The sequence below is a fragment of the Anopheles funestus genome, chromosome 2RL (assembly GCF_943734845.2).
Source record: "Anopheles funestus chromosome 2RL, idAnoFuneDA-416_04, whole genome shotgun sequence".
Classification (NCBI taxonomy): Eukaryota; Metazoa; Arthropoda; class Insecta; order Diptera; family Culicidae; genus Anopheles; species Anopheles funestus.
This window is the reverse complement of record NC_064598.1, coordinates 78,903,012-79,134,056: the sequence shown is the minus strand read 5'-3', so window position 1 is coordinate 79,134,056 and position 231,045 is coordinate 78,903,012. Positions and strand designations below refer to the sequence as shown.

The 231,045-nt window shown below is 40.9% G+C and overlaps 2 protein-coding genes and 1 long non-coding RNA gene across 7 annotated transcripts; 1 reads left to right on the top strand and 2 right to left on the bottom strand.

Annotated features, from left to right (window-relative positions):
• Positions 1-3,277: 3,277 nt before the first annotated feature.
• Positions 3,278-10,048, bottom strand: LOC125761951 (uncharacterized). The gene is made up of 3 exons (XR_007418148.1): positions 8,618-10,048; positions 4,853-5,042; positions 3,278-4,283 (listed from the first exon to the last, which is right to left on the bottom strand). It is a non-coding gene; the product is annotated as an uncharacterized LOC125761951 (long non-coding RNA).
• An 11,495-nt stretch (positions 10,049-21,543) lies between these two features.
• On the bottom strand, positions 21,544-230,694 carry LOC125761926 (protein O-mannosyl-transferase TMTC2). 5 transcript variants are annotated; one of them, XM_049423524.1, is made up of 12 exons: positions 229,399-230,694; positions 166,520-167,098; positions 155,264-155,350; positions 106,165-106,720; positions 88,920-90,711; positions 66,124-66,238; positions 51,400-51,485; positions 35,235-35,479; positions 25,294-25,434; positions 25,101-25,185; positions 23,787-23,944; positions 21,544-23,658 (listed from the first exon to the last, which is right to left on the bottom strand). In XM_049423524.1, the coding sequence occupies exons 2-12, from the start codon at positions 166,540-166,542 to the stop codon at positions 23,482-23,484; spliced, it is 3,465 nt and encodes a 1,154-aa protein (XP_049279481.1). In that variant the 5' UTR covers positions 166,543-167,098; positions 229,399-230,694; the 3' UTR covers positions 21,544-23,481. The 5 variants fall into 5 exon arrangements, with proteins under 5 accessions (XP_049279481.1, XP_049279482.1, XP_049279478.1 ...); XM_049423525.1 differs by lacking the exon at positions 229,399-230,694 and adding an exon at positions 175,801-176,469; XM_049423521.1 differs by lacking the exon at positions 229,399-230,694 and adding an exon at positions 175,165-175,299.
• On the top strand, positions 97,091-105,421 carry LOC125761928 (uncharacterized). The gene is made up of 2 exons (XM_049423528.1): positions 97,091-102,403; positions 102,710-105,421. Exons 1-2 carry the CDS (start codon positions 102,169-102,171, stop codon positions 104,851-104,853), a joined length of 2,379 nt encoding a protein of 792 aa, XP_049279485.1. The 5' UTR covers positions 97,091-102,168; the 3' UTR covers positions 104,854-105,421.
• Positions 230,695-231,045: the final 351 nt, after the last annotated feature.

Genomic DNA, 231,045 nt, shown 5'->3' with positions numbered 1-231,045 from the left:
GGCTGGATTTGCACTCAGGTTATATTGTCCTGTCTCCTCTGCCTATTCTGCCTCGATAGCACAATTTAGCCTAAAGAATGTTTGCACTTTTTTTCTTCTTCCTTTGTAGATCTATTGGTAGGCCTAGCAGCCATCGGGAACTAAACGACAGGTCACAAATCCTGCCAAGCTTTGCATTCCAATAGCATTGTTAGGAGAGTTTTTATATGTTACATTACACTGTCAACTTGGTCCATTGTGCTAGGTTTTCCTTTGTAAAACAATTCCTTTCTGGATTCGGGGGTAGATTGAACTGTTTTGCAACCCCATTTTCACACACGTCCCATGTATGACCATTATCTTTATTGAAGTTACAAATGGTTCGTACGTGAAATGATAATGCTTGTTTGTGTAGAACTGGTTGTCGACGAGATTAATTTTTGCACAGTGTTAGAGATCTCAATATGTAACGACCTTTGCCGCTCGGCAACGTATGGCCAATGTAGAAATAAAATCATTTTTTAAAAATAATAATCTATATGGATTTTAAATTTTAAATTTACTCAAAAGAGGTTTTAAAAAAAAGTAAGCCTCCTTTGAAAGTGTTGGTAGTTCTTTGATTTGACTTGTACTTTTAATGGTTTTTATTTCTTTTCTTGGTGATCTTGAACAGGTTACATACTAGATTTAACGCTTTTAAATGTTCAAAACCGTAACAACACCTACCAGTTGAAGAAATCTCTTTTCCTCTTCATTAAAATTACTACCGCCTAAGCTTAGCTGACGGCTGAGTGAATGCACGTGCGAAGATATTCGCTAACACTCTCAATATCCGACACCATCGGGAATTTGGCTGTATTGTTGCTGCCTTCTAATTAGACCGACGCTTCCCAGGGCTTGCCCCCCGACGGTGTGCTCGAAATGCCACACCTAATTTGCATAATAAACGAGTAAGTCCACGCATAGTCACGCTTCACCACCGGTGGCGGCGGTGGTGGTAACACCATTTTGTACCCGCGCACCCGCGGAAGAAGTTTTGACGCCACCGTTTTCGATGCGGTAAGGTTGCCGTGTTGGCATGTCAAAGGAACTAATCTCCTTTCCGCCTAATACGCGAAACGATTCTTCCATTCTTCCCCGCCACCTGTTTGTTTGGCATTATTCAATTTCCTTCCCACCCACCCCCATCCTAATAAAGCTAATTCTATCGAAATTTAACTTCCATACGGTCGACGGGCTATCCGGTCGACGCCTTTTGCAGATCGCACCGGGTCGCCTAATGATCTCATGGGAAAGGTGGGCTTCGTTAGGCTCATCCCGACATTAATCACATTTTCCGCACAGTAATGTAAACACAATAAATATTAAATCGCTAATTGCAAAGTCACCTTGCGCGCGAGTTCCTTCCCCTCGCATACTGTAGGACGTGTAAAAATGGTCGAAGGCAATCGTTCACCTTGAAGGTTTGCGACTTCTACATGCGTGGGTGCGTTCGGTTAGGAATTAGCCGAGAATTAGGGGAAGTGGGAACTTTTTCCTCATCAAGGGCGACCGATGAGACGCGTTACCATAAATCAGCCCCCATAGTGCAAGGGCGAACACAGTTTCGAGTCGCTTTGGCTGATATTCCATCAGCCCGTCAGCTCGACTGACGTGCTTTGTCAGGCATCATTACCCTTCGACCTGTGGTTCGTGCTCTTAAGCTTTACTCGCGCGTTAGTGTGTGCTACCGAGGTGGAAGAGAAAAGTTTTTCCCACATCCTAGAAATTAGTTTGATCACGCAAAGCAATTGTTAGGGACATCATCCATACCCAACCCAGCTGGACGAAAAGAACCCGGGAGAAATTGTACCACAAAGCCGGGAGTTGTTCCGTTCTTATCGAGCGGTTAACGGTACAGGTGCGCCATGCGTGGGCTATAATCTTACCAACCTTGGCTTAGATGGCAGTAAACATAAACTTACACGTGTACTTCTTGATCTTCCCGGGTGCGACATAAACACACGCAAGTCTTGCTTGCTGACGCCCATTTACTTTCGTCGTCCGGTTAGATTACGGTCAGGCAGTGTGAGACATGGCTTCTTGGAGGTCAGTTTGGAGTGGAGTCGCGATTACACGCTGAAATAAAAACCTGTTGGGCGTTATTTACGGTGTTGGCAATGAATTGAACAGGGAAGTACATGAAGCATTTCAGCTCATGGATTCATGGAGCCACTGGGAAAATTTAATGTACAGTGATAAGGCAATCACTTTAATAAAATCAATGTTATCAACAAATTTGATTTATTGAACAATTGAGTTGAATGTTGTCATTAATCTTTTTTTTTGTTTTATTTTTTTTATTCACTAAGAACGGTGTTTTTATAGCAATACGATCAGGGCGTTTCTTATGAATAAGAATAAAAATGAAAATCAAGAACGGTTGGGCCGTAATACTATTCATTTATTTGACCATATTTATTCAATTTCCGTGTATTATCGACCTAAACCTATTCAAGAGGATTTCCACACGACAGGACCGGTTCCACACGACAGGACCGGTTCCACACGACAGGACCGGGAATCAAATCCCATACGGACCGCCTCTCCGCAGAAAAGGCTTACTATAGTAGCAAAGACTGACTATATGGCCGTGCTATGGACGTACTAGAGAGAGAAAAAGAGAGAAAGAGTGAGAGAGAAAGAGTGAGAGTGAAAGAGAGAGACTTATTTTCCTCATCTATTTCAGTTTTCTATTTCAACATTTAAAAAAAAGATTCCTCTCAAATATTATAATTTTTTTAATGTTTAGTATTCTATACTGTAAAAATACCTTTTTATGCAGAGCTTTTATCAAATGTTTTAGTTGTTTCACAATTCGTGTTATCGCAAAACTAGTATTATTAGAGCTTGAGAGCTATTCAATAGCATAAATTTTATTTATAAATGGTGAGAAAGAGAAGGTAACAATTCCCTAATTTGTTCCAGAATATCAGATAATCTTCTGTAGAACTAGTGTTAGGTCAAGAGCGAAAAAAGTACCTCTATCGCTCCACTCATCTTATTGTGCGCGCTCCCGCACAGCCCACGCGAAAAAGAGGTAGCTCCGTACGGAGCGCTACACACAGGAGCGATTGTGCGATGCGCTCCCAGAAGCGAATTATCGTACCACAAGGAGCGCTACACACAGGAGCGATTGTGCGAAGCCATTTAAAATTTCCTAAGGCTATAGCCTTACGCTTTTTTGGGAAATTTTGCAAAAATTCTTAAATTGATTTATTTCAATGCGAATCGGTTGCAATAAGCATCTTTTCACTCAAATAATGCTTAAAATTTAAAAAAGCATACAAATAATTAAAAAAATCAAAAAAATCTATACATTTACCAATCTCCAAGGCTCATTTTTGCACCAAGTTTTGTCTATAACTCGGTCGGTATCCAACGGATCGCCAATCTTTGCCTGTGGTCGCTAGATGGCATCAATAACTACATTTTCTTCTTGGACGGCCATGCCCTCAGATGTCTGTGCCAGAAGTTATTCGAGGAACCAAGTTCCATACCCTGTTTGTGAAAATGTAAAATTTTCTTCATTTTTGCACCAAGTTTTGTCTATAACTCGGTCGGTATCCAACGGATCGTCAATTTTTGCCTGTGGTCGATAGATGGCATCAATGGCTACATTTTCTTCTTGGACGGCCATGCCCTCAGATGTCTGTGCCAGAAGTTATTCGAGGAACCAAGTTCCCTACCCTGTTTGTGAAAATGTAAAATTTTCCTCATTTTTGCACCAAGTTTTGCCTATAACTCGGTCCCTATCCAACGGATCGCCAATTTTTGCCTGTGGTCGATAGATGGCATCAATGGCTACATTTTCTTCTTGGACGGCCATGCCCTCAGATGTCTATGCCAGAAGTTATTCGAGGAACCAAATTCCATACCATTTTTTGAGTAATTTAGCAAAATTTTGATAAATATTAATGCGAATTAGTTGCAATAAGTTTCTTTTCACTCAAATAATGTTTTACAAGAAGAAAAGAATAAAAAATAACAAAAAAATAAAAAAAATATTTTCAACTCGAAAATTTCATAAGGGGTACCCCTTGCCATTTTTTTGAGCAAATTAGCAAAATTTAAAAAATTGTTTTATTTTCATGCGAAATTGTTACAATAAGTTTCTTTTCACTCAAACAATGCTTTAAAATAAAAAAGCATACAAAACATTAAAAAAATAAAAAAATCTATACATTTACCAATCTCCAAGGCTCATTTTTGCACCAAGATTTGTCTATAACTCGGTCGGTATCCAACGGATCGCCAATCTTTGCCTGTGGTCGCTAGATGGCATCAATAACTACATTTTCTTCTTGGACGGCCATGCCCTCAGATGTCTGTGCCAGAAGTTATTCGAGGAACCAAGATCCATACCCTGTTTGTGAAAATGTAAAATTTTCCTCATTTTTGCACCAATTTTTGTCTATAACTCGGTCCCTATCCACCGGATCGTCAATCTTTAAACTTTGGTCGATAGATGGCACCAATGGCTACATTTTCTTCTTGGACGGCCATGCCCTCAGTTGTCTGTGCCAGAAGTTATTTGAGGAACCAAGTTCCCTACCCTGTTTGTGAAAATATAAAATTTTCCTCATTTTTGCACCAAGTTTTGCCGATAACTCGGTTAGTATCCAACGGATCGCCAATCTTTGCCTGTGGCCGATAGATGGCATCAATGGCTACATTTTCTTCTTGGACGGCCATGCCCTCAGATGTCTGTGCCAGAAGTTATTCGAGACACCAAGTTCCATACCCTGTTTGTGAAAATGTAAAATTTTCCTCATTTTTGCACCAAGTTTTGTCTCTAACTCGGTCGGTATCCAACGGATCGCCAACCTTCAACCTGTGGTCGATAGATGGCATCAATGGCTACATTTTCTTCTTGGACGGCCATGCCCTCAGATGTCTGTGCCAGAAGTTATTCGAGAAACCAAGTTCCATACCCTGTTTGATAAAATGTAAAATTTTCCTCATTTTTGCACCAAGTTTTGTCTATAACTCGGTCCCTATCCAACGGATCGTCAATCTTTAAACTTTGGTCGATAGATGGCACCAATGGCTACATTTTCTTCTTGGACGGCCATGCCCTCAGTTGTCTGTGCCAGAAGTTATTTGAGGAACCAAGTTCCATACCCTGTTTGTGAAAATATAAAATTTTCCTCATTTTTGCACCAAGTTTTGCCGATAACTCGGTTAGTACCCATCGGATCGCCAATCTTTGCCTGTGGTCGATAGATGGCATCAATGGCTACATTTTCTTCTTGGACGGCCATGCCCTCAGATGTCTATGCCAGAAGTTATTCGAGAAACCAAGTTCCATACCCTGTTTGTGAAAATGTAAAATTTTCCTCATTTTTGCACCAAGTTTTGTCTCTAACTCTGTCGGTATTCAACGGATCGCCATTCTTTGCCTGTGGTCGATAGATGGCATCAATGGCTACATTTTCTTCTTGGACGGCCATGCTCTCAGATGTCTATGCCAGAAGTTATTCGAGAAACCAAGTTCCATACCCTGTTTGATAAAATGTAAAATTTTCCTCATTTTTGCACCAAGTTTTGTCTATAACTCGGTCCCTATCCAACGGATCGTCAATCTTTAAACTGTGGTCGATAGATGGCACTAATGGCTACATTTTCTTCTTGGACGGTCATGCCCTCAGATGACTGTGCCAGAAGTTATTCGAGGAACTAAATTCCATACCATTTTTTGAGTAATTTAGCAAAATGTAAAAAATTGATAAATTTTAATGCGAATTAGTTGCAATAAGTTTCTTTTCACTCAAATAATGTTTTAGAAGAAGAAAAGAATAAAAAATAACAAAAAAATAAAAAAAAATATTTTCAACTCGAAAATTTCATAAGAGGTACCCCTTGCCATTTTTTTGAGCAAATTAGCAAAATTTAAGAAATTGTTTTATTTTCATGCGAAATTGTTACAATAAGTTTCTTTTCACTCAAATAATGCTTTAAAATAAAAAAGCATACAAAACACTAAAAAAATCAAAAAAATCTATACATTTACCAATCTCCAAGGCTCATTTTTGCACCAAGATTTGTCTATTACTCGGTCGGTATCCAACGGATCGCCAATCTTTGCCTGTGGTCGCTAGATGGCATCAATGGCTACATTTTCTTCTTGGACGGCCATGCCCTCAGATGTATGTGCCAGAAGTTATTCGAGGAATCAAATTCCATACCTTGTTTGTGAAAATGTAAAATTTTCCTCATTTTTGCACCAAGTTTTGTCTATAAATCGGTTGGTATCCAACGGATCTCCAATCTTTAAACTGTGGTCGATAGATGGCATCAATGGGTACATTTTCTTCTTGGACGGCCATGCCCTCAGATGTCTGTGCCAGAAGTTATTCGAGAAACCAAGTTCCATACCCTGTTTGTGAAAATGTAAAATTTTCCTCATTTTTTGCACCAATTTTTGTCTATAACTCGGTCCCTATCCAACGGATCGTCAATCTTTAAACTTTGGTCGATAGATGGCACCAATGGGTACATTTTCTTCTTGGACGGCCATGCCCTCAGATGTCTGTGCCAGAAGTTATTCGAGAAACCAAGTTCCATACCCTGTTTGTGAAAATGTAAAATTTTCCTCATTTTTTGCACCAATTTTTGTCTATAACTCGGTCCCTATCCAACGGATCGTCAATCTTTAAACTTTGGTCGATAGATGGCATCAATGGCTACATTTTCTTCTTGGACGGCCATGCCCTCAGATGTCTGTGCCAGAAGTTATTCGAGAAACCAAGTTCCATACCCTGTTTGTGAAAATGTAAAATTTTCCTCATTTTTGCACCAAGTTTTGTCTATAACTCTGTCGGTATTCAACGGATCGCCATTCTTTGCCTGTGGTCGATAGATGGCATCAATGGCTACATTTTCTTCTTGGACGGCCATGCTCTCAGATGTCTATGCCAGAAGTTATTCGAGAAACCAAGTTCCATACCCTGTTTGATAAAATGTAAAATTTTCCTCATTTTTGCACCAAGTTTTGTCTATAACTCGGTCCCTATCCAACGGATCGTCAATCTTTGCCTGTGGTCGATAGATGGCACTAATGGCTACATTTTCTTCTTGGACGGTCATGCCCTCAGATGACTGTGCCAGAAGTTATTCGAGGAACTAAATTCCATACCATTTTTTGAGTAATTTAGCAAAATGTAAAAAATTGATAAATTTTAATGCGAATTAGTTGCAATAAGTTTCTTTTCACTCAAATAATGTTTTAGAAGAAGAAAAGAATAAAAAATAACAAAAAAATAAAAAAAATATTTTCAACTCGAAAATTTCATAAGGGGTACCCCTTGCCATTTTTTTGAGCAAATTAGCAAAATTTAAAAAATTGTTTTATTTTCATGCGAAATTGTTACAATAAGTTTCTTTTCACTCAAATAATGCTTTAAAATAAACAAGCATACAAAACATTAAAAAAATCAAAAAAATCGATACATTTACCAATCTCCAAGGCTCATTTTTGCACCAAGATTTGTCTATAACTCGGTCGGTATCCAACGGATCGCCAATCTTTGCCTGTGGTCGCTAGATGGCATCAATGGCTACATTTTCTTCTTGGACGGCCATGCCCTCAGATGTCTGTGCCAGAAGTTATTCGAGGAACCAAGTTCCATACCCTGTTTGTGAAAATGTAAAATTTTCCTCATTTTTTGCACCAATTTTTGTCTATAACTCGGTCCCTATCCAACGGATCGTCAATCTTTAAACTTTGGTCGATAGATGGCACCAATGGCTACATTTTCTTCTTGGACGGCCATGCCCTTAGATGTTTGTGCCAGAAGTTATTCGAGGAACCAAATTCCATACCATTTTTTGAGTAATTTAGCAAAATGTAAAAAATTGATAAATTTTAATGCGAATTAGTTGCAATAAGTTTCTTTTCACTCAAATAATGTTTTAGAAGAAGAAAAGAATAAAAAATAACAAAAAAATAAAAAAAATATTTTCAACTCGAAAATTTCATAAGGGGTACCCCTTGCCATTTTTTTGAGCAAGTTAGCAAAATTTAAAAAATTGTTTTATTTTCATGCGAAATTGTTACAATAAGTTTCTTTTCACTCAAATAATGCTTTAAATTTAAAAAAGCATACAAAACATTAAAAAATTAAAAAAAATCTATACATTTACCAATCTCCAGGGCTCATTTTTGCACCAAGATTTGTCTATAACTCGGTCGGTATCCAACGGATCGCCAATCTTTGCCTGTGGTCGCTAGATGGCATCAATGGCTACATTTTCTTCTTGGACGGCCATGCCCTCAGATGTCTGTGCCAGAAGTTATTCGAGGAACCAAGTTCCATACCCTGTTTGTGAAAATGTAAAATTTTCCTCATTTTTGCACCAAATTTTGCCTATAACTCGGTTAGTATCCAACGGATCGCCAATCTTTGCCTGTGGTCGATAGATGGCATCAATGGCTACATTTTCTTCTTGGACGGCCATGCCCTCAGATGTCTGTGCCAGAAGTTATTCGAGAAACCAAGTTCCATACCCTGTTTGTGAAAATGTAAAATTTTCCTCATTTTTGCACCAAGTTTTGTCTCTAACTCTGTCGGTATTCAACGGATCGCCAACCTTCAACCTGTGGTCGATAGATGGCATCAATGGCTACATTTTCTTCTTGGACGGCCATGCCCTCAGATGTCTGTGCCAGAAGTTATTGGAGGAACCAAATTCCATACCATTTTTTGAGTAATTTAGCAAAATGTAAAAATTTGATATGTTTTAATGCGAATTAGTTGCAATAAGTTTCTTTTCACTCAAATAATGTTTTAGAAGAAGAAAAGAATAAAAAATAACAAAAAAATAAAAAAAATATTTTCAACTCGAAAATTTCATAAGGGGTACCCCTTGCCATTTTTTTGAGCAAATTAGCAAAATTTAAAAAATTGTTTTATTTTCATGCGAAATTGTTACAATAAGTTTCTTTTCACTCAAATAATGCTTTAAAATAAAAAAGCATACAAAACATTAAAAAAATCAAAAAAATCTATACATTTACCAATCTCCAAGGCTCATTTTTGCACCAAGTTTTGTCTATAACTCGGTTGGTATCCAACGGATTTCCAATATTTGAACTGTGGTCGATAGATGGCACCAATGGCTACATTTTCTTCTTGGACGGCCATGCCCTCAGATGTCTGTGCCAGAAGTTATTCGAGGAACCAAGTTCCATACCCTGTTTGTGAAAATGTAAAATTTTCCTCATTTTTGCACCAAGTTTTGCCTATAACTCGATTAGTATCCAACGGATCGCCAATTTTTGCCTGTGGTCAATAGATGGCATCAATGGCTACATTTTCTTCTTGGACGGCCATGCCCTCAGATGTCTGTGCCAGAAGTTATTCGAGGAACCAAGTTCCATACCCTGTTTGTGAAAATGTAAAATTTTCCTCATTTTTGCACCAAGTTTTGCCTATAACTCGATTAGTATCCAACGGATCGCCAATCTTTGCCTGTGGTCAATAGATGGCATCAATGGCTACATTTTCTTCTTGGACGGCCATGCCCTCAGATGTCTGTGCCAGAAGTTATTCGAGAAACCAAGTTCCATACCCTGTTTGTGAAAATGTAAAATTTTCCTCATTTTTGCACCAAGTTTTGTCTCTAACTCTGTCGGCATTCAACGGATCGCCAATCTTTGCCTGTGGTCGATAGATGGCATCAATGGCTACATTTTCTTCTTGGACGGCCATGCCCTCAGATGTTTGTGCCAGAAGTTATTCGAGAAACCAAGTTCCATACCCTGTTTGATAAAATGTAAAATTTTCCTCATTTTTGCACCAAGTTTTGTCTATAACTCGGTCCCTTTCAAACGGATCGTCAATCTTTAAACTGTGGTCGATAGATGGCATCAATGGCTACATTTTCTTCTTGGACGGCCATGCCCTCAGATGTCTGTGCCAGAAGTTATTCGAGGAACCAAATTCCATACCATTTTTTGAGTAATTTAGCAAAATGTAAAAAATTGATATGTTTTAATGCGAATTAGTTGCAATATGTTTCTTTTCACTCAAATAATGTTTTAGAAGAAGAAAAGAATAAAAAATAACAAAAAAATAAAAAAAATATTTTCAACTTGAAAATTTCATAAGGGGTACCCCTTGCCATTTTTTTGAGCAAATTAGCAAAATTTAAAAAATTGTTTTATTTTCATGCGAATCGATTGAAATGAGTTTCTTTTCACTCAAATAGTGCTTTAAATATAAAAAAAAGAATAAAAAAACAAAATTTTAATAAAAAGAATAATAAAATAATAATATATAAAAGAATAATAAATAAAAAGAAAAAAAAAGAGCGAAAGAGGTATTTCAATCGCTCCGGTTATCTTATTGTTCGCGCTCCCGCACAACTCACGGGAAAAAGAGGAATCGCTCCTGCGTGCAGCGCTCCGTGTGGAGCTACCTCAAGTGAACCACACACTTTAGAGAGCGAGAGCGGTGCGCTCCGCTCTTGCAAAAAAGCTACTTGACCCAACACTATGTAGAACTTACTTAACGTTCTCAATCGTAAGTTTTTGCTGTAGCTTTCGAATTCGATCTAAACCAGTCACACTCCTTGTCAATCAAGGTGTCAGTACTGCAGTGATGCAATGGATTATTCAAAATGGTTTCCCAAACAGTCTCATGTCCACATTGTGCTCATGTCCTTTCCTGTTTTTTAATAGTAGAAAATAGTTATGTTCGCTCAAAACGCTTGTGTAGCAAAGAATATATGCTTAACATCTAAATACATAATACTCAACATTTTAATACAGGGGTGGCCAGACAATTGCGCGTAAGCTTATCAAATGATGGGAAAGTCTAATAAGAAGTCCGATAGAAAAATATCTTTGGTATAAAAAAAACATTCAAAAAATCCCTTTCTATTGTTTTTTTATATTTTTAATCACATATTGGTTTTGCTAATAAATTCGTCGAAATAGTAAAATAATAATAATTGCAATTAATAAGATTAATTTCAATAAAAAAAAATACTGCAATAACGTACATATGCAGTACCCATATGCACCCAGTTCAATTCACCACCATTAATCGCTTGAAACGTAAAAGCAAACAACCCCCATCTGCAGCTGTTTGATTTATTTCAATTTCCCCCCGAGGGAGTGGCGGTAAAAGAATAAAAGATGCAGCAGCTATCAAGCGAACATCAGCACAATTGCAATTGAGTTCTCATTAGGGGCAAAATAGGATTGAAGTTCTACCGACAAGTTTCATCCGGTGTGTTGATGAAAGGAGTAACGATCGGTGGAAAACAGTTTGAAAAGAATTAAGCTTAAATTCGCACAAAAGGAAAGAGAGCTAACGAAACAACAAATTATCCTTCTTCACCGTATGTGTATTGTGCTGGAGTGGAAATTGGAGCATAAGAAAAAACAAGGCAAAAGGCACAAAAAGCTTGTAGCTCGTAAATCAATCTCTACCCAATAAGTTCTTTTCCTGTGTGCTGCAATTTTCAAACCCAGTTCCGGTGTGGTACTACGCTGATGTTCGATCGCTCGTCGATACCAGGTTGTGCCTTTCCGGTTTCCCAGCTTCTCGTCCGTGTACTCGTGAGACTTTTCTCCTTCACTCCTAACTAATGCTGTTCCTTCGCGTGGAATAATCGTCTTGAGAATTGCCGAAAGGGGATGATATGGTCTGTGCCAAGTGCTTCAGTACAAAACCCACCATTCTGACTACGAAGCCCTCGTTCTCTCTCTTTCACTCACTCTGATTAGTTCTTAATTTCGACAGACTGCTGCTGTCAGGTTCGTCCGAGTCGCACATGTACAAACATACAAGCTCGTGCTTGTACGCTGCTGGATCGCAATTCGTGTGCATTCACACGTACCATGGCGGCAATCACAACCGAGAAGTGCAGCTGGCAAAAATCCGATGTTGGGTGGGGGAGGTCTGTGTGTGTATTTAGTTTTTCTGCTCACGTATTTTTTCCTCCAACACACACACACACCCGATGAAGCGAGGCGCGTCTGGCTGCAGCCCGGGAAAGGTGTGCTTGAATTGAAGAGATTTCTCTAATTGCTGTCGAAAAATGTTTTTCTTTTTGCCGCACTAAATGTCTTCACGTCGTTGGCGTGTTGGGGGGTTGGGTGTTTTGGCCGGGTTGTGTTTCTGTTCTGGTTTTTCTTTTCCCACTTGTGTTCGAATGATTTCCGGCGCGAGTCACGCTGAAGTACGGTGGAAATGGCTTCTTGATGGTGGGAAGAGACTTTGGAACCGGGGAGTTTTTTTTGAGAGCAAATAATTGTTCCCAGGCAGCAATACACAGTGAGTAGCGGGAAAAAATGGACAAAATTTGTGTGTATTATCATAATAATATTTAAACATTAAATATATTATTGAATGTTAAAAAACTGATTTTTTATTTTTAGCATCAATTTTAAGCATGATCATACAACACAAAAAATAACCAGATGAAATATGAATTTAACACTTAAATTCGAGACATTTTTTTATTAAAACGAAAATGGACTTCAATCTATTTTTCATTCAAATATTTTTAACATAAGGCGACATGTTGGCATTAACTAGTTTTGTTTCTTAACATTCCCAACGATTTAAAATTTGTAATGTTTTCTAAGCTTAGTTTATTTAAAAGTTTCCTTAATTTTAGCGTTTTGAAAAAAATCTTACTCATAGAATGGAATTAGTTTTGTCCAAAAAATCGAATCAAAATTCCAATCTTTTATTTAATTTTATTTTCCCACCAAAAGCACAACATTTTTCTTCACCATTTCCATTACCAGCACGGCGATGTGTTGGAAAGAAAATATTGATTCACCAAAAGACAACGAAGTCTGTTGCGATGTTGCGGGGCTGAAAACGAAAACTGAAAGGGATGGGTAATGTTTTGCCACATCGCCGGAAATAGCTGCCAATGAGAAGATGAACGACGTGCGCCATGACAGGAAACTGGTTCCCAATGATCCACTTGCTACGTGGATCGACGGTGCGCCCTGACTTGCGAACTGAGCAGTGGAAAATGATGCGAGTGATTGTGAATTTTCCCATTTTCTTTTATTCCTTGCCACGAGCCGACACCTGAAACGGACGCTTGATCAGCTTTTGGGAGCAGAATTCTATTTCGTTTAATTTTGAATTGTTTCTCTCTTGTGCTTTTTGGAACAAACGGAAGCTTTCGTATCGATAAATGAAGCTACAATTGTACGTATCGATTGTGCCGAGCTTTGTTTTTTTTACATCCGAATGAATCAGCACCATTAAGTCACTATTGATTACTAATCTTTCGATAGTTTTTCACTGTTACTTACGGGATGGAAAGGATCTTTTCAACGATGACCAAGTGAAAAAAGAAAATCGTCTTCAAGAAAACATGCCTTTCCCATTTGTGATGCGGTGTTTCAGTTTGAAGATCCAGATGACCAGCAAATGGTGGACGTGGCAACCAATCGACAACCGGTAGTTGTTGTGACAGTTGAATAATAATATTACTAAAGTTTTCAATTTATTAGCAGCACCATTTTACGACCCATTTGCTTGAAACGAGAGTCGATTGTCGTGGCATCGTGCTTACCTGTGGTGCTTACTGGCATGATAATGGAGTACAGTGTGGGCTGTGATTGTAAGGTAGGAATTTTGAAAATATATTCTCAAGAAATGGACATCTTATTTTTATTTGTAGAGCAGATGAATGTACTATATAATACAGAGGAGTTCTTAAATCTGCTTTTGTTTAATCGGTGGTTAACCTTTTATAGCAGTGTAGAAACAAGTTCTTCAATTTAATAAAAAAAAGTTATTAACTTGTTTGAGTAAACGTGGCTCATTCGCCTGGAGCCCTAGTGGGGAGCTCTGCTCGCACACACCATCAAAGATAGTCCTTAGCACCAACCGTTTAAAAATGGCGGATTCAATGGCGTCTTCCGTTAGCATAGTCAATGACTCGTACCCGTAGAGGACATTTTAGATTTATTTCAAAAAAATAATTCTTCATCACAAATGAGGAACATGGAAAGATATGAAATAATTTTGATTTTCGTTCTTATTTTATTTTATTTTTTTTACGTTGTTGAAAGCAAGCTTTGTTAGCTACAGTTCAAATAATTTACACAAAATTTTAAAAATTAATTAAAATAAATTATTTAAATAACTTTAGCTACACATCACACACTGTAGGTTGGAAATATGCTTCTTCCCGAGCAGCTCATTGTAGATGCTTAAATACTGCAAACAAGCGCCGCTCAGATTGTAAAATGGAGCGCACTAGCGAAGTTACTTGTCTTCCCTTTCTTTGACAAAAGGTATGCAGTGATACAGCCACTAAACGTAAGTCCAAGCATCTCCATGCTCCCTCCAATGATTCCTATCCCTGTCTTACTCCTTATCCCCCGTTGGTAAAGGTTGGATGGGAAGTAAATTTCATTTACCACCGATTTATGTTCCCTTTTTCTTCTTCCCTTTTTCGGACTGTGTGTATCCCAAGCATCCCTTCTCAGCTTTGAGTGAAAAATATTGTTTTGCACGTTGTTTACTCGAGCTTTCACAACTCTAGTGCCTAGTGCAGCTAAAAACACAGGACAATTGCTCTCTTTTTTGCCCGTTTGCAGGAAGTTTGTAGCGAGCAGATCGCTCATATAAAACTGGCCTCTGTTTACTAGCCGCGTAAGCTCGCGTTTGTTTTCGCCCTGCGTGGAGGCTGCGTGTGGAGGGTTTTGTGTTGATGCATTGTGACGTACCCGAAACCTTCGGCGCACCTCTCCACCACTAGTAGTGTCCCCTTGGAACCTGGTTGAAGATTAATTCCGAAAATGTTCCGCAAACTGTGTACCGTGGAACTGGCTGAATGTGGCAGCTTTGCGTTCCATTACGTGATGAATTTCCGCCCTGTTGTGTACGGCACTGGGGCTTTCTTTCTGTTTGTTTGGCATCAAAAAAAAGGCGAATAATACTTTCACGAGGAAAACGAAAAGAATCAGCAGAGGAAACAAAAGGGCACATTGTGCTGCCATGAGTGAGCTGATCATTTTCCTCTGGAAGAACCAAACAAGCAGCCGTAAGGAATGAAGTCTCTAGTGATTATTATTGGAAAGCATGGCATGGTGTTTGCAGTACAATTAGCAGGTAATGCAGTGGTTTTAATTTAGCAATTTTTCATTCTACCCCTCTTTTGGTATGGACGAAACAAGTTGCTAATAAGATTGTACTTAAACAATGCCCTTTTTTCACCGGCACATTGTTGCGCAGATATCAAATATTAAACTCATGTCACAGCACATCCCTTTACCTCGATCGTTACATTTTACAAGCGATGGAACTTTAAATTAAAATATATTGAAAACCGTTAGCTTCTAATGTTTACGAGCTTCCACACCTGAGTTTGGGGGTTGTGGGTGCCATTTTTCTCACCCCTATCTTTCTGCCACTATAATCTACCTTTATCCTTTGGCAGAACTTTACACTTCCTTTGCTACCTTTCTGCCGCCTGGGCTCAATAACAACACATTTTCTTCAACCAGCTGGTCAACAAGAGCCGAGGCATCGATGGGGCTGATGCGGTTTACAAATGCCACATTTCTTACCTTTAAACCACCATCCCCACGAACCCTCCTACACACACACAAAAAAAGGTTGATAGGCGAGAGGGGGAAAAATCTCACCGGGTTATGTTTTTTAATAAAAGCAGCTCGTCGGCACGATAAAATGAAAAGACATTTACCACATCCGGTGGCATTATGAAGCGCGTCGCGTCCGAACGCCAACGGATAGATTTGCCGTCGTTTTGTTGGCGGTGGTTTTTTTGGTGTACCGGCGGTGGTTTCAAACCCACCTACCGCCGACCATTTTAGCTCGGTACGTTCACGAAGGAACGTATATCCTGTGGTTTTTTCGCTGCAGTTTCCATCCTACGGTTTTCACCTTTTGTACCCGTGGCGTAGGATGGATAAAAGGAGCTGGAGTACGGGTTGGTTCTTTCGTTTTGTAAGACGACTCATGACGATTAATGTCCTGACCGCAATTTACAACCCCTCCCCACGGGTATGAGTTCCACTGGGTTCGGCTGTTAAATAAAGGAAGTAAAAGCGTACGGGATTTATCTTGATCCGTTACCACAATCCGTTCCCAGTTGCCCGAAGTGTCGAAGTTGTCGACAACATACCGAATCCCGTACAACCGGAAGGAAAGTTCCTGGGCCGCCGTGTATGGTAGTGGTTGTAAAGATTATGAAAAATATTGTCAATAAATTTCTTCCGCGTACCTTAGCGAGGGACACACAAGCTTACGGGTAACGGATACAGGTTGTTGTTAGTTGTGGATAGTTCGTTTCTTTGGCGTGGAAGTGTTCTTGGTTAAGGAAATTAATTTTCATCTGAAAACCTTCAGACCACATTGAACCTTAGGAATGTTGGGAATGGAAATAATATGTAGAAGGTTGCGAAACATCTTAACACTGTTTGTATTCTTATAAGGATAGGTTATAAGGTTATAAGGAAATTAAAATTAATTAAAAAAGTCTCGTAGTACCGTACTTATAAGTATGAATTGATTATCGAAGCATAAAAGTTTTATTAAAAAATTAGTAAAACACCTCAATGATTTGAATTTAGCTTAACTCAATATGTTAAACATAGGCCACTCAATGTAGATTTTTTTTCGGAAATTTATAACATAAGCAAAACGATTTTTTGTCTTGAGTTTTGCCTACATTTTGGGGTTTACTGGAATTTTTAACAAAGCATAGTTTACGTAGTCTGTTATGAAGATAAATGGACTATTTAATGTGTTATTCATTTTTATAATAATTATTTTTTATGAAGATTATTTTGTAAAATGTAAAATAGAAATGTAAATTGTAGAAAGAAGCCATGAGAATAAAAAAGAAACTGCTGAATGGAACATTGCTACATTTTTTACAAAAAATCTCATCACGTAGACATTCCCAAAAAAAAATGCCAATCTCCTAAGGCTTAGTCTTTTTAAGAATGATTTAGTTAAATTTATAAATTAATGTATTTAAATTCGAATTGGTTGAAATAAGTTTCTTTTCACTCAATGCTTTAAATAAAAAAAGAATAAATATAAATAAAAAAAATAAAAAAATTCTATAATTTTGAAAATCTCCTAAGGCCCTAGCTTTTTTTTGAGTAATTTTGCAAAATTTTATATATTATACGAGTTCATTTAAATAAGTTCATTTTACTCAAATAATTGCTGCATTATTAATGAATTTATTACTGGCATGTTGAACTTGCTTCAACAATGTCGGTATAAACAACTTGTTTGGACATCTTGCTGGATGCGTTTCGGAAGCTATGTCGGAATCGTAATTAAGATTACCAGTGTATTGATGGTACGGTGATGGTTATGAAAGGAAAAAAAAAGTCGGACAAGTTCGATTACCCGCATAAAAAGGTTTTTATCTTTACGCTACTCGAAGCTGAGTCTAATAAATGCTATCCTACTCCTAATATTCGATCCCGATTGTATTTTGCCTGGTGTATGACGCAGTGAGCAACTTCGTTCACCTATTTATCTTGTAACAATTTCTTCTGGCTACCGGAAAAAAATATGACAAGATTTTTCAGCGCCAAACACACAAGAAAACAAAACGGACAAATCTGCGGTACTGTTAGCAGCATCCGTTGTTTGTATCACAGGAGTCAGCAGCATCCGGCGACGTGCTTTTTGATGGTCCGTTGTTTAGTAACATCGTCACTGGGCTTAAAAAACTTGCCTTTCTCACGGACTTCATCAAAACAATAAATTTATAAAATAAATAAGTAAATAAAATTTATTGCTTCTTATTATTTTTTTTTTAATTAATTTTATTTAATTAAAGAATTGTTCATAATCGTGACAGTTGCTAAGCATGTAGTGCCGGGATTAAACAATGTCCATTTACGTGTTAGAAAAATAAGCAACCCAAACTCACCGAATTATTCTCGAGTGTTGTTTGTAAAAGCAAAAATAAATACCCTTTAAGCTCGATGTTTCACCATGGGCCAAAAACCTCGTTGTACGTCTGTTTGACCAAAGCCTGTCACTAAGTGTCAAAAGAAGCATGCGGATTACCACGCACATGCAACACAACGCAGGTATTTATCTTCATTCTTGAGCGAAAAAATTCTTCTACGCTAGATAATTGCTCGAAGGTCAACGGGCCCGTCAGTATGTTCGTTGACTGGCTTCACTTTTCTCCCTGCTTAACAACGCCCCGTTTTGCACTCTGCGCCCTTTGAAAAGTCGGGACAAGAAAAATAGAAAGTTTCTTACGAGTTTCAAATTATTTTGCCATAGCCTGGAGGCGTTTTCAAATTCTTTGCACCGTAACAAAAGGCAAATGGCCCGCTTTGGGAAGTGTACGAGCGTTGAGCTGGTTTGGCAGCACTGAGCACCGAATGTCAACAGCAATGGGGCGAGGTTGAAATCTCGCGTAAAAGTTCATAAATCCTTTACATAATGTTGCTCGCTATGGTATATTTTTATCCCAAGTTTGCACAAGTGCCACACACCTCTGGTTGGTCGCTTTGTTTTGGAGGAAACAAGCACCGGTTGTCGTCATCGTCGTCAGTACCGTCGCTTTACACGGTGGTCGATTATTTATGGAGTTTAAATAAATTTCCAAACTGCACACTGCTCTTCGACGCTGTTGCCATGGGTAATGCTCGAGTGTTCGAGCACGGTCTGGTGAGGTTAAGTTTGGTTTACACCGCAGCCTACCTGTTTGAAATACGGCCGGTGAGCTCGACCAAACAATTACCACAATTTCTTCAATGTTTCATCTGGCACGCACGTCTCCATGGAAATTGTGGTGGAGAATTTTTTGGGGAGCGAATTTGTTGTGATGGTGGTGGCAAACCATAAATTATAACCTATATTTATTCTTTCTCATCCCACCCGCGTGCAAGATGATACACCCTGTGCGTGGAGGGCAAAGACTGGAATTGTTGTTTGAAAAGTGTATAGGGGAAAAAAATGGCCGAAGTAACATTCCTTCCAAACCTTACCACGTCCGGCAAATGTCTGCCCACCAAAATCGAGCTTTAATAACAACCGATGGAACAGTAAATCTGGTCTTTTTGGCACGAGAGGAAAGAGAAAAATAAATGCTTCACAAACATATTCCCGCACCCGGACCGCACGGATCCGCGTGAGGCGCGATTTATATCCGGACGATAATTTCCACCTGTCAGTGGCAAGTGAAACAAATACAAATTTATTGCGGTTCGGCAAACGGGCGCTGTGTGCGTTTTGTTGCGGTATTGTGGCCACTGTACAATATTTTTTTGTTTTCAAAGAGAAGACTTTAGTGGTGCTTGTGTTTTGCATAATTTTAAAGCACTTGCTACACGGTAGCAATTGGAATTTCCACTGATGAATGCTGGGCACCCTTACCGATAACAGCAAAACCAGCGAAAGTGAAACATTGGCGTCAGCTTGGATGTGTTTTTGATTTATTCCCCTTCTGAAACGTGCTTTAAATCGTGCGATTTCTCGTCAGAACAGAAATCATTTTTCGCAGTGGAAAAACTTCAATCTCGGAAAAGTCTTTCCGGATTTCCATCGCATTAAATGTGCTGGTAGATAATTCAAATACCATTTCAACAAAAATGGTGAGCGTACAACACCATAAAACCAAATGATAGGATGATGATTTTATGACCATCGAAGGATTACAACGAACCGAATGGTACGCCAGAATGAGCATCCCTGGAATGGGATAGTTTTGCCACTGTTGTGAATCGAATTATTATTGGATCCGGTGGCAGTGCCCGGCCAGCAATAAAGAGAACAATTTATCTCAACCCGAAGTTGCAACCCTGGCTCAGATTGGTTGGTGTGTAATATTTTCGGATCATTTTTGTTTGTGTAAAAGTGTCAGAAGGTTTGCTTCGGTGTAAATTATTGATCGGACACGGTCCTTTGGAATAGTGGGAACGAAGAACATTTTATAATGGACCATATTTTGAGGTGTTTAAAATAGCAGTTTTATTAAAATAGTTTAAAAAGATAAATTGAAGCACGTAATTTGATCTCAAAATTTTGAATTCAATACTATACTATTTCTAAATGGAAGCAATTGAACTTTGGATTGCCTACATTTAGGCGTTTTATTTGTTTTGGCATTTCTCAATTTTTATAATTTAAAAAACCAAACAAAACAAATTTTATAGTTTTTGATATAAAAACCGAACCTTTGCTTCCTTGAACCTTTGCCTCCAATACAAATCATAGCTATTCGTAATTGAAAATCAAAATCAACCAGGCATTATGACCACTGCTTCATCAAAGCGACTTCAGTTCAAAACTCTGCAGCACAGTTTCCTTTGGGTCGGTTGTCCCTGTCGTCATATCCCAGCATTTTATTGACCTTTCGATCTTCCCCGCTTAACGTTGGGGTGCTTTCCCGTTCCCGTTGCCATTCGGGTTTTTGGTGGCGCAAAGGTTTCATCGCGTTTATGATGATTATACCACGAGGTGTCCCGGGATGTACGGTACCGTTACGGCTTCTTCCGGCCGTTGGACGGATGATTTCCCCAGATGGCAATAAAGGCATGAAAAATATTCTAATCTCAACGGTCTTGAGGAAGTCCCGCCCTGGCCCCCCCAGCAACTTCACATCTTCACCTCGCACACCGTCATCGTACACCACCACCGTTGTGTATCGTAAAATTGTGAAACTGATTGGGTTCTCGAACGGGTGAACCCTGTGAAACCTTAATTGGAAAGTGTGAGTTGTCTGCCAACTGGTACGAGAAACGGGGTAACACAGGGAGAGGGAGGTGTAAAAGGGGTTTTTTCCTGGGGGTGGAGTGTGAAAGCAATTCCTGGGCAACAACCGTTAAGAGTGACAGTTTATGATCGGGTGACGAACGGGCGTAGACTTTTGAAATTAAATTTCATCCACCCACGTGGTAGTACACAAACACACACACACACACATATACACAATCTTTCACAATTTAGAGTGTGAAGGTTTTATGGGGATCGGTTCGATAATGTAATTAGCAAGCGACGCGCAACCAGCGGTTGGGTAGTAACCGTATGAATAATTCAGTTTCACATCATCCCGCTTGCGCTGAGATTGGTTTCAGCCAGTGCCGAGACCTACCAGATGTTACATTTCATTGCCCGCAGGTTGGTTTTTTGCGCTTTCACCGTAAAAGAACGGTGCGAAATGGGAAGAATCATTAGCGTACACGTGTGCGGTGGAGACGCCTGGTGGTTTGTACTTCCGTACTAGCGTTACGCACCAACACCTGTGCGGTTTCGGATTGGGCGTTTAAGCGTGTGTTATATGCCTTGTGGGGCGGGTGAAAGGGGAGCCGGAGGAAGGAAAACTCATCGATTAGTTCAGACCGTAGGGAAAGCGAGAAAAATTCGCGCTGTTAGTCGAGAAGGTGAACGATCATCTAGCAAGGCCATAAAGCACGTGCGGTTTTAACAGTTTGTTGATCGAAAATACAAAAAGAATATAAAACATTTCACCTTACCTTATCTTCAGTATTTTCCATGAAACACAAAGAAAAACAAGAACCCGTTAAAGTTGCATGTTTTCATTAATAAATTTGCATTTTTATTCATAAATGTATGTCTCCAGGTGGTGGTCGTATGCCGCCGCCATACAGTAGCTTGGGCGCACACATTCGGTCATCTGCTTTCGAGTTTTTTTTTGCGACTATAAATTGTTCTTTTCTTAACTGTTTATCCTGCATTGATGAGAGTTGTATGCGTGTGAGTGTGTGTCTGTGATTTGGTTTACTTCCGTTTTCTGTCTACTCATGTATAATGTATTCATCTGTGATTTTCTGTTCCTGGGAGCTTCCTGTAGTGACATGGGGATAAAGAAAAAGAGAGAGAGAGATGTGTTTGAATGCTTTCCACGCAAATTGTAGCGTCCATCTTATCCTTTTCAATTTTATTGATTTTAATGTATTTTTTTCTTGTTGGTTTGGTTTGCTGCATTCCACCATCGGCAAATTAATTGCCACACGCTGACTTGTCTGGTTGCCCGGGGGTCTCATTAAATGGAAGTTCATTCCCTGGCAATGCCGACCGGCCCATGTCTGTTTGTACTTTGTACCGGTTGTGTGTATTTAAAGTTCGATTTCATTATCAGTAAATACATACAGCATCCCACTCCCTCGATCTCGCTACATTGCATTGATGCATTGTAATGAGCATCTCTTGTGGTCACCGGGCGTGTGTGTGTGCGTTTTGTGATGATTGAACGCATACAATGATCGATAGAAAGGGGCTTCACATTTGGCCTGCATCAATGGTATCGGTATTGCAAATGTTTATTTCGCCTACTGATATACCTTACCGCACACTTACGTGCAAATAATGATCATAATAAACAAATAAAAAAAAACCCTGTAATTACAGTTTTACATTGCATTTACCACTGCGCGATGCTGGTTTGCGTTCCAATTTGTTTAGCACGTATGTTTATTATAGCTTTTGCTGCCTGCAGGACGATACGATGGCTTAATGAAAGGATGTTTGCATGGTTCACTTTCTGGTACTAAATGTGATTTTATGTTAAATATTTGTATGGTTACCCCTTTTTTTGTTCTTCTCTTCATCTCCATGTGTTTTTGTTTTTCATAACTTGGTTCAATATTCATCTCTCCCTTTTTTGTTTTGCTTGGCTTAGTGTGTTTGTTTTTGTGATGGTTTCATTTGTCTGATTATCGTTATATACAGCTCGATGCTTTTTTATGATTTTTGGTTTGTCTTTGCCTGTTTGTTTGAGTTTTGTGTTGTTTTCTTTTTTGGTTTATAAACTTTTGTTTTTATATGTACAGTATATGATTACTAGGCTTGACCATGTTCGATACAAGATGCAGATACGGAAGGGAAAACTAACTTGCACATAATAACCATATCATTCACCATAACTTTCACCGTGCCTTTTTTTAATTAAAAATCGTTGTCTAACCGAACCGAGTTTCCTATCTTCATGCATAACACAATCGTTTCATTTCCTACTGCTTTGTTTGCGTTCCTTTTTTTCTCTAAATATATAAATATTTATACCTTCAACAAAGTTGGCCAACACAATTGTTCCTAATTTCCTCTCTTCACTAGACCGGACCGTGCCCGGTTTAAGGTTTTCCCTTACCCGATTTTGTTCACTAGCTAGCCTACTCGTTTTGCAAGGAATTTCCCCTTTCTTAACAAATCCTTTCAACACAATACCACATCCATCTATGCTCCCTGTCCACGTTTTATGTACATTAAGTTGTTTTTTTTTACTAGTTGAATTTTCCACATTTCCCTTTTTTGCCTCGCGTGTTGTCAATACACTACACGGCAGTCTCTGTACAACGGTTTCGATTCAATTCCCGGCGAGCATATTTCATTTCCATCCGGTCGTCGGTCGTTCGGTGTCGGCACCGCACACACCAATCCGCATTCCCGTGGGTTGCAATCAACTTCCGGGCTTCCGGACACGGTCCATCCGGATCGCCGTCCCGTCTCAGGATATGGCCGGTACGCCCAGCTTGGCCAGATTCGAAAGCGTGGTCAGATCGTCCGGTTGCAAACGAAGCGCTTCCCGATAGCTGTTGGCCGCTTCCTGTGTGCGTCCGAGCAGGTGTAGAATTGCTCCCAGATTGGTATGGGCCCGTGCTTCCTGTGGTCGTAATTTCACAGCCTACCACAGTCGATGGACCAGGGTACAGCGGAAAAGGGGAAAACAGCGGCAAAGTAAAACAAAAATGGTAATTATTCATCCATCCTTGCGTTGGAGTTGTTGAGTTAGGGTTGTTTCGTTCACCTTACCTGACGGTACCATCGTTCGGCTTCGAGTTTGCGATCATGCAATCGGAGACTTGATGCAGCCGCCATGACCAGTGCGTAATCTTCCGGTGCCAGTTCGGCCGCTTTCACCCGATACTGGAACGCTTCCTCCGTACGTCGTTGGGAGGATAGAAATTCAGCTAAAATTAGGAAACATTGGAAAAGGTGAATTAAAATTAATTCCCTCGAACCGAGTTTGAGTTTCAAGGTATTTTGTGTTTCTCAGTAAATGGTCGAAATTCCAACAGATTTCAGCAGCTGCATACTACAAAACCACTAACGTTGGCAGCTTGCTGACTTCACCACGGTACAGACCTTAATTGGATACTTGATATTTTATTTCAAATTCAGATGTTTCATCTCATGCGAAGCAATCTATTCAATTATTTTGTTCCCCAATCTCACCATACTGTGACCTCCGCATAATATGGAAAAAAGATCTTCCCGGCCGGCTTGTTACATATGGTTCGCAAGGAGCATCCTCGAACGAATTCCATCTGTCGAGCAGCTGCTTCTTTTACGCTGATTGTTATGATTTTCTTTTGAATTCTTACCCTGTCACTCTCTCTCTCTCTTTTCTTTCTTCCCCACCCAGGAAAAGATATTGGAGTCGAGTCGAGGGGTAACAAAAAAACGGAAGCAACATAACAAGAATGCAAACTCACATTCACCGGCAAAGTCAAGTTTTGCAGTTGCCGAACAAAGCTTTACCACCCAATCGTTGGGATACACTAGGTGGTACGATGATGGAGACGAGGGGAGATGTGTCTAACAATAAAGAAAAGCGTACCGTAGCGTTCCTTTCTACCCCTTTGCCCAGTGTGACAGTGACTAATGATGGCATTGACGTTTGTGCATCGCTTTTGAGAAAGCTTAAAAATAGGAAGACTGGGGTAAGAGATGCCTGACAACAACTTCCAAGAATATCCAGCTGGGAATATAAAACCAGCCACTGGGGTACGGTGGATGACTTTGCCTCCATCGTTCCTAAAAGATGCCGGGCCATGTTTGCCCTCCAGTTTGCGGGTCAAGATACGATCAAAGCTGTTCGTTTGTTGCGAAACGGGAACCATTCTTATGCTCGCTGCCTTGCATAACCCCTTCGCTTTCGCAAGACGAATCCGCACACCGACAGCAGCAGATCGTTATCCATTCTTGTACTTTTCAATAACTACTTTTTTGTTGTTGCTTTACGTCCATGACTGTCCCCCAATGCTGGCGTTCTGCTTATCGATACCGGCGGGGTGGTACAATTTGTATGTCTTATCGGGAGATGTTGGTGCTCTGGGCTCTTACCGTAATGATGGTGTACGCTGGCATCGTTCGGTGCTAACCGGAGTGCCCTCCGGAACCACTGTTCCGCCTCGGATGTTCGGCTGCTCTGTAAGGATGAGGAAAGCGAGACATAAGAGTATGTGTTTGTGTGTGGAGTTAAGGATAAGTGGGGTTTGTCATGTTCAAAGGAGATGAGATTGGGCAAAGAACTTACGTTTCGTGCCAGCATCGTCCCATACGATAAATGGGCAGCAATGTGGTCCGGTTGAGCTTCGAGTGCTGCCCGTTGAAACCGTTCCGCTTCGCTCCATTGGTTAAGACGGGCGAAGATGTCACCCAAACGATGGTAGATACCCTGCATGTGAAGAAGAGAATAATGATAACCATGAAAAAAAGTGTCCGTGCATGTAAATTTTTTAAACAATAAATCATTAGCAATATCTTTTTTAAATCAACAAGGTTTTGTGGAACTTCTAGAGAGGAGCTCCTGTAGACAGGAGAAGAAGGAACTCTTCTTTCGTTAGAGTTCAACCTAAAGATTCTTATTAATCTCAAATATCTCGAATATCTGATAGATAAAAAGGATTCGAAACTCTGGAACTCTGGATGTCTAAATAGCCCTAGGGCATTCTCAAGATTGTGTAAGACCCATTGATGCTGTCCAATATTTTATAGGAATTTAGGAGTAAAAATCTGCCTCCAATGTCGATAAAGAGTTGCTGACCAATTTCTCGCTGAGGACATTACAACGAGTAACTTAGTTGCATATTTTTTTCACTTACTTCTTGGTCTCGGACCTAAAAATGCATCATTTTCAAGTTACGATAAAAATCTAGTCAGATAGGCCAGTATCTGCGAGTCAGATTATAAGGATGTCCTTGCTGAAGACATGAGAAGTTGTGATTATCCTGGAACTCACTTAATGAATATCTCACTAATAAGTAGTCACCTTTTAAAGGAATTATAGGAAATAGAGCCTTTGGACTTATCGGGGAGTAAATTATTTCGTTTGTTGAGTGTATTCAATGTAGAAAAATTGAATGTAAAAATATTTATATTTGTGTTCTATATCCAAGATTGGTGTTGGCTGCTTCTGTATAACTTGTAAGTAATTTCAAGTTTAGTTTTTTTTTCAATAATGATTTATGTGTTTATATTATTTTAATAATGTGGAGTAATGCTATAATGCGAAATGAAACGAAATGTAATTTCCTGTCTGTCTCTTTGCAAGGAATGTTAATAACGCGTTAGTAATGTGTCGTAATGCTTATACAAAAATGATACGAAACTTCATTGTTCAAATAATGTGCTCGTTTCATTTCATCAACTGCATTCTGTCTGGTTTGCATTCAACAACGTTCCACGATCGAACCATTTGAGAGGGAGCTCACGGTGCGAAAAAATGGAGAAGCAATTTAGACTCACCGGACGGTACACGGTACACGTACCGAACATTTACCGACACAACCCACTCAACCGTACAATGGCGTTTGGCAATATAGCATTTATGTTCGTAATAATTCCGACTCATGGGACAAAACAACTGCAGCCGTTATAATATCGGGCGGATAGGGTGAGTTACGAAACATTGAAGCTGTTTCGAGAAGGAGTAGAAAATATGCCAACCATAATCGTAAAAGTGCACAATTGTGCTTCGTTTGCTTGTGGTCGCGTCTATTGACCGTGTGACGACCTGAAGATGAAAAACAGGGACTTGAATTGAAGATAGTATACATCTGCTCTTCGTGACCAAAGACGTAGATTGCTTGGGCAACATTGAAGGAATCCGGTTTTTCTAGTTTTCGTCTTTCAAAAATAAAAAGAGAACTCCGCGCACAAGGCTTTCATATCCAACAACGAAAGAATAAAGATGCAGGAAAGTAAATGTGTAAAACAGACCGAAGCAAATCGGTGGAAAAGACCTAAGGTGGTGATGAGAAGCGAACTGGCAGAGACGGTTTTTTTAATTAGAAATGATTATCCAATTATTTCCGGTGTCTGTTTCTTTCCCCACCAACGGTGCCACTGTTCGAAGGTTAAGCGCCTGGAGGTTATGCAAAGAGGTGAATTTGTGCCACATCGATGCACCATTTCTTGGAATCGGCCGTTCGGCACTGTAATTTGGTGGCGGTTTTGCTGTCCTTGCTTCGTTAGTGTGAGTTAACGAGTAAATTACCAACACCACCACCAATACCAGTGTGGTATGACCTGCATTTTGAAGATCGCACTACGAAAATGCATTGTGGTGCATCTCGAAGACATTAGCATGCTGCAATGTTCGGGAACAGGAAAAGACCGTTAAATTTAATTTCAATTACTTTTTTTAAAATAATTCGAACTGCAGGAGCAAATGGTACATTTCCTGCTTCGAAAATGTAGCGAAAAACTTTTTCCTTCACTACGTTATTCCATTAAAGGCAGACAAATTTAACGCGAGGGGAAACGTTTTTCGGTTGAATATTCTCTTAACTGTTTTGCAAATGCACTTTCCTATCACACATACACAATTTTTGGGATGAATCGTTTCAAGTGACTTTCAGGAAGTTTTCTGTTCGATCAATAATATTAAAAAAATAAGAAAATAGAACTACCCGGAAAGAAGATTTCTCTTCATTTTCCACCCATTCACTTTTCGCATTTTCCAACCGAATGATTCCACTTAAAATGGGACAATTTAATTGATTATTTTATTTTATTTGAAATCATATAAAATTTAATAGGGCTATTCCGTATCATCCGAGATGATGGTGCACATGGGGTGAAAATGACTTCAGTTTCACCTCACCATACCCATCTTGATCGTGAACTGGTCGTGCCGGACTGATACGAACGCAAACGGTAAGATGGAATGGAAGAACGACAGAAAGGAATATTCGAGCGAACTAAAAAACGTGAGTCAATTTCCTGCCATAAACATATCTTTATCGGGCTGGGCTACCTTCTGGTGTTGCTCCGAACGCCGGGGACATTTGGCCAATGACCGACCGACCGGACCGATCTTCCCGTATCAGGTAGAGCGGCTATTAACCCCACGATGAAGGGAAGGTATCGAAAATGGCCAAATAGATAAACGTTTATTACGGTGTGAATTGAATTGGTGGAAAAGATTTAAACCGCTGGCCATCCACAGCAATCACTCGCTTGATTTGGAACACTGTTTCCCTTTTTTTCTTCCTCCCCATGGTAAACTTATTCGAATACATAAAATAATAGGGCAGATTGGTGAAACCCGCTTTCCAAGGAGAACCAATAAGCTATTAACAAACACACGGAATGTAACATTCTTTCTCGTAACTGTCACTAAAGATAAAACGCGGGGAGTAGCATAAAATGATAAGGTGTGATTAAAACCGTAACATTTTATGACGCGTTAAATGATTATTGATTAAATAAAGACGTTTTGTTGAAAGGTTTATGGATGTGATTTTTGAAGAAAATACAACGAAAGAGAGAGGATTCTAAATAAGTTGCTAACGCTTGCAGCATAATAATATTTATGAAAATATAATTGTAAAAATAAAAAATCCCAAATAAATCACGACGATGAATCAAAAAGACTGCTTGGCTTAACGACCTAAGAGGTCATGCCGGCCATAGTCAGTCCTTGTTACGGGGAGGCTGCTCAGATGGAATTTGATAGAACTTCTTGTTTTGTCGCACTGGTGCCTTTTATCCCTTACACCAGCGGGAAGCCCCAGAACATAGCATAAAAAGATTTAAAGTGTTTTGCAATGAAGCAATGTAATCTGTGTGTATACTTAACAAATTAATTTATTCTGAAAAATAAAATCATGATGAACGGACTGGTTGTATTACTTAACAATTATTAATTTTGTAGATTGTATTTGTAAATATTTTTAAAGGGATTGGTCATACGAGACGAGGGGATCGCATTGGGTCGTTATCACTGGCTAATCGTTCAATCCAATAATTTAAATTTAATAGAGGTTTTTCTGTGATCCAGTTATTCTATAAAAAGTTCTAACTCAATTTTTCTTCATAGAAAAACTAGTCACGGGCAGGACACGGTCCACACGGCCGGACCGGGTTCAACTCCCATCCGGACCGTAGCATCCCCCCGTAGCATGGACTGACTATCCGGCTACGTGGTAAAAATAGGTCTAGTAAGCCAGAAATGGCCGCCGTGACCTGTAAGGTCGTTAGAGCCAAGAAGAGAGAGAGAGAGAGAGAGAGAGAGAGAGAGAGTCACGAACTTACAATATTTTATTTATTATCGTTGTTTATCATTGCAAACTATAGACAATTGTGTTAGATTGTAATTTTTAAAATGTTCAATTAACGAAAGGAATGCATATAAACTGGATTGTTTTTTATTACAGGAAAATGTCCCGTAAAAGAACTTTCCATAATACTGGAAGCTGCTTGTTTAATTTATTCACTTTAGAAAAGGGGGTTATACTTCTTACCGCTTTGTCAAACTTTGATCTCAACAAGTACATACAGTTTATGTATGAAAAATTAATTAATTTTGAAATATTTCACTACATCCAAAGATTATCTAAAAATGAAGAGCCTGCGTAAATATGATCGGTTCGAATTTCATTTAATAAAATCAATTTAATCGGCTCTTTATACTTCTTATACTGTAGGCATTCTTTTGGTGGACCTTGTAGTGATAAGGAAAAAAACATTATTTGCTCTATACATGTTCAAAACAACCATTGCCATTTATATTTTTCATGCAAAGATATTTTATTAGCAAATTTTAGAAGCAAAGGAAATTAGTTCTCTAGATTAGTATGTCAGTTATCTAAAATCATACACTTTATATATAAAAATTCGAAAACTATTTGTCTGCCTTTAATTTAAGCTAAGTCAAACATGATTGTTTTTGTGGGACTTTTCCTTTACCCAACTAAGAAGCAACAAGCGTCACGTGTACTTTCCTCATTGACCACTTTCCTCCATGGACTGCCCAGAAATTTCACCCAGAGATTCACAAAAGACATGCGCAGCAACGAAAAGCGTTTTGGATGCTTTAAGGCTTTCACAGGCAAAAATTGTGTTTGTAATGAAAATGTTTGTAGCAAACTCAATGCAATTTTCACCATTATTTCTTCTAAACAACTATAATAACGAATTTATTAAGAGATTGCTTTCTTCGTGTAGAATAAAATTACTAAATTAAGGAGAAAGAAAACTTCACACATAGCGCACACGAACTAAAACGCAAGGACACAACTATCCATTAACCGGCGTAGGTTAAGATGATGCATTATGCTTCACCGAGCGCAAGATCTCTTTCCAGCAAGTGGAAAATCTGAAGAAACTAATTAAGAATAAACTTGTTTTCATAAATCACATCCCTGTTCGGTGCGGGTGTTGTGTGCATTCTGTGTGCGTGTGTCACTGTGCGACAGTGCCATCGGACCGGAGGATGCATCTGTGTGTTAGCGAGTTGCTTTGAAGTTGTATGCTTGTTGTCGACCGAAACCAGGATAAAGTTGGATGATTAAGAACGGTCCGAAGATGGTACCGGCAAAGTGAACATTCTTTTTAATGAAAGTGCTTTCCTTCTCCTTCGATGGTCGAAGGTTTTGTTGTTTAGTGGGTGCATGCGATACGGATCGCTGGAAGGCTGTCGGAAAGGAGTTTTGTTTATTGCGAGCGAACTATCACTAGCTGACAGTGATGTGTTTCAAGTATTTTCTTCCCTGTTTCGCTAATAGACAATCCCACGAATATTGCACATGTGTAGCACAACCAGTTTAGCAAAGCCTCTTCACCGCTGTTAAGGGAAGAGGTGCGAAAGACCAAACAATATTTTCCACCAGACACGGAGCGAAGCATGAGCTTTTCCAGTTTATCACAAAGTGTAATCATTTGCAACTTCGTTGTCACAGATTGTGTACAACTTTTTGTGCATCCACCACGATCCCATCCTGGACGCGGTACCCTACCGGTGGGCAATAAGAGTTTTTCATCCTGCCATTACCTACTGCCATACATTGTTGAAGTGGAGAAAAAGTTACGCGTCTTGTCTCATTTTGTTTTTCACCCTTACCGACAACACGTTACGTGTGCCAGTTGGTGGCGTTTTTTTTTTTTTGAAAAACAGGAGAAGGTGTCGTATGTTGGCCGGGGATGGTGTAGTAGCTCAAATCAAAAACAAAACAACAAAAAAAAAACAGCAAAAAAGTTGGCCGGAAACATTTTGCATTTTGTTCCGCTTGCGCAACCGGAAAAGTCGTCCTTCAGCCGTACCAACACGAACACGAAAGTCGCAAACGGTTCTGGGAGACACATTTTCCATCACTTGTACGCACACACACACATGGTATATGGTGTTGGTATGGAAAACTTTCACTTGTTGGATTTGCGTAAACAAATCGGTATGGGTTTGTAAATATTTTAATACTTTTCGAATACCTCTTGTGGGTGCAGAGCTGATAGGGAGTGGCATGGAAGCTTAGGAAGCGGGGAAAAAAACGCACACGGATGAGATTAAATTCGTTCAGTTCACTTTATTTCCCACAAACCAGTTTTTCCGGTTTGAAGGTGTTTTCATTTTGTACCAGTCGAGATGGTGACACCTCATGTTTTTGGGTGAGTTTATTATTGTGAAGAGAAACAAATAGGGAAGGGAGTGAAAAAATGAAAATCCAATCGGAAAACAAAGTTAAAATTTCCCTACCATGTGTTGTGCCATCAGGAGGGACTATTTTGTAAAAGTTTGGCTCTGTCTGGATACTTTTAGTATGAATTAGTAGCATAGTTTCTATCCCACTGATAGTGGATGAATTACTTCCCAGAAGAAACGCTTCATTAACAATCGTTTTCATGTGGGTTTTTGGTTTACTGGTAGTATAATATGGTATATCTTTACAATTTGTTTGCTTTTTTTGGGTCATACAATTTTAAATATTTATCAGATTGACCATCGTGAAGATATTCACATCTAATTTAAAATGTAAAACTTTTTAATTGCTTTAACCGCAATCTATTTTCTCTAAACAAAGAGCTCTTAACTGTTCCAAATTTCAGCCATTGTGGCGATTTAATTTATTCAGACAGTACAGTTTACTTAAATTCATTTTTGCTATTTGTTCGTACAATACATGTAGTCTCGATATGTATTAATGGGTTCGAGAATTTACTTTTTCCTCATTGGTATTTTTGTAGCTATTTTGGTTGATGTAAGTTTAACGACTACATTAAGGTTTAAAATTCAATTAAAGGAATAGAATGGTTAAAAACAAAAATTACCAATTACTCCTAACTACTAACTATATTACCTAAACCTACACTAAGTATGAATCTTAGACGAAGCTGTTGATTGGTTATAAGAGTGCAATTCTTTCAATATTTTTAAGGTGCTGGTTAAAAATTTTCATTTTATGCCAAATAATGTTTATTTAATATGTTGTAAAACGTTGTACCTAACAGGGACCTAAAGAATGGCTTTATAATAGTTGCTTTGTGGTTTTTGAAGAATAATTTTGCAACACATGGGTTGTCATAGACCGTACTATCAATTCGTGTTATAGTATTTAGTTATTGCAGTTTAGTTGAATTTTTTTTGGTAAAATATCTGTGAATAATTAAATGTTCAAACTGGGTCCTAAAAGTACAACTTCTATCGAGAAAAGGTTAAAATATTTAAGAGAATTTGTCATAAAATTTGGTTTATATGTAGGTAAGAAGAAGAAAATGTTAGGCGGGCATGCGCTATAATTATTATAGCGATTTAACCCAAAAAAAAAGCGCTAAGGAAGTGTGCGCAGAGAGTCGCATCGGAGCAGCGCAACGAAGCGGTTGCAATCAATAAAGCACTGAATTTAATCCACCTAATATTCCTACATATATTGATATTTGTTCTCCTACCAGATTTGTAAAAGAAAGAAAATAAATTTGGTGTAGAAAAAATCTTCAGATTAAATTTTCCATACTTTACAATATACAAGAATACTTTTTAAGTGCTGCGTTTAATGAGTTTAATACCGTCTTAGAAGTAAAATTTGAAGACATTATTGCGCTTACTGTACAACATAATCAGAAGTAAGTTGAACTATTTATAAAGTATTCATTTTCAAATCCATTCTTTGTACTAAGAGGTGCATCGTTTCGCAAAAAAATCAAGCACAACCACACAATACAACATAATTAACATTTATTTATGCAGTCGTATACAGACACCAAACTACCATCTGCATCCTCTTCCCATACAATAATTTAACGCCAACTAGCTTACCGCCCCAAAAACAAAAAAAAAATCATCAAGAATGATGTGCCAATAGACCTAAATCCTTTTCATCTTACGCCCCAAAAACTAACCACTCTCTTTCTCCGTTATGTGGCCCCAAAAACCCAGGCACAGCACCGAAAGCCGATGCTCGTAAAACGTCAGAAAATACTGTCGATCTAATAAAACTAAACTGCACCGAGGCGGATCACCGTGAGTTGTGACCGATTCGGTAGGCTTTTCCTTTCTCGCTTGGCGTTGTTTTATGCGTTGTGTGGACTAGCAGCCACTGTTTAACGGGAACAGTCTTGCCCGGTGGTGTGCATGTGTGGGTTTAGACGTCGATGTTATAAGACTAATAAAATTTCCAATTTATACAACGCTGGTAATAAAATAAGAATGTGAAGCGTTTTTCGTCTTCACTCTCCAAAAGGCGTTGCAAAAGAAAGAGAAACAAAAACCGTATCCAAAGTCTAGTTGGACATTGAGGGACTTTTCTTTTCTTTCCTGTGGTAGATTTTTGTTCTCATTCCCCATTTAGAAAGCTTCACGTGGGGTTTTTTTTTTCAAGAGACACGTCGATAGCAATCTACGCCAGGAGGTTTTGGTGAGACAGAGGTGAAGTTTTCCATTTTGACCAGTTAGAATTTTGGACGATCTCTTGCGGGCTGGCTGTTTGTTCAGTGGAATAGGTAGAGATACACAAAACACATAGGCCCAATTGGCCACGTTTGCACCGTTACGGAACCGAGCGGAATCACCGCCTGTGACTTACACAGCACGAAACAGGAAACACGGCGAACGATCCATTTCAAGCACACCGGAAAACCAACCTTGCAAAGGATGGATTGATGGTGGACGGGTGGATGGCAAATCTTGTGCGGTGAGAATATGGCTCGCCGCTACGACGAGTTAACGAGCTAGTTGTGAGAAAAGAAAAATAAACTTGAAGGAAACGTTGATGATGAAAAGCAAAAAGTCCCACGGTTGGGTGTGTGGCAAGCGAGGCAAGTGTAAACACTTTTCCCAACCCAAAATCCATCCTTTTTGGCTAGCCGGAAGGTGCTAGAGGTGGGTAAGCTTTCGACCGAAACGGGTGTTTGGTGAAAATACAACCAAAGAAATAGCGGAAATACGTTCATCCGTTCGTGCCGTCTCGACTCGAAAGGAGAACCTGGTCCAACGCCTTCGTTGTGTTTCGATTCCGTAGGGTTTTCCCTTCGCTATCCTTCGGGCGGTCAGTACGGTGTTGGTAGCCAGATGGGAGCTACCCATAACTATAAATATGAAACGTCACCGGCACACGAACGAATGGGCGAATGGACGAACTCCAATCCGATCCAGCCAGTCGCAACACAGCAGGAACGGTTGGCCTTCCATACTTTCACCAACCTGGACGAAGAGAGGGTTTTCTGCCACGTAAAAGTGTTTATAAAAATCTCTGATATCCGGATTTGCTATTTCCGGTGATAATTTTTGCCCGTGCCCACCAGGGCTAGGGTTCAGTCGGTTCTAGTGGTCGGTTGCTCACGTTAGCGCCCGCTGAACCGGACAGAGTTGGTTGAATCGGTGTTTTTCGGTTTCCGGCAGTCGTTTCGCGCCCCGGGGGGAAAAAACGACCGGTAAAACAAAAAAGCAAGAAACATAACCAAAAAGGAAGGAAATCATTAAAAGCTTTTCAACACTTCCGTTGCCTATTGGGCGGCTGGGATGAGGGAAGCAGAACGGAGGCGAAAGCGAATGAAGATACATGATAACGATGTTTGGCACGTGACTTTATGAAGCCATAAAGTTTGTCCGAGTTTTGTGAAAGTGTCCGGGGTTTCGGTTACCGAGTGGCGGATACTGTGCTACTGAGTAGCAATCGCGTCCAAGCAGTTTGGAACTCATTGGAACGTAAAACGAAAATCCCGAAAATTAATGTAAATGACTGTGAAATCAGTGGGCCATACCTGGGGTGGATATCGTTCCGGCAGTGTGTGCAATGCCTCCCGGTAGACGGCCAGGGCACGCTGCAGTTTTCCCTGATCGGCGTACAGATTGCCGAGCTGCAGCAGTGCACTGATGCGGGCGTTCTCGTGTGCTGCCCGGTCCCGCAGCCCAGAACCGTCCAGCTTGGTGCCTTCCCGCAGTACGCTGGCCGCTTCCTGACAGCGACCTAGTGCTATCAGTGAGGTCCCAAGGTTCAGATAGGCCACTGTGAATGAGAAAGAGCATGAAGATACTCATACATTAGATGGGTTTGAGAAGTTTTGAAATGAAGAGCGAGCAATAGGATTGGATATGAAGGGACTGTCGGTACTTTTTATTCACAGCATGAAATGTACGATTTATGAGCTAAATTAGCTTTCCCATCACGGTTTGAAATGGTTGAAATGGGAAAGTTTTGGGGAAGAAATGGGAAGCTCCATTTCTCGTAGGAGTTGGAAAGTCGATGAATACTAAATGAATTGGAATTTCAGTTTGAACCAGAAACAAGCCATACTCGATGCGGTTCTACTTCAACTTCCCAGAGTAGCAAAAATTAGGACAAAAGAATACTCAGCATTACCTGAGGAATGTCCCAATAGGGAGACTCATGGTATAGTACGTACAGCAGGCAATAATACTCGAGATAATTGGACATCACTTCCTGATGCCACGTCAGCGTCGTAATGAATGAAAAACGGTCCCTCTTGAGAGAAAGATGATGAAGAAAAAAAAAAGGTTCAAGAATCATGAATCTTTCCTATTTCTGTTCTTCAATTTTTTTCCCTACCCTCGGTGGCATGGTATCCAGTACACTATCAACTAGCATTGGTGGTGAAGTCTTTGACGATGGTTTTGGTTTAATGCTGCATTTGGGTAATGAATGCTACTACACACATACACAGGTACCTCATGCTTCATTTTCATACCGAATCTCGGGGCCGTGTCCCGTAGGCATAAGGATGATGTTTACGTACGAAGCACGTCGACACCGTACGGAAGATGCACAACGAAAGCTTCATCCCGCAAGCCTTTTAGCGTGATTTTATGACGAGTGAAATCGTAAAAAAACGAACAGCGTGCTTCACCGTGACGAAAGGAACACTCAACCATAGCCTCATTGACAGCGACACAATCTTCACGGTTCGCCATGGGATGGGTTAGGATCAAGGATTCAAGGATCTCAAATCCGGACACCGACAAACACCATCGCCTTCGTCCCGTGTCGCATCCATTAGGCTGGTGCAGCAAGCGTGGGAACGGAACAGGTTCGCAAGGACAGAACCACCCCGCAAATGTTCACAGATAACGCAAGCCAAGTGACGTCGTTTCACGTTCCTTCCAAGGTTTGCCGAAAGAAACAGAGACGAGCGCACACTTTTGTGTTGGCGCCGGTTGTTTTCGTCCGCTTTTTTTTCTCCGTTTTAGAAACTAACCCAAGCGTTGATGGTACCGCCGAGGTATGGCTATAGTGTTGCAAGTGGTGTAATCATAATTACTATGAAATATTAAATGAGAAATGTGGTACAGAGGATGACGGGGAAAGATTTCCCTTTCATGTTTTTGCCGTTGTCAGCAGAGGTAAGCAGAGGTAAACCCATGGCTTGTGGCGTGTTGTACCACTTCGAGTGGTGCGTTTTTAAGGCTTACAACCGGTGGGCGGATGTAGACAGGAGCGGTGAGAACGTGTGGATAATCAAGAAGAAATGATGTCCTCCTTCCCTTCGGTAGCACTAGATATCGCTATCAACTTATGTTCCCACGTTCACACGGACAGCAGTGAAAGCTAGTAGCTTGCTGGCTCAGCAAAATGAGCAAGATGGAAAAAACGGCAAAGAACGAGCACGGAAAATGAAAAGGAAAAAAAAATGAGGTGAGCAAAGTAAGTAAAATCTTCTGAAATCAAGCCATATACACGGCTTCATGATAAAAGAGCACACAAAGTGTCAAGTATCTTATGAATATTAGAGCGCGTTTTTGATCAACGGTAAGCTGCTGGTAGGCAGAGATGGATCCCCCAAACGGCTCGAGAGACCTGAGAGCAGTCTGCTTGACATGAACGTAGCTTTTGTGTGATTGCTTTTAGCAGAAGAGTCTGAGTATTTTCTATTTGACGTACGTCTGTTGGGGGATTTTTAACTGACAAAAAACGGAAAGAATGCCTTAGAATAGTGAGCGCATGAAAGCATTTCAATGCAATGGGGGAGGTCATTAAATTTACAGATAGAATACAGGCTGAAATTTAGTCATTTTGCTACATACTGATGAGGCGATGCAATTTATTCAGATGAAGTTCATATTTTGGAAATAATTTGTTTCAACTCATCTATTCATATGAGGTTTTCATAAATGCTAGTGGGAAAAATATGTGAGGCTGAATATTTGGATAGAAAGATTTGTTTTTTGATGGACAGGCAGCCTGGTTGTCCTTACGCAAATAAACTATGATGTGTTATTAAAGCTATGAAAAAAAATCCGTATTGACTGACTTGTTTCAAAGATTCATATACAGATGCAACATTTTATGCTGAATGTTGACTGTTGAGGTTGTAGTAACGACTCCAGTAGTAATTCATTATCCGTAACAAGGTATATATGACCTTTTAGATCTAGTATTTATTATATTAAATTAGAAATATTAGCAATTTATGTCTTCTTCAATACAGATATTATTTGTTCGAAGCTGAATTTAGACAAATTAATTAAAACTTTATAAACTTAATCGTCTTTGATTTTCTTGCTCCTCTTGCTCTTCTTGCTGATGATCCAAGATCTCAAAGGTGGAAACTGCGGGGATCATTTTCTATAAATAAATCAAGATACATACACTGATAACATATTGGGATTGAAAGGTTCTTTTGTACGGAATGGATTTTGTTTAAAACTGACGAAACCTCTAAAGTCGCGTTCGAGAGGAAGATGTTTGGAAAGATTTTAGGCCCCATATGTGTGGAAGGACAATGGAGGGCCGCTACAACGACGTGCTCTATGAGTTGTACGATGGTCTCACTATCGTGCATCGAATTAGACTCACCAGAGTTCAAGTCATTCGAATGACACCGGATGACATTGACCGTAAAGTTCTTTTAGGTCGTCCACATGGAGTGATATAGTGAACTCCTGTACACCACGAAGCTGTTGTAGCACCTGATACGTAAATATGTAAGCTGCTTCAAGAACATTGGATATTCCGAAATGGGAATATTCCGAAAAATCAGACTCCCCACAAGACACCCCAAGAATGAATTTGTTAAGACGTTTTTTCACCTAATTGCCTAACCAAAAAAAAACACACATACTAGTACAATATTTATTGTACGAAAAGCTGAAATTTTAAGTGACTTTCCATGACCAAAAAAACACAGAACTGCTATTTATGTGACAGAAGTAAAAAATCGCATAACTTTATGCATCCATTGTAACACTCAACAATGGAATTGACAAACTACGTACAACATGATTTGTGTAGTATTTTCCTCTTCCGAAGGGCGCACCGGAATAAAGCATCACACCGAGAAGATTAGAGCATTCTATAGAAACGATGATGTTTGAAGACGCAAAAAGAATATAACCGTGCTCCGATAATGCGGCATACCTTACACGGATCCTTCTTTATGTTCACCAACCGCACAATGATTGCTAAATGATCTGTGCAAAATGAACAAAAAGAAAAGGGAATCGAGTTACAGGATATATTTCCGTCCGGAGTTTGGCGCTGCCACGGCCCGAAGACTGATGATACATTCTACTAGCTTTTCCAGCCAATTGCATCTGTTCGGGCGCCACCATTTCTCGACGGATGGACGGCAATATACAGCAAACAGCGAAACCGGTGCGATACACGACGAGGCCAGTTAGCTCGCATGGGTAACCTCAATAAAAAAATAGTCCCGAAGAACACAGCACCACCATAGCACGATGTATGTGTGTTTATATGGGGAATTTTTACTTACGTTTCTTTATTTTTTTCCCCCGAGTTTAACTCCCAATTCTCACTCCCGTCCATCCAAAAAGACCGGGAACGATGACAAAGTTCATCGTTTTCAATTTCTTTTCAACCTGCGAAAAGGAAGGCGATCCACCCACGGAGGAAAACAAATTCTTTCACTCACTGCGCAGCACGTTGAAGGAATTCCAAGCTGATGGTAGTAGTAGCAGTGTGCGTGTGCCACCTGTATGTCCACGGGTTTCACGGCCCCAAACTCCGGCAACGCGTATTTCCGCACCCAGCGCTTATCAGTAAATCTGATCACGTCTCACGGGGTCGTCGAAGGACGTCGGAAGGAAGCGAAGACGCCAATGTCTGAAGTTCCTTAACGATGTCTTGCAGACATTGTTGGCAACGCGGGGGTCGGGACTAGATGTATGGGTTCTGTAGGGGATTGACGCAGTTTTCTTACAGCGTTTATTCTCGGAATGGAACGGGAAGAAAGACAGCTTCTCGCACCCAGTTGCTCGCTGATCACTTGTTCATATTTGCCGTCTTCCTGTGCACACGCCCTGTCATTGGGATGCTGACTGCCCGGTCTGGTAGAGCTACACCGCCTAAAGGAGGAGGCTTCTGCCCACATCAAACCACCAAGTCACAGTCATCATTCAAACCCACTGCAGTGGAGAACACACATCAGCAGTCGTGCTATCATAAATATTAAAGTCTATCCTTCGGTTAGCCCCTGTGTCGGTTGGCCCGTTGGATGACATTGCCGGTGCTTTAACACGCACACACACACACAAAAATGCATCGTACGGGCTCGTTTATTCGCCATTTATGCAATGCATTTCTAGCCCTAGTGTTAGACTTGCTCCCGGCTGGAACAGTACTGTGTAGCGTTTCGTACGTTCTTTTGTCGGCATCAGGGCCGATTTGCAACGGTTCAGAATAGTGGCCCTTCGGACTCTTTGCACCGGAATGATTAAATTCCCAACGCGCAAACCGTGCCGTCATTCCGTCTGTATGAAGCGACCTTTTCAACTACCGGCCATGGCAGCCCTTGGGTATGGTAAGGTTTAGACGAGTTTGTGAAGGATGGAAGGCTTCAGAAGGAAAAACTCCCGTCCCGTGGGTGGCAAAAGAAAAAAAAAAACATCCCCGACATAAACTCCGACACACCGGCACGGAAAGTGGACACTGTCACATTCGAGTTTTGCTTCGTATCAGCTTTCGCAAGCGTTGTGACACTGCCATCGGGAAAACTTTCAGTGGAGATGAAGGGCAAAACAAAAAAATTCAACCCCTAAGCAGCTACGAAACAAACTCACTCGGCGTTTGGGGGAGAGGAATGGGGGTAGGTAGAAAAAAGGTGGTCAGCAATGTCCTGTCCGGTTGAGTTCGACGTGAAAACTCAAGCACAGCATATACCAAGGGAGAGCACAGCATCGGAAAAGCAAAGTTGAATTATCATCTATTTCACAAAATTGGAAGTAATGGTGCGGAAAAATCATTTATATTTTCCACCCCCGTATTTGTACGTGTGTGTGTGTGTATGTGTATGTTGCGGGGGAGTCGTTTGTGTCATGTGTTTTCTTTGTTTGTGAACATGCGACGGGAAGTATAGTTGCTGTGTTTCACCACACGTCCCGTATGGAGGATGAAGTTCTAAAAAATCATATCCACATATGGTGTGGTTTGTTGACTTGGGAAGAAAAAAAAAGCAGCAGCACACATACATAGTATCTTGGCCTTAGCTCGTTCCTGCTCGCAGCTTGTGATCAATCAGGAGGAAACGAAGGAGAAATTAAATTTTGTGGATCAGCTGAAATTGGAATTATTGCCAGCCAATCAGCAGGGTGAGCATAACGGCGGGAGTTCACAAATTGCCGGATGTATTGAATTTAGGCGACATTCTCCGGGAATGGGAAGGAAACAGTTGGTTGAAATGCAAGCAATACAACAACAAGAAGGAGAGAGAGAGAATGAGATATTAGAGGAGTAATAAAACAATTGCACAATTAGCCATCACAAGACGTGCTGGTAAGCACACTAATGCAACATCACACAGTAAATGTAGCACATCCGAAAACATTTACCAAACATGTTGCTGTACAATTTTCACCATTATAAATGTGGTACATTTTCCAGGCGGAAATCCTTCACAAACGCTAAACTTTCCAACTTTCCCGTTTGCAAATATATTTTGCGATGGGAAATTTCGTTCCTTTTTTTTGGTTTTTGAAACGATCTCCAAAATAAAACAAAAGAGCAAATTAGTGTCTGTGTTACAGTGTGGTGTATTATTTTCTCACCACAGAGTGCTTTTTGTTCCTCACTTGCCAACTTTAGCATGGTAATGCTCTTTTGTTCCGTACAGGAAAACACACAAGCGCACAATAGTTAGCACATTCTCTTACGTTCGAAGGGTGAATTTTGGCGTACGGTGCTAGTGTGTGGGATTTTTTTTTTCTTTAGGCAGGGTAAGGGTGCGGAAAATAATTCATGGCGCATACACAGTAAATTAAGCAGCTTTCAACTTTCCTATAACGGCTTCCGATAACAAGTAGTGTAAGGAGAAAAGTTTTTCTATTCATTCGGTTTGGATACCGAAGAACACAACACTTGAATCGATCTACACACATACACAGGGCGTTACACACTTCAGGACATCAGGGGTGAATCCTCTTAATGGGAGCTTATCATGTACAAAAAAGTTTGCTGCTTTTATTTCTCTCCGCATGTAAAAGTGCATTCCGTGTCGCTACATGCTACAAGGGTGTGTATGTGTGTGTGTGTTACGTGGAATGCAAGTGAATAAATTATGAATGAACAATATTATTACCCCGGGCTGAGCATAAGGAGTGATGGGACCATCAACCCGCAAACACACACCCACACATTTCCAACATCAGGCGCCGGTAGGGAAACTGTTTTGACGATAAATGGGACTTTTGCGTGATTTTGTCCTGTATGCCATCGTCGATCATTTTTCCTGTCCCACCCTTAACTCGCATATGTTGGCACAGTTTGCCGTAAGGAAACATCCTTCACTGAGAAGTTCGTGTGTGAGTCGTATCGTATCTGATCGATCGAACGATAAAACACTTGCCATCGACAGCGCGATGTTGGTGGTGCCACAGCTAAACTCGTTAGCACGTTGCATCCGAAATGGACGGATATTGCTGCGGGACACACCGAGCCGTGGCTTCACCATCGGTTAAGAATCGTCCGGCAAAAGGCATCCGACCAGAGTCACTGTCTCCGTTCGTTTGCGTTTGATGCGTTGCGATGCTGTCATTCTAGCCGCGCGCTGACTTTGGACTACGATCGTACCCGGCGTGGACATCGAATCACCGTGTAAGCTCAATCGCACACGTAATGGAAATTGATTTTACCTAGTTTCCTCATTTCGATGCTGCCCTGCCAGTGCTAGCCACCGTTAACGATGGAAAGCTGTTACCCAAACCCGGATGGATCAAACGGTTGGTTGTTTAAGCTTGGTTTCAATTAAAGCACTAATAGACTTTGATTTAAGGTTTTGCGAACGTACGGTGAACCATCTTTGGCGAAAGAAATCGTCACGGTAGAAGGAAACGTCTACTGGCTGAACCCACATTATCATCGATCGATTATAATACCATCAATTATGTTTTCAATCAACACTTTAGCAACTCCAAAACACCGGCACCGTTCTCGTAAAGGATTAATCAGTGGTAAAAGTGGGTCCGCGCATACACGCGTAAATCTAAATTATACAAAATGGCAAACGAATAAATAATTGAATAACCTGACGCTTGACTGTCTAATAGAATACCACCACTGACACCCCCGGCTCTGGTCACACCAGCTCGAGCGAGAGCTCAAAAGTAAACAAGCCTCGGTTCTGTTAGCCCGTTGTTTCCATTCGTCTACGCCTAAAAGTATGCAATTTGTAGAACCGATCTGGTTTATTTAATCTTTTTCCACTTCCACCTTTCCTCGGGAAACAGACGATGAACTTTGCTGAAAACTGTCAAATTATATCCAATTATTGGCCCCTCCAGACCCCAGCCCCTCCCATAAAGGCACAAGCTTTTCGTGCGCACAAGTGCGTGATAATAAATCAGAAACAGTTTTAGTCTTTATTGCGCGTTGCTGGGCCATGCCATTGTGTACGATTTGAAAATGCAACGGAACTAATTTGCACCGTATATGGTGGGTCTGAACAAACAAACACCCGCCAGCACAAGGGAAACGCAATTTTATGTCCATTCAGGCGTTGTACTGGAGCAGTCGGGATTGGAACCGCGCGCAGAATGGTGTAAAGGTGGGCTTAATAAAATATAAACTAATTTATAGCCGTGCATATCCGTCAAGGGCGTCGCGTTTCCGCTGTGCTGGGTGTTTTCGGTGGTGATGAACCAATGTCCAGTGGAACGGACGATGGTGGCCTACCATGCAATCAGCGCTCGTGCGTGCGAGCGAGCCACCCGAATCAACAAAGTGTCCGCCCAACGACGCTTACATTTGCCTTACCGACCATTCCCGACCGTTCGACTGTTTGATTAGGCTCACGTTTAGCTTTCGACGGGCCAGCAGAATCGACCGGCAGCGTTCGGCGACCGGCGACAGAAGGCAAACATTATCACTTTGGGTTCGGGATTTGAATTGATTGCGTTGCAAGTTGTCTCTGGTTTTGGTGAGTTGTGGCAGCATGATGGAAGACCACCGATGAATGATGCCGGTAAGGATGGAAGGACGCAAACTGTGCGGACTTCGGGAGCATGTAAAGCAAAACAGACATGGTAAGGGAGATCTGTCGGATTTGATTGATATGTTTAGCGCTTCCCCGAAGTGCACGGAAGATGTTTGTCTACGCACGCATAAATTATCGACGGTGGTCTTACAAGGTGACCTGAAGCAAACAGTTGTAAAGGATGAACGCATGCATACGATGTGTGGTGGTGTTGATAAGTGTTACACGCTTGTAGGGAAATACTTTAAGTTCCAAAACGATCTCAAACTGTGTTTAATCATCGTACTGATTAAAATAATTGGTTAAATACGATGCTTTAAGGTGTGTACTGACCTTCACCAATAAAAGCTCCAATTAAACTGTGCCATCTTTCACCAATGAAAGGTCGCATTCCACATCCACAACCGTCCACCGGACAGATCCGTGCCATCTGTCAATGGTTTGCCACTCAATCTTCCAAGACCTTCAAACATCAGTCACCTCTTCGTACATAATTTACTTCCAACAAATTCCCAACCCCGTAAACGATTAATCACTTTGGGATACCACCGGCAAAAAAGGGTGTATTTCTTTTCATTTCTTCTCTACAAACCGCTCAAACTTTTCTTATCCTTGCTTCAACAAAAAAATAGTATATCCCCTTTAGGCAACTTTACACAATTCGAAGCGAAATGGAAATGAATAGAAAAGGAAAAAAGCGATCAAAAGTAACCCTCCTCACGTCCCCTCCTTAGTGCGCCTTTTCCCCAAATTGCTTTGTGACCACTCGGGGCAGTTTTACCTCTTTTTTTCTTCTTCTCCTTGGAACCCCGGAAGTGTATCCCAGGGTGGTATAATTTCAATTCAATTTCCGTTTTCTCGCCCCATACCCTTCCAGTGGTTTCGGTTTTACCGGGTTCACACCACCAATGTCCAACTGTCAACCGTTTTACATTAATGAAATCATCAATTTCACGCATACCTTTTGCGGACCTCGAAAAAAAAAACACGCCACGTGTGCACCGGCGTGGCGGTAAAGGTTCGTTCTCATTTTCCGTTTCTTTATTTTTTTTGTGGTCGTTACTATCGTATCTTCTTCTGTTAAAGATGAATCTGTTTTTTTCTTTAAAGAACGGATTTCTTTTCCACGAAAACCCCTTTTTTCTTTTGTAAGGGTGGCATTTCTATTTCAGGCTTCAGGGATTGGAGAACAAGACATTTCAATTGGTCAACCCATTTCAGTGGACGATGGTGAGCAAATCTTTCTCCAGGGAAATGGACGAATTTTGGCAAAGATGGGAAATGGACAGGCAAAATCGCACCTTTTCTGTCTGTTTGGGTACGTGCGTACTATCGTCACCATGGGAATGTTCTGCCGATTTACTAAAGCGGCTGCTAACGATTGGTACAGTGGGCATAACGTTCTGTTCCACGTGTATTCTTCGAATAAAGTCAAGATACAAATTACGAACTCAGGGTTTAATTTTAAAGAGAAAGACATCATCATCATTAAAATATTCCAACATCATTCTTAAAACAATTCGTAGAATGGTTGAAATTCATTGTCCACAAATGTTCATTATTTGTTTCTCCATGCTTTGAATAATATGCATGCTGCCATTACCCAATTCTAGAAAATGTATAGAGATGAATTAAGGTAGCGGCTTAAATTGGAATTTTCGAATGACTTGTAGACATCCAGCGTTTCGTAGTCTACAGATTGAATAAATAATCAGAGAAAATGAAAAGCGATCATTCCCTGGAAATCTAAACCTGCTTAAACAGGAAGACAGGACGAGACATATTTCTCTTATGTTTGTGGAAACTATTTCCGGTAACGAAGTGTCACGGTAGAACAGGACAGTTTGAATTAGTTAAATTTCTTTGAAACTGTATTCTATTTTGGTCAAACAATGGATATGCTAACATTCATAAAACCAGCTTAATTAAAGGCAGTTATTAAGGGTTGTGGTTTAATACCTCTTAAATTAAGAACCCATATATAAAACCTCTTACGTGATACAACAATATATTTTTTTTTATAGAAAAGGAACGATCAATTGAACGATAAAAAACCTGAAGCTGCACGTTTTGTAGTTAAATCATTCCAAGAAAAATAATCGTCATTTAAAAATATATACTCCAACGAAATTGGACAGACATGTAGATAATCGAGCAATTGTAAACCATTTGCTCTGTTTTCAGCCGAACTCGAGTTTAATTCTAATCGGTCCGATCATCCTTTGCGCTCTGATTGATTCGACCAGGGTCGCATCTGGCCGCGAGGCTGTGCCCAATCAATGAGGTGTTTAAAATTAACGATACCACCCGGTGCAGTTTTCCAATCCCACCCGCAGGTGCCTGAGTGAAATAAATTGTGATTAATGGAAGGTGAAATTTGCAAATTACGGCAACTCGCTCTTGCGTGCGTGGTGGAGTGGCGATGGTAGTCCGGGTGGCAACCAAGTCCACCACCGGGATAATTAAAGCCATCGGGTTGGAAAATTGAAAAGCATGTTTTTCACGTTCCGTCCAGCATTCGATGGATTTTTGTTCGTGTTTCCCATCCCCCTTTCCTCGCTTCGTTCTTCGTGTGTGCCGTGGTGGAGGTTTATTGGTACGATTTTAATGTTCATCTACCGATTGCTGCAGGCGATAAATTCAATCCGATCATCAGCCGATGGGGGATGAAAGTGTCCCTAGCCGTGTACCGCTACTTTCAAGTTCATTCGTTCGATAGTTTTGTACCGGTGTGCAGAGATACCCATCCAGTAGTATAAGGGAAGGAAAGGTGGGAAATAGATTATGCAAACATTTAGCCCTGGCTAACCACTAAAACCTCGCTCATGTGGGACCAACAACGAACAACCAAAGCAGGACCTTCCCGAGGCTAGAAGCTCATTAAAAACAGCTCTCCCTCACGTTCTCATTTTTGTTCTTCCCAAGCACATGATTGTGTGTGTTCTCTCGACCGGAAATATTTCCCTCCCATTCGAGTAGGGTAATCATGGTCAGAGGAAAACCTCAACATACATGTGCGCCAAACACTGTATCGCTTACCTCTCGAGCGATCGTTCTAAAGGATGCATTTTCTAATCCTTTTTTTTTGTTCATGTGTTTATGTAAAATTATAACGTTATAGTTTTTTTTTTGGTTTCAACGGCCAAGTGGTTTTACCTGTGATGCTGAACGTAGTTTGTGACCTTTTGATAGTGATGGGGTTTTTTGTTATGAAAGCCACCAGCACCCCATAAACGATCATAATGTGCATAATATGTTATCATAAAGCAACATTTTATAGCTCTTTCCACCCCAAAAGTGTGAAGCTTCTTTGTTGGTTGGCAACTGGCTGAAGCTGGTACGAAAATCGAAACGATATGACCCACCATAGAAAGATGCCGATGGGATATTTCCGGTCAATTCAATCCGCTGAAGCGGATCATAGTACGCCACCATAGCCGAACAGAGTGTCCGCAACGCTTGGGGTGAAATAATTTTCGGTCTAATTAAATTAATTATGCATGTGTGGATGTGTTTGCTTCCTGCTTCCATCGAGGATTCCTCCCTGAGGGAGAGCAGAAATGAAGAAGCGGGAAGCTATAACCCCAGTCCACCGGCCGATAGCCATATTGCAAGCCAATCATCTTCGACGATGCGAGGTGTTGAATAGACAGTGAAACACTTTTTTGGCACCAGTTCTCATAGCGTTTGGCATTATAGGACACTATTTGTTTGTGTGCGTGTGTATATGATTAGCGGCAGCGGCGAGTGTGCCAATTTTATGTGCTTGAACATCGGCTGCTTTTCGGAGTGTGGAATATTGAAACAGTCGGAAACGGTTAGTGGTTTCCTGTTCCGCCAAAGATCGCACGGAAATGCATCCGGAGCGTTTGATTTAGCGATGATGATGATTTGTGATTATTTTTCGCAGCGAATAGAGCTCTGGAGCATGTGTGCAAATATTATGCAGTGCAAATTTTAATGTTTGTATTATTTCAGCTCCATTTTTATGATCAGTATAGAAAATTATAGACTTTTAATATAACTGTAGGAAAATTACCATAACTGAGGTTATATTATATACAGTTTATTATTCCTTACCATAGATTTGTGTTATCTAATCTTCAAAATTAGAAAGATGTTAGATGTAGTTTTAAAAAACTTCATACAGAAACGAACTACTCTACAACATTGGCATTGAATGCTAAATGGCTTGAGCTTTGAAGGCACGTTTGACAGCGTAACCTTTGCGTATACTTCCGAAAAGCAAAATCGTACGTACGCGAATCATATAAATAATATACATGTCCCAGAATAAATATTAGTCAGTTAAGCTAATCAGCCGGTAATGGTATTGCCAGTTTGTGAATCAGATCAAGAGCCAGCACTAGCGCGTCAATCAACACTACCAAATGATCGACTTCCAAGTGATCGGTCGGAACAATTAAAATGTCATCCAGAGTTGAACCATATGAAGGAAAATATGAAGGGAGTTATGTTTGATTACAACAATCTCTGCAATATGAGGAGTAATTTATGCATTAGATTGAATTAAAATCATCAATAAGGGAAGTACAACTTATACTCAACACACTTTTAAGGTTGTTTGTGAGCAAAAAGGAGGGAGAAAGAGAAAATATAAGTTACAAGATGAATGATCTGTTTGGCCGGGCAGATATCCTGACAATAGAATATTTAAAGTGTACGTGACAAGGAAGCTGAATAAAATTAAAGTTAAAGATTAGAGAGAAAGAGAAAATATAAGAGATCTTGGAGGTGATCAAATGTAACAGAATATCTTGGAAACTAATGATTTTTCTATGAGATGAGTTCAACAATATAAACTAAACAGAACAATTGCGATGTATACTAAATATTACATCATTATTGTAAAAAAGTGAGAAAAAAATATTGCAAAAATAAAGCATAATGTTTGAAAAAACTTAAAAGCTTAAATTAAAGTAGTTGCGAAGTCTTTCTCAAACACTTTAACGGGCCAACTATAGCTTTCATCATAGTAAAGCAAACATACGATTCAGTTAAAAAATGGCCCGAATTCAGCGTACGGTTTACGTAAACACCAACCACATCAATATGGAACGCCAGAGAGACCGCCCGAAGTTCCTTTTTTTCCTACTAACTACTGCTGCTGCTGCTGCTGTAAGTAATCGTAACACTTCACTCGTTCGACATCGAAATCCCATCAGAAATCCCTACGGACACACGCAGCGTGCAATGTGCCTGAAGTAGAAACATTTGTTACTAATGTTCCGTTCCCACCTTCCACTCCCATTACCAACACCATCCCCAACAGCCATGGAAGAGGGGGAGGGGAATCGTACCACAAAAAGAAAAGCGTACATCTCCAGATGGGTTCGCTTGTGTTTTGTGCAGCTCGTCTGATGGAATTGTTCGACAGGTTGTTTCGAAATCACCATGCAAAAGGCCGGCGAAATGGAAAGCGAACACACAAAAATGCCGCTTTGACGTGCCGCGTGTGACAAGTGTAAAGCATGTTTCGGTTCAAACGATCGAGAGAGAGGGAGAGAGAGGAAGAGAAAAAAAAGGTGAAGAAGACAAGGAAGCTACCGGCAGTTTCCGAAAAATCGAACGAATCCTTGCACACTTCTGGGGAGGTTTTGGATTACGACGTTTCGACGTTCGACACAAAAGTGCCCGATGGTACAATCAGTGAACCGTCACTGAAGTGTACCGGAAAAATACCAACAGCAGCACACAGAACCACATGGAAGACAGATTGCGCACACGTCGGTGTACACCTTTTATCCCATCGCACCTCGGAGCGTCATTAGCTTTGAATTGGTTTTTTTCTCTTCTGCTGGAAAAACGGGGGAAGGTGGGGGAGATGGGTGGGTGGAGGGGTGAAAAAAATCGAACACCTTTGGCACCGGCTCATGTCTCACCTTTTCGGAATAGTGACAAAATTCAGTCGGCCTTTTTTTCTCCCTTGTGGAGAGTGTCCATTTTGGTCGAGATAATTTTACAAGGCGAACCATCGGCTTAGTGTCACTTTCTTGGAGCGTAAATTTTTCGGAAGCTTTTCCATAGCTTCATCATCACACTTCTTTACGCATGTAACGTATGGAAGGGGTACTCTTACGGTCAGCGTGTGTCCGACACCGATACGCATCGATTTACTGACCAACATCTCCATTTACTTTCATCGTTGACCCAATCACCCTGGTCGGTAGTGACACAGCTGGAAGGACGTGAAGACTTCCAACGCATATGGGGTGGCAAGTGATCGGAGCGAATGAATACCGGGAGGTCACAAATTTCCCTTACTTTATGAAACTTCTTTCGGAAGACCGCTTCAGCGCGAACCGTCCCGCACGCATGAGCATGAAGTGATGTCCGGGAAGATGTGTTTCGACCTCCGGAAAGGCACATACACTTATCCTATAAGTCACACTAATTGACGTGGGTTTTCTCGCTCACCGGATCCGGTTAGCTTTCCCCCTATCGCCCATTTCGGTGGGTGACATAGAGCGGTACCGCGCCACTGAAATGAAGACACTTTCCGACCGACTAACTCGGGCGTTGCGCGAGCTGTTTCAACATCCACCAACACTTTCGCCCCCCAAACAAAAAAAAGCTTTCGCTTCGTTTCGGTTCTTTCCGGCGTATGGGGATGATGGAGTCATCTCCGGCACAACCATCCGGGCTGGTATTCGATATAGAAAGAAAGCAAAGGAAGAAAACATAAAAAAAGGTACGAACTCACCAGATGGTGCCGTACTTCTTTGCTTGGATTGCTTCTTCACATGTTTTTTTCCGTTTGTGTGTGTGTGTGTGCTTTGGGAGTGCTTGAGAAAGGTTTGAGGAAGTCTTATCAACAAACCTACCCTCGCCGTTTCGTTTGTACATGTGTGCGAGAATGTGTGCGTTGGGACGAAATTGGATTTTCTCCCAAAATAAGAAACCACTCAGCGTAGCCCAGCGTCACCGGTGGTACAGGATGGCACCCCGAATGGAATGCCAATAGGATTTAAGGATCCGCCGGAGCAGACAGTGGTTTGAGCTTGGGACTGTGATGAACTAGGGGAAGGGAAGGACTAGAGGCGGGGTAAAATAGAGGTGGACAGAATTCTTTAAGACTTCCACTAACTGACAGATGACGCAAGTGTCAGAATATACGCCCTTTTACTTTCTCGCTCATACTTCTTCATGGCGGTAGAATGGTTCCGGCCGGTGGAACGTGGAAGGTTGCCTTTCTTCGCTCGAGTGCTCCTTGAGCCTTCACCCACCGCAGAATAGATGGGTGGCTGTGTGTGTGCCAATATTTTGTCCACCATTCTGGGTCTGATCCTGTGCAGTGGTGGTAAGTGTGAGAAGTAAATCTGGCTCACCTTTACGGTGTTTGAGGATGAAGATAAGGTGAATACGAACATCACCACCCGGAAGCCCGGAAGTAATGCCCACGGGGGCATGGAAATTGGGCAGGGAAAATTATGTGCACACATATTATCTGGCAAATACTTACGTGCCAGCGATGGTCGAAAGCGTATCGCTTTTCGAAAGCTCTCCACAGCCTCGTTGTAATCTTGCTGGTTTTGTAGCAAGATCCCTCTGTATGGGAAAAGAAATAGAAGAAAGTGGGAAAGAAATCGATTAGTTTGGTGTTGAGTAGAGTATAAAAAGAATCTTAAAGAGCATTTAAAATATTAAAACTACCGCAGTTTGTCGTTTTAAAAGTCAAAGGAAAAGTAAGTTAAATGAGTTTTTCTTTGCCTTTCTTAGAATAGAAGGAAGCAACTAAAATCTTTTGTTCTTTTATTAACCTTCTTGCTCGAGTATATTAAAATCAATTCAGTCATTTGTTTTGTTTCGTATGGACAACAGACACCACTTTAAACTGCTGTTTATTGTTTCCTTCTAGCGTTACACCTTTAAACATGGCTAATTTGTAGCGAGACTGTAAATAAGCATATTTTATTGACCTCCGCCCTATCTCGCGGTCCTTTCACTGGATCCGACAGCCAGTAAACAAGGTCGCCCATGTTTTTATCCTTATCAATTTAATCAGCAAGAATAAGCGTGAACTTCCACCTAACCATCACCCGGTAAGCTTTCCGCTGGATGAAAATTAGCTATTTGTTAAAACATTTTATTCCTAATTTGAGATTGTAAGTGATAGTGCTTGCAGTTCGTACAGACAGGCGTCCAACGCGCAGGAAAAGCGTCCAGCAAACGACTATATTCGGCAAGTATCACGTTGCCACGGTGGTGTCGGTTTGCATTACCATTTAAAACGACGACAACGAGCACAAAACCTGCTGGGAATTATCTCCATCCTTTTTTTTTGTTACTAGCCACGGCTTTGCCCAGCTTTGTACTGGTTGGTGTTCGGTGGGGTCATTGGAAGCAACGACGAATCTTACACCATTTTCAACAGCAGCAGCGTCAGCAAGAATCCGAATTTGTCGTAATCATACCATTCCTCTTCCAACTATGCACAGGAAGCGGATGGTGAGTTTGTTTTACCGTTGCTTTCCCTTTTTTGCCACACCCCAATTCTAGCCGCCCGAAATGGGGTTTCTTTAGTGCGGTGCAGATGCAGCAGACGGAAGACGGTGTTGATAGCGTCTAATTTTCCCGTAAACTGTTCTATTTTTCAAACAACGAGACTGTTGAATAGTTAATGTGCCCAACGGTGAATGCAAGGCGACGAGGATGAAGAAGTCTGTTCTTTTTTTTTGTTGCTGATGGAAAGTCCACAATAGTATAAATGCGTTAACTGCGGGAGAAAGTACCCCATCCGGAAATGTAAACCTTTTCCTGTTGTTGTTGCAAATGTTGAATACCGAAATAAAGGATTTAAGATTTACTCGATGATTGGTCTGTTTCATTAAAACAGAAAAGCCCTTAACATTGCACACAAAACTTCTACGGTTCATAGACAGCTTCTTCATAAAAAAGTTAAAAAAGGCTTCTGTTTATTATGAATGAAACTAAGCAAAACATTAAGCTTTTAAAGATAAACAGGGCTTAAGACAGCAAAATGATCAATATACAATAGAAGAGAACAAGACATAACGAAACAAACATTGTGGAAAACATTCCATCCACCAACTTTCATCAACAGATTTTTTTTAATATTTTTGAAATGCATTTGCAGTAAAGCAAAAGCAACGTGGTTTGTTGTGTTGATGCAGAGGAAAAAAGTTTATTTTAATCAAGACTCCACACCATAACACCACAGCACATTCCGTAGAGCGAAGTAGTGGAAATAAAAAATAAAGCAATGGGTTAGCAAAAATATAAATAACTTCACCCTGCGGGGTTTCAGGTTGCTCAGACTACATTCAGGCCGTTGCGGTTAAAGGGAAAGATAGTGAAAAGTAAAAAGAAAAAAATAAATTATCCAGAGGCCACCAGAAACACGATAGCATGATAAGAATTAACAGGTTGTGCAAGTGCTTCGGAATCGTGTTTTGCTTTCGTTGTTTTGCCGCCTTTTCACCCTACACTCTTGGCCTCATCTTCAGGCCAAGCACACTAAACGAAGGAATGCAAAGCTGCAAAGCAATGGTTTTTCCCAACCTTTCTATAGCTGGATGTATTGCGCGAGCATACAAAACTTGACCCATAGGCAAACATACACCTACATCGCGATATATGCAATTAAAAGTTTAAATGCACTCATGTGCATGTACATTGCCCACTAGGAAGAAATAGTTGTAATGCCTCCCCCCAGTAACCGGTGACGGTGTTGAAAGTTGGCTGAGTTCCGATGGTTGAGTGGCGGATGAGATGTAATCTGCGATAATATTTCCACACCGAGGAAAGTAGGCTAGTGATAATTTAGTGGCCTGCCACTATAACACAAGTGAAGTTGTGGGAAGGTTTTTACTGTTTACTGTACTGTGGAAAAATTGTAAAAATGTACGACTAGTATGTCGGCCTTGGCTTAATCGGGATAGAAAAATCTAAGACATACAGTAGGGAGTGCCTCTGGACAATAATTGCTATATGAAGGATGCAGAATGTACTTGTTGTACGAAAAAGTTTTAATTATTCTTAATATGCTCTATATCTTTCTCATTTTAGTGAAATAAACCTTAAGTATCGCAGTAGGATTTTTGAAATATTTCCTGCAACACATTATTATATTATTATATTATGCAACACATTATTCAAGCCTTATAGTAGGGTATATAATACTTTAAGTTAAAAAACAAAAACAAAATTAATAAAACAATATTATGTTATTATATACATATTATAAACAACTCCACGCTTCAGGTATTTATTTTTTAGTTCGTTTTTTGATCTATGAAAACATCTCTTAAGAGTTATTTAGAATCATAAAAAGTCCTCGAAAAGTGCCAAAGTGCTGTCCAAAACCAAATCCGCTCTAGAGGATGCTACAGTTCAATCTGATCGAGAAAAATCGCATCGCTTCTAGTTGAACGCTCTTGTTGAAGTATGTTTACCCTTGGACACCTCGATTCCGAGCCGTTTTAAGTATTCCCAGGATATGTGCTTAACTCTGGTCGAAGCGTGAAGGACTTTGCGTCATTAATTTTAAAATTACACCAAAACAAACACACCAACAAGGGTGTGTGCATGGTTTTTTTTCTCTTCTATAATGCATTCAAGCATCCTTTTGCAGCGCTGTGTGTGTGTATGCTTTAAGCAGCTTTTTGTCATCGCCTATCCCATTCCGATTAAGTACCATCAACATATCAACCCCGTAGCTACTCGAGGAATGTATGGTGGCGGTACATCATCACTTTGCATCGATGTTCACCCTGCCGAGTGGTTCGAATTCCATCGAATGGCTCAAGTCCCGACCGAGTTCGAGAGCTTTATGTCGCCTCTCACACATCGATCACGAATGATGGCGCCAGGAGCTGGAAAAGGTGCTGGCATCCGGTTAGAGACTCTCAGCGCTCGTTGGCGTGTCATTTGCATGTGTGACTTAAATGCTTGATCTCAAGAAGGTGTCACCGAAGGCGGCCCCATCGTCGTTGCTAACGCCACGGGGTTGGAAGTTGTTGCAGGTTATTCTCACCAACCGCCCTCGTCCCTTCTTCTTCTACTTCAGGCATACATCGTTCATTTTCACGCCCATCCGGTTGATCGGTTGAAAGGTGCCATCAGACACCGCCAACCGACACACATACACACGGGATTGAAATTCGATGAATATGCATTATTAATCAAACAAACCGATCGAAGTGCGCGAATGCAGCATACCGGAACGAGGGTTAACGACTGATAACGACTGCAGCTGACATCTTGCCGAGTGCTGATGCTTCAAAACTTGACGTGGTCCAGTACTCGGCAAGAGACTGTCGAATTTCAAGAGGAAATTGCTTGTTAGTTAAAATGAAAGGATAGTGAAGTGACTGACTGAACAGTGAAACGGCGTAGTATCAATGTAATTTTGTATGTGAATTTTAATGATTGGATATAGCTACTCTGAGTAAAGTACAATAACATCCAAGTTATAAGCAGGCTTAAATCTTTTGTTTCAAAATAATTTTAATATTATTTAAACGATTCGCACAATTATCTTCAAAACTATCTGTGCAATAATAAAGAAAAAGGGAAGACATGAAAACAATTTGAATCACAAAACATACTTAGTTCTTAATTAAAACAATTACAAATAAACCTTAAACGAATTTATTAATTTAAACGCTTATAATCTTGGTTTAATAATGTTATATGCAATACAATGCAAATTGTTTTTTTATTTAACGCTCGAATGTTTTAAATCCTTTTTTTAATATCCCTTTCAATAACCCATGGAAGTTAGTATTATATACATTCCTAGAGTTTTATTAATCTGATCATATCAACGAGCAAAATAATTTCAAATTTTAACTATGCTTTTACAAGAATCCCTTCAATAAATTGCATACTTTCAGGAGGTAAATTACGGGTGAGCTGGAAGAATCGTTTTTTTGTATAGAATTAAAATTTATATAAATTATGCATACTTCTTCTTGGATTGACGACCTGTAAGGATTTGCCTACCATTTCTGGCTACCTAGACTTATTTTTACCACATAGCCGGATAGCCAATCCTAGCCACGGGAGAACGGCTCGGGAAGGGATTTGATAGTCGTGTGGAATCGACATTCGGCAAGCACCACCTGGTCGCCCCCATGAAGGCGCCTGGTTTTTTTTAAATATTTTGTTTAAACAGTAGAACAAATGTTAAGAAGGTGCATCGCAAAAAACCTTATTCTTTTCCGGCACTACATCTACAAGAAATGTTTTTGTATATGTATGTATTTTTGTGTACGTGTACTCAGAAACACATTCAACGAATTGTTAAATTGCTGCTTTAAAATAATAAAATATTACCAGGTTGAATAAGTAATTCAACACGGCAGCAACGAGCAGTACAAGAACATATTATTAGTTTGAGGTTTATTAAATAATTACCAACAAAATTATATTCTAGAAGCTTCCTAGAAGGACTTTTTCCTGTTAGAAATATGATGTTCAAGCAAACGAACCGCAAAATATTAAGAGAAAAATGACTTAAAGTTTTCACTTATTTGCCAATTTTCAAATCCATTCATCGTTGCTTTAAAAAACTTAAAGCCTTAACTGTCGGTTGCAGATCGTGATGAAAGAATGAAAGTCAAAACATCCTGCTATATACGTTCTCATTTAGCACCAGCTGTGCTCGGTTTTTATGCCTTTTTGGGGAGTGATCCTTTCGCTTGAGGTACAGATTTATTTCCAAGCTAAGCAGATTTATCTGTCAAACTAGTCTGTTGCCATACATGTTGCAGAATACGTGTGCTCTTCAATGTCGAAGCACACTTCAGATCGGAGGGGACACACACTGTTGTGAATTTTTACGGGTGTTCAATTTCATGCCCAAGGAAATTCTGATACCCATTTGGAGTTTGGTGAGGATGCCGTATGCGAACAGTGGAACAGAGCAGAAACATTCTTATAAATTCATAATTTTATCGTTTTCTCGAGCAAAAAAAAATGTGCTGGTTGGAACGACATTGCCGAGATTTTGTGCTTCGGTCAGGGACACGACACCCAACAAGCTAACAAAATGGCACACACCACCAGGACGACAACACACATATCCTGTTCGTGTCATTTACGGCTAGGGCAGCGTGTTGTGGTTGGATGAGCGGGAACACGAGTGGGATGAGTAATTTATTATGCCACACATGAATATTTACTCAGTACGAAACGAATCCGTCACGATGTTTTACCGCCTATCCGCTGGCCTACGCACGTCAGTGTCTTTCCCTGCCCATCTGAGAAAAGCCAGGCACAACGAAAATCCCTCACGAATGGCGAAAACTCGGCAAAAGGGAACATTCTGGCTGTCTGCCTTTTTCCAACCATTTACCTCATGCCCACCCATCCAGCGGACAGGGTTTGCTTGTGTTTGGCACTGTTGGTGTATATGTGTGGATAAATTTGCTATCATTTTCTCGTCAGTCCAGCTCGATTAGCCCGGCTGCTGGAAATTGCATTACCAGCTTCCCAGAAAAACAACGCCAAAGCTCTATCCGCCGAAACAAATGACGTTTGATGGACATATTCATAGGAGCAGGCGTCCCACAGCACTACCACCACCTCACCATGCCTTGACTAGCGAGAGCCATTTTTGTGTTTCCCTATGTTTCTTCTCCTCACCAACGGAGGGCGGAGGATTTGAATTTTCCGATCTACTTTGGACGGGCTGTCTGATTCGGTGAGATCTTCATTCTGGTTTTGGCAGCACCGACGAGGTTTCATTTTCACTCACCAGAAGGAAACTTTAATGAGTTTTAATAATGAAAATGAATGGTACGAATAGGGAATGCCGGAGAAAAAAAAAGTTTCTTAGTTATGTAGATGCAAACCACATGACAAGACAGCTTAGATGTTTAGTATTTTGACAACGTTATGGTATGAAAGTCATAGAAGAGTTCATGCTAAACGTCATTCATGATCATTGTAAAGTATTTTGGTACGGTAATGTGAATAATTTTTTATGCAAAATATAGTTAGAAACATTACAATATGATTGACATTCAACCAGTATCCAGTAGACTGAAACAATGTGAATTATTCTCCATTCGACCTGTAAAGTAACGAGTCTCTTTTTAGTGAACCGGTCCTGTTTGGAGGCTACTGAAGCATCTATAATTATTTAACGATGTCCTAGCAACGTATCAACAACGTACTACCAGCAGTGAACGTATCAATAAGCTCGCATTCTGTGTAAAATTGATTTCATCTTAAGGCAATCACTATCCGAAACAAACAAAATTCCAACTATTTCGTCTCTCCACGATAGAGAGTGAAACTTTTTCTACATCCCCAGCCGGTGTTCATGTTTCGATTCGGACCAATCAAAACCAGTTGGTACAGTGATTAGCCGGCGGCGTTGCAGGATCGAACATCGAGATCTCTACACATACATATGCTATAAAGAGTTCGATCAAACTGCAGTTAACGTTCGAATGCCTCAAAACCACTACACAGGATGCATTTGTACAAACATGTGCGTCGCTGCCACCTGTCTTTCGCTTCCCACAAATGCGAATGCGGTCCCCATTTATGCCGGAAGGATAATTGAAGCTTCATACGGTGGAGAGTGATTTTAGGAACCGAAAACCAGAAGTAATACCATTAGACAAACAGCTGCAAATCGTGCTGATAGGATCGGTTCCGGAGGTCTTTGCGGTAGTACAAAATCGAACAGTTAGACCGAGAATTCACTTCGCATCGATCGAGCCTTGCAATTTCCGGCCGAACTTTTTGAGGAAGGTGATGAGCGATAGGCAGCACCAGAAGTCTCAGTACGCTCAACCGCTCTGTCCGGTGCGTAGTAAATGCTGACGAACGAATGGTACTTTCAGTTAAAGACTGCATTTGCCAAGTGACCGGATGTAATTTATTGAACTTTTGGGCAGCACTATGGGTATGGTATGGGTTCGGGTGTCTACTTCATTTGCCTGTCCAAATAAAATGATGTCTAAACTGAGTTTGGGAGTCCGGGAGACGATTTGGAAGGCGATCCTAATACTATGACCGAGACGCACAGATTTAATGAAAATTCGACTCCAATGCAGGAGGTTGAGCGGGATGTATCTTTTCGAATGGATTCGATTATAAGGCTTCGGTGATGGTTGGCTCGATGGGTACGCAATTGAGCATGGCCTGAGTGTAAGCAACCGTTTGGGCCGGAAGTCTTGTTTGCTGGGTTAATTTTCTGGCAAGTATCAAACACTGCCGAAGGACGGTAGTAGAGGTAAGCAAACAGAATTAACTGTTGCTACCTCCCTATGATGGATCTTATTGCAGATGTACGACATAATGGGCATGAGGATATGATTTGAAGATATGAAATTTTATATCAATGTCGAACAAATATTCGATGTGCCTCTATGGTGTAACTTCCATTTGCTGAGCTACATGTTAACCTTTTGCAAGCCACCAATGTTGCCAAGTTCTGCCAAGCAGATGGTCGTAATTTACATAGAAAAAAGGACGTAAAATTGCCACAAAACTCTAAGCGCTATTGAAACCCCTGAAAGGCATGTTCTTCTGTTTATTTTTCGCTCTAAATATTCCAAACAACACGTGCGCAGGAGATACTTGGCGCCAAAGTACATCCACAAGAAGTAGCAGCAAATAAGAAAAAAGAAGCTCGCTTCCCCTCGAGATCCACCCACAACCATTTCCGCTAAAAACGGTGAAAAATGGAAACAACATATGAAAAACACAGGCAAGCGAGAGGGTGAAACATAAAAAAGTATGTTGCACCCACACGTTGGGCCATTTAAAAGTGCCATTACTATCAGTGTAATCCGCGCGCAAGAGCCGGTTGCGGGAAATGGTTTGTCGGTTGCCGTTGCGTTGGATCCATTTTTCACTGTGCACAAATACAGCGGCACCTGTCGTACCAAAGTGTCCAGAATTGAAATGTGGTATTCGATGGTACTGGGGCACCAGTGCAGTGATATTTTACCAACACACACACACACTCAAAACACATACAGTGACGCACAAATACAAGCAAAAACAAATGAAAATAATCCTTAAAACTGGGACACTGGAGCGCATATTGTCCGGTTGCTATATTTGGGATGAGTTTACGTACAGCTGGTTGAATTTTATGAAACAGTGGTCGAGAGACAATGAGTGTCCACAAAAACGACAGTTAATACAATGGTGTTTGATAAGATTTTAGGTCTTTTTCTACACTTTTCGAGGCATGTTTTTCACTTCTGTTCCTAATATATTTTTATTGTTTTGTAAGTATATCAACATTTTCATTATGTTGTAGTAAAATAAATTTTGAAACAAGTTTAATTGTTCATTTTAACGATTAGATTTAAATATTACAAGTTTGATTATATTGTTTTAAACGAACTTTTTGAATAAACCTTTTTTTAACTACGAAAAAATCAATGAAAATATTTAGATACATTTATTATATATTAAAAAAAACATCACAATTTTTAAAATAAAAAAAACTTATATTTTAGTGAAATAGGTAAAGGAGTGACAGTAGCATGCGAAGTCTCGATTAGTATTGTTACAAAATTTAAAAGTATTTTTTTTATTCGTAATTAAATACCTTTTCCTAAATCAATCATTTCTTTAGTCTTCAAACATTAAAATGCCCGCTTCATGAATTGTCCCTAATGCTTTAAACTAAAAAAAATTAAAAATAAATTTGTCAAATAAGATATTTTAAAATTAATCATATTTTTTTTCTAGAAATTTTCAACATTTTGGAAGTATTTCTTATGAAAATATTTTAGTCGAGTATTTGCAGTGCATCTTCATTTCCTTGCTAAAATATAAATATTTCTCTTGACCGTTTTTCCCGCATAGTGGCAGAGGAAATGGAACATACAGCAGGCCATTAAACCAGATGCGGTGTGCATGAACACCAACGGCATGGACTACAAGAGGACTTCTACATTACAAAACAAAACAAAACAAAAAATCACACTCCACAGCTTGCCTTTTTCGCAAACAAACCGATTCTCACCACACCCGAAAAGCAAACCGGAGCAAAGTAATTTATAGTTTTAGAATGTGTTTATTTAATTTGTTCGCATTAATTTTTAATTTTCATTTTGCGAAATCGTTTTTGCAAGTATTTTTCGACATTCGGTGCTTTCCGGTGGCTGTCGGTGATGGTTTTGCGTCTACCACGCCTTTACCGAAACGTTCGCGGCACCGTGGGAAAAAAGTGGGCCACCGTAAAGGGCCGTCCAGACGAAACGAATGGCTGAATAAACAAGCTAAGGCAGAGCAAAGCCCAGAAAAAACGGCTCTTCCTTCGTTGAAGTCTGCTCACTGCATCAGTTTGTACACTGCAGCCGGAATTGCACTATTTTTTCGAGCATTCTTTTATTGCCTGCTGCCACTCAATGGACTCGACTCGGTCGTACGATTGTTGGTTTGGAAACATGTTTTTGTATTTTGATAGTCCGTCTGTATACCACCCTTTTCGGCTGGTAGGTTTAGTACGTATGAAAAGTCAGTATACGTTTCACCAAAAGCTCCATTGACTGTATTTTCGTTCCATTTTTGCGAATCTCATTTATAATGAACGAGAAATGAAAGGCAACTAATTAAAGCACTGCTAAACTATTTACACTTTGCAAACCGAAAGCTCAAAGCACTTCAAACATTAAATCGTAACCTTAGAAAAGGAAGTCTCATTCCTTTTCGAGAGAAAATGTGTTTTTTTTTCTTTTCTCTTTTCTACATTTGTTCATTCTTTTACCAATGGGCGTAACACGAGAACATGTCACCGTGTGTTGTGGCATCAGAGAAGTGAAGAAAAAGCACTCAGACGCAGCTTTATTGTGCTTCCAGCAACCACCCACCCCAGGGAGACCTTGTTGCTGTGTTGGACAATGGATTCACATTCCCCGTCACAGCAGAAAGGGATTCCCTTTCATACGGTTTGTATGTTTCATCTTTTTTTTTGTCTTCTCGCATATTTGTCTCGTTTGTCTGAGTTTTCATCCTACTCTCGTACGCGCTGCTGCGTTCATTATTAGTCCCCCAGTTTCATGCTCACCAACGATGCGCTTCTTCAGGCGCAAGGCCGAAAAGCCGTTCGGCGAAAGATAATTCTCATAATGAGCACCGTTTTGCCGTCATGCCGCTGATACACGATGCGCACACAATAGACACCGAGACACGCGTGATTCCACGGGCGTCTGGTGGAAATTTCCTTCCTCCCAAAACCCAACCATTGTCCCGCCAAAGGAAGTAAACATCATTGCCTTTTTCACGCGAGCAAGTTATACGAGAGTTCCTTTTTTTTCTTTACAGTCAAAGCGCTGAAAATGGGCAAAGCTTTCAAAAGCTTACCGGAGGGTTTGCATGAGAGAGAAGGATGGGATGTGAAAGGACATTTTCATACATTTCGCTTGAGGCACACGGGGAAAATGCAAGTAGCAGAAGGTAGTGTATTTCATAAATAGACCAAAACGAGCTCCACTTTCACCTTCACGGGTGCGATTCTTACTCCCTTCTTTACACTCACAACCGTCGACCCGAAGCATGAAGTACACGAAGAAGTGTGCAGACAACGACTATCCTTTATTGCTGCTGCTGCTGCCGCTGACTGATACTGTGACTGTAACGAAAAACCATTGCAAAACAGCGACGCTAGCAAGAGCATCACAGCCAAAGTAGTTTGCCAAAGGTCTTTTGCCTCAACGCACTTGTCCTCGGATATTACTCCGCACGAACACAAAGGAACGAATTATTATGCACGTTAGGAAGCAACCTGAAGCTAGAAGTCTATCTTTTTATGAGTATACTCATGGGTACATAGCCAACCATTACGGTATGAAGTGATTCCCGTGTAAGCATGGAAATAAGAAAATCTTTTTTTGTTGAAAATTTCAATATGACGATATCTACGAAGAGTCTAACTACAAGAATTATGTGAGTTTTGTGTCAAGTGACTCCATGTTCGCTTTAATTCAATTGAACTCCTCCAGCTAAAGACGCAAGATGCTATTTTACCATCTCAATGCACAGTTAATTACCCCTTATATTTATATGTCATATCGGTCCCCAAGGTCCATCTTGACCGTATCGAAGCAACACATCTCCGAAGGATGGTTTGGCAAACTGTCAAAAACTGTCCTACTCAATTACTCCGCATGGTTCGAAGAATTGCGATTCGCATTGACCACTAAAAGCTTCGACATTTCTGCCAATGACAGGCAAAATGTACGCAGCCACACACACACACAGACACACACACACATGCGTACTTAAGATGCCGGATCGTCCTGGTTGCCACTTGATTGCTTATTATATTTGACTCTGCTTCAATTTTTTCATTTGCTCCGGGGCGAAAAAAAGTTATAGAAAATGAGGAAGGAAATCAATTAAGCCAGTTGAACGCCTTTCCAGATGGATGGGGTTGACCATTCTGGGCGATCTGTGCTTGGCCGGATCTTCTTGTGTCCGATCCACAAGCATCACTTTGAATTTTGATCCGATGTTATAACACAAAAAAGACACCTAAGCACACTCATGTTCAAGCAAATTGTATGCTTCTACTACTGGAACTACATCACGAGATGCAGAAAGCGTTGTGAAGGAGTTTTAGCATTTTGCGAATGAAAAGGTTCCATATTCGTTAATTAAAATGATCACAAAATAAGAGAACCTTTTCCAGAAGTTTGCTGAGTAGCTTTCGGAGTAGTATTCTTCTTAAAGTGCTCAGATTTAGTCGTCCGAAGAAGAAAAAGTCAATAGAAATGTAAAAGACCATAAAAATATCATGTCCTTAAAGATTGAAGAGCAATTCCTTCCGGATCTCCACATCCCTCCTTCTTTGACAAGTTGGACGCAGTTCTAGGAAAAGTCAACATTTTCACTTCTCATCAATTTTTTTGCCTTTTTCCTTCTAAGCAAAACGGTCTATTAAAAGGAAGAAAAGACCACCATCATAGCGACGAACTTTCATTCGAAAATTCTCTACCAGCACGTCAGCGGCCTATTTATCTTCCGGTGCCTTTCAGGCAAACAAATATATATATTTTTGCTGTGGTTATTTATCTATTGTTTCTAGCTGGTATGTATTTTGGTAGGAAATTTGGGAAAGGAAAAAGAAGGCAACATTCCTGCCAACACACCGTGTTGGACATGATAAAGCTGTCAACGCGTTTTGTCCTATTCACCACTAGCTGACAGCACTTCCGTCGAGATGATTTCCGAGATGGTGGTGGTGCCTTTTTTGGGGTGGTGTGAGTTGCTAATGCCTTTTCCCTCCCTCTTCCAAAATATTCGTTTTTGCCATCAAAAAAAAAAAAAACAAAGAGGAAATAGAAGAAAGTCTGCTTTCCGTGTGCTGCTAAAACTGTCTTCAGGCGAGACTTGCAAGATTGCGGATTAGACAGGAAGAATAGCTTCCCCGGGAGGTACGCTTTGATGCGGTAAGGTTTGGATTTAATAATTCAAGTTCAACTGGTCCGTTTTTCGGGGTGCCAACATCGCAAGTCACACGATGGCAGGCAAGCGATGAAGACAACGTCTTATCTTGAAACAGAAAACGCTAAACCAAAATTTTGGTCGCTGTTTTGTGGTTTCTTACGCTCCTGATGGAACTACGCGCAAACGAGCAGAGTTGAAATGAGTTTTAGCCGCTAATCTGAACCTTATGAAAGGCTTTGATGTAGGATTTTCAATCAATTGAACCTTTCTGCCCTTCGGTTGGTTTCCTTACCCTACCAACACCATATGCTCACCAACACTCGCTTCCGCGGGGAAGCTGAAAGGGCTCCTTATCCGGAACTGTCCTAGCTAAAAGCTTACCCTGTGGGTGAGTGTTGGATTATCGTTCCGATTCGTAGAGTGTGTTTCTTTTCAGGGTTTGTTTTTGCTTGCCTTACGAGCGATGGAAAATATCCCTTTTTGCTTTATTTTCCCACTTCGTTTGCTTCAGAGCACCGGAGTCGAGAGTTGTCGATTGGAAACGGTTGAATGGTTCGGGCTTTTGCTTCGGTTCGGTTCGAAGCTTAATAAACAAGCGAAAACTTCTGCACAAATCACAAATCAGAAGAGAGGAACACACACACACGGCAAGGCGAAGAAATGGAAGAAGGGACGAAGGAAATGAATGAAAGGATCCACAGACTGTACAGATGAAATCTTCAAGAGTATATCCGCCTTCCGGCTCCCGGATTGGAATGTGTGCTGGCCGTGGAAGTGATGGAAAGGCAGGGATGTTTCCTTCCTATGCTAAACTAATAAATAAAGGAAAATTTATAGGCTTGAGACAGCGTCACTCGAGCCCTCCCGGATGTTGATCGTACGGAATATTGATCGGGTCTTTTATCTTTTTTTCTTCTCTCCCTTGGATGGCAGAGATGCCAGGCTATGATGAGGCTTTTGGGAGGTGGTTTCATATGCCACCAATAGGGGAAGGTTTTATGGAAGGTAACCAGGCAAAAGGGGGGAAAAAATACTGGAAAAAGACAGACGGGTAGGTCGGGGCCAATGTCAGATAGCATTCGTTTCCTTTCGATTTTCTTTATTTATATTGATCGACCATCCACAGTGTGGGTTTGTCGCTTTTTCCTTCAGGCTCGATGTGCAAAACCGGTTCTCTGTGGGTTTCCGGTATCAGCCTCCAAAAAGAGCAAACCAACAAAAAAAATATAGGAAACACAACACTGTGCCAAACACAGTAAGGGAGACTGATGGGAAGGAAAGGAAAGTCATGATTTAGCGCAGTTCGGTCGTACGCGATTCCTTGGACGCACGGAAATAAAGTGACATTATGGAGAGGTTATCTTATTGAGTTTAGCATTTCAATTGATAGATTACGCTCTTTCGGGATTCAGGGTTTTTTTTGCTGCTTTTGCACCATTTTGGTAGCATATCTTAGCGACATTAGGATTTGTTTTTTTTGTTGTTGTTGCTGTTATTGATCTCGGCGCACTCGGAAAGGGCTCGATGGTACATTTAAATGAAAATGTATTGCCAAGATGAAATGCAAATCGAAGGATGACAGCTTACGGATGTCGCTCTAGATAAGGTAGAATAGTATTGAACATTCAAAACGATAAATGCGGTCAGATCAACCGTGTTGCGTTTATTGTTTGTCTCATCTTTTCAAAATCGTTTCGCACATGAATGCAAAGTCGGATAAATGATTTTTTCTCTTTACACTTTAAAACTATTTTCGTTAAAATTTAGTGTAATAGAAAGGTTAGCGCATACTTACAGATTATAATGTACATCCGCCATGTTGGGGCGATGGCTGAGTGCTGCCTTCAGGGCTTCCTTGGCTTCCTGATAGCGGCCCTGCGCACTAAGGACACTTCCTAAATTTCCAAGCGCTGCAATGAAACCGAGTAAAAAAAAAAGAAGGTTAAAACAAAACTTATTTAACTTCACTCATTAACGACAAGCACAAAAAGTAGAAGAAAAATTTGAAGTGTGCGAAATGAAGGTTAAAACAAAATGAAAGGAGAAAGTCCACATTTTAAACCTGAAACAAAAAATAAAGAATCCCTCCGTTTTTGTAAACACGGATGAAAAAAAGGGTGAGAATTTTATAAAACCCATTTATGGTGGGGTTTTTATTCTACCGCTTGGTGATTTTCCTGCTCCCTTTTACGAACGAATATTTCATCGGAAAGAAGACAGCAGGATGGTGTGCAGTGCAGCGAAACGAAGGTAACGAATGGTGTTGATAACAATGCAATTAGGAAAATTATCAGTCACCCAAAAAAAATGTGGAAATAGCCCTAGATGCCCTTTTCCACAGCGACATTAACAGAAATTACCATTACTTCCATCAAGCAGGTAATGGCGACGATGGAAAATTACTTTTTCGTCCCATTTTGCACCACCTGTTATGGGAAGGTTAAGCGTTTTTTGTGCTGCGTTTCATTTTTCGGGATGGTTTGTTTAGCAAAAAAGGAAAGCATGATGAGCATGATGTAGATTTTTTGCGTTTGAATTTTTTTCTCACTGTAGTTTAACACAATCATTCAGCTTTATATACAGGGTTTTTCTATTCAGTTTAGACTAGCCGCATACTTTTTCCTACTCGGCGCACTTGATTTTTAGCAAGCAGCATGTTTGTTTGCCTACCCGCGTCAAAAATCAAGTGCGCAGAGCAGACAAAAGTGTTCGATTAGGAAAATCAAACAATTTTATATTTCCTATTAGGAAGAATGTTTGTTTTCCTTGCGACTTCCCGTAAAAGCAAAACCAAATGTTTTGGTTAACCACAAAGTATTTATCGCATAAAATTCGAAATTCGAAATCGAGATAAAATTTTCCAGCTCATCAAGCGAAACGAACGACCACTCCGTTATGGTCCGTTGTCCCAAATACCTGTCAAACTGTTACTAAACGTAGGTAACCTTGGCCTTCACTTAGTGTTACTGACAGTGCGGTAGCTACTTGAACGTCTTGACCCTTTCCTCTTCTGATCGCACCATTCAAGGATATTCGTTAAAGAAGTTTGCCTTAAGAATTGTACTACCCACATTGTATTGTGCGAGTTTCTGCAAAAAGGTTAACAACATGTCAACGCCGTGATAAGGGTATAAATGTTTTGGTATTTCCAGCTATGCGCAACACTTCTGAAAAATGTTTGTCTGAGTGACAATTGTTTGTTTTTGCTAAAAAAATGGAGATTGAATTGAAAATGATGGAAAGGTTATGTGTTCGAACACAAACATAGATTTCGGTACTTTTATTACAATACATGAAAATTATACATAATTTGTGCTAAATTATTGATTTTTAAACCATGCTCTATGTTTTTTCGAATTATTTTTCCTTTATTTTGATACTTTTTAACAGCTTAATCTAATTGAAAATAAATGTATACATTAAAACAATGACACTATGAGTGCCATCTGAATCCCTCAAGGCAATGAAAATTCCTCATCAAGGATTGTCATCCTAACCATCTCTATCTTGACGTCGCTCAATTTTACCGTGAAATGAATAGTCATCTAAAACGCTTTGTAAATACTCATTTCCCTCAAGAATTGTCAATAGTTATGAATGTTTTTCATTGGCACTATAGAGAACATTTCGAAGAGCTGGACTATATTTTAATAAAGTTCAATATCTATTATATTGGAGATCCTACTTTAGATTAAATAAGTACAAATTATGCGCCAACTGCTTTAATATTTTTTAACCTTAAAAAACTTTTGAACTATCAACGAATCTTTCTGCAGATGAAAGATATATAAACTTTCAGCTTCATATGTTCTACTGGTGCAAATAAATATTTCTTAGCTAATATACCATCAACAAAGCTCAAAAGAATGTGGAAAATGTTCCCAAAAATCGTGCGTCCACATCATTCAATCCTTTTCCAACATTCTCAAAACCCTTCCACGCTCTAACTATCACCGATCATTAGCTTCACCAGCAGACAAGAGAAAAAAGCAAGCAGAGAAACGCCACGTAATTAGTTCCATTAGACATTCTTCTTACCCGTTTTGCAGTGCGGTGAATGCCAAACGAGAATATCCTACAGCTCTTCGTAATGATTTGGGGGTGAAATTAAGCACCAAAAATCTACATTTCAGTAAGCGCCATTTTTCACCAGCACTGGTGATAGTAGCGCACCACAGACACACACATATTCAGTGCAGAGCTGTGGACAGAAGACTTCTGGGGGAAGTTTTCCTCATTCATTGCACACGTCCCGGCAGTTGGTGCAGTTTTTGGGGCGTTGGAGATTTAATCTTGTGAATTTTCGAGTCTGGTTGGTATGTTCTGTTTTACCTTTTACAAAAGGAAATAATTTTTCCCTTTTGCACACACACGTTCGACCCAAATGCAATGAAGAAGATGGTCTTTTGGAGATTCTACCCTTCCAAAAACCAAACTCCTAAACCAAGGTCGTAAATTTTCACCACTTTTTGTACGATACTTGCGGAATTCGGAAAGAAATCTAATGTTTCCAACAAGAAGAAATTAAGATTGTTTGCAGTTGAACGCCCTGGTGTGCACGTGGGCACAGCTGCAAGTAACGCCTATTACAGCACTCGCACGAAAGCATCAAGACGAAGTGAACGACGCATACGAGCGGTCCCATCATATTCGGGCACACAAACTGCTACGGTGTATATTGGTTGGAAAAAGTTAGTACCAAGGCCAAATGGCTAAACAAGCCAGCAAAGCACTGCAAGCGAACATACAGGGTCCCAAAGATTTAATTAATTCACACCCTGGCGCACTCGTTTTCCCGCGCGTCCTAAAGTAACCGAACAAAGTGGCAAAGGTTAACATGTGCATATGTATGTAAGAAGTTGAGAGGTTCTCGCACCCAAAAACAACAAAAAAAAGCACACACATGTAAACTGCTAACTAAGGACATTTTTGCCATCGCTGGCAGGAAAACCCATTTTTGTGCAGTACTTCGAACGCTCGCAAGTGAAGCTGTGCGTTCAAGGTGCGCTGTTGAATTTACCATTAACCTTTTTTTTCTTCTTTACGTTTTCACCACCACCAAGGTTTGATCGGTGTTTTTTTTTAAGTCAGCAGAATTGTGCAGGATGCTCGAGTCTTTGTCGCCGGTCACGAACAAAACCAACGTGCCAGCAACGAACGATGGTGTGGAGAAAAAAAAAAGATCGGCAAGAGGTAGCCATAAATTACCTTCTAGCTTGTGCTACAGTAAATAAACGCACACATGGTGATTTGGTTGACTCGTATCCATCCCCTTTTATAGCGCGGGGATAAAAAATATACATCCCTTATCATGGTGGTACGATTTTTCAAAAGCTCACCGAGTCAGGGAAATGCCACAAACCGAGCAGGGTCGGTGGAAGAAAAATCGCGTCCTGTAAGCAAAACGCCCATCCACGTGCGTGTAACGATGAGGGTACGGATTTAACGAAAGAAACCGTCAAACGGAAAGCAAAAACAAAAAGAGCTCCACGAGCAATTTCTTTGCCTCGCGCTGTTAAAACACATCCATCGAGGATGGAAAGCAAAAAAAAAACAACACAAAAAATATCAGCACCTGTCATCAAAATTCCACGTGTGATGGAAGGACGGGTTCTTCCGGAATGAACGGAACGTACATCGGCGTATGTAACTTTTATTTTCACGATTCCGTTTAAAGATTGGCTTGATTTGGAATGGTGGTACGGTGAGCCGCCGAGGAACGGCATATCTTGGTAATATTCTCCAACACCATACCCACCACCTTGCCACAGACTGCCGAGTGGCTTTCCGGTGGTCGGAGCGTTTGGTGCGAAAATTTATGCTGATTGAAAAGAGATGAACTCCTCTCCCGAGGCTGTTTGATAAAAAGGTGGGTTCGTCGTTTGAGCGGTCCATAAATAAGGCTTACCCGCCCTGGGAAGGTTCGGCCGAAGTACGATATAACCGGATTTTGATAAGGGTTTTGCACGGCCGAAGAAGCGGTTGGGAACGAACCACCCACTCGGGTTGCACAAGCAGCGTCGTACCGAATTGGACGATACGATCAAAATCAATTAAAATGTACGAAACAAATGTTGAAATATTAATCGTGCCTTTTTGAGCAACGGGGTTTCCCTTGCGGATCGTCGCACCACCTGTGGGTGAGGGAAAACATTTGTTCTAGAGGTACTTCTTTTTTCAGTCGGGGGGAAAGAGAAAGAGAGAGAGCGAGATAGAAAAAAGTGGAAGTCTTTTTTAGTGATTTTTCAACGCTCACACACACACACGCACCCGGGGTTAGGTGGTGAGGTCCTTTGCATTTGATAATGTGGAAAACTTTACATTCACTAAAAAACCCTTTTTCTACTGGCAGCACCGGACCGTTCAGTCGTTCTTACACTTCTGGGACGGTAAGCAAAAAAAGGTGAACCAGCTTTCCCGTGGATCATAGCTGGTGTAGTGCTGTGGGGAATAAGGGACCGTTTACTTTTGTGCCGAAAGGGCAGCAGCAAGCGCGCACTTCATTAAATCAACAAATTTACTACGACTTCATCGAGTTCTCGAGATCGGGGTGAACCAGAGTATGTGTGTGAGAGTGTTTTTTTTTTCTTTCCTCCTTTTCTCTGCAAGACCCCACGTTTGATCGGGAGGGGTAAAATCGGTTGAAAGTTAATTAAACCCATTAATGGCTTTGGGACCTTTTAGCCATTCGATTTAGTTGGTTGTAAAAAGTGAGTAATTTGTTAACCGATCAGATATTGGGACCAACAGCAAATCCAAATTATTTTATATATGTAACTAACTAAATAAAATGAAATATAAATAAAAAACTAAATCACAATTTAGATACGCTTAACTTTACTCGCTTATTTCGCGCCCCAGAGAAAAAAAACATATTACTTTATTTTTTTAAATTAGTATAAATGCATTTATAAACTAATACTCCGCAACAATTTATGCGTGAACGTTCCATGGCTGACATCATTTTCCCCAAAGCATGACAGACTGAAGCATCCCTCCTCAGATGGACCACTTGTTGAGGATCACACGCCAATCTACTTCTAACGACCCAAAAGCAACGCATTCGATTGGAATATTTGTATGAGCTAGAAGCTATGCTTACCTAACCTCCCATGTGGTTTGTGAAAAAAAAATTCAAAGTTCACGAACGCTTTCACCTGACCGGCCAACAAAACTCACATTAAAGTGGAAATGGAAGTGAAAAGTTTGCAAAACGGTCGGTCTATCTGTAAGTTGTGCCACTGTTTCTAATGGCTTTTGGGCGAGAGTTTTAATTTCTTTCCCTTGTCTCACAATTTCGGTTTGTCGTTGGTAGCCCTTGACCAACGGTGGCGGGGAGCGCTGACCTTGCTAACATTTGCTAGTTGCGCTAGTATTTTTCATTCTCTAACGGTTGGGAAATTTCACCGCATTACCGTTCCGTCCGAAAAGCCACAACCATTAATTTGCCGGTGGGGTCGATGCGTTGATGTGGAAGACAGAATGGAAAATGGCACAACTTTCAGCTGCAGCAAAGAATCTTCACTTTGTTTTTTCATTGTGCCAAAAAAAAACAGAAAGAGAACAAAAAATTCAAACCCACACAGACCTCATCGGTTTGCCATCGATGCGGAAAAGCGGGCAACCTCGAAAGGACTACCCAATTTTGGGTGTTTTCCAGCTGAAAGGGGTTTCTTTGCTGTGATATGACGACAAAAATAAATATCAAAATTTTTCCCCAAGATGTCCTTTCCTACGAGTGCGGTGCTTCCATCGAAATTAATTTCCTTAGCTTTGGAGAAATGAAATAAAACAAAACAAACAAAAAAAAAAACGCCCACAAGAAAACCAAACAAACTCAACAATGCTGTAAAAATAAAAGCTTCATGGTTTGCAGGCACTTGCTTCTTCGTCTACCGTGAAGCAACCGAACCGAAAATGGACTTTCATTTCTACTTGTGTGCGGTTGCTGGGGTCCATTTTGCCCCGCAGAGCATGGAACTGTGGGACCGGTGTCTCTTTTTCCAGCCGAGCGAACACGTTGCCAGATGGAAAGCAATGGGAAATCTTGAGAAAAACTTTATCAAACTTCAGTACGTTCGTTGAAGCTGAGCGCCCTTTGTGCATGGGACAGCATTAGGGGTAAGAAGAACCTGAGAGAATGGGCCGGAGGTTAGGTTTTTCCGAGTGCGTGGAAAATAAATATTGACCAGAGCGGTGAAGCCTACCGAGGGAAACTGGCAGTTGGTTTTTACATTTTTTTTCCAAGTACGAAACGATACGCCTCAACGTGCTGTGGATGAAATTTAATGGTAAGGCTCTTCGACCGACTCAAGGGACAAGTGTATCGCTTTCAGGGCCCGGTGAGTGGTTTTTGCTAAAGAAAACAAAAACCATTCGAATGAAAAGCGACGGATGAATAACACAACATTACGCTTGAAAATTCAACTTCCAACGTAAACGTTCTACAGGCAACAAACTCTAGCGCAAGATAAAATAGCTCCAAGAGCAACAATATAAAATTACCTTCATTTTCCCTCGCCTCAGTACTGCTGCTTGTCAATCCTTTACCCCCCAAAAAAACGGAACGTCCCAGCAGCAGCATGAGGTGACTTAAAATATGTATCTAAATGCCTATCGATATCGTGATAGCAGCAAAAGGTCCATTACTTCTACTATGGTTTGCCACGGTCATAACGCCTATCGACAAACTATCATCATCCTCGAGGCCTGAAATTGAATCTATAATGACGTTTACGGGAAAATTGAATTAAATTTATATTAACCAGAGCGAGTGGGTATGCGCATAACGATAACGAATGACACAACCCGAACACAGCCAAACTGGTGGTGCTGGTTTTTGGCTACTGTTGCCAACAAACGCCATGATGATGCCATACCACCATCCCATCGTATCGAATGGTTTGCTTCTTCTTTCCGGACCTTTATTGCTAGCGTTTCGTTGTTTGCCGGCTGTCTCCTGTTGGACGTGGTCCTCAGTGGAAGATGTTATCCCTTTACGCTTCAATTCTCCACAGAACGAGGTAGTCGAAAGAAGAAACGAAACATCGTCAGTTTTTGGCGAAAAGAAAGTAATGTAAGGTCGTTCGGAAACCGTTCTAAACCGCTCGAACCGCTCCATCATGTCGCAAGAAACATGACGTTTGCTAGTGGAAGATGACAGCTTGGAGCCTAATTTGAATACAGCGGAACGTGTAACAGTTTATTACTCAGCGATCGATAGTGACACGTAGTGCGCCGGAATGGATATTGACAGGTTGGTGCAAAGACGTTCGGACGGGCGCACCGGCTTGCCGATGGTTAATTCTGTCCGTGTTCAAGTTTCCTTGGGAATTTTGAAACGAGTGAAAAGCCAAAAAAATTGGGGAAAATCACATTTTTGAACCACGCGAATCGTCTTCAATCACGCCAGGTCAATTTTGTATGCAGGAAGGCTACCTACACCCGAAAAGTGCTTCACCAGAAAGCGATCAAAATTCGTTCACGTACAAACACTGCGGTTTAGTATTCGTTTGACAGCATCGGAAGCATAATTTATTTCCATTTGTCTTCCATTTGCTGTTACCACCACCACCGTCACCATCCAGCCGGAGCAGTAATTTCCGTCACAAATTGATTCTTAATTGTCCGTAAATAGGTCAACGCACATTAGTTTTGCAAGCATTCACGAATGACGAAGAATCCAACAAACCGGCCCATTCCCGCACCCGAGGGAAAAATGGTTCTTTTTCGGGGGGCTTTGAAGAACCACTAAAAAACGGGAGCTTGTCGACACAGTAAATTTTATGCGAATCACGAATTTCTGAACGCTCGTCGTAAGAAACTCTCCGGCTTGGTGCAAAATATTTTACCCTGCACCTTTTTTTTCTTTGCTTTTCCCTATGCCCACGCGCGTTATGTATGCGTGGTCAGTGATTGGGAGTCGTTTTTATTTATGAACGTCGTGTTCGATGGTATACGGTTTCTTAGTGGTTCTCTGTTCGGTGGGTTTTGGCGCGTAAATTTATGCACCCTTACCCAAAAACCGGAGATGGACGGATATTTTTTAAACAAAACCAAGAAAAAGGAGAATCTCCTACAGGAGCAAGACATTCTTCACTGGTGGGTGCCACGAGCACGTCCATCATGGAGATTTCCGTTGCGCATAAAAGCAACGAAGCAATTTTCTATTAAATTCGTGCTTATTATTCAACAAAAACAAACCAAAAAAACATCAACTATTTTCAGGTTTTGTCAGAAGGGAAAGAATATTTGGTTTTTTGGGTTTGTTTCTATATTCTTTCATTTTAGATCTATCAATATGTTTGATGCTTTCGGCTCTCGGAAACAAATTCCATCTTGCGAAAGTCTGTAACCAAGAGGTTCGTTTGTCATGATGCTTGTCATAATTTTTTCTCCAAAATTTGCAATTCTTCGAATATTGTTCTTTTTACTTGCGAGATAATTTTCCAGTTAGACCAGCTGGACCATCAGAAAAAAGCGATGTGTACCAGGCAGATTATCTGGTATGTACATTATTTTTAATATTAAAACATTTTTTTTTCCTCGTTAGGCGTCTCAAGTGCATACCAATTCTTTCAAGTTGTTGTTCGATCCATTTATTGCTTGATTGAAAACTCACGGTACCAACTTCATTAGAATTGCTGATGATCAGCAATTCCACGAAGATCGTACCAACGGGCACTGGGGACACCATTATTGGTGAAATTGACTTTAATCAAAATTTATCGACTCTAATTGGTCGAAACTTCCAGTACCGTACCGTGAGCGCGCGCGCTGGAATTTCAATAAAGCCCCAAAGTGTCTCCTCTTCCATTTCGGCGTTACTGAGCGGGTATCGAGCGGACTGAGCGGAACGGAAGGAAATTTGCAGCTGAAGCGAGCGTAAAATTTTCCGATTTAGCATTTCCCGATGATTCAATTTCTGTTCCATCCCTCCCAACCATCGGGATTTACCATTTTCCCACAAAACCGGAATGGTATCTTTTCCCATCATCCGGTCGGATGTTTAGCGCTCGGTAAGCAAAAGATGGGAGTACGGGGTGGAATTTTGATTTTTGTTCCATTCAACCCAACGTCCACTCCCCCACCCCCCCGGCCACACGGTTTGTGTGACGAATGTTCGCTCAATTTAACGATAATTTTGCTCGCGAAGGAGTTGGCGGCCTCGTCACCGTCACACCCAGCGGACGAGTCCTAATTTTTATCAATGCTAATGAGGACCGTTGTTCGTCTAGTACCGTGTAACTGCCTTAGTAACGCGTTTGTCACTGCAGCTGCTGTCATCGAAGATTTGTATCGTTGGGATTGGAATATTTTTGCAAGTAAATTTGATACTGCAAACAGTTTTGTACCAAAATGCGGCGTCGAATTTGTTGGTTCTGTTGGAATATTTTACAAAGTTGTACCCTTGAAATACAGGGCGCATGGGAATAAATTCGAATAATTTTGTTATAAATCGCTTCGAATAAGGTATGATGACATGTGGTGATTAAATTTGATTTTAAACATGAAAAAATAAACCCCGTTACTGACGCATGTATGGCAGAGAAGCAAAAATATTTGAAAAGGGATACATTTTTACAATTTTATTTCTGAACCAACATGAATTCCTCATTTATTGCTTCTCTTTTCAGTAACGGATTTTTTTGCGGGGAAAATTTGTAGTAATATTAATGGAATTTTTGAGCATGTTGAAGTGCGTGTTAGTAGCGATCATCGCTCGTGCAATGAACCACGAAAGCTTCAATTATTCCCATTCTATCAAGACCTAATCATCCTCCATTTAGAACGTGGGAAACGAGAAAAGTTTGGTCCATCGCTATCCAATTTCGCCACCGTAAGCCACTGGTCACAAAACTTTCTCCTACCTTTCACCGTAAGCCACCAATTGTTGGTCGACTTCAAACAGGTGGAAGCGTGGACGTATGACTGGGTGGAGGAGCTACGAAACAAAAAATTCTGAAATTAGCTCCATAAAAGTTTAACCACTATCACTTCGCAGCACGCAGCAATCCCCATTATCATCGGCAAACCAGCAAACAACCCCTTTTTACCTACAGAAACTAACGTAGAAAATTATCTACAAAAAAAACCCACACACAAAAAACAGCTCCCCAATAAGGATAGTAGATAGCAAATCGTTACCTCCAATAAGCGAACGGGGAAAACTCAATCTCACCTCACAAGTACCAGAAAAAATGGTCAGAAGGAAAAAAAAGGAAAACCAATCCGAAACACACATAAAAACAGAGCAAGAAAGTGGAAACAGAAGAGCTCCAGGGGACAAGGGAGGGAAAACGAGCGAAAGGATAAGAAAAGTGGAAAAGCAAAGTACGACAACACGGCTTGCCCCGATAACTACCCTCATAAATCATTCCACGGCATTCGCTCATAATAATTCCGACAAGTTTATAACCATAAATTATTAACTACCTTTTCTCTCTACGCGGCACGAACTCAAACACGGCTCGTCCTCTGCCGTGTCGTCGTGATCAAGGAGTTTTTGTAAAGGGCTTTGCCTTCACATTCGTATTCTTCCGCTACTGTTTAGTTTATCCCTTTTCGCAATGCGTTGTTCACTGTGTCGTTTCGTTTTTTTCAAGTGAGATTTTGGAATCCTTTTTACAGGATCTGCTGGATTTGGAAGAGCGAGATGGTTTTGGTTAAATAAAACTAGGAAATACTCACTACATCATTGATAATGTAGTCTTTAGTTTTGGAAGTTGATTTTCAGCTTCTCTAACTTTACTGTTTGTCCATTGGGAAAAGTTTTACTTTCTTCTTTCCCGTATCACTTGTCCGAACAACGTCATTGACAGCTATCAAAACTTTCCCCTAGGTTTTGTTCACTTTCTTTTAGAAGTCCAAAGTAGGCAACAACATTAAGTGAAAGAACGAGTAATTTTCTTTTGCTATGAATTGAGACGAGAGAAATAATTTTCTCTATCAATACTGTTCAATAGAAATATTATTTTTTATTTGAAGGTCCTGTTTAATGGGAAAACTAAATTCTAATTTAAATGTCAACTACTAAAAAAAGAAAAAGGTTTTTCTATCTAACCATGGTGTGTCATCAAAATGTCAATACAAACATGGAAAAAGGCAATATTGGAAAGAATATAAAACTCGAAAAGTATGTAAAACCCTGGGTTTCAGTTTCACTCGCTTCGTCCTATGAAAAAACGAAGAAACAAAATTCGAACAATAAAAAAAACTGTATCACATACATATTCACCCCTTTATGGGATGAATAAGAGGGGTAAACTTGCTCTTCAAAATGTCCTTTTGGCACTGGGGGGAAGGATTAAAACTATTTCACACATCATGCTACGCTTTATCAAAAAATACTTTACAGAAAGCATTTTTTTACGACACACGCTGGTCGGCAATAAATACGACTCATCATCACATGCTTGCGATACTAAGGATAGGCTTCCTTACTATTCGATACACACCAGCTAAAGAGCTGGTAAAAAATAGGAAAAATAACCGAAAAGTACAGGACACAAATTCAAGTTTCTTTTTCAACCAAACCTTACCAACCTTTTCGGCGAATGTCGATGGAGATATTTTTTGTAATGAAATTTTGTTCACACTCGTTCAACCTCAAAAATGAATGGTCAAGCAAGAAGTTCCGCTGGCACGGTTAGGGCAAGAGCAACGAATTACGGTGAAAACCACATCGATGAAAAATTACACCCAGATACACCACCCACACTGGGAAGGGGAGGAAAAGGTGTTTTACCAGCAAAAAAAGCGATATAAATTCTGCGATATGTTTACAGGACCGACCAACAGCCTACCGACGGCAAGCAATGGAGCAACTTTTACCATCGCTCGAGGTAGCATATCCTTCCAGTGAACCGACCGGAGGTGGATGGTGGGCCTAATCGAGCAAAAGTGGTTGGATGCGGCCAGTACTATTATGGTCGTGAGGTTGAGCAAAAAAAAAAAAGAAAAGCGATGGAAAGGAAGGATTTTCCGTTTTCTGATTACCTACTCGCTTCACTTCTTTCTTTCCCTTCTACGCAGTAGTAGTGGTAGTAGTACACCAGGATGTATTCGTTTCTTTTCCGGCTCGGCTTAATCGGGAAACCTTTATACGCCACCACACCCTGACCTCGTGGCCAGGGGCGAAATGAAGCAACTTTGATCAGACATTATTTTCACACCTCGCCTTTTTTTCCCAACCCATCCAACCACCCACAACGGGGTAGCGGAAAAGTGAATGAAAAGCAGGAAACATCCAAACCGAATGAAACCGATGCTCGCATGAAACGAGCTCCTGATCCACTAACTAACGAACTGTGGATATACACCCATACTGCATTAGAAGGAAAAGAGTTGAACCAGGTAGGGTGGAAGGAAAAACCGGGCGAGGAGGTGAAATTTGTGGGCAATTGGAACAGTCGAAAATTGGAACGAAAACGCTTCCGCTCTTACATTTTCCTACCAGTCGTAATAAGGGTTGGGTTTTTTTTCAAGCGTTTTTCTTCTGCACACCGTTTACCGTGGTACTATTTGGAAAATCGTTTTCCCGGTGTTACACACGAAGAATGCATTGCGGTAAATTGAAAAGAATTTCGTTACAGGTAAATATTGTTAATTTTGAGTTTATGAAGCGTGTTTCATAACTGAAGTGAGCAAATTTAGTAATAGTTTAAATATACTTTTGCTTGTATTTGTTTGTACTTTATTAAGATAAATTAAATCCTATTTAATATAATATTAAACATATCCGATCGTATAAGATTGTGTAATGATTTTTGAAAATATCCCTAATTAAAAAAAAGTACGGCCTGGTTGTCCTTACGGAAATGAAAAATATTATCCTAGATTTGTATAATTTGAGTTTTTGTTAATGTTTCTTAAATAAATACTAAAAGATCTACCCTTAATGTGTCAAAACACACTTTAGATGATGATTTTTTCCCAACTAACACTACATGGAAAAAGCTTAAATAAAATACAGAGCAAAATGAGACCAAAACACAGTAAAAGTCATACAAAAATTCACACCAAACTCGCTATCATTCGTCCCAAAAAAAAGGTACGATTCCGACAAACGGGAAGGATAAATATCTTCATTTCCGGAATGCCGCGTGTCACAGGTCGTTCGGATTGGTTCTTTTTTCTCTTTCTCTTTTCATTGCACACCACACACACACACGCACAGAACCATCCGAGTGATCATATTTTTCCGTAAAGCAGAAGTTACAGCTATAGTAACAGCAGCCACCCAGAAGTGAAGCACCACAGGAAGGATTTTTGGTTTTGTAAGGCGACTACACAATTTCCGTCCTGGTGAGGAAAAAAATGGGATATGTCCGTATTTTCGAACTAAAGTGAGGAAAATGAAAAGATGGCAATATGTGTTTGTGTATGTGTGAGTGTCAGTGAGAGTTATGGTTCTAAATCCTAGAACTACCTTTAAAGGACATTCCAGTGTAGGATGAACTTTTTTTCCATTTTGCTCTCTTGCCCTCGTAAGCGATGGTACAAATTGGGATGCTTTCGAAGGGAGAAAAAGTGTACGAATGTTTGTTAGTTGCAAGGTAGTAGTTTTCAAGGGAAAATTCCTCTTTTTCCTGTGAAATCTGCAACTGAGTTCAATCTCCAAAAAAAAAGAAACTCCCCGGGAAAAACCCACTACCTTTGCAGAACACAGTTGCAGAGCTAATAAACGAGTCGATTAAGGGGTTTGCTTTCAGACGGAAAGGATAGAGCTGTTTTTCGCTTCTACTTCCCGTCTCTGACGGGAACTTTATCCAACACCGTTGCAGTAAATCCACACCAGCTCTTGACTAGATTACGTACGCCACAGGTAACGGGCACTAATTCATTCCAGACACGAGGTGCCCAATGATCCGATACACAGTATCGCTACACCATTCTCGTGGTAAATGGTTTTGATTTAGATAATTTGTACCTTTAATCAATTTGCTCTCGCCAACCACTAATGAGTGGGGTAAGGGCCGACCAGACAGTTCGCTCAAACATCGCTTGGTCAGCTGGTGTTTATTAATAATCGATCGCGACGATGACGCCATCGGTTCGGGGAAGGATTACGCCGAGAAAGTAGGTGATTATGTTCTAATGGGCATGGCAAATGGAGTGAGTGTGTGTGTGTGGGTCCAACCCCAGAACTCTCCCCCCAGTGGGAGTGCTTTGTGATGGTGTGTATTACTACTTCACTGCTGATTATTAGACTGGTGCATGATCTACGTGAGCGTATGCGTATGTGAGTTCACTGTGGGTGAAATTCCTGCGGGCCGGTACCTTTGCGGATTAGGATCATTAGTGTGAGATTATGAATTCCACGGACGGGGATAACATATGTTTTTCCTCGTTGCTGAACATCGCACACACACACACTAAGCCTGTTTGCAGCTCGATTAGAGTGAAGCAGGCTGAGTGGCACTGGAAATCACTCGCATGTAATCGTTCCGAATTTATGATGCTTAATTGAATTCGACTGTAATCTAGGCGGATATTTGTGTAGTTCCCGGTGGTGGAAAGAACCTCCATGTATTAATCCATGTCTGTGAAATGCTCTCGGAAAAGAGATAATCCTTGTGTATTTTTTGGATAAATGATAAAATTGATGTAGTGCATAATGACTCAAGTAGATCAGATCAGATTGGAAGAATCTCGTTTACAATTGTCTAATCATTATAATACTCGACAAAAGAGCACAAGAACAAAGGCTTTGTTAAAGCTATCTTCTGTAAAGTTTTTTTTTCTTTTGGAAAAATGCTTATGAGATTTAAGCTATCGTAAGCCTTATTTATGTACTTATCAGGCATTGCTATCACGTCTCGTTGCAAGAGACCTCAAAACCGCTCACGGTAGTACATCGTCATCTGATGAACCTAGGCTTTCTAGATCAACACCATCACTCCATCTCAGTTTGGCCCTACCACGACTCCTCTGGCCATGTGGACGACTTAAAAGCGTTACGGGCTGGGTCGTCCGGTGCCATTCGAATGACATAACCCGCCCACCGGAGCCTGACGAATCTTATTGATTGTACGATAGAGATAAATTCGTACAAATCGAGGAGCTTGTCATTATATACTCCTTCATTGTCCTTTCACACATATGGGGTGAAAAATCCTTCTCAGCACCTTCGTGTAAGCTTTATTCTAATCCATAACTATTACAACTAGAATGAAAATAAAGAAAATAATTTGTAATGTTGCCTACTTTCAGGCGTTAACAATTGCACGAAATATAAAACGTCTTTATTAATTTAGTTTCTATTATCTTCTGTTCTATTAATATTTGTATACCAAAAGACACTGTAAGAATTAGTAATATATCTCCCTCTGTAGAATACAGTAATCTATCTATACCTAAACTGTATCCTGTTTGCGCGAAGAAGCCTCCCTAGCTTTCTAAACAATGCTTTTCCTTCCGTACACGATAATGAGCGCGTACTTGCTTCTGCACCGGCATACTTAACTAATAGAATGATAATCTGTCCACTTACAACTGATAATCCCTCACGAAAACTAACTCCTACCGCGTGTCCTTTCGAAATGAATGGTTTTCGTTTGTACACTTTTGTGCCAGCTTTGGTAGTTCCTAATCGTCGGAGCCCTAAACTTTGCCTCTTCAACTTGTTTGCCACGCTATAATCCACACGGGGGAGGAAATTCGAACGTTTTTCCCTCATTTCTAACACCCACTACCCGTTCGTTCCCTTTGAGTAAAGGGAATTTCAATTTCCCGGTACGTCGTACGTTCAGCATAATGTCTTCCCTTCATCCATGCACATGCTTATATACCAACTGGATGGAAATGTGTTTTGATTTCCTTTCTGATCGCAAAAAGAAAAACCTCCGAAACGACCACAACCAGCCAGAAACGATTTCGATAAAATTCAAATGAGCTCATCGCACCGTCGATAAACTAATAAAAGGGCGTCTGACCAAGGCCGTGCCAAAACCACAACCATGTGTGTTTGCATGTGTGCGTGTGTGTTTTTCTCTTTCTCTAGCGATACCACCAGCGAAACCATGGAAACTACCACACAACCTTTTTGGGGGCGAGGGGGGGGGGGGCGACATCCGGCGGTTTGAGTGCCGGTTCAAAGGAAAGCGAACCGCACCGGAAAACCGACACCCGAAGAGTAGGACCCGGCGTGCAAAGTGCAACTCAGCGCAAAAGTTCGACCTTCGGGTTGTACCGTTCGATCGTTGTCGCATCGATGGGTTTTGGTTGCCTTCGAGGCACCGTAGCTATGCGGCACTGCGGCAGTTCGCAGTTAGTTACACATGGCCGGTTTTTGTGGCTCTTGGTGGAAATGGGAGGTGTATGTGTTTGTGTGTGTTTTTTTTTCTTACTCCTCTCGGTACTTTAATGGGAAATTATTCCTCCTAACCTTACCCCGATGGGGACGTACCGAATGAGGGCAGAATCGATTGGGATCGGGATGGGGTTTTTTTGGATTGTTTTTGGGGTGGTACAGAATGGAAAATCAAGACCAAAAAGGCCCTACGGATGTATCCCTTCCTTTCATTCCTTTGGTTTTGAACGTGTCGGACGGTTTTTCTTTTGTTTTTTTGTTTTGTTTTGAGGTAGGTCGTTGACCACTGCTTTGTGGGAAAATTGAGCTTTAATTTTAATGGTAGAGGGATTTGACCTAAACTATTTTCAATATTCTAGGAAAAAGTATGTCAAACTAACTGCCTCTCCATGTCTTCGATGGAACTAATTTAAAATTCCAAACCAAACCCCCCCAAAACATTTCCCCACTTTTATCAAACATATTAGCTTTTATTCCTCTATAGAATTTATTCATTTTCTCGAGAAAAAATCATTCCATCCAGGAATCACACTATTCAATCACTTGACAGGTGCTTGACACGGAAGTTACATGTCACCGAGACCATCGGTAAAGACGACCCGGTTCGGTTCGGTTTGGTCGTCGTGGGAATTGTAGCAAGTGCAACATTTGCCAACTTTGTTGAAGATGCATCGAACGTGACCTTACCGTTCAACAACAACACCACCATCACGAAGACATCGTCGAAGAAACGAATGATTTGCTCGTCGGATTAAATCTTCACCTCGTACCCGGTTGCATCTTTCATTTCTTATTTCCTCCAGTAAAGTTTCGGTAGCATTAGAAAGCGGAGACTTGCAGCAGAGGGGCATGGGGCGCATCTTTGCTCTATTCCGTTGCTTCACCGATGTGCGCTTTATTGAATGTCTTGAGTCGCATTTTCAGCTTCGAGTGGATTATAATATTGAAAGTACATTGACTGGAAAAATATGATTGCAAAATCGAGGAACACTTCTTAAGGGAAACAGGCAAAAAAACGCGGGCTAACAAGTTCTTCGGCAGGGAATGTCAGTGGCGTGACTTTTCCACAACCCTTTTGCAGCCGGTAAGATACCGGGAAGCTTCCGAACAATTTTTTTTTCTTCTCTCCTTCACATTTCTGCTTCAATTCGTAGAAGCGACACTGCCAACACTACTTCTGTAAAGCTCTAGTGGATCGACCGTACGGAAAATGGCTGCGACATACCTGCATCCAGCCTGGCCAGGTGTACCTTCGCTTGGGTGGAGAAGAAAAACCCGGGCAAGGATATAAATAAGCTCGTGCGGCAGTAAGATGTAACCCGGATTTTGCTCTGATAAAGATTTTATTTCACTGCAAAGCGACTCGATCCCTGTGCAGTAAGAAGGTGAAATGAAGCGTCACGAAGTGCTCTTTGGTTGAAGATGGAGGGAGGCTAATTTTATGACGTTAAAAGGAGGAGTATTCCAACCGAAAGGCTTAAGGTAATCGTAACGCTTGTACGTCCGAGGTTAGTGTCAGCTGAAGATGATGAAGATCGTTCCGATTTGAGGTGATTTAGACGAAAAAGCTTTATTAATGCAGTGTTGTACGAGCTTTTCTTTTTTGTTTGGGTGCAAAAGTTATCGTTTTTCCCCAGGAACATCATACCACGAATAAAAGCCTCTTTTTTTGCTCGTTTCACTGCGAGCTTTTCATCTGCTCACAGTGTACCCGTGCGCCATATCAATCTGCAGTCATAAATTTGAACGCAGCAAGAATCCTTTCCATCACAGCTCGCACCATCATTAACCGTTACCAACGGCGACAGCCGTACGTACAGCTGGCGCACATCAGGTTGTCTCGGCTGTCTGACAGGCGCCCGCTGACGAAGACATAAACTGTCAAATACATCAGCCAGCAGCTCACGCATAGTGTCACGGAGGGTCGGAAGCCTTGGGACATTGCATTTTGTGCCAGATGACGGGTCATGCTTTTTTCCCTCTCTGTTCTTCTTCCGGAGTTAGAAATCCCAGCACCGTTCTGTGCTGTACATTGCCTCATGCTTCCCAATGCCGCGATGACAACGATGACGATGTTGACGGTCGTGACCCGCGCTAGTTGGAAAGCTCTGTTGTGAGAAAAAAGCGAATCGGTGGGACACCGATTGGATGTTCCATGGACCATGAATGCCACCATGAATCCGTCGGTTTGGGTACACGTCCACCGTTAGAGTCATGGGTTGCATTTTGCGCCCTTGCTGTTAATTGATTTTCTCTCCCGCAGGCTTCAGGTTGGCAGGTGGACTGTCTGTTGCTTCATCGAACCCGAACGGGTCCGGGATCGGTTTGAGTAGCTTTCGATGTACTGGACTGACTGTACACTACCACAGCCTAACGATGTGAAACCCATCCAATCAATTGACACAAGGCGGTAGCGTGTCAGAAAGGACGTCAGAAAGTCCATCAGCAGGCGTCGGTACACGCATGAAAAGTAACAACGGACTATAGTAATCTTCCGGTGGGTTCGGAGATTGTATTGTCCCCACTTCAGACAAACTCGTCGGGTGGTCAAGCATATTGACGTCGTCTGATGTCTGGATGGCATCGGTCTTGCCTATAGCAAAGTGGACGTGGTTGCGTACGGCATTAAATCACAGAATGTGCGATTGTGAAATAATAATGATTGTGACCGTTCGATAGGTTTGGTAGGATCGGTTGCGGTCCCTTTTTTGTTTCGCTTACACGATTGGTTTGGAGATCCTTTTGTTCCTACGTGATCGCTGTCGGCCTTGTTCTCGCTTCACACAGTTTTTTTGAGGGAACAAAATGCATCACCACACAGACGTAAACGATGCGATGGGAAATGGTTTTCCGTCACGTTACCAACAAGATTTGCGTGCCGGCAGTACAGAGAGGATCATGGTAACGTTATTGTACGTTACGGTAACACCAGTTAGTAACGTTGCTCTTGTAGTGGCTCAGAGGTGTTAGCGTTAAATGGTGTCAGAAAGTGATGTTATATTGATTTTTGATTAAATTAGGATTAGGAAAATTGGACCAACATAAAAAAAATACTTTAAAATAGAAGAAAAAGCTTCCAACAACATTATTATTAGCTTCAAAAACACAAATGCTTACATGTAGGACACCCTGTCACCTTGCCTACTAACTCCAAATCGCTCAGTATGGTGAGTGTGAAAAATGACTTTCATGTCACAGACTATGTCCACTTTGGTTCCCTGCCCTGACCATCTTTATTCGATTTAGAATTCGTTAATCCTTGGCGTCACCCGGCCACTCCACACCATTGTTCATCATCAGCACCATTCACGCTAACGTCCGACGTTGACTTCATGCGGTCCCTTTGCAATGTCGGGCCACCATTACAGTCAACGGTCATCGTATCGTCAAGCTGCTTTTATAGCGCGTGTCGAAGTGTTTTGTGGTCTCATGTATTTGACACCAGCTCATAATGGTACAAACATTAGCGTGAAGCGAATGGAACCCGACACATCAGCCTGCACAAGGATCTTCCATCATGCTCTTTACCACTAGCCAGCACTGCTCTAGACGTTGTTCGGTCAACTAAAATGACAAATCATGTACACTATAATCCAAGCACTTGAAGGAAGAAACCGAAAAAAACACAAAATGGTCTCCATCCAAAACGATTCTTTTTGTTTTTTTTGGACTACAAAAATGAAATCATTTCGATACGATTTCGCCATACATAAGTGTACCAATGGAGGGAGAGAGAGAAAAAAAAATCATGAAAAACATTAAAGTTCGAGCTGTCATTTATCAGCCCGTGGCCAACGAGATGGAATAGGGAACGTTCGAAAACAAGGGTGGCCTATGGTGGTAGGTCAGTCTGTTGGCGGTCAGTTGGTAATTTATCATTTTTTCCCTCCACATTCCACGTATTTTGATGCTTTTTTTTGGTGTGCCGTCTTCTGCAACTCACCAATCGCTACTTGTTACACACATCCCTTAGCTATAGCCACGCCAAAATGGGTGGCAGATCCATGAAGTACACGGGTGGATTGTTGAATGACCTTTCGTTTTCATGCTGATTATCCCTTTCCAACGCACATTACAGTCACCGGTTTGTGACTGGATGGGTGTGTGATTAATCAATTAGGATGCCGAGCTCAGATTTATTATTTCATAAAGTATGCAACCACATTAAGCTTCGGCTTCGGTACGGTAGTCTGTTCGTTATGGTAGACTGCTGTAGATAATGTGCTCCGTGGATTAGCTCTGTCGTGGAGACGGAAGGAGTTGGTAAGTTAATTTAAATAATTGCAGAAAGGTAGAAAGGTTTGATGATATTAAAATTCTCCTAATTGACGCAGCAATACAAGCATTTTTGATACAAAATTTTTCACAATACAAATTTAATGTAACCTTAATCTTTTTTTAAGTTAATCTGCAACGAATCATTTAAATTCTTTAACAGTAAAACTCCAGAACAAAGCCACTTGTTCCAATAAAAGCATGTTCATGAAAATTGAAAGCTTCTACCTGATTTTCTCTCCTGAAAAGCACAGCAAAGCATACGCTTAACCATCCTGATTTATGCCATTCCATTACCGGGTTAAGCCACTGCCGTCGCACTCCCCCACACGTCGTGCCGCACCAGAAAAGTCAATCAATTTTCGACTCACCTGCAAAAGACACACTTGTGAAGTACGTCAGTTTTTCGAAAGGGCGAGAAAAATAGCACCAGGCTTAGTGCACTGACACTGTCGGAACTTCCCGTCACCAACGAACGCAGTCCCGCACGCAACATCGTAGGGTGAGACAAAGTGGCCCTCGAAATCTCGTTGGCAGGGATTTCCATTCTTACGAGTGAATGATTTCTGTGGCTTCGCATCTTTTAAGCGTGGAATTTCGTAGCAGATTTTCTACACCATCGAAATTGTGTCTGTGTGTGCTGAACGCAGCACCAGACGAACATGGATTCGCAGAACGCATACATTTTGCTGAACACCTGATATGAGTGTGGAAATTCGTGTGTGTTTAAAAGCACCTTAAAAAGGAAAAGCATATTCTAGAAGAGATTTTTGTACATTAAGGGAGAGCTTTTGTGGAAAGAAGAATCACGATGTACGCATCTTTTGATTGAAATAAAGGTACTCTTGGCAATGGGAATGGATCGACGGTAAATGACATTTCTGCCACACATTTCTGTTTTGTATTTTTTTTTTGTGGTTTTACTATGAAATAAAATTTTCCCTTTCTTACTGTAGAACAATTTGTGCTTAAAATATGTGTTTTTTGTTTGTTTTTCTGCATAAAATTGTTTCATCGTAAGCTGGGCCATATTTTAAGACTGCTCCAGATGTCACGTGGTCTGACAATTCAATTTAATTTCAAGCTCCCCCAGTTACGTACTACCAACGACGGCTCGGTGGAGATTGAATTTAGATCCCCATCCAAATGGGGAAGGAAGATACAAATTCCAGCTAAAGTTTACCATCCCATTAGGCCAAGCGTGCATCACCTCGTGCTGTACCGCAGGGTCTGCTTAGGCTTATTTATCCCTTAAAATGATCGTTTGTCGTGGGGTTTGTTTTTATCCGTTCTCGCGCTCTCGCCTCTTCGTTAACATCCATAACATAATGTTATCTGCGCAAAATAAAAAAAAATTCTCTCAATGGAGATTCTTCCGCTCTCAGGCGATCTATCACCCGGACGGTGGTGGGTATGTGTGCATGGGCGATTTTACACTCCACCATTAAATCGTGTCTTTTCCGACAGTGGGAAACTGCCATGACCAGCAGAATGTTACGGCACAGCATCTTCCGAGTTGGCGTGGGATGATTGTACACTTGAAAAAAAAATCCCCAAACCAGCAGACAACACCGCTAGAGGGTGGGTCCTTCTGGGCCGGCCATAAATACGCTCTGTGTACACGCTTGAATCACTTTAAACTCTCATAAAATGCTTATGTCAATGGGTGCACGCGCAAGGGAACTCCTTTAAAGAGCTTAAGCAGCGAACAAGCAAAGCCGTTTCGGGATGGATGAACTTCTGCTGTTCCAGTTAGTTCCGAGCTCAAAAAGGGCCGGTTTTTGCCGCAGAATCCTCTCAGGCATCCATGCCAATATGGGCGTTAAAATTTATCTTTTATCGTACCGCGCGTTCGTCTTTATGTGTAACACTTGAACGGAACAACTGGCAAAAAATGTCGAAAAGATTCATTTTTACTTACAAGAAAAAAAACAACCAAATGAATAAAAAAGGGCTTTTCTATGTGATGGTATAATAAAAAGAAGATATCCTGATGTACATACCTTTCGGGGGATTGACTGCGATCGCACTCCGGAACAGGCTTTCCTCGTCCACCCAGTCACGATTCCGACGCACCGTTTTTGCACTGTACGCGATCAGCAGTAGGCCGACACACGCCAGTACGAACTGTCGCCGCCGTAGGCCGTATGCTTTCGTGCTGCGACCACTCGAACGGCCACCCCTACCGACGGTGATCGGTCGGTTGGGTTTGCTAGGGCCGCTACCACTTACGACAACACTTGCACCAGCCGGAACGATACCATTGGTGCGAAATTTGCCATACCGGCCATTATCACTGTTGACCGACATACGGTTGATGCCGGTGGCATCATCACCCACACACACCCCACCCGTCATACCATCATCACCACACGTACCCCTCGCGGTTGGGGATCTCACTAGGGTCACACACTTGCGCACGACCGTACTCACCCAGCACGTGCCAGTCCGACGACCGTTGCAACGGGCGTAGTTCGGTACCTTCCCACCGGTAGCACTGGTTGGGCTGGACGCGCTGGATGAACCATGGCCACGGGCAACACCGGTACCATCAATCAGACCACTCACACCGAGCCCGATCAGCAGACAGTAGCCAACGCTCGGCAGATAGAGGATTCGTTCCGCGACAACAAATCCGACGTAGAACAGCAGATTGCTGGCCGGCAGGAAGGGTAGCGTGAGTAACGCAACGGCCATTAGTAATGCGGCAGCGGGCGAGTTGTGCAACGTGCACTCACCACGTCCGTTCGCCTCATCGGTGGAAGCATCCGCACTGTCACCCCGTACGGACGATGCACAGGAACTCGAAGATGAGGAAGAGGAGGAGGAGGATGAGGTATAGGAGGAAGAGGACAGCGAGGACGTGCGGGAGGAGGACGCCATCTCGGGAGATGTGGTAAGAAGTGTGGCGAACGGGAACGATGCAGTGTGCACCCCTTCGGATGACTTCGCTTTATTCAGGTTCGTCGTCTCACCGACCGAATCTAGCGGCCAGTGACAGGCGAATTTCTTGCCGACCGTTCCCTGGAAGCTCTGGTTGTAGTTGATGCTGGCACTGTCATTGTTATTATTGTTACTGCTGCTGCTGCTAGTGGTGCTACCGTTGGGCCGTACCGTGCTCTTGCTCGCACCAGAAGCCGTCCGGCAGAAGTAGTTGGCCAGTGTCGAAGGCGCTAGTGATAAATATTTGTATTCCGGCGCGTAGGCACACCCGCAGATGATGGACGACATGCCGTTGTTGTTGTGCAGTGTCCGGCAGGAGCTGGAATGGTGCAGACCGGCATCATGCTTGCACAGCGAACAACCCACCGCACCGTTCGGGCTGCTGACGTCCAGCTGAACCACGGGCAGAGTTCCTTCTTCCGTTCGCAATCGGTGCAGGTTAAGTTTGCTGGTTAGCTTCCGATTGAAGCTGGAAGCACCGTTGGCAGTCTTGGGCGAAGGGTTGGACGTTTGGCGCGATTGCCGGGCCAGGGCACGGGTACTACACCACACCGTCCAACCGAGCACTAGATAGAACAGGCAGGCAAGGGCCACCTTACGATCGTACACGCTTCCGATGCGCGGTATCGCATCCATGCCCCAGTCGAAGCTGAGCACATCCGGCAACAGTAGCAACTTGAAGTTGACCACCGGCAGGTAGGTGAAGGTAAGGAATCTGGTCCATAGGGAACCACTTCTGGCGGTTGGATTGTCGGCGCTAGAAAACAACGTGGCTGGCCGTGGTAGGGTCAACCGGCAGTGTATGAAGAATGCCAGCGAAAGGGCAATAATGCTAAGACTCCGAACACGATGCTGAAATAGGAAAGAGAAAAGATAGGAAGAACACTTTATTACTCACAAACTGGAAGAACATTTTACAAAGCAAATTCAAGCCGAATGATGAATTTTGGATCAACTCGGAAACGAGCTGTCCGCATAAACATAACACCGTCGACCATCGTCTGAAAGATGCCACTGGCAAAAGAAAATCTATCGTCGATCTATCGTAGAAAATAGCAAAGGTCCGTCCCCCGTCTCAAACCTCTTATTTCTACTTTAGCCTTACTTAGCCGACTGGTGGTAGACAGACCACACTCTCGCAGTGGCACAAGTGCCTCCTCTAATTAAGCTTTCCGTGACCGCGCATACATATTAGAGTGGCTGTCTTCGAAATGGCTGACTGGAAAGAAATCGAACCCCAAAGTTGTCCATCCATTCCGCGTTGAATTATTTATTCAGTCTTAATTAAAGCGTAAATAAATCATACAACCACCGGCACGTGGTGCGTCTTTTTTTGCACAAAGAATTAGTTCGTGCGACATCGACAACGGCAAAAGATGTCGACGACGACGACGACGAGGATCATTGACTTTTGATGGGTTCATAATGGAGGAATAAAAAGATTCTTCATCTTCAGCGTGGATGATTGGCCGTGGGAATGGAAGCAGTCTGGCAACGCATTTATATAGCCAATAATTCGACGCTTCGTATGGTACGGGGCAGAGATAGCCACAGCATCCGAGCAAACCGAACGGCGAACGGTTCGTTCGTACGGACCGTCGATAGCGTTTTTGGGATTATTCTATTACAGAGTCAATGTTTGTGCTCAAGTAGATTTTTATTTGCGACATATTTCTTCATCGCTACACATCCCTACCCTGGAAGTGGCCAGCTGGATGCTGAACGGTAAGGGTTTTCCTTCCTTTCTTCTTCTGCCATCTTGTTGGCTCATTCTCGAAGTGCTTTCGAGCCAAAAAGGGCCAACAGGGAATTCTAGCAGCCGCCGGCAATCGATTGATGATGGAGAGCGACTTGAATTCTTAACCTTTTTTTTTTCTTCCCTTTCTATCTGCCCTTGTCTGCAACCTTCACCTACCTCCTAGGGCGACAAAAAAAATGAGGTATTGCTTGCCGGCGTAGGAGACCGCGTCTTCGACAAACACTAATGGAATATGATGGCTGGAAGCTCTAAGAAAAATAGCTGTTCATGGAGAGTTGAAATGGGGAGAAAAAAAAAGGAAGATTACGTTCAAATATTGTCACAGAACAGGTGCCTTGCGAGACGTGAGTTGAATTTACGTCACGAATGGCTCCTTCTTGGTGGAAGCCACTGAATGACTTCACGAACGAAAAACTAAAACGAGACATCCTTTTTCGGAACGATTGTGTCCAAACCCTGGACGAATGATGAATGTGGCTAGAAGGTGCTACTCCCAGGCACCAAGAAATGGACTCCGAAAGTATGCTTCTGCAGGACGAACTTTTTGACCCCAGTTCAGTGGAACGCAGCGAGTGTTTTACGGAATGCCGGGAGGAAAATAAAGTAAAACGAGGATCAAAAAATCACTTTCAACTTCGATCGGTTTTATTCCGTTCTTATGGTGCTGGTTTGAATGGTTTTAATTTCCATCTCCCTTCCAAAAGAAAAAACGTCCGTTTGATGGGGTTTCAATATCAATCGAAGGCGAAAGAGGACTTTTGTGTTTGTAGCAACGGATCAAAAGTTGAACCCTTTTTTCTTGCGTTCATTTTTTTTCTTTGGTTTAATTTCTTGGGAAGGGCAGAAACACACAAAGCAAACGAATGGCGTAAAGTTTGCTTCCCACGCTGGACTATAGTTTATTGAAGCTAATTTATTTGCCAAACTGGTCCGAAACGCTGGGGAATGAGTCTAGATTAGAGGTTGCTAAGGGGACGGCCAGGGCAGTTTGTTCGAATTCTTGGATAGTTTTCCAAAGAAGACACTCAAAAGCTATACTTTTAGTGCCTTGAGAGAAAAAGGGGGCGAAGTTATCAGTGGACTAGATATATAACAAATAAAAAAAAAACAAAATCATTTTAGTTACAAAAGACTCCTCCATTTTGATGATCTACTATAAAACTGGCCACAATCATTCTTGGGCGGCGTGGAAATGCAGGTTTGCGGAATGAACCAAAGTTCAGCATGAGTTTGTGTGTGAAGGAGAACAAAAGTTTTACCGATCCAATTCTACTGAAGCTGTAAAATCGCAAACTTCATCCTCAGCCTCCATTTCCCGGTCAGGCCATTCAATCGGCTAGATTCATTAAGTCGGAATCTTACATCCATCTTCGACAAAATGGGAAGTTTTGACGTTGTTTAAGGAATGGAGCTTTCCCTTCTCTTTTTTTCATACACACAAAGCACATTCGTTCGTACACACACAAACACACTCAAACACACAATTTTCACCAAGGATAGCTGTTGATCCTTCTGTATAAACCGTACAGTGGTACAGCGTCATAGCGGCATCACAAGCAGCAGTAGAGAATCTTTGAATAATTTGATTTCATCCCTTTTGCCACATACCCTGCTCGTTTTTCGATCGAAAATGAAATCGAATCCCAAACATTCCCTCCGCCCACCAAAAACCCTAAACCCTTAGATTGGAATGAACAATAAAAACTAAATAATAACTATTCTATTCTAACTTTTGCCCGTACCCACGGATCAAGTTGATGAGATGAGAAAAGTTGCCTAACTATCTCGTCGGTGAGGCGGGGTTTTGGGTCTGGGGAATGGATGGTTAGCACCAGTAGAACGGCTTCAATTTCGAGTCTTTTTCCATCTTCTAAAAGTGTGGTATTTACGCTTATTTTCTTTCGAGATCTCACCCCACCCGAAAACCCGGTAAAACCGTTTGTTTCGTACGTCTTAGCATTTCGTTTTGAGGAAAAGCGTAGCGTGAAGTTTGAACTCGACAAAAACACGCAGGCCAGACGATGATGGGTAGTGGTTTACGCTTTGTAATGGAGACGGGTGCCAAGTTTCCAGTATTGTGTGCTAAAATGGAACTTGTTTTGCATTTGAATTTAGTGTATTGGTGTTGCTTATTTCGTGCCTTTGTAAGGTACGGGCGATAAAGCGATGCTTTCAAAGAGTTCTTGTTTTATGGGAATTGTTGCACAATGTACGTACTATATGAAGGTGTACGGGATGGAATTGAGATGAAGCAGATAAAATGATGTTTTTCGGAAATTGTATATGACTTTCTTGGGAAAATCGGCTGCATTTCAGGCTTAGCGTTCAATGTAGAATATTAGAATATGTAGAATATTTACATATACAGAGATTTAATATAGAACCGATAAATTATTGGACATTTTCATTCAAAATGTTAGTTAATACATTTTAAATTTCACCACCCATGGTGATCATTGTAAAGTATCGACAAATTAAATGGATCACCAGACAAAACACTTCATTAGGTTGATCTTTATCCCCTATGATATCCGAAACTTGCTACGCTAAACTTTCCCGGGTTGGGTCACTTCCCGTCCAAAAGATACCCGGAAATGCGGCTGTTATTTCCACCCGGCTAAAAAAGGTTTCGGAGGTTTTTGTTTTTTTACAATTTGCCCACTTTCCCACTGTTGCATATAGTGTCACTGTAGTTTTGCTGCTCCGAAACAGGAACAAAAGAGAAAGCAGCACAGTGCCATTCCGGTTCACCATCATGGCAAAGGCAATGGGTGATAGTGATCCGCTTTTAGTTACGCTACCAACAAACCCGGATGAAGTTTCAATTCATTTCGGTTTCACAGTCTGCATCAAATTGCCAATTAGTTGTAAAGGCTCGGCTCTCCAGCAGCGGGAACCTCGATCGAAAAGCTGACGAAGAGAGATTGCTGATTAGTTAGTAGAGGTAGGAAAAGTTTTGTGTTCGATAGCGGGAAAACTCTACCTTACACCGGGAATGGATCTACCGTAAACTAAAAAAAAATATAATTGTAAAACTTGTAAACTATCCTCCTTCATCAGTAGCTGAAAGTTTATCCCTATCGAGCAAATTGAATTCCATCCACTAGCGGCGGCCTATTCTAGCAGCTTCCAAGAGGATATTGGCATTGTTGAGTGATTCCGGATCGGTAAACCTCGCATCCTGGGTTGGTCTGAAATAATGGACGATAGGAAAATTGTATGCCCGACCGAACAATCGCCCACGAACGGAACAGCGTTGGCTTAAACAGTAACAAAAGCTGCCTTTAAAACTATTTTAATTGTAATGCATTTAATTTGCACAAGGTTTTGGCTCTAATTAAAACCACATTTTCTCTTCGTTTTGCTCTGAGAAACAAAAAGTTTAAGCTTTATGATTAGTTTTATTCTTAATCTAGTTTACTTTCTTTACTAAACTACTTTTTCAAAAGACAATTTTGCAAAGAAAAAAGCTCCAATAAAAGATATTTGTCGTTCAGTTTTGAAGAGTAAAATTTTGATCTTTCACTCAATAAATCATCTTTATGCAAACCGGATATGCAGTTGTTTGATATCGTTTATGTTATTATGTTGATTAGCACTACAATGGAATAAAAAGGGAAAACGCAAGAAACGCTTTCGCACAACTTGCGCACCATCAGCAACAATGATCATCAATAACCGATATTGTTTGATGATGATTAAGCAAACAGAATTTCCATTTGTAACGGTTTTTCATCCTCGTTTTCTCACCATTCTAAGGAGAATGGTGGCATGATGGTGCAATAGTAATAGTTACCGAACCGTGCAGTCTACCGTAAGGGAACATGACAAGGGTGCCGTACAACGGAATGGCTCCAACCACTTGGGCTGCATCGCAAATCAGTTTGCCGGGAAATCGCTTATCTCTTTCCCCTTTTTTCTCACACTATTGCAATGAGTAAAGAGAAAATAAAATAAAATCGGAACACACACCGAACCCGGTGGGATCGGCATAACGGAATCGATTGCTAACGAGCACGGGAAGTGAATTTCTTCCCTGTGCGGCTTTGCGGTTGATTTCGGTCAAACTCCTTTCATCGTCCTTCATCGTCAGAATCATCACAATTTCCCTTTTTCCCTTCTCACTTCTCGTTTTTACCATTCCCCCCCCCCCCCTTTTTTTCTTGCCCCATTCACTGCTAATCGCCGATGAAATGGTTGATTCAGGAAGATAATTTCTGTTGCGAATTCAATTGATTCAATGGCGATTGGGGGTGAGTATTGTACACGAGGAACGGGTGAAGTGTTTTGTGGTTTGAAGCATTTTTCTTCTTGCATGTTACCAAGAACTGGGAAAGCGGTCAGAGCGGTTATGCAGGTGTGGTAAAACCAAGCACCAGAAGTAGCAAAATCGGAAAGCGTTTCGATCAAAGATGATAAATCAATCAGCACACGTTTGAACGATGCAGGTATGGATGATACGGTGTCTATAGTCGATATAGCATGTAATATATTGTAGCAAGCTTGAAGAAATTAAATAGAATTGCTTCTACTTTTGCTAAACTTTAAATCACATAAAATTGAATAATTTCTTTTGCCACTCGTTCAAGCAACATACGAATTCCTGCTATTTTTGCAAACCAGTTCAAACCCGCAGGACACATTTCGTATATGTCCTTTGTTCGTGGAAAGCCTTTGAAATGTTCAAGTTGATGCAGTTCACTAAAAATAGCTCCATGATTGCTGATGCAAGAAACGAAGACCCTTAACCTTTTGAATCCCCACTGCCTACGCTATTACGTCCCATGGAAGCCGACCGTCAGCACAACCCTTGGAACGGGAAGCCTTGTTTGGTGAAATTGTTTGACAGTTTGAGGTTTCCATCTGCTTCTCAGAACCAGGAACAAACAAGAACCGAACAGACCCAAAGAAACCCAAAGTTTCAAACCTTTGCCATTCATCATGAATTCCCCCACGTTTTCTGGTACGGCAAACCAGCAGCATCACTTTCGACAGTTTGCAGGAATTTTACTTCCCAAAATGGATAAAGCTTCAGGCTACCGTTAAGGTGGTTTTTTGGGAGGGTATTTTGGTGAGGAGTTGAGATTTTCTGTGCCTTTCTGTTATGGCAACAAAAAGGAAAGGAAACGGGTTATCCATGAATTGTACCGCGTAACCCGATCAACGGTGTGAAAGTAGACGCGAACCAAGAATTTAAACCGTTTATCCGCAGTAAAGAGATTAGGCCTTTTTGCGTGGCTTTTACACGTGCCTTATTTGCCGTAAGTGGTTCGGGCTTGAATTTGCATTTGATTTCTTTTCAGCGGAAAGATTTATGGTCGCGGCAAAGTATGGAACTGACGGTGGAGCGACATACATAACCACTAGTGTTGAGAGAACGTTTTATAACTAAATCTAGATTATATACAATAATAACCTTAGCTCTGCTCTTTTTACTGCTTTTTGTGTGTTTTTTCTCTTCAAACTCACATAAGTCGTAGAGTGAAATTTTATTAAAAAACAAAAAACAATTGCATACATTGAGGCGTTTCTGCCCAGCAGTGTTTTTTTTCAAATATTTTTTTCTCCATCCACTACATTCCTCAAAGTAGTAAAAATCATAGAAAAAAGTCGCAACCCAGTAGTTGTTTCCGCCAATGTGTGTTTTCCGTACATGCTTAACATGCCACTCAAACTCGCCAAGACTTTCTTATCTACCTTACCAACAGCAACAAGTCTCCTTAAGCTGAAGCTCCAAACACAAGTCCTTCGTCCAGCTGCACTTCGCTTTTACGCGAGTACTTATGCGATCGATTTTATTTCCCCATCCCTTCATCTTGAAAGCTCTCTCGTTACACGCTCGTAGCAAGTGTTTAGTCCAAGCTGGTAGTCATTAGTCAACGAGAAACCGATGATGAAAGAGAACCCGTACCGTCCGTATTGCCGCACACGGGTTGCGATACATCCGTGTGAAGAAATAAAAAAAAATAAACGAAGACAGAGATAACAGGAACAAGAATGCCAAGAGCTTTTGCTGGATAAAAGGAACAGAGCCGAACTAACAGCTCTAGCATCCTGCTCTCGGACACCACTCACTACGGGGTACTCGTGTTGAAGAGGTAAAAATTTCCTCATCAACCACAGTCGGGTGGGTGGGGGGTTTGGCGATGGAAAAGTTTTCCCGCATCCCTGTGGGGAGGGATGGTATCTATGGGCGGGCGACGCCTTCATCATCGCTATTATTGTGATCATCGTCTTCGACAATCGTGTCGATTACGTGAACGGTGAAGCAAAACGGACCGTGCACAGGTGCTGCTCGCTGGTGCAATCAAGCACCGATGGAGAAGAAAGCAGAATGGAGCTTACGGTAGATCCTTGAACGGAACTTCCATCCCATGTCCGCGTGGGTGAGGCGCGTTACGTTCAGCGTAGCGCTTGGAATATTAATTTTCCCTGCAAGCACCACAAAATAGTTGCGCTGGTCGGTCTCCAACACACAACACTCAACGGGTACAAATCGATCGAGATGCAGCAACTGGTGCCGGTGAGTGTGTGTGTGTGTGTGCTGAGGTGTTGATAATACGAGATGTTTTTCATCCTTACTCCTTCCATCCGGCACCAGCTTGGGGTGGTGGGCCAAAGTAGAACAACTTTTCCCATAATCAACGATGAAATCCCGGTTAAATGGAATTCATGAGCTCCAAATTGGTGAACTTAAATTGACGTACTTCTTGGTGCTCTTCACTTTGAAAATCGACCCGAATTAAGCATGCAATGTTCTTTCTTATTTTTTCTTGATTCCTCGCAAACGCTTGCACATCGAAAATAGGATCGAAGAGTTAACAAAAAAAATTGAAAGAACTCAAACTTTAAAAAACGTATCTTCAAAACGAAATGTCAACTGTCGACTTTGATCGTAAGCTCACAGTAGACTGGTTGCAGTTGAAAATGAGTTTCGGGGTATTAGATGGCAACTTCACCCGGCACGTGACACGTGTGACCAGCTCGGATGGATGGTGGAAGAGAGCCGAAGCACAGAGATCGAAGAGTTGTCACTAGTCTATTTGCGTACTGCTTGTAATGCACGTTTCATGTTCATGCCCGATTCTTGATTGGATTCGTGGTGGAGTGAAATGGAAGGAAACTGACACAAGAAAAGGCTGCGGAAAATTCGTTGGAAGAAATGGAAGCGACACGCTACCCGCACGCCGTGGAACGTGCATTTGTGCATCGGGTGCAACTTTTAAAATGCAACTCAGATAGAATTGCGTTTTGAATGCAAAGAAAATGACATTCTGTTGCACTTTGGGTTCATTAATTATCTAGCAGCTTTTGGAGAAGTTCTACTTAAGTGTAATTATAAAACGTGCGATGTATCGAGACAGTTAAAAGCAACGAATCAATCCTTTCTACAAACGCCGAACAAATCCTTCCATTATATTGTACTTCATGTTTTCTTCTTAAATCTCTTTCACCCTGTCCCCTTTGCTTGATGGGGTTAGGAAGTAGATTGCACACTTCTTGGACGATTCCATGTATGTAAACGACATGTAGAGTACTAACAAATCCGCCAACCATAAATCCTTCCACTTTCAAGAACTCACTTGCTTGCGAAGGTTTGGAACAATTGGAAATCTCCGCGCGAAAAAGGATTGCCAAATGGTTCGCAACGATCGTACGACGGTCGTCTAACCGATTGATCCGAAACGGATGAAATAAATCTGTTTACCAGGAACATTCAATTCCGTGTGCAGCGCAAGCTCACGTACACGTACGGCAACACGGCACGGCAACAATCGTCTACTGCTCACGGACCCGATCGTTGTAGACTTTGTTGAGCAGCGCGTCACCCTCCCCGAAAACAGAGAGGCAAACAGTCCCGGTATGCAGAAGTGCATCGGTTCGGTACACAGTTTCGGAAGTTATTGTCGAGAAAGTCCTCACACTCTCGAGCAAGGTGAGTCATATTCCTGCTTGGTGTCCTACCTAGTGTGTAGGGTTTTAAAAAAAAAGTATCCCCAATCCCATCGGGTGCCAATCTACATCCGTACGGGAAGCAGTTATAAAAAAAAACAGAATCGAGAGAGCCAAAACATTAAATCGCAATGGCGAACCAAACATACGACTCCGATTGGCAACGGTAATAAAGAAGGCGAATAAAAAAAACAGTATCCAACAAAACAAACATCGAAAGAAAAACATCGACAGCGAACATGCGAAGCACCGACATTCGAACTCTGGCTGAGTGCAAAGTTCCTATCGGTGCCGTGGTCCTAGTTACTCCTCAGTAGACCACATTCGGGTTTTTTTTTGTGCAGGAATAAAAGGCAAAAGGAAAACGAATTGGAAAACTGAAAGCGGAGTGAAAGCAAATATTTGAATGGAGTTAAATTCACGGTTGTTCACCGAGAAAGATGATTGTAAAGTATGCCCGGATCTCCGCGTGTGCTTCCGGGGTGTTCCTTCCCTTCGATCGATATCCCCATCACACTGCTGGAGTACATTCTTTTGGAGCTTGTTCTTTTTTTTGTTGCACATCCCATGCTACTTTACCTTCCTTTCCACCCGGGTTTTCCCATTCAGATTCCGACTCTGGACAACAAAAGCATCGGTTGCAACAGCACTTGATCAATGGTGCCGTTGATTATTCCTCTGGATGTGCTTTCCAGCCCGATATTCTCTCCACCGTATCCGGAGTGTTTTTTCTTTTTTTATTGAGGAATGGAAAGGAACGTGCTTTCTTTGCGTTCCATTCCCACCGCTGCATCCGGTGTGATTGGAGTTCTCTATCTAGCTATTCCACGACTAGTCTACCCTGGATGCTGAAAATGGCTCTAAAGGATTTCTTCCCCCTTTTTTTTGTTCAGTAGTTCCATTCAGCTGTCGCTATCATCTTCATTCGTATCCTCTCCATTCCGAGCGGATGAGCAAATATACATCCCGCCACACAGCCACACACACACACGCACACACAGGACGAATTCTGAAGCTTTTCACGTTTGATATCCTGTTGCTGTACGGCGGATGATGGTTCGGACCGGTCTGGTAGGTGTGGATTTTGTTTGTTGGAGAAGAATATAGACTTACTACTTTTGAATGATTTTGATTAACGGAGTCCAATGATGAATGTAAAGGGAAAAATTTCATTTTCTTTTGCTACACAACCGACGGTAACCTCTACCTTTAATACATAATTTGTCTACTTCCCGTTCGGGTGTTTTGCCGTAATGCCGGAAGTTTGCAAATAATGTTATCGTGTGTAATGAGGAGGATGTGTTGTACTTTTGTGTGTATGTCGACTTCACGTAACCGAATGTGGACGTAAGGTTTACACTCCCTTACAAATGTACCTTAGCACCATTCAGCATTCGTAGACAATCTCTTTTGTATTTTTTTTTGTGTTTCAATTCTTTATTTTTGTGTCCTGTATTTTGCTGCAAGCATTCCCTGGGTGCTTTCGAACAGTAGAATACCTGACAGCATCCATTCCTGGAACCATCCAGGGAGGATGGCCCAATGTGCAGCACGCTTTTGCCGCTGCCAATCGGTACCTAAATGGAAAGATACGGCCGTTTTGCCGCTTTTGCGCTGTGCTTTTGTGTCTTTTGAATTCATGCTGCATAAAGCATGGCAGCAGCTTCGGCTGTGTGTGTGTGTATTGGGTACCAGTGGTATGCGACATTTTTGCATGATGGCATTTTTGTTTGCATATTTTGATTTTTTTTTTGCTTTAGGTACGACGAACGAAATGGCTATCGTTTCGCAGTGAATTGTCACCCGTACGAGTGGATCGTTATTGCTGTTGGTGTTGCCCGTGGTGGAAACTATTCACAACTGCAGCGGAAGGATTTATAGAACCATGGAGAATAGTGTGTGTTTTGTGATGCAACTGCTTATGCTGCATTTGCTCAGTATTGTTGTCCTTATCCGGCTGTTTTTTTAAAATGTCACTTGTTTTGCCGAGTGATTTTTTTTTCAACCCTGTCTTTAAAGACTTTTGCTCTACACCTACAGCACATTGTTGCTGAAGTCAGTCACTAAAGAAGACATTAATCTCGGCCTATATCTAGAAAACTGCATATCGGCTCGATAAGTGGTCTAGACAACGTGAAAACAGTGAAAGTGTGACCCATGAGAAAGCGGCCACATAGTTGTTCGCGCCAACCGGGCGCGTTAGTCGATAATGTGGTAGGCAAACATGATGCCTCAACGATTCTCAGCTTCCCGAATGCGTGACTTTAAGTTCACTCGGGCATCCCGTCGTTTCGTTCTCACTTGTTGGAACCTCACGTGTGATCTGGCGTATAATTGCTTTCTTCACTTTGCACCAACCGGAGTTGTGTGGAGATCTACGAGCGTCGAAGTGCTGTTCGATGCCATTGCAGTGGCAGAACGCATCCGGAACAGTTGTAACGCGATACAAAACGGATTGGTTCGTTAGGGAATTTTGAAAAATAGAAATGATCGTTTAGTGAGAGGTAAACGATACGTAAACAAAGCGAGTGCAGGAAGAGTGATTTTACTTTAGCTTCCGTTTGGATGAACATTTTGTGTGTTTAGTTGAAAAGGAAATGGCACAGTTTTATGCAGCAAATGTGCTTTCGATAGTGTTGCATCTGCTGCTGGCTAACGCACAACAAATATCCATAGAGGAAGGTTGTCCAAAAGCTACTCGTCCTCATATGACACGTTGTGATCAATATTATCGCTGCACAGTACTATCCAAAGATGCACACGTTTGGGTTGCAACCCAGTGTCAGAAGGGACTCGTATATCTGCACAATCTCGGCACATGTGTCGTACCAGGTGAGTGGAACGTTGAAATGGGGAACGTTAAAATTAGGACACACCAGTCCCATGTTGCGTCTCAGATCCACGACTGCTCCAGTTCTGATGTGCGATAAGTGAAACTTGGCGCTGCTCTGTCCGATACGAATGCAGGTCATCTGACACGCCGGCGTTGGTTGGCTTTGTGCTAATGAATCGTGAAATATGATCAACACGTACAACACGGTAGCAATGATCGCGATGGGCTTGTTAAATGAAAGTGGTTTTTTGGGAATAGTCACAACTACAAATGTTTTTGCCTTTTTTTCTCTCGATTCCTAACAGATAACGATTGGGAGTGTGATGTTTCGGCTGAAAATGAAAAAAATCACAGCGAAGAAAATGTGTACGGGATCGACAATCTAAACGAACCATCATCAGCTGAAGAGCAGTCGAATGAAGTAACAGCTTTTGCAACGTCACAAGAGGATCGGACGAAATCGTTCAGCACCACACAGATCGACCAGAACGATATTGAATCCAGTGGTGATGGAAGTCCGGAACGTGTAAATGATGAACTTCATACAGCAACTACCCGCACGACCAACACCTTTAGCACTAAAGCTCCCGCTCGCATAGTGACTCCAGCAATATCGCCGGGAAGTTTAAATGCATCACAGCTGGACTCGTTCCTGGCCTATTACGATACGCAGAATGCGCTAAAGCTCCAACCAGGGCAAACTGCTCCCAAAATGGACGAGAAGAACTATCTCAATCATCTGAAACAGATCGTGAACCAACAGAAAGAGTTAAACGAAATGGCACGAATTCCTAGCCACACGGATCCGTTCTCGTACGAAACTGTGCCGGTACATCAGCTCAGTAAAAAGAAAGAAGTGGCAATAGACGAGCCTTTATCGAAGCTTAATCTTTCACCTGGAATGCAGGACATTATAAGAAGCATTCTGGACATTTCTCAAAAAGCGATTGAGAATCAAAAATCTCCTGTTACTTCTTCTGCTTCAGCTTCGGAAGTGAAAGATCCAGTTGTGAAACCTATATTTATACCAATATCGGTAAATCCTGTTCCGGCACCGAATGTACAACCGCCGACGACTACTGAGCAACCGTTCAAAGATCGTTATCCGACTTCATATGGTTCGGGTTTGGTTGGTCAACATAACTTGGGACCGAATACGGTTCACAATAGCTTCAGAATTCCCAACACGAATGATACAACGTTTAACGATTTTCCACAGCAAGTGTTGTACGATGCTTACGGGAATAGGTATGTGCCAAAGGATGCAACTTATCAGTCGATGCCATTAAGCTACCCGAATGCTGTCTATAACCCTTACCTGACTCGATCGCCCTTATCATCCCAATTCATGATCGATTCTCCTTCGGGAACATTTTATCCTAGTAATAGCCTCACATCATCACTACGAGTGCCACCTTCAAGGTTTGCCGATACGCTGTCATACTTTCCCAGTTTGAGACCATCATCGCAGAGAATAAATCCTTTGGTACGGGATTATGACCGAACCGGTGACAGTATCGATCAAGTGAAGTTACTCGAATCAATTGAATCCCTTGAAAATGACAGCGGGCATGATGGTAGTTTGGAAAAAGATTTACCACTGCGGGACGTGAATCGCCACACGGTGGACTTGGATGATGAAGGTTCCGAGGAGGATAGTTCACACGGTGGTGCGGATAGTACGGAAACGAAGTATAAACGAAAGCTTTTTACTCTCGGCGACACAACGTTCGATTACGAGCAGTACAAGGACAGTATGCTCCCATTGGTCGATGCCAATCCGGATGATGAACGAATTTCCGTTGTGCTGTGCATGGTCGGTAGTCGACAGCCAAATAATACCGATTGCTTCAGGTACTACATCTGCAACCCACATAATGGTGTATTCCAGTCGTACACCTGTCCTCCATTTACGGCGTTCAACAAAAAATCTCGCATGTGTGATTTAAGCTCGTACAAACAGTGCAAGGAGTTGATGACACCACCGGCTCCACCGCGAGCACAACTAAAATCGCGCAAGGAACCATCCTCAAATAAACGTGTTAGCCAGATCAACCAGATCAAGCAGGAACTACGGAAGGCACAGAAGTACGTCGAACTGATAAGACTCGAAGCGAACAAGCTGCGACTTCACAACAGCTTACCTTCACCGGAAGGTCAGAAAGTAATTTTCCTCCCATCGATGAGTGGCAAAACGACGGTTGGTGACCACTTGAAAGTGAAACAAAAGCAAGTTCCCATAAAAAAGAAGCCGGTAACGGCAAAACCGGCAAGAAAGGTACCACGGTGCCGGCTAGAAGGACGTATGCCGGATCCAATGGACCAAAGCAACTACTACGTCTGCCACCGGAAGAGTCCGAACAAGTTCATCAAGCTTAAGATGGCTTGTCCGGCTGATCTGCTGTACTGTGCCGACACGCAGTACTGTACGCTGCGTACCAATTGCTGAGGAGGATTTGTTGGAGGAAGCGATACTTCTTAGGAGTACATTATTTATTCGACATCAATTATTTATTCAAGCTGCGGAAGGAGATATTAAAGATGTTATGTACATGTGTAAGCCATTTTGAAAGTGTCCGTTACATAGAGAGAAAGAAAAAGTTTCAGTAGATATCACAGCATGAATGCTTATCGTACTCGGCAGTCATTTTAGCAGATGTGTAAAGAAAAACTATCCCCAAACAATGCGTTGACTTTTTTCTAGTTTGCTTTTGTGCTAATGTCCACTGGTACCGATAGGTTGCAGTTATTTTTACTGTCCTGTCGCTATTTTTCTTTACACAAAAATGTCATAAACACACAACTTTCCACAGTGTATGTGTATGTGTAGATTTGTTCGGAACAGAAGCGACATTCCATTGTCAGCAAGCGCTGCCTAAGCTTGGTAACCGGTGGAAGTAACGACAGTGGAAAACAATTCACCGAACACAGATGCAGCTCGGTGCAGATTGCAAATGCCACTCGGGAAATTGAACCAAAAACCCCAACCCCACTTTTACCGTCTGCTCTGGCCGCCTGTTCGCAGTGGCGGATCAAGCTTGTCGGAGGCCCTAGGCGGAATGGTAATTGGGGCCCAAAAAAGTATAGTCGAACTGTCGTGAAACTGAATTTTGAAAAAAAAACCGAGAATTTAAATGATTTTAAAAGTGCTGACCGGGGGGGGGTCATTTTTGGAGGCCCTTACTGTACCTGCTCGGGGCCCCTACAACCCATTCATAGCGCTGGGGCCTTGGCTGTGCATATTATTCCTTGGAAATCGTTAGTTCTGGGTTTAAAGGGGCCCCTGACAGGTCCACACATTCACAACCTCGTCACCGCCGAACCTGTTATCCATATGATTCTTTGGAAAACGTTCGTTCGTGGTTTTAAAGGGGCCTTTGGTGTTCGATAAGTAGTAGATGAGCGGGGGGGGGGGGGGGGGGGGGGGTTGGTGCTTCTGCTCGGGTTCCGTTACGTATGAAATGTTCTGTTGTCTTTCGGGGCCCCTCCAAACGGCGGGGCCCTAGGCGGCCGCCTACTCCGCCCACCGTTAGATCCGCTACTGCCTGTTCGCCTGTACGGGTATAAGTCGTTATTTTATAGGCCGTTGGTGTTGCAGTCACACCGGGAGGTGCAGCGGTGTGGTGTGCGATGAACAGCACGAGTATAAATAAAGCATATTTAAAATTAAATGTATATTCCCGGGGCTTTCGCCTGAACCCGTACCGAGACGGATGCTGGAAAACCTGGGGGAGGGGGGGGAGGTAGTTGAAAGGCGTACCTTATCTCTGGATCCGGCGTATCCCTTTATGATGTCATAAATCGCGCAAACCACTAAAGCTGTCACGGCCGTTTCCTTGCAGAGGATGGCAGCGCCGGCAAGCAGTACGGTGACGGCGAGTGCCAACCATTGCCGTCCGTCACCCCACTGCCGCCACCGGACGTGACGTATGTAGGCGAGCAGTGCCAGCAGGTAGAAGATGCACCCGGTCAGATCGGCCCGACCAACGACACCCGCCACGGCCTCGGTGTGAATGGGATGGGCCGCAAACAGTAGCCCGGTGATGGCCACCCCCGTACGGCCCACCGGAAGCAGGTGACGGGCCAGCTTCACCACCAGCCCGGTTGCCAGCGAGTGTAGCAGCACGTTGACCAGGTGGTAACCGAACGGTTTGAAACCGTCCACCAGGTAGTTGAGCTTGAAGCTGGCCACGCACAGCGGACGGTAGGAACCGTGCGAGCCCGAATCCACCAGCGGTGTGCCCCAGAAATCGTTCTGCAGCATCTGAGACCAGCTGCCCGAGCCGAGCACGTCCGGGTTGCCAAGGATCGCTCGTCTGCAATGAAGAGAAGGAAAAGCAAGACCAAACAGTGTATGAGACAGGTGAGAAAGTCAGCAAAAGAAGCGTGACGATGATGATGATGATGATGAAGGGGTGGCGCACTCGGTGCTTCCGGTTTGCAGCAGTGTCCGCACACCCAGTATCTAACTAATAGTGCACTAATGACGGAATCGAATTAGCAAAAGACGACGCGCCAGACGACTGCAATTGCATTATTCACATTCACGCGCCTTCGTACCTCTGAGTTCGATACAGTTCCTACATCCAGCAGCGACACCACCACTACCAGCACCACCAACAGGAACGAAGAACCGAAGACGATGGCGGCTGGTTTTACGCTCATGCATATTAATGCCTTTCCGACCGCATCTTCCCTCCATTTGTAGTCCCACGATCGGGTAGTTGGAAGGATTGCGAAGGCTCCTGTTTATTGCCAACACACACACTCACATACATGGGGTGGTCTGGCCGGATTGTTTCCTTACGTGGAAACTCACGCAAAGCGGCGCTTCGTCTGCTGTCGTGAAGCGAAACGACAACATTTATAAATTAAAACCATAAAGTATAATCCATGCGCATATTTGATACAATTATTTTCTCATTAGAAGCTTAGATCCACTTCCGTTCGGTGCTTTCTGGTCCAGAGGGAGGGGTGGTTAGGTTGCGTACGGGATGTGCTTTGGATAATACGCTTGAACACTTTTTACAATTCGTAGCTCGCGTTGGAATGATGGAGACAGGAAAGCACAATCGTCTGATTATGGTTCGTTTCGTAGTTTGCCACAATGTCTGCTATACAATGCTGGTGAAGCACACGCTGGTCTGTTTATGGAGATGGTAAACTTTGTTACCGCTGTTGGTATAAGTTTTAGTACGCCGTGCTGATGTGGTGCACAAGAATCGATAACATGGGCAGAATACTGAGTGTATAACTTTCAACGGTACAAAATGTGAAATCATCGCAGACAGTGAGTACAGCATGCATGCGAAATGGTCTTATTTCATACAGGACGATTCAATCGGAACAAATGTTAATACTTCTTTTAATATTAGCAACAACACGATTCCTCTATCGTCAGCTCTGTAGTGGAGTTGGCAATTGATTATGACCTCAGATTTGACCACGAATTTGAACATCCTAACAATATTTGATGACCGTATTTCAATTATGTTAGAAGTATTGAGGTTGATATTAAGCGAAGTGTGACTGCAGTAAGGTTAGACCAATGGATTAATTTCCTGAATTATGAAACTGAATTCTGGCAAAAAAATATTAATTTAGATATTATTCACTTGACTCATGCGGCAGCTCTAAAAAGCCTCACGACTCTTGATTGTTTCTTGAAACTGACTATTTAGAAATTTATACATATGCGTAATAAAGGTTTAATGTTAGGGGCACTTGTTTAAATATTTATTAAGATAAATGAAATGTAATTATATTCTATTCAAACTTTCTTCGACGCGACTTCCTCAATCGCTGCAAGTTTTGAAAGAGAGAACATTTCATTTTCCTTGATCACCAAGAACTTCAGGACAATAACTTCAACAACTTGATCTTTTCCTTCTTCTTCTCTTTGAGACGCGCTTAGGTGGTACGATAGAGTAATCCAGCTTCCTGACCATTCCCCTATTACTCCACCGTGTTGGGCTTGCACTAAAATGCCTCCAAGTTTTTCGAGATCAGCAACTTAGGCCATATGTCCCCAACGACTTGATGGACTTGTGAAAGGCCGCAATGCTTATCTTCTCGGTGGAGGACATAAGGTATCCGTCCTTTATGCCCATTGTTGCCATCCACTATAGCAGCTCTGGAGTCTAATAAATCCACTTCTAGTCCAGTCTTATCCAAAGACTTTAAAAGAGATCAAATATTTAGTGTTTGACTCCCCGAAACAAGCAAAGATATGATAAATCACCATCGAACATACTTCGCTGACTGTGTGCACAATGGCTAGTAGAAATTATCTGATAAATCCATCAAATTGTGTGTGCACATAAGAGGATAACTGTAATAAACGATTCGGAGGTGGATTTACCACCACTAGACAGACCGTTGGTAGACAAAATCGCTAGAATCAGTCCATTGCTGTTTAATGCATACGTAATTGCGTATGTTTTGCATTTTGTTTTGTGTTTTGTGCATGCTCTGGCAGTGGCAGTGGCAGTGCTGTACATTATTAATACATCCCTGCAAGTGATTGCCATCGCGATGCCATTATATTGCAAATGCCGAATCGGTCGAACCAGCTACTGTATCTATGCAGCCGTGTGTGACCGCATTGTTGCACTCGCACGATAATCCGTCCGTTAATATCGCTGACAACGAAGCCACTTATCCAACGCCAATCAACGGGCGTTCATCCCGGCCACACAGCACGGCCATCACTCAACTTGGCCGCCGCCAGTAGTAGTAGAAGTATAGTAGCAGCTTGGCGCGAAATATTCATGATGATGAAATCGACGTTATCGGGAAATGGGAGGCACACAACCCAAGCGCCATCGCAATAAACGCGCCTCTATAAACACACACACACCCGCGCGCGCACAGGGGCTCAAGCACTCTAGTGGAAGTGAAAGTTGAGACATTATGCTGCACAAAATGGCCTGCCTCTTCTCGGCTGTTCCCGGCCGGTTTCCACTGCTGTGTTGTCGGCGGTATGCTAAAACTAATCGATCATGCAGACTATTAACGTTCGCTTCCATTTCATTCCCTAGGCACCTTGTGGCCCTTTCCGTGTGTTGCCGTGTGCGTAAACCCGAGTGGTTCGATATTATCCCGTCCCGTGCGAATGGATATGCAATTTTGAAATGGAGCGATGAAACAGGCCGGGGTATCGTATCCTTCGAGCGATAAACCACAATGCCATCAACTTTCGCATTACGATGGTATTGCCCACACCGGACCAGCCGCGGGTACCCCGGGTTAGCCTCCGTACGTTCGGATGGTTGAGCGAGTAAGCACACTTGCATGGGATCCTCTTTTCGCTAACGGTACACATACAAGCATTCCGGCACACTGTACCAACGATCAATTCATCACCCTTCCATGGTTGCCATCCTTGGTGGATGGTGAGTTGATAAACATATTTTATCCAGCTCACCGTACATTGACGCCTTGAGTCTGGAAGTAATAATGGTGAGCTGCCATAAGCCGATCTGAAGGGCACCGTACTGGCAACTGGCATATTACTTTCCCGCCTGTTATGCTGTTCATGCAAAATGAGCAAGTTATTATATTGTGCATTTCATGTGCAGAAACGTTCACATCGGTTATGGGTGGTGTTGTGGTGGTAGGAAGGTTTAAGATTTTATTGGCTTCGGTTCAGCCCGCAACAAGGAAGAACAAATCTTTATACGTTACTTTTGAAACATTGTCGTACACAATGGGGTACTTTTGCTTTATGTTTTATGTAGGTTGTTGTAAAGGAATTTAGCTACCGAAAAATGTGCTTCAAAATGACATTCAGCAAGCGCTTTGGTGCTGCTACGCGGAAACCTTTACGAGGCGGCACTGCGCGTTCCAACGATGGTTCATTCTGTCAAAATTCCTGCCCCGGAATGTGTGATTGAAATAGCTCACCTTTCCCAACAGACGCTTGACGCTTGGTCTTGGAGAACACCCGTGAGGGCAGGAACAATTTCCCTGCTGGTCAGAGAAACTTGAAATTTGCTTGTCTCTGTCCTAAAACATTCAACAGCAGCGTGAAAGATATGTTTACACGTCCTCCACGTTACGGTAAACAGTACCCAACATTCCATTACTACCGTTCCGTACTCCACTTCTGAGAAAACCCCAAACTGGGACGACATTGCGATTCAGCGAGCTTTCGGTTGCTTGAATTGAACGCGTATATACGCACATGCGATGGCTGGTGGGCGCACAGAACACAATCAACACCGTTTGCGCAAAACCGTCGTATCAAGCGGTTTTTGACGAGGGCGACTTGAGTGATTGTGGACTTTCTTCGCGTTTTCCCACACGCTGGTTCTGCCCTTTCAACACAATGGATGGTTGATGGCGTTCCAGTACGTTATGTGGGAAGATGCGAAAGATAGCGTGGCAAACGGAAAACCACTCACCAAAAACGTTACGCGACCGAGTGCATTCCGTCGGTGTGAATCCGACCATCGCTAATTAGTTTCCAAGCCGTCGGTATTGTCGCGCTACGGGTTATCTCCGGCCCGGGGGTTTGTGGTTTTCAATCTCGATCCACCGTTCTGGTCGTCCTTTCGACAGGGGTTTTTTGGGTGAGCAGCGGGACGTGCACCGGGGGGTCAACGTAGAAACCACAACCGGAAATGCACTATTTCAAAGAGCGACAGGAGTCAGCTTGAGTTGAATGGTTGACCAAACTACCACCGGAACCTTACGGGCACGGGTTTGATCTGTACGGTGCGATCCTTTCTCATCCGCGTCCATCATTGTGCACTCGGATGGAGTGGACCGTATATTGTCGTTTTGTTTGTACGGAAGAACATTGAATTACCTCCATCCAACTCCATCCAGCTGGATGTTGTCCCGTACGGGTTGTTTGATGTTTTCGACTCCGTGTGCTTACAACAGTACGCGCATTACATTATCAACATAAATCTTTCTTTGCTCGCTGTTTGTCGTTTGTCTATCCCAGAGCGAGGGAGTAGTAAAGAACGGTATGAAGATCTTTTCGGTAGCAGGGAAATAAAAATTCAATAGACATGAAACAAAGAAACATTGCTCCACGTTACAAGAACGTCAATGAAAAATGGGTTACAAGCATCATGGAAACGTTCGCATCACGATGCAACTGCACTGCACGTTGCCACTGCAGTTCCGGAACACTCTCTTTCGTTTCGCGAACGAATGACGGTGACCTTATGCGGGAAAGTTACTTTGCCCAAGACTTTGTTACCAGAAAGTGAGACCATATTGTACAATAATGCCGACGACCTGAGTTGAATAAACAAGAGTGAAAAAAAGGAAGGAAAAAAAGCAAGAAACTCCAAGTCCCGGGCAAGATATATTACGGCATTCAAGATTGCAAATAAATAAACACAATCATATGCTTTTTTCCCGGTTCTAGAAGGTAAAACGAAGGAAGTAAAAAATAACACTCGAATAGCAGTTGAGCAGGAGACGGAGATTTCTGGAAAGTAAGAGCACCCGGAATCCAATCCGTTGTTGAAAAGCTTCAACCTGGGATGAAGATTTTTTTTCCCCGCAGGTTTGCTCAGATCGATTCAGGATATGGTTGGTGTTGGCACAGGATGTAACGAGTGGCAAAACAAAAATCCCTTCTGCAGAGGTTAAAGCAAAGGAAATCCCAACTTCCTGTGTCGTCTACCTCGTCGGACGCTTCAAACTGTGGCTGAGCACGTGGTAGATATATTTTTGTACCTGTTCCATTTCCGGTGTCGTAGACATGCTGCAAGGTTGGATTTACCTTAAAATTCACAATCAGACGAAGAGGGTGAGAGAAGGGGAAGAAAGAGCTTTCAGAAGGAAAAAAACACATCCTCAGTTGAAACGGATGTCGAAGCTGGAACACGGACACCAGGATGTTTGCCATATTTTGGAGTTCGTTTTTTGCTTTCCCTCTCCATATTGCTCTTGGGATTATTTTGCTGGATTTCGGATGGCTGTGGGTTACATTTTCGGGTTAGTGTACAAGAGGCGAGTGAACCGGATTCAGCTAACGTTTCCAAACCGGACGGAACCGAGTCTGACAAGGTTTCCCGTGGTCAAAACAAATGCTTCGCAAATGGATGGAAAATTAGCACCCCGGGTATTTGGGGTGAGTATTGTTGGAAAGTAAACAGATGGATTTTTTTTCCGATAGAACAATGCGGTCCACATGTTTTGAGGTTAGGATTTTACACTGTTACCAGATCGATCGATAGTTGAACCTTAAAGACAATGAATTTTGATTTACTTGGGACATTTTAAGAAAAAATAATATTTAATGGACGTACGCTATAATGTCAAAATGACATTTGTTTGGGGGTCGTATTACAAACATCTCGCAGGCACTTAAGTGTGCCGGGGGTGTACTTAGCCATTAAAGCTTGAACCATGCTGTTGTTGTGTGATGGCGTCTCGAAAAAAGAAAAACATCATCGACCACTATTGTCACCGGTGTTTGCTTACAAAATCGAGCATGAAATATCGGGTCCCGGTAACGTCGTGTCCACTTTACCCTCTTAGTGGCGTAATCTAAAACGTTCTGGCCGTGATTAGATTCCACTCGAAACTGTCAATGATGCATTACGGTGTAGTCCGTTTCGATGGCTTTTGTGGGTGTGTGTATGTTGTTGCTTCTCGTTCCCTTATGTATTGCCCTTTCTTAGTTTAATGTTTCGCATTGCGTCCCTACCGACAGTCAAACAGGGATGGTCATTTTTGCTGTCTAATGTTGGTGTCCACGGTGAGCTTTTTACGGGGGAGAAGAGAAAATAAGAGACGAACAGCAGAAAAGCAATCCCCCTGCAATGACTTTCGGGAGACCCGTCAGGCCATTTCATGAAGCTAATAGTTGGCCCATCCTTGAAATCTGGTTGCTGTTGTCCGAGAAAAGAAATGGGACTTGGTCGGTCACGATGGTACGGTGGCTGTCAAATGCAGTGAAAATGAAACGCTATAGGCTAAAGAGGAAGGCAAACAAGATTTATGGAATAAGCAAACGCCTGACGGGACATTGGACGGAGCCCATTTTCTCGGGCTTTCTCGCAAGATGGAAGGGTTCTTCGTCAAGTGTAAGATGGACGGTTTATTGACCAAGCTGGAGGTAAATGAAGGTTGCCCACTCCCCACGGCCCCGGTCGGTGATATGAAAGGGAAAAGATGAACCAGAGTTGAAGCTGTCGTTTGATAATGATGCTCATAAATCTGCCACCCTAGCGTCTAGGCAACTCTAGGCGATGGTCGATGGCGAAACATGGCAAGAGCTTTCGTACGGTGTACTACATCCGAACGCTTCCTGTTGCTTGGTTTCGTTCGGTGTTTGTGTGGTTGGATTTTACACCTGCCCCTGCGAGTGCGAGTCGCTCGAAAAGTTCTGAAGGCATACCTCCTTTTCCAACATCTTGAACCCATGGGTCGTCTCATCGTTAGAAATCGTCTAACGAGTTCTTTAGATGCTTTGGTTGCGAATAATGATGATATCTTGAACGGATGCAAACCCCCCGTCACCTGTTTTCCGACGTAACTCTCACAGGCTTCTCAGGAATTCTTCCGGAGACGGCATAAAGAAACCGAAGATTTGCAACCCGAAGCAGTGGCATGTGTATGTATGTGCAAGTGGGCTGTGGTTACACATTAAGAAGCTTTCACACCGACACACGCTAGATCCGTCTGCACGTCGAACCTTTTTGCCAAGGATAAACTGGCCAGATTATGCTGACCGAAAGATGCACCGTATATCAGTACACAGTACGCAGATTGATATACAGATAGGCAAAGGACAGGTACAGGATAACTAAAGGTAGCTCTTCATGCTTCACCAGAACAGTAAGTCAAATGTGTAGCATAGTCTTACCGGCAAGATGAATCGTAGGAATTAAAACGATAAAACGTCCGCTCTCTTCTTGCGAGAAGAATCCGGTGTGCACAAATAGCTTGATTTATTGAGGAGTTTTTGAAGCAGAAATCAACCATATTACAGCATCGACATTTGCTTGCTTTGGTTGCAGTAGAGTAGGGCAGTGGCATGCCGAAGATAGGAAGGATATGGTGGTGATAAATGAAGACTCCCTTGGCTGCTCTGGTGTTGATCGCATGGGGATTTGTGGTTTAGAGAAGGTCTGTTCGGTTTCTTAGCTTTTATAAGTCTTACAGCGCAATGATGAAAGAGTTGAATATTTTGTTACTGCGCTTTGAAATCGATTTTGTTTAGTATTTTCATCAAAAAATAGTTGCAATGGATAAGAAGTTAAAACTAAATTAATGAAAAAGACAGATTAAACTATGTCTTCAAAAACTTCCTAGAATCTTTCAGAACAAAATTGTTCATTTGTTTGTATGCTAAAAGAAAATGAAACCTCAAAAGATAAAAATGTCACTCAAAGAAAAAAGTACGCCCGTCACTAATGTTAGGAAACTTTTAATTATGTAGTGTTCTCTTGGTTTTCATTGGAAAGTTTTCTTTTGCATTTTTCCGGGAAGCGTAAATTTGTTCCAAAAACTTTCCACTCAGCTCTTGTTTCATTATACTGGAGGAGCGGTGTATTTTTTCAAGAAACGGGAGAATAAAGAGAATTAAATACAAATGTGCATATTCAAGGAACAAGGGTCGTAGAATTTGTTTCCTTTTTTTCGCAATCTTTTGTGAAATTCTTTAATTATTGTTATTAACATATGTTGTACAATATTTATTATTTATCAAAATAAAAATCAAACATCCTCTTGAGAACTTGAAAATGGGTTCTTTAATTGATACCGGAAAAATTAACGATAAATTTCAACCACGATCATCAAGTGCTCGGCACAGCTGCAAGAGCTTCTGTCGAAATAATTTAACCACTCGATAAACTGGTGACAGAAATTAAAAGCATCCATCACTGCGTTGGGTTGGAGGGATTCGAAGCAAATCAAGTTCATCTTTCCCGTTCCATTTCGATCCGATTTCCGATCACGTGTTTTTACGCTCAATTGGACTTGGCCGCCCAGGAAGCTTTATTCTTGCCAGCACCCCCAGTGTACTGGTGTTCTCTTTTCCCCACCCGACTGAACCATCTTCGTTGAAGTAATTGAATTTCTAATTATTCGCAAATTAATTTCCGCGTCCTACTGCCGGCAAATGCTTGTTTGCCCGGTTTTCAAGAGCGAAAGGACACCATTAAAATTCTGAAGAATAGCAGCGAAACGATTCGAACGGGCTCTAAAAGAGAGTGAATGAAGTTGGATATTGAAATACTGGAAAAAAAGACATTCAAAGACGTTTCGTCCAGATGGCCGTGACACATCTGGCTGAAATGGGAATTGAAGAACAATTTCTGAAGAAATCCATCGGAAATATAAAGTGGAATGTACGCGGATGTCAGTACCAGACCGGTCCAGTGCGAAATTTGTTGCCAGCAAAGAATTTAATTTAGTTTTCATTAATTGGATTCTGTGTGTTTTTTGTTCATTCTTATTTCTTTTTTGTTTCGTTATATTTGCTGCTTGAAAGCGAACATACATTGAACAGTAAATAATTAAATTGTAAGCCAAAGACGATCATGATTAAAGCTTAACTATGCTAATAATTTCCCACTAACCAATATGCACCGAACAGGGCATTATTAAAACCCTCTTTACGGTGTATATTTTTCATGAAAACCATCACGATGAATATGTCCAAAGAAATGGAGAGATAGGCAAGGGATAAGCGTACCTCATTCTTCCTGACACCATCATTTACACCTTGCTTTCAGCTGCCTTCCGTCAGCTCCAATGCCATACCATAGGGTCAACCACAGGATCATATTTGTCCATATAGCTTGCAATATAGTGTAGCCTTAATTCATTTTTTTTCTAATTCCTTTCTACTTGCTTCAGGTACGATGTGCATGGTCCGATAGGAAGAGATGCATTTTAATCCATCCTGTCTATCATCTCTCGTGTTACAAATTCTAGCGTGCACAAGAAAAACAAAAAAGCAGGAAGCAAGGAACTTTACCATTACACCACACTAACCTTTCACTTCTCATTTGACGTGACGTGAATCGAGAGTCAAGCTTACCGCAACAGTGTAGCTTCCTCATGTTGGGGTTTCTTTCTGTTGCTGCTCTACTGTCTGCCGTGTGAATGTACATTTATCCTTGTTGGTGTTGCTGTCTCATGAACCACCTTCACCAAGGCAAGGTTTCATATTTATTTCACTCGTAAAATTGCACCCTTTTGCATGCATGCGGTCAGATGAGAAATGGTGAATATAAAAATGAACAATATTAAAAAAGCACACACACAAAATGTACAACAACGTCACGATAGACATAAAGGAAGTTGGGACGGAATATGTGGTGTTTATGCAATGCTTTACATTCTTTGTAGCACTAGAATAAATTGCACTTTCTATTGTTGCATCTATTTTGCATTTGTCGAGCGAATGGGAATGCGTCCGAGCTCCGAAAGCCATTTTTTATATTGCTTAAGTTATTAAACTTTTTTGTCTAAAAATATGTCACAATCAAGTGGAAGCTTGTTGTTAATGTTTTTGATTAGAAGATAGAATTTTTTTTAATATTTATTCAATAAAAGTATTAAACGAAAGCTCTCTTTGTATGCACTTTTAAGTAATTTATAAACATTTTCTATTTTTCGTAGCATTAACTACACTACAAACTTAGCTCTGGAAGAACCTCTCACTTGACAACTGATGCGCTAGTAACGTGCAAAGCAAAGATGCCTAAAGGATGAGATTTTACGGTGCGAATTAAAGGTAAGCTTACCTCTTTTCTTTGGTACAGCCCGACTGCACGTGTAACACTACAACTAGGCTTCAACAGCAAAAGGAAACCAGATTCGATGAAGTGGCAAAAATTCCATCCCTTCTCTACCAGCAGCGCCTAAAAGCCAAAGCCTAGCTTTTCATACGTACACGAAACGAATCGACAAACGAATCTCCCCTGGGGTTTGCTGCAACAGCCAAGGGGGGAAAATGTATGCATATTGTGTGCACACACACAACTGTATGGGTGTATGTTTTGAATAAAAATATTACGAACTTACCACCAAGCTCAGATCTCCCGGAAAATGACTGATAAAAAGCGCCAGCCTTGGGCCGTGTGCTTACGGGTTGTGCAGAGAAGTTAAAACAAAAAACCACACTCCCCTCCCACACACAGATGCTCCAGGGATGGAAGAAAGCAAGGGTAAGGAGTAGGTCTTGGTTGGCCAAGAAACCAAGGGAAGCCGTACATGGTAATGTTGGAGAAATATTTTTTTTCTCCCTCGTTTCACTCGTTTCGTATGACTTGCTGATGGTTGGTTTGTTTGCCCAACGGTACAAGTGGTGATGGTTGGTGGACTCATGGAACTCGGTCCGATGTTTTATGTTTTGGGACAAAGCATACGTGCATGCTTTTTATTTCCTTCCTACCGTACCACCTCCTGTAGGAATGTTCTCTGGTAGCAGTAGTATTGTTGGACACATAAACAAAAGAAGAAAAAAAAACAGAAACGCAAAATGGTCGGAACGAAAAAAGGATATACAGTGTTGAAAATCAGGTACCGGTTGCTTCGGTGAAGGTACTCTTCAAACATTGCACGATTTTAGAATGCCAACCGACGTGAGAGCATGATGTGTATGTGTTCCGATGTGTTCCGTCGACACACGGATGTGCACGGATATTAGTGACAATGTCCGGAATTCCGATGAGACACCAGGCGCACCCATCACGAGGATGTCAGGAAGATCCTCTTTGCACGGGCAAAGAGGCAACCGAAGCTTGGGCCCTTTTTGCATGACGGTGTATTGTTTGCTTTACCGTACCAAAAAACCCTACCAGGGCAAAGCAAGCGTCACCAAAGGTGCTTAGCCGGCAAACCGGGCGCATGAACGACGAATATCAAATTGTTGCTTCATCCACACTCACACACCCTCCTTTCCTCAAGTGAGTGTCCGGTTTCTTTTTTGTTTTTACTTCAACCATATTTGCATGTGTGTTTCCTTCCCCGTTGTAGGGCTTCGGTGGATCGAGGGAACATTTTCTCTACCGTTGACCAACCGAGTAAGATGAGACAACAACGGCTTATGTGTGCGCAAAATGTTTCATACCCCCTTTTTTGAATTGTAACATTTTGTCAAGCCGAACTCCGTTTAGACGAAAGTCAAGCGAGAAAGTTGTAAGCTCTGGCATGAAGACTAGTTGAGTGGACGTTTTTTTTGTATGTGTGTGTTTTTTTTTGTTTTCGCTCCTATTGGGTTTTATTTCCATCGTTTCAAGCCTAATATACGTAAAATGGTCGAATGTCAAAGGATTAACACTGAAACGTGCACAGCGACACAACCGGCTTTTGGAACGTTACTTAAAGGGGTCACGTTAGTTTTTGTGCCGGAAATGACCCCGACGCTAATGGAGAGGAAAAATACTTCCTGGCGGTGAAAAGTATGCCCAACGGCTTTAGCAGTTTGTATGAGTTTTGGAGGAAAAAAAATTAGTAGTTTAAGACTAATGGGCTATCGGCATACCTTGAACCAGGTTAGCCATTTTGAATGGAAACCCGTTGTATAAACAGATTTTGCAGATCATTTTTACCTGTAATGAAAATAGAAAGAGAAAGAATAATTAATTATCTAGTACTGTGCTACTATAACTTCAATTAAAAAAAAATATTTAGTTCATTCAACCACCACAAAATGGCGCTAACGCAAATTCATCTTATTGCAAAATGGCTGCACCATACCCAGCCGCAATTGATAAAAGAGCAATTCGATATCACAAACGTAAAAAAAACAGAAAAGAAAACCCAATTTCTAACCGTTCCGTGAAAGCTTCGCTACCAGTTGTCTGCAATCGGTAAAGTGAAGCTGCAAAGCAACTTGTTTGATGCTAGGCACCAAACAAAACACCGTAGCCAGTGCCTGGTCCCGGGATGCACAAAAAGCGAGGTCGTATTTCTTAGCTCGGAGATGCGGGTTTCGTTGTTTTGAACTTCATCGGTAAAATATCCCCGCTTGGTCAACCTTTTTGTCTACGTTTGTGTTGCATGGAACAAAACAGGTAGCAAAACGATTGCTCCACCGAGCGGGATGGACTGGATTTCCAAGAATAGAGTCCTGGTTGGGATTTGATAAGAAACACCAGGCAAAAAAAAAAAACAGTAAAACCACACCTTGCTAGCAACACTGTTTACCGTGGTGGCCACTGTTTGCTGTACGTACACGTCTTCTTGTGCGCCCTTACTTGTTGAAACGGTGCGATGTTTTTGTTCCCACATCTTTGGCCATTTGGTCGAATGACCGGGATATCGTGCCTACATTCAGATATCAACAACTCGAAAGTGGAGGCCACGGTTTTTTTTTTGTCAGAAAGAACCAGAAACCAGACAAACAACACAAGATAACAGAATCCACTCGAATGGTTTCGCCGACAGTGTGTGGAATGTTAAGGATCGAAAATGTAGCTCCTAGTGGAGCTGGGAGTCTCCAAGTTCCCAGGTTCTTTTAACCGGTGGCTTGATGTTTGCGAAGTGAATGAAACAAATCATCTGTTGAGCATTCGTGCGAGCTTGGTTTCCAGTATTTTAGATCCGCTTTGTACTGTTATTATAAAGAAAAAAAGGAATGACTTGAGAACGACTTTGTGCGTTATGCTCTATACCGACGTTACCCTGGTCAATAATAGACAGTGTAGTAATATTTCTTTAAAGAGGCCACCCGAAATTGTTAGTCTTTTGTATTTCTATTCACTAATATCAATCTACGGACGGCTCGGTGACGGAGATGGTTACGACGGCGGTCTCTACACGACAGGACCGGATAACAAATCCCATCTGAACCGATCACCCGTACGGCAAACTAAAAACTCTCGTGGGGAGAGGAATAAAAGGAGAAGAAAGTTTACTTTAAGAACTACTTTGTACCGAAATACGATATTGAATAATACTATATAAATGATAACAAAAAGGATGTAAAAAATTCCTGAACTTGTAATCAATAGGAGAAAGAGCTAATTTTAGTTGCCCACCATACACAAACAGTACTAGACGAATGCCTTTTCTAGTAGGATATCAGTATCTCCTTAAAACCGAACAACCATAAAAACCTTGTAATCCTGCAAATCATAAAGCCAATTCCTTGTCACAACAATGGCAAACGGAATGTTAATCCTTGTAAAGGAATGGTCGCTCCTGTCGTCGAAAGCAACAACAGCCATAAAATATTTTCCCCATCAATTCTCCATCTTCTCGCTAATGTTGGCGATTAAGAATTTGTTATATTTTTCGCCATTTGTCAATAATTAGCTCCGTTTTGGCCGGGCTTGCCGTCCAGCCAAACGTGGACGATAAATCCTTTTTACGATTTCTTAACGTCGTTCATTCATCGTCCACAAGGGTATTATAGTATCGATGGTAGTGAGTGGTCTTTCTCTTTCCCGCTGCCAACACCTTGTTTGCTCTCTTTCGATGCGGCTTCCACGATGGCCCTATGTCTCCGGTTGCGTCAGAAGCCTTGTAACAGGATTTGTGTAGAAGCACGTAAAAACATGAGCAGCAGTAGCTATTCGATCCATCGCCATCGTCGTCCGTCAATTATGGCAGTGAAATGGCTTCCATCGCTATAGCGCTTAAACTGGACGAAACCGAGAAATGTCAGAACGCACACATTTCATATATGTTGGGCTCGGTTAAGCTTACCAGCTCGTCCCCACCCAGTCCGGGGACTTCCAAGTGCGAAGACGCCGTCCTTATCCTTGTGGTTCATAAATTTTACTCATCAATCCGAGAAACCACACAAGCCTCTAATCTCAACTAATTCGGAAGAAATCCTTTCCGTTAACCCCTCCAAATGTGCTCACACTGTTGAGGCGTAAATCGGCTCCAAAATTGTGTCCAATTTGCACCCATTTCGTCCACTGCTGTCCGCGGTGGGGTAAAGAAAGACGTGTGGTTTAATGGCCAGAGCAGATGAAACACGAGTTCTCCGAGATGCTTCGCCGAAATGGCGAGGGGCTTCAATTTACGATAGCTTTAGTAGGCAAACGCGTAACGGTGAGTAACGCGAGTGCCTTAATCCTCGTTTATAGTACAATGTCCAAGGGCTTTCTTTATCGCCTAGGATACGATCTAGAAGAAGTGGAAGGGCAGTAACAAACAAAAAAGTAAGCAACGAAGTGCTACAAGATAATACCCATTCGGGAAATTTTATTGCCTGCATAACTCGTACCAAATAATTAGAAGCAACTGCCTGATGAAACATCTTAACGAAAAATTGACCAAACCACTCCGGCTAGGGAGATTGCTCATTAATTTGCTTTACCAAAAAAAAAAAAAAAAATAATATTACCATCAAATGAATCTCCTAGAGCTCGCACACTTTCACAGTGGTGTAAGATTCCATAAAATGAAGGCAATTTTCATCAGCTCCAAATAAGTCCACTTTCAACACGGCAGGGTATCCCAATAATGATGCAAACCTATGACGAGTGAGTTGTTGATCCGGACACTCCTTCGAATTTTGGGAGGGCAACTGTTTTGCGGTTCATTATGGAAGATGGTGTCTGGCAACGACAACGCTAGAAAAGGTGCAAAAGCGAGGCACGTCCACTCTATTCCATAAAAAAATATCCGCCGGTTCCAAAATGACCCCCCCCCCCCCCCCCCTCGGATCGTAGACGATATACGCTATATTAGGCGTCAATTTTCTTCAACCTTCCTTGTCCTTTTTCCGACCATCGTTGCTTGAGCGTGTATATTTTTCCTTATTTTTTTTCGTTTCAGTGTTGATGAGCAGAGACGATAATGAAGATGATGATGATGATGATTTCGGTCGTGGTAACGTGCGTGGTCGTCCTCCAAAACAACTCTGGTTTAGTTGTTGTTTCCGTTTTTCGAAGGAAGAAACCCTGGATGGCATCTCCCGTTGGGTAAATTGTAGAAAATTTTCGCCTCATTTCAATTGAAACATCAACAGTGCTCTACCCGAGACTGCCGAATGCCTTCGAAATGCTGGACGATCGGCTTCTTCCGCCACAGCAAAGCTAAATTTGTGGGCAAAATTGATGAGCGTAATGAGATTATTTCTGATGGTTGTGTTACACTGTTGTCGTCCTCTGTCGGTATTTTTTTTTTATTTTTGGTGCCTTTCCTGTGATGCTATTACACTCTGTTGGTTTTTCTACAATAATACAACGCATCGCATCCGTGCCATTTTAGTGCGTGTGGTTCCATCTTTCAGCCAATGAGCCAACCGTTGCTGATGTGCCGTGTCGTGTTTCAAACATTAGGTAAAATGCGTTGCCTAATGGGACGGCATGAAATGCTATCTCGACGTGCCAACGAGAGAGATGCTGCGAATCGCTTCGTGGCCTGTTTTTTTTTTGCTTTGTTGCTGTTGGTGGTGCTATTACGTGGACACCATGACCACGGTTGTCCAGCAGCAAGAATTGTGGTTTTGCGTTCGTTCGTTAATACACACACGCGCTGCTAATCAATTTAATATCATGACCGTGGTTGGTTTTTACTCGGTTATGGGTATTTCCAGCATTGCTGGTTCATTTCGCTGATTATCGTTAAATTTTGTGTGGTTTTTTGTCAATTTCACCGATAAACCGGCGAGTATTACGTATGAAAAGACATTACTGTTAGGAAGTTTTTTGCTATTAAATTAAAGTTTATCATTTCGAGCTTGAATAGGCGAACAGAAAGCTTTTGATGCGATGCAAAATTAATGATGGCATTGAATAAATCTTTTTCAAGATTTCTTAAAGCAAGCACACAAACCAAACGGGATTGAAAAACTAAGTACTTAAGAAGTTTTTTCATTAAGTTTGTTAGCCATTTCATATTCCACTTTCACTTTTTCTTTCTACCCGGCTCAACGACCCTTTTAAGTCTAAGGATTGAAGAGAACGTATAGATCTCAATGAGTAATAAGTAAACTAATAGGCAAGGAGGATTTATACAACGAAATTGAGAACACTTTCCATATAGTTATTATTTATTTGTTTATTTATATATTTAATTATTATGGCAGGACATTTTGCCGTATTGTCAGCCTGTAATGAAAGGCTGAAGAGTGCAAAGTTATTATTACCATCACATAATGTTTGATTTCAAAAGCATCATTACTTTCCGATTAAGTCACTTATTCTAATTGCTTCCTAGAAATATTTTATATTTTTGCTGCATATATTCTTCGAAAGGCAATTCATTGTGATTGTACAGCAGATAAACGAATACATTGATGAAATGGCCAGACTTCTAAGAACAGTGGTATCGTTTTACTTTCATTTGAGTTTTACTTATCTTTTGTGTTTCAGATACGAGCAGTGAAATGGTCGTATCTAAAACTCACTCAAACAGTAAGAAAAATGATGGCACTTGTGAAGTCATAATAACAAAGATTGTTTTTTTCTGCATCCCATGTGTATCGTCTTAAAAATCGTTTGTACAGTTTTGTGGAATGTCAGATATAGTAATTGAAGATATAGCTGTAAGAACTCATCAGTTATATACAAGATTAAAATGATGAAAATGAAAAGCTAAAGTAGGACAAACACATGAAAAAAGTCTAGGCATTGTTGCAAAATCTGAGGTTTGTAATTGTAGATTGATTAATGGGACAATCAGAAAATGCGTAAAGCGTTGAGTTATGGAGTCTGTAAACTTCATGTAATGTAAATCAAACCCGAACCATCATTTATGTAGTGTGTTCATAAGGATATAATTTACGATTATGTTTGAAAATACGAACATGTTTCACATTCTTTAAGCTTGAGTTTAAGTTCGTTCTGTGAAAGGACATCACTGTTCGGTGAGAGATTATATTTCCCGGCAATTAAGCAGTATAAGAAACATAGTATCGAATAATCTCCACACTCATATCATATTCATCAACATTTTCATCTACTTCTTTTTAGTGAGAAAAAAATGAACTCACCACATTTTGTAGCAAACAAAAAGAAAACCCGCAACGATAAGGATAGTCAGGAAAAAGTGTGCAATTTCCGAGAAAGCTGTCAAGAATTTAATATCAGTCAACACCACACACTGACAGACAGCTCCAGTCCCCCCATTCAGTATGCGCAGCTTCCTCGTTTTGGCTTTGAAACTCGAAACGATTGGCATTGCCTGCAAACAGATAAAATCATACTGTTGTCAACTGGTCGCACACCGAAGGTACACCGTCCCGTGCTCGTTCGTTCCCCGAACCTGGGCGGGAAACCACACCCAACCACTGTGCGCCACTTGCACACACACACCGTAGTCAAACACACCCGAACGCTGCTGTGACAAGTTGTGACAGTTCGTCCTGGTTGTGGTGAAAGTCTCCGGCTATCGGGAGGATTATGATGGGTATCGTTCGAACAAATCGTCACCACCATTCAGTAGTCCATCTTCGACTCGCTATCGCTCCATTTTGCTCCGTATCGCCGCAGTGTAGTATTTAATGGAAAGCTAGCAGCCAACTCTTCTCGTTGGTAGCAGAAATGTCGTTACAAAAAGCACTTCATCCTTCCCCACGAGAATGCACCACCTTTTTGCCCGCTGCCGATGTTGTGCATCGCAAGTGGAACGAGACGAAAAAGCTACGCGCAAAAACAGGATGCTGGCTGTGGAGCCAAATAATCAGAAACCATCCACAGGGCGACGGGACGGGATCCCGGATCGTCATCGTTCATCCCCAGCAGCGATGGTTGTATGGTTTAGAAATTTTTAGCACGTAATAAATTATTATTCTACTGTTATTTAATCCACGCCAGCCATCACACAGCAACAAGCTTCGCACTGGCTAGCAGGCAGGCAGCTGACCGGTGCTGGTAAGAGACTCCGCTTTTGCGAACCAGTTGCCGTCATTGAACATTTTCCATGAGGTGGGGTTTTTTTCTCTCCCATTTCTCGCCCATTCATTCTTCTCCAATTTCGTTCGTCTTTGAGTTTTTCCATGTTCCATCCATAGACGGTCGTTTTGTGAAAGGATTCTTTCGCTTTCATTACTGCATTCGGGTTCGGAGGTTTTGGTGTGGTGCCCACTGCAGTAGCTATGTAGCAGTGCAGCTACAACCATGCTCGGTCGTTGCCGCTAATAGAATGGAAAGCAAACGGTACCAGATACACCAGCACGACCATTATATTAACGCGAAAAAGCAGCTTCAATTCATGCATCCCCGGGCAAAACCTCAGCGAGAAGTAAAGCGGAGTCCAGATATGAAGGAGGACACGAATACCGGTTGCTAAACCGTTGAGGTGAAGATTTTGCATAATGTAAGGAACGAAAGCATTATTGGATGCACACAACAACGAACGAAAAAAAAAAAACCAACACAAACCGGATCTTTGTAAAGAGCGGTGGCACTATTTCTTCTGGCCAGTGAAGAACTGTAACATGGGGTAAGAACGGATACCATTAGCAAACGAGACGAGCTTTTTGCGCGGACACCCTTGATTGGTTGATGGGAGGAGAGGAACGAGTTGTGGGGATAAAAAAGCGCATCGCCGACCATAAATAAACACGAAGAAGCTTAAATGAATCTAATGAAGTTCGGATGAAAAGGGTTTTTTTTTGTAAGTGACGTACCGTGTACCGTGTGCTTTTGTATGCCAATGGGCAAAAAAGGGAAGAAAAAGCTGCTTAGTTTTGCTAATACCAGCGGAGGAAGAAAGGAATATTGGAAATTGTAATGCGAAAACTGGTTATCTCATAGAGGAATGATTAGCCTTAAAGAGTTGTAAAACGAGGAAATCTGTGTTATTTGTTTGCATAAAAGAGGAAAGTCCTTTAATGTTGAGGAAACTGTATGAATGTAGTGTCCAAACGTAAAATCTCTTTGAAACAGAAATAAAACATGCAACATAACAATTTCACTCACAAAAAGGAGTGGTAAACAACTTACCACCAGAGTTCTACTTCAAGAACAACAAAATATATGTGTTTTTTTTTTGGTATATTGACCTCTTCACCATTTACTTACATCAATTTCTTATAACCAACATATTTGCTTATATTGAGAAGGTTTATTGCTACTTTCTGTACTTTTTTAAAACTTCTCTTACTTTGTAACCAACAATAACATCAAACCTGAGTTTGATGAAAAATGATCTCTTCTTCTCTCTCTCTCTCTCTCTCTCTTCTAGGCTTAGCGACCTTAGAAGTCTCTCTCTCTCTCTCTCTTCTTGGCTTTAACGACCTTACAGGTCACGCCGGCCATTTCTGGCTTACTAGATATATTTTTACCACGTAGCCGGATAGTCAGTCCTTTGCAGTTCTTTGGGGGGACGGTCCGGATGGGATTTGAACCCGGTCCGGCCGTGTGGACCGGCGCCGTTTATCACATGCACCACCGGGCCGCCCCAACCTTAGAAGTCATGTTGGCCATTTCTGGATTTTACCACGTTGCAGGATAGTCAGTCCTTGCTACATTGGAACGGTCCAAATAGGATTTGATGCCAGGTTTTGTACTGTGCAACCGGCGCCGTTTATCGCATATACCACCGGGCCGGCATCTTCTTATGTAGTCTGAATAACTCTAGACTGATCTATCTCCAATGACTCCGGACACAGTACTGCAACAGTACAATATTGAAATACCTTTTAACTCTGCAAAATTACCCTTCAAAATTGTGTTGCTTATGAATACTCAATTACACCTTATTTGATTAGCAGGAATTCATGTGAACACAAAAAACCACAGTTGAATAAATGTAATGTAAAGCGAGTGTTACAATTGCCCACAACGGTAAACATAATCAATCATCTATCCACCAACCCAATTGATATCGGAGTGTTGGTGGTAAATGCACTTGGGTAAAAATTAATATTATCATTAAGCAGAAATATTTAACTGCTCTTTATTATCTTTTACACACACACAAACGTACACACGTAAAATGTGGTTGACGTTGACCACCTTTTTGTGTTGCGAAAGCTGCAAAATATTACTCAACGAGTCAAATAAAATTTAACAACCGCAACCACAAACGCAACGGATGGAAAATGAAGAGAAACGATACAGAAATATGCGTGGCAGATGGAAATAAGTATCTATTTTGTTTTATTTTTATTTTTTCTCATTCACATTTTTTCCCAGTTTGCTTGATCGATCGTTATTTTCCATTCGATGATTTATACCATCTGCAATCGCACGTGTCTCTCACGCGCCCCCCTCAGTGTTACATGGGCGGCAAAACTGGTTCGTGTCCTTCGCTGACAAAGTGACAAACACATACAGCTTTACGCTTATACTTTTATATACACTAGGAGTGAGTGTGTGTGTCCTTCCTGTTCCATGCGTGTATGTCACAATGCTTATCGCACTGGAAAGCACATTATGTTGCCTAGCAAAAGGCTTTGATTAATGATAAACTTATTGATTTTGTAATTAATTTCAAAATGAAAAATGAGTCTCCACCGTGCGAATGTCTCCAAAAAGCCGGGGTTACGCATGTATCAGCGCACAATAATGATTAACTCGGTTGGAACTTGGCTGCTTGTGGGTGCCGCATACATTCATCACCGCAACTCCCAACTGAACCCGGTTAATGCTGTGCAGCTGATTGCAGGTGCCAATGTCGAGTGCATTGCTGTTCTGTATGCAGCATTCAACGTTTCTGCTCCCTTGTTGATCAATATCGAGGACGACCTTACGGTAGCATTTGCTCCATTGCATCGTACAGCACCGTGCACCGATGCGCTTTTATTGCATAAATGAGGTCAAACGTGTCTGCACGCGGTTGGATGGTGATGATGTTATTTTAGTGAATTGTTTAACTCACCGTTTCTCTTTAGCCAGTATGCAAAAGAGAGGTCAACCATTTCCAAACGCTGTTTTACATCCACCTGACTGTCACTTTATTTTGAAAGTGTTTTTTCATGTCACCGGGAACAAATGCACAAATAGCGGTACCGCATTCATACCACAGTGGAACGTACCTGGTGTGGTAAAGGAACACAGAAAATATGTTACCACCGTTCTAGATGGATGCACACATATCAGGTGTCAATAATGTCCATCAACTGGTGACAGACAAATTGTATGCACGAACAACGGATGATGGATGGGGAACATGCTATATATTGATATTTTGGTTGAGCGATATAACGTGAAACTCCCCCCATTTTTGGGGCCAAAGGCAAGGGCCACTAGCCGGGTGGGGCAGTAAAGAGCTAATAGTTATGTTTTAATGTTTTCCATTCATTCTTTTATCGTTCCAAGCGAACGTACACAATATGATGTCCGGTTAGTTAGTTTATTTTTTGTTTGTGGTCACTTTCAAACGAGCCAATAAAGAGATTAATAACTCCACGCACGTGGCTCACTGTGTAGTATAGGTTAATGGAGGGTAGTTTTTTTTTGGGGGAGTGATGAGGCTGGGATAGAGTATAATTGAATACAACGAGGTAGAATAGAGCTCATTCTATCGTCATGTTTTATGTACAGCGCATACCATTGTGATGTGTACGTTCAATGTGGCGCTTATCTAAACATTGATTGCTTTTTCACGTGAAACAATCACAAAACAAAGGGCTGTTTGTGTGTGGGAAATGGACTGTTGGTAAATAAAACGATGAACAACTGTATCAAACTCTTTAACGTCTGTTAGTGGTGAGCAAATTTAGTATTGTTTAATTAAATTTTATTGAAAGCTTTTGTTCTTGTTTGCATGTTTTTATGTGCTTCCCTGATAAACTGAGCGGATTGTGGAGAGTAATAATTGTGTAATATATTATTAATAATGCTAATAATGGAGTAATGGAATAGTACAAGTGTTTAAGTCCTAATAATCCTTTTCATGCAAAATTAAAAGCGTTGGTATTGCATAACTTTAGGCGCTTATATACTAAAACGCTAACCAATGAAGGAAAAGCCTAAGCAGGATTAATACACTTAAGCTAAACGTTGATTTGCACTCTTTCAAAAAATTAAAAAAAAAAAACAGTTTTAAATAACTGTAGAGTTTGTGTAAAACGGTAAACCATTCAGAATATTCATATTAAAATGCAGGATAAAATCGAGAAAGCAAAAAAAAGTTTCCTAAACCACACACTGCGTTGCATCGTGAGAAGAGGTTAAGCTTTACATTTGGCTTCCTCTATCTTTCGCTTCTTGCAGCGTGCGTCTCAATTTCCCAACAAATCCCACCAACTTACTCACCATCGGATTAGCAAACAACACATTTCGATTCACCCATTAAAAGCGTTGCAAAAGTTTTACCAAACCGAACGGACGGACGGGAACAAATTTGAATATCGGCTTACTGGACTCATTAGTTCGGAAGCGTTCCCCGGTAGGGATTAAAGGGAAACGGGCGCAAAACCTGCAATTGGACGCAGCTTTAGCCAGACGAGATGAGTTTGTTTGAATGGGGCAAAAATTAGGTCACCCGTCAAACAACTCACTTCCATCCTTGGAACGTCGTAGCGTCGAATGTCTTTCATCACACGCAGATTAAAATATTTAAATTTGCTTGAAAGGTATCTTGAAAGCTTGGAGGCAAAATTTTTAGTATAATGCTATAAAAGCTGTTCATATAATTTCACAAAAGTACAAATCAAAAGCCTAACCGGAATGCAATGTAAAATATTCATGATCCAGTGAAGGCTTGTGCGCAATTCCGTTCACCAGCAAGAGATTACTTAAGGGTTGAAAAAAAAACGGCTCACCAAACATTGGCCCCGATTCGATGGAGGGTAAAAGTTTTCGATTTCGATTACTTCCCTTTACTTTCCCTTCCTTTAAATGCCTCTTAAAGCCTTCCAAAAGCGGTGGAAGGTTTTCAGTTGGTGCAAAACAGAAAATAAAGTGTAGATTAAATCCGTCGGAATACATTTACGTTAATTCCGCACCACCCGGGCGAGCTTTTTACTTCCCATCCAAACAGGGAAAACAGTGAAGGAAAAAAGGCAAAAGAAGTAGAAAAAAAAACTTTAATCGTAAGCGGTTCTTTTCTTTCCTATTTTATTGCATTCTTGTACCAATGTTTTCTTTGCATTAAGTTTTTGCCTCCCTTCGCTAAAGTTGCTTTCGATAGGGGAAACGGTGTAAGCTTTACTACCCATACTTTAACACTTTGCCGCGACAGTAAACCTGCGCAGAAGCTTAACGTTGTGCAGTTTGCACAAAATCCTTAGCAGTTTTATGGGCACCACTTCGTAATCGTTTTAATTATCCTTCGAAGGAAGGCTTTTAAAAAAGTGGCAACCGACAAAATGCCATTCCTCCGCACCGAATGCTCCTTTGTCACACCGTTCCGGTACAAGTTGTAGATTACAGTAACATTTCCATTCCCACTAGACAGGGAGAGAGTATGGGAGGGTCTCTCTCCTTGGCTGTCGGTACCGTTGGATGAGGAACACAATCAGGAAAAACATGGCCGGACATAAATTTAATCAAATTACTTTGACTCATTTCTAACGCTAAACGGGGATGATATTGGCCCCACTGGAGTGTGTGTGTGTGTGTGTTTGGGTGTGTTTGAAGGTTGGGTTGACTAAAGGGAGCGACATAAAAGTGAGTTCCGTGCAATTTAGTTGTCCCCATCACCACCAACCACCGGCAGGCATTTGCTCCAGAAATTCTGGTTTTGCTGTAGGCTCCCATTTCTGGTCCATTACGTTTGATGAAATTATACGAATGTGATGTCGAAACACTCGGCATTCCCTGTCCGTACACTTTGCTCCTTTCATCCTTCTTCCCGAACCCGAAAGCGGGGGTTAAAATTAGTGATCATAAAATTCCATTTAGTTTCCTTTTAATTGAATCGTCCACCCGGTTGAACTCTAGCCTAGGTGCGTCGTAACACCGGATGAATGGATTACACAAACAAAACAACAACAAAAAAGTAACATCAAATAGAGGGAGGAAAGAGGGAAAAAACACACATACACACAAGAGGATACATGGCACGGCGTCCATCGCCACCCGTCGTTATTAATTAAACACGCAAATCGCGCGATATTATCAATCAATTATAGAACGCTCCGGAACAGTACAGTGCGACAGTTGTCGTCGTCCGCATCGTCATAGTTGCCGTTTGGTGAGGGGCTGGCCGAAGGCTGGCTGTCCGGTTGGGATGGTGACTTTCAGCTGGCACGCAACAAAATATTTAATTTGTTTTAATGGTGGAGACGTGTTTTTCGAAAAATGTGAAAATTGCGGTTTGATTATTAGCCCCTCCGGGTCTAAATGTTTCTACGAGCGTTTCTGTTTGATTCTGTTTTTTCCTACATTGTTGTGGTGATGATGGTAATGGATTGAAAAAATATTACTATTTACCTAATTACGGTGCAGTAATGTGCAAAAGGGGGAGAAAAATCGTTTAAAATTTCATTTTAAACATTAATTGATATTAGATGTTGCATGGTATGCATTAATTTAATAGTTTAAATTGCTTTTAAAAGTGAAAATTATAACCGTAATTGTATTAATTCTGTTACAAGGAAAACATCATGAAAAAAATCTATACCAAAGTACAAAGTGAATTCAATCAACAACATAAAAAAACGACAGTAGTGAAAGGATGAGAAATAGATGATAAATAAAAAATCATCAATTTTTCCAGAAAGTATTAGTTGCTATAATCTCTTTATCTCTTTGCTATAAGAGACAGTTTAAGACAGATGAAGATATTTATATTTAAGTTAAGATTTACTCAATTGAATTAGGTAAACATGAAAAATGAACATTGTTGGAAGTGTAAACACTACTCCTTTATAACCATAATGCAATGGAACTGTTGTTGTTTTCAGTATGATAATTTTTAATCATGTACAATTTCTGCTTGTAAAATCCGTCAGTCATTTAACAGCTGTCCATCAAACTACTATCTCGTTAAGTTCTCCGTCCGCAACCCACTCACTGTTCCTCTGCTTCAAAAAAATAGTCATTATCCTTGAACAACTCGTACGAACTCGTTGAAACCTCGCTGTGTAGTAAAAAAAAGGTCCAATCATTCAGCTTAGATAACGATCAGCCAGCAAAAGGAGCGGGTTGACTATCGTTCAAACTTTTACGACTATTTCCATTCTCATCTAATGGTACAGGCCCGTCCCGGTACATGTGCTTCAGTGTGTGCCAAACCGTGGTTGACACTTTTTAACACTAGCGGGAACAATTTCATGCTTTGTTTCACACAAAACAGCTTCACAAACGAACTTCAACTGGGGAATGGGCAGTTCGCGATGTTTGCTTAAAATAGGCAATAAAAAGAGAGTCAACATCTACTCACAATTCCCCCCGGGGGGTTCCGACCATGTCAACCAGAACAACAAAAACCGGGCTCCAAATGGTTGACCAAATTCCGTTCCGTGTCACGGTTTGCAACATTGGCCGTGGATGCAATCGACCGATTTTGGATCCCAGCTCGGACCATCAAAGATTGGTGACGGTTCGCGTTTGCGAAGTGTCTCGAGGGAAATCAACGCGCAAAATGTAATCCACTGTCAGATTAACGAGCAGAAGCCATCAACCGATCGATCGGGTTGATCGGGTCAAACGGATACACCGGTGGACACTGGACACCGAGGACGTTTGTTTGCCATTTTGTGTTTTATTCGTTTTCCTCCGCTGGTTGTGTTGGTCGCTGTGATGGAACACAATAGACTAAGCCTGATTATGTGTTACAAGTCGTACAAATTTGAACAAGGAAATTCTAGCCCAAAGTACTCCCAAGGCTTAAATAATGTAACGCAATGGAGAGATACGTGGGCTACGGCAAATGGGGGTTTCTTCTGTCATCACAATAAAAAAAAAGTCTTCCGAACCTCCACACTGTTTTGCACCTCATAAACTATCGGAAAATCGTGCTGGTGTTTGTAATCAAATAACATTAACTTTCATTACTGTTCGCCACCTAAACAACAACTGTCGAAAAGTGTTATTGCTAATTAAGCGTTTGAGGAAATGTTTTTGCCTAATTTTCTTTGTTCACTAGTGTTTTTTATGTGTGTGAGAGTGTTTTTGTTCCGTAATAAAAATGGAAGCTATCGCCACTAGGTACGACTCACCTTAAAACTCGACTTACACGTCGGCGACGATTCAACACCCGAAGGGTTTGGCCGGTTCGTGACCGAAAGTAATGAATAATAATTTTACATTACAATCACAATTACGACTCCCGGTGGAGTCAACACTGTAAAGCCAACGTACCTGTCCGGTAGAAATTTCGAGACATGCTGGGTAGCGTGTCACTGACTTACGACAGTAAAAAAAACGAAAAGAAACCCCCATAGACAGAAACGTAAGTCCCTTGCCGAAATAAATTGTTAAATGTCCGTTGGACATGAGCCCGGAATGAATTCGAAACGTTTAATTCATCAGCAGCAGGGACAATGGCTATCGTTCGGTACGGGAGTTGTGTCTCTTTCGGACTCACGGCATACGGTTGTTGTCTATCTGCCAATTTCGTTCAACTCTCCCCGAGAGGCACATCTGTTTTCGGCAAATACTAGCGACACGCCAACGGTCGGAACAGGCACATTAGCTAATGAAGAAATTATTCATTCTTGCTGCCCGGTTTGTTTGACACCTAGCACGAAGTGGACCCTCTTCCCGAACAGTTGGACGCGGTGCGTCCTGTTGTCATCGTTTATACTGCTTCAGACGTTGGTCGCCTTCAGCTCAGGTGGTTGGCAAATATTTGCCTTATCAGAAACTATCACTTCGAGCCAGCACAGGACACAGACTCATCAACCAAACGACCTTCATTTTGAGGGGGTTGGTAATGGGCCAGAGACTGGGCACACATATCACTACCCTTTACCAACCCACCCCGAGCGCCACCAGCATCGTTGCTAGCTGGTTAATTACAAAAATGCTTTATTGCCCCGAACGACGGCCACCATCGATGGTGGCACCCATAACAATCAGCTTATGGGTGTTGTATTTCATTTTATTTCATTTCATTCACTTCGACACAGTTCGCCCTTCTTCGGTTCGTCTTTCGCTTTCACCCACGGCTAAAACGTAGCCATGTTCCCTATTCACGGCTAATCGTTTGGTAATGAACTAGCTTTTACTAGCATTTTCCTGTGGGCGGTGTACGGAAAAATTCGGTCTAATGAACGAACAAAACGAACAGGTGAACAGGTGGAAGGATCTTGCCAGGCCCGGTGTGGAGGAGTGAGAAAACAATGCTCTTAATGTTGTACAAGCGCCCGGCAGCTAATTTTGTGATCGTGCAAACGGTCCATCCGATGGTATGAACACGTGAAACGATGATGATACCGATAGTGATGCCGGGGATAATAGTAAACAGGTGACCTTTTGTTCAGGTGGCGTTTTTAGTTGTTGTATGTAATGTATCTTTGTACTTTTCTTGTACACAACAAAAGAGACTGAAGAAATTACTAGAGACAAACAAATTTATGCATTTTTATTGACTATGGTTAAAAACATTTTTCTATTTTTGATTTATGGAAAATTATATTTTCCATAAATATATATATTTTCATTTGGGTTTTAGCAAAAAGCACTTTTTTATGTGATGAATTTTATGTGATGATCAATCAAATGGTTTCATGGTTTTAATATTCATTTATTTACTCTTACTAAGTTTAAATACCACGATACTAAGATATATTGTGACTGGCATGATTTGCTAGAAATGATTTTTTACAAATTGATGTTAAATAGATATTCATACTTCCAAAAGTAAATGTTCGATTTTGTATTAGTTTGAGACTGATAAAAAAAGTTAAATTTTTTAAGCTTTCAGCACAAGACAAACAACATAGTACTAGGAAAAATATTCCTAATGAATTGGTTGTCAATGACGCGTCTTTTTTTGTGCTGAATATTCGTAAGTAGTTCATCTTATTACTAGTAATAATAATATTATTTGACTGATGCTCAAAAACATTAAACATGCCTCTTGAATCTTTCAACCTAATCTTAAATATCTGTTATGTGAAGTTGACGCCATTTTTTCCTCATCGAAAAAATGTGTTCCTCCCTGTTTTGCCACTGTGAAGCGATCGAGCTTCAAGCGGTCATAAAATAATTCAATATCACGATAACGAACGTTTTGATTACGAACAAAAATGTCCATCCTTCCCGACCCCTTATTCTTTCCTGCTTGAAGTCGGGAGAGGAGAAAAAAAATCATTTACAAAAAGTGATTGAAATTTTATGCATCTCGAGAGCGTCCCGCCGGCAATGATCGATTCCTTCCCCCTGTTGTCAAATGGATCGATTTTCCGTTAACGGAGCTTTCCAAAAATGTTCCAATTGACTGACGTTCACGTTCGCGTTAGATGAGACGGAGCGGTTGCATCGTGTCACCGAATAACGCGTCTCTCGCCAGTGTTTCCTGATGCAATGCACATAGATACTACGACTATCAGTGGTGAAAAAGGATTTATAAAAAAATGACATCACTCTATGTTGCATCCTTCTTACCGACCGAACTCCTCGCACACCCCGTAGTTGAGGCCGAATTTTTATCACCTTCTTTCCCCTCCCCTGTTCCTTTACTCGCTCGTAAACGGAATGAGCCCACGGGCTCACAAAGCGCGCCAGGAAAATGGCCATAAAACACACACACACGCACACAGTCCCACATAGGTATTGGCACATTTTCCATTCGGGAGATGGTTTTTGGGGGTTCGAATCCGTGTCGCATCGTGTCGCATCGTCGCACGAGAGTCGTGATGCGAGATTGTGACAGTTTTTGTCATTTTTACGCCCATCAACCTCATCGTGGCGCACATGTAGAACCGGTGGCAGCATAGTAGCCGCGCAACATAAATTCAAGCCGCACGCATACGTACAGTCGGCCAAATACAGCCATCAATGTGGTGGGTCTCTCCCGTACGGGTGGTTGGTAGGGCGATCATCGTACGTGGATCGTTTATTGAAGCTGTCAATCTACGCGAATGCACGTTGGAATAATAATGATAAGCGCGCCGGCTGTGACGCACCGACTATTCATATATGCATGTGAATGTCGATGGAATGTCGACCACCGTGTTTCCCCGTGCACACCACGCGGGACCGATTTTCATTCTTCCAGGGTTGCAGGAATCGCTCGACCGGAAATCGAATTGTCACCGTGGTGGTGGGAAAAATGGCAAAGAGAGTAAGGCAACAAACAAAAAAAAAACCCGCCCCACACAACCACCACTTTACAGACGAATGGAGACACGCTTTTATTTTTATTTCGCTTCCCTACCCCTTGTACACGTTTCAGGTCGGCAAATTACGACTGGCGTGATTTTTCGCGATGCCATTACCGCTCGATGTCATAAAAATGATCATCGTTTCTGTGCTTCCTTTTTTTGGCTGTTTTCCCCTTTGCTTTGCCTTATTTTGTGAGTCGATTTTATCCCAAAAAAAAAACCACCACACCACCACCGAGGTTTGATAGCAAATTGTGTACCCACCGTACCGAACGATAGGTAGGACGATAATAATCCTTCGCGTTTTGCAATAAACAGGTGACCGGATTATGTGCTCTATCGTTGTTGTTTTGTTTTTATTTTTGGGTTTCCTTTACCAATTTCATTTGCTCTTTTGCTTATTTTATTTGCGATTTTTTTTCATTTTTGCCCTATCGCTCACGACCAGCACGCTGTGGTTTAAGGATAATCCGGAAAATTTATGTATCGAACTGAAACATTTTGCACCTTTTTGTTTTTTGTTTTGGTAAGTGTGCCACTTTCATCTTATTCGTGAGAAATAATTGGTTTGGACATTGGTGACCTGGTGTACTCACTTAACTGGTAAAGAGTCTTGAATTACCTGGAAGGGAAAGAGAGAAAAATCGACATTAGTTTATTAGGGTTAATAGTTTTTTTTTAATTCTTTTAAAAAAAATTTCCTAAGGGCATTAGTTACTTTTCAAATATTAATCTTGCCATTTCTACTTTTTCTTGATTTTAGGTATTTTGTTCTCCATGGAGATGTTGTCTTTATAGAAATTTTCCCTGATTCAATTCGCACTGAGAGTCTGTTTTTTTTTTCATTTTGACCTTCAGAAAGTAGTTTAAAACTTGTGGAAATATAACAAATACCACTGTTATAGAATAACAACGGAGTCGGTAGTTGTTCACCCCTGACGTAACGTAACTGACAGTAGACGAGCGTGACGTTACCGAAGGGGTGACCGGTGCATTGAACGCGCGAAGTAACGGCCATCGCGGAGGTACCATTTTTTGGCGACAAATAGACGCTAAACCGACGCGGAAACAGAAGCAAATAAGACGTGAATTTTTTTAACGCCCCGGCTATACCCGTGTTTGCACTCGTGCGACGAAAAACGTAAAATAAACAAGTGTACCTAAGTTAAAAAAGTGCGTCGAATTATTTAGAAAAGAACGTTACTTTGTAACAACCACATCGTTTAATCACATCATTGAGTACTTGAAATTCATGGTACTGATACCAGGAACTTATAAATAATGTGTACCAGAGCAACGTTGTACATCACAAATATCCTCCGATACATGAATTGCTGATCTTAAGTAAGTTCTAATAATGTTTCTTGTTAATGATTCTATAGCATTATGTGTACGTTTTATGTCAAGCTAAGGTACCTAAGGGCCGGAAGGACTTATTCACTAGATCAATATCAACAGCAGATTCTTTGAGTCATAAATCCACAATTTCTGATGCTGATATTTATACTCTTCCAGCTGCTGTAGTGTTAGTTTAACAAAAATGAAAAATATTTAGATATGAATAAACATCAACAAAGTATGATAAGTAACTGCTTATGCAGCAAATTTCAAGAATTCTTGCCTGAAAATGAGGTTTCTTCTGCTTCTAAACTTCACCACATACGCAAGGAAAAGTCACGTATGACTAGGAAGGCACAATTAAATTGTGCTGGCGTACTTTGTGTGGGTTAATTTTGGTTTACATGCTTACCACAAATGTGTAAATCTAGCCTGTAAAACAATGTGAAGCCCTTAAAAAATAATATCGCTTCACCTACTGCCGCATGCTCATGCGCTTGTTCCTAAGGCATGATGCATGTTCTCAAAAGAAAAAGATATATTTACCAAAGGGTTCCATTACACACCACATTCAACCACACTGTTACCCACAAGACTGTGTGGAAGTTAATTCCACGACATGAAAGATGAGCCCCGAATGGCGCTACCGCCTCATTTTCAACCCCATTACACTTGATCAAACAAGGTGTCTTCTGAAACGTGAACAAATGCTGGTGTTTGCTGTTTGTCCAAACAACCAAAAACCGAAAAACCTTCTACCATAGGTATTGATTACAAAAACCCGTCTACTACGGCTCTTGTTTCCATCGGGGAAAAGTACACCGGAATCAAGAAAAAGGGGTATTCACATAAAGAAGAGAAAGCAAGTAAGGACAGATGGAGGGAGAGAGAGAGATAGACGAAATAAAAACCCGTATTGCACCATTTATGTCTTTCCTATGCGAGGGGGGTATCGATATTTTAACAAACAATTCTAAAGGACAACAATCACACCGCCCGAAAAAGATGGCAGACGGTAAGAAAATGAGGTGAAAGTTGTACAAGGATTTTGCAAAAGGCAAACGAAAACCTTTCGAGGGTTTTGATTGTAAAAAGAAGGGGGAAGTGGGAAACGGGAAACAATAACAAACATTTCAGCCAGAAAGGCAGGAAAGCCAGAACCACGACGGTGACAGTGGTTGCTTGCATCGACAATAATCGTAACCTGAGCCCGACCGTGTTTACGAAGCGAAAAATTTTGCAAAGAATCTTTGCCGCTAAGGTTTTCCTTCTGCTTCCTTTTTTTGAGGTGGAGTTTTCTTACCTTCTTTTTCCTTCCTTACACTTCCTTGATGCTTGCACACAAACAAGGAAGGTAAGCGTCATATTTTCACCTTTTTGGCGTTCGAACTTTTCCTGATGGAACGTCTTATCACGGCAAGTGCATCCGTGACCGTGAACGGGAAAAGGGTGAGACATTTCTTCCATTGAATGTTGGTTGTTGTTGCGAACCCCTTTTTACTACCTCCCAAAGGTGCACATCAAGCAGGGAAGGGAGGGCTTGAGGGCACTACCAGACACGAAACGTAATCATAATCAAATGATTGTTATCTCTCAACTTTATGAAACATTTTCGGCTTACACTGCATAAACGATGCTTCCCAACTTCCGACGCGGTACGAACCAAAGTGCACAGACAAGCAGACAACCTCGCCCGAGGTAAGCTGTGTGTTTTTTTTTTTTTTTTTTTTTTTTTTGGAAGATTGCCTGTGCAGTGTGCTGCCATGGTATGATGATTTTCCAAACCAAAAACAAAAAAAACCTCCACTCTACTCGGCAAGATCTTCTACTACGGGGAAACGAAACGTTGCGCCATATGCGCCATCCATTCGGTCACAAAACGGGGAGGCTTTGTTTTGTGGTGAGGAAAAAAGGGGTGCCCCGTGGTACACTAAATGCGAGATGCAGAAATGAGGTTATGTACCTTCACAAAATCGGGTGCCGTACGGAACCGAGACAGCAGCGCGAAACTCGGTCTATGCTCGATGTTTCTCGGTGGCCCGACTGGAGTTTTGTAGTGGGCGCGGTGGCGGGGATGATTACTTCTAGGAAATTATCTGATTTTCCAACCACTTCTGAGTGTTTGTGCTCATCCCCGACGTTCGGGGACGCTTCGATGAGAGGATAAACAACCAACGGGGAAAAAGGGGAGACGGATCATCATTGACGCCTGCCGAATTTGGGTTCCCCCCCCCCAACCCCCGCACCGTATCCATTCGTTCTTCCGGTGGGGCTCTCTCTATGCTTTTCCCGTAAGGTTTTCCGTGGGGTGTCATAACCACCAGACACTGGGAACACAAATTTTCGCACCCTTCGGGGCAGATAGGCAAATAGTTGAAGTTGTTGGTCGGGACATTGGTGAACGATACTGGAGCAATGCAAAACAATTCGTTAGTCTCAGCGTCTATGAACATGCTTTAACTGGGGTTGGGATCTTTTGGGGCCGTGTTACACCAACAATCGCCTCCCCTTTATTTGGTGGAAGGAAACGGGATGTAAGCAAATGGGCTTAAGTAACAAACATACTAAACCCGGCAGACATTTGCTCGATATCGAAAGGTTCAAATTTAAATTGGAAATGCTAGTAACCAAACGTCCCGACTCCTGCCGTCCGTCGGTGTGTTTTGAGAATAGAAAAGACCCAACAAAAAAAAAACATAATTAAATTCTGTTATTTCACCCGAAATTGGCAATGCCATTAACTTGTGGTGGAAATGGAACTCTCCAAGGATCTGCATTAGACACACCGAGGTGTAGAGACACCAGGTAATGCTCGTGAGAGGTACCATGTAAACATGGTGCCTTGTTTTATTGTATTTTTTTTAGTTATTTTGTTTTTAGTTCACTGTAAGAGTTCACCTCGTATAATGTTAGGTGATCAGAATGGGGAGCAAAAAAAAGCAAAAACCCAACCATATGGTAACGATGGGATGTTTAATTTTGTTTTCCACCGTCTGGTAATGTTTGTGAACATCCGGACGACACGGTTTTGTAATATTTGGTACACGAACAATCATGATTAAAATGGGATAAGGAAAGCGCGGTACATGTTTTTTCGTTCCTTCTTTTTTTTCTCCTCTTTTTTATAAGAAATGTACATTCTACACATTCTCTCAAGAGTTTCTCTTGTAGTGTTTTGCTTCTTCTGAAAACTAATAAAACCATTTGCGAACATGTTTAATCTTCATTTCGAATACTATTTTTTGCGTTAAAAAATGAGGCCCAAGCTTTTTTTTTTGTTTGTTAAAATGTCAACGAACGTGTTTTGTAAAAACAAAATCAAAACTATGCAACAAGCGTGGGGGTGGGGAGCAAAAATTAAAATAAAACAAATTTAAAATAAAAGAAAACTATACCCCAATAAAACAAAAACCACAGAGAAAGAAAAACAGAAGCAAAACAGTGCTTCTTGCCACTCGTTAGCAAATAAAGTTTCCGAACGACTCAACTCAAACTTTGCACCATTTTCTTCGCTCACCGGCTTTTGACGTTTACTATCGTTGGTTACGGTCATGGCATGCTTACTATATTTTTTTTCATCCCCGTGTTTTTTTTGCCCTCCCCTGTTCGACCATCTTCGACAAAGGAATCATGGTGCCTTAATGATTTTATGCCCTTTTGTAGTTCTCCCTCCTTTTGCGAGCCTTTCTTCCACGTCACGTCCTTCCCTGGCCATAAAGCGGCGGCAGGTATCAGGATAGCGTGGTGGAATGTTCTGCTTTTGCATTGCAACGCCTTTATGCGCCCCAACGGACATGAAAAGCCACGAGCTTGAATGTCAATGGCGTTCCTTTCTCCCCCTTTTGGAACCGCACGTAACTGTTACTCTTTCTCCACGAACATGACAGCAACAAAAAGGTGGTTCGTTTTGTTTTTTTGCCCACTGGCCCTTTCCATGTTCCAAGGCACGCCATGGACTTGGAAGACACGTTGACCCAACTTCTCTTTCCGTTCGAGAGGAACAATGGGGAAAACGGTTTTTTACATGAAGTTTTTTGTTGTTGTTTTTCCCCCTTTTCCTGCTTGCCTGCTGTTGTGTGTTGCGAATATCCTGGGTGGTGATAAAATTGTGAAAGAAACACCATCACCACAAAGCCTACCCCGAAGAGAAGGAAAGGGTGTGTGGAAAACGGCAAGAAGCATAAAGTGAAAACTCATTTTCATTAGCAAGATCCATCGATGGACACGGTCGGAAGCAACCATGCCCAATGACAATTTATTGCGCACGGTGACACTTGGGTTTCTCACGTAATGAAATGAGTGCGAGACAGTTGGCTGTCTTTCATTATCGTTTTCATTTCCAATTTTCCTTTTTTTTGCCATCTTTCCTTGTGATACTTTTGATTAATTTGTGTTTGATACTTTGTCCTACTTCTTTTTCCCATCGGGAAGAGGTATGATGTATACGGAGGTCTTGCTTTCTTATTGATTTTGATTCGTTCGCGTCAATCCGTTACAAAGTTTAATTAAAATATGAAGTGGAATCCACTGATTACGTTTCAATTGCGCATTGTGTTCCATTGAGAGCAGCGTCTTCGTCATCTGATAACTGTCAGCGGATGATTTATTAAAGAAGTGTTTACTTGTGCGGGGTTGGTACGATGGAAGGAAGTGATTGTAATCATCTGACGACATGACTTATGAGCAGAATATGCAAATATCAGTGTCATAAGAAAATATTTTCTGTAGAATAGGATTGCCCGAACAAAAAACAATCAATATGCTCTATGGTGATCTCAGGTGTGATTTTAAAATGAATAGTGTTCATAAAAGAATTTTAAATAAGTTTATTCAAAGCGTAATCGATGTCAAAGATCAATATTAATGAACATAAAAGACTGAAATGGAAAAATCATAAATACAAAAGTGAATAAAGCGAATGAAAGAGCAAATAATAGTATGTATAAAGTGAAAAAAATATTTAAGAGCATCGTGATTATGATCAAAACTCGGAGCAGAGACTGTTTGTCAATTTTTAATAAAAAAAACTTTAAATTAAACATTAATTAAATGCAGACTTTTTTACATTTTATAATAAAATAAAATTCTAAGTTCCTTAATAAGAATTCTAAGAAATTCTAAAACGAATAGAAAAATAAAGGAAAACAGATATTAATTCACTTATCATTATTATTTTGCTATTTTACTAAATATGAAAATGAATTAAATTACATTCAAGAATTATCAAGCAAAAACGGTTCACCAAACAGAATAGAAAAGATTGGTAATAATTTTAGAAAATTTACAACATATTTAGTGAACGACATTTTAAAATTAAAATTAAACATTATTTAAAAGTATATAGGTACATCAACATAAATTGATTAGAGACCTCAATTGGTGTTTTACATCAATGCTATTGAAAGACACACAAATATCATTTTTGAAGTCAAAATAGCCCATTAACACAAAGGCACGTGCGTTACATTTTTTTTACAAATAATATTTAAATCGAAGCTGCCAATTCTAATCGATCATAAGTCTCCGTTCCGTATGAAAGAACGTGATCAATACACAAGACCGTTACCGGAAGTTGAATGAGAAAATTTGCCCCTGCCGTTACCGGGTTTTCTTCCGCCCCGTGCCTTTGTTTTCCACAATGCTTTTCTGTCGGTTGTTCGACCTTCCATTCGTGGCAATTTTTTCCCGCTCGTTTAACAATTCCTAACGCCTAACATAAAAGCCAAAATGGCTTCGTCACGAATGGTCGTCGGTTTTCGAACTGTTTGCACGGCTTTTGGGCAGCGCGGCACGCAATGGAGATGGTTAGCTGCGTGGAGGCGTTTGCGGTTTTTCCTTCTTCCTGCATGGACGCAACCAAGCTTAAGAAGGTTGTTGTACGCGTGGCTTTGTACGGATAAAGGGAGTGAGTGCGTAGAAGCAAGAAAAAAATGGAGAGGAAAAAATCACCTTAAAGACTTGCCATGGTTCTTGGATCACCTTTTCCCTCGTCCCTTTTGATTGCTATCACTTCGTGCACGCATACGAACCATGGCAAAGTTGTGATGTCATAGTGTGGAGTTTTTGGTGGTCCTTTAAGCCCATCCCATTTTCATTTACACACTCCTAGGCAAAAGTTCCGTAGCTCGCCCTTTTTTTTTGGGGTACATGGAAAACAATAACGTGACATTGCGTAAAAACAGGAACCGTGAACCATTGCGCGATGGTAATGGGTCAGATACATACACCCAAAGAAATCAAAGACGATCTATACACTACGCTTCCATGGATGAGTTGTGGTTTCCTGTTTTATTTTTTCTCCCAACCTCCGCTCTTCATTCTTTATCGCTCTTATCATCGCTTTGTTCGCCTTTTGCCACACCGAACCATTCTGACCAGTGACACAAAAGCCACGGCACGGTAAGGTACGCTTTTCTGCCGCTTAGTGACGCGAGATACGGCTGTGGATAAAACACAATTGACAGCGGTACCATTTCACATGCTGACCGGAACACCATCGGAATGACATCAAAATTGCTCTTTGTCATGTTGATTTGATGATAGGTTTATCGTTGTGAAGATTAGTCCGCTCGATTAAACACAACCGTTCTTGATTCGGTCACCATTCTTGGGAAAATCACTCTACCATTTTAATCGGGGGAAACCATTTATGAATGGAATGGCACTCGCTTAGTCTTGAACTTTTTTTTTAGGTGGAAAATATTTATTGGGGTGTGCTAATAGGTAGCTAATGACAGCCTAATATTGTGTTGTGTAATAATAAAACGTGGAGTTAAAAATGGAGTCACAAATCCCAGCGCGAATCTCAACTGAAGAACATTCAATTTAATTGAGAAAAGACGATCAAAAAACAATCATCAACAACCAACCGAGATAAACAACGGAAGGTGGTGGGAATTGAATTATCCAAATCGGATTTTCTTTTGATGGTGCTATTGACGACTTGTTCTAAAGCAAAGCGAAGGAAAGCGCTCCAGTAAGGTCAACATAATTCAAGATGCTTTTGATTTGTTTTTCTTTTTGCCCTTTTGTGCCGCAGAAGCTATCGTTGAGTTATGGCAAGAAAAAATAACAGAAAATACTAAACGGGGAAAAAATAAACGTATTCTTTGCACATTTGGTTAGCTTGAGTCTCACTTAAGTGCCTGAGAGCAAATATCATTCTTCTGGGTGTGACAGTAAGGAAAGCAAATGGAAATAAAAAAGGAACGCATATTCCTGAGGGAAAACCATCAACAGGACCCTTCCAAATCTCTTTTCCTGTTACGCTTTCACTTTGTTTGGTGCAGATCATTTTCTTCGATTTGATTTAATTAGGATTAAATTTCCCACAATTTCCTTTCCTGAGTTCGCAGCCCACAATCGACCACAATAGCAAATTTGGGCCCCACCGATTACCATTGGCTGTCTTCCGTCAATCTTTTTCCTTCCATCCGCAGTGTGTTCGACACGGATGGTGTTCGTTTTGATTAGCGGTTTGCGAAACAAATATTTGTCTTTCGCGAAAAGAAATCTACCAAAACCACCCGCCCCGGCAAACGGTTCGTTCGGTTTTCTTTCCTCCATTAGGGTCGAACCGTAACCTCGGCATTCGAGTGGAAAAATGAAATGAAACGAAACGAAATCGCCTCAACGCCCTGGTGAAGTGAAACCTGCCAATCGACGAGTGTAAATCGTGGCCAGAAACAACAACACAAACAACGGGCCCGGGGAACCGTTCCTATCGGAATTAAGTGTTTGTGCTTAATCTCGACGAGATTACACAGGAATTAACGCTCCTTAGCGATGGTTGCCAATTGCCGCAATCCGAAACCGGTGAGTTTGTGACCATTTCGGACAAAAATTGCTTGTAGTGTGAGACCGTTTCGCTTGGAACGATCCAGCAAACCGGGACAAATAAATTGACCACATTAAATCGATTAAGATAAGACTTCGCCACAGTTCTCTTTCTTTCGCCTTCTCCATGCCACTTGGCAATGCTTGAGGCCAGTGTTTACGTAAAATATATCCACAAATCATTTCAGCAGGAAGGAAGAACAAAACGAAAAGTGTTAGTTCTTTCGTTACAGCAAGCGAAAACGCACCAGCTGCTAATGGGCGCTACATTACACCACGTAAATCGACAACATCCAAAAATCAGATCTCCGCCCCTGGGAAGGGACGAGGAAAAACAACACCCCCAAAAAAAAAGCCGTCTGACGACAAAGAGATCAGACGAATTAGTTAGCCGGTGTGAAAGCTTTTCCAAAGTGCTAGAGCTGGAGGTAAATATTTTCTCCTTATAATGATCTCTCGAGCTGGTGGGTAAACGCACAGTTTTCCAGCAAATCGAGCAAATACGAGAAAGCGGATTAAAGTCGTTTTTCTTAGAATGTGGTGCTCGATCATTGTTTTTCCTGTGGAGAGGATGAAGAGTTTACTGAAACTGGCATAATTAGGATTTAAATTTTTAAGTAAATATTTAAGCTCTAGGAATGCTAATCAACACGAGCCAAAATGGGAAAGTTATCAGAAATATGAACAACGTTTTCAAGTGGGTAGAAATTAATTTTGTTGCTCATTCATTAATCAAGGCTAATTAATGTAATATTTAAGCAGGACTTTAAAGCGGGGGAAGAAATAGAAGTGCACGGCGTGATAAAGTTGCTCTTTCTGCAGTAGTATTTATCAGAATTGATTGAATATTGATTGTTGAAGATTTGAATTACATTTTTTAGCTGTTTAAAATCTAAATTTTCAAGAAATGTCACGGAGGGAGTAGCAATTTTCGAAACCAAAAGAGAAAAAAAAACTATGTTGTATTTGTTCCAGTTTTACTAAACCTTGAAATTAAATAACCCTTATCGACTACAACTGTGGAACGATGAAATCCATAGGAAGAGATATTTTAATTCTGTTAAAACAATCTCAATTAATCTCTTGTATGCCAGCAAACTTCAATTCCCAGACTTTCAGAAACTCTTGAGCTTGGAATCAATGGAATAACTTTGTTGAGATAATTTATACAAAATAAAAAAACACCAGGCAAAGTTTAAGTGAAATTCTAGTGATTTTGTATACTTAAACACTGCATAACAAAGAGGGTTAAAAGGTGCATTTAAAGTGTATTATTTCAGACGTTCAATTTTTACAAGGAATTCTGTCTTTGATGTTCTCGTACCGAGGGTCTGTCGGAGTGAGTGAGTAAAATGATAAAGTGTACTAAAGATTTTTTTTCAAATATCTCTTATTTATTCAGATAGGAATACGCAGAATCATTCTAATTGTATTTTGAAATTCTGTCTACCTTCTTGTTATAACATTTTTCATTCAAAAATCATCCATTCGGATTCCACAACACACGCACCTCAACTTGCATATTTCCTTCAAATTTGGTTGTTCAGGTTGCCCTCAAGTTGAAGTCCCACATTGAAACCGGAAATAGCAACTGTTGCTATCGGTAGACGAGCGAGGGAACAAAAATAAATAATACGCTGTTGATCATTTGATGGCTTTCGCTGAAACGCAAAGTCCTTTGAAATATGCTGCCCCACCATCGGACGAGCGAGGTCACGGATGAGTGTGAGTTAGTGGGTCATCCGTACCAGCTCGGGGTGTGTAGGTTTTGATGGTTTCACTTGCCTACCGATGCCATCCGATGGCCATTTCCGTCCCGAATGCGGTAGAGCGAAAGAGCGCGGAAAAACTTATCTCGCACGATGAGAACTATGCGCCACGGTACAGGGAATTAATAGCCAACTCGGCGTATCGGTCAATAAAATCACTTTTACGATCACTTTCCATCGAAGCCAATGCCCTGCGATTTCATGTTGTGTGCGTGTGTATTTCTTTTTTTTTCGATTTCCTTTGTTCCTTTTGCGGCTGTTGCCCTCAGAAGTCATAGGAATCCGGCAGCTTTTTTTTTTGGAGACCGGAGACGACCATTTCCTGACAAATGACCTACTCCCTACCCAATCCTTGCCAGGGTACGGTTGGCAGCCGGTGGAATGGTGCTTTGTATCGTTATGCGAGATACGATCGACGAGAGTCGTTACAACTGGATATCTTCACATAAAGCGTGACTTCCTCCGGGGTCGGAATGCGTTGGAGGATGGGTGGTAAAATTGCCAAAATACGAACTACCAGGACACGGCCTCACGTCAACAACGTCATTCCCCGCGCAGTTGTCTCCCGAGCCTGGCAAAATAAATCGCCCGTTGATATCGAGATACTCCGGTTACCCCTATCTCGGGTTCGTTATTAATTTGGACAAGCGTTTCGGGTTTCGTGTGGCAGGCGGGTTGTTTTTCCTTCCCCGTTCAGGTCGCCGGAACTGGTTGCGGAATTCAAACCCACTACGGTACGGTAGGAAACGAAACAAAAAAACCATGGAAATACCACCACCGAAAATACCACAAAACATATTTCATTCGGTGAACCTCCGGGCGCATACCGTTTGCCACCGTTACCGTTTGCGCCCATTACCATTCCGTTCGCTTTTCGGGTAAGCCATTGCCGGTAGCATTAGATCATAATTTTCATCAATCATTGTCATTAGATTGCTTTTATAGGAAAATAATACGGTAAAGAAGCAGCGCGAACGAACGGGAAGTCACCCGATTCGCTTCGGTTTCTTCTCCTGCGAAAGATCTGCTTGGATGGTGCGGGAATCGAAGGGGGTGTAAAGGAAACCCTGGCCGGTTTGGGGTTGCCAGACATTTTGCCATTTTCTTGTCGTCTTGGGAGCTACGAATAGAAATCTTTTCGCGTTACCAGGGTGCGGTTTGTGTGTGTGTCTTATGGATCGACCACGTGTATGCGGATGTGTTTCTTTGCGGTGAACAGAAAAGGATTTGCGCAACACTGAGTGAATGGCAAGCTTTTGCAAGAGCAACGCCAAAAATCGATAGCTCGCCATAATACGTTCGGTGCGCGAATGGAAGTGAAGTAAACTTCCTTCGGATAATGTGTGACAGAAGAAAGGAAAGAAGTTTCCGCGTTTCTTTTGAGAAAGCAAAAAAAAATGGTGCCACAATGAGGAGAACATTTTTCGGTCTTTTTAGACAATTTATGCGAAAAAGTGAAAACTCATCGTCGGTGTTTGGAGCAACACGTAGAACGGAGTGTTTACTATGCATTGAAATTGGATCATTAGAATTATTCGCAGTCATTTATGTACGCTTCATTTATGTATAATAAACCTAAAGGTGTTGATTTTTTTCAGATTTATCAATAGTTACTCGTAGTTGATCAAAATATCGTACAGCAAGCAAATTCCACAAACGACCAGGCGCCTCCATTTTCGTCAACCGGATGCACCCGTTTAATTTAATACATTTAATTTAAAATTTAATTCTTCTTGGCTTTAACGACCTTCCAGGTCACGCCGAACATTTCTAGCTTACTAGACTTATTTTCACCGCGTAGCCGGATAGTCAGTCCTTGCTACGGGAGGACGCTCCGGATTGGATATGAACCCGGTGCTGCCGTGTGGATCGGCGCTGTTTATAACATGCACCAGCTTAGCTAATTTTTTAATTATAATTTGAAAAGACTAACATACTTATAAAATTAGAAACGAAGAATTTTATTATTTCAGAATTAGTTTGAGAATGCACTTAATGACAAATGTACAACTCGCGCGACAACATTTTTGATTGGATTACTTATGATGATTTTTTCTCTCTGCTATCGTAAAGATAAGAACAGTTTCAATCAACACGGCAATAAAACAAGCACAGTATTGCACAATATTTTTTTCTTTTTAAGTGTTATTATTGCAATCGAATGCGAAGTTTTACTGAGTTCAGAAGCCTCTATAAAAAATTCCCTCATATTACTTTGCATTAAACGATATTATGTAACGTTAAGTTTGTTTGCTTAATTACATACAATATAATTAACTTCTGAATAAAAAAAATAATAATTTACTTCTCTTAGAATGTACCTCTGACACATAAATATGTTCCACCCAAATGATCGTTTTTGTGAATATAAAATCAAACATTAAACCCCCAATTGTTAGAATCTGGTAACGGGATTGGCCCACTAGTCCAGTCGTCACCTGCCAGTAACATGACAGCAACATGATTAAATTATCATACACGAAAATAAATCACTGCTCAAAACGTTCTCAAAACCCTGAGCACCGTGCCGTTAACCGAACCGAATGATAAGCACCAACCATTGCATTCGACGACCGCAGCCAACCGTTGGCCCCTTTGCTACCATATACAATATTTATTCGACAAATTGTTTTCCCATTATGTATTATTTTTCTCCCACCAAAATAATAAAAAAAAGACTCCAAACCCCATACACCCATTTCCAATCGAATCCATTTACTTTCTTTTTTTTCCATTTGTTTGTTTTTTCGTTTTTCGTATGTGCTTCTACCTTCAATCCTTTCCAAATTCCTGCTGAACCGCATTTGATGAAGGGGGTAAAATTTGTTTTTTTTTTTAAAGCAGATCCACTATTGGCCCTGTCTCGTAAAACGGTAAGCTCACCGTCAATCAGAGGTAAATGTGTTTATCGTCAGTTGCTTAATAATCGAGCGTTGGTAGATGATTTATGAGAGGGCCCCCCGTTATTGCCGATTCTCGATACCTGAAGTCAGATTGTAGCATTGAGACCCAAACCATCATCATCATCATCATCATTTGTCTGCGGTACCGTTCACCAGGTTCGTTTCGGAACCCGCTCGGTCGGACGGTGAAATGTTTTATCATCATTATCCGAATCATGCTCGCTTCTGTTTCGCGCAGATACAACAACGATCCCATTCATGTTCAATTGTAGTCTCCATTTCGTTCGTGCTTTATTTCACCTGTTTCATCGACAACGAGGCAAAGGTGTACGCGACTTTGTCATGTTCATCGTCCATTTTTACCGTCAGTTTAAGGGTGGTGAGTTCCTGCGTCCAAAAGAGCGATAAGCGATCGAAAATGGTCGGCAAATGTACATGAAAAAAAAAACCATCCCCCGTTCTTGGTCGCCAGGCCGTGCCAGCTTTGATTCAATTGACCGTTTTTCTTCACCCCTTTGCCGAGGGGTCCGGACGTTGTGATTTGTGCTTGCTGATACATTTCTTCCATGTTCAATTGAATAGTTTATCAATGTTGAAAGCGCAGACACAAAGCAAAGAGTTCGGCCCGCCTGCGGCCCATGTGGTTTAGTTATTTGGGTGGAATACATTTCTTTTTTTTTCTATACAGGAACGTACAAGAGTCCTAACCAACGCTTTACGGTGACATGTGGAATGTACTTTTGGTTCAGCAGGTGAATAGCGGAAGCAAGGGAGCTGCTGGTGATTGGTGGATGTACTAAATGTTCACAAAACGTACTGGTTTCGGCAGCTCTATTAGGCGGTGGAAAATAGACGGGTTGCGCCCGGTTGCCGTAAAATGGAGACGCCTGGTCGTTTGTGGAATTTGCTTGCTGTACGGTATTTTGATCAAAAATAGCTTGACAGGTGTATTTCAATGCTTTTGCATTTTGTGCTAGAAGTAAATGTGGCACGGTACGGGACGGTTGAACAGGGAGTAGTTAGACATGTTTTGCTTTTTTCTTCAAACAAGGAAATAGGGTTTTTGTGGATTTTGCCTATGCATAGTTAGTATAGCTTTATAGTAAAATAACTCATTAGACTAAATAAATTTGCCGTAAATATTGTCCTCCTGCAAAATTGTACAACTTCATTTTTAAAAATTTGTTAGTAGTATTTTAAAAACCATAATTGAATTTTTATATTTAAATTATAGATATTTTTATAACGATTTTATCATAAGAAACAGCTGCACAATGTTTGAAACATTGTTGAAATATTCACCCCATGTGAGTTGTTAGAAATTCTCGTTTGATAACCAAAATGGTACCATGATTAAGTGTTATTGCCCGCGAACTAACCACCCCCGAAAAATCCCTATCTCTATCATCATGAAACTTTTCAATGACCATTCCAGTATGGCGATTGAAAATTTGTACAACAGCATCATAACGCCGTAACCATTTTAACCTTGCAGCCAACAACCCGAAAATAACGAACAACACTAAACTTCTCTCCACTTTCGTTCGATATCACGTTACACGGCGCACCATGAAATGGCTGCCCATAACGATTAATCAGTGATGTTGCTCTCCCGGCTTCGTCGTTTCCTGCATCGGCACCCATTATTGTGCGTATCATATATCGAAACCTGCCCATACATACGATCCGATGCTTCCCATCATCATCATCATCCTCATCATCATCGCACATCATGGAAGTACATCGGTTACCCGGGGTTCTCTGCTGGGATGGTTTCATATGGTTCACTGGCGTCATTAATTAGCCGTCGAAAACAACTCGTTACATGCGTGTCGGCCTTCACTTTCATCTCCATCCTCACTCCTTTCCTGCTAATCATGAAAGGGATTGCAAAAAGTTGTCCACTTATTAGCACCGACGAAAATGAGAATTCCTTTCCTTGTACGATGGTCTGCTTCGTGTCGTTCGAGCTTGAGGAAATATAAAAAAAATCCCGCATTGCAGGTGATGCTGTTACCTTATCGGTGGTCACATGCAGCATCTGATCATACACCGATGACAAAGGCGCTGCATGCACGTGTGTTGTAATGTACAGCTTGATACGGATATGGTGTCCATTACATTTCCACCCTACGAACGATAAAGTTTTTGCAAAGCAGTATCGAGTGTATGCTGCATTATTGGACACCTATTGGCAGACAGGAATGATAAGAACGTTGGTGTCTGTATGCTGTGGATAAGATTGAAAAGTGTGTTATTTGAAATTTTAGGAACAAAAGAAAGCTTGATGCAAGAGTTCAAACAATTCTGCTTTAGTGTGCCGTGAGTGTTAAGCGCCTGAAAGTACGCATTCACTTCTATATATTTTTTATATATAGAATATATATAAAATATATATTTTTTCTATATATAGTAGATTAAAGAATAATACAGGATAGTTTAAAAATTGTTTCACTGAGTCCATTTTTAATAATTTAAACGAAAAGATTTCATGTTGTGTCTCTAAGTATTTTTGAAGACTCGCTCGCATATATCTAGGCGCAGAATTCACAAACGACAACTCATCAGTGGATCTCGAAAATTTTGTGTTTAAACTTCCACCTAAAGCGAACCTTTCTTCTCGTTTTGTTTCAACCTGAGCAGGAAGCATTGTGCGTGTATTGATCCATAAATATTCCCTTCGCATTTCCAGCTTCAGCCCCGTTTCACTTAATGCGAAACAGTCAGGTGCGAAAGTGACGAAAGATAGCGTGTACATAATTACCCCGTAGGGTCATACCTGTCCGAATGTTGTCGGATGACATCGAGCAGTTACAATCTTCTCACACCATGTTTCACATCACCTTCCTCACATGCTTCCTCACAAAACCGCGCCTCAGAATTCGTCCTCAGCCCAACAAACTCCACAGCGTTGTGGATCTTCAAAATGTTCTTCACATCGTGGCGATTTCGAATTGCCTGAAGGGCAGTGTGCTTGTTCGAGCTGAGGAAAGGACACCGATTTGTCCCTTCGTTAATCAACTCCCCTCTTGCTGTTTAGCTCCTTGTCGCAATGTGGTACTGGTACCACAGGGTACGTTTTGAGCGGAAGCAATGTTTGTTTCAATTGTCAAGTACAAACTTCTTGAAGTTCGTAGCCAGTTGCACCGCAACCATTGGTGAAGGATTTCGGCGAAAGGGAAAATTTAAAACAAAACAATAACCGTAACTCGAATGGAAGCGTGCGTGGGTAAATGTATGAATGTATGTGCGAACGGAACAAATCGGTCCCGGAAGTTGTTAGCGTAAGTTGGTGGTATTGTGTGGTGGAAAATTTCCTCACCTTTCAAAAAGGCATGATGGCTTTTATTTTTCCAAGCACCCGGCCGGAAAACAAGAAACACACCTAGCCGGGGTAGTGCCAAAACGACGGCACGTGAGCAAAACTGCTGGGCACGCAAGAAGGCACGCCTGGGCCGTCAGCGATGGTGGGATAAGGACGATTGTTTTGACTTCCTTCCGAGTGAGGTTCCCTTTGTTGGTGTGAAGGTCGGAAAATCGATGACACTGTCTGACACTACCATCCCCAGTGCACCCTAACATTTTGGGTTGAGCTGAAGGTTAACATAGCCCCCCGGGGGGTTAGGGGGCTATCGTTTCCCTTTTTGGGGGAAGATAAATTGAATTCAGACACTATGAGATGGAAAACGAGACTAGAGCAAACCACAGCCTCACACACAGACGCACAGACAGGGAAACCGCAAGAAATAATCCAGCAGCGATGAAATAATAACCATTCCCATTCCGGTCCCATGTAACAGGCCATCCCAATGTCCATGGAGAGTATGAGTAGATTTTTTCTTCCTTTCTTAGCCCTTGTATAGGGGTCTATACCTTACCACACCAGAAACCTTTTTCTTGCCACATTCAAAAACATTCGTTCCAACATCGTGCGTGGGTACGATAATACAGTGAATAATCTATTGCTTTTGTGTGTATGTGTGATCGGCACGGGTCTGCAAGTGTGTGAGTGAACATGGTTTTATTTGAATATAAATCTTCTTAATGTACTTATCTACTTACAGACACGCCATCATCCCCGTACCGACGCGGGAAAAGCTTCGTAACGTGTCGTTTTTTTTTCCTACGAAACGGAGATGTTTTCCATGCCGGAGATTTGTTACCCTCTGCATCACAAACTTAAAGGGAAAGAGCTCATGGGGATTTCATTCGGGTTTCGGGTGTGTGTGAGGAACGTTTTTCGATCAATTTAAATACTTCGAAAATTTGTGCTTATTCAGCTTGTTTCCCGATGACGATGGTGAATTGATTAATACATCAAAATTAAAATGATAATTCATCTCAATTCATTTTCTTTCAAAACAGCTCCACATCGACACAAAGGGAGATTTAGCTTATTTTCACTTCCCGGAAGAAATCAATACTTTCTTTTGTTCTGCCAATGTCTCTTAAGGGCACACTCTCCCCATTGATGGTACGCCATCGATAAGCAAAGCCAGTACTGTGCAAATAGAAGTGTTGGAGCAAATTAACTAGACGAATTAAAATTCAATCTATCACTGTACAGCAGCTGATAAGCTGCAATAGTCGATACTGGAATGAATGGAGTATCTCGTTTTTGTCAGTAGACTGTAGATTAAACTAATGAAAATGTCATTCTCGTTGGTATGATGAATGAATAAAAGGAATGGGGAAAATACAGAGATCTGAAATTTGCTGACAAGCTTACGATTGGTAAGCATCTTACAGTGGGGATGAAGCACAAGTTGCCAGGGCAAAGCCATTCATTTTGAGATGATTGAACATGTGCTTAATGAAACTCTTTTACTGATGGAGATGAAGATGAGTTAGTTTATTCGATGTGGTACAGAAAGGCGAATTATTTTCTCTCTAGCTAGTCCTTATTCACTGGATGTGCTATCTGTCATTTGATATTATCGGATTCGATTCACTCACCTGTCATCGTAGACGAATCCAGCACTCAGTGTGTTAATGTACAGCACGAAGGCCAACGTGCAACAGCCTAAACTAACGTAATCCATGCTGCAATGAGAAGAGAACGAAAAAAAAAAACAAATTGAGAATGAGTTTCGGTTACCAAACTTCAAACCGATACGCCGTACGCGCATTATTTCCGATTCGATTGCATCGCGGCGTAAATGCATCCATTTAATCCTACATTCGGTTTTAGGTTCTCCCGAAACCCGAAATGATGTTTTGCCTTCGTTTGCCCTAAAACCCGGACCTACACGGAGCGATGTTAAAAGCGTCCCGAATGCAAATATCGATTTTAGATTATATCCCCCTATCCCGGATCAGTTCCCTGGAACGTTCCACACTTTGCAATGGAAATGCTGAATTTGAAGCAAAAGGGTTTCGTATTATATTGCAACAGGTCAAACGCATGTACGCACGCACCGATCGGGGAGTTAACCGATCTGACCTTTCGCTAGTTTTACCCTCATCAAGCAGTGTTGCACCACAACTCGGTACCATTTATTTATGCTGCACCGTATGGTGGAAACGAAATATAACCCAGAATCGTCAGTTCAATTGGATATCGATCAGCAAAACGAAAGAAGTGGCCAAATCCGGGGAATTTGCAGTGAGCATCAGGACTAAGGGAAGGTTTTTGTGTTACTTTTCTCTCTCTCTCTTCCTCTCTTCTTTCTCCCCCGCCATTTCCCATCGATATGTGTCTGGGTGAGCTCACTACACTTCTTCCGGCCCACTAGCACAGATTATCGTAATTAAATTCGTATCGAAATTCAATTTATGCACAATTTTGCAGCCCACGGGCTTCGTCTAGGCTCCCGGCCGAACAGTCAGATGGGTGAAAAGCAATGGAAAACCCCCGAACGGTTATTGCTATAGGGGGGGGAACAAAACAAAAAAAGGCCCCATCCTGTCGAACTGTACACTGATCCTCGCTGACCGAGCCAGTGGAGGAGGACACACATACACACAACAGTAAAAACCGATAATTCTCAATACTGTCCCGGCTTTGGTCATTAAATCTGAATAAATTGATGGCGTCTTTTTGTGCGGCTATGGAAGTGAGCTGGAAAATCAATAGGAAGAAAAAAAGAACGGGAGATCCATTTGAATCGTTTTCCAATATCGGTGCTGGGCAGGCAAAACCCGAGGACCGTCGAGAAAGGCGAGATTTTATTCCACCTGGATGGACCAATTTATGTCACTACTGCTGACGTGTGTGAGGTAAAAACGGTGCGGACTTTGGAATAACGGAAAATTAAAAACATCACACAAATGATAGGTTTTTTTTTAATCAAAGTTAGTTTTCCTTTTGAAAAATTAAATAAAAAAGTTTCTTGAAATGATTGTTTAAGATAATGTAATCCGGCACCCTGTTCCACGATCGAATAACAGTAAAAAAAATGCACACACACATCAGGTGAAAACTGTTTTTTTTCTCGTTGGCAAACAACGAGCGAGTTCCAAAATTTGTAAAATCTCAAACGCAGTTTCCCGGGGCCTCGAAGTCGGCTAACAATTAATTCCAGCAAAGCGTAATGCTGTAACAATGTTAGCAGAAGGAAGTTTACCGTGTGCATAAAATATTCACATTTGTTCTCATGTCTCTACGCGATGCATTGCTGCAGTAGTGCCGATAACTTTCCCCAAAAAAGCGGCGCTTTATTTGCCTTTCATCACATCACCCACAAAGCTTTTCAATCCTCCCAATCTGGGAAATGGGTTCATTCGGTGAGTTTTTTATTTCTTTCTCCTTTTTTAGAATTTGCAAAGGTTTCACGATGGTGCTTTAAAATTGGGATAAAAATTGCATAATCCTGCTGAAGCTTGAAGGAGAGGGAGAGTAGTTTCCATGTGATGAAAATTCACACCTTAACATTCCGCCCTACAGTTCTTTAGCACGAAACAGCGGTGAACATATTCATGAGCCCGACGTACGATTTCATCGCACAACGTTCATTCACCAAACCCGTCAAACAATAGTGGTGCACTGTGGAAGTACCAAAAAAAAAAACGTTGGCCTAACGTTAGGAAAATCCTTTCGGAAATTCGCTTTAGCAACGAATGCACCCGGGGAGTGGATGCAGCACCACATCAGCAGCATCGTATTGCCTTTTTGTCGACCGGCCTCGGTTGCCTTTCGTGAAAGGGAAATTACACACATCACAGCCTCAGCCGGGGGAGTGGAGTACAGATATTGGTTTGGCTTTTCATTGCATATGTGTCATCTCACCTGGGCACTCGCACCAACCACGCAGCATGCCCTCTTGTCGCGCGAGTTGTGGCTTTTCGTTGCTGCAACGAAATGCATTTCACTCATCGGTGTACGTGTGCCTTCTTTGCATTTCTCTCTTCCTTTCTCTCTCTCTCTCCCTTCTTCCCTATCTTATGTATGTGTGCACAAGATTGCAAATTGTGCGTTTCAACATTTCACACAATCGCAAGTACGAGGCAAGCAAGCGCGCGGCTGAACTGTGGAACGTTTTCACTGTGAGCCCCGAAGTCGATGTCAAAGTTAGCGTTAACGTGATTTATGCCAAAATTAAACATTTCCACGTACAAATTATAATCAAAAATTCAAATTCATGCCAACGCCACGTGCGAGAAGCGAGAGTAACGTGGTGGTGATTTAAAACGGCTTCATCAACGGACTGTAGCCGCGGTTCTTGCGAACGTAGTAGCAAACCGATTCCACCTTTGCCAAGCGCAGTGAAATCACTTCGTATGTGACTTCTAAGCGTGCACCCTGCATTAGTCCGACCGGTGGGAGAAAGAGATTTAATAAACCTTAAAATTTGATGCCAAACAGTGGTGGCAATACGGTGCAGCTAGCAGGCCCTTAGAGTCGACGTTGAAGCGATTCCCAACCGTTTTCGGCAGCAGCTGATGGTATCATTTGACAGGTGAATGTGGCATGGGTTATGGGTAGAACTTTTTCGGGCGATGCATTCTGCAGAGATTTGATAAGACATTTGCACACGAATAATGCACATCAGAAACGTGACAGGCATTGCGATTACGGATTTACTTCCGGTTGGAGATTTGATTTTCTGGTGTTGATGAAAGTTTTATGCAATTTTGGAATTGTTTCAAACATTTATATTAGCTATCTTACAATTTCATTTATATTGAAATAACATAGAGGTACTATTTTTAATTTTGTTTTACAACATTGCATTTCAAAATTAAATTGCAAACGAACGAAATACAGTTTAATCTGGTCTGAAAACAATTTAAATCTTTAAATCCAAAAAACTGTTTATTATTTTCGTAAATAAATTGAATATCTTTTTTTAATATTTATATTATTTTTGAATATATTATAAAACTCGCACATACACATGTCTTCAATTCTCTCATCTCGAGTGTCGTGGAAAAGTCGGGAAAATATTGTTAACCATTTTTTCGTCAAAGGGTTGAGTTACTTGTTGGGAATTTTGTCGTTTTTCATCTAACAAATTAAAAAGTTGACCATTGTTTTAAATTTGTCTATTCAATAAATTTTCACGTGGGTAAAACTGAAACAAAATTGATCTTTTTTTCATGTGTAAAATTGGATAACATTTTTAAAAATGGAATAGTTAAAGCATATTGATTAAAATATTCCCTCGTTCAAGTAATCTTTTATTCTCTGTTTTTGTTATAACTCTCCAACTCAACTATCCAGTTCGTTTGCCACGACTCAAAAACTGCTAACGGGTAGCTTAACTACACAAGAAAAGTCTCACCGAGCAGGAATGCACAGTCGCTTAACATTCCTATTTTTTCCTACCAGTGAGCAAGGGTTGACCGCGCATTCTGACAAATAATGGAAACAATTTAAACTTTTTCACTAACTTTAATCAAACCGGGGGACGGGAACGGTATCACCTTCCCTTCCTTTCCCATCAAGTGAAAGGGCCAAGCACAAAAGGCAGGCGAACTTTAATTTTCACTCCCATTTGCTCCTGATTTGCTGTGTGTGTGTGTGTGTGTGTGTGTGTGTGTGTGTGAAGCCATTTTGGCCACGAAATTGTCAACCTTCTTCTCTGGGTTTTGGCAGTGTGAGGTTATTTTTCACAATTTTCATTCCCCCTACACCTCGAATGAAATGGACGAAATGGCCGGTAGTAGTCCATTTTCTTCGCGCCGACAAATGCCGGGTTGCATTAATGGCCGCTCGAAACTTGAACCAAATGCTCATTAAAATTAAGATGGCTTCCTACTACTGCAGCTACCATGGGTAGGTGAAAGGGGGGGAGAGTTAGGTCTTGAGAAGATGAGCACCCCACAAAACACCTCCTCGCTCATGGTCCACCGGTTGAAGTAGCGGGTTGCTTCACGAAGGCGCACTTTTCCCGCAGAAGAATGTGCCGCTCGTAGTTTTCGGGCCACACTAAAGATGCAACCGCACAAATACTGCTTCAGGCAGTATTCAGATAATGAAATTTTCGAGCAAAAGACAGTTTTCTTCCATTGCACACCCGGCCTGAAAAACCCTCGGCCTGATCATTTCCCGCTTCGTTGAATCATTCCCTCCAGAAAGAGGAACAAAATCGGGGTGAATGTAGGGGCTCTAAAAAGCTGTTGTGGTGACTTGGTGAAAGGGGAAAAACAGGGTAGGATCAACATTGGAAAATAAATAAAACGGAAAACTTTCCACAACTTTCTCATTTCCTTACTCGGCGTTGCTAGTCGAGTCCTTTTCGTTCAGTTTTGGTTCTTGTTTTTTCTGCATTTCTAAATCTGTTTCGACGGGAAAAAGGGATAGACTGCGGGAAAAGGTGACGACCAGAGTGTTTTGCAGGCAAAAAGCATTCCCCGGCAGCATCTGCAGGATGTCACGGAATGAACTTTGCATTGGCAGCAGGCGCATATCGGGGCACTGAGCCCAACTGAAATCGAGTAGCTCGACCGGACCGGTAACTTTTCTTCCGAATGCGAAGAAGAAGAGAAGCCAAAAAGATGGAACAGATTTTCCGGCCCACGGTGCCTATCCGTGTGGCACACATATATGTATGTGGTGGAAAAGTTTGGATACAACCAGAAGCTCGCTCAGGTCAGCCCGAAACGCCCGCCAGGGAGAAACCGAATCCCAAATGCCCGCACGCCGGCACAATATGACCCGGTGTTCAGGTTCAAAATGGCCGACTCGCGTGGCCATTGTCTAGTGCTCCAGAGATCGGTCCAGTGGGGGTGTGTGTGTGTATGTGTGACTTCCTGAACTTATATTCGTTGGCTACTTTGGAAGAGCCGATTTCGTTGCAACATATGCAAATGTTCGATTGTCATCTACGAAGAAAATGTGGGTGAGAAAGTTTTTCTCTTGGCTCACTTTCCTGTAGCGGCTTTGTCTTCCTTTTCCCTGTACGATCTCCAGACCAACAATTCTTTTCGCTCGTCTGAGTTGGGCTAGTCTTACCTAGTGAAAGATTTTGTTGGCACCGTTTACCAAGGGCGGGTTGGTGAAGGTGTTTTGTGGAGGAGAAATGATTTTTATGTGACATTTTGTGGCATCTTGTTTCTTGTTCGAGGCGTTGTTTTGTAAACCACACGTTGTCATGGTAAAATGTTGTTTTTACCCTTTCTCAAGCAATTGCCAAGAGATGGAAGGTAGACTGTGGGGAATTCTTTTTCGTTTTTATTATCAGAATGGAATGTTTTTCTCATTGATTTTATTATGCTTTTATTAAATTTTATTGATGCATTTTTTTAAACGTTTTGTTTCAGATTGAAGTATTACTTTTAATTTTTTGTTAAATTATCTCCTAATCTACTTTTATTTTCTTTGATACGAACAACGCGAACGATTGAAGGTCATGCTTTAAAGCTTAGCACTTGTGACTATCCAAAAACGTTCGTTTAGGAACCCCTGCAAGTATTGCAAAATAGATACAACGGCTAAAAGAGCTGATCGATCGTTGAATAATTTGTGAGAATTATTCATGAAGTTTTTCGTAACACCGAACCGTCCGTGGCTGCTGGCTCACAAAACATCAATACAGTATGCAAAACTAGTTCGAAAGGTCATCACTAAAAGTTGTGGATAGCAAAACACATGCTATTTGTTGTAGTTTTTTATGTTATTTCGAGCTAGATATTTTTTTGTTGTACATTTATCGATTGTTAGGTTAGTTTATAGACAACAAGATAGTAATAAAAGAATTTGTATTGTGTTTAAATTATTTAAAACTTTAAAATTGTTTAAAACTTTAAATTTTAATATTAAGGTTCTTTGTGGACACATTTTCTCCTGAAGCGAATTTCTACAAATAGAAACAAATTAAAACATTCATTATCGGCTGGGGTTGCATCACCCAATCGGCGCATCGATTGCAACCGCGAATGCTAACCAAAAACCATCCGACCATACGCTATCTCGTGCAAACCAATCTTTCTGCCATCCTTCCGATTGGTTTGTGATAGAATGGTACCTCAGGTGCAGTGTGTGTGTGTAGAATCAAACTACTAACCGTACATTCGCATGCATCTATTGCCCGGTACGCGATTTGCACCAAACCATGCACACGGGAAATCATCCCCAACCGGTGCAATAGTGTGGATATGTAGGCTTTCGTATTGCTACCACCGCGACTCGGTTTCCTACCATTTGGTTTTGCAATCCGGTTTTGTTTTCGGTGGCACAAACTAAACCTCAAATTTCCTGCGGCACACGGTTCTAGGGGTGGTTTTTTAGTTATTTCCGGATTGTCAAGCGGAGGCTTGTTTGGCTGAATATCTCTGGAAGCAGAGCAAACAAACAAAAAAAAAAACATATCGTCTCCCGGCAGGCCGAACGAGCGTATTGCTGGGTGTTGAACTGGACAGTTGCATAGGGATGGGTTGGGATGGGATAAACACCACCGTTCACCATTGGAATACGGGGAACGTTCATTCAAGGGCTGGGTCACGTTGTCAACCACAAAACTGCCAGCGGAAATAATGACCATTTAGCTTCTAGTTTTTTTTTATATTTCTGTTGGAAAAGGTAAAGCTGAACCGGGACGGAATGATGTTTCGATAGCGAAGCTTAATACATAAAATGATGAAATGGCGGATTTTGGTAGGATATAGGTCATGTAGTAGCATTCGTACAAGAATTGTTACCTAAATCGTGACTTCCTGTCTCTGTTAGTGTCAATTGAAAGCGCTAAAAAGATTGTCAAATATTCTAAATGTTTTTAATCGGTATATGAATAGAGCACAGTTGCGTAAAAAAATACTTAAAAAAAATATCAATGAATGTTTTTGAATGTTAGACATTAAAGTTATTTTATGAGTTTTGTTAAATCAGTTATTGAAATTCAATGAAAATCCGTCAATTTAAAATGAAATCAAAGGAATATTTTTCTTCACTTAGTATCATATTTGCTGAATATTTACAACATGAAGAATTGCCTATCAAATTTAAAGAGGCATGCTTCAGGAATTTCAAATTGCCAGTAGATTTTAAAAGAAAAAAAACAGCTAAACTATTTGCTCTCTGTACATTATTATACGCTACAAGGTACGTTCATTAGTTGATTACTAGCGCGTTCCTTAATGACCAGCACCGAAGCTACACCATCCCAAAGGCATTTGCTGCTGTTCGCCGCACGTATTCCTCCTTTTTCCGTTTTACCCATTAGTTTCTGGCATGTAAATTTGATTTCAAGCAATTTATACGAGCTGTTATGATATAATTTTCACCCGAGCTTTAATTAATTCCAAACTCGCGCTGTCTCTCTCTCTCTCCCTCTCTCTCTTTCTCTCTTTTTCACTCGGTCAGTTCAAGCTTTTACAGCATCCTAACGAACTTTTAAGCCATATAAAAAAATCTTGCAAACCTTAAAACAATAAACTACCAGCAACGAACGGCCAGTGGTTTGCCGCTCGTACTTCATTACGGGCCAGACGGATAGCAACCCGTTAGGCAAAAGACGCCATCTACCCGCCATACTGAGAATGCATATAAGCAGGTTTGCGTCGTCGTAAAATGTTGCATCATACCATTTTCCAGCACTGGTTGGAAGGCAATGACATTGACGAACAACTGACTACCATCAAGCTTCCTCTTTTCCTTCCTTCTAACACCCCTCCTTACATCCGGTTAAAAAAGGCGCACCCACACACATAACAAACAAACCCGTCGGGAATATTCCGCCATTGCCCACCTGGCTCAGTCGTTCTCGGTGGTGCGTTTTTTGGGGTTTGGAAAATCCTAACATCAACGGAGCGCATTTTATCCCTTCATCGTCGTTAGTTACGTTTTTACGACGGTGAACTTTCGGCTGGCAGAAAGCTCTCATTCCGCACACGGGTACCACAGGGGAACACAACAGCATGACGATGCTGCACGGTTCTGTGTAGGGTTTCTTCATTGTTCGGCTGGCTAATGGATCTGGGCTGGGCACTCTTGTGCATCTCCAGCACCGGCAAACATCATCATCATCATCATCGTCTTTACCGTTTTAATAATTTTGCCTCACGTTTTTGTGCCTTCGCACACTGGGGACGCTGAGGTCTTAACGTGCCGCTCATAATCACTTTCGCTCGTTTCCGGTCTTCTTCTACGGCGTAAAACCCGCACCGAAAAAGGTAGTCGCCGTTTCAGTAGGGAGGAAAACCGACCAGAAGATCATGTATTGGGACACATACCAAGGGGTAAAGTGTTCACCGAAAAAAAAGAAAATCTTATATACCGTTCGTTAACCATTTTCCACTATGTTTCTTCCTTACTCGCTCGCACCTCTTGTTTAGCGTACGGATAATAAAAAAAAAGTTTAATCATTCCATCATCTGGTCTGTTGGACATTCTTTCGAAAGTGCGCCACAATGTATGCAATGCATCAGACAAACCATTCCGAACGGTAGCCCCAGAAGCGGTAGCGGCGGGGTGGTAAGTTTTACAACAATTTTTACACGCCAGCTTTATGCAGATTTAATCAAATGTAATTTATTATCTTAATGGTGTTTTAATGCTTGCCTATGAATATAAATTACCGGTCCTCTGGTCAGCGTGCTTATTTTCACAGAGCGAAACGCCTGGCCCATGTTTGGCTGTAGTGGTGTAGATCTTCTAAAATACATTCTCCACATTCGGTACGGCGGTTTCTCCCGGTGGCCATAGTTTCGTTCACGAGCAGAAGAAACCTCCGATCGATCGTGCAGAATCGTAGCGGAAATTATGTTACATCCTTTCATGATGCAAAAGCTTGTCTTACAACAAGCAAAAGTACATTTTCTATACTTTGGAAAGGCTCTTTTTGGAAAGTGAAACAAATGTAGGCAAAATTTGTGAACCGATTTCGAAGAAGCGTACAAGTGAACCAAAGGGAAAGGAAATTAGTTTTATAATTATTGCACGGTATCGATCCATTCCTGCAAGCAGGTGTACTCTACTTTTATCAGCTTAGTCTCACCGTTCAGGCACATTGATACAAGAAGGAAAAGTCTTTCCTTCCTTTAATGTTAACACACAACGAGAACTTGGTATATTGTGTGTATAAAAATTGCATCTACCAAACAGATGCACCTGCTTGGTGGCACGATACAGCGTGGTACGAAAGTGGAGACAAAAGTTTTAATTAAAGATTAACGCTAATGCTTTTTAATGAAAACCAAAACCAAGACCATGGTGTAAGAGGTCGTTTCTCCGGTCATGGTAATCTATGCAGGAGCGCCAATGTGCAGTAGTTTAGCAATTATGAGCAGGAGTGGATTAGAAGGTGCTTAGCGTTGATGAGATTTAACTCCGTATTCCTGCTCGGTAGTACATTAATAGCTGCCGTTGAGTGAGGTTAGAGAATGAGTGTTGTTTTTATTCAATTTAATTAAATAGTAAATAAAATCACATTTCCCTTTGCTTGATAATGTTTATTTGTTTAAGCTTTTTGTAACAAATTATTTTAAAATCTATTCCTTTGCTAAAATGGATAACACTGAGCCAAAATTTCCTCCTTCTTTTTGTTGCAAAAGTCTTCAACTGATCACCGTTAATCTTAGTCTAGAATATTTGAGTATCTATTACGTGACGAAAATCATCTTTGATTTTTCATTATTTCTTTTCCTAAAGGTTCTTTTCTTGATGATTGAATAAAAAAATTAAAATCGAAATACACTGTTCATTGTATCGAAATAACCAGAATATCATTTTAGTGCTCTTCCGATCGGTTAAACCTTATTTCTTTTTTTTTCTCATACTCTCAATTTTTTAAATTTATTTTTTTAACAATTCTAATAGTTAATCAAATTGTATAAATAAATAAAATACTTTGCCCATAAGATGCCGTGTGGGCTTAGCTTATGATTTACATGTTTAAACATTGGTTTAAAACAGTACTTTTAGGTTAAATTTAACATCGTACTACATCATTTTGCATATCCATTGTTGTCTGACCAAGTAACTTTAAAAATAATGTTGGTTCAACCCACGACTTTCGCGGAATTCCAATGGATCAACTTCGAAAAAAACGAGTTGAACTATTGACACCATTTTTTCATAAATAGTGACATGGTGAACCTTTCAGCGTTAATCGGTTCTTGGAATTGGTTCTCAAGCGACACAGTCGCAGTTGTATCACGTAAAATAAAATATTATTACGAGAAACAAAAAGTTTATACTAAACTTACAAAATTTCCCGGCAAAGAACAGATACCGAAGCCAATAATCGATAATCAAAGCACACGAAACCATTAGCAAATTACAATGTGAAGTTGTAACTCATGCGCAACAAGCTGCATTAAAGTGTCCACAATATACCTATCAATTTCTCACATTAGATAATGCATTTGCTTCATGCAAGTAATGATGCAGTTTCTAATTGGAATTAATGCGCGTTGCTGCAATCGTACCGGTTGCCCGATAATGAACTTGAATCGAGCATCTGATTAAAGCATATTAGCTGGCTTCACTCAAATTCACGATCAATTTCATACACCACGAAGTGACGGTTGTGTACTAGCAAACAGTTACCCTTGAAGGTATCCAATTTGAGATGAAGTGTAACATCGTACTTTTAATGGATTTATTGAAGCGGAATGATCAAGCTCAAATACCTCGAACATTAGCAAAATTAATTTTTCTCGTCCCCGCCAGAACGCAGAAGCTCCAAATGCAACCCTAAATGCACATGAAATCGTATAAAATGTGCGTGGAAAATTGATTTTAAACTTCGCACCCCCAACGCGATGTTTATGCTGAAAAGTTTCGATTTGTAACGCGCATTATTTTCACATACCATTGCAAGCTTAACCTACCTTGACTTGTTGCGCTGTACCATCGTTTCGCTAAACCGTTGCTAAAGTTGCCGTGCCGCACTGGTTGACGGTTGCTGGAAAAATCATATTACGGTTCACGGCTTCGGTTCACATGCCGCTCCTTCCCCGTTGCTGGGCGCTTTGAACAACCCTGACACACCACTCGCACACCACAGCACACAAAAAAAAACAGATAACACTGGCCCACCGAACCGATACGCACCCTAGCCGATTAGGGAGTCAGGGCGGAATGACAAGCAAACGGTCGGAGCAGTAACAGGCAAGAACGAATATATTTTAACTTTTAACAACTCCACTTGACTTTTGACTTCTTTTAACTTTATTTTCGCTTTCTTTTGGGCTTTACCTTTTTTTGTTGCTTTTTTCTTCTTTTTTTAACTTTTCAACCAACTTTCACTTGGAAGAGAATTTTTTCTTTTCGTATTTTTTATTCACACTCTAAGGTAGAACACTTTTTTTCAGGGCGCGTTTCGGGCGTGTTTGAGTATTCGTACTCCTTTCTTTTGCAAAACGCACTACACACTTTCGTTTTCTTTTTGTTGCCTCCACAGAATTAGCCTGGTAGAATTGTGAAGAGAAAAAGGAAAAAGACTATAAGGAACTGATAGTAAAGCGACACATTTTATGCTGCTAAAAAGAACAATAAACATGTGAATAAGGGGGCCATTAGTTCTTATTGTTTGCTTTACAGTTGGTAAGCAACTCAATTTTTTTATTTGTCTAGTGAAGTTTTTGTGAAGTCCTTTAAACCCGTCAACTATCCACTGTTGTTTACTCATTGCAACACAAACACACCGTCGGAGCACAATCAGCTTTTAGCGTTGTAAACTTTTTCTTCAGTATTTGATTTTCCTTTCGCGTTTAGTTTTCTCAAAACTCGACACTTTCTTAGGGTGTCAGAGGAACAAGAAAATTCTTTTCACCCCAACTATTTATGTAAATTCAACTTGGCAACTGATTTAGGAGCTCACGAGGTGCAGCTCATGCTGCCTGTCTCGCAAGATCTACCGGCTCAACCATTTAAGGTGGCTGGTCTAACTTGTCATATATTCCTAACACCACCAGTGTCTCACAGATACGCATAAACGTAGGAAGACAACTTGGTGCTCGATTTGCTCTCCGTAGTATGTCTTTTGCAGCTGTAAGTTTTTGGACTACCCGCTGGTGAAAGGATTTTCCGACGAGTGTGAGTCGCGTTCTTTTTCGGAATTCGGGACGAAACCGCGAAACACAAGACACCAATAAAGTTCTTCCTCTGTCGTGTTGTGTTCCTGCTACACGCCGGGAGACAAAACCCCGTGGATTAGTTCCTACGGAAAACTAAACTACTGCATTTCGGGTAGGATATCGAGTTTCGGTGTTCGTTTTGTTCGTTTTCTTGTGCTCTGTTCGGGTGTCGGGTGAAAAAGTTGCCCGGAAACAAAACAGTCCGCTTCCGACACATCCCTTTTCTGCTTCACTTCCAGTGAAATCAGATCATCAGAAGTGGTGTGGCCTTGTTGTGCGTCACTTCGCGATTCCGCATCGTATTAAAGCATCAGCCCTTTTCGTGGACGATCACTTCAAACCGATTCGATACGTTAAACGGGGAGACAAAAAAAAAACCGTGAAAGAGAAGTGACTTCGTGCTGTAGAGCCCACACAGAGCAACGAAGAAGTTCACATAAAATGAAACAAAAAAAAAATGGTGTGGATTTCGTCCACGGATTGTTGTTTTTCTTTGCAAAACCACCGACGACCCTTGCCATCATCCTGGAGCACCGTATTCGGTTCCGTATAGTTTTTTTTGTCCTTTTTCTTCTTTTCGATATTGGAACTTTTTCTTCTTGTTGTTTATCAACGACTTGCTACAACTCTTAAAGCTTTGTGTCTTTTCGGGTGCCTTTTTCTCAAAACGGTGTTGAGCCGTAGGAAAAGAACTTCGATGAGACTTTGTGACCGGTGTTTAACGTTGGAGAAAGAGACTGCAAGCAGTTAAAGAAAAAAAAACAGCAACAAAGATGCGGTTCGAGCATTATGAAATTGGAATTTTAAAAAAAACGAACGTAATGTTAGTGTAAAAGCATTAGAAATCGTAACAAGTGAATTGACAGCAAATCGACATCATGTCTTCCAAGCGTTGTTCAATGTTTTCCAATGTTTTTGGGACGGTATCGATGTCAAGTATTTGCTTGCAGTGAAACGTTTTAATATCTTCAAATGAGACCCATCGCGAGGGGACAAAAATCTTGTACTTGCTGTCCCATGAGACAAACAAACCGGGAAAAGTATCAGCATTTCTACCGTTGCGTTGTATTTTCTTTACCATTCCAACTAAAACGCTTCACGAAACGATTTGCCTTTGTTGTATTGGGGTTTTTTTTTTTGTTTGTTTGCAGGGTAACTACCGTCAGCCGGTCATTTGTGACCCCGTCGTACAATCGTCACGAACACGGAAAAGGTTGGATATAAAGGCAACCGAAAAGTTCGTTGTCTCATTTCGCAGAGCGCACAGCCGGAGCAATGGGTACGCCACGTGTTTCACGTCAAATGTGTGAAACGTGTCCATCTTCAATGAGTTTCATTCAGATCATCTTCACAATGGTAAACGTAGTAAGAAAGCAAGAAAAACACACAACAAAGCACGGGAAACAAAACTGATCCTTTTTGCAATAGCATCCAAATAAGTAAACTAAACCGAACTGTTGTAGGAAGGAAACAAAAAAGGAAAAAAAAAGACTTCGGTACAATAAATGAAGGATATTGCGCTTTTCCGTTTCCGTGTTCGGTTTTTTTTGTCTCTTCTCTTTCTTAAGCGAAAAAATGAGCCAGTGTGGGTGGCTTTTCCCACAGACCAGTGCGATACGGTAGTCCCACCGGACCGAAAGTGTGGCAAATTTCTTCTTTTCTTTTTGGGGGGGAACGTGGACGATACATTTCGTTCCCCTTTGTTCCCGTACCGCTCCGGACAATCCATCCATCGGTTTTATTTTGTGAAACGTTAGTTTTTGTTTTCCTTTTCGCTTTATGTCAAAACCGGATGCTTCCAAATAGATTGGATTCGCTCAATCGTGCACCAACTGGTGGTCGAGTCCGAAGATAGTGTCGATAGTTTTCGGGGGGTAAAGAGTTTGTTCAAGTTTATCAATGGCCGGTTCGGTTGAAGCTTGGTTGATGAAGCAATTTGCGAAGAAGATGTGAATATGTTTCATTGGGAGTTTATGCTTTGTCTGTGAACAATTTCTGGTTCATATTGTAGCAAATTGAGTTTGCATAATAATTTCATTGATACAAGTTGGTCGTAGCACAGACTCCTAAAAGTATGCAATGTGTTTGTTTGTTGGTCTTAAAGACCTTAATTTTTTTTAAATTCGTTTGGTTTTTTTTTTAATGACTGCAAGAAAATTGTAGGTGTTTGAAAGAAATAGTGGGTTTAAATTTTTGTTACATATTTTCAATTGTTGACTTTGTTTTGTAACGCTTCTGCTACAAAATTTGTTTTATCTCTTCTGCGCAAAAAAATCGCCCTTCTTTGTAAATGTGTTTTGAAACCCTTAGACAAAGAACGAAAAAGTTTTGTTCTGTAATGTTCTTTAATTTAAATTACCCCATTAGCTCGTTTGCGAACAGTTTCCGTAATGCTGTTTGTTTGTGAAATTGCAACTTTTTAAAACTCGTTTTCAGCCATCGAACCAGTCACGAGCACACACAAACACACACACACTCGCACACTTACATACAACAAGTTTCATCACATTATAACGGCAGCGGCTGAAATCAAAGCTCGGTGCGGCCCTAATGGGACAGTGTCGCGAAAACCTAATCCAACGCGTTTCGTACGATGTACGAGCCCAACCAAGGAAACCGTAAGGCAAAGGAAGGCTGACGGTTTGAGTGGGGAAATTTATACCGTCATAAAATCCTAGCATCTTCCGCGCTAACGTTCCCACCAGGCGTCTCCATCGAACTACCAGGCGTCTCCATCGAACCACCAGGCGTCTCCATCGAAACTCGGGTCGTACATCCTAAGCAGAATGTAAATAGTAATAGATGCTGGAAGGCATTGTGTAGTGCGACACGGCTAAACAAGATGCTGCAGAAAAGGCACAGAGCCCAAAATCCGTGAAGCACTAAAACACCGACACAAGGATCCTTTTTCGGCGGATTTTTTTTTCCGCTGCGCCCAATGAGATATCTTTCACCAAATAGTGGATTTGTGGTGCCGCACTTGAAGGGAATAAAAAAACACACACACACACTCAGATGGAAACAGTTTTCTTTTGTACGGTGAAATAATTTTAAGATTCAAATAACCCTCCAAAATGCAGACACACACACACAAATACATACAAAAGCACATAGAGTAGTGCCACTCAAAACGTCGTATCAGCAAAACTAAACGAACGAAATTTAAAGCGATTTCGCTGTCTATTCGTTTCGTGCTCGTTGCGAGTAAAGATTTGCGAGCAAGAATCATTACGAGCGTGCTTGAAGACGTACGTCAGTGAGATGAAAAAAAAAAATACGGTGAAGCCCGCCGACAAACGATCAAAGAAAAATCTGTGCTTTTTATTCCCTTCTTTTTGTTTTTATTTTCCCGGTACGTCTCGCAAAGTAGTGCGAACATAATTTTCTCATCCAATCATACTGTTTCGCGTAGAGGTTGCCTTTTTCTGCCTATTCGCCAATTGTCATTGTTATTTTGGGTTTTCTTCTTTATCCCTACGTTCAGTTCAAATTTTTGCCTAAAGCGTCTCCCACACCAGCGAAACAAATTCAAACTGCCATCATGTTGTATTCCTTTCTTTCCCCTCACACTCCCAAAAACAAAGAAAAAAGTAAATAAAAGCGAAATAGAATAAAGTAGAGGAAAAGTTCACTTTTATGTGCGCTTTATATGTGTGTGTGTGTTTGTGCGTGTTCGAGCCTTATAAATTTATCTCTCAATTGGGAAAGTTTGAAAATTGCAACTGATTTGCTTTTGCACGTGGGACACAGTGCTGGGAAAATGGGTGGAAGCACAGCCAAATTCGCTTGAATTGGCATACCAAGTAAGCAGGCGTTCTGTCGCCGGTTTGAAACAAACCATAAAACACACATATAAACACCGATATCCCCTCACCATACTATGCATGCGGGTAACATGGAAGCATGGAAGAGATGGATACCTTGCCTCCAGTACCACTCGCACCATCCCATTTCCATACTACCACTTGGGCCTGGCGGAGCTGATTGTCTTTGTTTCGGCGTGGAAGCGTAAGCCTTTGCCATTATTTGCTTGAAACCAATATAAAATGTGGTGCCTAGTGCCTGGTGAGATGGTGCGCCTGGTGTACAAAACTTTACCGAACCAACCTGCCCAATAATGCTTCGGAAACGACAGTAAGCGAGAGAAGGATCGGTGGATCGAGACCGCACATACACCCGCCCCGCTTTGGGTTGAGCTTGCTTTATTGCGAAACAACCGGCCAAAGTTGGGCTGTATTCGAAGCAGTTTTAAGTTTGTTTGTTTTTTCTTGTGTTCACCAGATTGAATATGGTTGGGTGCCATTGGTTGTGGGAAATTTAAAGTGATTTCTTGTTTTGTTATATTGTTTCGTTTTTGTTTATTGAAATAAATTAAACTTTTTTCAGTTAAAATTCGCGTTGAAATAAGAGTTTTTATATAGTTTCGGGATATTTTATTGACATTTGAATTGCCTAATTGATTAAGTTAGTCTTTAATAACTTTTGAAAGACTCCATAAGGTAGTTTACGTAATTTTAAAACAAAATAATAAACAGCTTAGTGACCTTTTGCAATAAAATTTGTTACATCAAAACGTTAAACTACTTTTCCATAAATTTTGTTTCATATATTTTTAATTTGGTTTTTATATTTTGTTCTAATTAGGAAAAAGCATCTCATCTCATCATAAAACCTTGAACTAACTTTGAATATTTGAAATTTTCCACACCTCATAACACATCCATTCCGTGTCAAATTAAATGCTGACAACATAGCTTTTACACTCACACCCATGTGTAGTCATCCCGAGTAAAAAAAACACACACCCAAGCATAACCAATTAGGAGGAAAATATCCCGGCATTTCCTTCTCTTCCTCGCCACAACTGAAAACGTTCATTTTCTCGCTGATAAACACTTTACACAACACTTTTGCACTGTTTTTTTTTCTTCCTCTTTTGCCACGGAAATACTATCACGGCATTTGCTTGGGTACTGTTGTTTGCAAACGTTCATCCACTTTTCTCACAAGCCTTCACTTTATGTACGTAAGCACACAAAAACACACACACACACAAACTAACACGCCATACTGGATCCATTCGTGAAACAAGAACCCTTAAAGAAAGCTATCTTATGGCGTGCAACGATGTGTGTTGCAGCAAAAAGCATTCCCGTTTACGCTGAGCATTATGATAGGGAACAGCGTTTCTATCGTGAACACGACCGTAAACGTGCCGTTTGACGTAAATGATAAGCTAGACAGGGAAGTTCCTAAGGGCGGGTTGGAGAATATGGGTTGGCAGATGAGATCGTTAGCAGAAAGGGAATCGATGAACGGCGAAAGACATCTTCAGAAATCCGGGGTCAGCTGAAACCAATCGTTTCAACGCCAATTAAACACACCACTTGTCCACTGGCTGAATGTCCTACGATAAACCGGAACTGTTTTAAGTTTCTTTCCTCTATCTCTCCCTCTCTTTCTCTCTATATTTCTGCCTAGTTCAAAGGTTGTGTACAGCAAGAATGGAAGCGACATTTTTACAGACATTCTTAAACGCTGTCTTTGCAAAGGCTTCAGCCAAAGAAGACCTTCAGGGTCGGAATGGAATTTAAAGCAACAATATAAAATAAATTCTTTCATCCCATTTGCACCACTGTCACGAGCACGGATCTAAAGCGTAGAAAGAATCGGTGCATTTCGATGATTTCCAGCTACAAATGGTGCTTCTGTATTGTTTTATTTTTTTCCTCCTTCTTTGATAACCGGACACAGGACAGGATGGAAGCATCCGTTTTACGGAAACAAAAGTACAAAATAAAGAACGGTAGAATATCCTCTTGAACGGCGGTACCGGCTGTGTTCTGATTGGGTCATGCTCCCTAACCTTTCCCAACCTGGTACCTTCCCGCTCTCACTTTTCGCTTCCCAACACCCAGCGTGGATCCGCTCCTTCCTAGAGTACCGACCAAGAGTAACGATGCAACTTAGGAAATTAATTAATTTTCAATTTCGATAAAACAGCTGCCTAAAGCCCTGCCCTGTACCTTCCCAACTGGGGTGTTTCAACATCCTTGCAGCTCGCCGATAATTTTAGGGAACCGAAGGTTTTTCGGCGCTGGGCATGACAGAAACGCTACGCGAGCCGAAAGAAAATTGTTGAAGCAGCACATAAATCTTTACAGCTTCAAGAAAAGCGAACGGAGCCGAATGGGGCCGGGGTATTGCCCAAACACCACGCCATGGTGAAAAGTGTCATCTCGCCCTCACATTTGTTCGACCCGAACCGAACCGAAAGCGTAAAGTGAAACTTCCCCACCGAAAACCCCCGCCTCGTCCGTCAGCCGTACGCAGCCAGTGTGCCATCCATTCCGGGAGGGTAAAAAAACTGCAATCACTTTAATGGAAAAGCAAGAAGTTCGTACCATCGCTGTTGCCTCGCATAAATGGGCAGGATTCATTTCGCATGTTGCTTCTTCTATGGGCCAAAGTAAGTACGCTCTTTGGTGACATTTTTTTTCTTCTCTTCGTTTTCCCCTGTGACCAGCACCAGCCATTTCCACTTCGTTCCATCACGAATGGGAAGGAAGTATCAGAAAAGGGAATTTTGTTCCACTTTTTTTCGTTGTATTCCCTACCAGCTGACTCAACCTTCCAGCTGGGTGGGTGTGTTGGGGAATGGTGGGAAAAAAGTTTTGATGTCGATCGGGGATGGTTCAAGTGAAGGAGCGCGAGTGGAACGCAAATTTCTGCAAGAAAATGGTGAAGAAAATGTGTTTTCCCAACAGCTGTGCAATGGCAGCAGCAGCAGCAGCAAAGTGCCCGCGGGTACGTGGTGGTTTTTTTGTTATTTCGTTCTTTCACCTCGATATGCAACTTCTTTCCGGTCTGGGCCGAACTGCTGCACCGGATGTCCGGTTTCGGTAGAAGTGAAATCGGATGGATTCAACTGAAAGGCGATCTTTTGCAGCTTTGGAATAAAATGTCTTTTTTGGAGAAGAACGGAAAATGCTTGATTTTCAACAAAGCGCTTTAATTTTGAAACTTAGTTTAAGCAAAATTTTGGACAACCTTAAACGTTATACGATTTTCTACACTTTTGCACTGGTTGGTTTGGAAGCAGACGTTCGCTTTTTTTCCTATCCACCTTTTTCGAGCTTTGTGACGCACTTGTGTGACAAAATCGTGAGTTGCTTTCCGAACGTGCAATGGCGTTTAGGAATGTTTATCTTCCGTACCGACACCTGCTACAGTCACCATCGGAATCTCGTGTGCAAAACTTTCGCTAAGCAACTCCAATTCTTTCACACAGCAACATAATGGTACTTTGAACGGAAAACATTTTGTTTTACACATCTGTACCCTTCAATAACAAACACTTTCTGTCGCGTTGCAACACAATTCGATTCTCAGCTCACCCGAAACAGTGAAGGAAATCCTTCCTTTTTTTCTCGTTTTTTGATAAAGCAGCTCTACGCTATTGTTAACGCGACGCGCATAAAAACCATCATCCTTTCGGTGTAAGGATACGGTGAAAACTAAAGCCGAACGGGCGGCCGAACGTTTGCTTTAAATGAAACATTCAACACCGGACGGTGAGTGTGAGTGACGGTGCTCACAAAACCGGCTCTCATTTGAAAATAATCCCGATCATTTTAACCGTTGTTTTTCTTTACCACAGTTTCGACGAACATATTTTCCACTTGTGATGAGAAAAGCGAACAATGCGAGAGAGTGAGTGCACGGTTTTCGAAGTTCGAAAAGTCACTCAGCCAAAATGCGCCGGCGCCACTGTTTGTGTGTGACACGTGAACGGTAAACGAGAGTTCCCCGAAGGGTATTTTTGATCGAGTTTTCATTGCACCGTTTCACCACAAGACCGAACGAACGAGCGGCGTGTGCGTGTGTGCGTATCTTTTGCGTGGTGAAAGCAAACCCCGAGTGGTGAATTTTCGCCGGGTTTTCCACCTTACGTGTAGGAGGAATTGGATGGAAATGTGAAGATGAGCGGGATGAGAGGTGGTAGGTGGTAAATGTTGATTATTGCAACAGACCTCTTATCATGGTCATTGTTTTGTCATCCCGCCAGCAGTCATCGCTCTCGCTCTTTCTCTCTCGCAAGAGCACGCTCTTCTCATCTGCCGTAAAGCGAAACTCTCACTTCATTTCATCTACGTTTATCTTTGCTGGTAAAAGAACACAATTTAAATTGACAACATTGGGTCAAAAAGGCACCGATATGCTCGTCATTGCAAAGGAAAATCTACTTTTCGATATTCATTTTCGTTTCTCACTCTCGTGTCACTCGGTGTCACCGTTCCGATGGGTACCATTTGGCAGAGTGTTTATTTTCCTATTACGAACCGTGTACGCACACGTTCGATCTCTAGGTTTGGGAGATGTTTCTCACGCTAGCGACAAGATTTTCCACGAGTTGCTCCACCACACCCGACTGAACTTGGACGAGTGGGGGTGGGTGGGAGATTGTTTGGTGTCGTGTGTGCGAAGAGAAAATTAACTGAGAAATATAAGTCCAAAGGGGTGGGAGAGAAGGTGTTCGGTTTTCTTTTGCTAGTACAATCGTTTTCCGCCAGACAGCGCTTTAGGGATGCTGGAATGGAATCTTCATGAATCGGGCGTTAGATTTAAATAGTTTAAACGGATTTTTGTTGAAATAAAAATAGTTGTATGTTCTGTTGAAAATGCTCTCCTTACTACACTCTGTAGTAAACTTTTCAAATTCATTGAATACAATGCAATGATTGGGCTGTCTAAATCCATCAGTGCTGTCTTAAAATATAACAGAAATTAGTTGGGTTTAATTAAACTATTAAACTATCAACACTGAATTTAACATTGGTTTTTGATAAAATAAGATGTAATAATTGGAAAAACGAGCTTTTGATGGCTCAATGCCATCATTCAACCATCACGGTTAATTTCGTCATCGTTTTAAATTTATGTAGGCTAAGCAAAATATTTTAAAGTTTGCTCAAGTTAAATAACAAGAGATCAAGTTTAAAAAAACCTACAATAGAGAATGAAAATATGTTACAATAACAATCGTTGTGTAAATAATGATTCATAGTTTGATAAGCATGGGTGAAGGAAAGAAAAGAATTAAACCAAGCAACTAAAATTATACGAATTAATGTGGTTATAAGATATGACAACTTTTCTTTGCTTTGATTGGTCTCTTAGTGCCTACTTTTATAAGTTTTTATTATTGTTACTAGTTTTTAAAGAAAAAATGTAAGAAATTTTTTTAAAATAACTAACACATGAAATTTATTCGAGCAATAATTTCCATCTCATAAAAGCACATACTGTATGATTGGTATTAAACTTAAAAAAAGAATGAATTATTATATAAGCTATTCAGTTTGTTTTACGAAGAACAACCGATAAAACAATTCACAATTCGAAACAACCCCATTTCCGTTTTTCGCTATTCCAAACGTTTTGTAAATTTCCCACCTGTTTCGCCTCTCATCTCCCTCCACTGACCTTAGACAGCTAACAAGGCCTGAAATTGCACCTATCGTTTGCCCATCGGTTTAATTTAATTAAAACGACTTCCCGTCCTATTGCCCATCCAGCAGTAAGAACAAATATCCAACCACTGTGTTGGAAGAAAAGCAAATGGGAGAAAAAGTAGAACTAACTCCAATCCGTTTACTAGTTCGTCGACTTTAGAGCGCGAAATGCATTCTGTCGGTTTTGCTGGCATTAGCGTTGAATGGTGAAACGGAATAAGAACCAAACACACACATCCGAATACACTAACCGGGTGGGAAAAAAACACACGGGGAAACTAACTCCTCGATCGTTTTCGGTAAAGAAAAGCTACCTCCAAACCAACGTGGGTTTGCCTTTTCAAAGGCATGAACACCGGTCTGATGAAAGAGCGATTCCTTTAATCACCACACATTCCATTTAATTGCTTTATAAATTCAGCATGAAATTTCGATGCAAGTCGACTGGTAGGTGAGCGGTCACTTTCTTTTTTTTCATTCGAAGATTCAAATGGAAGCTGCGAAGAGTGGGAAAGCTAACGAGAAGGAAAACAAGGATGCATGTTGGCCAAACAGGAAATGAGATTTTCATATGAGTACGTGTCTACGGTAAGTGGTAATACGTTGAATATGGCAGAAGCCTTTTTGAGTGCGCTAGAGCATTTTTAAATATTATTATATGTGGTTAAAATATAAAGTTTTTTTTGCTTCGTGTTCCAGTGAGTTTTGAATTTTCTTGTCGTTTAGTAAAAAATATCCACCATTTCTGTTCAGGCGCAAAGAAAATGCCAACTAAAAATATTCCAAAATGCCAGCCAACTCCGTCCCAATCAAAACGGATCCGGGTGAGATTAACGGGTTACATGATCCTTTTCTGAATGTAATGCTGCCAGTAATTTTAGATTCAAAGAGAAATTTGGATGAAGGAAATGTAACGGGGGTTTCCCTACATGCATACCCATTCGGACCATTTTCCGAGCAGCGAGGTCAGCAAAATACTACAAAACCGGGCAGCTCATTTTCGCTGGCATCATTAGTACTGCGTTTTTCGGTACCATCATGGTTTTGCCGCTTTGGAAGGTAGAAAATGAAGGAAAAGAGAACATAACCAACCTCAACTCCTTCCTCCAAAACCCTAAGCCACCAATCGGTCTACCATCGTGAGAAAGGCTTTATTCTACTGTTCAGATTGGGTGTAATTTCATACCCGTAGCAAATTAAAATTGTGATTTTTTCTCCTATCAGCTTTCCTTCACCTGCATGGGATCGTGTTTTTTACTTCTCTTTATTTATTATGTACACACACACATTCCAGTAAAGTTAGCGAGGGTCTCGGTTTTTTCTCCAGGCGCGTGTTTGTTCTCAGCTTCATGAGCGACGACCACATTCCTGGACAGAATTTCAAACATGATGCACGAATAACATGGCGATCCGGGGTTGTGTAGGATGGTAGGAGGTATTTGAAACGAGAGGGAAAGTTTTTTTTCGTCTTTTTGCTTCATAGAACAAGTGTGCATTTTTATTACACATGCTGGCAAATTAGTACCCTTGCAGTGAAAAGTACGTAAAGGTGCTATCTCCGTGTAAGCGTAAGCTTCATCCTTCCTTGGCCGTTATCGCGTAGATAATTAACGGAAGAATGGTGTAGACGCTCGCGGTTAGATTACATTACACTGTCCCTATGTAGTATGAAGGAGGCTTTTATTCAGTGGTGTTATTCGTGTAAAGGATTGTTTTAATAAGAAAAACGGGTTTAAAACAGTCTTTTATCTTGATTAATGCTCGCAGAAGTGTAATTTGAAACGATGGGGTTAATATTATGTTTGGTTGTTATTTTTTTGATTTTAGAATAACTGTTTTTGTGTAGTAATTTGACTCATTTGTCGATCAATTTGTGCTATAATTTTAGTTTATGTTTTACAAACATTGTAGAATCATGGTATTGCTCTCGAGATTATTTGACGGAGTTCCATATATTTTTTCCCAAAAATTTTGAATTCGTCCCGAGTTTTTTTTGTTGAAAATTTCTCATACATTTGCAAACACATCCCCGATATGGTTTACGATTAACTACATATTTTTCACTTTAACATTACGTACTTTTTTACTAAATGAGGCGACCATACGAAGCGTTAAGATATACTGAAAAAAGAAATAAATAAAAAAGGCAGGTTGAAACGTTGAATACATCTTTCAGATAGGAAAATAAATTAAAAATTTATCATTAATTCAACCGTAATAAGAAGTTTTGGGGAATATTAAACACAATGGTCTAACTGTTCTTACGATACTTGTGTTCGAAAATTGTTTAAAACAGACAACAATGTAAAAAGGAAATACTTCTTTTTTACAAGTTTTTCAAAAGGAAAATCTATTACAAAGAAAAATAATTTTCTGAAGATGCCACTCAAATTGTGCTTTAAATTTTGTTATTCAAAAAGTTCGTTCCTTAATGAAGAAAATTGAAAAAATATCAAAAATCATTGGCAAAACCTAAAAAAAACACGGGACTAATTCAAAAATGTCGGGAAGGCTATGATATGTATGAAATTTTGTTTAAATTTTAGCATTTTGTTATTAGCCATAAAATCCTTTCATTTAACAAACTAAAAACTAAAAATAATCTTATATTTTTTAAAAAAGAATAACGAAATAATCGTACATAAAAAATATAATCAATTTCTTCTACTTTCATTACATCGTATTCGTTCCAATCTTCTACCAATCTACCTATCTTATTGCTTCAAACCAATCTTGTTTATCTTAACACCCATTTTACATTCTAAGCTAACCCATCAAACAAAGAACCACAACTTGCTTTCAACACCTTCCCAGGCATAGGCATCGCAAAACTGCCCCTAACCAGACCGTTTCCTGCAAATATTTCGCTTGAACAATCGGCTAACTAGTTGTTCCGCTTGAGTATAACTTTCCAACCAAAAATACACATGCACGCACAGGGCCACCTTTTCTGTCTGGCTTGTGGGACGTTTGGTGAAAATTTAAGTGCTTCGGGGTCACCTACCCCAAAAGCATCCCTTTCCTAACCTCAATCACAACCCTCTCCCCAGTCTGTTCCTGGGTCCGAGCAACAATTTTACACGATCGGCATCGGTTTCAAAACTCATTACCACAATCTTTTTGAAGATTTATGAAATTTTAACTAGTTTTACACCAGATCAACCAGCCGGAAGTATCTTTGACACAAACTTAAACGAAACACGCAAAACTTTTCCATCCCGAGGTTTTCGTGGCCTGTTGGTCTAGAGGGCGATGCATAAGCAAGCATCAGTGTGGCAGCTCGATGAATCTGGAGTGCTCCATTTACGTACCACATGTGTGTGTATGTGTGTGCGTGTGGGTGTGTATTTTGGCTTCATCCTCCTGACGCTCGTTAACGATTCCGAAAGCTTCCACCGAATGGGTGTATGCAAGCGGCACCACCCAGCAGACACGCAAGATGATTGAGCACATGCACCATCCGCAAGCCAGTGTACCTCAGTAGTACACAGTGGCACACGAGTGAGGGTATGATGCACCATTAAAATGTATAACATCTCACATCCTGCCAGTGAACGAAACGAGCGTACGAACAAGCTTCCGGCTTGGGAGCGACTTTTTTGAAGCGTCCCAGCAAAACGCTAAGACCCGGCCGCACTCAGGGAAACTTTGTAATCCAGTGGAAAATTGGGTGCTTGTATAAGGGTGGGTAGAAGGATGTTTGGTGGGTGGGTGAGTTCAAGCCGGAAAATAACCAAACGCAGTGTCTCAACAACGGTTCCGTTCCGTTGGGTTGGTGTTGCTACCTGGTAGAGAAACCAAGATTAAGCCAAAACAAATTAATATGGAAACACTCGTGTTCCCTTGATCTTGGCACATACACACACACACACACAGAGCCCAAGCCTTTCACAATTTGGCAGCAACGGTACGTGTATCCCAAAGTTGTTTAATTAACACTTGCTATCTTTATAAATATTTCACCGTTTTCTTTTCACATCAACGTCTGGAATAGATAATCTAAGCGAAACGATAAGGTGTAAGGTGAGTGTGGTGGGTGAAATGGAATTCGATAAAGATGGCTCACCGACGATTCCACTTTTCAACACACCCACACCTGTTTGACATCAGTTTTGCGATCATCTCATCTCAACGTTCAAGGGTCGAAGCTATCTGCGGTGCACTGTGCGTACACTCAATGAATAGTTAATTGATATGCCACAGGCAACCTGGCGCTGGTCGGTTTTTCGGCTTCTTAGGTGTATGAGAGGGAGGGTGGTCGGATGGTTCGAACCAGGAACCGCATTATGTCGACCAACGGTGGCTACCGAATGCGACAACCGAATAAAAGATGATAAAGTTACTGGGCTGCTTTGTAGTGGTGACGATCGACGACCGGTACCAGGGGATGAATAATTTCTGCCCAACTCTGGTTACTCTTGACTTTGTGGCCTTTTTTTTTTGATGGCATGAGAAGGTCATGGAAAACAAGGAAAGGGGTATAAGGAAGGTAGCATGAAGTGTAAAAAGGAGATTAATATTAATGGAAGATTTTGGAACCGGTGTGACGTCGGTTTTTGGACGACTGCTTGAAGAGTTGTAACATGGAAGCTGCCTGGTTGTATTTTTTTTGGTATAAAAGTACCACCTTTTTGGTTTTATAACGAAACGATTTCATGGAGCTAGGGCTAATAATATTAAAATCAAGCAAAGGTTTTTGTGTAATTTACACAGAAATATTTATATCGGTATGTCAATTGAGACAAACTTTTCTGGTTCAATTTTCTATTTTATTTAAAAACTTGTTTGTTATTTTTTACTTTTTTTACTTCATGTACCGAACAGTCTTTTGTTTAATTGCACATAGTTTCATTCATTATAAATTGTTTTGTGCCGGCTCAAATTTGTTTTACTGATGTAAACATGTAGAACGTTTTTTTTTAATTTAAACTAAAATTTCAATTCAAATCTAAAATATCAAAGATTTATATTTCGACATATGAAGACAAATAAATAAAATAAGCAAATTATTAATCCTTGAATCTAATAAAAAAGTACAAAAACTACACAAATATTCTAGCATTATCATATTAATTCAAAAAACCATATTTTTATTCACATGTTTAATGCATGTTTCACCAACAGTGGACAATTATCTATTAATCAAGCACTAGTTCAACACCCTTGATGTTGATTTTGCAAACGGTTTGTAAACAGTTTTGCATCTTCCATGATCACCGGTAACTCTCTTAACATTTATTTGTTTTTCTTGTGACATTTGTTTGTTCCGCGCCATCATCGACATAAGGACAACCGAGTGCCCCGTAACCGCACCTCCACCACACACTTCAACCCTTCAAGAACGGCAACTGTTTATTTGCTTTTGAAAATGAAAACAAACTCCACGAATCGGTGCGGCGGTACCAATCTTGTCCCGTTGGAAAATGTAGCGGGAAAGGGTCATACCGGTAGACGTCCTCCCGCGTGTAGCCCTTTGGCCCCACACCGAAAGCGCTCCGAATCGGTTCCGTGGGCGATAAATAATTTAGTCGTTTAATTAAACAACCTTCTCCGGGTGCATAAGTAATTAGAACAAATGAGCCGTGGCGACGATATCGTTCCCGGACGAACGGCGGTGCCCGCCAGTTACGAAGGCACCGATGACAACGGAAACGAACGAAGAAAACGACCTCCGTACATGGTACCTCCGGGCCGCCTTGGGCGGGTTTTTGCAGTGCAGCCGTACCACATCGCGCCATCTTACACGAGAGCAGCAGTTGTGCGCCACGAACTCTGCGGTGAGAAATGACATCATTCTCAGTGGGGGAGAGGTGGGGTATACGGGGACAGAAGGTGTACGGAACGGGGTGATGAAAAATGTCATCTCCTACCCGCCCGGACGGGGGTTTCCTGCACCGAAGGCCATCTTCCGGTTTCACGCAGCGGAATGGAATGACGTGGTAAATATGGCCGCCCTGTCCTTTTCGACCTAAGCGTTGACGCAGGATGTGCGTGCCTACCGGAAACCGGAGTGAAATCTTTGCACCCTTTTTTCCCACCCACCTGCTTTCGGCTCCCCTGCGATCGTTGGAACGGGTGCTGTAGGGTGAGTTTCCCGGTAAACGGGGTTCCGTTTTCAGCGTGCCTTCGTCCCCCTCCCTCTCCTAACCCTCTGTTTCCACTTGTCACAGTCAGTTTTGTTTTCCACACCAACGGCAACGACACGGTCTGCAGAGGAAAAAGAAAAACCCCATTATCAAGCACACTCCACAGGAGAGGACGCAAGATGTCTCCCACAATTGGACCGTGACACCGGTTGCCCGGTCCGGAAAGATGCAGCAAATAATAAACAAACCGAAGAGAGAGAGAGATAGAGAAAGAGAGTGAAAAACAAAAAAGACGAAAAACGAGCCGTGGGTCCTCAAGAAAAATGTAATTTATGCCTAACGCACCCGCCACGGTCCGGCACACAGCATGTCCGTATAATTAGCCCATTCTCTGCCCTATTTCTTACGCGGAAGGATAGACCGGATTTTTTGTTGTTGTTGTTGCTAGAAACCTTACACTTGGGGCATTTTTTTCTGTTCCTCTCCCCCGTCACCTAGTTTGAGTGGTTCTGTTTAGCCTGTCCTTTTGCGTGCGGGAATGGTTGGTAAGTGTATAATTTATGCACGGTTTCTATGCTTCCACGGTCGGCGTCCTTAAATGGTTTAAGATAGCGGTAAAATTAACGAAAACATATCTCCCGAACGTGTTTCCCGCGCGGGTGAGAAACTCCTGTAAGGAAATTCAAGTTGAGCTACAGAAAAAAAGGAAGACAAAATGGTGTAGCTCGTAGATGTAAATTTGTGACGATAATTATCATCTCTATTTGGTGGTGTATTTTCTCTCCCCTTCTCGCAGCTCTCATCGTTGGTGCTTTCTTTTATTTTTTAATGATAAATTATCGCCTCTACTGTGATGTTCTGGAAGGGATCAAGTTCTAAAAGTTATTAATGAAATGTTTTCAACTCGAAGCGCCATTGTTTTTCAAAAAATTAAATTTAAATTCCGAAAATGATTACGATTGAATTTCTGTTGAGTTGAGAAACAATCAAAACACAACTAATTTCGTATTGTTTAAAAAAACGTTGCCTTAAAAGCGTCCTTTTTTCCAACTTAGTGCTATTGTTCCGTTTTTCCGTGAAAATCCGTTTTATTATAATCCTTTCAAATAGCTTTATAGGTTAATATGGAGAAAGTGGAATTGTTCCTCGGTCTTACATTGATTTATTCGAAGGATTCCAAAAGCCATTAGCAGAATAAAATTTTGAAACAAAAGCATTTTCAAAAAACGCGTCATGTAATGTTAAATTAAAATGAAAAAAAGCAAAAGATTTCCCAACAAGATCTTCCTTTGTATAGAATGATTGCACTAGCCAGAATGACAATGTGTGTTTATATGTGTGAGGGATCATTCAACTATTACGCAACACTGAATCGAAGGGAATAATACCAACTTTGGAATACATGATCGATAGTGTGAGTAACTACGATGAAAAGTAAAGTAATTTTTCCATAATCTTCCAGTAAAAATCTCCAGAAACGATTCTTTGACACCAAGAGAATATCCAAACCGTATAGCCAATAAAACCTTTTTTTGTAAGAATATGTGTATAACCATACCAAGGACAAAAGAAAGAAACACAGATGAAAGAAAGAAGAATGAAAACATGCGAACTTGTAGGATCGTACACTGAATAAAACAGGAAAGCGTACACCTATAAAATATTTTCCAATAAGGGATCATTCAAATATTACGCTACGCAAATTTTTTGAATGTTTGACCTCCTCGCTGCCTATCGTAACAAAATTTAAAGCTGAAAACATCTCCCCTCTTCTACCCCCGTTACACTTGCTTGTAAACAGGGTCATCAGATGATTTTTTGAAAATGACACATATATTTTGTTTAATTTTTAAGTAACTAAAATAGTCTTGTAATAAAAAAAAGTTTGTTTATGCATTTATACATATACATTTCTAAAATATAGAAATCAACGTCGTCCCGTGAGCACCTTCCTACTAAGAGGTAATACAGCGCGTAACACAGCTAAATAGACCTTGTTTTCTCGCGATTTACGTGAATTCTTGAAATTCCTGAGATAAACAAATCACATAAAAAAATTCACAATTTTTCCGTAACCTAATAATTGAATCATCCCTAAGCAGCGCCTGGTTTGAGAGAATACAACACTAAGATTTGGAAAGGATATCATCTCAAATACATAGATGACTATGGAAACTCGTCAAGAGTGGCTGAACGAATAAAGTTCCACGGATCGTTACATCAACGATCATCTTGATGATGAAGATAATCTACTACCTTTGAGTCCAGATCTGGCTATAAAACAACAAGTGCTCTTACCTTCGTGTTTTTTACATCCACAACTTACCCTTACACCTAATAATTTCGTAAAACGCTACCAAAACGAAAACAAATACGCAACATATACAACGTTAGTGCCATGGAAAGGCTTATGACTGATAGTCACATTACCCCCTTTCCGGCTCTTCACGTTTGTCCTTGGGTTTTGCGTGAAAGAGATTGAGTGAGCGGGTGTGTAAGTTCATAATTTTCCCAACCTCCAACCAGAGTTCTTTAAACAAAACAAGAAAAAAACCAACCTCCACCAACCACACCAACGCGACACCACATCCCACGAGGGTAAACATGTTTTATTTAAAAATTTATGAACACTCCAGCTGTACCTACTACCATCCCAATGTTACAACCGTACGGCCGTGTGTACGTGCGTTCGAGAGCTTTTTATGGTGGTGACATGAAAATTGTATTAATATGCAAATGAAGAATAAAGGCCATTGTCATAAAGCGGAATGAGAGGGGCAAACCAGGAGAGACAAACAGACAGAGAAAGAGAGAATGATGGTAGGTAACTAAAAAAGGCGTAGGCACAACCTACGGCAGCAAGTGGATCAGTGAGTGAGTGCGGATCCTTAACGGATGGAGGTTAAAAGCAAGATCCAGCCGGGCGTAGAGAATGGATGCCGGACCGAATTCCGAGTCCGCAGCTTGCACACCCGTCCCGTAACGTAACGGAACTGGGCGGAAATGAGACTAAAACTCAATCCATTTAAAAACGCTCCTAGGCGCGTAGGCAAGGAAAAAGGGTCAGTTAACGAAGTCACTTTGTTTGGTGTCCAGTTCGCGGGTGGACATTTCCACTACAGTGGCAGTGAACTGCACAGGTACTGGGGCGGTCACTGTTTACACACAGCGGGACAGGAAACCCGGAATCATGCTAATGGTCACCGCTAAGAGCATTGTCCATCCGGAGTGGCCTTGCACTAGTCAGAACACGTAAGAACATCTGAACGCTGCTTTGGTAGGAGTACGTGTGTTTATGATATTATAGAGTGCATTTCTGATCCGGGAGGATTCGCTGTTTCGTGTCCTTGAGTTTTTTTTTAGTCTCTGGTTTTAGCATTCATCCAAAATATTTGCCTCGTTCTACAATAATAAGAAAGGAAAAAAAACTTCCCACTAAAATGAAGAGACTTTTTGGCTTGCCTTTAACGCCCAGTTCGAAGAGGGCACAGGAGGTTAGTAGTTGTAAAAGTTTTAATGAGTATGCCGTACCATACTGTAATAATGGGCGCCCGGCTACCATGATACAGGCGATGAATCCGGTGAACCGGACGTGCCGGACATCCTGCACTCCCTGACAATAGCGTTGCGTTTGACCGTGCCGAAGATGTTTACCGAAAATGAGCGGAAAAAAAGATGAAACTAAAACGGTCTTTAGATTATTCTTTCCGGTCATTTCGGCAACTAGGGAGTTAGGTGATTCTGAACTCGGGAAAAGGTAAGCACAGTTAAGCTCTGGTTTTTGATGTTTTTTTTTGTGTGTTGTGAGCGTAGTGGTGCACAAAATAATATCTGACAGCATATTGAAAGTAAGCGAATAAAATGGTTCCCAGCGGTAATGTAGATAGGGATTAAGGTTCGGTGTCGTTGCGATAATGTGTTGTTGGGACTAGAAGTTTACTTTCCACCAAGCTTTGTAACAAAAACAGCAAAGGTGCAGTTGTAATATGGCCAACAGAAGAAAAATCCGATTTTACACATTTTTTCTAATTATTTTTCATCCTACAAAAAAAAGACCATCTCTTTGAAACTAAAGGGCTGTTCGGTGAAATACAGTTAAGCATAAAAATTAGTACACAAACATTACTCAGAAAATCAAATTTAATAGAAGAATCTATTGAACTGAATACAGGAGAAGAAAAAGATATTTTGCTAATTTAAAAAAAAATTGAATTGAATTTAATTATGTGCATGAAAGCAGCTTTTAGATAAAAGACAACTGTTATACATTAATTTGAATTTGTTTAATGACATTGAATAGTAATTCATCGAAAGATTAAGTAAATTCATACGAAATCCCGGATTTTTTTATTATATCGATTTACCATCTATTATTATTTAACACAACCTGTTGACATGTGTATGTATGTATGACAAATCTTTTGCTAATTTTTCAGTAAAGCTAATTACTGACGCAATTAAAAAAAAAATAATCCAATAAATTGGTATTTAATAGTGTGTTTTAATGTATTCGGAAAAAAATCGTTTCGTTGTCTTAACTTAATAATTAAAAGATATATTTACAAAACTATTATCGATTTGTTTCAATCAATTGTCAGTCTTTTTTACATTTTTACATTTTTACATTTTTACAAAAAAAAAAATTACTCAAAGTCTAAGTAAAAGAGGCAAGACCATGGCAACAGAAGAATATCTTTAAAATAAATTGAATTTGGTATTTAAGTTCTCCAAATCTGTTTTCCTATCTTTTAAAAAATCAATACATATAGTATAGTTTTTATTCCTCTATTTTTTTGTAGCATACTATTATTGTGTTCTGTTGCAATAACTTTACTATAACGCATTAAAACAGTAGCTCAGCAGAAATAAACTCATACAAGAAAAATGCGCATCCAATAATTCATATTGAACGTAATAAAGTTGTCATATTTTATAGTGAAATATTGACTGGCCAATCGGCCAATCGGCTAGCAAGAAGCGGAACGCATCCAGCCACACACTAATAATGGTACACATTGTCCGAATTTTTTTTGGTGAGGAAAATAAACGACACATCGATAACGAACGAATATAAATGGGGCAAGCGTGTAGTCAGCAATGAAAGAAGAAAAAAAAAGGAGCAAAATTTCACTGACAACACTCCAGTTGGTGGCTTGTTGAATAGTTGCAAATCAATAGTAAAAAAAGAAAGAAACTTCCAATTTGCTTCACTTGCCAAAAAAAGGTCAAATGGAAATGAACTGGAAGAGCAAGCGTATAGTCAAACAATATGCCCTTGTGTGGAAACGTCGAGAAGAAGAAATTTTTCCATCGGAACACATTGCTTATTTGCATAAAGAAAATGTGTCTGTTTCAATTTTATATTACTTGAAAATCGATATTATATGCTGTGCGTGCATTGGGATATTTTGCTCTTTACCTTCAGTTACAGAACGATGTTAAAGAATGTTGGAAGCTAAAAGTCACTTGTCGTGACGACCTCAACGACATTGACAAAACATCTTGCGTACAAATTGGAATCAAATTAGGCTTGGAAGAAGAAAAACCACCTTCTTTAACATCGTTTAAGACAAATTACGGTGGATATGATTCTCGTTTGCAAGGGTTACATTTCAAAATAAAAACCCCCAAGTAACACGTTTCTTGGTGGTTGACATTGCGGTACCGAGCAGTTGGGTGTATTAATTCGATTAGAAATCCTCCCTTCACGTACCATGATTATGATGCGTGCATGAGAGCATATGTATTTGTTTGTGCTTGTAGAAATGAGAATCAAATTAAGCCATTTACGAAGCCCGCTCTGATGATGTGTTTCCCGCTTTCGCTTTCCAGTCGCATAATTAATGCAGCAAGCGAAGAAGCATAAATAATCCAATTAGACCGGTTAACCCCTTTTTAAATGATCCATTGCAATGAGGGTTCGAGATGAGTTCCATTTCACTGCAGAAGGTGTTTTGAAAAGTCATCTTCCATGAACAATCCATTTGCAAACTGTGAAGCATTGAAAACTATTTAACCATCAGCAAAGATATTTCATTTCAATGGAATTTCTTTTCGATTTAATTCCGAGAACCAAAACCGGATCCGTACGAATTTCCATCCATCAATGGTAGGGTCCTCCCGAAAAAGATATCATCCGTCAAGATCGGGAAGTTCTAAACTTCTTTGGCGCTGCTTGCCCGGGATGCCGTTTTTTTAATTGAGTCAAATTTAAATAAGTTGAGTGATTTTATCCATGAATAATTCAGCGCTTAATGGATGATTTCGAAACTTCAAACGAAAGCCCTTTTGTGTTTGTCTCACTGTTGGCTGCTTGTTTAATTTTATTTCTTGTTTAGCTGCGGAACGGGTTTCCAGGAGTATTTACGTTGACCTGTTCCCATGCCATCCCCCTCCATTGCCGAAGGCTGCAAATCTGCTGAAGCGTAATGGAGAATTATGGTCTTCGGTGGTGAGAAGAGTCAACAGCAATTGACAAGCGGACAGTTTTACGTGAAAGAAGTAACTCTCCGTTTCCACAGTAGCAATGAATATTCAATGAGTATTTTATGTGATAGCGGAGAGGAAGAAATGTAACCGTTTTCTTTTTCAAACTTACCAGCAAAAACTTGTGAAGGACATTGGATAGTTTTCTTTTGAAGTTTTGCTGTACTCTGGTTATCGCTCTGCTGTTGGAAAGGTTGTCTTTGAACTTTAAATGTAAACGATTCACTGTGTTGCATTAAATATAAGATATCCGATGATTAAATGGTATTTCAGTAGAAGCTTTATGAATTAACAGCTGCAGCATGATAGATAATTACTAAAATGGGACGACATTTTTAACAATCCATTGAGGGTTCTCTGGGGAATTCTTACAGAAAACCCACAAGGACTTCATAGTGATCGTTTTATCTATACTTATTTTGAAGATTTAAAATTTTTATGACAACAAATCATCATGAGTCTTCATCAAGGATAAAGAAAGTAGTCTCTTGAGGACAGATTCCTCTTGCTTTTTGAAAAGTGTGGTTAAAAATTTAATATCAGTCACAGACCACAGATTTCTGGATCTGGAAAACGAAAAGGGGATTGAGAAATGTACACCATTTAAGATACTATTACCTCTAACCATTATGGGACCGATGGTAATCTTCTCATCCTTAGTGTACTTAAAGAAACTTCAAGATGAATTCAAATATTGACTTTTCGTTTCACTAATCTTCTTTTACTCTTGTGTCCGGTATGTGAGCCAGAAAAATTGAATGCGTGGCTTTAATCAAAATAGTAAAGGTCAAAGTCTTTAAAAAAGACCCCAACGTCCTTGAGGAAACAGTTGGTCCAATAATTGATCATGCAGTCATACTTAGAATATTTTCAATTTTCCTTCATCATTGAAGAGTTTATTGTTTGGATACCTTGAGTCAAGAAATAATTATCCTTAAACCATGCTTGCTCTTGTGTATTATTGTTTAAAAATTATCGAAAAGCCAAGAACACCTTGGCTATTAGGATATTTAAGGTTGAAGGTTAAAGATACTTGTTTATTTGAAATATTTGTTTTTGTTTCTTAAACAATATTTTACTCAATCTCTTAATAAGTATTTCTTTGCTTAAAATACACATGAGTTTTGAACTTATAATTTAATGTCAGTCATTATACTTTCATGCCGCAACGGTTTTTATTCCCTACTCCGTTACACGATCCCATACATTACACTCTTTTCAGCTAACTGATTTTAATGACCATGGTGGTACCATTCTCGTATGCGTAATGCACCATTACTTTACACCATCAAGGCGGAAAACATGTCGCACTAAAAACCCATCGCCCCATCCATTGAACGGTAGCAATAAAACGCATTAAAACGCGACTGGCTGACTGGTGAAAAGATCTGACGTTATCACCGTCAGAATGCACGATCATAACCTTGCCGTTTTATCCTTCCTCATCGCAGTGCAACATTTTTTCCCTCTCTCGCTCTCTCTCTCTTACTTATCTTATCTTCCTTGCCCCGTAAACAACACCCTCAGCGTAGGAAACCGGAAGGTTCCGCTAAACATTTTATGTTACTTTACGATTACAACTGTACAATGCTCCACGGTTGTGGTGCAATGCTGCCTTAACGATGGCATTCCTCACCCACTGTGGTGTCCACCCTGGGCCAAGTGTTGCTTCAGCTGGGCTCTGTACGTCTGGTTTTGTTGTGTTTCATTTTTATTTCTGCACCGCTATTTCGCTCCATTAGTGATGAATAATTTATGCTGCACGAGCATTAGAAAAGAAACAGCCCAACAGCAGGATGCTGCTGTCGAGCAGTGCCGAGAAACAACAGATGGCTCCGAAGCTGGCTGTTTTCGTTGTTGTTTTTCTTTTATTCCGCAACATTTCTTTTATTTGTTTTGAAGTATGGAAAATAAAACATCATCGAAAAATTCCTCCACTTCAGTACACGTGGCACAACATTTGACGTGCGACAACGGTTTTGCGGTTACGGTGTGTGTATTTTCTTTTTTACCGGGCTGGGGTTTCTTCACCATCTTGGTTCGCTAGCTTTCCTGGTGAATTTGTGCGCTGTCAAAATTATACAAAATAATATGGGGCCGAGCGTTACTAGGAAAAACACTCCCCGAATATTATTTTCCAATAACCATAATGCTATGGCGGATTGTCAGAATTGATTTTATGCGTACAAAAGTTATCAAAAATGACGTTTATTTGTGGTTGGAAACAGTATTCAGATCACATTTTTCTTTTTAAAACAAGACATGTTTGTCTTGATACCTTTAGAAATAAAAATAATTCCCTATCTTACCACCCAAGTATGGTCAAATTATTGACAGTTGAAAATTACTATTCTTTCTACGTTTTCCCTTGAGACGGATAATTATTCCAAAGAACCAACAAGGAAGAATGGAAACATTGTTACCATTATCGGTACTTCGTTGCTTTCCACATTTCCAATTACCAAATTTACCATTCTCCATCATAAAGTACGGGGTTTTCGAAATAGAAAACCGGAATGAGTCAGTGAACAAAAAAGGAAAGATAGAAACAACACCATCTTCCGTCCATCTATCAACGAGCTCGACATTCACGAAGTAACGCATAGAAGAAGAAAAAGGGAGACATTTTCTCGGGGGAAATTGTCGCGTGCTCACATTACGCAAAATGTTATCTTTCCCGTACTGACGGATGGGGGACACGATGGGTGCGGCGAGGCAGAATATCAAATTCAAACAAATCACAACCTGTCAGAGTCTCCTGGGGCATTCCGTGACCGTGAGGCATCAGGGATTTGCTTTCCCCTTTTTATTTTGCTGCATGGTAACCATCGTGATAGAACAGATCCGGCCGTCTATATTTGATTAAAGCCCTATCGACAGCAGGGACAGGACAGGCGCACGTGGTGCATCCGGAAGAATCGTTCATGCCCACTGGAACAGACGGTCTTTGGCAATAAGAACAAAAAGGGGGAAAAACATCAACCGGTAAGGGTGAATAACTTACGGGACAAAAGGAGATTCAAACGCAAAAGAAACCAAAAAAACGGGAAAATCATGTGCAAATAGGAATAAAAGACACTACGGAAAGGAGAAACCAACTCCGGTAATGGCAGAAAATTAAACCGAATACACATACACACGTTCAAGTTTAATGCCATTTTGGATGGGGGATGAAACGAAAAATTAGGGACAAACTGGTATAGTTTCATCAGACTCAGAGTCAGACCGATAGTCGGTGTAATGTAATGAAGTGGACGCGGTCAATCAATGTGTAGAACGATTTCACCAGGAATGGTCGGTGTGTGTGTGCATATTGAGAAGTTTATTGATTTTGTGTTGTTTGGTGTGTGTGTAAAGGTACGATAAATAATCAACCATTTCAGGATCGCTATCGATGTATCCCATATGGTGTTTTTTTTTTTGAGCAAAGATTCGCTTACAGTTTTTCCTCACAACATTTTGGGGGAAATAAAAGAGGGAAGAAAATGATTAAGATCAAAGATACCTAGTAAGTGGGTTGAGGTGATTTGCTAAGAGCCCGGCTTAAGATGATCGAAAGTATTGGTAAATAGCGCATTTACACATAAGTGGACATTGTGTTGATCTTTAGAGGTTGGGGTTTGATACGTGATTCGCATGTACCACACTTGAAATGGGACGTTTAATTTAGTATCATTTCCACGATAAATGAACAACGTACAAGGGTTAATGACTTTTGGTGATTTATACTAGTGGTGGTGAATGGGTGGTGAATGATTTTGTTATGTTTTCATTTATAAAACAAATGTGGGATTGTTCTTCGATGTGGAATATGTTTTAAATATCAAATTGTTGGTATTTTGAATAATCAGATTTTTTAAAAATCCAAAATACTTTTTTTGTACAGTTTTTATGTTATATTAAAACCAATAATCATAAATACGGCCAGGCCGTTCCACTTGAATAAAAAAAAATTCTAAGATCAATAATTTATTTCATTTATGAAGAAAATAATAGCAAATTAATCAAACCTAAAATGTAAGTTTTTTTTTATTATTCAGGTAGGACGGCCTGGCCGTATTGATCTGAAAAGTAAGTTATTTCAAATACCGACCAAATCTAACAGAACCAAAATCTTTCTTGATAAAATACTTAAGGGACGTTTGCCTTCGTATTTTGGAGAAGAAGGTAAATGTATTAAGTTGACAAATATGAGTTGCCTTCGGGCAGATGAGCAAAATGATGTAAAGCCTTGATGTCATCTGATAACTCAACTACCGCAATCTAATGTAGGACTTAAAGACACAGTCACTAAAATTAACTTAAAGACACCGTTTGAGATATTTCTGTTGGAATCCTGTAATCGATTCTAAAGAAATAATTCTTGCAAGCATGTTAAAAGTGTCTTTATTTTTAAAAAAATATATGTTCAAGAAAATAAATCGTTTTTAGATTAGGACCTGTAGTGTACAAATTTTGTAGGAAATTGAAAAAATCTCGAACAATTAAAATCCTAAACATTAACATTTATGTTGTGTCTATTAGGAAAATAATTGCTCTGTATGTTCTCCGCGCCGTACTCGGAAAACCCATTACATTATTTCACCCCCAAGGATTATGGGTACCATTTCGCTCCTTGTGGTGTATCTCCACAGGGAACACTAGAACCATATTAACTTTCCCGGTTGTAGACCAATCCTGCAGCAATCAACCATTCGTGCTGAACTCGGTTCACTAACCAAATTCAAAACGGTCTGCTTATCATCTCATATGACACTTTCATCAATCATTTGCGGGCCTACCTTACATTTGGCTTTGCTTCATCAGCGTCCCACTTGGGGATCGTTTGAATCATGATTTTGCCCTTTTGCAACATGCCCTACCCCCTACAAAAGTCCCTGTCGGCGACACGCTGCATTTATAAATGATTATCCTTTACTCCCTTCGCAGCCGGACAGAGCAATATCGAATCATCGTATCATAAGCAGGAAATGCTCACATACAGCATCGCTTGAAATATTCATACGCGTTGGGGTCCTAATGTGCTCTTGCGCCCGAATTAATCTGTTCTGGACACTGGACCCGTACTATCCATGGGCATCCCTTGAGAGATATCAATATTCCTCACGCAGGCTGCAAATTGTTCTTCTCCTGGAAAAGCTTGCTGGATGTCTCGTGCACCAGGTAGCAGTGAGGGAAATTGTCACATAAACACGCCACCCCACCCCATCCTTCCGGTCCCGTTCGCGCCCGCTGAGACAGTTTTTCATTTGTAGCTCGACAATCGCCCTCGGGGAGCCGTTTCGTTCTGTTTCGAGTTCGATGGCAAATCCCAAAAACCGTAACCCGAGGGCGGATTGATTGTAGCTGTGTAAAGTCACGTTTCGACCAGAATTCATTCTGTTGCATCGGTGAAGCGCATGGATTGAATAACGAACATTGAAAGCACTCTCACCGGGTGAAGGTTTGAGTGGGGCCACCAGTCTCTTCCGACCATGCAAAGCCGACAGGATCAGTTGCCTTTCCCTTAATGGAAAACGAATCAACTGCGACGGGTTCGATGCACCGTGGTCGACCGGTCGTTTGTTGGATGCTTTTCTACCCCATTTTGCGAGCGTGTCCTTTGCGTGTCGGTTTTTATCTGCTTCTTCCACCAATGCGCCGAAGGATATCGAACCGCTCGCTAGCTGCCGATTGCATCCTGTTGATGAGGAGGTAGAGCTGAATGACCAACTCGATCTCATTTCCAAACACACATCCAAACTGGTATCATTGTCGTCTGCCCCTAAAATGCAGATGGACAATCATAGTCTGTGACATTCTTTCTAGCCACACGGTCCAGGACGGTTCCACTCCGAGAAAAGCACACGCAAAAACCGAAAAGTGTTGATCCGATTTGAATGATTTGCTTTTCCATCGGAGAAGGATTCTCGAAGGGGAAAAAAAACGTCGGAGTCGAAGAAAATCGGTTTTGAATTCGGACGGAAAAGACGACGAAAGCGTTATTTGGCGAAAGGATGGTTGATACCGTTGCTAGCATTTTTCCCACTCGCTATGGATGCGTACAGTTCAACAGCAGAGGGTTTTTTTTTACCATTTCCTTCACCTTTTTGCAAGTGCTGAAGAGCGCTCTCGGGCAGGGCAAAATACTCTGATAGGATCAAACATTGACCGACGTCGGATGGAATCGAATCAAGCTGCAAAGTGGGAAGCATTATTTTTAGCAAAACTCCAAACATTGGTCATTGTGCCGGGGTCGGGGGTTTGGGGTGAAGGAAGTAAGGGAAGGAAACGATAATGGGTGAGGTTTCTTTTAACCTCACCGAGAAACCGAGAAACAAAAAAAAAATAATAAAATAAGATTTTATGAGATAACATGTTTTGAAAAGCAACAGGTAAGACACTTTTTTGTTAATGTAAATGATCTCAGTTTAATTATTGTAATTTTGTTGTAAAAAAAAGGAAATCGAAAAACATTATACATGAAAAAAACTTTCAATAAAACACAAAGCAAATAATAAGCTTAAGAAAGTGAAGTGGAACTTAAAATAAAATAGCTAAATATGATTAAATAAATAAATAAAATATAACAAAATAAATTTTAAAAGATAGATCATAAATATAAGAAAAAATTAAAAAATATGCAAATAATTAAAAATAAGAAAATATTTGTGATCACAACAAAGCAGTTGAACGAAAGATTAAATGAATTAAAAGAAATAAAAAATCAAAGATGAAATGTTTTCTAAACAGGAAAATAAAAGTTTGTCTATGTCTTTATCAAAATAGCTTGTAACTAAAGATGAAACGCTAAAATCATGTTTGCTTCAAAATTTATATTTTTTTTGTGTAAACTTTGAAAACAAAAATCAAAATTATGTTGCATAAATCTTAAAGGAAAACAATTTACTCTTTGCTTCATACCCTTAAAATGTAAACTCTTGAACGATATTTGCCAAACCCCTTCACAGCATGGCATAGTGCACACAAACGCCAATACTGTAAAACATACCCTTGCACCCTTCTTTTTGCTCTTTAATTTTCTTTCAATTTCCAATTCACCACCGAACTGGACCTCAACCACAACCATCTTCAACCATGGTGCTAACTGGTCGTTCCATCCCTTCGTCTTTCGATCTGGGACTTGCTCTCCATTATGCTGCACTCTGTTGATCACAGCAATTACTTCTTCGCTTCGTCTTTTCATCTGTCTCATCATTATGACGCACGTCAACCAGAACCCCATCGTTCCCTGGAGAAGGCCCTTGCGGGTGTTTTCCATCACATTGACTCGAGTGCATACTTGATTACACCAATGCTCCCAAAGGCTGCTTCTGCTCGGCCCAAATTTAAAGGGATGAACAGCATTCATCAACCACTGCTGTCTTGTGTCTGGTTTTTTCTTCTTTTCGTTCTCCAGCAGGATCAGCAACAGCCAGAGTATGCTAAAAGCAGGGCTTGAAATAATTTCAAGCATGTTACACTTGCTTGATTTCTTGAAAACGAAGACCTTCCCCCTTGTCTATTGGGACAATTGTTATGTGTTTGCCTTTGTCGAAACGATTAAGATAATTGATGATTTTCTGACGAGTGTTCAGGCCCTTGCTTGGCTACGTTCACTGGGAAGGGTGAGTACAAAGGGAACGAACGTTTGCACAGCATACAATGAAAATAATCAACAAATCATGGCCTTGTGTTTTCCTTTTCAAGTGAAAAGAAAACAATTTTCAATAGCGAGCTCCTCATTCACGCCACCACACAGAAAGGAAGAAAGGAAACAAACAAGGCATGTACGTACATAATTTGCCCATCTTTTGTGGCCGGTGTTAGCCAAGAATCAAACCCTAAGAAAAATATCCCTATGCATCGTTTTTGGGAAGATTTTTATCCCTCGGAAAAGTGTACCCCACGTGCTGGGAAAGAAAGGATAAACGAGTGTGTGTGCACGTATTTATCTCGCTCATTCTTTTAGCCAATGTTATCACCATTTTTCCTATTCTGGTGAGAAAAGTCACCGCATGCTGTGGTTGAACCGAGGCGCAAAATTCTATCTCTCTCTTGCACACTGTATAACCGGTGAGATGAGCAATCTCCTGCAATGTGAGTAAGATTCGTGGAGCAGCCGCTTACTTGTTGGCAGCATTTTTCGAAGCCTTCAACGAAAGAAGATAGTATGCCAGGAGAAAGAATGCTGCAGTGAGTTTTCTTTTCTCACGCGCCAAAAAGGAAAGAGGAAAAAGATGAGAGCTATTAGCAGCATCACACCATTGCTCTCTTTCCTGCCCCGGTTTTTCTCACAACATAATACCAACGCGAGCAAGATGAAAAACAAAACACATCCTTTCGAAACCAAAGGCAAAGGCTGGAAAAGCGTAGTTTTTTTCTCCCTTTTATCACAATTTTTATTATCTTTTTCCTCTGCATATAAACACAGCAAAGTGGACAGCAAAATTGTTATCTCTGTGAGCAGAAAGATGTTTGCTGGCGCAACAAATTCAGCTCGCAGCGTATACAATCATCAAAGTAGCGCAAAAGAAGATGCAATAAAATGCAAGGATTTATTACATTCGTATCGGTCGAACGATCAAGGTAAGTTGTATTGTATCTGCATAATTTTATGACACGGGCGTGGATTTTTTTTTCTTCTAAAGGGTGCATTTGATTCCATGGAATTAGAGGGAGGATGTTACAGTATTAAATGTCTTTCGGTTGGAGTATTTTATGCATCAATTCTTTGGTTATAAGTTCTTTGTCGCTAAAGTTTAGCTTATCTGTTTTATTTTACATATTTAATGTTGGACGAAGTTAGTACTCCAGAACGATCAAGATTCCTGTTGAGTACGTTCAAGAAATCTTCTTGAAAAATACATCATCCATTGTATTATTAAAACGAGATTTTGCGTATACAGCTCAAAATGCAAATAAAGTTATAATGGACGACGATCGTATGATCCCAAGAAGGTTAACTTGCTTTATTCAGTATTCATATATGACATAATTACTGTTTTCCTGTTTTCCTTCTTCTTGGTTTAACGACCCTACAGGTCACGCCGGCCATTTCTGGCTTACTAGACTTATTTTACCACGTAGCCGGATAGTCAGTCCTTGCTACGGGGGAACGGTCCGGATGGGATTTGAACCCGGTCCGGCCGTGTGGACTGGCGCCGTTTATCACATGCACCACCGGACCGCCCCCTGTTTTCCTGCAATGTTTGATATCGAAGAAATGCCATTCTTGGGGGATGGATGGTTCCTATTTTTTTCGCATTACAATCATACATTTGGTAAGAATTGTGGATTGCAATGTGGCACATGGTTGGTTCTTTTTTCCCCATTTTACTAATCAAGTAAAGTGTCTTAATTCTGGGGTTTTTCATAATTTGCCGGACAATAAATTGTGGATTCTGTTCGGTTGACGATGTAGGATACAAACCTGTTTAGTGGCAGAGAAGAGGTCTAAATTCATAATTGAACGATGGAGGTAGCCTTGTGCAAACATCTTGCAATCTGCGAAGATGATTTGCTTAGAATATGCAGGCCTACGAAAAGGGTTTTCGCATCCTTGTCCACTTTAAGTGCAAACGAAACATTAAAAATGAATTGCTATGTCTTCTACTAACTAACAGCTAAGCTCTAAACCAAGTCAGCCCATGTCAGTGTGGTGTTTTTCCCGTCTATATGCATGAAAGGCCGTGTGGTCGAATACTTTTTGTTAATATAAGCAGTGAAATTTTGATATTGGGAGCTGTTATTATAGTTATTGAATAACTTCATTGCTTTAAATAGAACAAAAAGAATTAATTGATCTACAATTAATCACTAATTTTAATGTACCATGCATAAGCATGGGCCATAATTTGCCATTATTAGGTAGACAATTATTTTTTACTTCAATTGTATATCTGGCTTAATTTTCTTGATATCTTTATTGAGCAAACAGTTATGATCTCAACAACATTCAGAAGTAAATCTTTTGAAGTTACCTATATAAAACATAAAAGGTTAAAGGGTACGATGTTCCTACGTGAAGGCTTCAATGACAATCGCCAAAACAATTTGGTTAATCACAAAATAAAAGTATTTAAGCTTTATTTACTCTGGATAACTTGTACAAAAAAATTTTCAAAATATCATTCACATTACGAATAAACAAAGTGTGTCTTGTCTTAGCGCAAAAACACACTTCAACTCAGCATAAAACGTTCGCTCAGTAAAAGCTAACAAAGCTCTTTTAACGAGAAAAAATATCTTCAAGCAAGCAGCACTACGCATTACTGTCCATCAACAATTCCAACGTATTTTCCTTCCCTTAGTTGAAGATGTTTATTTGTTTCGTAAAAGAAATTGATCAAGATACGTTTCTGACGAACCGTAAAGTCAGCAGAAAACCTGTCTGTTTACAAACGATGCTAACAGCGTGTTTTGTGTAGAAATATACAAACCCCAACCACAACTCAAAACGAGTCAGCAATTTTGCCACCTTTTACCCTGGCCACCCAAGCGGTTGTACTGTTTCGGCCGGAAAATCCTCCAAGCAATGAACAACGGCCCAATTATTCCGTGCCGTTGTGCTTGGTGTTGTTTAATTTGTTGATAGGAAAACGCCATTCAACGGCGATCCAGTGTCTTGGGCATGGGGTTTCGATTCGCTTCGCTTAATACATATTGCGAACATTGAATGCAAATCCAATCAAAAGCTCCATTTCCACACATCATCACTTCATGCACATGCCCGATTGCGTCGTCGTATGCAGAGCTCATTAATTATGGTTTGTTTTCCATTTTCTTCGACTAATTGCCAGATGCGCAAAACTGAAGTGTGCTTCGATACCAAACCAGATGTGAACGGTGCAGGGGGAAATTAGTCAGTCATTCGTACGTGTGTGGGTGTTTGCATGTTTCTACTTCTCTGTAAGTGGGTTTTCGATCGATGTGTTGAGGAAAAAATAAAAAAAGGACCCAGCAAAGAAAACACATTTCCTTTGGCGAGTGTGGGAAGAAGCAAAACAATAAAAGGAAATTGCTTGCAAGCAGGCAATCGGTATGACCATATCATTGCCATGCACAGTTCATGCTGCAAAACGAAGCAAAATTACGTGTGGTTTTGTGGTGACAGATGAATTGGCATTCGAGTGACTACAACCAGATCGTCTATCGTGTTGAAGCTTAAATTATTTCTCCCTCCCCGGGTTGTAGAATCTCTTCTTCCAAACGGATGACGATTTCATTACACTGCTACGGCAATGTCTTGTACCAATTTCCGTTCCCTATGCTTTCTTGTACCTCATCCTTTCTTATAAATGACCGATTTTATATTACAAATAAACCGAAGCACCGAGAGCGAAACTAATTTAAATGTAAATCAAGCCAAATCATCAGTTCGCAACGGATCACCGAAGGACTAACTGGACCATGGGACCACGATTTCATTGAAGCCCTCGGAGGCTTCTTAGCCAAAAAAAAAAGAAAGAAAGAAAAAACCACCCAAAAGGACCTTCTTTCTACTTTGTTTAACATTCATCGCGCACGAGCACAATTACTGGCAAAGACTGGCTGCCAACACGAGGCAAGGCTCGTTTCGCAACCGTTTTTGACCAGTTTGACAATCGTAAAGACAACCGGTCTGCAAGACAAAGTTCGATATAAGAAGCAATAAAATGTAATGAACTTTGTGTTTTTTTTCTCATCCTTCTATTCTTCTCCTGCTCCGTTCCCGTTTAGGATAACAAATGGTAAAATGGTGGGTCTCTTGTATTATTTTGTTGCCTGAGTGCGGAACGGGTTTTGTAACATCTTTTACCATCGGTATCGGTCGTATGGCGCCATGCTGATGATTTCATCTCTTCATTCCTTCAACCGTACAGCCATGGTTCATTTCGGTCCAGCGCATAAAGTTGGCGAAGAAGCTGTTCTAGCGCCTCTTCCCACCATGAAAAGCTCCCCCCTTCGTTGGTATTATGTCCTGGATGCTTTCTTTTTTGCGCGTTCCAAAAATTACACAAAACGAATAGAAATGATACACATTTTTCTCAACCCACATAAAAGTGTACCGAGTTGTGGGGGGCTTTTTTGGTCACATACTGGCCCGACTAGCTGTTACGGGTTTGATTAGTTTGGAGAACAAAATCAATAAAACTGGATCGCACTCCGAATAGTACGTGATAATCGTGGCAGTGAAGTGTGCTTCGGTACGTACGTTATCACCAACTATCGGACGATTCGAGATGTGATCGTGCAGATCATTTGCTAAAGAATAGTTTCTCGGAATTGTGCCATTCGTTGTTGGGTTATGGTTTTGTTTGTTTTACCAAAACTGGGATACAGTGTGTGGCGTAAAAATGAGTTTATTCTTAGGTTTGCGACTTAACTTCTGGCGTTGCTTTGAGATGTCGTAAAGCGTAATTTAAAAAAAATAAAATTTGACTTATAATCAAGTTTAAAATAAGCTTTAAGTATTCATCCAGCAAGGATCAAGTAAGGATCAAGCTTTTTAAATAATGAAGATGTAATATAATACTTCAAAATTTTAATAACTCCACTATCTCCTTATAACATTCAAAAATTAATCGTTGGTAGTTTAACTGAGTAGAAAACAGAAAGTTTATATTTCAGATCCAACGATCCAGTCTCACTAAACGAAAATTTAATATAAGAAAGGTTTCTTAAGAGGACTAAATAAAATAAATTTCATTCAGTTTCGTCAAACATTTCAAGGAAAACAATTTTGGCGGTTTTGAGTTAGACATATTTAAGAAAAAACCTGAATAGAACAGGGAAAACTGCATAATGTACAGTTTTAAAAGAACGGAACAAAATATTGACAAAAAAAAAATCAATCAATGAATTTAAAAGCATTTTATTTTTAAAGCTTAAACATTGAAAAAAAAAATGCTTATATATTTATCAAATAGATTAAATATATTAATTTTTCAGTGTAAGAAAAGTAATTGAGTTTTTTTATTAAAGCATGATAAACATTACTATGATTTGTACAGAATTTGGTTAAATAATTCGCAATTTAACAACACATACTGTAACAGAGATGTTTAGCTGATACTGATTATGTATATTATATCATTAACGAATTCGTAAAGCTCATCAACAAGCTAATAAATCCGATTTTCTAAAGAACCAATCCTTTCCAATATTTCCTTTTAAAGTTCTATCCTCACTTCCCCCCTTCTCGCTCTGCTCACATCTTAAAGCGTTTATCGATAAAACCAATTTGTCTGCTTCATCGACATCCTGTGACCCACATACAAGTTTCTTGCCTTTGCAACCAATTACAGCAACTTATTCATACAACATTGCCGCTTACAGACGACGAACTTCTGCGTTGGATTTCGGGAATGCCACGACCAACTACCATCGCCTGCCAGCCGTGTGTGTGGATGTTGATTAAAAAGCATAAATAACAATGATATTTATTTGCCCCTGATTGCTAACGGTCCCCGAAGACGAAACGGACACACATTCGCCAGGAGAGTTGGAAATGGAAAAACAGTTTTCCATTCTCCTGTGGGTCCTATTTGTGATGTAATTTGCTTCCCATGCCAGGGGAGAGAATTTGTCCATTCAGAAACGCAACGCTGGACGAGGTAAACCACAACCATGGAGCAGTGGAGAAGGTTGATTTGAATCGAAAACCGTAATAATGCTGAAACCGCAGCAGCAACTTGTTTGCCTCCTCCCGTTCGAGGTTAGTTACGTCCAGCTTCAGCGACGATGGAAGTGTTGATCCGGTTTTCCAAAAGGATGAACCGAAAGGAAGCTCCAGCTTTGGAGGAATAACGAACTTCAGGCACGCTGGAACACTGCCTCAAGAAGTCGGCCACCAACAACCGGGCTGAGTTTATTGGTTTGTGTAATCCAAAAGATTCAAATTAAATTGCTCAACCGTCCACTGGTAGTACCGTCGTATGCCAACTAACCGTGCCTGATGGCCATCACGAGCCCTCTGCCTTTGGAGCCGGGGAGGGTAAAACTTTTGCCCAACATCTTTCAGAACGGCGCCAAAGTACGGTGTACGGGGCGCTATTGTAAGATGCAACAAGACGAACTAACAGTAAAACCTAAATCCCTGACTTTTGCCATTTGCCGGTGCTGTGTTGAAGTGGGAATGAGGTAATCCTAGAAATCCGAGCACCACAATCCACCTTTGGTTCGCATCCATGAACTCATCTTGCCCCAAAAACCGCACACATTAAGAAGAAACTTTCAACTGGATTTGCAAAACCACCGAACCGGCGCTGACCGCAAACAGTCGTCGTTTGTATTTGCCAGTGCAATGGCATTGCACGTACTGCATCGGAATGGGCTTTGTTTGCCTGCTGGCGCTTGATCTATTGGGCCAGGCGTTTGGTCAGATGATTTCGTAGCCATTTCATACATGTGTGTCTTGGGTTTGTGCAAACCTTGCGCTTTCTTCCGTGATGTTAGCAGACTTTTGATGGAGTGATTAGCAACAGTGAAGAACATAATATTGTCTGAAGTTATCCTCAAGAATTTGAAGTGTTTCGAAGTAATTTTCTGAAATTAATTTTCCACCAAACACTTCTTAATTTACAACAAGTTATTAGAGATTGTAATGCGACTGTTATTTCAAACATTGATTCATAGTTTATTAAATATGCTTATTAACCTATCAAAACCAAAAAAAGAAGCTCTACCTTTTCACTATTTTCCAATAATAAGCTGCCCAGCGATTACTCAGCCCTTCCTAAGAATTTTCCCAATCTCTGTACGACACTGTACGTAAGCACTACCGAACATACCACGGAAACAATGCCTTCCAGCAAATGTTGCAAAACTCTCAAGAGGTTAACCTCAGAAATTCTTCAAAAGACAATAAAATATGTCCTACCGGTTTCTGCTCTATTATTTATCGTGCCTTGGCCTGTAATCTATGGCATCGACGCAAAACCGTTCCGCACCGGATGGCGCAGCCTTCCTCACGATTGCTCTTTTATCTTCACCAACCCCACATTCTGCTCTCATCATTTCTACGTTTTGAGAGAGAGAAAGTTTTGCCACCCCAACCGGGTCGCAACCGGAATATGGGTGCGTGGAACATTTTGCGCCAACAGGAACCACTCACAATTGCACCCAAAGGAATCTTGAAACGATGCGCAACATCGCACGCGGTTAACCGCAAAGGTCCTGCGGCACTGGTGCGACAGCGGAAACGGAACCGAGTTTGGTGCCAAAAAATGTTGCAGCATCCAATGCCAAATCGCGCGGATTACAAAAGGATGAGAATGGCCTTTGTGGCCAATGGGCCCCCGGGCCTAATTCGCATGGCCAGCTGCCAAAGTGGGCGGTTCCTGCTCGTAGTTTTTATGGAGCGGAAAAAAAGCAGAATAGGAAGAATGCAAGTGAACCAACACTGGGTATTGTTAGTGCGAGAGTACTTTGTGTGGGGTTCATTGTATTTTTTGCCATTTACCCCCCTACTCGGCGCCATCCTGGCGGCCAGTTTGTCTTTCTCATTATGCGTCAAAGCAGACGCTTTTCTGCATTCTTATCGATCAAATCAGATGTGTGAGCAGCATATGCTATGTGCTATTGCTGAAAGCTGAACCTAAAGCACCGCCCGTGAAGGTTTCTTGTCTTCTCTCTGCTCAACAGCATCGTGCCGAATAGTATGAATATTCAAATCTGTTACATAAATGTCGCCAATGTCCCCATTATGTCGACTCGATCACTATTTATGTCAGCATTGTCCATCGATCTTGTCACTCGCTTTGATGACACGAAAGAGTGTGTGCGAATTTGGTTAGCGCAACACAAAGCACCATCATTCTTCACCATGCAATTCTAATCCTTAAAAGAGAGCAGATGAAAAAAAAACAATTGCAAATGCCATTTTGCAGTTCCATTTTCCCAGTAAGATACCCTCTCGCTGGGAATCGAACCGGTTATCGCACCGACCGGCATTAAATCGTAAATCCATCACCGAAAAACGACCCTTTGCTAACTCGTACCAGGGTGTGAAAGCGTCATTCGGAAGCGCATAAAACCGTAGGCCACAGAAAAGAAAAACAGCACCGGCCCCCTGTTTCACCCCGCTCACTCTTACCTTTTGTCATCCGATAAAACCATAAATCCTTCGGAAAAACCGTTACCATTCTCTCACCATAAATCCATCGCTGGCACCATGCAGCCGAAGATATCGTATCGTGCGTATGACACCGGGCACTTGCACTTGAGCTCGGTTCGGTTCCTCGGCAAACAGCTGACCATTTTCACAGACCCCACAAAACGGGGACGGCGAGATGTTGGCGATGCCATGCACCAAGGGCTCAATGATTGCTCAATAAACAAATGGTACGGCATGAAGTTTCTTGGCTATCGACACTCGAAAAGATCGCACATTCTGATCGATCGGTATTGGACCGTCGTGTACGGGGACCGACACAGCAACAAAGCACGTGGAGATGGTCAGTAGGATTAGCAATTTTGGTGTTTATCTTTCGCTTACCGTAAGCCCTTAAGCTCGAACACACCATTCATAACTGGATCGACCAAGACCGGGAGGCTAGTGGGCCATCTTTACTGAACCAATCCAATGGTGATTATTCTAATGGAAGCAGAACACTTGCGATAAAAAATATTGCTTTTGACACATATGTGTATGCGAAGCGTTTTGGAAATGGACAGTTTTTGAGTTGAATCGTACAGCTGTTATTGCAAAATTTTACGTTTTTATTCATTTGCTTCACTTAGTGTCAAATAATAAATTGATTTTTTCCGAAAATTGAAACATTTAGTCAAGTAAAGAAGTATCCATTTAATTCAAATATTTGAATAAAGATGCTCTCGGAACGTGCAGTTTTTGATTATTTTTTCTTGTTTTAATATATTAAAATTTATTTAACAGATAATTATGTGTTATTCTATAATATTTCTCAGCTTTTCAAAAAAAAAAAATGTTTCCTATATGTTTCGATGTAATTAAAAACTATATGGAGGCGCCCAGTAATAAAAATTATGGAGGCGCCCAGTACTAAAAATTATTGAGACGCCCAGTAGTTAACAGTAAACCGGGCGCTTTTTTGAAGATCCAGTGAAACTCCGAGAAGAAGAAGATATAACACTGTAGGTTATATAAAAAAAATCTTGAGTTATTTAGAAGATATTATTTACCTAATGTGCTGTAAAATATCTGACCTGAGGTACTGAGGGCAGCCAAATTTAAGTATCCCCATAAGTGCGTACAATTGCTACCATGTACCTTGGGAACTTCCTGGCCTCTTAATTGTTTTATGTAATTTAAAATACGAAATGAGTGTTAGAATTCATGCATAGAAGTTCAAACAAATCAATGTTAAAGATCGTTACTGAATTGGTATTAGTTTGTGTCAAACAAGCTTGGATTAATACAATTCTACTCCCCATGGTCGTCTGTTTTATTTAAATGACAATCATATATATGTATACTTTCAAAGAAAAGTTTCTTACAAAGAAAAAAAACCTGAAAGAAATAAGAAGGAATACGCGATAATGCTAAAACCCATTTTTACCCATGGCTAACACATTACTCGAAACGTGAGCGATTTATTGCCGCGAGTAAAGGTTCCTCCATTCGAGTGAGGAAATGAAATATTCCCTATATATTTTGTAGCATCTAAGACAAGCAGTAGTCTTAATCTAAACTCGGGCTAAAAAAAGGAACGTTCACATGTTTTCAAGTATATTTCCAATCGCTGTTACTGGTAGATGAAAATCCCCCTCACGGCACGGACGTTAGCATCACAAGAACCGATCGAATGGTAAAGTTATGTTTATTTTACCATGAATATATTGTCCCTCGAGAACCACAAAACCGTGGCGTCAGGATACACATTCTGTCCAATAAAGTCCTCATCGGCACACGTACCGCTTTGTATGTAGATAGATGTACGAGATGCTGTACGCTACATGAAGCCACGAACCGCACACGGTTCCGCCACAGGTTCTTTCTGCTTATGCATCTATTTATTTTTCAATTCTCTATCCAACCGGCCCGAATTCCCCATTCGCAACAGTCGTATGTTAGACGGTGCGCTCCGTTCTTTTTTCTGACCTTCGAACGATACGATGTGTGAACTTTTGCATTACGACATTCTGGCACTAAACCGATCCGATTGTCTTCCGAGACACACATATTTATCTTGGGAACCGATCTCACTACGGTATCGAGCTATCACACTAAACCCCACCCGCCGAAGGACAGTCGAAAATCTATTAAACCGAATTTGTGTTTGCATTGGAAAATTGCTGCGCCATCTGGTGCGGGAGTTAGCGAAGCTTTAGACGAACAAAAAGGCACAAGAAAAAGTATGTGGCATGTTGTTTTATTTCAACTTTTCAACTCATTCTACAACAGAGCACGGTATTCTCCACCCTCTGAGGGAAATATTCGAAAAGAAATTTATATACACTTGTGGGTAATCTCGATCTTCTATTCGTTTTCTGTCGACAATGGGAAATCTTTCACTGGACCGGTTTGTTGCAAAGGGAGCGATGTCTACAACAACAACTAGTGACCCCAAGAACTGCCATCGTCCAAAACTGCATTCCCAGAGGAAGCATCCAAAACGGAAAACGGTTCTGTTTTCCTTGTTAGTCGGTTGCCCATTGAAATGCTTTTATCTCGTATTTCGCTGAAGCAAAAAGAAATCGGCTCAGTGATGCAATTGCATGGGAGATGCAGTTTTTGTTCCTTTTTTTTGTTTCAAAACTATCCAGGGATAGGATAAATAGGCAATATCTGTGCTGCCTTGTGTTTGGGATCGTACATCTTGATAAGAATCGTATTTGTTTCTTACCCGGTTTAGGTTTGTTTGTTTGGTTTTGTTTTACCAAATTACACGTGTTCACGTCAAATGCAAGACACTCACTTTCATGGAAACGTAAGAATCTTAGATAAAAAAAAACACAAACACACAGCAACAACTCCATCCTTGGGAACGTAGAGAGCCACAGCCAGAACTAACCTGCATCAAGATACAAAACCATCTTCCACAGAAAACCGACTGGCACAATGAAAGGGGGGGACGGAGAAATTGAGCATGAAATCCATTTTGCAAAAGGATTTCTTTTTCGTTTCCCATTTGCCAGCAAACCCATTTGCCTTCGGTTTTATGGGGTTATAGGAAAGCAGAAAGGGTTTCTTTACCACGAACCGCGCGGCTATGTGTGTGCAGTGTGCGGTTTTCTATTCAAATAATAGTAGCACCGATGGAAAGATTACCAACCTCTTTGCTGCAAGTGAAGAAAGAAATCAAAAAAAAGAAAAGAAGGTGAATCACAGACAAAAAACACACACACACGAATAAGAGTACAAGCATGAAAAGGTAAAGGCAGCATTGCAATTCCTGTGTATGGTTCGAAACGATAAGAGGAAACATCTTCTTGGCCGGCTTTCATCCCATTGGATTTGTCCGAGGTCATGTGAATTGTGTTGTAGTGTGTTTGGTTTTGCCAATGTTGATTTTATTTCCAACGAACACAAAACCATCCTTTTCTCCAACCGATTTCCATTCTATCAAGGTTGAAGGAAAGTACATGCGGACGTGAGTTACGCGTTGTGTTGAAGAAATTGCAAATGCCGTCCTCACTGTTCCACCCCCACATACTGTCATGCCTTCGGGGAATGGCATTGCACTTGCAGATAGTGCGACGAACGTGTAATCATGTTTGCTCCCTTGAACAACATTGCATTTCCTACTTTTATCGATCATCTCCGGCTAATGCTTGTTGCCAGTGAGAAGAATAAAAGCTTTCCCAGTCCACTGCCCTGAAACCCTGGAAGTGAAAAGCCTTACCCCCGAGTCTGTTCATATGCTTACAAACAAAGAAAAGAAAATGATGTTTCCTGCATGCCGCACGGTGAAAGCTTTTCTCGGGCCATCGTCATTAGATTAAAAATCAATCTGTCATCCTTTACCGATTGCGACGAGTTTAATGAGATTATGGTTTCCATGTGGTTGACGGGGTCTGGATGACAAATGCTGACTACTATGTAATCCGACAAGAAGTATGTATGTGCATTATGTGTGATGATTAAATTCAGTGGTTTAGGAACAGAGGGGAAATGATATTTCTTAAAAAGAAAGCAAAAGGTTACATGTTAAATCTGTGTCCGTTTCAAATGATCATTGTTTTATGTTCAATTGGCGATTTAAAACTGTTTGAAAAGAACTTTTTCTCAAATTGTTAGCTCGGGCTGACTCCTTTATACAATTGTTTTAAGAACAATTGTAAGATTTCATCTTCCATTTGAGGGTATCCCTTCAATTTGTCTGACGCATCTTAAATGGCATTGGGAAAATTGATCATTTGTAAAACGATATCCTTAAGACTTTCTCTAATTAAATAATAATTCGCTCCTTCCGACAATTGCCTGTTGCTTAGGGGCCACGATTGGCACTGTCGCATAACAAACTCCATCTTGTTCAGATAATTTTCCATTGTTTGATCGATTGCTTTAATCTCCTGGAAGAACGAAAAGATCACTTTGCTACCGATCTTTAACCTTAGATTTCGCTACACGTTTTGAGGATGTTGTCGGATGGCCAGAATAAGACCACGTGTAAGACTATTACTTTAATCCGTTTTGTAGATAGGAGAATATGAAATCAATAAAAATGGATGAGGGAACTCATATGCATATAGTTATAATACCTTATTAGATGAGGAAAATGGAATGGTTTCATAAATGTCTCAAAAATGTCATCCATTTCGCCAGATAAGTTAATTAGATTATTCCTGGAGCAAATAATGAACTCTTCACTCTTGATAAAAGAACTTGTAATGAACTTAATTTGCCGTACGAATAAACGTTTACAATCGGAACATAGCGAAAGGATCAAAGCTTTCTCGACACTCTTGCTTTTAGTGAGAATTTTCCACAATCTCATTAAATCATACAATTTTTTTTAATTTTCTATTTCTCATTTCTAACCCTAACTGCAGCCTGCAGTTTTACCACATATTTTCGGAATTCGTCAAAAAAAAATTATTTTAGCGTATTGCAAAGAAAAAGAAATCTCTGCCGCTATTAACATATGTCTTCGCTTGTTAACACCATTGCTTAGCACTTCACATATCTCAATCTTCGTTAGTGAGTTAGTATTACTTCTTTCGCAGCAATTCATGCATCATCTGTCATCGGAACTCGTCTATTCGCTGCAATCTCGAATCACACATCACATATGTACCGGAATGTGTTAGTAACATCATGAAACCGACGCGTTGTGACACGGTGCCGGTACCCAGAAATGGTACCGGACAGATAATACGGTTTCTAATTGTGCTTGAAATATGATTGCCATCACTCTTCAATCAAATTTAAATTAGCACTTGCTTCATCTGCCGGCAAATCATTCGACATGCAATCGAGCTTGTCGTACGGTACCGAGAGGTTCCTTTGCCATCTCGATGAATGGTTTCGCACGTGCACTTAGTAGTAGTGCCTGGGTAAAAAGTATCCTTGGCTTCATATTCTTCGCCGGCCCGAACAGTGGTTCGGAGTTTACCTGATGCTAGGGAAATGCTACTCCGTCCGGATCGCCGTGTACAAGTACGAGCTCTAATTGACCTGAACTTTTGAGTCATCGTCATCTCGCTGACCGATTCTACGCACCGTATACGCATGAGGTTCTCACTCGCACACATATGTGCAGGTACAAAGAGAAGCAATTTTAATTAAACTCCTGTGATTGTTTCCACTCCTTTGCACGCTCCATTTTCCACCTGCATCCGGTACGCACCGAGCAGAAGGTTATTGGAATCGGTTAAAAGGGTTCTTCTACGCTGCTGCATTGGTCGGAAACCTAACTGCTTCGGGGCAAAAGGTAGTGATGCAGAAGTATAACAGCGCAACAAAAGCGGTCAGGAAACTTTGCCTCTGGCACAGTGGACAGGATCAAAGCAGAAATGAAGGGGTATACGCGCTTGCAATATACCAAGTTCCGGCCGACCGGTGCTAATGGGTTCAAATTTCACAAATGACGCACACGGTTTCGGTGTGATAACCTGGGAGAAGATGTAGTCTTATAACGATGATGCAAGAATGAGATTTGATGAACAATAAAGCTCCACTTTCAGTGGCAGGAAGTGAAACATCGAACATCGGGAAAGTGTTTCATTAAAGCTGGATACGTGTCCTTGTCCTTTGTGCTTGTATCAAGAGCTATCGATGAATCGTATCATGCATCTGCAATGTAAAGGGTTGTCTGATCATATTTTTTTTGCTATGTTTCGTGGTAAAATTTTGAAAGTATCACAAAAAACTCAAAACTCACAAAATAAACTCAAAGGTAAGACGAAAAGAAATAATTCAGCTTTTAAATTAATAAAGTCGGAAAGTTTGACTCAAGAAACAGGTCTTGGAACAGCTGTTAACCAAGCTGTTATTAGATATCCAGCCTTTAAATGTTTTAAAGCCAATTATAAAAGGCAGATATCTGTGCATATGACGAGACTTTTTGGGATGTTTTCATTTAAACAAGCAAACGAATGAATTTTAATACAACAATTGAAACAAATCTGTTGTCAATACTTGATTTCCTATACATACAAATTATTCCTTCAAACTTAAACTATTGAAATGTATCTTTTTCGTGTGTTTAATCGTAAATAAAAATCAATTTCGTCGTAAATCATCCAGCTGAAACCATTAAGCAAAAAAAAAAATTAACACCATCAACCAATACTGCCAATTGCATCTTCTCCTCAACATTTTCATCGAGTATCTACGGCAAACGCAAAACTAATCATTTTGCGGTACACAGGCAACAAGTACAAAAAATAATAGAACGAATGCAATCAGGATCGATTGCAAAGTAAACCGAATGGAATTATACGTAATACTTCAAAACTCTATTTCACGCACAGCAAACTATTTCCACACAATCATCACGTAAAGTGAAAATTGGCAACTAAAAAAAACAGCGCGGAAAAGCGAACCATTTTTTATATCAACATTTTACATTTCCCTGGAACGTGCTATCTGTCATCTGGATGACAATTTAGTTAAGCCATTCCGGCACAAAACGTACCGCCACCACTTTGCTGCGAGCGTTTTCATTTTGCCATTTTTAAATATTTGATTTGTTCTTCTGACATTTTGATACAACATTCCAATTTCGTTACATTTCGATTTGGTAGCCCGGTATCAATGTGCAAAATCTTCATTTTTCATTCAGCACATTCATTCACTGGCAGCACAACGTAAGGAGGGATGGGGGGGAGAGAGAGAAAAATACAACAAATTCCCATCGGCCAAACACACTATTTCACCAGGGTGAAAGCTGAATAGCGATGGTTGTGGAGTTGAGCTGAATAACAAAATATAAGCAAAAAAAAACGGTAACAAACATGACCGTAAGTAAAGCAAACATCAAACCAGGCCAGTGGGCAGAAGGGATAAAAGTGAACACAAAACAACAAAAAAAAGCAGCAACAAACAACAGCAGAAACCATTCAGCACAAAAGTCCCGAACGCGCGATAAGCGCCTGGATATCGATAAAAACAATTTGCTCCCCATTGCGACTGTCAACTCGATCACGTCGGAAGTGTGGTGAGGGTTTTTTTTTTTGGGGGGGAGGGTGTGAGAGAAGGGCCAGTCTGCAGAAAGCCTGCAACATAATCCAGCATAGAATCAAAGCCCTCCCTCCGTTCCCACGTGGTGCTTCCCGTTTCCACGATCCACGGAGCAAACGTATGGTGACCGTGCTCGTTCGCTGGATGCCAACAATCGACAAATATATTTCATTTATCTATAATTAAATCTAGAAACTATGGCCGCTGCAGTCCTGCTCTATTTTGTGGTGCGCGATTTTCGTGTTTTGTGTATATGTGTGTGTGTTTATTTCTCATTCCCCTCCTACGTCGATCTTTTCTTTCCGGCAAGTTCCAACGAAACAAAATCCCACTAGGGCTCGGTTAAATCATGCTCCAAAATTGTGTCTCATGTTTGGTGCTATTTTTGGCTTTTATTTGCTCATTTGTCCCGAAGGAGGCAGCAAGAAAAACGCATCCTTTCGTCCACCATTTATGGAGTGTGGGTGCCTTTTTAGCCGCTGGTCATTGCTGTCACCAGAACATTGCCGTAAAAGGAACTGGAACTCGAGGATGGGTGAAACAAGGGCTTAAAATGGGGGAAAGCTTTGTTCGCTTCCAAGGTGTAGTTTAATCCTTGAAGCTCTTTTTGTCCGTTTATTCTTCCTCCTTTTCTCGTGACCAGTTTTGACAAATTTCACGAACAAAACGGAAGCGTCGAGTGAAATAAATGGCTGTACAAATGCAACATTTATTTTATCGTACATTAATCTCCACCAACAGCCCGTTTTGGAAGCCATCTGGGCACATGGCTCTTCCAACATCAGTACAAGGATCAATTCCATTTCTGAACCCCCGAAACTGGCACCAAAAAGGCTTCATTAGAGCATGCCCACAACACACCAAACGTACACAAATTGGGCATACGATGGTACAAAAGCGATCGAAATCATATATCATATTCGGTTCGTTATTTGGCGATGATTCCTTTCCTTGAGCGAACCAGTTGCCCTGCTACTGAAAGCCATCGCTTTTTTTTTATTGTTGCCGTTTTTCTCACTCACCAAACAGCAAACAGGAATTACGCTAAAAGCCTTTTGCTACTACATGTGGCTTCATGTTCGTCCATCGACGCTTCGCACAGTAAATGCTCGGCTTGGACAAACATTACATACATCGCATATTTGGAGGTTTGTTTTGTCGACGCAGAAAATGCAAACAATTCGAACCGTTTCCGGTTACAGAAAATAGTTTGGGAGGGGAATTCATCCCCAACTTTCCATCCCTACCTACGCACGGATTGGAAATTGGAATTTATTGCCGGGTTTGCTTGATAATCAGTTAAATGCACAAATTTGATTACTTTTCGACTTACCAACAGGGTGTTTTTGGGCTGTACATATGAAAATGCACGTGTATTGCAAGTGCGTTTTTTGGTACATTTGTTTTGCGCTGCAACTGCAATCATGGTGAAGGGTAAATAAAGGTTGTAACAAAATTTTGTTCAGACACAGACTGTACATCTGGTATGGTAAAATTAGACTTACTGTCCAGAAATCATGTCGCCAGATAAGGGTAACGTTCAATGCGTATGGTGGGATGAAATTGTAAAAAAAAAAAACAGACAAATCCGATTGCACAGTTTAATCAGATTAGGCTTTTGTTGATGTTTTGCTGCAGTGAAGCGGAATTGTATTGATGTGCTTAAATGTAAAGTTTTATGGTGGCCGAGTGCATGTGTAATTGGATGGGAAACAAAAACTGAAATATAGTGGAGTGCTTGAACAGTTTACTAACCACATTAAATGTATAAAAATAATTGTTATGACGTGACGGCTTGGACCTTTAGTTACGTAAAGCAGTTAAAAATTCTTTCAATTGTAAATAAATTATTTAAAAGCTTAAGTCTTTCTGATTAAAAAAAATAAAAATTAGTTTCGATTATTTTTCATTAAGAAAATAGAAAAAAAACCCGTAGACTTTAAAAATTATTTTAAAATTTACTGCTAATCATAATACAAATGTTTAAGCGAGATTTTTTTACAAACAATGTTGAGAGTTCAACTGTTGGACAAGCGATCTACTGTTCAATTTTCATTTTTTGTTGTCGTTTTGGTTTTCTTCAAGTTGTAGTATTTGCAACTACTATTTTCTTGCAAACCAGCTTCATTGTCATAAGTAATTCTTCATTTTACTATATCTTACTAATAACAAATTCAAACAGTTTGGTCTCTTAGTAATGTACATAGCAGTAGTTTTTTTTTTTGAAAATTCCAGACCTATTAATGCATTAATAGAATCAGAGCCGATTTTCGCACGACAGCACTAAAATTATGCCTCATATGAAATGTTTTCTTTTGTCATATAGCTCTGCAGCTACTATCACAAAAATAAATTGTAAAGAGTTCTTAAATTTTAAAATTATTTGTACTGTAAAACTTTATGTACGTATTCGTTATAAAGCTGTAGGGCGAATATTAAGTTAGAGAGAAATATTTAAGGTTAGGCAAATAATAAAAAAAATTGATAATAATATACATTATGTGAGAACACATCGATTGGACGCATCCTATCTGAAAAAATCAATCAAAACGATTTTAATATCATATACTGATTGATGCAATATACAATCAATATATGATATTACTATCAAAGTGTTTACTAACAAATTAGTGTGGAACATCCACACACAACCAAAGCACCTCAGTTCTCAATAAACTATCAAACTCACAACATTTCCCATTCGCCAGCGAAAAAAAAAACACGTTTCCAACGGGTACACGAAGACACAGGAGGTTGAGGGAAGCCCAACTTTTCTCATAAACAAGCTCAAAACAGCAATCTAACAATCATTAAGCACGTATCGTGTTATCATGTCGCACCCAAAAACCGGGAAGCAAACAACAATTATCGATACCCGAATAGGACACGCCGTATCCTATTTTCCTACCTCCGGAAAATAAAAACCCCTCTCTCCCCGACCCACCAAAACTTTCATTCGCCCAGTTTTGTTCTTAGGATAAATGGTACCTTCCTTACACACCACAACAACAGACACCGACATGTGTGTATCTGTTTGTGGTTAGTTTAGTGCAACGAACGAAAAGCGGGCACCCCCGTGTTTTTTAACGTCATTTATCTTGCAGTTCAATTTTGCAAAAATAAATTTAGCACGTAAAAGACTTTGTCGTACGCGGGAAGGATTGCTGCACGTGAGACATGGCGCGCACAAATGGAGGCACATGGTGTCTAAACTTTCTCGGCTGGTTTTCGTTGCCACCAAGGATGGGCATGGTACCGATGGGTTCTGTTTGTGTGTACGTGTGCATGTAGAGACACAACCACACTACCCACGCCACGCTACGGTTTATGTTGACGGTGAACACACGTGTGACAAGCGATAATTAAGTTTCGACTTTCCGCTTCATGTGCAACAGTCTTTCGTTCGGTGCAGTGCACAATGCAGGTGGTAAACAATATAGCTAAAGGGGTTTTTGCTCGCTGCAATCGTGACACCGTCGGTTCGGGGAATGGGTGAATGAGGTACCGTCTGCTTGCTTTCTTACCCTTCCGGTACGATAAGGGAAAAACTTCATTTTCCCCATTCGTTGGCAGTAGCGAAAAGGAAAAACTTTTCCCAGAATTTCCTACTTTTTCCATCCTCCCGTTGCACCATTAAATCAGCTACCCGTAGTTCGTCCTTGGACAGGTTCTGTTTCATGATTTTCTACCGAGTGACTTCTCGGCGTCGGGCACCTCGTTCGGTGGGCGTTGTTCCGGTGCAAAAGGTGACACTTTCTTCCACGAGAAAAAGCCACCAAAAAGGCCCGTAAGGAAGCGAAAACCCACATACGGAAGAAAATGCCGGGGTTATTGCGCGGTTCTGGAAAATGGAAAGCCCAACACAACAACACCGTTGCCGTGTTGTCGCAGTATAAAACGCATTCATTCGCGGGGAAGGAAAAGAAAAACAACAAGAAGGTGCAAAGAAATCGTTTTTTTTTTTCTCGTGTGCCGTGGAATGAAACTGCATGCTGAGGAAAACAAATAAAACTCGTAAGTCGTAAATTAAGCTGCACACAACAGCATTAGGCGCGGGTCGTTTTACCGGCTTTTCCACCCACGGAGGTGACCGTGTGTTTTATGTGATAGTGGGGTTTTCTTTTTTCCTTTTCTCATCCCTCTTGTGGTCTTTTTGGCTTCAGCTCCATGTCACACCGGTCGCCTCGAAGTGTCCTGCAATCACGGAAGCAAACTTTCAGCATTGCTACTAGGTTAGATTCCCATCTCGATACGGGTATAGCACCTATACGCCGAACATACACACACACAAACATAAAGCGCAGCTCCGTGAATTATGACCCAACCTTATATGACTCACAGTCACACACACGCGCAAGGGTTTTGTCGTTGAATGGCTTTTTCTTGGGTGAAAGCTATTGCACTTACGGTCGTATAACACGTACCCACAGCAAAATAGGGGAGCTCACGTACAGCTTCCGTCCTTTCGGGTTTGCTGCGGGTTTTGCACCACCGCCCGGGCGACAGAAATTGCTTACGAGCGCACGGGAAATTCATCCAATTAATCTAAGAAATAACGATCTTAATTACATTGCACCAAGCATCATGCAGCAGCAGTAGTGAGCAGCTACGTACCAGCAAACCAATCAATTTGTATTTTGCTCATCGCAATTTTTCCTCATCCCGTTAAAACGGAAAGCTCAAACCCATGTTTTTCTTCAGCACGATCAACTTTCTTCAACAAGATTTCGAGTAGCGAAGTGGCTGCATGGTGGCAACAACAAAAAAACCAAGCGGTTGCTTAGAAAATTACTACCACGACGGTTGGCTCTTCTTAATTGCACTGTAACGGATTTTTAGTTTAATTTTGTCGACGACCGTGTCGGTTCGTGTCGTTCTGGCGTGTTCGTTAATTATTGCTGAGTAGATACGGTCATGTTTTCCGTGCTGAAAGAACATAATTAAATATTGCTCGGATACCTGATCACATCGGGAATTAGCTTCGCCGTGCTTAGTTGCCTTAAGAAGATGTATTTTTAATTAGACAGTTTGGAATGCTTTTTTAGGACAATTTTAGTGGGAACTTCTATCCACTCCACCTAACAAAATTAAGCTTTAAAAAAATTGATATTTAAATATTTTTACATAATGATTTCAAATGAGTGACAAAATGTATTTTAGTTTTTACACACCTTTTTTCATCTTGGAAAATCTGTCAAAATTATCAGGAAAAGCATATCCCGAACATGTAAACAGTACAAGTATGAATGAATTTCGGAGTTATTATTTTATCATTTTTTTACAATAAATAAATAACTACAATAACAAATAAGTCCCTAGATAGGCCATCGAGTTTTAATCGATATTCAAACAGATTTTTCGTTTCCTTCCCCTTGGTTTACGCCTTCAAAAATGTTTAGATTTTAAGTTGAAAAAGCTTCATGAGTAGCTTAGTGCTGTATCTGATATTGACATTCACACGACCGGACTGGGTATCATATCCCATCCTGGCCCTCACACTGTAGACAGGACTGGCTATCCGGCTGCGGGTAAATCAAGTCAAGGAATGTCAGAAATAGTGGCGGCCTAAAGACCATTCCTGAGATTGTAGTGGCACATAAGAGAAGAAGTAACACATTTCAAACTACAGTTTTTATCTGAATTATGCGATACTCAAGCAGAGCTAAAAAAAATGTTAAATAAGTAATAAACAAAAAATTTTAAACAAAAAACAAACTTAAACTCAAAAACAAACAAAATAATATGAATAATGACAAAGAAATAGTTAGGTATTTAATTTTTTAAAACGAAGTATTAAAATCTTTATTCAATAAAACGAAATATATACAACGTGTTGAACGATTTTTGACTGCAGCGAATTTCTCCCGAACGCATTATTCCAGTAACTCGGGAACTTTTGAATTTAGTAAAGTACAGTTATGTAGCTTTAAACAAACATTCGCCGTAGTTGTTTCTTTACAAAAAAAATAATATTAACGTTGCAATACACCTATGTTTACTTAAATGGCCCTAAATATCGAACGCAATGCAGTAATCACTGCACTGGTTAGCATTTATTAAGTAAACGTTTCACACTCTTGTTTTCCTGTTGCAATATTTATCTATCGCTGCAACCGGAAAACATTACTCGGTACTGTCCCGCTTTTCAATTACGATACCAGTCACCACAGTTCTTGTACCACCATTTTTGATTAGCACAATCATCCACTAAACCATCCAACCTCGGCCATCTTCCTTTCCCTAGCCGCAACATAATGCGCAAAATAGTTTCGTTAGTTTTGTGCCTCGTTTAGTTTTGATTTATGAAACGTTAATATTTGATTAATGTTTGCCACCACGAAATTAGGATGCAATCAAGAGCTAATTCGTCAATTATGATTATTTCACCGAAACCGCACAAACGGGCGCCATTTTGTGGTGGTACGGTTTACCCGTGGCAACAACACGGTTTGACGGCAGCTGGCTGGCACGATTGTACACGTGGTTTGTTTTATTTCTGCTAACCTTGCAGGCATATCGTCCCAACCCACCAGAACCACTTCCAATTGCAAAATTCCAAAAAACCACCAACGATCCTGACGCTGATTAGCCTTCTTGCTTTCTCGTTGGCCTGTTCGGTATGGTGATGAAAATTGGTTCCTTCCCCCAACCCCAAATTCGTCCTTTCGGTGGTGGCTTTCATTTTTGTATCGTTTCCGGTTTATCAATTATTCATCAATATCCTTTCGGCCGTATCGGTGTGGTACCTCCCGGTACCTTTGTGGGCATGTTGGAGGATTGTCTGCCATTTCGTTTCGTATTATGGAACCATTAGTGGAGCTTGTCAGAAGTAACGCAAACTGGTACTTCTTTTATTCATCTACCAGCATCGAAACGAATTCCATTTTTTCGGCCAACAACGATGATGCTTCCACATGCTCTCTCATACGGCTCGTTATTTCCCATGCTTGTGCCCTTGGAAGAACCCAAGGGATGATGGTTGACGAAAAGAGGAACCGTTTCTGGACGTACCGAAGCCACCGGAAAAAAAGAGAGAGAGGCTTCAGAGCGTCTGGTTAGGATCGGAACCAAAGCAACAACAGGACTGCCAAAGGCCAGGACTAAAACGACCGAAAGCAATAATTTTCTGGTTAATTATTCAGTTTCAATTACTGGCTCGTGGTCTGGTGCTTTGAGCGCGATCCGGACATGCCGTATTGTATCGTGCGATGCTTACCTTATTTTGTGGTAAGCTCCCACCTGGAGCATTTTCACTTTTCTTCCTGTTAAGGAAGGGTTTAAAGTACGTAGCTTCTCGGTGCGAAAAAAACAAACGAACATTTTTGGGCAAGTGACCGTAAGCTTGTCCCAAAACATGCGCAACAGGACACGGTGTTTGATGAGGATTTCCTGAACAATAGTAAAATTGCTGCAAGACGAAGTGATTTCCTTGTGATGGTGAGTGCCTCAAAAGGCATTTCTTCTATTCACCGTTTGCTACGTGATGAAATCTAATTAAGGTTTATAATTAACAATTTTATGTACCATCGACAGTAAACTTAATACTCCTACACTCAAGCACAAACAGAAAATTTCCATTCGAGCACGTTTCTGTCTATGGTATCGGACAATAAAGAAGAGAGGGAGAGAGAGAGAAAGAACACACATACACCAAAAAAAAGATAGAAACAACAAACATGGCCCATCCATATTCCTTCAAACTCGCTGCACGTTGTGTTTCGGTGTGGCTTCATGCTTCACAATCATTACCATTAGCTCGAAACGAGCTAAGTGAAACGAGTGAATTTCAAACCGGGAAGCTTCGTCACTTTCCACTCACATTCCTAAAAACCTGAATCGCCCCAGCACTGCAACGAACCACTCGATGAACGGTTCGCGCTTTTTATCTTATCTAATCACCGGGCAATAAAACCGTAAACACCAGAAGTTCAAATTGAAATTAGATACATGACTTTACGGCAACAGAACCGTACGGAAAACCGGGAATCGGCGGGAATAAGGTACTGGAGAGTTCTTCCGGTTCTTGAATGTTTCATCCATCGTTAAAATAAACCAACCCCCGACCAACCCGTCCCATACCAATTCCTGTACCATTCGTTACGGTTGTGCCAAGCAGGTGCCACACCACACCAGACCACCATTTTTTTCCTCCCTGCAAACTATCCAGGCAGCGAAACCGCACACAACACAGCACGATATCCTGTTGCCTCGAGCGTGAAGTTGTTTTCATTTTCAATTAATTTCCATTCGCCTTCATTTCCTTTCCGGTGTTGCAAACGGACCTGTGCAATGGTGGTGACCCCCCCCCCCCCCCCCTTATGTAGGACTTACGAGCTTGGAAAATAGTTTATGCAATCTATTCGTGCCAAAGGTTTCCTTCGCCAAATGGGTGGGAAGCTTTTAGCACTTTGTTGCTTTGCTGCAACAATCCGTGGATCTTGATCACGATCGACAACGGTTGGGCGATGTGGGTTGAATCGATGAGCTGTTTGAAATACATTACAACTGATAAACTGTTTGCTTGTGGTTTATCTTACTGTTGTTGAGTGAATGCGATAGTGTATCAATTCATCGGGAAAAGCACAAAGATTCAACAATCCTACAGAGAGTGTGCTGTAAGTGTTGTAAACTGTTAGATAAAATTAAGAGTTATCAAGTGCATTGTTATTATAGTGCTTTATTTGCTTATAGTGCTTTATGTTATTATTTTTAAGCATAAGAATAGACAACAAAAGTAAAAGGATATTTCTAACTACTGCGTAATAAGATTATAAAATGATCTTTTTTACACACAGTTGGTCTAGTTAACAATGTTATGAACAAGGATTGCATACTTTTGGGCAATTTATCGTTTTCACATTTTCCAGCAAAAAAAAAGTTCTTCTAGGATAATACAATTCAGCTTGCAATTAAATTACCACAAATGTTTTGGATACATCATGAAAATATGTAAATAAAACATATAAATTATTAGAATATATAAATATTCGAATCAAAAGAAGCTATCTTCCAGTTTCGTTATGACATTACTTCAACCTTTCGTAACTTTATTAATTTAGCAGCTTTAACGAAAACTTCTAGCAGAAGATTTACCATAACGATTAGGAATACTCAATTAATACGTATTTATACAAGTAAGTAGAAAATTTTAATAAACTGAAAATCGATCAGTATCCTTAAATTTAAGTTCACAGCGGGAGAACTGCAGGAACACCTCAAAATCCTGCTATTTCAACACCCTACAGAAATAAAGCGGAAACTATTTCAAAAGCTTCTATACCTGGAAAGACACTAATCCGAATTACACAATATTAAACAAAATCTGTATTGTTCAGCATTCCTTTTATTCCATACTTTAGCATTCCTTTTACCCCATAAACGTTCATTTGAACCATTGAATAATGAATCTTTTGAAACAGACTTGTTTCAGATTTCATTTGAAACAGACAATGTTTATTTAACTTCTTCTCAGTACCATAACACACATACTCATCAGAAATGTTCGGATGGATGCTTCTTTCTAAATGCCGACATTCGGAAACTTCATTCTGCCTCCAAAATATAACTAGTATTTGTCTTATCATAACTAGCTATGCATTGTTCGCTTCTTCGTATAGATCGTATAGAGAAGCATTCTTTTTCCTTGCCAGCAAACGTACATAAGTCGCCAGAAGTTAAAAGTCTAGTGAAGGAAGAGATATTGCAATGTGTAGTACACCGTGAACATGCTTCTGCACCGTTTAACATCGCGAATGAAAACGAGGACGAAGAAAGGTCTACTTCAGAATGTTTTTCCCGCTGCACCGCTGAAAAGTATGATTTGCATGTACCCAGCGATGGAACAAATTGTCATACTTTGTTCTTTTCTACTTCAATCAAAAGATAGTGTGCCCTGTTAAAAGGTGATGCTTTTTACCAAAAAAAAAAAGCGGAATACCCAAGTGTAGTAGACTCACTCACTCATATCGGTTCGTTTAGAAAAAAAATGTGTCCTTCCGTCCGGATGTAGTTGTCACTGTGCTGCGGAACTTCACCTTCAGCATAAATCTTACCAAACGGGGGGGAGTTGGGAGGTCATGTTGGGTAATGCTAGTGCCATACAACGTCACATGACATGACATCGGAACTCTCGAATGTCACCATCATATCAGCATCAACGACTGATGACACTATCAGCCTTCGCAGCAGCTCCAGTTCATGGCAGCGGGGGCACGATTTTATGTCCGCGTATCATCAGCCGGCCGTGTTCGACGTCTGACTGTTATTGAAATGTGCACTGTGCTGCTTTGCTGTGGAAGAATGCGCTCTGTGATGGCCGTCGAAGCTGCTGCCACCTCGTCGAAGGTTGGGTGCGAATGCGACTCGATATGGGCGAAATAGAAAACTCATATTTCACATTTCCAGAAAAATGCATCACCATGACATAAAGTGCTTCGACGAGTGCTTTATTGAAAATCAATCATCTTTGGCTCGTCAATTGCACCGTCACTGTCATACGATCACGCCGGTGGTGGATGGGAATTGAGAACTGAGAAGGTGTAGAGAAAGGAGTAGCAAGTATCGATTGCGAAAGGGAGGTTCGGTAGGGCCATTTGGTGTACTTAAACTCGAGTGATAGAAGCATCAAATAGAAGACAGAGCGAAGAAGTTTCCATATCTATTTGTAACATTCAAACTTACATGTGTTTGCACACTTGGTGGTATGACACCGACACCGATTCGTAGTGATTAATATCTGATAGATAGTAGACCGTCTGACAGCCCTTTAACCCCTCGTAGAAATAATATAAAACCCCCCACGTAAGAAGAAAGTCTTCTTCTTCAAGATATTTCTTTAAAAAAAACCCCCCCGAACAACCCGTTTATCACACCGACACCAAGCACATCCACTTCATCATTCTCATGCCCAAAATCATCGATACTCATAAATCGTGCACCGTAAAATACCCATTAAAAAGCGATAAAAATGTATCATCCGATTGTTCCGACGGGCAAATAAAACTAACATTATTGACCCTGTTTTATGGTGCGGACCTGTTCACCCGTACCGATCCGCGTCTCGACATCATCGATTGCCGGATGGACCCAGCCCGCATACCATGCCGGAATCATTAAAACTAGTGAAAAGAAAAATTGCCATAATAGTATGAGTAATGGTCTATTTGTCTCATGTTTGGATGCGATGCGTCCCGAAGATGGTTCGCATCTTATCTTATGCTGGCCAGACGATGGTTTTGGATAGTTTGCGTCGGTTTAGTTGTCGGTACCGGAGACACTGCTTGCGCATCGATGCACATCGTTAAGCCCTATTTATGCGAACAGGATACTTTTGCTCATTCTTCGGTGAATGTTCCTGCACTCTGTCGGTGGTTCATTGATTCGTTTTATGTTTTAAAGCGTTAAATCAAACAGTTGCACGATGGAATAAAGCAGGGGATATAATTTGAGAATATTTTTCTCTTTCCTTCTGGATGCTCCATATCTTAAGTAAACGAAGCCAGTAGCACTATGCTATTTACAGTATAAACATTTTTAGTTACTGTAATATTAAATTGTAGTAATTTTATATTATTACGATAGCCACAATTCCGAAATGGTGAGCCAGTGTCTCAAGACGTTTAAATGACATTGAAGTGGCAAAAGTTTGTACTAATTTATAAATATTTCGCCAATAAAATAAAAAAAACATCTTCCGCAAAGAGTTTACATCTTCAAAATTTCATATGTCCCAAGGTTATGAATATTTCATCTGTTTCCTATTTACGGGCTAACCAGACTTTCTTCTGCCTTTCCAATACTATGAATCATTTTAGTCGTCATTCTACTTCAAGTATGTTTTAATATTAAAAAATGAACTTTGGTTATTGACGATTGAGTAATTTAATCCAAACTAAGTAGTTCAACAAAACATCGGATACCATCGTCAGTAATCAACCCACTTCATCGTGCTGTTCTGCAACATTGATTGTTGCTATCGGTTCGACCATGTTCTCTATTAGCACAATGAACCGGGAAAATAGATTTTTAATTTAGCAAAATTTAGTCCCTTCAATGGCAACGACCAAAAAAAAAACTCATCTTGCCTCAATCTTGTCGAATTTTTCCAATGATTCTTCGTTCCTTCGCAAACAACCATTCCCCCCACGACCCCTAACATCCTCCAGCGAGGGTCAACTTTAGCGATCAAGCGCGACTTTCACTTAAGCACAAATAAAAACTTCCTTATTGACGCTTGGTTCACACTGGGCGCCATCTTTCGCCTCCTGGGCTGGGGCGGGGGCCTCGACTGGGATAAATTGAGAAAATTTCAACGCCAATAGGCAAAAAATTGATTTTACCCGCCACGCACCATTCCTGGCCCATTCCTGGCAAAACGGCACCAATATCATGGAATGAAGTGGAAGCGTACGAAACTTTACGGCCAACTCGCGGATTACTTTCACAAAGTAACATTTAAGCGGAATGCGTTTTTTTTTGTTATACAAGAACATTTGAAAGATTTCATTACGCTTGACTTCATTCCAGGGTTCCAGTGCAAAACTGACAAAAGGTCCCCAGGCTTGTAAAATACCTTACAACTCGCCGGTTGGAAGTTTATCTGAAGGAGCCAAGCAAATGCTTTTTCTTCAAACAAGCCCCCAAAGGCCCGAACGTTAGCACCATCATGGTCAGTTTGGTGGAAGTTAGGTTTGCTACTTTTGTTTTTACTTTTATTTCAGCCAAAATGGTAGTTAAACCTATTACAAAAGGTAGCAAAATAACAAGTCAAAGGTAAAGAAGGTATGAAACGCGTTTATGAGAGCGTTCTCGCTTGGGAAGCCACAATGCAATCGTTTCGGGATCGTTTGTTAATTTTCCCTCGCATGCCTGTACCGAACGTGATAGGGAAAAGATTTTAATACCATTGCCCCTAGAACCGAGCTAATAGCCCTTTTTTTGAAGGGGTAATGATAAGGTTCAACCAGCGCAACTTGGACGTTAACACCTCACAATCACTTTTCGACTGCACAACATTGCTACTGAACCATTTTGGGTCCATTTTGTTCGCGCATTTTTTTCTTCACCTCGGCATTGCATCGTTTCGATACCGAGTCCAACATTTCCACTGCATTTTCTTCGTCCAGGCGCACGGTTGTGTGTGTGTGCCAGAGTATCCTTTCTCCTTCATTCCATTTGGGTGATAAAAATTAAATAAACATCCAACCGTATCTATTCACCATTTACACGGGTAGCAAGCAAATGTTTATGTACACGATAAAAATAAATATTTGATTCGGTGCTGGTGCTCGCTGTTAGCGGTTTGGGGGTCGTTTGACCCGGGAAAGAAATAAAACCAACACCATCCACCGAACAAGGTACTGTATGCGTGAAAGCATATGGTCTGCAATGGTTGGTAGGTGATATTGTTTTAAGCATCAAGAAAAGCGAAACCATTTCGGTGATGGTTTGCAATATTGAGATGGTTATTTCTGCTGTTTTGCCTTTTTGTGTGTGTGTGGGTTTGTTGCTGGTCGTTTGGAACACTTTTCTTTACAGCAATTGCCATCTTCGAGGTGATACTGTGTGTGGTGCGATAAAATCCACGCATATAACCCCATCACGGATAATGGTTGACCTTTCGGTTTCGGGGAAAGAAAGTGTGCAAAGCATTGATGTTAAACAAGTTTTTTTATCAAAGTAAGAAAAAAAGTAACTGTATTTATAATTCTAATATTCTGTGCATTCGACTGTAACTGAATAGTTCATCCATTAAACCTTTTAAATATTCAAAAATTCAGAATATCGATTTTTTTCCTCTCTTTTAATCCCGAAAACTTGCCGTTAATACAATAATATTTACAAATAATACAACATTTACAAAATTGTTTTTTTAATCTAATCTTAACTTATAAAATCATCAAGTTAATTTTTTCATTGAATCAATGGTGAAAGTTAAGTTTACGAAAATCGTAGATGGAATTGGAAAAAGAACTTAAAAAATATTAAGTATTAGAAAAATTATAATAACGAAACATTCTCTCTCTCTCTCTCTCTCTCTCTCTCTATCTCTCTCTTTCTCTCTCTCTCTCTTCTTGACTTATTGACCTCTAAGTCAGTCATTCAGTAAGGATAGTCAGTCCTTGTTACGGGTGGACAGTTCGTGCGGGATTTGATACCCAGTCCTTTCGTGTGGAACCGGCTCCGTTTATCCCGGGAACACCGGATTTATATTATATTAGTAGAAATACAATTAGGAAATTTGATTCTTCAAAGGTTTCAGTCATTTTTCACCAATCTTAAAATATATACTACCTTTAAAGATTTGAAGCAAGACAAATGTAACTTTCAATCCTGTTACGGGTTTTTTTCTATACAAACCACTAGAAAAAAACAAACATCACTCGTGGGACATTTTCCATTTAATTGAAATCTGCTCCCATTTACCCATACAATAACTATTGCCAGTTCCACTCCATCATCGTGATTTAAACGGTTCCCTATTTTCTGCCTGACTGCTATCCAATTGCATCGAATGTCTTGCGGTTTGTTCCTCCGCTTCTCTAACAAACCAGACCCGCCCTCCACAAACTATCCACAACAACAAGCATCATGGGCGGTTTTGTAGCCAGAGAAAAGTGAAATACTTTGGCGAAGGAAAGAACAAACTTTCCCACCAAACCTACAGGTTTCTTTTTTATTTGTTATTTCTGCAACGAAAACGATGTCAGGGTAAGGGGAAAAGAAATTTAATATTTCACAATATGTCGCAATAAATCAGAGTGTCAATACCGAAACCAAACAATAACAACACCCGAACGAAAGCTAAGATTGGTTACTGGTGGTTCAGAGTCAACGGAGGAAGAAAATGGTCCCTTGGTTAGGATGGAAAAAATAATAAAATTTCAATTTTTATAAAAATATACCGATGCTGGGTTGTAATTCAATCTTGCGTTACTGGTGGGCAGTTGGCCGGCTGAAAAAAGTTCAGTTCAGTCATCAGTTTGCTTTAGCAGTTTCCTATTTTTCTTTACTTTTTTCGGTTGTTAAGGAAGCTTTTCTGTGTTCTGTTGCCCGGTCGAAAAACGGATGCTGTACTGTGATGTGACCGGAGAAACTATTGTCACGTGTTTAACACAACGCTTCGTCCGGTAGTTACGTCCGTTTTCCTTTCAGGCTCATACAGTAGGAAGTAGAGCGAAAGATCACCACAATGACTGAGTCCGGAAATAGACGAGAGCAATCAGGAAAAAAGGAAAGTTCTCCTCCCTTTTTTTTGTTGCTCTTTCTTATTTTTTCTTCTTCTTGAGAAGTACGAAAAACATGTTTCGTTTGTAGAAAAGAAGTATCTACGCTAACAACGAGGTGAAGGATACTCAAAACGGAGCACACAGTGACACAGGGACATTGGATGTACTAACGTCAAGTCGTCTTGTCGGTAGTATCCTGTCCACATGAACAGGAAACACATGATGATGATGATGGCCACTGCACAGGCCATTATAGATTGATTTGAAGTTATTTGTACAACGAGTACGAGCTAACGATTTGGCTTCGGTTGTTAACAGCCGGCCAACACGTCTGAAGTATGTGGAGGATCTTAATGGAATCCTCTTAAAATGATAAGAAATGTGCACCCGGGCAGGATGTGTAGGACACAAAGAGAAGGTTCTGTGAGAAACAGGAGACGAATTCGTTCCAAACAGTGAAACACAGGAAGCAGTTTTCGATCCATCATCGAATCGAGCTACCGCATACGGTGGCTTTATAGCGTTGCAAAGCTGCATATTGCAGCAAGATTAATTGTGACATGTGAGTGGTTTCCACTGTAAAGTGGAGCTAATCATGTTAGTGGAAGTGTTTCAGTTAAATTAATGAGGAATGTGTGTTAGGAAGAAACTGCTCGTGTATTGAATGGTTCTTTAGTGTGCGATTGCCACACTAGGCAGCCACTTTGTTGCTATCGATGAAATAGAAAACGATGAAAAGTTTACTTACCTACCACCATCTTCAATCGGCAATCGGCACAGCAAACTGAACGAAAGCTACCAATGAAAACCAATTTACCAACGAAGCAATCATAAGAAGCTCTGCTAATGGATACGGGACAGCATACGACACACTGCAGGGACAGAAAAGAACGAAATGCCTTATAAGTGTAGTTCAGCTTTCAATGTGTTTTTGCTACATGCTCGTTTTCTTTTGTACTCTTTTGGGGGGGCGTAAGCAACGGTGTAAGGATATGTAGCACACTTACGGGTGACTTGTAGTTTAGATAAGTGAGATTGAATGTACGCCTGTTTCCGAGTTCGATGGCCACTCGTACGTCTGGAGACAATTTGTAAAATGGATCATGGAATACGAGATTTCTTCGAACAAAAAGATACCTCAAACAGATGTAACTTAACGTTACTTTAGACTGTAAAATTGAAGTTGTTTTTTTTTTGCACATCCTCATCATGTTCAGACAATATTCCTTTTCATGGCAGTGAAACAGATTCCAAACTTTCATATGTAAATTTTCTCATTTTCTTCAGTTTTGCTTGCTCGTTTGACTTTCTTTTGCACTCTTTCTCCCACTTCTTTTCCCCGTCAGTCAGTTACTGCATGAACTGCTAACCACCGTTTATAACATGGTAATCAAGGTGCAAAACCAAGGTACTGTCCCGTGCTGCTTGGCACCTGATTGTCTAGACACACATACGTACCGCAATCGTCCGATGCATCGCAAGGAGTTGGAGTTTGCTATTGTCTTACCAAAAAGGCTGCAGAAAGAATGTACCTCGTTGGCGCTGTTATCGGTCCGTGTGTAGGAAGCCAGCCAGGGAGAGAAAAAAGAAATAATGCCAAAGTCACTGTACTCAACCAACATACCCCCCCTCATCTGAAGCAATATTGTACGTCGGTTTTGGATGGTTGGAGCCATGGTATCGGTTCGTGGAAAATGAAATTGCCGTGTTATTACTTCTGCGAATTGTAATACAGCTGAACCGGCTTGTTTTGTTGTCTTGTGTGTCTCAAGGCGTGTTCCCCGTGGGGGATTATTCGCTAAGGAGGGAAGTGGATAAATGCATACCGTAAAGGTGGTTTAATATGTAACAAGGCTATCAAACAAAAACAAAAAAAAGGCTACAGGCATCCCTTTCGGTAGGGTTGGCAAGTATGACTGCTTGCGAAAGCGTTAAGGACGTTCGGATGGGGATTGCTTTGAGAAACAACAGGTTAGCATAACACTTGGTTTTATATTTGTTACAATACAGCTGACTCAGAGCTGGAATTTAAGTGCTTGTAAACATTATGTTTAATATTTCTTTTTTTAAATTTTTTATCACTCCTCGATTTTCTATTGTTTTACGGAATTATATTAAACTTCGTTATACATATCGTGGAAAACAATATGTTTGTCTCACGTGCTATGTAAAATGTATCGCTTCGTAATATTATGCGCCTAAAAGTATGCTTTTCAATTTAATTATGGCGCCTATAAGCATGTTGATACTATCACAAATATACTTTCTTAGCAAAAGTTTTTTGGCAACATTTTTTTACTCAAAAGAAGAAAAATGTAAGAACAGCGCAAAAATGAAGTTGGCTGTAATATATCCTTAAGAATCTTTAAAACTTTTCTTATATGACTTACACAAT

Excerpts from the sequence above, each read along its gene's own strand:
- LOC125761928 (XM_049423528.1), top strand. The coding sequence starts at position 102,169 with ATGGCACAGTTTTATGCAGCAAATGTGCTTTCGATAGTGTTGCATCTG. Across the intron at positions 102,404-102,709 it reads CGGCACATGTGTCGTACCAG|ATAACGATTGGGAGTGTGAT; the intron begins GTGAGTGGAACG and ends GATTCCTAACAG.
- LOC125761926 (XM_049423524.1), bottom strand. The coding sequence starts at position 166,542 with ATGGTACAGCGCAACAAGTCAAG. Across the intron at positions 51,486-66,123 it reads GCGGATGTACATTATAATCT|AGGGATCTTGCTACAAAACC; the intron begins GTAAGTATGCGC and ends TTTCCCATACAG. Across the intron at positions 25,186-25,293 it reads GGACGATGCTGGCACGAAAC|AGCAGCCGAACATCCGAGGC; the intron begins GTAAGTTCTTTG and ends TCATCCTTACAG.